We start from the raw sequence: 288,358 nt of genomic DNA, 5'->3' as shown, positions 1-288,358 counted from the left end.
CCCACCCTGATTTTAATCAAATCAGTACTTTCATATTTTCTGCTAAAAACATGTCTTATAACTCAAATTTACCATCCTTGTTAAATTTCAATTCCTCACCCTTCACTAACTACCTTTCTAAAGTTTCATTTCTCCTGCTATTATTATTATTATGTAGGCTTATAAGGATGAGGAGTTGCTAACTGTTTTATTATCAATCAATAACAATTTTAAGTCCCTTCTATGTGCCAGATAATGTGCTAAGAGCTGGGAATACAAAAAGAGGGGGAATAGGCAGTCCCTATTCTCAATCATCTGACAATGTAATGTCAGTCAAGGAATATTCATTAAGCTTCTACTACATGCCAGACTTGGTTCTAAACTAGAGGAGAAAGGCAAGATACAATCACTGTTCTCAAGAATGTTATAGTCTAATAGCCCTGGTGCTTAGTACAATATCGGGCACATGGTAGGTACTTGATGAATTTTTTCATTCTATTACTGATAATTCTTTTAAGTAAAAGCACCTTTTCTTTTACTTCTCCTTGGATAATGATTTCTCCTGTGTCCTAATCCCTCTGGACCTGTCTCTGCTATTTATTAATTTTTTAATCTGAAGTCCCTTAGGCAGTTGGATGTTGGACATCACATCCCTCTGGTAACTCCTGTGGCACTGGTGCCAAATTGTATTGGCTCTGCCTCTCCTTTGGATCCACCAATGTCACGGAGAGGGAAAAAACTGCTGCATGGGCAACAGCTTGTTTTCCATATTGATCTGCCCAGGCCAGCACCCTGGAGAGGACACTCCAGCTACTCCTCATGGGGTAGATACAATATGAGATGTGGCAGTTACTGGTTATAAGTCACTCAGGAGCTGCAGCTCCCTTATCAGACTGCACAGCCACACTGTGGCCTGTGGCTCTTCAAGGTATTGATCCATGGTTGTCCGTGTCTGGTGGAGGCCTACTATACTAATCTGGAAAATTAATTTAAATTTAGACAATATTTATTTTTAATGGCTTTCACATCTTCTTCTGAATAATATTTGTGGTTAAACAGCAACTCTCACTGCTTTGACTTAAAAGGACAATTAATATTAGGGTTGAAGGTTTATTTACAGTCCTCAGTTTAAGAAAGAGGTGCCTATTTTTAAGCAACAGGAATATTTGAGCATCCCAAAATCATACATGACAGTAACGACCATAACAATTCACGTTAAGGTTACAAAGTACAATGTGCTTGAATCCTTTCTAAGTTCCCTCATTCATTTAAATGGGTAATAATAATGTAATTATTATATAATAATAATACTATTAAAACCTTCCTCACAGGGTTGATGCAAGGAAGTACTTTGCAAACAAAGAACACTACATAAACACAATCTATTATTATTATTATACCTAAGAAGTAAAATGAATAAAATTAAGAAGATGCCATCTTAAAGATATTTTAGTAGTAGGTATTATTGCTATTATTATTTTTATTATTATTATCAAATATGAAATAAAGAACACAATTAAGTTACTATTTTGAAGACAGGAATGTTTCTTTTTTGTTTTTGTATCCTTAATAACTAGCATGGTACCTTGCACCTAGTAGGCACTTAATAAATGCTTTTTAAATTTTTTCCCTTAAACCTAATTTGTATGTATTTTTCCATTACTGCTTTTTTAATGCTTATAATCCCTATTTAGATATTTGAGTGGGTGTTCTCAGTCTGTGTGATGATGGGGGAGCCAGACATAATTCTGTCTTTATTAGGTCAGGATGTCCTGATAAGGTTTATTGAAATAGCTTATATGCCTAAAACTTTATTACAGAATATAAGAATGCCAATTAGTGTTAGATATTGGAATAACCTACTTTTGGAGAGATGATTTCTTTTTTCTTTCTTTCTTTCTTTTGCATTGACTTACTTCATTTCTTTCCTTGGCCAATCCTTAGGCAATCTGGTTGCTGCCTCTCTCCCAAGAGCTCAGTATATTGTCCCTGGACTAAAGAGTAGAGACTTGATCAGCTCTTAGCCCTATTGTAGACCAGGATTCCTGAACTCTAGGGATCTATCAGCTTCAGCCTCTCACAGCCATAACTACAGCTATGTGTTATCACAACTGGCTGTGAAGATGTTTTCTTAAATCATCTTTTCTTTATTCAATTCCTTTCTTTTTTTTCCCTTGTGGCTTAAAATCATGCTGAATAATCTTTGCCTCTGTTCAATGTGTACACCTTACAAATAATTGAAAATCATTCCCAAGTATCCTTTTGCATACATTGCCCAATCAGTAGATATGTTTACTTCATATTTAAAATAAAACAAAAGAAACAAAATTATAGCTCTACATGTTGATGATTTGTGAATCTTTCAGAACTCCCTTGAACTTATCTACTTCTTTAAAAGTTAACTATATGGGGCAGCTAGGTGGCGCAGTGGATAAAGCACCGGCCCTGGATTCAGGAGTTCCTGAGTTCAAATCTGGCCTCAGACACTTGACACTTACTGGCTGTGTGACCCTGGGCAAGTCACTTAACCCCATTGCCCCATAAAAAAAAAGGTAACTGTATGAAATATTCTTAAGGCAAAATGATATGAATAAGTAAAATGGAACCATCTTTCTGTTATTTGAAATACAGAATATCAGAATTAAAAGGGAGTTCAGATCTTAGCTAATCCAAACCCTACCTGAGCAAGAATTTCCTTGACAACAATCCAGGTGAGTATTTACCCAGTTTCTACTTGAAGCTCTTCAGTGATAGAGAATTCATTATATGCTAGGGCAGTTCTATTAGGATTGTTTTCTTCCATGCATCTAGTCTAAATCTGCATCCCTGAAAGCTCAGCTCATTGCCCCAATTTCTGCATCTGAGGTCAAGCAGAAAAAGTGTATTCCCTTGTCCATACGTGAGCCTATCAAATTAACACTTGAAAGTAGCTATTTCACTGCCTAACTCTTAGTTTCTCTAAGCTAAAGATCCTTGATTCCTTCAATAAATCCTTGCATGGCAGAGTTCCAGTTATCTCACTATCCTACCCAATAAATTATACTGGTTTAGTGGGTAAAATTTCAGACTTTGAATCAGAAAGACCTAAGTTTGAATCCTGCTTCAGATTCTAGTTATGTGACTATAGGATAATATCTCCAATTTTTAGTCTTACTTTCCTTGGTTATAAACTACAGATAATAACAACACCAATAGAATTTTGATGACCAAGTGAAATAACATATGAAAAATACTATAAATCTTACCATTCTATATACATATAATTACATTACATCAAAATCCTGGGCTAACTTTCTTCATATAGTGTCATAAATAATTAAAATGATGACAAATTATATATGTTTATATATATATATGTATATATATGCTAGATGGGTGTTATCTTTGTACTGTGAAATTTAAAATTGGATATTAGATCATAAATCTCCCCTACTTAACTTTTCCCTTAATTTATCTCCCAGACTAGTAAATGGAAGAAGCTTCTGGTTTTCTAGATAGAGCCTTTATTGTATATAAGGTGTTGTTGATTAGAAGGATAGGAAAGTAGAAATACAGTAGAAATCGTCTTAAATCTAGGCTTAGTCTATATTTCTTATAAAAACTCACCAAACCAAAAAAGGCCACCTTTGGAGTGAGGGAGACCATCTGTGCTGCGCCGCCAGGAGTCCCGCCAAGCAGGCAAAAAGGCCTACTCTGCTTCTCCCCACCCCGGAAGTCAAAAAACCCAGCAGGCAGTCTGACATGCGCAGCAGGCGGACTGTACCCGGCAGGCAGTCTGACATGCGCAGCAGGCGGACTGTACCCGGCAGGCAGTCTGACATGCGCAGCAGGCGGACTGTTCATCTCCTCCCCAAAAGGGTGGTCCTTGAAAAACTGGCGTCTTTCAGTTATCCTAACCGACTGTTAAAAACTTTCATATTTTACCACAGTACTTATGGTTGAAAAATGTATACGTCTAATAGTTTGGGAATTTATAAAATTTTAAGCAAATATTACATGCTATCAAACTCTAAATTTTTGAAAGTTGTCCTCCTTTTCCATTCTGTACCTCTGATCAACAGCTAGCCTGTTTCCACTCCATGCTGGCAGTAGAGCGAATCACATCTCAGACCATTGCTATGCATCAGCTAAAAGTAAAGCTTGTCTTCTGTCTCAAAACTTGCTGGTTTACACCTTTGCTTGGCTAGAAAGTGAACTGTTTTGCTTTAATTGGTGATCACTAGGCTAGAGCAAAGCAAGATCTTTGTTAATGTCAACAACACACTTAATTAGACCAAGTAAGTGACAACAGTTAATAAGAATTTCAAAGCAAGGTTCTGCCAGCTTGGGATAATTAACACTGGACTACTTATTTGCCTTTTTGGTTTCCACATTGCACCAAAGTTTATATGTTGTATGTCTGTCAGCATCCTACAGAGATTTCTTTTGGAATGAAATTTGTCCAAGTTTCTACCCTCCATTTCATGTCCATTTACAACTATGCTTCACCTGATGGATTAACTTGCACTTTTCCAATGTGAATTTCATTTTGTTTCTTTCTGCACATATTTCTTCACTCTTTAGATTTACTTAGATCATTTCCCTGTCCTTGTCAGTGTTCCCAATTCTTTTTAATTTAATATTCTCAGAAAGTTTCAGAGACAGCTTTTTATATTCATCTTTGAGTTCCTCCCTGAAGGTTGCAAGTAAGATGACATCTAACATTAACCCATGAGGCAAACTTAGTGAGTTTCCCCAAATTGACTTCATTATTGCTGATTATTATTTTCTGACTATGTTTAGAATTTGCTTTGGTTAAATATAGCTAGTAATATCTCCAAGGGTATGATACGTGAATTCAGTTATATTTTAAAAATAAACATATACATTTAATTTTCATTGTTTTATTAACAAAGAAAGAAAAAACATGTCTGCATGTTGTGTGTTTTCTTTAAATGTGTTTTGCTTTGTATTCAGTGATACCATTGTCCTTCACATCAAAATGATTTTCACTCTATATTTATTCTGTTATTTTGCTAAGTATTGATATCAACATTACAAGACACTGTTTTTATTCTCTCTGTTGAGAAATTGGTAGGAATTCTGCTTCTTCTTAGCCTTGCAATGATTTTTTAAAAATAGATTTAAGTGGTTTGGGGTATTTACCAATTCCCTTAATATCCTAGGATGTATGTCATCTGGACCTGCTGATTTGCATATGTTCAAATTTCCAAAGTATTCCCATACCTGCTTTTTGTCAATAGCTATTTTGCAAGGTCTTCATTACTGCCTAATTGCCCAAATTTATTTTATTTGTTTCCTTTGTTATAGACAGATTTAAAATAGAACTCAATGTTTCAACTCATTCAATGGCAATGTAACCCAATACTTATTAACCAAAAAATTCATAACAATATCTATACAAATGTCAAAGCAAAAGAATACAATAGAAACAATAAAAGAAAGAATGAAAAGAATAAAACTATCTCCAGAAATAGAAATTTATTTAGAAATAGATGAAGGTCACTTATCTTGTATATGTACGTGACTCAAGAATTCAGCACACACTAGGTGAGACCACAAGACCTCTTTGAAATTCACCTTATTACATGAGCACAAACAAATTCAGAAAGCAAATGCCATTCAATGTTAGGCTCTTTGGTATAGTCCCACTATCTAAAAGCTCTTACTAGGGTTGAATTCCTGCAATCATCTATGGAATTCATACACACAGTGATGAAGAATAATAAGGTTTTAGAGGAGGACAAGTCAAAGAATTCAGAGGAAAAGAATTAATAGAATTCCACAACTATATTGTACTTTAGGGAAATATGGCCAAAGAAGTATAGAAGGCTATAAAGAATACAATTCTGATATCACAGTAATTGTGATGGGTGGCAATGGAGCTTGTAGATTCATAGAATGTTGCTGCTAGAAAAAGCCTTATATAAAATCTTGTCAAACTATGCCATTTTATATATGAAATGATAGAAAATCTTGCAAGGTCAAATGACTTAAGTAAGGTGACATAACTAATAGGTGACAGAGCTGAGACTCAAACCCAAATGTCCTTATTCTAAATCTAGTAATCTCTTCATGAGAATAATGTGAGTAGTATGCAGCATGGTGGCACAGTGGATAAAGTGCCAAGTCTAGTCAGGAGGATTCATCTTCTTCAATTCAAATCTGGCCTTAGACACTTATTAGTTGTGTGATCCTGGGCAAGTCACTTAATCCTGTTTGCCCTGAGTTTCCTCATCTGTAAAATGAGCTAGACAAGGAAATGGGAAACTATTCCAGGATCTTTGCCATGAAAACCCCAAATGGTGTTATGAAGAGTCAGACACAACTGAATACAACTGAACAACAATGTAAGGATATTCATTGACCTCCTTAGAATTATCCCCCAAAATATTTTTAAGAAAATGGAAACAAAGACAATCTAGCTTCCCTGGGTAAATTTATTTTATCAATTAACACCGATACCAAGGAAAGCAAAATTGTTTGTTGTTTTTGCTGTTATTGTTGTTGCTGTTGTTTTATGTATGAAAATAGAAATAGAAATGCTATTTGGGGAAAATGGAACAATGAGAAAGGGTTAAAAGAGAAGATAAAAAGTCTTTACTCATGTTTTTTTGTTTACTGTTTCTTCAATAATTTTGATAATGGAAAGAACAGAAACCAATTAATAAATAAGGAATCAGAAAGTAAGCAACGAGATGAAATGGTGTGAACCTATAAAAGTAACTAGGCCCAGGTATTCCACATTCTAGGGTACTGTACGGGCCAAATTTTGTATGGGAAGAGTTAATTGGGTGGCTTTTCTTACTATTGGGGCAAGAAAAGAAATTAACAGCCTCTTTCAAAACACACAAAACAAGTTTATTAATGGGAACAAATTTAAAACACAAGTGAGGTTAATAGAGCTAGGAACAATGTATAAATCTCTGGTGTAAAAGGCCCCAGGCACCCTGAACCTGCCTCCAGCCCAGCCAGCTCCAAAGAGCTAGCTTTGCCTCAAAAAACACAAACTCACCACCTGAAATCTGTAATTCTAAGGATAATTAGCTTTCAGTCTCTTCTGTTTTGTCTGAAGGTCAAACACCAACAGATCCTCAGATCCTCTGTCTACCTTCCTTCCCTGTTTCTCTCAGAACACTCTCCTCTCCCTCTAACTGCCTCCAACTATCTCTCCCACAGTACTAAAAGATATGACAGATTATTGTTGAGTCTCCTTCAATGCTTGTGACACGTCATTTAGAATGGAAGAGATAGGTTGTTAGGTAGGCAAGTAGAAAGATACATAGGTAAATAGACAGATTCTTTTTTCTGGGATAGACACAAAAAAGGACAGATCAGGCCTAGTATCAATCAGGAAAAGAGTAGTGTACTGACCAATTTTTAATTGGGGAGTGTTAGCTAGGCGGCTCGCCACAATATTGAGGCAAGGAAGGAGACTGACAGCCTCCCTCGAAACAGAGCAGGATTTATTTAACAAGAATGAACTTAAAAAAAAAAACAAACACAAACAGGATCAGTAGGACCAAGGGAAAGGAAATAAAATGGGGAAAAGGGAAATTATACAACCTGAACAACACCACCACCCAGGAATCAGCTGAGAACACACAGCAGCATCCTGTCGCCTTCCAGCTTCAAGCTAGAATGGTGAAAAACCTCCCTTCTTCCCAGCAGACCTCAGGCTGACCACACACAGCCACCAGCCAATTAGCTGGCTGCTCTGAGTCACATGACTGCCCTGACTAGGCTTCCAATCATTATAATTTTGCCAGGCCCATGTAGGTGTCAGTGAGTGGTGATGACATGAGGTGCCAGCACCATGGCAACGGCTACAACCAGTGGGTGAAGCACCATGCACTTTGCAGAGCCCCAGGCCAGTGTGTGCAGAGGTTTTTTTTTTTTTTAAATTCTAGCCAAAGGATGGGGTCATAAAAACCTCAAATAACAATTAATTCTTTAGAGTAGGCTGGATTGTCTTGAAAAAATGCAAAGATCCTCTAATGGCCCCAACCTTCTCCCAGAAATAAGAACTCATTTTGAATACTAAAAGTCTATTAGTGTTATATAACTCAGAGATATGGAATGCAATGGTCTCTAAATAACTGAAAAATGTGCATCACAGAAAATAATGGAGAAATGGATGGTAGGTTTTAGCAGTCTTTAACAAACCAAAAAAATGAACAATTTGAAAGAACTTGAGTAAAAGATGTCATCAGAGAAATGAAATCTGAAAAAGATAAAAAAGGGTACCTGAGGAGAAAGTGAAGGATAACAGATATATACAGCTCAAGTGTTCCAGTGCAAAAACACAATGGATAGAGCACTGTGCCTGCAGTTAAGAAGACCTCAGCTCAAATTTAACCTCAGTCACTTTTTAACTATGTGACCCTGGACTAGTCACTTAACCTCTGTCTATTCTATCTCAGCTTCCTTAATGTTAAAATAAAGATCATAATGTTGTGTACTTCAAATAGTTGTGACAATCGAATGATTTGATATTTATAAAGCACTTAAAACAGTACCTGGCACATAGTAGGAATTTAATAAATGCTTATTATCATTTCTTCTTATTGCCTCAGTATGAAGAGCCCCTAGAGCAAATTTATGGACAAACACACAGGTGTCAACAGAAAATGCCCCAAAATAGCTGTATTGTAATCTTTAGCATTGGCAGTTAGGTGGTACAAGGAATAGTGTAGGTCTTAAATTCAGGAAGATTTGAATTCAAATCCAGCCTCAGACATTTAATAGCTATATGATCCTGAGCAGCTCACTGAAACTTCTTGCATGAGGCCAATAATAGCACCTAAATACCAAAGTTGTAAGAATAAAAATGATATTTGTTTTTTGGTGGGGCAATGAGGGTTAAGTGTCTTGCCTAGGGTCACACAGCTAGTTAGTATAAAGTTTCTGAGGTCAGATTTGAACTCAGTTCCTCCTGAATCCAAGGCCAGTGCTTTATTCAATGTGCCACCTAGCTGCCCTAAAAATTAGATCTTTATAAAGTGCTTTGGAAACCGTCAAAGACTTTATAAATGTGAGTTATTATTCCTGTTGCCATTACTACTACTACAACTACTACTATTACTACTTTGAGGTAGTTAGGTGGCAGAGTGGATAGAGCACTGGCCCTGGAGTCAAGAGGACCTGAGTTCACATCTCAACTCAGGCACTTACTTGATGTGTGATGTAGACAAGTCTCTTAACCCCAATTGCCGTAAACATCCAGGGGCCATCTCTAGTTTTCCTGATTTCTATCTTGCCACTGGACCCACATGGGTCTTGAGGAGAGAGTGAAGTTAGTGACTTTTCAAAGCCCTCTCTCAGTTAAATTGAATTCAATGCAAGTTGAAACATCACCCCAATGTCATAAGGTCTTTGAGAATGAAGGACAAACAACAACAACAACTACTACTACTATGTTGGAGGAAATATACAGATTGATGACATCCCACATTCACTTGGGAATTTGTGTATTTAAACAGGTGATCATATGGTCTTGTGGAGAAAGTAGAGAAATGTGTGTTCCATAATTATCCAATTAGGCAAATTCTGAAATTCTATTAGAATACAAATTCCTCCCTATAGTATTAGCATTTGCCATCTCAGCTTACTCCCTGTCTTCAGTCATTCAAATTCTTCAAGCATACTCTAAATGGTTTCTTTTAATCCCCACTCTTCCCTTGACCACAGTTAGGGCAATTATCATGTCTCAAATGTAACTTCTGTCCTGTTGATAAGTTCTGATGACCTTAAATTTACAGGACATTGAGCACACTTTAGTGATGCAATAGCTGTGCATGTGTATGTGTGTGTGTGTGTGTGTGTGTGTGTGTGTGTGTGTGTTTTATCATTGTTTTATTTTGTTTGGGGTAGGTCAGAAGTATATTTATAATCTAATGAAAATTTAATAGTTGGGTATTATTAAAATTTCCTCAACAGTAGAACTATTGAAAACAATATCACATGATTCTGGTTTCCCCAGCACACGTGGTCTTCTAGAAGAGGATATATGATCACTTGCTATAGGAAAGTATTTTAAAATTTCATGGTAGCTTAGGCAAATTACCTTCTGAAAGTCCTTCTGCTACTGGAATGTGATGCTATCATAATAAATGGAAAAATAATTAATATTCCATAATTCAATACAGTTTGCAGTATTTACATTCATAGTGTCACATTAGCATTATAATAACCATATGAGATGTTTTATAAGAATTATCCCTATTTTACAAAAAAAAACCAACAAAACAACAACCAACAAACAAAAAACAGATTCAGTGAAGCTAAGTAACTTACCAATGGTAAAACAGTTACAATATGGAGTGGCATGTAAACTCATCCCTTCTCAATACCAAGTTAATACTCTAGCCACAATTCCTCTATCTCTTGTGCTCATTGTATGTGTGTATGCACACATACATACATGTCTATACATATGCATATATATATATATATATATATATATATATATATATATATATGTACAGCAATGTATATAGCTTCAGGGAAAACATGCCATTAAGAAAAAATGATTTTCAACTAAAAAATTACTTGAAACAACAACTAAAGTGTGGTAAAGTGACATTTGAAGGACCACCCCTTTTGGGGAGGAGACCATGACAAACAGCCGTGCGCCTGGGAGAGCAAGGCCAAGCATGCAGTACTTCTGGGATACCAACCTTAAAACTGAGTAGTAGAACGGAAGTTCGCTCACTCTTGGTCTCGCACTCTCTGGCTTGATGGCATATTCTGGTGATCGGCTCTGGTTCTTGGTGGTGGCACCCATTTGACTCTGGTTCTCATCCTGAGAGGCAGTTTTGAGATTCGGTGAGTTTTATAAAAGAATATAGACTAAGCTTAGATCTAAGACTATTCATTTGTATTTCTACTTTCCTATTTCCCTAATCAGTATCACCTGTTTGTTGCCCAAACAATAAAAGCTAATCCCTCACTGATTAAAGCTCAGAGGCTTCTTTTCTTACTGGTCTGGGAGATATATAAGGGAAAAGTTAAAAGGGGAAGTTTAATGCTCTTATAGTCAATTTTAAATCTCACAATAGCATAGTTGCAGGATATAAAATAAACCCACATAAATCAACAGCATTTCTATATATGACCAAAAATGTACAGCAGTAAGAGATAGAAGGAGAAATTCCATTTAAAATAAAGGCAGACAATATAAAATACTTGAGAGTCTACCTGCCAAAGCAAAACCAGAAACTATATGCACACAATTACAAAACACTTTTCACACAAATAAAGTCACATCTAAACAAATAGAAAAATATAAATTGCTCTTTGGTAGGCCATGCTAATATAATAAAAATAACAATTATACCTAAATTAATTTATTTATTCAATATCATACCAACCAAACTATGAAAAAGTATTTCATAGAGCTGGAAAAAACCAAAATTCATCTGGAAGAACAAAAGTTCAAAGAAAAGAAGGGAATTGATGAAACAGCATGAAAAGGAAAGTGGCCTGGGTGTACCAGATCTAAAACTATATTACAAAGCAGGAATCATCAAAACTACTTGGTACTGGCAAAGAAATAGAATGGGTGGATCAGTGGAATACATTTAGCACACAAAACAGCAGTAAATGAATATAGAAATCTCCTGTTTGATAAATCTGAAGACTCCAGCTTCTGGGATAAGAACTCACTATTTGACAAAAGCTGTTGGGAAAACTGAAAAATAGTATGGCAGAAACTAGGTATAGACCAACATCTTACACCATACACCAAAGTAAAGTCAAAATGGGTATAAGATATAGATATAAAGGGTGATTCTGTAGGCAATTAGAAAAGGAAGGAATAATTTACTTGTCAGATCTATGGGGAGGGGAAGAATTTGTTATATTTTTTTTTATTTCTTTTTTTTTTTTTTTGGTGGGGCAATGAGGGTTAAGTGACTTGCCTAGCATTACATAGAAAGTGTCAAGTGTCTGAGGCAGGATTTGAACTCAGTTCCTCCTGAATCCAGGGAATGTGCTTTATCCAGTATGCCACCTAGCTGCCCCCAAGAAGAAGAATTTATGATGAAAGATGAGATAGAGAACATTACAAAATGCAGCATGGATCATTTTGACTACATTAAATTTAAGACGTTTCACACAAACAAAACCAATACAAACAAGAATGAAAGGAAAGCAGAAAGATGGGAAACAATTTTTATTGACAGTATTTCTGATAAAGGCCTTATATTGAAATATATATATATATATATATATATATATATATATATATATATATATATATATATAGAGAGAGAGAGAGAGAGAGAGAGAGAGAGAGAGAGAGAGAGAGAGAGAGAGAGAGAGAGAGAGAGAGAGAACTGAATCAAATATATAAGAATATATGTCATTCCCCAATTGAGACATAGTCAAAGGATATGAACAGGCAGTTGAATAAATTAAAGCTATCTACAGACACATAAAAAAAATGTTCTCAATCACTACTGATTAGAAAAATGCAATCAAAAATGACTCTGAGATAGCACCTCATACCTATCCAGTTGGCTAATATGACAAAAACGGAAAATGATAAATGTTGGAGAAGATGTGGGAAAACTGGAACACTAATGCATTATTGGTGGAACTGTGAATTGATCTAATCATTCTGGAAAGCAATTTGGAACCATGCCTAAAAGGCTATAAAACTATGCATACTCTTTGACCCAACAATACCACTACTAGGTCTATACCCCAAAGAGGATAAAAAAGGGAAAAAAGGACCCACATGCACAAAAATATTTATAGTTGCTCTTTCTGTGGGAGCAAAGAATTGGAAATTTAAGGGATGTCCATCAACTGGGGAATGTCTAAACAAGTTGTGGTATATGAATATAATGGAATAGTATTGTGCTGTATGAAATGATAAATAGTTGAATTTCAGAAAAATACCTGGAAAGACTTACATGAATTGATGCTGAGTGAAATGAGCAGAAGCAAGAGACCATTGTACACAGTATATCAACAACATTGTGTGATGATCAACTGTGACAGACTTACGTCTTCTCAGGAATGCAATGATCAAAGAAAATGCCAAAAGACTTATGGTGTAAAATGCTCTCTACATTCAGAAAAAGCATTATGTAGTCTGAATGCAGATTGAAGCATACTATTTTCACTTTTGCTGTTACTTTCTTGTTATTATTCTTGTTTATTATTTCTTGTTTATTATTTCCCTTTGGTCTGATTCTTCTCTTACAACATGGCAATGTGGAAATATGGTTAAGATGATTGTAATGTATAACCTATATCAAATTGCTTGCTGGCTTTGGGAGGGGGTAAGGAAGGAAGAATGGGAGAAAAATCTGGAACTCAAAAAATATCTTCACATGTAACTGGAAAAATAATTAAAATGAATAAATTTTAAATATAAAAGAATGATAATCCAAAAATAATTATTTAAAAGGAATCAAATATAGAAGAGAATATATATGGATATTTGTCAATCCTACAGTACATTCATTCTATAAGAATTTTGTGGTTTTGGGTCCTCCTCAACCTGGGTATAGCAAGGGTTTACTAAAGATATCAATGGGATGGGTATCTTCTCAGCATTATCCTGTATTTGTTCCCTCTTTTGCATTCTCACTATCCATTTCTTTAATTGATCTGAGTTTGCAAATTAAGACTCCCTTTACCTCTCATCAAGCACTACAATTGTACTCATTCCTCTTACACATTGATGCAAATCAGTCTCACTAATGTATAGCTCCATTTATATCTTTGTATTAGAAATATTTTTTTATTTCAGTTAAATGAAGTTCAAACTCTAATCTGTTATTCAAGACCATTCAAAATCTTCAGATAGCCTACTCTTCCTGTCCTATATCATTTTCCATGCCTGAATAATACTTTTCCCCAAACATGTACAATCTTTTCCTACGTTTGCTTTTGTATAATCAATTAATTCCATTAGGAGTGTCCTTTACTACTATTTCCCTAAATGTCTTTCATATAATTATTCCTATTACCTTTCCCGGACTTAATGTCTTTAACATCTTATTATTTCTTTGAATTAGACAAGTGTATAATTATTTTGGAAAGCAATTTGGAACTACATATGGAATGTTCTTAAACTCTGCATTTGATCCAGCTATACCATTACTTTCCTATATCTAAAAGAAATAAAAGAAAGAGAGAGGGAAAGATCTGTCTCTTTTTATGGGAGTCAAAAATTGGAAAATGATAAGGTATCTACTTATTGGGGAATAGTTAACAAATATGTTGTATATGGATGAAATGGAATAACATTGTGCCATAATAAATGAGGGAATGGACAATTTCAAAAAATTCTGTAAATAACTCTAAGAAGTGATGCACAATGAGGTGATCAGAAAAGCATGAATAATTTATACAATAATGTAACATTATAGAGAAAAAATTGAAAGGCTTTAGAATTTTGATCAACTCAAAATAAAAAAGAACTCTCTAAAATCCTGATGAAGAAGTAAAAACAAATAAATAAATAAATAAACAAATAAACAAATAAACAAATAAATAAATAAATGTTTTGCTGGACCATGCAGCTATGTATTGAAGCCTTTTTTAAGGATTTTTTTCCCCAGAATTTAATCATTTGGGGAAAATAATTAGGGGGTGTACATATTTTTTAAAAATAATGTTAATTAAATAAAATAATACACTAAAAATCATATATAGGTAATTGTAATAGTAGAAAAATCTACATGAGACTTCATTGGTGGAGAAAGTGATGACTGTGTGATAAAATAATGGGATTTAGCAGATACTCAAAGACCCACCTGGAGATTAATCTAAACTGATTGAATCAAGTGAAAACGAGTCTATTTCAAAGTTAACTAGATTGTAATCACACCTGGCTATCCCTTAATAAAGTTTCGTTCTCAGAAGCTAGACTTTGAACTTAACCTGAGAACACCTTCAAGTTCAGTGAACCAATGGATTTGGAGGATGCCAACCAATCAGCTTGAAGCAGTGTGTAAGGACTGCCTCTGTTCCAGACCTATAAAAAGCTTCCACAATCAGTTTGCCAGAGTGTTCGAGATTGAGGCAGGCTGGTGGTGGGGTACTTGAGGAGGAACCAGACCAGGCTGGAACTCTAGACTAGGTAGGCTTTCTTTTTCTTAACTTTCTGAACTCCATATAAACACCTGTGTGCTTTTAATAAATGTTTAATGCCCCCAAACTGGTACTGAAGCATTTTTTAATTTAAGGCAATCACACAATTTAAATTTTTAAACATCACAACTGCCATATATCTACATGAAGAGTGTTGTTCACCCTAGCAAGTATAGAAAGATAAGTTTCTTTTTCTTTGCTTTGGAAGAGAACATACTGCTCCAAGACCCTTTCAGGGAAAAACTATGAAAGACAGAAAGGACTTCTATTCTAAAGGAAATTCTATTCTTGTGGAAAGGGTTTTGTTCTTTTCCAGGGAAAAGCTGGAAATCAGGAATATACTAAGGTACTGCTCAAATACATGTCTGAGGAAGATAAACAAAGGGAAGTAGAATACATAGAGGCAAATTTCATCACATTTTTGCCAAAATATTACACTATTTTGGAGATTTCTTTATTTTTTCCTTCATTATTTCATGGAGTGTCTAAACTTAATGCAGTCAGAAAAAAAGGCAGAAAGAAAATTCACATTTTCTTCAAAACTGGAGTTTCTCTTTAAATGGTTAAATACCCTAGCTTCCTAATAATCTATCCCTCATTCTATTACATGTTTTTTTGTTTTTTGTTTTTTGTTTTTTTGTGGGGAAATGGGGGTTAAGTGACTTGCCCAGGGTCACACAGCTAGTAAGTGTCAAGTGTCTGAGGCCGGATTTGAACTCAGGTACTTCCGAATCCAGGGCTGGTGCTTTATCCACTGAGCCACCTACCTGCCCCCATTCTATTACATGTTACAGAGAGCAAGTAAGAATCACAAAAATGGTCACAGGGTCTGTAAATCCATCTTCTATCTTGGTAAATATAAGTACTCTCCTGTATTTATAGTAGATGGATGTTCTAAAAGGGAAGAGGTGTTAGCTTTTTATTTTCATATGACAAAGAACAATCAGGAACACCCTCTCGAAAGCTGTTTGTGGAAGCTTTTTTATACATCTGGAACAGAGGCGGTCCTTACACCCTGCTTCAAGGTGTTTGGTTGGTGTCATCCAAATCCATTGTCTTTGAAGGTGTTCTCAAGTTGAGTTCACAGTCTAGTTTCTGAGAACAATACCTTCTTAAGGGATAGCCAGGTGTGATTACAATCCAATTAACTTGATACAATCCAATTAACTTGAAGTAGGCTTAATCAGCAGTCAATCACTCTCACTTGATTCAATCAGTATAGATTAATCTACAGGTGGGTCTTTGAGTATCTGCTAAAATCCCATTATTTCATCACAATACTGATTATAAATGTGTAGTCAGTAAAACATTTCCATATTAGCCATGTTGAAAAAATAGACAAAAAAAGTTTTAAAATGTTTGTGAAAAAGATCATTATTAATAAGTTTCTTGGTGAGGGGTTGGGGGGGGGTACCCAGATAAGTCTCAGTCCCTCTCTGCCCTTCATCCCACAAAGCTCAATTCTTGAGGAAGTTCTGACCTTGTTTTGGGACTAGCCTAAGGGTACAATTGAGATGGAGATTGACTCTTTTGTATGGTTGAATTGAGTAGATGAGATGAAATCACACTAAACTGGACTTCACCCTTTGTTGGAGGGTCTTTCCCATTCTGTCATCATCTGGCAGAGCTCATTTTAATTTGTACCACTTTCAAGTCATGTCAACCAATGGAATTGAATGATGCTAACCAATTAGCTTTGATAATGTATAATGACCCACTTCTATCAAAAGAGGATAAAAAGTCTTGACCATGCCATGGTTTCCATCTTGGCTGCCTGGACCCACTCCCTTGACTCAGAATGTTGTCTCTTGGTGTGAGCTCATCTCTTAGGACAGAGTAGGTATTGTAGAGCTTCTGAACTCTCCTGGAAACCATGTGCTATCTTGCTGAGAGATAGCATGGGTGGTCAATTTTTACTGGTATATATGATATTAATTAATTCCTATTGCCAAAATGGGTGCAATAGGTATTTAAGTAGCAATAATTAGTTTAGAAAAGACACAGTCTCCTGGTAAACTATTTTGCTCATTACAACTTCATGAAAGTAGAAATTTGCTATTTAAGATAAAATATTTTGGGACTGTAATTGATAGTGTTTTGATTTTTGAATTCAGGGATAGTTGTATGATGGATCATTAAGTCAGTAATCTATCACTTGAGAGAATGCCACAACTTATTTAGAGGAAATAGGTGGAAATATCTGGGGAAAAGCTGTGAGGATGATCTTGGTCTTGCCTAAGGTAGGATCCTTCTGGCTCATTTTTCCCATTTTGTTCCTGCTGGACAAGAAATGTTTCCCACCTGACTATTCCTGAATCTATCTGGCTACTGGTTCTTTCTTGTGACTCTTACTGGAATCAAACAGAGATAAGGATGTTTTATCCTGGCTGTTATAATCATGACCCTGATTTTTCTTTTATAGCAGATTTCTATAATCAGAGCAACTAGTCATTAGAAAATGAGCACAATGCAACTATGTAACATCTTACTACTTTCAGTCTAAATGTGTGGTCGCTCAATATGCCAAACAACTCGGTACATTGATACTCAGGTTAGCCATCTGCCTGTTAATGGTTATGTGGTATTATGATAAGACTGAAATAACTGGGTATCTTTTTCTGATTTAGAAGAAACTGAAATTCCTCCCCATTGTAAACAAATTTTGATGAGAAGGGGCAGGGTAAGTAGGATGATTTATTTAGGTTAAAGATAGTTATGCATTTCATGTTTTTCATTTGGAAGGAAAGAGGACTACTGACCTCAAAGAATTCTCCTGCGAAGCAAGGAAAGGAGATTCTGTACCTACTTGAGACTTTAAACCTGCCCAGTCAGGTCTCTGTGATGCACTGCTGAAGGCACAAAGTTATCAACTCCATAGCACAAGGGAATCACAAGACATAACTTGCTGTTAAATTGGCTGCCATGTCCAGTCACCTGTCCCCCCTAGCCCTTGCCCCTTTGGATGCTACTGTGCCTATACCAAATGAGGAGACTAAACCAGCTAAAATTCAAGCTTTTGTTCTTGAGAATATAGGATGGTGGCACTCTCCTCTTTTGCTGCTTTGCCCCCCAAAATATAACATGGAACTTTGCAAGGGGCCTCCACAATTCCACTCACCTGGGCAGGGAAGCTTTAACCAGTTTATCAAAGTTTCTCTTTACAGGTCAGGACATCTCTAAGATGATCTGAAATGTCTGCAATTCCTGGGATCTCTGCAAAAACTAATACCATTGGACCCCTCAAATACTGTCCTTTCCTTAAGCCAATCCAAAGATGAGGGGAATTACCAGGGGAAGATTGGCAGGTAGATTTTACTAACCTACCACCTTGCAAAAGATATAGGGCCCTTTTAGTCTTTGTAGATACCTTAACTAGATGTGTAGAAGCCTTTCCCAGCAGAACGGAAAAAGGGCAGGATGAAACAAAAGCCCTTTTCAATGAAATAATTCCTAGGTTTGGCCTTCCCAAATCACTCCAGAGTTATAATGGTGCTGTGTTCATCTCACAAGATTACTAAAATGATTATGTCTTACCAAACTTCGTGAGGAAGAAAAGATTGGGTCCTTGCACTCCCCATTGCACTCACCGGAATTAAAATGGCTCTCTCAGAGAGTAAGCAAATCAAAACCTTTCTAAACCTCTATAGGAAGATTGGCAGGAACTTCAACACCCAGACCAATCAGATAACGTAGTGTTTCTGAAAACTTGGAAAACAGAGGAACAGAACTAACTAGTGCCTTGATGGGAGGGTCCCCATCAAGTCATCCTCTCAACACCCACAGCTATAAAGCTTAAGGGGCAGAATACATGGACATGGACTCATGTTTCTTGCATTAAACCCTTTGTCCCCTCAGAATCAAACAGTGAGGAAAAAGGACATATATTCCAATAAACTGGTGGAGGATTTCAAGATTTTCTTCTGGCAACAGACACCCTGAAAGGAGTATTTCTTCTCCTTTGTAATATTGGCAAAGGATCTCTTAAACTGTAAATTAAGCCTTCAAATCCTCCAAGGTTGAAGTGCAGGACCACAAGAAGGGTGAGATGATGGATTTTTTTAAATGTCCAAAATTCTTAGAGGGATCTAGAATGAAATGGAGGACACCATGTTCCTAAAGCCAGTCTCTTTCCAAGTGGAAATTTCTTCTATAGGGATGAACTATATATTCCTCATGGTGGGTTCTGCTCAGGTGGAAGGGAGCAATCTGATAGTAACTCATGCTTAAAGGATTCAGTATGGTTGAAATATGTTATATACTGCCACTTTTGGAATCTTTTGGAGTGGAATAGTTTAAAATTAGGAATTATTAGTTATGTATAAAAGTTGCAAAGAAAAAGTATTTTTTAAGTCTCTAACCATTGAACCATACTTTCCTAACACTAGCTTTTAGCTTTTATTCAATTATTTAACTTTTGTGGCACTTGCCATGTGTTGTCAGCATTGAGGGCTGCTGCAAAAGGGAAAAAGCCTACATATTTAAAACCTAACTTGTTCTGTGTAAAGTGTAGAGCAAAAGCACATACAGCTAAATGAAGAACAATTGATTGGTAAGTCCTTGGGAAATGTCTTGGATCATTTTATTGCTAAGAATAGCTAAGTCATTCACAGTTGATCATCATATAATAATGCTGTTAACTGTGTACAATTCTATCAACATTCTGTGTTAGTTTTCATCAGTTCATGAAAGTCTTCCCAGATTTTTGGAAAATATTCTGCTTATTATTTCATATAGCACAATAGTATTCTCTCACAATCATAGACCACAACTTGTTCAGCTAATCCCTGACAGAAAGGTATCCTCTTAATGGCCAATTCTTGCTTTCACAAAGGAGCTGCTATGAATATTATATATATATATATATATATATATATATAGCACCTCCCTCCTTTTTATTTCTTTAGTATTTAGTATTTGGTAGTGGTCTCATTGGGTAAAAGAATATGCACTGTGTTTTAGCTCTTTGGCCATAGTTCTAAATTGCATTCCAGAATTGTTGGATCATTTCTTTTTTTCTTTCTTTCTTTTTTTTCCATTACATGTAAAGATAGTTCCCAACTTTTCTTTATACAAGCTTTCCAATTTCAGATTTTTCTCCCTCCCTCCCCTCTCTCCCTGATCCCCTAGACAGCAGGTAATGTGATATAGGATATATATATATATATATATATATATATATATATATATATATATATATATATATATATATATATATACACACACACACACACATATATACATACATACATATTAACATTAATCCTATTTATGCATTAGTCATGTTATAAGAGAAAAATAAGAGCAATGATGAAAAACCTCAAAATAGAAAAAACAACAGCACCAAAACCAAAAGAAATAATATGGTTCATTCAGCATCTATACTCCACAGTTCTTTTTTCTTTTTTCGGATTTGGAGATCCTCTTCTATCATGAGTTCCCTGGAACTCTTCTGTACCATTGCATTGGTGAGAAGAATATAGTCCATCACAGTAGATCAACACTAAATGTTGATGATACTGTGTACATTGTTCTTCTGGTTCTGCTCATCTCACTCATCATCAGCCCACGCAAGACCCTCCAAGTTTCTCTGAACTCCTCCTGCTCATTGTTTCTTACAGCACAATAGTATTCCATTGTATTCATATACCACAACTTGTCCAGCCATTCCCCAATTGATGGGCATCCCCTCAACTTCCAATTCCTTGCCACCACATAAAAAGCAGCTATAAATATTTTTGTACATGTGGGTCCCTTTCCCCTTTCCATGATTTCTTTGGGAAAAAGACCCAAAAGTGTTATTGCTGGGTCAGAGGGTATGCACAGCTTTATTGCCCTTTGGGCATAATTCCAAATTGCTCTCCAGAATGGTTGGATCAGTTCACAGCTCCACCATTTTGTTGGATCATTTCACAACTCTACCAACAAAGCATCAGTATCCCAGTTTTTCAGTAACCTATCCAACATTATCATTTTTCTTTCATGTTAGCCTGTCTGGTAGGTGTGAGTTGGTTTCTCAGAATTGTTTTTTCATTTCTTTATTCTTTATTCATTTCTTTATTTTATAGCATTTTTCATATGAATATAGGTAGTTTTGATTTCTTCTTCTTAAAATTTCCTATTCATATCCTTAGGCCATTTATTAATTAAGGAATAATTTGTCTTTTTACAAATTTGATTCAGTTCTATACTTATTAGAGCAATGAGGCCTTTATCAGAGAAATCTGATATAAAATTTTCCCCAAGTTTTCTGATTTCTTTGTAATATTATTACATTAACTGTGTTTGTACCCAAACTTTTTAATTCAATGGAATCAAACTCATCCAGTTTACCTCTCATAATTCTTTCTACCTCTTATTTCATCACAAAATCTTCCTTTGCCTATAGTTCTTTTGTTTTTCAGTTTAATAAAGTATTTTATTATTTTCCAATTACATAAAAGGATAGTTTTCAACATTTGTTTTCATGGAATTTTAGTTTCCAATTTTTTCTCACCTTCCCTTCCTTCCCTCCTCCCCAAGACAGAAAGCAATTTAATATAGGTTATATATGTGCAATCACATTAAACATATTTCTGCATTAGTCATATTGTGAACAAGGGAAAAACTTCTAAAAAGAAGGAAAAAAACAGCCCCAAAGTAGAAACAGTATGGTTCAATCTGCATTCATAAACCACAGTTCTTTTTCTGGATGTTGAGAACATTTTCCATCATGAAATTCTTTGAAATTGTTTTGGACCATTGCATTGGTAAAAAAAGAGCCATGTCTATCACCAATGTTCATCACACAATGTTTCTGTTACTGTGTGCAATATTCTCCTGCTTCTACTCCTCTCAGTCAGCATCAGTTTATGCAAGTCCCTCTAGGTTTCTCTGAACTCCTTCTGTTCATTATTACTTTTCACATTGATTTTTTAAAATTTGTGATCTAAATTTTTGTCCTCCTTCCCTCCTCATCCCTCCCTATGAAATCCAGCAATTCAATATAAGTCATACCTGTGCAGCCATGTAAAATCTTCTCATCAGTCTGGTTGTGAAAGTAAATAGACAAAATACCTTTAGAAAGAGGAGCTAACAAATAAAATTATACTTTAGTCTGTATTCAGATACCATAAGTTCTTTCTCTGCTTATGGCTTGCATTTTTCATTTATCTTTCTGATATCATCCTGCTCATCATTTCTTTCATAGTTACTATTGCTAACTGTATTGCCCTCCATCTTACTCCCTCCCCTTGATATTTTCTACCTTCCTTCACCCTATCCCTCCTCAAAAGTGTTTTGATTTTACTGCCCCCTCCCCCAATCTGCCCTTCCTTCCTTTGCCTCTTCCCCCACCCATCTCCTTCCATTCCCATTTTCCCTCAAGGCACAATATATTACTATACTCACTTATATGTTATTCCCTCTTTAAGCCAAGTCTGATGAAAGTAAGATTCATTCACTTCCCTGCTCCTTCCCCATATTCCCCTCTACTACATAACCTTTTTCTTGTTACTTTTATATGAGCTACTTTTCCCCAGTGCACCTCTCCCTTTCCCTTTCTTCCAGCACATTCTCCTTACACCTTAACTTTATTTTGAAGATGTCATCATGGGTAAGTTAGGTGACACAATGGACAAAGCACCAGCCCTGGGCCCAGGAGGCCGTGAGCCCATATCTGGCCCCAGACATCAACCCCCTCCCACCCCACAAAAAACAAAGATAAACAAAAAATATATGCTTTACAGATATCATTCCTTCATATTCAAACCACATCTGTGCCCTCTAAGTATATTCCTTTCACCTGCCCTAATACTGAGAAAGATCTTATGAGTTAGAAGTATTATCTTCCCATGTGGGAATTTAACAGTTTAATTTTTTAATATCCCTCATGATTTCTTTTTCCTGTTTACCTTTTTATGCTTCTCTAGGATCTTGTATTTGAAAGTCAAATATTCTATTCAATTTAGGTCTTTTTCATTGAAGTCCCATTTATTTCCCTGAAAGATTATAATCAATTTTGTTGGGTAGGTGATTTTGGGTTGTAGTCCCAGTCCCTTTGCCCTCTGGAATATAACATTCCATGCCCCCCAGTCCTTTAATGTAGATGCTGATAGGTCTTGTGTTATCCTTACTGTAACTCCACAGTATTTGAATTCTTTTTTTCTAGCTGCTTGCAATATTTTCTCCTTGACCTGGGAGCTCTGGAATTTGGCTATAGTATTCCTGGAAGTTTTCCTTTTGGGATCTCTTTCAGGAGGTGATTGGTGGATTCTTTCAATTTCTATTTTACCTTCTGCTTCTAGAACATCAGGGCAAATTTCTCTGACAATTTCTTGGAAGATGATGTGTAGGCTCTTTTTTTGATCATGGCTTTCAGGTAGTCCAATGATTTTCATTGTATCTCTCTTGGATCTATTTTCCAGGTCAGCTGTTTTTCCAAGGAGATATTTCATATTGCCCTCTATTTTTTTATTCAATTGGATTTGCTTTACTGTGTCTTGGTTTCTCACAAAGTCACTAGCTTGCATTTGATCAATCCTAATTCTTAGGCCATTATTTTCTTCACAGAGCTTTTGTATCTCCTATCCCATTTGGCTTTTCAAGCTATTGACCTTTTTTTCTCATGACTCTCCTGCATTGTTCTCATTTGTCTTTCCACTCTTTCCTCCATCTCTCTAAATCTTCCTTCTATGTCTACTTCTTTATCTTCAAAGTCCCTTTTGAGCACTTCCATTGCTTGAGACCAAGTTATACTTTTCCTGGAAGCTTTGGATGTTGTAACTTTCACTTTGTTATTATCTTCTTCTGAGCATGTATCCTGGTCTACCCCTCCCCCAAAGAAGTTGTTTATTGTCCACTGTTTTTGTTTGTTTGTTTGTTTGTTTTTGCCTACTCATCTCAGCCTTGAAGCACATGTCTGATTGAAATCTGATTCCCTATGGTCAGAAGCTTGTCATGCCTGTGTCCCTCCCCTACTACGCCGCCACCATTTGATTTGGCCCACTGGTTCAGAACCAGGGTTCTTTGCCCCAACTCCATCAGAGATTGTAGCCACTTCCCTCCTGGCCAACTGCTGTACGCCCTCACATGTCCATGAGAGGATCTTCAGAAGAAGGCACTGGCACTGAAGACTTTGAGGTGCTGGAGGAGCCCTCTGCTCCTGACTGGGTCCAGACCACATGCTAAGTTCCTCTCTCAGCCAATCAGCAGGTGATCCAATCGCCATCTGTTGTTGTTATTGTTGGCATTATTTGGGAATGAGAGTATAGGTTTATTGGGAGCTTGAAGGAGTCACAGCCTCTCCTCTGCCATCTTTGCCTATAGTTCTAAGAAGTAAAATTTTCCATGCCTTCTTAATTTTCTCGTGATATTACCCTTTATAGCTAGAGTGTGTACCCATTTAGACCTTATCATGATATACTGTATGAGATGTTTTGCCACACCAAATTTAAGTTTTCCTAGAAATTTTTGTCAAACAATGAATTCTCAACCCAAGAGCTTGGATCTTTGGTTTATCAAACAATTTACTACTGTGTTGTATACTGCATCTATGCCACTGATCAACATTTATTCCTTTCTACCACATATTTTTGATGATTATCAATTTGTAATACATTTTGAGTTTTGATAGGGCTGGGCCACCTTCATTTAAAAAAAAAAAACATTGATTACCTTGATATTTTTGAACATATGTTCTTCCAGATGAATTTTTCTATGATTCTTCAAGCTCTATAAATATGTTTTTGGTAGTTTGACTGACACTGAATAAGTAAGCTAATGTAAGTAGAATTGTCATTTTTATTATATTGACTAATCTTATCCAAGAGAAATTAATATTTCTCCAGTTGCTCAGATCTGTCTTTATTTGTATGAAAATTATTTTGTATCTGTATTCATATCATTACTGGGTTTGTCTTGGCAGACAGACTCCCAAGAATTTTATGATATCTTCAGTACTTTCAAAAGGAATTTCCTTTCTCTCTATCTCATGCTGCAGGACATTTTTGGTAAAATAGAGAAATGCTGATATGGTAAATGTGGGTTTATTTTAAATCCTGGAAATTTGCTAAAGTTGTCATTGATTCCAACTAGTTTTCTATGCTGATTTTCTAAGATGTTCTAAATATGCAAAGAGCAATGGCTTTGTTTTTTCATTGCCTATTTTAATGTCTTCAGTTTCTCGTATTTTTCTTCTCTTATTGTTCAGGTAACATTTCTAGTATAATATTGAATAACAGTGCTTCACCTCTGATCTTATTGGGAAGGTGTCAAACATCCCAATTAGAGTTGATGCTTGGTACAGGTTTAGGTAGGTACTACACATCATTTTTAAAAAGCTCCATTTATGGGGGCAGCTAGTTGGCGCAGTGGATAGAGCACCGGCCTTGGAGTCAGGAGAACCTGAGTTCAAATCCAGCTTCAGACACTTAACACACTATCTGTGTGACCCTAGGCAAGTCACTTAACCCCAATTGCCTCACAAAAAAAGCTCCATTTATTCCTGTGCTTTCAAGTTGTTGTTGCTGTTTTTGTGCACATTATTTTTTTCCATTTACTTAGAATTTTCCCCTAATTACATATAAAAACCAATTTTAATGTCCATTAAAAAATTTGAGGGTAGTGGAAGAGAAAAAAAAATTGCCTTCCAAATTCTCTTCCTCCCTCCATCCCCATCACCCCCAAGAACACAAGTAATTCAATATAAATTATACATGTATGGTCATGAAAAACTTTTCCATATTATTCAGGTTGAAAAAGAAAACAGAAAAAAATTAGAAAAAAGAATTAACAAAAAATAATGCTTCAATCTTTATTCAGATACAATTAGTTCTTTCTCTGTAGATAGATTGCATTTTTCATAAGTAATTCAGAGTTGTCTTGGATAATTGTATTACTGAAAATAACTAAGTCATTCATAGCATATCTTCTTACAGTATTGCTGTTATTTTGTATATAGTACATTTCACTTTGCATTAGCTCATGTGAGTCCATTATTTTTTCTGATTGCATCCTGTTTATTTTTTTATAGCATACTACATTTATGTAGTACTTTAAAGAGAGATTTCCCTACAAGAAACCCATGATGTTGATTATTACAACAACAATAATAAATAACATTCATATCGTACCTTATACCTGACAAAGAATTTTCTTCACAATAGCCCAGCACAGTTACATTGTATTATCATCATCATGATCAAGATCATCACCACCATGACCTCCACCATCATCATTTTACATTGCTTTTGCCTCCGCTTCAATTTTTTCAGTTACTATTACTGTTTCCCTCCATCCTATTTCCTCCCCATGACATTTAGTCTATTTTCTATCTTCTTTCATCCTATCTCTCCTCAAAAGTGTTTTGCTTCTTAATGCTCCCTCCCCCAATCTTCCCTCCCTTCTTTTGCCCCTCCCTCATTATCCGCTTTCATTCCTACTTTCCTGCAATTACTATACTCAATTGAATGTGTATGTTATTCCCTATTTGAGCCAATTCTGATGAGAGTGAGGATCTCTCACTCCCCCACACCTCCCTCATCTTCCCCTACACTTCATAACATTTTTCTTGCTTCTTTTATGTGAGTCAGTTTACCCTATTCCACCTCTCCCTTTCCCTTTTGTCAGTACATTCCTCACACCACTTAATCTTATTTTTTAAAGATATCATCTCTTAATATTCAACTCACACCTGTGATCTCTGTCTAAATTTACTCCATTAAGTTGCCCTAATAATCACAAGGTTCTTGTCAGTTACAAGTATCATCTTCTAATGTAGGAATGTAAACAGTTTAACATTTTTTAAATATTCCTTATGTTTTCTTTTCCCTGTTTACCTTTTTATGCTTCTCTAGGGTCTTATATTTGAATATCGAATTTTCTATTCAGCTCGGTTCTTTTCATCACAAATGCCTGAAAGTCCTCTCTTTCATTGAATTCCCATTCTCCCCCCCCCCCAAATATTACATTCAATTTTCCTTGGTAGGTGATTCATGGGTGTGATCCCAGTTGCTTTGCCCTGTGCAATATCATATACCAAGCCCTCTGATCCTTTACTATAGAAGATGCTAAATGTTATATTATTCCACAACACTTGAACTATTTCTTTCAGTCAGCTTGCATTATTTTCCTCTTGAACTGGGAGCTCTTGAATTTAGCTCTAAAATTCCTGGGGGTTTTCATTTACGTGTCTCTTTAAGGATGTGGTCAGTGGATTCTTTCCATTTCTATTTTACCTTGTGGGTCTAGAATATCATGGCTATTTCCCCTGACAATTTCTTGGAAGATGATGTCTAGGCTCTTTTTCAGATCATGGCTCTCAGGTATTCCAGTAATTTTCAAATTCTCTCTCCTGGATCTATTTTCCAAGTCAATAAAATATTTCATATTGCCTTCTGTGTTTTTCATTCTTTTGGTTTTGTTTTGTTATTTCTTGATTTCTCATAAAGTCATTAGCTCCCATTTGCTCAATCCCAATTTTTAAGGAGTTATTCTTTTTAAATAGATTTTGGACCTCCTTTTTCTTTTGGCCAATTTGGTTTTTCAAGGCATTCTCTTCCTCATTGGCTTTTCGTACCTGTTTTACCATTTGATTTGTTTTGTTTTTTAAGGAGTTATTTTCTTCAGTATTTTTGTGTCTTTTTTACCATTGTGTTGATTTTTTTTATGATTTTATTGCATAACTCTCATTTCTTTTCCCATTTTTTTCCTCTTTCTCTCTTACTTTATGTTCAAAGTCCTTATTGAGCCTATGAGAAAAATGTCCCCACAATGATCCTCAAAACTATCAGCCAAAAGTCGTGAGCAAAACACGCTTTATTTAGCAGTCTGCAGAGTGGGTGGATAGCTCAGAAAAATGCCATGCCAATGCCTGTTGCAACAGGCTTTTAACCCATAGATCCTATCACAAGGTCCCTTCCCTCATTCCTCATTGGTGGAGTACTAGAGTGTTAACAATCTTCCCAACCACCCTACTTCATGAATACATCCTCCACATTCAATACTCCCACTTCATACATTGCATGTCTCATTATAATATAAAATCTCCTCCTAGGGGTGTGTTAGTCAATATTAATAAGTCTATTAAGCAAACACAGTTTAAGCTAGGTGTCTACTCTAGGTCAACTCTATGCCAGTTCTGACTGGTCTGGCTAACTTTATTTTGTGGTCTGTAACTCTGTCCCTACTCTGTTCTGATTGGCTGAAGACCAAGGGTCTTTCCTGAGACTTCCTGTTGCTATACTGTGGGAAGGTGATATTCAATGTTTTTGTGGACTGAGGAGACACTCTATAATTTTTTCTCTCAAGTCCTTTTATGGCCTTAGACCAATTTTAATTTTTTCTTGGAAGCTTTGGATGTAGGAGCTTTGACTTGTTCTCCTCTTCTGAGAGTGTTTTTTAATCTTCCTTGTCATCAAAGAAACTTTCTATGGTCCACATCATTTTCTACATCACAGAGTCAGTATAGGTTGTCTCTTTCTTATCATGAGACTTTGTGTCCAGAGGTCTGATATTTCACCTGTCCCCCATCTTCATGTAATTAGGTTCATCACAAAATGTGAACTTAAAGGTCCTTTCAGAGTGTTTGCCCTGAGAAGTTTCATGGTATTTTCTGTAAGTGAAATAATTGCAAATTTGAATTCTTTCCTTCCTTCCTTCCTTCTGTAACGATTGGAATAACGCCACCTGCTGGATACTAACTGTAGAAGAGTTCTGCCCATGAAGCGAAGGTCTTTGAGGGCAAGACCAGGAGTCTTTTCTTCAGGAGTCAGGAAGTGACGCGGACTAGTGGGAGGAGGAAGGAAGAGACTGGCGCTCAGTCTCGCGCTCTCTTTCCTTTGGACTCTGGTGGAGAGCGGAGCTAGAAATGTGCTCTCCCTTTAATAGCTAGGAATTTAGGCCTTTTTCTCTCTCTTTACCAAATTCTTATTCTCCTTAATAAATGCTTAAAAGTCTAACTCTTGCTAAAGCTTATAATTTATTGGCGACCACTCATTAGATATTTTAGACAGTTTAGCTAGAATTTTAGCCCTTAACACTTCCTTCCTTCCTTCCTTCCTTCCTTCCTTCCTTCCTTCCTTCCTTCCTTCCTTCCTTCCTTCCTTCCTTCCTTCATTCCTCTATCCCTCCCTATCCTGTCTTCCTCCTCTCCTGCCTTTTATCCTCCCTTGTTGTTTTTTTTTCCCTTTCTGACCTGCTTCCTTATCTTCCACTCTGGATTTGTTCTTTCTTCTTCCCCACTTTTCTGTCTTTTGTCTACTTCACAGCATCATGATATAGATACACAAAGTTTATAGCACCCATATGAAGGTTATAGGTAGACAGGTGAGTAACAATTGTTCATGAGGCAATTTCTATAAGCAAATCTCTTTAATAGGCTCTGTGAATACAAATACAAGAAAACAGAAACTCAATCTCTCCTCTGGGGAAGTTTATATTCTAATGGGTAAGACAACACAAAAAGTTCAACTTAAAGGTTTGTCAGGCAATGGAATAGAGTCCAGAAGATTAGGAGCTGATCAAGAAAGGGAATGAAATTTGGTTGCCTTAGGGTTTTACATAAAACAGAGATTCCAGGAAAATCTCACCAGTGGAAGAAAGGGGCTGGCCTGTCAGGATGATATTCCATTATGAGAAAGTCAGATGTCCTAAGCTTTATTACCATACTTCCAGGAGATAAAGCCATATTGAATATATCCCAAAAAGTCTGAGTGCTATCAAGTAACAGGTAGTAGAAGACCAGGTACCAAGCCTTCATTGAAATAAAATTACACATATCTATTTATTTTTTGGCTGTACTACCTTTTTCTGATTGAGCTAATAGAAGTTTAAGAATTGTTGCTTGTTGGGGAAGCTAGGTGGCACAGTAGATAAAGAACTGGCACTGGATTCAGGAGGATTTGAGTTCAAATCTGGCCTCAGACACTTGACACTTACTAGCTGTGTGACCCTGGGCAAGTCACTTAAACCTCATTGCCCCGGCCCCCCAAAAAATAAAAAAAAAGAATGATGGCTTGTCAAGTGAATATACCACTGATGTATATTACGTCATTTGTCTAGACTCTAACAATGCTATGGATTAGTCACATGTTCTCATTTTAACATTCTTTTAAAGGAGATATGGTGATGATTTTGAAACAGAATGAGTACAAAAGATATAAATATTTAACACATAGGACTGTGGAAATTGAGAACAAGACAAATATTGTGAAGATGAAGAAGTTGAAGTAATGTTAGAAATAAATTAAATTTCAGACTTATTAAATAAGAAAACTACATGTCTGTACCTATTATGAACACCATGAACGTGACTGGAAGAGACAAGTATTTTAAATAGCCCACACCATTTGACCCAAATATTTTGTCTTCTCTCTATTATTAGCCTAAATGTAGCATTAAAGTAAAAACATATGCCTATTACAGCTCCATATTTCATTATGTATACTGGACACAATGTTCTCCATAAGATGGAGATAGGGATGAGGTAAGGTTATGGAATGCCCCTGTTGATGTCATTTTGATAAGGAAATCCTGGGTGCATAAAGAGCCTGTGCCATTATAGGTTGTGTCCTTTTCTAAAATTTTTACTCTTTTTTTTCAGGTCAATGAGGGTTACGTGACTTGCCCAGGGTCACACAACTAGTAACTGTCAAGTGTCTGAGGCCAGATTTGAACTCAAGTCCTCCTTAATGCAGGACCAGTGCTTTATCTACTACTGCTCCACCTAGCTGCTCCTGAAATTTATACTCTTAAAGACTTTCTTAGAGATATGAGGTTAAATAGATTACCCTGACTCAAACCGTGAATATTTTTCATAGATAGAGCTTGAAACATGAAAATGTTTCAAAAATTTGAAAATTTCCTGACTTCAAGGCCAGCTCTATACACTATGCCATAGGGATACCAATTTGAAATAGATATTTTTCCAATGAGTTTGGTTCAGATACATAATGAATGATTTTCTATATTAAGTGGCTAAATTATATGATATTTTAAAGTTTTTATTCATATTGCTCATGAGCATACACACATGCATAGTAATGCAGTTTGCCTAATCCAATTGGCTAGGAGTACTGGCAAATTGACTTTATGATATCAAGAGTTTAACTGGCTTAATAAAACAATACTATCTCCTGCCCAGAAAAGAAATCAAGAGAAGTAAGAAGTAATATTTACTATAACCACTGCCAAAAGGTCTCTGTGCCTTATAGGTTAGAGAAGGTCATACCTACTTATTTACTCCTGTCCAGGGAAGGCTATTTCCCTGGTATCAAAGTTCTCTCATTTATTTATGAAGATGTTCCCTCATATCCATCCTTCTCTGGTAGGAACATCTTCTTCAGAGACATGAAAGATATGTAGGCTTACTGGAATTTATTTTTGTCATCCTGTTCCCTGTGTGGGACAGCTGTGGGACAGCTTGAAATCTCCAGGAAGCTGAGTCTGCATTCTCTTTTTGGCAGTGACTAATATCTAATTCTAAGAGAGGCAGCTTGGTGTGATTAAAAGAACAGGGGATTTGGAGAAAAACTGGGTTCAATTCAATTACACTTGTCTCACAGTGAATAGAGCTGACCTTGGTATTGGGAAGACCTGGGTTCAAGTCCCATTTCTACCACATTCTGAACACTGCCACAGGCATCTCTCTAAGATTATAAATTGCACACAAAATGCTTTTCTGTATCAATAGGGAAAGCTCTCCATAGGGAAACTCCTACATGATTGCAAATATAGATGCAGTCCAAAAATTATATATTTATTATGAAATCATTATTAAAGAGATAGTAAAGGGATATCTAGGAAAAGAAGTAGTCACAAAGAGCCAGTAGGGTTTCATCAATCATCGTTCATGACAGAATAACTATAATGTCCTTTGTTATTGTTGTTTTATAATAGGGATACTAAACTGATAGAGCAGAGGAATACTCTAGACAAAATTTTCCCAGATCTTACCAACCAACCCCAAGCTCTGGGGAAGCAACAACAATATAAAAAATAGTCGGGGAACTTGCATCTTACTAAGCTATCAATATGTTTAACTGAAAAGTAAATTGAAGTTGAAAAGAAAATGAATACTATCAACTTAAGGCATCAGGTTAAGGCTTCTAGTCATTGGTGGCCTGGTAAATTTTTAATAATCTTTGTGGATGGGGTGGGGATGTGTGGAGGAGATAGTTTTGCTTATTGCATTAGCTACATTTCAGTAATCAGTCAATCATTTTATTTAAATGATGTAGTTGCCAACTGTTTTTTGTGATGGGCAAATTATGTTTTCTAAATTATTGGGGGACTAACCTGGATTTTCTAAAATATTGCTATTTACATATTAATTGCTATTTATATAATAATTCCATTGCACCAGTTTAGGCAGTAAGTAGTTATTATTAAAGTATATTTAATATTAGAGGAGTATTGATTGTGTGGCAGTTAACACAAGCTGAAAAACACCCCAGTACCATTTTTCTAAGAGAGAGAGAGAGAGAGAGAGAGAGAGAGAGAGAGCACATGTCCTGACAGCCTACCTTGTCCTAAGAGGGGAGTGCTCACCAACTGACAGTGGGTCCAGATCAAGAATGTGTTACAAAATGGCTCCAGAGAGGAGTCTTGTGTGTTCTTTCCATTTATTCTCTTTTGATAGAGGTATGTCACTGTACACGGAATAAAGCTAATTGGCTAGTATCATTCAATTCCATTGGTTGGTATGACTTGAGGGTAGCTGTATGGTAGCTAATGGAGGAGACCCCTAAGGGGCAAAGATCTATACAGATAGGTGTGATATAATCCTGTGAGAAAATAGTGGGATTTGGCAGATACTCAAAGGCTCACCTGGAGATTAATCTAAACTGATTGAATTAAGTGAGAGTGATTGACTTTGCTGATTAGCCTACTTCAAGTTAATTAGATTGTAACCATACCTGGCTGGCCCTTAGAGAGGTATTGTTCTCAGAAGCTAAGTACTTTGAACTCAAATCCAGACTACCTTCAAGTTCAGTGAACCAATGGATTTGGATGACACCTGCCAATCAGCTTGAAGAAGTGTGTAAGGACCAGCTCTGCTCCAGACCTATATAAAGCTTCCACACACAGTTTGAGAGGGAGTTCATGATTGAAGCAGACTCGTGGTGGAGGACTTGAGAAAGGACAAGACCAGGATGGAACTCTAGGCTAGATAGGCCTTTTCTTAACTCCACTTGTTGTCCTTTTTTTTCTAATACTTAGTATGCTTTAATAAATGCTTAATGTCCAAAGACTGGTTTAAAGAGACCACAGAATCCCATCAGCTCTCCTTGAACAGAATTATACCCTAAAAGAGTTTAGCTAAAATCAACTGAACTGAACTTTCCAAATTGGGGTAGGGAAGGCTAAAACTGGGTCCCTGGGTCCCCCCTAAAATCCATTATTAATAATTATATTCTCACATAATCAATAAATTAATTGAATTGAACATTTTCTAGCAGCTCTGGTTTGAGGATTAGATGAGCCCTTTTCAAGGCTTCTCATCCACCTTGGTGTCCACCTTTCAAACAAATACCAGCTGTGGTCCCAAGAAGCTGTAGCATGTGCATTAACCACACCCCATTAAAGTGTTTTGGCAGAAAGGTTAAACCAGGTTAAGGGTAACTAATGGGCCTCAAACCAGTTGGTGAGTTAGGGGGTTGTCTATCCTAAGCATGTGACAACTTCCCTTGGCAGAATGGGCAGATGAAAACAATTTATTTTAATGGCCATGAAGGCAGCTGAAGCAGACCAAGTAGAGTGCTTAGAGCTTGGTAAGACATCAGTGATACCAAAGACATCCACTGCATCCCAGTTTATTACCAGTCATCCTGAATTTCATCTTGCCACTGGACATTGATGACTCTAGAAGAGAGAATGAGGCTGAGGACTTTATACAACTCTGCTTCACTCAAATCCATTTCATGTACAAGTCAAGACATCAACTCATAATGTAACTGATCTTCTAAAACAAAGGATGGACAAGTCCAGATCATCAATGAAACAATAAATCAAGCCCTGTTTAGCAGTATTTGTGGATTTTCATGGATTCAGTGTTACATAGTCATTTTAACAATCAGCCTCTCTTAAACTGGTGTGAGCTTAAGCACATTCCTGCTTTTAATAGGAGGTAAAAACAGAATGGACACACAAAGGAAGTAAGGGAGTCATATTCACTTTGAGGAATATTTCCAGGTAACCTATAAAAAGACATGGAGTCAGGAGATGGAATTCTGAATTTAGAGAAGGGTGTCTATGTCAATTTGGCTAGAATATAGTAAATAAAATGGAACAAAGTAAACTATATATGGAAGACAATTTAAAGTAATCTTGTAAAGGGTTTTAAATGCCAAGGTTAGTAGTTTTCATTTCATCCTGGAGAAAATAGGAAAACATAGAAGTTATTGAACACCTATGAAAAAATAAAATGGATAGAGATACCTAGATGCTACTGAGAATAGTTTGCTGAATTTGGAGTCAGGAAGACCTAAGTCCAAATTGGATCCCAGATACTTCCTAATTTTGTGACCCTGTGTTAAGGGCTAAAATTCTAGCTAGTCTGTCTAAAATATCTAATGAGTGGTCGCCAATAAATTATAAGCTTTAGCAAGAGTTAGGCTTTTAAGCATTTATGAAGGAAAACAAGAATTTGGTAAAGAGAGAGAGAAAGGCCTAGATTTCTATCTATTAAAGGGAGAGCACATTTTTAGTTCCCTTCTCTGCCAGCGTCCTCAGGAAAAAGCCCCAGAGTCAGCGCCAGTCTCTTCCTTCCTCCTCCCACTAGCCCGCGTCACTTCCTGATGCCAAAGAAAAGACTCCTGGTCTTGCCCTCAAAGACCTTCGCTTCATGGGCAGAACTCTTCTACAGTAAGTATCCAGCAGGTGGCGTCATTCCAATCGTTACAGTCCCCCCTGTTGTTCCTCAAGAAACAAAATGTTTCCTTGACGGAACAGTAAAAACAATATAATAACTATTGCTAACTAATAATATGCGAACAACAATATAGAAAAGGAAGAGAGGAAAGTTTTGTCCAGAGGGGCGATTTTTTTTTTTGTCCTCATGAACCGACGCTTTGACATTAGTCTTGCAAAGGGAGGGCCTCTGCAGAGAATACATGTTACAGATGGTGTATATTATAACAGAAAGAGAAAAAAAAAAACAACAAAAACAACAAATCAATACTGTTCATTTAAAGTCTCTGAAAGTCTTTTCTCAGATGTCCTCTAGGTGTAGTCATGGAATGGAAGTCTTTTCAGGGGTTGATGTGTGGATGCTGGTAATCAGCCAGGAAAATTTCCTACAAAATTGAGCTTAACACAACTTTAAAATAGCTTTGTCAATAATCAAATCAAACAATGAAAGTTCTCAAAAACATGTCTAAGGGAATTCAGAATCTTAGTTGTTACACATGAAACATATAATAAAACAAAAATTGAACCATTCTTTAAAATTATAATATTACTATAGTCCCCCCCTTATGGAGGGTAATTGAGAAGACAATTGCTATGATATTAATTATTAAAAATAATTTTTTATCTTTGTTTCATCACTTTTTGCATCATCTGCCTAATTATCCTCATGCCATTATGAGAAATTAAAAAATCTAATATAATTGGTAACAGGTGTCAAGGCCAAATTCATCACTGTATTTATCATGACACCTGAGATAATTATGGGGGTTACCATAAAAGAACAGAGAAATGATGGGATATGAGCATTCCCACGCTTGAGCAATATATACTGCCCATGCAGTATGCCAGGTTTAAAATAGGTGGATGGAATATATGTCCATGCCACCAAACATATTGGAGGAAACTGAGTCAGACTTAATCAGATGCATGGGATTGAGATGTCCATGGCATCAGGCATATAGGAGGGAGCATTGAAGCCAGGTGTAGGAGTGAGATGGGTGGGATGAATACTTCCAGCCATCTGTACAATATTGTGGGGAAAAATAAAATAAAATATCAAACCAAGAGCATCCAACCTCAACATTTGTCAAAAGCCGTTCCCTCGGCCATACCTTGACTTCATGCATGTCTCCCCTCATGTGACAGTTCAGTGTCTGCTCTTGCATGTATTCCTCTTGTGATTGGATGGCATCTTGGCCAACTGGCATCTGATAACTCAGAATAAAGGCAATTAATGTCTTAAATGATAAGTTCCCATAATCCAAGTCTCATATGGATTTAAAAATTGAGGATAATAAATGATTGCAAAAAATGTGAATACATCTCTACTCAGAACATAATATATAATTATGCAAAAATTTCAAATAATACCTTTTTAACTTAGTATACAATTACTTTTGTGAAAAATCAGAACATATTTAAATACAAGTTAAAGCACAACAGAATCTCAAAGAAAACTTTTACAAATGTTCCCCTCTCTTTTTTTTTTTTTTGGAATATGCTTATCAAAAATAATACTTCTAGAATCAATTTACACTTGCCATGGCAACCAATTTGCCAGGGAAATGCTTTAAAGAGTTTGATCAAATAATCAGTTGAGAAAAAATAACAAACAACTCAGAATATGGGAGGACAATACTCCTAGAATTAACATTGTATTATGAAATCAAAACCAATTTTTTTAAATTAGATAAATGAATAGAAGAAAATACACATGGAACAATAAAAGACAGTGAAATTCAAACTAAGGAAATCTAAATGAGCATGAACTTAATATTAATAAGAGTATTATAAAATATAAACTTGATTACATGACTAAAAAGCTTTTACAAATATTCTCCTTGTTTTAAAAACTAAGTATAAGACACAATCTCAAAAGCATGAAAATCTCTATGAAAATAAACCCATACCATTAATTTCAAAATGTATATGTAATAGCATAGAAATCCTATGTAACCTCTGAACTGATACTATTACTCTGAGTGAATTCAGAACATTTTTGATTCCGATATCTAAAATCCCCAATACTCATATCAATACCTTGCTGCTTACTTCTACATTTCTGTAAAATATATACCCTTCCATGGCAAAAGAAGCAGAGTCTTGAACTATGTTGATTGTCATTCTTATTCAGCTTAAGTTTTTCTTCTTTAACCCCTCTATATTGTCTGTCGGGCTTTTCACCATACAAATGCTTTATAAGATTACTAATTAAAGACAAAAGCAGGTTAGCAAAATTATGAACAAATCGAGCATATCTGGAATTTAAAGGGTTTTCTAAGGTTGTCTCAGAAGCACAGCCAGGCTGGGGAAGGGCTGAGCCTGAAGCTGCAAATGTAGTTAGAGAAAGTTGCGCATGAGCATTAGATCTCTGGACTTCCCAGGCAGGGGAAGCAATGGGCTTGGCCATGGGAGGAGTAGAGGGTGGGGTCTGGAGAGGAGGGGAGGGACCAGAGCAATTTGAATCAGACTTGATTTTGAACTCAGGCCAGGATTCCTCTTCCCCCACTTTGCCTCCAGGTGCTAGGGGATTAAAAGCTTCTAGAGGGTGGGTCATTGCCTCCAGGCATGCAAAATTAAAGCAACAATTAGTGTTAGAACTGGGAAAAGCTGCTGGAATCTCTTCAGGTTTCTCTGAAAAAGCATGGTTGGGAGAGGGAGAGATATTTCCTTGTGTGAGTAAGTTGCTGGCTCTTTTAACAAAAATAAAAAGAAAAATAGAAAATCCACAAAAACAAAGCATTAACATGATCTTATCTCCCATTTGTCTGGTTAAACAGACTAAAATCAAAAATAGGGTAATTAGGGAGTTTAAAAGGTCCATTCGAAAAAATCCAAAGGAAAACACAGCCAGTACGCCAGTACTTAGCAGTTAAAGGGAGAGGGTAGAGAAAATTTCTTACCCAACCGAATGATCAGAAGTGAGGTTCAGCTTTCCTCTTCGTGGTCAGCCATCTGTTAAGGGCTAAAATTCTAGCTAGTCTGTCTAAAATATCTAATGAGTGGTCGCCAATAAATTATAAGCTTTAGCAAGAGTTAGGCTTTTAAGCATTTATTAAGGAAAACAAGAATTTGGTAAAGAGAGAGAGAAAGGCCTAGATTTCTATCTATTAAAGGGAGAGCACATTTTTAGCTCCCTTCTCCGCCAGCGTCCTCAGGAAAAAGCCCCAGAGTCAGCGCCAGTCTCTTCCTTCCTCCTCCCACTAGCCCGCGTCACTTCCTGATGCCAAAGAAAAGACTCCTGGTCTTGCCCTCAAAGACCTTCGCTTCCTGGGCAGAACTCTTCTACAGTAAGTATCCAGCAGGTGGCGTCATTCCAATCGTAACACCTGGGAAAGTAATTTAAATTCTGCCTGGTAATAATAGCACCTTCCTCAAAGAGTTAATGTGCAGTGAAAATGAGATGTAAAGCACTATGTAAACTTTAATATACTACATAAATGCTCAATATTATTATGAGCTATTATTATGGATAAAAATTCATATTCCCTATATCATAAGCTATAGCTATATAAACAACTCATAAATTTACTACATCTCCTTAGTTATATGGATAGATGGATACAATTAAATGGTATCAGAACTTAAAAAAATAATAAAAGAAAAATGGGAGACCAGATGATATTTCTGAAAGAATGCTTACCTTCAGAAGTACCTTAGTTTGCTTCTCAAAAATTTCAATTTAGTCATCTATTAAATGTAGAAGTTAATGGTATATCCAAAATATGAATGAGATGAAGGCTAATAGAAAGATGTACAACTCATAATTGAAAGAGAACTTCTCTTACTTTTCTAGAATCACAAGGGTTTGCAACATTCTGGGGGATCCTGACCAATTTGAGAGGATGAGTCCTTTCTTCTCATACTCTCTGCATCATTATGCTCCTATGCCAGAATTTCAGAGAAATTTTTCTTATGTCATTTTCTTGTATGACTCATGGGTTCAGTAAAATTAATTAACAGTGTCCTTCAAATTAATTTTAGTGAACATGAAAAATAAACATACATATGTGTGATGATGTAATATACAAAGTAGATATTAAGTATGTCAACTATTTATTTCTTCTACCATAAATACAATGCTAAAAGACAAAAGATTATTGCATGTTCATTAAGAAATAAGTAAAGCAGAATGATAATCTATTACTCCTTTTATTGTATCCTCCAATAGTGTAAAGGCTATTTAAAGATTGTTGAACAGATATTTCACTTTTCGCATACATATATATGCATGTGAATAAACATACAGATATACATACGCACATATATGTGTGTATATATATACATACATATATATATATATATATATATATATATATATTCCTATTTATTATGTATTGTTGTTGCTGCTGTTGTTTGTCCTTCATTCTTGTAGAAGACCATGATATCAGGTGATATCATGTCTTGCACTGAATTGGATTTAAGTGAGAGAGGACTATGCAAGGTCACCAAACTTAATCTATCCTACTATGTGAAAATAATTATTAATGATGGACTTTCTGGGGACATGGGGACCTTGCCCCCAAAAGCTTAGCTCATAAACTTTAGCTAATCTCTTTGGGGACCAGCCTAGGAGCCTATGAGTGGATCAATAGAAATTGAGATTGACTAAATAAATAGAGGTTAAAACCACACCTTTTCAGGAGCTTCTTTCCCCTCAGAGGTTTTATCTTTGCACTAGGCCCTGACCTCACCACAGTATAGCTCATTTTAATATAGACCACCCTCAGGTCATGTCAAAAAATGGAAATGAATGATTCTGGCCAGTTACCTTTGATCAATGTGTAACAGACTCCTCTATTGGAAGAGGAAAAGACACTGAGAACATGAGGTGAACACCACTCTGGGGGACATGGCAGGTGAGGAAGGCTGTAGTAGCTAAGCTCTCCCTCTCTAGGTCATGTAGTACTTCTGAACTCTACTTGGAGCCATGTACTCTCTCTTTTTCTTTTAGATGATATTGTGCTGGGGGATTTTCTGCTTGTGTTAAATGTAGTTGATGCAATAGCCATTAATTTATAAGTAGTAATATCTTAGAAATGGCAGCCTAGTTCCCTAATAATTTAGAACAGAGACAGGCTGGCTCCCAATTTTTCAAACTACACACTACAAAGCCATCTGGGTCAAGTGGCAAGACATTTCAGGAGAACTAGAGATGGCCCTGGGTATTTAAGGCAATTGGGGTTAAGTGAACTTCCCAGAGTCATACAGCTAATAAGTGTCTGAGGTAAGATTTGAACTCGGGAACTTTTGACTACAGGGCCAGTGTTCTAGTCACTATGCCACCTAGTTACCCAGTTATAATGCATAACTAAAATGAGATTATTTGTCATATATATAATTGTATACACACATATGGTATTGTGCTCAAGATATATGCTTATGCATCTGTGCATTCCTAAAGACCTACTCTATGGCAAGTTGGCCTCAGGCCAAAGACCTGCTAGACACCCCTAGCTTCACTACAGAGATGTATGCAAGTGAGACTTGAGGGCTCTGGGAATAGACACCAGCAGCTGGGAGGAGGTGGCCAAGGACCGCGCCCAATGGAATTCAGTACTCAGGAGCAGCTTGCACACAGCTGAGATGGGCCTTCAAGCTACGAAGGAAGGAAAACGAATGAGAGGCAGTAACTGACAGGCAACAGAGAGCGTAGTTTTCCGATGTCCTCATTGCAGCAGGAGCTTTGGCTCCTGTATCTGACTGCACAGCCACACTGTGGCCTGTGGCTCTTTAAGGCACTGATCCATGGTAGTCCTCGACTGTTGGAAGCCTACTACTACTACTATTATGCATCTACAATGTATATATACACAGACATATATACACATGCACACACATACATGCATGTTTGCACCCATGTATAGTCACTGTTTAAATTTACATATGCTTATATGCACATGTATGTACGTACATATGCATGCCTGTACATGGAGTCTAAATTATAACTTCCTACCTTAAAGCCAACTGCAAGGTAATGGGGATTAAGTAAACAAACCCTCCATATTCAGATAGGAGGAATCCTATGCACTTGAGGACTAGGCAGATTTGTTTATTTCCAGATTGCATCTCCAATTTGAGTCAGGACAAACTGTTATTAATGTGCCCCCTTGTATTTCAATTCAAAGAGAGTCTTCTGAACAGTACCCCAAAGCACCATTTTGTGAAGTTTTATTTAGCAGTAATCTCTAACATCTGTAGGGTTCATTTGCATATGAATTTCTACTGGGCCTGATACTTTCTACCCCATAGGAATGTCTAGTACTTAAAGATTTTATTTGCCAGTTATTTTCCTACCATTTACTCTTCCATTTCTAAACTCTGAAAGTTGTGTGAAAAATACTTTTGTGACATTCAGCTATTTATTTTCTGCAGACCTGGATTTCAGTTTTATTTTTGCCCATCCATCATTTTCATATAATTTCCTGAACTGAGAAGGTAGATTCTCTACTTTCCTTCTGCAAAAGGAGGATATAGAATTCTACATATTTTCTAAATAGTTTCAGTAAATGGAAATATGCTCAATCCTAATGAGATTCTAATTTTTCTTTAATTTTATAATAATAGGAAATTAAGTAGTAAAATAATTAATTGGAACACAGACACAATGATAATTATTCTTGCTTATTGAAATACTTGTCCTTGTACCAAAATATCTTAATGCATTTCAATGTAATTAGCATTTATTAAGTGCTCACTATATGCCAAGCACTGGGCTAGATACTAGGGATAGAAATGAGAAAAAGAAAAAACGCATTTTTTGCCCTCAAGGAGCTTACAATCAAGTGGGACAAGACAAGCACATAAGAGGAAGGTGAAAGATGAAGGAGTTGAAACCAAGCAGAGCTGCAGATGGAAAGTAGAGTGAGCTGAATGGCCAAACACTAAGTTCTATAAAAGAAAGCATTGAGAAGTTTAGTGTTCCACTACCACCCCACCCAGAGAAGTGGGAAGATGATGTATATCTAATGTTATGGCAAATTATATCCCTTGTGGGGCTCTCAATAGTATGGGCCCCTAATTCAAATTTTTCAATTAGACCACTGGAGTAATTCATGGATGTGTACTTATTACAGGACAAAACAAAATTGCTCTTACATTTACATTTAATAATGTGTGGGCCATCTGCTTCCTATTCCTGTTTCAATGAGTCACTAGGATCTCCCTTGCTTTGTTTTAATGAATCACACCTCAATAAAATATTAAATATCCTATAATTGTGTAGATTTTGGAAGTTACTACATAGCGTTTATATACTGATTAATCATCCTAGCATCTTTCCCTATTCTTCCTTCCTCAGTTTTAAGTATCAAGGAACATAGAAATCTCAGTGTCCAATTATGAAAAATTAAATGACCTATTGATTAATATCTTCATCTATCCACATGATACATCTAGTGGGACTTAAATATGACTGTGGTGGAAGAATTTTGCATGGGAGATTGAGGAGGAAAAGGACTCAAGATAAGGAAGGAGCAGAAGAAATTCTTATTGTAAAGATCTATAAGACTAAATTTGAAGAAACATAAATTGAATCAAAGACTATAATTTGGGAATATTTGAGTAAAAAGGAGAAGTAAAGAAGGTTTTATTTCTATGTAACTTAAATGGCAAAGTAAGAGAAAGAATCAAACAGATGTATCTAAGAAAAGGGAGAAGAAACAAAAAGCTGGAAGGTGGTGGGGAGTCAATTAGAAATAGATGAAGAAAGAATGGAGAAGAAAGGCTATATTCCTTTCATAACACTTGATGTCCTTTTCTGGTTCTTTCACACTTATTATTTCTTCTCCACATTTGGAGAACTCTCATTCCTTCCTTACTAGTCTTCACATCCCTAGGCTTTTGGTTTTTTCAAGGCTTAGTTCAGAAATCATATTCTATAAGAGGCCTTCTCTTACACAGTTCCTTCTACTCTGAAAGTATAGTGTATATCTTCAGTTAACATGGGATCTTCTTGAGGACAAGGACTATTGAGGACAAGCATTTTTACCTTTCTTTGGATCCCCAGATCAATAAATGCTTAGTAAATGCTTGTTGAATCACTTATTAATTTATAGGGGAAAAAAAGTTAATGCAATCTTGATCTGCATTATGAAAGGCATAAATTCTAGGAATATGTAATATTTAGTCCCTTTCACTGTATTTCTAGTATCATATTCATTTCAGGTCCCAATAATTTAAAAGGTATGTTAAGCTGGAGAGTATATAGAGATGGATGTCAAGGATGTCAAGGGGAGTGAAGTGCCTTGAATCCATGTCATATAAGGCTCCTGTCATGTTTAGTCTGAAGAAGTGAAAGATCAGGTTTGACATGATATTCCCTTCAAGGATGTGAAAGTCGCACATAAACATATAAATGTAATAACATAACATAACAACACATTATGTCTATAAAATAATGCATTATTCATATGTGTGGACATGTGTAATATACAGGTGTGTCTATGTATATATATATATATATATATATATATATATATATATATATATATATATATATATATATATATATATATATATGTATGTATGGGTATGTGTGTATGTATATCCACATACATGCATATATATTTCACTTTGTGTCCAACTCTTTGCCACCCCATTTGAGGTTTTCTTGGCAAAGAGAGAGGAGTAGTTTGCCATTCCTTTCTCCTCTTTAGATGTCATTAATAGAGGTTTGAGGACCACTTACGCATATGCTAACAGGAACTTCTTTCCTGTATGGGTTGGACAACATTTTCTGAGTTTTCTCATAGCTCTCAACTCCAAATACTATCATTTCTGAATGGGAGAGTGAAAATAGTATTGTGCTAGATGTCAGGAAGAACTGGGTTCAAATCCTATCCCTAATTTATTACTTTTATCAGCCTACAGAAGTCATTCAACTGCTCTCTGCCTCAGATAGCTCCTTAACTTGTCTGACTCAAATAAGTTACAGTAACGTTGAGATCTGCAGTAGCTAAGGGAGTTCATAAACTAAACTATTTCTATAGAAAACCAAATAGAATCATTCAGCTGCCCAATTGTTCCTCCCTTTAAATAACAAAGTTCCACTTCCCTTTCTGACACATGGAATTAGTGTTGCAGTTATCTGTTGAAATGTTGTTTGTTTGTTGGTTTTAATGCCTTCTTCTATATCCCCCTATGAATTTATTTAATAATAAATGAAAATTATAATACTTATCTATTAGATGGCCTCATGCCACTCTTAGCACAGTATCTATGCAATATATATGGAAATACAAAACTGATGTACATATAGTAAAGTCATATAACTATTGTGAATAATTAACTAGATGCTCCCTGGGAATGTCTTTTTCGAAGGTACATTAGCTCTTTCATGAAATCAAAGTAACATTTTGTTCATATCCATAATAATTGAATAAATGACAACTTCCCATATAATTTCTATAATTCAATGAGTTATGAATTCCATGCATTTACAAATTGTAATTTAGGTCTTCAGAGACCCAGGTGAAAATCTTCTGCCTTATATATCTAAGTAATGTAGCTGGATTTGGAGTCAGGAAGATCTGAGTTCTAATCCTGTCTCAGACACATGGAAGCTGTGTGACTCATGGCAAATGAGTGAACCTCTCTAACCTCAGCTTCCTCATTATAAAATGTGAATAATAACAGGATCTAACTCCCAGGGTTGTTGTGAAAAATAAATGAGGTAATATTTGTAAAGCATTTTGCAAAATTAAAATACTTTAAAATTCTATCTATTATTTTTACTATTATTATACTATAGTTTCAAATTTCAAATGTAAATTTGATCAATATGAAAAATTTTAGTTATTTTTAATTTTTAGAATTTCCCCCCGGGCCTAAAATTAGATCCATTCCTAGAATGGAGTTTCAGACATGAAAAGAATCTAGCAGCTTGCCAGTTGTTTGCAGCTGGTCTTCATATATTCTCTAGTAGGACAAGGCAATAAAGTCATAAGTCTGAAGCTGAAGAGCACCTGGAAGAATATAAAATGTAGCTAAGCCCCCTCATTTTACCAATGAAGAAATAGAAAAACAGAGACGTGAAGCGAGTTCCCCAAGGTTAGAAATACAGTATCATAGGCAGAATGATTTGCAACCAGGACACCTGACTACAAAGTGATTACTCTTTCCAATGAATAAAAATACTTCCTTTTTATCAAATGGATGATTTAAAAAAATTTATTTTTGGCACATATTAGAAGAGAAAATTACCAGTGGGTTTTCTCTGATATAACTCCATCCATAAGACATAACCACATAATCTTTGGCGAAATGCCACAGTGCTATGGGATACTTTTCCCAGGCATTCAATTTAATTCTATTCAATTCAATTCAATTTGATAAGAATTTATTAAGTGCCTACTACATGCCAGGTACTGTGGGAAGTTCTAGATTGATTGTAAGACAATCCATTGGGCTGACTGGGAAAAATCCTAATTAGTCAAAAATAGTTGAAACTACAGTACCAATTTGGAAAGTATTTCCATTTTTCCCCTTTCCAGGAACCAAAAAATCTTCCTTAATGCTATATGTAAGAATACCAGAATTATTCATTTGAAAACAAATAATAGTATGTGTGTGGATGGACACCTATACACATATCATGTATGTTTGTGTGTGCACATGAATATATATGTTTAAGCAATGCACATATACATGCATCTTACATATATACATGCATATTTGACAACCTTTCTATTCTAGTAAATATGAGGTTGTCACAATTGGTCAATGTTATACTTTGATTTCAGATTTAAGAAAAGCAAATAGATAAAAAGAATCACGGCAACTCTGTGAGGAGGGTAGTAAAAATATTTTTATACTAATTTTGTGATGAGAATATCGAGGTTGGGAGAGGTTAAATGAATTATCTAAGGTCACATGACAAATAAAGTGAACAAATCAGCAACTTAGCCTAGGTGTTCCAGGTCTTTGTCCAATATTTTCCCCCTTTATTATAGTATTATTGATACATCTTAAACTCACCTTCTAATAATCTCTAAGTGTAAGGGCCAGCATATAGACAGATTGCCTGTCTGTTCATTTGTACAAGGTCTGCAATATGCTTCAATCATGGAATATTCATGAAGAAACATATATATATATATATGTGTGTGTGTGTGTGTGTGTGTGTGTGTGTGTGTGTATAGTATGGTTACAATAGATGTGTTCATAAATATGTACATATACAATGTATGTGTATATATTAATAATAATGTGTATTTACACATATGTGTAGATACGAACACATCATTATTAATATATAAAACATGCATTATATAGTACATATTTATGAACATATCTATTATAACCAGACTCTGTGTTTGCGTGTGTAGTTGCATATACTTGTATCTATCCATCTACCCAGGAGGCATCCTTACACAGTGGCAAGAATGCTTCTCTTAGAGCCAGAAGAACTACTTCAGTTCCCACAAATACTACTTACTACATATGTGACCATGAGCAAGCCAAAATATGTGTGTGTTTCAGATGAGGAAATAAAGAAGTAGGTTAAGTGACTTATTCAAAATCTCACAGACATTAAACAAGAGTTGAAATCAAACCAGGTCCTCAGACTTCAAAAGTAGCCATCACACATGCCCCATTGTGCCACACTGCTTCACACACACACACACACACACACACACACACAAACAAGGGAGAGATCTGGGATAGGTTTGTGTGTGTGTGTGTGTGTGTGTGTGAGAGAGAGAGAGAGAGAGAGAGAGAGAAAGAGAGAGAGAGAGAAAGAGAGAGAAAGAGTTGTGTGAATGTTATTTTTTAATTGATTGTCTTTATATAACCACCTGCCCCACCCCATCTGTACCTAGCACAGTGCCTAGCACATTGTAGGAGCTTAATGAATTTTTGATATATGCTGTAAGATTTATGAAATTAACATTGCCTTCAAATTGAGCTCACTTTATTTTTTTTTGTTGGTTTGTATTTTTGTTCCCCCCACCCCACCCCAGATAGATAGAAGAATGTATTTGTTGATGATTTTCTAAAAATAACACTGTGAGAGTGAAAATAATTATTATAATCAACATTCCTCACAGTTTTAAAGTAAAATACTGAAGAAGCTAGAGATTGCATGTAAGCCACCCTGTTTTAACAGGGACTAATGCAAGCAGCCTTACCAATTAGTAAGTTACCATACTCTTTTCATAGACAATAACAGGATTGGTTTAAAGTATTTTGATTTTCTTCCATCTTCACAACCAGACGGCTACTGCAGATAAATTTTCATGGAGGAAAGAACATCTATTCGGAGGGGGTAAAAAATGATTCTCAAAGGTTGTGCTTTCCCAATTGAATATAGTGAATCCTATATTACTTGAAGACATTTTCTGTTTTCTTTTCTTTTTTTTTCTGTTAAAAGAATGACTTCTCCCAGGGTTTGATTGTAATACATTTTATATTGTAATACATTTGATTGTGTACATAATTTGGAGATTTTAATTTTAGTTGGCTTTAATTGGATGGAGATAAAAGGTTTCAGAATAACATGTTCAAATGTTTTCTGGGAAAAAAGAAAAGATATACAGAGATACATTTCAAGTGCATTTAGTTTAAAAGACAAGATTTATATTTATATTGTTGTAGATACTATATTTACAAAATGCATAAGAGTAAAAAATATAATTTCCAATAACCCACAACAATAATGCAATTTACTAATCACATTAGAAATGGCTGAAAGAGGAAGACAAAAAGAGTTTTAACTTCTCTTAATTCCAATATCAGGATACCTGAGTTTGGACTAGAGTCTTCTATATTCACTGAATCAACATTGGCTTCCCCTCTCCCTTCTTAAAAACAAAAACAATAACCCCCAAAAAACCCAACTTGTAATTTTTTGAGCACAGATGTCAGTGGGAATATGTTGCACACATCTGAAGTTTGAGGGCCGTTCACACAACATAACTTTTTCTATTGCTTACATTGCTTCCCACGCAGATTTCTGCATTTCACTGTTTATGAGCAAATGATTTCCCTTTACTTCCATATACAGTCAAGTGTGTGGCAATAAAATGTAATGAGGGAAAAGCCTGGTACTTAAGAATGAGGAGGAAGCGTACATGCACCTACTAATGACATGCATATTAGCCTCGCTTATAACCAGGCACAAAGAGAAACTATTGTTGTTTCCTCCAGAAACTTGGTGTTGTTTTTTTAACTCTTCTTCTGTTTCTTCATAACAATTATATCTGTTACATTTATTACTCTTCTGCCTGAGATCAACATATGTCTTTATTTTTGCCACTCAAATGAATTTTCACTCAATTCCTTATGATCCACAACCTATGCTCAGAAAAATAAATTGTTAAATAGTTCTTTTTAACATATCCATGAAAAATACTTCAAAATCTGTTCGGGGTTATAAGGATTTTTTCAACTATATTTTAAAAGCCAAATTATTTCTACAGCATTGGCTGTATAATCATCCCTTGTACAAACATCCATAGGACCATGGCTGCTGGATTGGTCTCACAAGCCATACACAATGGTAATCCCCGCAATGTGATATTCAAATAAGGTCATCAAGGAGAATAAGAGTAATAAATAAGCCATGAAATGAAAGAGGTGTGGGGCAAGTAATTGATCTGGTAAATGAAATGATGTTTTGGGTCATCAATGTTCATCATTTATGTAACCTTGAAAAATATTCAGGAAATTTCCTAGTCCATAAAATATCTCTTCACTTCCTCATACATTTGCATTAATTTTGTACCTAAACAGAGAGCTATTAGATTGCAAGGATTTGGGAGTAGAGGAATTCCAATAATGGTTTAAACTACAACTTCTGATTATAAATCAACCAGAGCTATCTTTCTTATTGGTGTCATGACTCAGGGGAAGAATGAAGGTTATTCTCATTTGTTTACATTGCCATATATAAGGCCACTCACTTAATTGAATGTTAGAATAAAGAGAGTTAAAGTTCTTTTAACAATTGTATAAACATTGTTTTGTCCCACACTTCTCACTTGCAATTTTGTATTTAGCATCATAGAAGGGCAATATGATCATAGAATCAAAGATCAAGAGTTGGAAAGGATTAATTCACTTCCCCCCCTATTTTACAGAGAAGGGAACTGAATCACAGAGAAGTTAAGTGACTTGGTTGAGTTATGCAGATAGAAAGAGATAAAGTTACAATTTAAAGTCAAGTCCTGCATATTATTCCAAATTCATCAAGCTTCCCACTATATAACACAACTGCCATAAACACTTTAATGCCACACTGCATTGTAACACTTTTTCACATAAGGATCAGCAGATGTTTCAAATGTTTGACAGACTCGCCCTCCATAGCTGTTAGTAGAAGGAAAAGTTTCCATTGCCAGAGAAATAGAACCTTAAGATATTCCTGCATTTCTGTAGCCAGTACAACAACTTCAATATAAGCTTTGTAAAAATTAAGCAAAATATCTTATTCTCCTTAGTAGATGTTTCCTTCATTCTACACTGGTTAAATAGCCTAAAAGTTAAATTCCAATGCAAACTTTTCTTTTATTGGTAATCATTTCCAAAATGGAAACGTTTGCTTTTGTCATTGTGCAGGAACAAACATTTGTATTGCTGGGGCAGTAGGGATGGCCAAATATATTTCTGCCAAAACTTCAACAGACCAGCTGCCACTCACAGGTTGGAGGGTGGTAGCATTTAAAAAAAAAATGTGCAGATGGGACAAAACATTCTCAAAAAACTCTGTGGAAAATCCTAATGGCAGTTAGCTCAAGTCCAAGTAGAAGATTGGGGGAGAAATGATTTCTTGTTCGTATAAAATAACCAAGACATCCCTTTCACAAGATTTTATGTGTGTGCATGTATGTATGTAGATATATAAATTATAGGTAGATAGACAGACAGATAGATAGATAGATATAGAGATACATAGATAGATGATAGATAGGATATGTGTCTGGGGTAACTCTCCTTGAGAAGCTAAAGGACAGATACACCTAAGAAGTAAGGGAGCTAAGCCCATTAGGCATGGCTGCTGCCTGAGCAGAGCCAGAGGACAGAGATAACTGCAAAAGTCAGAACCACCATCTCTTATTCAAGTCTTTCCCCACCCCCAAAGTGAACTTCCACTGTCAGGTGGTGGTCACCCAATTTTGTCTATAAAAGCTTTTGCCTTTCTTCTGTTGGATGTGGAAGATGTCTCTAAGATATCTCTTCCCCTCGAGTTGTAGTCTTTTACTTTCCTCTTGGTCACATTCTATAAGTGCCCAAATAAAAGACTATTTTATTCTAATTGGATATTGTGTGAGTGTTAGAATTCTTTAAAGAGGAATACCTAAGGATACTCAACATCAATTTACCTCATGACAGGTAGATATGTGAGTATATAGATATATAGATATAAAATATATGTGTTTGTCTGTGTATGTATATGTATATTCATACATATATTCATATATATATATTCACATACATATTTTGCAGTTACTAAGTACTATGTAGAACAGAAACAAAGTCAGTGTTTAAGATATTAGCAGAATTAACATGGAAAGCCACCTTGATAGCATCTGACTTGATATTTGTTTTGTTTTATTTTGTTTTTTTTGCGGGGCAGTGGGGGCTAAGTGATTTCCCCAGGGTCACACAGCCAGTAAGTTTCAACTGTCCGAGGCCAGACCTGAACTCAGGTACTACTGAATCCAGGAATCCAGGGCCGGTGCTCCGTCCACTGTGTCACCTAGTCACCCCCTTGATATTTGTAAAAATAAAAGATCTATTTAAATGCTGCTTGAAGTTCAAAGGTAACTTCTACAAACCAGTATCTTTGGAAAATATTAATAATAGCTTCAGATTTGCTGGAACCTTTGCACTGGAAAATATCACATAGTAATTTTATATTTATATGACAACCTTATGAAATAATTTTCAGTAATTAATTATAAAAAAATCACAATTCATTACTATTCTTCATTAATATATGCAGGGGAAAAATAAAGGACAGATCCATTTAGTTTGAGGTACTCCATTCCACTCAGGTCTATATACATGAAAGCTACACAGCTTACTTCAGTATAATCTGAATTATGCCCTACTTTGTAGTTCATTTTCTCTTAAAATTTTGCTGACACTTCACCTGGTTCTTTATTCCCAGATACGAGTCAAACCAAAGATTATCCTCATTTTTGCCATGTATTTTTAAGGGTTTCCCAGAGCTTTGTGGTACTGTCATTCAATAACTAGAATTTCAATTTGACAAAGAATGTAGCAACACTTTTCATAATAGGTGACTTCTTCACAAAGCAAAATCTCTCTTTTGTTTTATTATGGCTTTTTGGGGGGGAGGGGTTATTTCTTTGTTTGTTTGTTTGTTTAATGTACAGGATTTTATAAAATTAGGCTGTCCTCCAAATTTGCTTCTCATAGAAGTCTATTGTTTTCCATCACATTGTACCTAGAGGATATTTGACAAAGTTGTGTATCTAGTTATTATATTCCAGCTATAAGCCCTTGAACTATGTTTTGACATAGTAGCTCTTAAAGTTATGATAATGGAATAGGGCAAGGGAAGAAGGAGGAGGAGTAACAGATACAGAGAATAGTGTTCTTAGAAATAAGAAAACTTAAATCCAGATTCTATCTTATCCTTTAATACATTCTCCCTCCCTCCCTTCCCTTCCCTTCCCTTCCCTTCCCTTCCCTTCCCCCATTCCCTGAAGAAATTTGGAAATCTCTCTTCTCTGACATTTTGTTCTCACAAATTGTCTTCCTTACTTTGAGGTGTCAATGACTAGCACTCCAATTTCATTTGACCATCTCAATATCATATTACCTCCGAGTGAATACACACCTAAACTACACATATAGAGAAGGACTATATGTAAGCTATATAGGTCATCCACAATCCTGCAAGGCCTTTATATCTTTTCTCATAGTATCCTCATACTGCAACCACTGAACAGATCATCATATGTTGGACACACAACTCTGCTGAACTCCTTGAACTTGTTCCTCTCCATAGTTCATTGAACTCAGCTAAGTGGCACATTGGATAAACACAGTGCCTCCAGTCACGAAGACATAAATTTCCAACTTCAAATACTTACTATCTTTTGACGCTGAACAAGTCACTCAACCCCTATCTGCCTTGATTTCCTCAATCGTAAAATAGGGATAATAATAGAATCTGACTTTGAAGATTGTTGTGAGGATTAAATCAGGTAATAATTATAGCATCCTCAGAATTGTGTCTGGCACAAAGTAAATATTTAATAGATACTTGTCTCCTCTCTTCTTTTGTCCCTTCAACTCAGTTCTGAAGCTGGGCTCTCTTCTGTATTATCAAAATTTTTCTTTCTACTGATTCCTTATTCTCTTAAGTGCAGAGCTAGAGAGCTAGATTTTTAAGGCCACCCAGGGATATGGATCATACTTCAACCACCCAATGGTAACAGGACTATGCTCCTATTAAATTGGTAGAGGAACTTCTTCACATTTCCTGAAGGTGACATAAACTAAAAACACTGCTTTGTGTTTTCTTTATAAGCTATGAATAGACTACTCCTAGTTTCACACTCTTTAATAAATAGTCATTGAAAGTGCTAGTCACTCTCTTTGCAACTTTCAGATTATGTGAGTGAGATTTTTCCCATTATTTATTTTTTCCTATTACTTCTCTACTTTATTTAAGTCATTCCTGATAGATGATAATGAATTAAGACAAGTTGTAAATGCTTGAATCAGTATGTCTTTCATACATTAAAGCATCCTCCTATACAAGTTTGTGGTTAGGAGGGACCAATCAGAATAAAGGTCAGATACCCAAAATAGGTACTCTGGAGTTACTACAGACCAATCAGAACTGGTAAAATAAGATATAAAGCAAAATCCTGATTAAGGCATCTAAAACCCATCAAAGGTCCTAAAAGTGGCACAAATGGGGGATATTTTTCCACAGATTTCCCCTTTTAAGTCCATAGATGGGTTTTCTACTTCCACAAAGTGAAATATGACATCACAGTTCTGTATGCTTTGAGTTATGTTACTTATCAATGATGACATTGAGTAACAGTAGAAGAGACAACATGGCTATATCTATATCTATATCTATATCTATATCTATATCTATATCTATATCTATATCTATATCTATATCTATATCTATATCTATATCTATATCTATATCTATATCTATATCTATATCTATATCTATATCTATATCTATATCTATATCTATATCTATATCTATATCTATTTATATAATACTAGTACTAGTAGGCTTCTACCAGTCATGGACAGCCATGGATCAGTGCCTTGAAGAGCCACAGGCCTCAGTATAGCTGTGCAGTCTGATAGGGAGCCATAGCTCCTGTCACAACGAGGACATCGGAAAGCTGTGCTCTCTGTTGCCCATTGGTTCCTGCGTCTCATTCATTTTTCTTCCTCCAAAGCTTGAAGGCCCATCTCAGCTGTGCACAAGCTGCTCCTGAGTACTGAACTCCATTGGGCCCGGTTCTTGGCCATTTCCTCCCAGCTGCTGGTGTCTATTCCCAGAGTCCTCAAGTCTCAATTGCATACATCTCTGTAGTGAAGCTGGGGGCATCTAGCAGGTCTTTGTCCTGAGGCCAATTTACCATAGAGTAGGTCTTTAGGAATATGCCCGTCTTGCATGCGTTGCACATGACCAAGCCAGCACAGCCGTCTTTGTTTCAGTAGTGTGTAGATGCTCAGAATTTGTGCACATTGGAACACTTCTGTGTTGGTGATCCTATCTGACCAAGATATGCCAAGGATGTGCTGAAGGCAGCGCATGTGGAAGCTGTTAAGCTTCTTCTCTTGTCTAGTATACATAGTCCATGTTTAGCTGCCATACAGTAAGCTACTCAGGATGCATGCTCTATAGACAGCAAATTTGGTTCGTCTTGTCAGTTTACTGTTTGCCCAGACACACTTGGCAAAGCTTAGCTATGGTTGAAGTAGCTTTCCCAATCCTCTGATTGATCTCAGAATCAAGTGACAAATTGTCACTGACAAGATACGACATCCAACTGGTAGCTACAGATATTTATCAATGGAGGAGGCCACATAGCACTCTGAAACATGACTTTCGTCTTTTTAAGATTAATGGTTACGCCAACATCCATGCAAACTTGGGAGAAGTGATCCATCAAGGTCTACATTATTATATATATTATATATTATATATATTATATATATATATACTTAATGTAGAAAATATTTAACGGCTTTAAACTTGTGGACTATATAAGTAAAAATACTATATAGGAATAAATATCCCTTCTTCCTGAAGTTTGAAGTCTTTGGGTCCTATACCTGAGGATGACTTTATTGTGAGACAGGATCCCTCTCTCAATAAACATTTTTTTCTTTGTCTAACATCTGGACTTAGAAATTTTCATGACAATTTGACTATTAAAAATCAGAGAATGGGGCAAAATCTTAAAACAGGGATTCTTAATTTGCTTTTCGGAAACTTGCGCATCTTTGGTAATTTAGTGAAGTTTATGCTACTCCTATAAACCTTTTCTGAGTAATCTATTAAAGTTTATAAGACAAAATGCATAGGAAAATAATTATAGTTAAGAACTACAAATTTACTGAGAACTGAGTGATCCCCTACCCAGGCAGGTGCATTGCCTGGGGCTAACCAATATTTGTCAATTGCAGACTCTTGATTGACTTATAAGCCTTCCCCCACCTTACTCCCTGGACTTTCTGTTATTATGTAAAAGGGTCTGCCTATATTAAGTAGTTTCTCTTTAGAGTTAAGTAGCATCTATACTTAAGCCTGGAGCAGTTCTATAGTTTCTTTTGTCAAAGGTTTATTTACATTAAGTAGTTAAGTAGTTTCTATATATGTGTATCTTTTCCTCATAGCATAATCCAGTATAAAGTTCCTGGGACTTTTGTTCATTGACAAAGTTGACAATGTCAAAGGCAGTGGATAAGAGGGAAAGGTTTTGAAAGGGGGAGATATAAAGAGAGATCTGTATTTCTTGTTGTTACTGGTTTGTTTCTGAGAGTATGGGAAGAACAACAACAATGTCTAGTTCTAGTCACCATCATATATAAGAAAAATTAACAACATGATTGAAGTTGAAAACATTGTAATACAAATCATTCAAGTCAAAAAAAATAACACTTTATTGAAAAAATGGTAAATGCATTCATCAGAGTGATGGATTGGAGGACATGGAAAGAGTGTGATGGGACTTTAAAACACATTTAATAAAGAACACTTCTGCTTGTAGTTCTATATAGTTGATATTTTTGTATCTCTTAGGTATTAGAACCAATAATGAATGGAGGTAATTGCATTTTGCTTTTTGAACAAAGTATGTTCCCCAATGTAAGTAAATTATTTGGAAGACATAGTCACAAAATTTTCTCACAACATGGAGCAGAGATGGGGCTGTGACTAAATGGGAAGAAATATTCATTTCATAGTCAGTGCCTCCTGTCCTATACCACATTTCCACAGGATTGATCTGATCTAATCTCAATACAGACTTTCCAGTCTATTTTCAGCTTCCACTTTCAGCTATAGTCATGAAGAATAGAAAGAAAGACAGATGATGGATTGGCTATAAGCCTAAAGTGGAAATCTCAGAAGAAAGTGAGTATAATCAGGAAAGGAGACCTTAAAAAAGGACATAAAAGAGAAGAGGATTATAAATGGTTGAATCAAAATTAGGAGGTTATTGTTAATGGATTCAAATGAATGAAACCTTGTTATGAATGAAAGCAGGTTCAGGCTTGAATTTGTATTCAAAACAACAATCAGAAGATGCAAATATGTTCTTCTGAGATATTTAGGGACTATTATAGTTCTGAAAGTTGTCAATTGAAGGGCAGTAGGTGGAAAACTTGTGCATTAAATTTGAAAGGATGTCAGTTATTTCACACATTTAGTATAAGTTTTTAAAGGATTCAAGCTATTTTTGTGATTCAAGTGCATATGTATATCACATATATATGTACATGTATACACAACATATATGTATATAGATATATACAGACATGTTCATAGATATACACATGTGTGTATACATGCATAGATAATAGATATACATATTATATCAGTTATCCCAATTTTTCATCTAGTTTATAAATATATGTGGGCAGCTAGATAGTGCAGTTGATAGAACACAGGCCCTGGAATCAGGAGTACCTGAGTTCAAATCTAGCCTCAGACACTCATGAGTTGTGTGACCCTGAGCAAGTCACTCAATACTGTTTGCCTTAATTCCTCATCTCTAAAATGAACTGGAGAAGAAAATGCCAAACTACTTCAGTGTCTTTGCCAAAAAAACCCAAGTGGGATGACAGAAAGTTGAACATGACTAAAACAACTGAACAACAAAAATATAAACATAGATATGCATACATACACACATACACACATATATACCTATATTGTATATTCACATATATGAGATATTTGAGATATTTAAATATATGTGGGATAAATTACAACCATAATAATTGAACTTGAATAACAATAATTTTGCATCATGGTGGGAGTGCGAAAGGAAGGGAAACTGATTACTTCCCCCTCCTTGGCTAAGTAGAATGGATTCAATAATTCTCTTCAACATTAAGGAATACATTCAGCTAAATTTTAGCAAAAGGTAGACTCAAAACCGACCATGACTTTGTCTTCCAGTATACAATTCATGTTTGAGTAATCTTGATGCAAATATGTCAGCTTTAGTAAGTAGCAATGCTATATCCTTCTATACATACAATCAGTATGGGATAGAAAAGAGCACAGAAATAGGAATCATGACTTGGGGCTAAGCTTGGCTTGACCACTTAGTACCTTGTGTGATTTCAGATAAGTCACTTAAATTCTCTACAAAAACTCTCTTCTAAACAATAAAAGTTTTGTACTGAGTGGTCTCTAGTTGCCTTTAGTTCTAAAGTCTATAATTAAAAATATTTGTGTACAGAGATAAGAGTACTGCTTCTGGAGTAAAAGGATATGGGTTCAAATCTCCCCTCTGACCTTCACTACCTATGTGAAATTGGTCAAGTTACTTAAACGCTGTGAACCTCAGTTTCTTTATACAAAAATCAGTGAGTTGGCATAGACTAACATTGCAGACACTTCTAGCTTCTAGGATTGCTATAAAGAAATCCAGAGGATCTGTAATTGTTTTCATTGTTAAAAAATGGGATAATGAATGCCATGGTATACTGCCATGAGTAAGTTAAAATGCAAAGTACTTTGGGATATTAAAGTCCTCAAGTTGCTAGTTGAGAATACAGAATAAAAAGTGATGTAAATAAAGGTATATATTCAATGTTCAATAAAGAAGCAGAAATTAAGTGTTGAGTTTGCAGGAGGAGTTATTCACTGAAGGCTGGGCTGATCATGGAAGGCCTCAGGCATTGAAGGAAAGATGGTGTCTAGACAAGTATAGTGTTGGGAAGAAGGAATTTCAGGTAAGAAGAATACATGAGCAAATTCAGTCAGAAATATACATTTGCATTCTGTGGAGGGGAGAAATGAAATAGTTGATGCCGAGACCAGACTAGTAGTGAATTATACATGAAAAGAGGTTCTTTGATCCCAAAATATATATATATATATATATATATATATATATATATATATATATATATATACAATTTCTTGACTGTAGTCTTTTTTTCTCCTCATTTTACAACTATCCCCACACACAGGCATACACACATGGGAGCACACTTTCATGCACAATTACAGACACTTATACACTTCTATGTTCATAAGAAAGAACATGCAGTGTTTGAAGAAGTTCAAAGGTAGATATTTCACCGAATGGTTTTGTTATGTCATGATGAGACAATGATGAAAGCAAAAGACAATGACTGTTTCTTGCTGCTGTTCAGTGGTGTCCAATTCTTTGTGACCCTATATGGGGTTTTCTTGTTGAAGATACTGGAGTGGTATCTCCAACTCATTTTATAGATGAGGATATTGAGGTAAACAGAGAGAGTTTAAGTGATTTGTGTAGGGTTCCACAGCTAGTAAGTGTAAGAGGTTGAATTTAAACTAAAGAAGATGAGTCTTCCTGATTCCAAGCCCAGGGTTCTATCTAGTAAATTACCTAGCTGCCACAATATTGAATTAATCATCATAGATCAATGCAGGAACTGATGATAGCATTATGTGAATATATAAATATTTCACTATATATTTAGAAGCCTTGCATCAGATTGTGAAGGCTTCTACTATACCAAGCAATATCTCAGTGATCTTGGTTTTGAAAAGAACTAGATTTGGGAAAAGATGTAATGGTATCGTCAGGATGCAGGACTACTTTTGTCATCATGCACCATTTTTGTTGACGGTTTGAACTGACTTCTAATTTAGGCCTAATTGTGAACAACTCTTAGAAGTTGCCTACTCAGTTTACAATTTGAAATCTCTGGATATGAATCAGAGTGAAATTTATTGACTCACATAGGCAGTTAACCATTATATTAGATCTTTTAATAGTCAATATTTATATAGTACTTTATGGTTTTGAAAGTGGTTTATATAGATTATCTCATTTGATCCTCTTAACTCTATGAGGTAGTTTTTATTTGTACCTTTTTTTTTACGGATGCAAAAACTGATACCTAAAGAAGATATATGACTTACCCAGAATCATAGTTAGTGTTTGAAATAGTATGCAAACACAGGTTTTTCTGACTCTTTTCTAGACTTATTCACTAAGCTATCAAGTTGCCTAGTTATCATTATTATAACACCCTAAGAAAAATGGATGATAAAGTTTATTTTTACCGAATTAAAGTTTCTTTTTATATAAAGTAGGAATGATAACAATGAATACTATATACTAAATAAACTGTCAATTAAATAGGCCTATTTTGAGAGGGAAATACTTTGTGACACTTAATAACTTTATTATCACTAATTTAAGTTATTATTTAAAATTAATTAAACAAAAAGATAACTTGATTACATTTTGAGTTGATTTGATTTTACAAGTCATGGAGGGAAGGAAACATCTCCTTAATACTGCTATTGTGTCATTATTTTGTATTATGATTTCTGTGTTATATCTTCCTACTAGGTTATATATTCCATGAGGGCATAGCCTTTTAACTAGTTAATCTCTCTACCTTTCCCTGGGCCTAATACAGTTTTCTATTTAAACCATGCACTTAAAAAACAACAACAAAAAACTGCTTTGGCAAGGGTGGAATAGTTAATGTCCTTCCCTGAATAAATTATAATTTTTTGAAGTTGGTTTTTTTCTCCTCCTTTTCCTTTATCATCCCTAAGTATCAACTGAGATTCCCTGAGTTTTCAGAATTAAGACTCAGAATGTATAATTGTTTATTAATATTGTTGTTGTTAGTTTTTAAAGTGTGTGTTATTTTTAATTTACAATACTTCATAAATTTACAAACAATGGTTTGGCCACCAATTTTCAGTAAGCTTTTGTGGGTAATAGTATGCTTTCTTGTTTCCATTTTAGGTGTAATTCTTCTGGTTGTGGGGCTACTACATGATTCAACTGATTTACCTTAGGTCCCTTAAAATAGTCTTATAAGGCTCATTTTTGGTCCTAGCTTGGGTCATCCATAGAAATAAAAGAATCTTGCTCATGCCCCACAGAATGTCTATTAGATTTAGTAATCCCATACCCTAGGTTTCCCATTAGCATTATAATCTGTTTTGTGTCTCAGGTCTATTGTAAACACTAAAGCTAAAAAAGGCATCAGGCATGGGGCATGTTTTATTTAACCTGACTATAAACAAGAAGAGACATGAAGTCTTTCAACACTCAGAGTTTTTGGAGAAGCCTTTCAGATCACCACCAAATAGGCCTACCCTCTGAGTCCCCGAATTTTATTGACAATGAACATGACTTATAGTGCCTTGGAAGAGACAAGCATGGTTTATTCTACAATATATGATTGTAAACTTCACTGTGAAAATGTTAATTAATTCCTTATAGTTCAGTTTGTGAGTCTTACCAGGTCCAAGTGACAAAATCCATCTCTGTCTACTCACTTCTCTTTTCCCCATAAGCCTGGAATTCCTTTCTCCTCTTCTGTTGTAATGGACGCTCTCTCTCTTTCCATATTTCTGTCAGGTGCCAATCCACAGTTGCTTTCTTAAAATCCACATGAAAGTATGGGTCTTTCTGCCCAGATCTCCAGAACTTTGTGTTTCTTGCCATCTATGAGTCATTTTGTGTATTTCTGCGTCTTTTCAGGTGATTTTCTTACACTAGATATTATGTCTCTCATCTTCATATCTTTACAATGATTTTTATCCATACCTGGTGTGCTCTCCCTCCTTATATTTACCTCTTGGAATTACTGTTTCCTTCAATAGTCAGTTCAAGGACCAGGTTCTACAGTAGCCCTTTTTTGTCTTCTAAATTATTGTCCTAATTCTGCTCCTCTCCCCACCATCATTTTATGTCTTTTTTTTTTAATGGAATATTCTCTCTCTCTGTCCCCCTCTCTCTCTCTCTGTCTCTCTCTCTTTCTCTCTCTCTCTCTCTCTCTCTCTCTCTCTCTCTCTCTCTCTCTCTCTCACACACACACACACACACACACACACACACACACACACACACATCCCTTTATGTGCTAATTTTATTTTCCTTCTTAGAATGTAAACTGTTGAAGATTGGAACTATTCCATTTTGTTTTGAATCTTCAGAACCTAGTAGTGTCTGGTACATGCTATGTATTGAATGAATGCTTACTAAGTAATTGATATGGTTTTCAAGTGAAGGTTATTTCTTTTCTAGTAGTTAGAAGTAGCCCAGTGATTTATTTGCAAAAATTATTTTTCAGAAAGAATAAGGTGTTTCTATTAGGAGTGGGAAGATAAGCCAAATAGAATAGCTGGAACATGGGAATCATAGGTAATTTATTCCCAATTTTTTTAAGGGGGGGGGGCAGAGCAGGCTGTTAACTTTTCCATGAATAAAGCAATTGTAAATCATTATGTTATTGCTTTTCACTTTGGAAATTTTGATTACCACCCATACACACAGTTGTGATTATATAATAAAATATTTCCAAATGTATATAATAAATCCGATTCTCCAAAGATGCACCTTATTCTTTTTTTTCAATGCAACAAACATTTATTTTATTTTTTCCAGTTACATGTAAGGGTAGTTTACAACATTCATTTTAATAAGATTTAGCATTCCAAATTTTTATGCCTCCCTCCCTTTCCTCCACCCTCCACAAGATAGCAACCAATCTGATATAGGTTATATATGTACAATTCACAAGTGTTCTTTTCATCAGTCCTATCCATGGGAGTGGATAGTATGCTTCATCATTTGTCCCTTGGGACAGTCTTGGATCATTGTATTGCTGAAGGTAGTTAAGTCATTCACAATTGCTCATCAAACAATACTGCTGTAACTATGCGCAATGTCTTCCCAGTTCTGCTCACTTCACTATATATTAGTTCATATGAATCTTTCCAGGTTTTTCTGGGATCATTCTATTTGTCATTTTCTATAGCACAATACCATTCCACTACCATTATATACCACAGCTTCTTCAGTCATTCTTCAATTTATGGACATTCCCTTGATTCTCAATTCTCAGCCACCACAAAGAATTGCTATAAATATTTTTGTACATTTTCCCCCTTTTCTCTTTTTCACAATTACTATTGTTAACTGTTTCCCTCCATCCTATTCCCTTCCCCATATTTACTCTATCATCTATCTTCCTTCACCCTATCCCTCTTCAAAAGGAATTTGCTTCTGTCTGTCCCCTCCCCCAATCTGTTCTTCCCTTCTTTTGCCCCTCTCTCTTTATCCCCTTCCTATCCTATTTTCCTGCAGGGTTAGATAGATTATTCCAACCAACTGAATGTGTATGTTATTCCCTCCTTGATCCAATTCTGATGAGATTAAGGTCTTTGAGCTTATTCTGATGAGTGTAAAGTTAATTTACTCTCCTGCTCCTACCCCATCTCTTCTCCCATTCCATAAAACCTTTCCTGTTTCTTTCATGTGGGATTTTACCCCATGCTACCTCTGCCCTTCCCCCCCCCACTCAGTGCATTCCTATCACCCCTCAATTTTACCCTAACAATGTCATCATGGGGCAGCTAGGTGACACAGTGGACAAAGCATCCACTCCAGACACAGGGGGACCCCGGTTGAAGCCCAGCCTCAGACACAAAACAGTCACACACTGCACAAACCCATGTATGTCTCCACCTTCAACTTTTTATGGTTTTCTAGGGTCTTATTTTTTAAAGTAAATATTTTCCATTCAGTCCAAATCTTTTCATCATGAATACCTGAAAGTCCTCTTTTTCATTGAAGTCCCACTTTTCCCCTTAAAGATTATACTGAGTTTTTCTGGGTAGGTGATTCTTGGTTTGAGGATGGAGGAAAGGAAATAATTTGGAACTGAGAAAAAATAATGGGATTTGGCAGATGCCCAGGGACCCACCTGAAGATTGATTTGGCATTAATTGAATTGTGTGAAACTGACTGAGAACCTACTTAAGACTGATAAAATTGAGACTACACCTGGCCAGCCCTGAGTGGGATGTTGTTCTCAGAGGCTATGGACTACAACATCAACACAAGACCACCCTCAACCAATCAGTTTGAAGGACCACCCCTTCTGGGGTGGGAGACAGGAAGTAGGAAGGGAGGCTGGCTCCCTAGCTCTGGCCTCTTTCATTCTGGAACCTCAGGTTGGTGGCCAAGGAAAGGAGAAGGAGTCCTTTCTGAACTGTAATGATTGGAATGATGCCACCTGCTGGAGACTTACTGTAGGAAAGTTCCACCATGAGGAGAAGGTCTCTGAGGGCAAGACCATGGGTCTTTTCTTTGGTGTCAGGAAGTGACGTTTGCTTGTGGGAGGAAGAAGGGGGTGGCTGGCACTTTAACTCTCTTTCCTGAGGACTCTGGTGGAGAAGGCAGCTAGAAATGTGCTCTCCCTTTAATAGATAGATGAATCTAGGCCTTTCTTTCTCTCTCTTTACCAAATTCTTATTCTCCTTAATAAATGCTTAAAAGTCTAACTCTTGCTAAAGCTCATAATTTATTGGCGACCACTCATTAGATATTTTAGACAGTATAGCTAGAATTTTAGCCCCTTACACAACCCTAGGGCAGATAGGCTTTAGCTATCTTTCTGAACTCCATGTGTTCTATCTTTACTAACCTATAATATATTTTAATAAATGCTTAATGCCAAAAACATGCTGATGTTTCTATTTTATAAGTAAACCTTAGCTAGTTCTCACCCCCACACTGGGGGTAGAAACAGAGTAGCCACACATTAGATTTTAAATGTCACAGAACTCAAAGTATTAGAAAAATATTGTTTTTACATGTAATTGGGGGGGGGATAAAATATGGACCCTCCAAAAATAAATAAAGACTAAAGGAATTAAGCAAGTAAAAAGAAAGAGGATTATTAGATAAGGAAACAAGAAAAGTCCAGTTTTGAAGGCTTTTAATCAGAGTCCCATATGGAGAGAGACCTCAAAATGAAATTCTCACATATGGAGAGAGACCTCAAAATGGCTGTTTCTACTAGAGATGATCCAAGTTTAGAATCAGATCAGCAGAAACTACTCCCTCTGCAGGAAGCTTTAGAACATAGTAAAAAGGGAGTGCCAATTCAAGTCAGAAAATATAGCCCCTTTAGACCAAGTGACTTGAGCGCATGGAAATCAATCATCCCTAGTTTTGAGAAAAATCCAAACACTGTAATTTTACAGTTAAGGACTATATTTAATGCATATCAACCCAGTTGGGCTGATGTTACTTGCCTTTTGGAAACTTTACTGTCCCCAACTGAGATTACAGATATTATCTCAGCAGGAAATGCCCTTGTTGCGAAAGGTAAGGCCGATGTGGAATGGCCTCTAAAGGATCCAGAGTGGAATTATAATGATGATAGGGATTTCCAAAGATTAAAAGATGCTAGAGAAACACTTCTGAAGGGAATGGAATCTTGCTCTAGAAAACCGGAAAACTGGCAGAAATTTTTAAGCCTACCTCAGGAGGCTAATTGTTAAGGGTTAAAATTCTAGCTAAACTGTCTAAAATATCTAATGAGTGGTCGCCAATAAATTATAAACTTTAGCAAGAGTTAGACTTTTAAGCATTTATTAAGGAGAATAAGAATTTGGTAAAGAGAGAGAGAAAAAGGCCTAGATTCCTATCTATTAAAGGGAGAGCACATTTCTAGCTCCGCTCTCCACCAGAGTCCAGAGGAAAGAGCCCCAGAGTCAGCGCCAGTCTCTTCCTTCCTCCTCCCACTAGTCCGCGTCACTTCCTGATACCAAAGACAAGACTCCTGGTCTTGCCCTCAAAGACCTTCGCTTCATGGGCAGAACTCTTCTACAGTTAGTATCCAGCAGGTGGCGTTATTCCAATCGTTACAGTCCCCCCTGTTGTTCCTCAAGAAACAAAATGTTTCCTTGACGGAACAGTAAAAACAATATAATAACTATTGATAACTAATAATATGTGAACAACAATATAGAAAAGGAAGAGAGGAAAGTTTTGTCCAGAGGGGTGATTTTTTTTTGTCCTCATGAACTGACGCTTTGACATTAGTCTTGCAAAGGGAGGGCCTCTGCAGAGAATACATATTACAGATGGTGTATATTATAACAGAAAGAGAAAAAAAACAACAAATCAAAACTGTTCATTTAAAGTCTCTGAAAGTCTTTTTTCAGATGTCCTCTAGGTGTAGTCGTGGAATGGAAGTCTTTACAGGGGTTGATGTGTGGATGCTGGTAATCAGCCAGGAAAATTTCCTACAAAATTGAGCTTAACACAACTTTAAAATAGCTTTGTCAATAATCAAATCAAACAATGAAAGTTCTCAAAAACATGTCTAAGGGAATTCAGAATCTTAGTTGTTACACATGAAACATATAATAAAACAAAAATTCTAACATTCTTTAAAATTATAATATTACTATAGTCCCCCCTTATGGAGGGTAATTGAGAAGACAATTGCTGCAATATTAATTAATAAAAATAATTTTTATCTTTGTTTTATCACTTTTTGCATCATCTGCCTAATTATCCTCATGCCATTATGAGAAATTTAAAATCTAATATAATTAGTAACAGATGTCAAGGCCAAATTCAACACTGTTATTTATCATGACACCTGAGATAATTATGGGGGTTACCATAAAAGAACAGAGAAATGATGGGATATGAGCATTCCCACACTTGAGCAATATATACTGCCCATGCAGTATGCCAGGTCTAAAATAGGTGGATGGAATATATGTCCATGCCACCGAACATATTGGAGGAAACTGAGTCAGACTTAATCAGATGCATGGGATTGAGATGTCCATTTCATCAGGCATATAGGAGGGAGCATAGAAGCCAGGTGTAGAAGTGAGATGGGTGGGATCAATACTTCCAGCCATCTGTACAATATTGTGGGGGAAAAGAGAATAAAATATTAAACCAAGAGAATCCAACCTCAACATTAGTCAAAAGCCGTTCCCTCGGCCATACCTTGACTTCATGCATGTCTCCCCTCATGTGACAGTTCAGTGTCTGCTCCTTGAGCAATATGTATTCCTCTTGTGATTGGATGGCACCTTGGCCAACTGGCATCTGATAACTCAGAATAAAGGCAATTAATGTCTTAAATGATAAGTTCCCATAATCCAAGTCTCATATGGATTTAAAATTGAGGATAATAAATGATTGCAAAAAATGTGAATACATCTTGACTCAAAATATAATATATAATTATGCAACAATTTCAAATAATACCCTTTTTTTTACTTAGTATACAATTACTTTTGTGAAAAATCAGAACATACTTAAATACAAGTTAAAGCACAACAGAATCTCAAAGAACTTTTTTTTTTTGAAAATAGAAAACTTTTACAAATGTTCCCCTCTTTTTTTTTTTTTGGGAATATGCTTATCAAAAATAATACTTCTAGAATCAATTTACACTTGCCATGGCAACCAATTTGCCACGGAAATGCTTTAAAGAGTTTGATCAAATAATCAGTTGAGAAAAAATAACAAAAACAAACAACTCAGAATATGGGAGCACAATACTCCTAGAATTAACATTGTATAATAAAAACAAAACCATCTTGCAATGTTTCAAAATTAGATAGATAAATGAATAGAAGAAAATACACATGGAACAATAAAAGACAATGAAATTCAAACTAAGGAAATATAAATGAATATGAACTTAATAAGAGTATTATAAAATATAAACTTGATCACATGACTATAAAAAACTTTTACAAATATTCTCCTTGTTTTAAAAACTAAGTATAAAACACAACCTCAAAAGCATGAAAATCTCTATGAAAATAAACCCATACCATTAATTTCAAAATGTAGATGTAATAGCATAGAAATCCTATGTAACCTCTGAACTGATACTGTTAATAATCTGAGTGAATTCAGAACACTCTTGATTCTGATATCTAAAATCCCCAATACTCATATCAATACCTTGCTGCTTACTTCTACATTTCTGTAAAATATATACCCTTCCATGGCAAAAGCAGAGTCTTGAACTATGTTGATGATTGTCATTCTTATTCAGCTTAAGTTTTTCTTCTTTAACCCCTCTATATTGTCTGTCAGTCTTTTCACCATACAAATGCTTTATAAGATTACTAATGAAAGACAAAAGCAGGTTAGCAAAATTATGAACAAAACGAGCATATCTGGAATTTAAAGAATTTTCTAAGATTGTCTCAAAAGCACAGCCAGGGCGGGGAAGGGCTGAGCCTGAAGCTGCAAATGTAGTTAGACAAAGTTGAGCATGCGCATCAGATCTCTGGACTTCCCAGGCAGGGGAAGCAATGGGCTTGGCCATAGGAGGAGTAGAGGGTGGGGTCTGGAGAGGAGGGGAGGGACCAGAGCAATTTGAATCAGACTTGATTTTGAACTCAGGCCTGGATTCCCCTTCCCCCACTTTGCCTCCAGGTGCTAGGGGATTAAAAGCTTCTAGAGGGTGGGTCATTGCCTCCAGGCATGCAAAATTAGAGCAACAATTAGTGTTAGAACTGGGAAAAGCTGCAGGAATCTCTTCCGGTTTCTCTGAACAAGCATGGTTGGGAGAGGGAGAGATATTTCCTTGTGTGAGTAAGTTGCTGGCTCTTTTAACAAAAATAAAAAGAAAAATAGAAAATCCACAAAAACAAAGCATTAACATGATCTTATCTCCCATTTGTCCGGTTAAACAGACTAAAATCAAAAATAGGGTAATTAGGGAGTTTAAAAGGTCCATTCGAAAAAATTTAAAGGGAAAACACAGCCAGTGCACCAGTACTTAGCAGTTTAAAGGGAGAGGGAGGGGAAATTTCTTACCCAACCAGAAGATCAGAAGACTGAGGTTTAGCTTTCCTCTTCGTGGTCAGCCATCTGTTAAGGGTTAAAATTCTAGCTAAACTGTCTAAAATATCTAATGAGTGGTCGCCAATAAATTATAAACTTTAGCAAGAGTTAGACTTTTAAGCATTTATTAAGGAGAATAAGAATTTGGTAAAGAGAGAGAGAAAAAGGCCTAGATTCCTATCTATTAAAGGGAGAGCACATTTCTAGCTCCGCTCTCCACCAGAGTCCAGAGGAAAGAGCCCCAGAGTCAGCGCCAGTCTCTTCCTTCCTCCTCCCACTAGTCCGCGTCACTTCCTGATACCAAAGACAAGACTCCTGGTCTTGCCCTCAAAGACCTTCGCTTCATGGGCAGAACTCTTCTACAGTTAGTATCCAGCAGGTGGCGTTATTCCAATCGTTACATAATGAAAGACCAAACAGATTTTATGATAGACTTTGTGAGGCCGCTAGACAGTACACCAGATTGGATCCAGTAGATTTAAGAGATTCCTATATCGTTCTCAACACATTTGTTTATAATTCACTGCCAGAAATACGCAGATACTTTCTGAAACAATGTCCAGACTGGAGAAATCTCACAGTAGATAGAATTAAGGAACTTGCAAATTATGTCTTTGACTCACGTGAGGAAGATCCAGATCACCCTAAACAGAGCATTCTGGCACCAGCGATTCCTAGTCAGCCATGTGAACACCGGAGCAAGGACACTAAGGTGTGTTGTTACTGTCGTAAGGAGGGGCATGAATTGAGAGAATGTAGGACTTGGAGAAGAAATTCTAATTCTAATTTATTTGCTTTTACCTGGAAAAATAGACAGTGGACCTGGACTAGACTCCCACAGGGATTTGTAGACAGTCCTACATTATTTTCCCAAATTTTACAGCAGGATCTGGCCTCTATTACCTTTAAAAGCTCCACACTAGTACAATATGTAGATGACTTACTTTTGGCCTCTCCTAATGCTGAAATTTGTCAGACAGATAGCCGTCACTTACTGCTGGAGCTGCACAAGAGAGGACACAAGGTTTCCAAGACAAAGGTACAATGGTGTTTGCCCCAGGTAGAATATTTAGGATTTATTTTGGCTGCTGGAACTCGCTCTGTCTCTTCTAAGCGAGTCCAGGCCATTCAACAACTCTCTGCCCCCACTACGAAGAAGCAGTTAAGAGCCATTCTGGGAGCAGCTGGGTACTGTAGACAATGGATACCCTCTTTTGGTGAAATTACTAAACCCCTCATAGCTCTTACAAAAAATTCAGTTCCAGACATTTTACAGTTGGATCCCCAGCATCTCTCAGCCATAAAAGTATTAAAACGGACCTTGTTATCAGCACCTGCCCTAGGACTGCCAGATTATAGTAAGCCTTTCACTCTCTTTGTGCATGAACAAAGGGGGGTGGCTTCTGGAGTCCTGACTCAGTCACTGGGGCCTAACCAACATCCTATAGCCTACTATTCAATTCAGCTGGACCCTGTAGCGGCTGGAGCGCCACCTTGCCTTAGAGCACTGGCGGCCACAGCGCTTTTGGTAGAAAAAGCCTCTGATTTGGTCCTAGGTAACCCTCTAACTGTGCAATGCCCTCACGAAGTGGAGGCTCTCTTACTATGTCACAGGACACAAGCCTTTTCAGATCAAAGGCTGGCTAAGTATGAAATAACCCTGTTAGGTAATGAGAATATCACTTTAAAACGCTGCACAGTTCTTAATCCAGCAACACTACTCCCTAACTTACCATTCTCGGGGGAACCATTGCATGACTGTGCTTCTTTAGTTGATATGGCTGAAAAACCCCGTGATGATCTTTTTGATACACCTTTAGAAAATCCTGATCTTGTCCTCTATACAGATGGTTCCTCATTTATGAGAGAGGGAACCCGTTTTACTGGAGCTGCTGTAGTTTCTGATTATGACACCCTCTGGGCAGCTTCTCTGCCTTCCCATTTTAGTGCACAGGCTGCTGAACTTGTGGCTCTTACACAGGCCTGTAATATAACTAAAGATAAGAGTGACACCATTTTTACTGACTCAAAATATGGCTTTGGCATATGCCACTTTATTGGTATGATTTGGCGTCAACGAGGCTTTCTAACATCCTCGGGCAAGGCTATTGCCAATGGGGACCTTATCAAGGACCTCTTAGATGCCCTAAAACTGCCTTCCTCCCTAGCCGTTGTACATTGCCCTGCCCACACAGGGAATAGTGATCCTGTTTCAAAGGGAAATGCACGAGCCGATTCTGCAGCCAAGCTTGCTGCATTAGAAGCTCCTGAACATGTATTTAACCTTTCACCTTCTGAGGATATTCCTTCCAACCTAACCTATGACGATTCTGAAGTAGAAAAGTGGAAAAAGAAATTTAAGGCGAAACAGATCAATGGCATCTGGGTGTCTCCGGAAGGTAAGCCATTTCTTCCCCGGAAATTCTACCACCAGGTATGCCTCTCTGTTCACAGAAAAGGCCATTTTGGTACACAAGGCATTGTAGACTCTATTAAGAGAACCTGGATAGCACCAGGTGTGACTAATACAGCATCTCGAATCTGCTCGGGCTGTTCCACAGATATAATAAGAAAAGAAGATAGAAAGTGTGAATAGGGATGATAGAATAATGGGTAAAGTTTTTAAAAAGGTGGGGTTTATTTGCAATGATGCACTGTGAATACAATGCTTGAAAGAACAAAAGTTTTGGGGTTTTGAAAAAGGAAAGTTGAGGAATGGTTTTGATCCTACCAAGATTAAAAACAAAAGATTTGGGATTTTTTTTTCCTTTTTGAGAAATGTCTCAGGTATACTGATAGGGTTAAGATATGAGAATAAAAAAATAGATTTAGTTCTTTGGGAGATGTAAAAGAAATAAAGGGAATGTTATGGGAAACCAGGAATGTCACTATTAAATTTTTGAAGATGAGCTAGCTAAAAACAATGGACTATTGTGAAAAATGAAGTTTAGTTATTGCCTTTTGTACTAATAAATTAAAAAAAATGATTGCATGGAAAAATTTCTCTTGAAGTTATTTTGTAATTGCAGTAAATTAGAGAATGTAACCAGTCTTTGCATGTATAATGGGATAATAAACATTTGTACCTACTTCCCAGCTTTGTTGAGAGGGTCACATAATTGTAAATTCCTTAACAGTGTGCCTATTTATCAATTGGGGAATGGTTTATATTTTTACAAGTCTTACACAGTTCTCTATATATTTGAGAAATGAGGTCTTTATCAGAGATATTTGTTTCAAAAATTCTTTCCCAGGGGCAGCTAGGTGGCCCAGTGGATAGAGCACTGGCCCTGGAGTCAGGAGTACCTGAGTTCAAATCCGGCCTCAGACACTTAACACTTACTAGCTGTGTGACCCTTGGCAAGTCACTTAACCCCAATTGCCTCACTAAAAAAAATAAAAATAAAAATTCTTTCCCAGTGTTCTGCTTACCTACTAATCTTGGTTACATTAGTTTTGTTTCTGCAAAAGCTATATAATATAATATAATATAATATAATATAATATAATATAATATAATATAATATAATATAATATAATATAATATAATATAATATAATATAATATAATATAATATAATATAATATAATACAATACAATACAATACAATACAATACAATACAATACAATACAATACAATACAATACAATACAATACAATACAATACAATACAATACAATACAATACAATACAATATAATATAATATAATATAATATAATATAATATAATATAATATAATATAATATAATATAATATAATATAATATAATATAATATAATATAATACAATACAATACAATACAATACAATACAATACAATACAATACAATACAATACAATACAATACAATACAATATAATATAATACAATACAATATAATATAATACAATATAATATAACATAATATAATATAATATGACATGACATGACATGACATGACATGATATGATAGATATGCTATGCTAGATATGCTATGATATAATATGACATAATGTGATGTAATATGATATAATATAATATTATATATATATATATGTATGTATGTGTGTATATATAACATAAAAACTTTTTTACATAATCAAAATGATCTATTTTATGTTTTGCTTCTCTCTATATCTGCTTTGGTCCTAAATTCTTCCTCTGCCTATAAATGTGACAGGGAAACAATTCCATAATTTCTTAATTGGCTTATAGTATCATCCTTTATGTGTAAATCATGTACCCCTTTTGACCTTATTTTAGTGTATGGTGTGAGATTTTGGTGAATACCTAGTTTCTGCCATATTATTTCCCACTTTTCCCAACAGTTTTGTCAAATAATGAGTTTTTGCTCCAAAATCTTGGATATTTCAGTTTATCATATACTAGATTAATATGATAATTTACTATAGTGTAATTTCTATTCTATTCTAATGATCTACCTCTTTATTTCTTAGTCAATACTAGATTGTTTTGTTAATTGCCACTTTATTTTTTATTTCATATATTTATGTATTTATCTTTTCATTTATTTATTAAGTCATACATTTATTTATTTACTCACCTACATATTTATTTGTTTGTTTATTTTTTGCAGGGCAATTAGGGTTAAGTGACTTGCTCAGGGTCACACAGCTAATAAGTGTCACATGTGTGAGGCCAGATTTGAACTCAGGTGCTCCTGAATCCAGGACCAGGGCTCTATCCACTGTGCCACCTAGCTGCCCCTAATTGCCACTTTGTAATACAGTTTGAGATCTGGTACTGCTAGATCACCTTCTTTCACATTTTTTTCATTGATTCCCATAATATCTTTGAAATTTTGTTTTTCCAGATTAATTTTATTATTATTTTTTTTATCTCTATAAAATATTTTGATTGGTTGATTAATATAGCACTAAATAAATTAATTAACTTAGGTAGGATTGTCATTTTTATTATATTGGTTCTGCCTACCCATTAGCAATTAATACTTTTTTCTAATTGATTAGATCTGACTTTAATTCAGTGAAAAGTGTTTTGTAGTTCTGACCATATAGTTTCTGTGCTTGTCTAGGCAGGTGGACTCCCAAGTATAAAGGATATGAACAGGCAGTTTTCAGATGAAGGAATCAAAGCTATCTATAATCATATTAAACAAATGCAATAGATCACTATTGATCTGAGAAATGCAAATTAAAGCAACTCTGAAGTATCACCTCATACTTATCAGAGTTGCAAATATAAGAAAAATGGAAAATATTGGATGTTGTTTAAGAGATGTGAGAATGTTGGGGTGCTAATCCACTGTTGGTGGAGTTGTGAAAAGATCCATTCATTCTGGAGAGCAATTTGGAATTATGCCCAAAGTGCTATAGAACTGTGCATACACATTGATTCACCAATACCACTGCTAAATTTATTTCGCAAAGACATCCCCAAAAAGAAAATAAAAATTATTTGTACAAAAATATTTATAGCAGCTCTTTTTGTGGTGGCTAAGAATTGGACATCAAAAGAATGCCCATCAATTAGGAAATGATTAAACAAAATGTGTTATAATATGGTGATGGAATATCATTGTGTTTATAAGAAATGACAAGCAGGTTGACCTCAGAAAGATCTGGAAAGATGTGTATGAACTGATCTATAGTGAAGTGAGCAGAACCAAGAGAACATTGTGAAGAGAGACGGCAATATTGTTAGATGAAGAGCTGTTAATGGCTTAACTATTCTCAACAATGCAATGATCCAAGACAATCCCAAAGGACTATTGAAGAAACATACTAACTACCTCCAAAAAAAGAACTGATATTGATAGAACAGACTGAAACATGCTATTTTACATTTTCTTTCTTTCTTTTTTCTTTTTTTTCGTGAGGCAATTGGGGTTAAGTGACTTGCCCAGGGTCACACAGCTAGTAAGTGTTAAGTGTCTGAGGCCGGATTTGAACTCAGGTACTTCTGACTCCAGGACTGGTGCTCTATCCACTGTGCCACCTAGCTGCCCTATTTTCTTTCCTTTTTAAAATTTTAATCAAGTTTTCTTATACAAAATGATAAATATGGAAATGTTTTACATAAACATATATGTATAATGCATATCTGATTGCTTAATACCTCTGGGAGAGGGAGGGAAGGAGGGAAAAAATTGGAAGCCCAAACTATAAATAAAATTGTTTATTACATTAACACAGTGCCTAGCTTATGCAAAAGATAAACACTGTAGTATTTATACCTTATGGCAACTTCGTTGGACAAAAAAGATCTTCCCACTCTAGTTTTCTTTTTCCTTACTTCTTATGGAATGTTAACAAATTTGATGATATATTTCAGAAATTCACATTATAATTTAAAAAATCATAGACTAAAAAAAATTAAGACATAGAAAAAGTCTGGTGTGTGGTAAGCAATATATAAACTACTAAGATATAACTAGTATGAAAATGTCAGGAGGAATATGATAAAAGAATTTGTGTGAATTGATAAACTTCAAATGCATTTGACTAAATATCACTTGATTGGCAACGTTTCGAATGCATGATACTCTATAAGGAAGATTATCATGTTATGTAGCCTGAGAAAAGCTGTTAAGGCAAGTTAATTCCTCTTTTGAAATTGGATACTGTTGGATCACAAATATATCTGTTATACAATATTACTATATGTTTGAAAACTACTACTCCTCTAACTGGGTATATTTTGTTTTAAAAATAAAAAAATAGTAAAAGTATCACATTATTGGGAAAAGAGAGTAGCAACATTCTTTTAGCAGATCCTTCTCTGTGAAGCCCCTTTGGGTTTTCTATTTGAGTCAGGTGGTAAGACCTTACCAGCCCTGCTGACAACATGTTGGAACTCTGAAGTGCTACAGTATAAGGAATTAAGATCTCTGCCAGTCAATGTGTAAAAATGTACAAGTTAATTTTCACATAATAATTAAGTTGTATAACATCATTTGGAAAACCAAGAAATTATATTTGGAACCCAACTATTCACTATGTGTGAACTTGTGTTAACTATGTATGGATATAACTCATTATACTTACAAAAACAATTACACCATGTTTCCTACAGTGATGCTAAGGTAAAACAAGTGGAAACAGAAATATAAGGCTAGACAGGTATCTTGGGTGTGGATGACTAAGGAAAGTAAACCACTTCATTTTTCCCCTTTATTGTTACAGGTTTTTGTGCCTCTTCATATGATATAATTAATGCCATTACCTCACCCTTTCCCTATCCTCCCTGTATTCTCCTTTTATCAAGCCCCTTAAGTTTCTTTATATCATCACATCAAAGTCAACTTAATAACAATATGCCAATAGAGATACAGATCTCAAGAGTTGAAAATATTATCTTCCCTCATAGGGATGTAAACAGTTTAACCTTATTGAATAACTCCCTCCCCCCATTTGCTTTTTAATACTTCTCTTGAGTTTTAGATTTGAAAATCAAATTTTCTGTTCCATTTTGGTCTTTTTTTTAGGAAACCTTGGAAGTCCACTATTTCATTAAATGCCCATCTTTTCCTTTGAAAGAGAATGCTCAGTTTTGTTGGATAGTTGATTCTTGGTTGTAATCCAAGTTCCTTTGCTTTCCAGAATATCATATTCCAAGCCTTATGATCCTTTAATGTTGAAAATACCAGGTCCTGGAAAATACTGAGTATGGCTCCATGATATTTAAATTGTTTTTTTCTGGCTGCTTGCAGTGTTTTCTCCTTCACTGCTATTTGGCTATTATATTCCTTGGAGTTTTCCTTTTGGGGGTCTCTTTCAGGAGATCTGTGAATCTTTATATGACTATTTTATCCTTTGATTCTATAAAATAAGGCCAGTTTGTTAATTTCTGGAATATGGTGTCTAGTCTCTTTTCTTGATCATGGCTTTCAGGTAATCTAATCATTCTTACGTTATTTCTCCTGGATCTATTTTCCAGGTCAGTTGTCTTTCTAATGAGCTATTTCACAATTTCTTCTATTTTTTCAGTCTTTTGATTCAGTTCGATTGATTCCTAGTTTCTCATGAAGTCATTAGCTTCCATCTGTCCAATTCTAGTTTTTAAGGCACTATTTTCTTCAGTAAGCTTTTGCACCTCCTTTTCCATTTGGCCAATTCCCCCCCTCCCCATTTTGGCCAATTGTATTTTTTTTAAGGAATTGTTTTCTTCAGTCAATTTTTCTGCTTCCTTTTCCAAGCTGATGATTTTTTTCCCATAATTTTCTTGTGTAACTTTCATTTCTCTCATTTCTTTTCCAATTTTTCTTCTACCTCTCTCATTTGATTTTGTTTGGGGTTTTTTTTTGTGAGGCAATTGGGGTTAAGTGACTTGCTTAGGGTCACACAGCTAGTAAGTGTTAAGTGTCTGAGGCTGGATTTGAACTCAGGTTCTCCTGACTCCAGGACTGGTGCTCTATCCACTGCACCACCTAGCTGCGCCCCCTCTCATTTGATTTTTAAAATCATCTTTGAGCTCTTCCAAGAAGGCTTTTTCATCTTGAGACCAAGTATCTTCTTCCTTGAGCCTTCACATGTAGGCATTTTGAGGGTATTTTACTCATCTGAATTTTTGTTTTTGTCTTCCCTGTCTACACAGAACTGTCAATGACAAAGGACCTTTTCTTTTTCTTATTCATATTGTGGCTAATTTTTTTTTTTTTTACTTTTAAAGTTGAGGTCTGCTTCTTGGACACAGAGGCCACTGTTGTAAGCTACTTTTGCTCGAGTCTTGCTCTGAGGCCTCTGTGGCTTGTGGATTCCTTCTAACCCCAGACCTGCTCCCTGTGCTGTGCTTGGCTAGGATGTGCCCATCCTGTGGGTACTTCTCTATTTGGCATTTTGCCCTCTTAGTCATGGCTGATGGGTCTCACAACTGGACTGCTGCACCACCAGCCTGCTAAGCCAGTACCAAGGGGCCTCAGTTGCTGTGCTGTGGCTAAAAGTCTCCTGCCGATTTGCCCAGACCCTCTCTGTGGTGCTACTGCACTCAGCTGAGCTGCACTCCCCTTTTTCCCAGGTGAGACTGACCTTTCCTGAAGTCTTCTAAATTATCTCATGTTGGAAGGTTGTGTCTTTATGTCTTTTTGTAGGTTCTGTTGTTTCAGAATCCATTCAGAGGCTTGATTTAATGTTGTTTTTGAGGAAAATTTGGGAGAGCTTGGGCAACTTCCTGCCTTCTCTCAGCCATCTTAGACTTTCAGGAAATATTTTAATGTCAGGAAAAAGAAACTTTTGATCCTTAATATATTTATTATACTTGTTTTCATGGCTATGGCATGATATAAATGCAAGTCATCCCTGTTTCTTCTTGTATCTTTTTTTTTTAGTCTGTCAATTCCCAACACAAACTATTCTTTCACAGATTTTACTATATCAATTCTTCTACTTTGCTTTATGAAAACTATATTTTGTTTGTTTGTTTGACTATACAGTAATGGAGATGAATGGTGAAACATTTGTCCAATGCTGATTTATGGTTAAATTTGTAAGGGGTATTACAAATCAAACTATGTTGAAAGAAAGCAGGCAGTAAAATCATGTGATGAGAATGGGGGGGGGGAATTATGTCCAGAATGCTCTACAGATAACCATGAAATGTCAGTAATCTTATATGAAGTTCCTCAACATTGAACATATTCTCTATGGAAGCTGTGTGGACATATCCTTTATGGAGGAAGAATAAGTTAATGAATCTGGAATTATGCCCAAAGAATTATTAAATTGGCTATTCACTTTGATCCAGTAATACCACTACTTGTTCTATTTAAGAAGATAATAAGGGGAAAAGGAATTTATTCTATACATTCTTAAATGTTTACAGCAACTCTCTTTGCGGTGGCAAAGAACTGGAAATTGCAGGGATACCCATTGATTGGGGAATGATGAACAATTTGTGGCACATAATTGTGACAGAATACTACTGTGCTGTAAGAAATGACAAACTCGATGATTTTAGGAAAACATGGAAAGACTTCCATGAAATAATGAAGAATGAAATTAACAGAACCAAGAGGATATTGTATATAGTAACAGCAACAAAATTTTAAGATTGTCTTTGAGGAAATCAGTTATTTTAACTATTATAAATACCCAAAGTAACTATTAAGGACATATACAGAAAAATCTTATCTGCATCCAGAGAAAGAACTGATAAATAGAAGTATGTTTAGAATAGTTTTACATATTTATACACACACACACCTCTATTTGTCTAATGGTGACCATGTAGAGTGGGGGGTGAGGGGAAGAAAAATAAAATTTACATGATAATCTTGTATATTTTAAAAGAATAGCAAGTTGTACATAGTAGATTCATATGCAATTATCCTTTTTAAAAATCATCCTATGTTATATAAGAACTTGTATCATTACACAAATTTTAAAAATTAAGAAAAAAATTAAAATTAATTAGGAAATGGTCATTTCCTTTATACTTGGAAAAAAAAGAAAAAAGTGCATGAATTGCAAACAATGGAAGGAGGAATCCAAATTAGTATGATCCTAGCCTTATAGAAGTATTGAAGCATTTTATTTCAATTTGCCTACCAAAATGGACTTTTCCCCTTGTTGTCTGGGCTTATTAAAATTCCAAGTGGCTCTAAAAATAAAACCCATTGACCACATGGCTTAAAAAAAACCTACAGTGTCAACCATTGCAAAAGAAGCTTATTTCACTTTCATAGACTTTATTCACAGCTCAGTTATGTGGATTTTTAAAAGCTTTCAGTGTGTGTTTAGAAGTACTGTCTTGAAAATTATATTGGCTTTCATGTGCTTAGAGTAGAAGAGAATAGAGAATCATTTAAAGACTTGGTGGTGGTGGTAACAGTGGTTTTTTGTTTGTTTTATTTTGGATGGGAAATGCTAGGATATTAAAGAAGGAGAGAAAAGTGGCAATGTGGCTTATAGAAAAGATCAGACATTCTGTCTTAGTCATATTGAATTGGATTCGATAGGGAGACATTTAAGAAGAGATGTCTGGGAGACAGATTGAGATAAGGGACTAGACAGAGGCAGAGGTCAGAAACAAGAGAGCTAAAGCTGGCAGTCATCTATGTAAAGATAAAATTCTGCAAGGAAATGAGAGCTCTCTCATTGAGAGTTAAAGGGAAGAAATCTGAGTGTGCAAAATAAAAATTGGCAGAGGAACCACCAAAAGAAACTTTGGGGGTAATCTTATTAAGACTAATAATTTAGTCAAAAAAATTATCATCTCATAACTTTGTGAGTTGATGGGAGCACTAAGCAGTCAGGCCACATTACATCGTCTCCCTCCTCCCCAGCACTGTACTTTAGCAAAAGTGGGAAGAAGGTAAGATTTGTTTTGAGTATATGCTATCTTTTCTTCTGAAAAAGTGCTCACTATTTTAGAATCACAGATTTTGAAGTGCAAGGATTTAGAGATCATCTAATTCAACACTGTCCTTTTACAAATGAGAAGACTGAGTCCAAGAAAGATTAGAGAGCTTGCAAAAGGTCAAATAAGTAGCAACAAGAGGAGTTAGAATATAGTTAAGGTTCCACCACTATATAATGCTTCTTTTCACCACTATATAATGCTTCTTACAGTGCCTCATTAGGTTGCATAATCCTACATGCGCCTAATCAACACTGGTTCCTATGCCAAGCTTTATAGAAATCCTCTTTTACTCTAATCAAATTTTAAGGATTAAGAAAATGATAAATCTCAAAAATATGGAGTTCATTGACCAGCTTCAAGCTTTCCCTTAGTATTAACAAGTTGGATCTTGAGAAAGTTCAAGTTAGCAACAGATGAACAACGATTTCTGAAACTTGGCTTTATTGGGTGGGATATATATTAAATTAATAATAGCTAAAGCAAGGACCAAGAGTTGTCCTTGAAGCCAGGAAATCTTGGATTCAAGTCACAAATCTGAGATAAACTTGCAATTTGACCTTGAATAAGATATTTACTATCTCTTTGCTCTAAGTAACTCTCTAAGACCATATATTTCAGGGGGAAAATGTAGGCATGCATTGGCAAAAGAAGTTTCTCCTAGGAAAGACAGTGTTCTCTAGTGGGTAGAACAATACAATTAAAGTCAGGAAGACCTGAGTTCATATATACCTATATTTACTAGTTTATCTTCTCTTCCCAATATCCAAATTCTACTTCTTCTTTGCTCCTCTTTAGTAGAAAATTTGGGTTTCTCTTTTGCTGAAAAGACTGAAGCTAACCAGGTGGGGTTTCTCTTCCCTTTTTCCAGTTAGCTTAACATCTCAGTGTTCCTACCCATTTTCTCCTTTTTCCCTTCACTAATAACAAATGAGCTGTCTTTCATGCAAATGTTAACCCCTTCATAATTATTCTTTTTATTTCCATAAAAGTATTTTATTATTTTCCAGTTACTTGTGGAGATACTTTGCAACATTTGTTTTTATAAGAATTCTGGTTTCAATTTTTTCTCCCTCCCTCCCCTATCTACCCCCTACCCAAGACAGCAAGCAATCTGATATAGGTTATATATGTACAATCACATTAAACATATTTCTGCATTATTCATGTTGTGCTAGAAGAATCAGAGCAAAAAGGAAAAACCCCAAAAATATAGATCGTATGGTTCAATCTGCATCCAGATTCCACAGTTCTCTCTCTCTCTCTCTCTCTCTCTCTCTCTCTCTCTCTCTCTCTCTCTCTCTCTCTCTCTCTTCTGGATTTGGAGAGCATTTTCTAGCATGAGCCCTTTGGAACCATCCTGGACCACTGCATTGCTGAGAAGAGTCAAGTATATCACATTTGATGAACACACAATGTTGTTGATACTATGTACAATGTTCTCCTGGTTCTGCTCATCTCACTCAGCATCAGTTCATGTAAGTCCCCCCAGGTTTCTCTGAAATCCACCTGCTCTTTGTTTCTTATGGTACAGTAGTATTCCATTATATTCATATACTACAACTTATTCAGCCATTCCCCAATTGATGGACATCCCATCAATTTCCAATACCTTGCCACCACAAAAAGAGTAGCTATAAATATTTTTGAACATGTGGGTCATTTTCCCCTTTTTACCTTCATGAGTATTTTGATCCTTCCAGTTACACTTCTGTTTCTGCCACCACCATCACACACAGATTCATAATTAATTTATATTTTTATATATGGTTGTATGACCTGACTGAATGTTTCTGGGGGAAGGATATAATTCAATTTTGTTAATTTCTCCTTTGATTTTCAGGATTTCTAATTTACTATTTAATTAGGGATTTTTACTTTGTTCTTTTTCTAGCTTTTTTAGTTGCATACCCAATTCACTGATCTCCTCATTCTCTATTTTATTCATGTAAGCATTTAAAGATATACAATTTCCACTAGAAATGCTTTGGCTGCATCCCATAGGTTTTGTTATGTTGTCTCATTATTGTCATTATCTTCGATGAAGTTGTTGATTGTTTCTATGATTTGTTGTTTGACACACTCATTCTTTAGAATTAAATTATTTAGTTTCCAATTGATTTTCAATCTACCTTTCCATGGCTCTTTCTTACATGTAATTTTTATTGCATCATGATCTGAGAAGGATGCATTTACTATTTCTGTGTTTCCACATTGACTATGATGTTTTTGTGCCCTAATACATGGTCAATTTTTGAATATGTTCCATGTACTGCTGAGAAAAATGTATATTCCTTTCTATCCCCATTCAATATTCTCCAGACATTTGTCATATCTAACTTTTCTAACATCCTATTCACCTCTTTAATTTTTTCTTCTTTAATTTGTGGTCATATTTATCTAATTCTGAGAGGGAAACTTTCAGATCCCACACTAGTATACTTTTACTATATATTTCCTCTTGTAACTCATTTAACATCTCTAAGAATTTGGATGCTCTACCATGTGCTGTATATATGTTTACTAATGATATTACTTCATTATCTATGATTGCTTTTATCAAGATGTAGTTTCCTACTTTATCTCTTTTAATTAGATGTATTTTTGCTTTTGCTTATTCTGAAAGGATTGCTACCCCTGCATTTTTTTTTACTTTAGCTGAAGCATAATATATTTTGCTCCAACCTTTTACCTTTATTTTGTGTGTATCTCTGTGATTCAAATGCATTTCTTGTAAACAGCATATTGTAGGGTTCTGATTTTTAATCCACTCTGCTATCTGCTTCCATTTTATGGGAGAGTTCATCCCATTCATATTCACAGTTAAGATTACTGTTTATTTCCCTCCATCTTCTTTTCTTCTTTGTTTTTCACCCTATTCCTTCCCACCAGTGTTTTGCATCTGACCATTGCCTCCCTCAAACTGCTCTCCCTTTTATGATGCACCCTTCCTTTTCTTTCCCTTTTCTTCCCCTGCTTCTTCCCTTCCTTCTATCAGTACCACCTTATTCCCCTTACCCTTTAACTTCCTTAAAGAGTAAGGTAAAAACCAGAATCCTACAATATGCTGTTTACAAGAAACACATTTGAAGAAAGAGATACACACAAGGTAAAGGTAAAAGGCTGGAGCAGAATATATTATGCTTCAGATAAAGTAAACAATAAAAGCAGGGGTAGCAATCCTTATCTCAGACAAAGCAAAGGCAAAAATAGATCTAATTAAAAGAGATAAGGAAGGAAACTACATCTTGCTAAAAGGTACTATAGATAAGTAATATCAATATTAAACGTGTATGCACCAAGTCATATAGCATCCAAATACTTAGAGGAGAAGTTAAATGAGTTACAAGAAGAAATAGACAGTAATACTATACTAGTGGGGTATCTGAATCTTCCCCTCTCAGAATTAGATAAATCTAGCCATAATATAAATAAGACAGTAGTGAAAGAGGTGAATAGAAAACGATAAAAGTCAGACATGATAGATGTCTGGAGAAAACTGAATGGGGATAGAAAGGAATATACCTTTTTCTCAGCAGTACATAGTACATTTTCAAAAACTGACTATGTATAAGGGCACAGAAACATCATAGTCAAGTGTAGAAAGGCAGAAATAGTAAATGAATCTTTCTCAGATGATGATACAATAAAAATTATATGTAATAGAGAGCCATGGAAAGGTAGACTGAAAATGAATTGCAATATGAATAATTTCATTCTAAAGAATGAGTGGGTCAAACAACAAATCATAGAAACAATCAATACCTTTATTCAAGAGAATGACAATAATGAGACAACATACCAAAATCTATGAGATACAGCCAAAGTGATGCTTAGGGGAAATTTTATAGCTCTAACTGCTTACATGAATAAAAAAGAGAAAGAGGAGGTCAATGAATTGGGCATGCAACTTAAAAAGCTAGAAAAAGAACAAATTAGAAATCCCTAATTAAATACTAAATTAGAAATCCTGAAAATGAAAGGAGAAATTAATAAAATTTAAAACAAGAAAACTGTAGAATTAATCAATAAAACTAAGAGATGGTTTTATGAAAAAATATATAAAATAGATAAACCACTGGTTAATTTTATTTAAAAAAAGAAAGAAGAAAACCAAATTACTAGGATCAAAAATGAAAGGGGTGATTTTACCACCAATTAAGTGGAAATTAAGAAAATAATTGGGAACTATTTTGCCCAACTGTATGCCAATAATTTTGACAATCTAACTTAAATGGATGAATATTTACAAAAATACAAACTGCCCAGGTTAACTGAAGAGGAAATAAAATCCTTAAATAAGCCCATATTAGAAAAAGAAATTGAACAAGCTATTAATGAACTCCCTAAGAAAAAATCCCCAGGGCCATGTGGTTTACAGGTGAATTCTACCAAACATTTAAAGGACATTAATTCCAATATTATACAAATTATTTGGGAAAATAGGAGAATTAGGAGTTCTACGAAATTCATTTTGTCACACAAATATGGCGGTGATACCAAAACTAGGCATAGCAAAAACAGAGAAAGAAAATTATAGACCAATTCCCCCAATGAATATTGATGCTAAAATCTTTTTCCTGATAAAAGTATTTTATTTTTTTCCAGTTACATGTAAAGATAGTTCTCAACATTTGTTTATACAAGCTTTCCAATTTCAGATTTTTCTCCTTCTCCTTGCTCCCCCCTCCCCTAGACAGCAGGTTATCTGATATAGGTTATATATATATATATATATATATAAAACATTAAACTTATTTCTGCATTAGTCATGTTATAACAGAAGAATCAGAGCAATGAGGAAAGGCCTCAAACTAGAAAAACAACAGCACTAAAAACAAAATAAATAGCATGGTTCCATCAGCATCTATACTCCACAGTTCTTTTTTTTTCTGGATTTTGTGATCCCCTTCCATTATGAGTCCCCTGGAATTCTCCTGTATCATTGCATTAGTGAGAAGAATCTAGTCCATCACAGTAGGTCAACACACAATGTTGATGATATTGTGTACAAAGTTCTTCCAGTTCTGCTTGTCTCACTCATCATCATTTCATGCAAGTCCTTCCAGGTTTCTCTGAACTCCTCCTGCTCATGGTTGCTTACAGCACAATAGAATTCCACTACATTCATATACCACAACTTGTTCAGCCATTCCCCAATTGATGGGAACCCCTCAATTTCCAATTCCTTGCCACCACAAAAAGAGCAGCTATAAATATTTTTGTACATGTGAGTTCTTTTCCCTTTTTTATGATCTCTTTGGGAAAAATACCCAAAAGTGATATTGCTGGGTTAAAGGGTATGCAAAGCTTTATAGCCCTTTGGGCATAATTCAAGATCACTCTCCAGAATGGTTGGATCAGTTCACAGCTCCACTAACAATGCATTAGTGTTCCACTTTTCACACAGCTTCTCCATTTATTATTTTCCTTTTTTTAAATTGTAACCAATCTGATAGGTTTCAGGTGGTACCTCAGAGTTGTTTTAATTTGCATCTCTCTACTCAATAGTTATTTAGGGGGGGAGGGGGGCGGAGCCAAGATGGCGGAAAGGAAGCAGGAAGCTGCCTGAGCTCTCATTCTGTTCCCTCAAAATGAACATTAAATCAAGCCTCTGGACGGATTCTGAAACGACAGAACCTGCAAAGAGACAGAGAGACACAGTCCTCCAACCAGAGATAATTTAGAAGACTTCAGGAAAAGGTCCGTCTGACTCTGGCAAAAGGGAGGCCCAGTGCAGGGCAGCAACCCAGCACTGAGGGTGTCGGGGCAAGTCAGCAGGAGCTGTGGGCCGCAGCCGAACAACTGAGGCCCCTGGAACCTGGTTCAAAAATATGGTGGCCAAGAAGGACAGTGGAAAAACCTACCTGCACCGGCTGAGAGGGCCACAAACGGGTCAGCTGGGATCAGACGTCGGGGTCTGGCACCTGGCTGGCCGAGCACAATCAGACAGGAAGTGCAGGGCAGGGGATCTCCACACACCATAAAGGCCTCAGAGTAAAAACCCAGTCACACAGCACCTATACCCCTGCACAAGAAGCCCAAAACAGGGACCCTGGTGCCCCCACAGCAGACCTCAACTTAAAAAATAAATAAATAAGCTGCAATAATGAGTAAGAAGCAAAAAAGAGCCCTCTCCATTGAGAGCTTCTGTATCAATAGGGAAGAAGCCAATACAAACTCAGATGAGGACAATAGCCTCAAATTGCCTACATCTGAAGCCTCACGAGGGAAGGTGAATTGGTCTCAAGAACAAAAAGCCTTCCGGGAAGAGCTCAAAAAGGATTTTAAAAATCAATTGAGAGAGGTAGAAGAAAAAATGGGGAGAGAAATGAAAGCAAAACAAGAAAACTATGAAAAAAGAATCAGCAGCTTGGAAAAGGAAGCACATAATTTTACTGAAGAAAACAAAGCCTTAAAAAATTCCTTTGGCCAAATGGAAAAAAAGGTGCATAATCTCACTGAAGAAAACAATGCCTTAAAAAATTCATTTGGCCAAATGAAAAAAAAGGTGCATAATCTCACTGAAGAAAACAATGCCTTAAAAATTAAAGTGGGACAGTTGGAAGATAAGGAATCCATGAGACACCAGGAATCAGTCAAGCAGAATAAAAAAAATGAAAAAATAGAAGAAAATGTGATATACCTCATTAGAAAGACAATTGATCTGGAAAACAGATCCAGGAGAGACAATTTGAGAATCATTGGACTGCCTGAAAGCCATGACCAGAAAAAGAATCTAGACACCATATTCCAGGAAATTATTAAGGAGAACTGCCCTGATATCATAGAATCAGAGGATAAAATCATCATTGAAAGAATCCACCGATCACCTCCTGAAAGAGACCCCAAAAGGAAAACTCCAAGGAATATTGTAGCCAAATTCCAGAATTATCAGGTGAAGGAGAAAATACTCCAAGCAGCCAGAAAGAAGCAATTTAAATATCATGGAGCCACAGTCAGGATTGCTCAGGACCTGGCAGCTTCAACATTAAAGGACCACAAGGCTTGGAATATGATATTCCGGAAGGCAAAGGAGCTTGGATTGCAGCCGAGAATCTATTACCCAGCAAAAATGTTCATTTTCTTTCAGGGGAAATGTTATTATGTGTGTGTGTATATATATATATATATATATATATATATATATATATATATATATATATATATATATATATATATGTGTGTGTGTGTGTGTGTATATATATATATGTGTGTGTATATATATGTATGTATGTATGTATGTATGTATGTATAGATATATATATGTATATGTATATGTGTATGTATATGTATAGAGATATATAGATATAACCTATATCAGATTACCTGCTGTCTAGGGGAGGGGGGAGGGAGGGAGAAAAATCTGAAATTGTAAAGCATATATAAACAAAAGTTGAGAACTATCTTTACATGTAACGGAAAAAATAAAATACCTCATACATTAAAAAAAAAGAAAGATGAGTAAGCTAAGTTTCTTTATGCAAAAGGGTGTAGATATTTTTCCCTCCCTGAACCAAATCTGTTGAGAGTAAGGTTGAAGCAATGCTCACTCCTCCCTTCTTTTTCTCTATTGTAATAGTTTTTTTGTCCTCTTCATATGGTGTAATTCATCCCATTCCACCTTCCCCTTCTTCTCCTCTCCCTATTTTCTTATTCTGCCCCTTAATTTTTTCTATAGGATCACGTTGAGGTCAATTTAATAACAATATCCCAATAGAGATACAGATCTCAAGAGTTAAAAGTGTTATCCTCCTTCATAGGGATGCAAACAGTTTAACCTTACTGAACAACCTTTTTTCCCTATTTATGGGGAGCAAATTTTTCAATTTTGTTTTTGTATTCCTAGAACCTAATCCAGTTTCTAGAATATGTTAAGTGTTTAATAAATTCTTGTTAATCAAATGATCCCTTTTCCCCCTGTGTCTTCCAAGACATGGCTTCTCAAGCTTTTCAAACCAGTGACCCCTTTTCACCTGAGAAATTTTTTTTATATAAACATTTCTGGATAGGTATATAAAATAGGTATACATACCTTTTATTCTGCCAATTTTTTTTTGCAACTCCTACATTCAGTTACATAACCCCATATGGGCTCACAACCCACAGTATAAGAGGTTTTGCTATAAGACATTGTTTAATCAACTGTTATATTTCACTCATGTAGCATCAGTCTCAAAAAACAAAAACAAAAACGAAACAAAACACCTTCTGTATAATTTTAAAACTAATATCCTTTATTTAACTTAACTTTTGTTGTTGTCATAGTTGTTGTCTTATTTCACTCATGTTCAACTCTCTGTGATCCCATTTGGGGTTTTCTTGGCAAAGATACTGAAATGGTTTGTCATTTCCTTCTCCACCTCATTTTTCAGACGAGTAAACTGAGACAATGATGGTTAAGTGACTTGATCAGTGTCACCTGGCTAATAAGTGTCTGAGGCTGGATTTGAACTCAGGTGTTTCTGAGTGCAGGCCCAGTGCTCTATCCACTACACCACCTAGTTCTTTTACCACCAGATTTTGGGAAAAGGATAGGCTGCACTTAAGGCTTCTAATTGTGCTATATTTCATATATAAACTTTTTAACCACTTGAAATTAGTCTTCTAAACTCTTTGTTCAAACAAAATAAATCTTGTCAAGGTCACCGATAATTATTTCTAATATGGTGAAGTATAGAGTACATTAGAACCATGTTATTTTCTTTAATTTTGTCTTTGCATTCAGCATACTAATCTTACCGTCTATTTCATAGTGGGCATTTAATAAATGTTTGTTGAATTAATAAAACAAATCAAGTCATATCAAGAAATATTTATTAAGTGGCTACTATGTTTCAGGCACTGTGATATGTGTTGACAAGAAAACAAAAGACAAAAAGTAGAATTCTCCAGGAGCTCACAGTTTAACAGGAAGACAGCCCTTAAACTACTCTGTGCAGACAAGATGTATCAGGATTAAATTGGAGATAAACTTGGGAGGTACTAGCATTAAAGGGGATCAGGAAATGTTTCTTTTAGAAAATAAGGTTTTGTATTGGACCCGAAGGAAGTCATGGAAGAATGTAACATAATGATAAATCAGAAAATGACCAAAGTCATAAAGCAGGCATCACAAACTTGTTATAGGTGCTTTTTGGAATTAATAAGATTGTAAAGTCCAATTGTCATATATTTTACAAAACCTTAAATGCAATGTTAAGGAGTTATAATATAAAACATTCATTAACAAAAGTCATAGAAATGGTTTTAACAGAGGCATGACCTGACCAGAAAGGGCACTCACTATGATGAAGAGTCCTGACAGAGTCAGAGAAGGTGGGTTCAAATGTTTCTCACATTTACAACCGTTGTCACATTTGGTAAGTTATTTAAATTCCCTGGGCCTCAGATTCTTCCTCTACAGAATTTGGCAGGAGCTAGAGTGTGGGAGGTGGAGGGGTGTTAGTCTAGATGGTTTATGAGGTCAATTCAAGCTCTAGATCTGTGCACAATAAAGGTATTCCTGAAATCATTGTTAATGTTTTGGAATGAAAGGAGAAAAAAAACAAATGTGAAAAAATTCATTAGGAAGTAAATCATATAGTTCAAAAAGTAATAGCAGGGTGGCAGCTAGGTGGCACAGTGGATAGAGCATCGGCCCTGGAGTCAGGAGGACCTGAGTTCAAATCTTGCCTCAGACACTTGAGTTATGTGACCCTAGGCAAGTCACTTAACCCTCACCACACTGGGAAAAAAAGTAATAGCAGTCTTTACTAGGATGGCTATAGTGAGTCTAGAAAAATTATTTTGTTATTAAATACTTTAAGTAACTTTCAGGAAAGCAGCTTCCATGAAATGATAAAGATAGACTGTTGCTTGCAAGGGATTGGGAAGAATGAAGTAGGAGATCAAGTTATTCTAATTTTTTTTTGCATGTGTTGAATTTTGAGGTATATAGCCTCAGGAATAATAAGAAATTTGAGGCAATTAGTGTGGGAAATGAGACAGGAAATCAACAGATGTAAGAGGAGAATGTCTGGGAGCCCTGAAGGATTCATTGAAGCTTGTATATTAACCACTAGACTTTCATTTTCTTTTGTATTCACAAAATCCCCTAGCCTAGTTCTAGCAACATCTTAGTTTCTTGATAAATCTTGATCAAATGTAAAGAAAAAAATCATAAGGAGATACTTATATAGCTTTAAATTTTATGAGGTTCTAGGAGATCATACCCATAGTTAAACAGATTAGAGAACCTCATTTGGAAGTTCTTGTATAGAAGAGAAAAAATACAATGTCAAATTATCACAGAAAAGAGCAGCCATAGTCTGAAATGGGGGGAGGGGTGTCTCTTTAAATATAAAAAAATGTGGATAAGACCACTAGTTCTTACACAGTAATTGTACATCCACCCCTTAATCCATTGATTACCACTAATCTATCTTTCATAAATGGAAGCATTTTCAATTATTATGTGAGGCATGAATCAGAAAAATCTGATTTTAAATCCTGTCTCATGTATTAGCTATGGGGACAAATTGCTCAAACAAAACAAAACAAAATCACCTTTCTTTGCCTCAGTTTTCTAAAATGTAAAAAAAAAATAGTTATTGGGCTCAAGAGCTGCTAAGGTCCCTTCCAACTCTAAATTTATAATGCTATTATTCTATAGGGCAGCTATAGGGTACAGTGGTTAGAACCCATGGTCAGGTTATATCTGAGTAGTGATATTACATTTACTAGCTGTGTGATTCTGAACGAGTTACATAACCCTGTTTGTCTTAGTTTCTTGATCTGTAAATTAAGCTTGAGAAGGAAATGACAATTCATTCCTGGATCTTTGCCAAGAAAACCCCATATGGGGTTATGAAGAGTTGGTTATGACTGAAGTGACTGAAAAACAATTAGTTTTTTTATTCTGGTGTCCATTACTCTTAGATACTTTTTTTAAATAAAGAAGGCTCCTAAGCAGAGGAATGACATATTTCTGGAACAATCCTAGCTTCTCATTCTATTACACTGTTTGAAAGTATGATTTAGTGTTAGTTTGGCTCACTGGTAAGACATGAACCATTCTTATATAACGACTATTGCTTAACAACATATGAGGTATCTGGAGATATTTAGAGTTATGAAAAATCAAACCACTTATGTAAATGTCTACAAGCTAGAGACTCAATTTAGATTACCTGTTAATGTCTGAATACATAGTTGTTTCTGTCAAATGCATGGGGTATTTGAGCCTTCCAAAGGTCAGCAGGACATTTTTCATCTGAATCTTCCACTAAACATTTAAGGAAGGATTTTTTATATTTACTTGACTTTTAGGAGAGACCTTTATGCCAATGACTTTTCTAGTGTAAATACAGCATAACATTATGCTTCCTTCTCTTATTTTATCCACACATGCATAATCAAATTGATGATATTTCCACATCTTCCTCACCCTCACTGTCCAGCTGGTTTTCTGTGATTTTCATTGAGGTAGAAACATAGGGCATAAGTGGATGAATGGGTGTCTCTGAATATGTTCCTCACTGGGTCTGCCTTAATATTATAAGACCAAATGCAAATACATTTTGATATTGCAGGTATATTTTGTGTTAGGAATGTACCATCCATCTTACAGAATAGTTGTGGAGTTTGCATGAAAAGTTGTAAACTTAGAGCTATATAAATCTGAACTATTTTTAAAAAAATCTTTTTCATATAACTTTAAGATATACAGTGGTGGCTCCCACCAAAACTTAGGTCTGATATTTCCTTGAACTTCCTGATTTGAATGACTATAATTACCATTTACTTCCATCCCATACTAGCTACTCACCAGTGTGATCATAACCTATACTTCATTGGAAAAAGAACTAATATTTTTCAAGATCTCAAACCCTATTATCCTTTATAATCACAACCTCTCTTCTTCTGACCCATCCCATTTTCTCACTCCAGCTTAACTTTATCTTCATTCTTTTCCCTGCATACAATTCATTACTAGATAATTTTCTTATCAATCAGTATTCCCAAAGACTCACTTGACTCCCAATCCTTCTCCAATGTATTGTGTATTTTATTGAGATACTCATTAGTAATCTTTGTTTCATGACCATTGCTATAATCCCTTTACAAACTCCTAGCCTTTGACAATCCTCAGAACTAAACTTGTCCACTCATTATTCTTATTTCTGGCAAAATTACAAACACGAGATGATTGTCTATATTTAAACTTTATTCTCAAAATCTTGGTTGGGTTATTACTGCTTCTCATTAATTATTTTGATTTCTAAATAATTCCTTATTCACAGCTTTTCAAGTACAACTTCAAATCTTTTTTTTTTTAAATTCCATTTCCCTAAATCCTCTAACTCTCACCCATAGTGGGAACACTCTTAATACTCATGCTCTCCCCCTCAACAGATGATTTATTTCTTAATACACTGAACAAAATGAGGATATTGATGAAATTCATTAACTGGCTTCAACAATTATTGAAGATGATTTCTTATCTTTACTCATTCTCTTCTCTTCTTCTTTAATAAGATATGGTTTTCTTACTTAATTAAACTAACCCAGACATGTAAATCCATGATCCAATCTCTATGCTCCTTATCCTTTTTTGCCCCCTTTCTCTTTTGTTTTATCTATCCCTCATCCCTAGATTGTACCTTCTTTCTAAAAATAAAAATATATTGACTTTTAATAGATACTGTTATCCTTATGAGCTACTATTCTATATTTCTTTCTTTGCCAAACTCTTTAAGTGAGTATTATATACTAATTTCTCCTACTTCTTAAATAACCTCAAACTCTTTATTTCTATATTTGTGATCTTCCTCTATAACTCTAGTAAAAAGAACAGATTGAAGATCACTAATTCTAATGAATGAATATAACATATTTATTTATACTTTTTATTGAAAATATATTCTTAACTTCAATACATCCTTTCCTGTGGGTGCTGTTGAACAGAGTTTAAATCTGTTGAATAATGAGGAAAAAACACTTCTAATTGATGGATTATTTGTTGCTGTTGTTGAATTGTGTCCAGCCCTTCATGATCCCATTTGGAGTTTTCTTGGGAAAGATCCTAGAGTAGTTTTCCATATCCTTCTATAGCTCATTTTATGGTGAGGAAACTGAGGTAAACAGGGTTTAGAGCCCAGAATCACACAGCTGATAAATGTGTAACGCTGGATTTGAACTTGGGTCTTTCTGATTCCAGAATCAGTGTTCTATCCACTGAACCATATGCCTGCCCCTAATGGTTTATGGTCATGAATTAGAAACCTCAAGAAACAGAGTTTCTAGGTAATTAGAAATCAATTTATTAATTAGGTTAATAATAAATTGATGATCAGTGTTTTTTCTCAATAACCAAAGACATCCACTGGAGATAGAGAATTCCTTAAATACTATTATAAAAGGAATGGTGCTGACTAGTGAACATAAGCCCTGATTGGTAGACATTAAATGAAGAGGTAGGCTAGAAGTCTTAATCTCTGCCTGCTGAAAACATGTCTTGATCATGGGACTCAGCCACCTCCAGCAATCTGGACAGGACAATCCATCTCCGTGCAAACCACTCTGTTTGATTTTATCCTTGAAGAGCTAGGTCACCCCAGACTCTAATCGAGGTCTGTAATGATGGGGGCCATTTTCCTCAGGGTAAGAAATAACCTAGACTGGAATATGTTTATGCTCTAAACAGAAGTAAAGTCTCCCAGTTGGGGTAGATTTGGCCCAAGATAGAAGAATAAGTTCCCCTCTAATTAGGGATACTTTCAATCAGCCATGTCCTTCAGATGTTGACCTTCCAATGGTAACTGGGCATCAATGAAAAAAAAAAGAGGAAAAAACCCTGGATCCTAATTTAATAATTTGTTATTAATATAATAGAAAAATAAATAGCTCTCTTCGTGACAAGATAGTAGAGCAAGGATGGAACCCTCCTAAATTCCTCCTCCCAAAATCTAGAAAACCACCTCAAAATTGTTCCAGGAACAGAGAAACAGCGTACCAGCCCAGAAGGAAAGGTCCGTCTTACCTGGGTAGGAGGGGAGTGAGGTCTGAGGGCAGTAGTAGCAGCAGCAACAACAACAACCAGACTCACAGCAGGGGATCAGAAGCAAGGCTGTAAGCTTGAGGTAAACCAACAGTGAGGCCCCACCATCGTACAAACCATCAGCCCCCTAGGCAAGTGAGCAGTCTGAGCTACACAGCAAGGCCTCACCCCAGATATCCCACCCCCAACACAAGGCACTAGGGAGGCCTAGACCCCATTGCTGACCAATAATGATGCCTTGCTCCACCTGGCCAAAATCACTATCAATATGGGGTCTACCAGCAGAGAGACTCTGTTTCCATAGTAAATCAGTAGCAGAGGGTCCCATAACCTCAGGCAGATCTGCAACAAAATAACTCCTCCAGTGTCTGCTAAAAGTCTCTGTTACCATAGCAACCCAGTATCAGGGTAATAGCCCTGGGACAGACCAGCAACAATATCCCTCCTCCAGGGCTATGGCCAGAAAGACTCTGTTACTATAGAATCTGAGCAGCAAGGTCTCATCCCTGGAGCAGGCCAGCAGCTAAATCCCACATCCAGGGGAGGCCAATAGGGAAGATCCAACCCCCACCAAAGGACAAGCCAGAAGGGAAGCTTATCCTACAGAATAAGCAAACAGCTAAGCCCTAAAGTCTACCAGTAAGAAACAGAACCTCAGCACAAAAACATGTGAGAGTGCAGAACTAGAGCTGTAACTCTCACATAAAAAACACCAAGTTACCCAAAAATGGCATAAAGCAAGCAAAAACAAACAAAAATCTTGATTATAGAAAGTTACTATGGTGATAGGAAAGATCAAGGCATAAAAACTTAGAGGTAGACAATAGTGCCAAAATGGCTACAGGCAAAGTTTCAAAGAAAAAAAAAAACATAATTTGGTCTCAGGCTCAAAAATAATTCCTCAAAGGGCTTAAAAAGAATTTAAAATACAAATTAGAGAAACAGGAAAAAATTGTGAAAAGAAATGAGAGTAAGGCAAAAAAAAATAATAAAAAACTGTAGCATGGAGAAAGAAAAAAATTTACTAAGGAAAATAACTAAAAAACAATATTAGACAAATGGAAAAGAAAGTACAAAAGGTCACTGAAGAAAAAGTTCCTTAGAAATTAGAAATGAATAAATAAAAACTAATGACTTTATGAAACATTAAGATATGCCAAACAAAATTAAAAATAGAATAAAAACGTTAAATTTCTCATTGGAAAAAACAAAAACAATTGACCTAGAAAATAGATGCAGGTGAGATAACTTAAAAATAATTGGACTACCTCAAAGCCATGATTGAAAAAAAGCCTAGAAAATATTTTTTATGTAAAACATTACCATATTAATCATTTTGTACAAGAAAACTTAAAGAAAAGAAAAAGTATGAAAGTGAAAAATATCATGCTTCATTCTGTGTTCAATTAATATCAGTTTTTTCTTTGGAGATGGAAAATATGTGTCATCAATAGTCCTTTGGGACTGCCTTGGATCACTGTATTATTGAGAATAGTTAAGTCATTCACAGTTCTTCAAACAATATTGCTGTCTCTGTGCACAATGTTCTCCTGGTTTTGCTCACTTCACTATACATGAATTCCTACAATTCTTTCCAGGCCTTTCTGAAATTATCCTGCTTGTCATTATAGCACAATAATATTCCATCACCATCATATACCACAGCTTGTTAAGCCATTACTCAATTGATGGGCATGCATTTGATTTCCACTTCTTATCCACCACAAAAAAGAGCTGCCATAAATAGTTTTGTACAAATAGATCTTTTTCTCATTTGGGGATGCCTTTGGGATATAAACCTAGCAGTGGTATTGCTGGATTAAAGGGTATGCAAGGTTGTATAGTCTTTGGGGCATAGTCTGGACAATATCTTTCAAGAAATTATCAAAGAAAACTGCCTTCATAAATTAGAGGGCAAAATGAAAATTGAAAGAATTCACCAATCACTTCCTAAAATAGATCCCAAAATAAAAACTCTCAGGAACATCATAGCCATATTCCAGAGATCACAGATAAAGGAGAAAGTATTTCAAGCATTGACAAAAAATTATTAAAATATTTTGAAACTATGGTCATGATTACACAGGATTTTACAGCCTCTACATTAAAGAACTGGAGGGCTTAGAATATGGTATACGAGAAGGAAAAGGAGTTAGGTTTCCAACCAAGAATGACCTACCCATCAAAATTGAATATAATATTTCAGGGGAAAAACAGACATTTATTGAAATAGAGGACTTTCAAGAATTTCTGATTAAAAGGCCAAAGCTGAATAAAAAATTTGACCTCTAAATGTAAGACAGATGGCCATCAGAAAAAGGTGACATGGATAGGATGATAACCCAAAAGTAAAGGGGTGAGAAAGAAATTGCACTGGAAGAAGCAGGAGGGTGGGAGATTGAATGGGGGTAATTTATCCCACATAAAAGAAGCCTGAAAAAACAATTATAATGGAGGGGAAAAACCTTAGTCTCCTCAAAATTGGCTCAAAGAGAATAACATACACAGTCGGTTGGATAGAGAAATATATCTCACCGTATAAGAAAGCAAAAAAGGGATAGGGCTAATAGGAGAAGGAGGAACTGATAAAATAAATAACAGTAAGGTTAAGAAATGCCATAACTTATCCTCTTAAAACTGAACCCTTAGTTATAAAATAAAAAAATGTTAAGTAAAAAGAATTCATAGAGTGACTTTGCCTGCTTTAGTCTCTATATATCCACTAAGAGGAGCCAGGCATATAGTTCAATATCTATTCTCTTAGACAATGATATATTTTGAGATTGCTAAAAAGTTGGCTTCTTTTAAGTGATCTCTTTATTTAAATTGTTGTAGTTGTTATGTATTATCCTCTTCTGCTTATTTTATTAGTCATTACTCCTCCTCCTCCTCCTCCTCCTCCTCCTCCTCCTCCTCCTCCTCCTCCTCCTCCTCCTCCTCCTCCTCCTCCTTCTTCTTCTTCTTCTTCTTCTTCTTCTTCTTCTTCTTCTTCTTCTTCTTCTTCTTCTTCTTCTTCTTCTTCTTCTTCTTCTTCTTCTTCTTCTTCTTTTTCTTTTTTGGTGAGGCAATTGGACTTAAGTGACTTGCCCATGGTCACACAGCTAGTAAGTATCAAGTGTCTGTGGGCGCATTTGAACTCAGGTCCTCCTTAATCCAGGGCTAGTGCTCTATCCACTGTGCCACCTAGATGCCCCTTACTCATTACTTCTTATTAATCTTCCCACATGCTGAATTTGTCAAATTAGTCATTCTACATTATTCCACAATAATATTGTATTCTATTAATATACAAGAGGAGTTTTTGGTTGTTGTTGATTTCATTGTGTTTGTTTTTTCATTTATTTTTTAACAACCCTCCATTCAGTGAGTACCATTTTTGTTTCCAGTTCTTTGTCATATTAGAGTGCCATAATTAGAATTTTGCATCTCTCTTCAATATAATTGGGGTTTGGGCAGCTGGGGGTGCAGTGGATACAGCACCGGCCCTGGATTCAGGAGGACCTGAGTTCAAATGCGTCCACAGACACTTATCAATTACTAGCTGTGTGACCCTAGGAAAGTTACAACCCCAATTGGATCACATATATATATATATATATATATATATATATATATATATATATATATATATATATATATTTCATTGGGGTCCAGCAATGGGTTAGAGGGTATAGACTGTTTAATTATTTTTTCTTGCATTATTCCAAAATGATATTCAGATCTTTTGAATCAATTTATAGTTTACCATGAATGTGTTAGTATTTGACCGATCTGATAGATTAACCTTTCCCTTTATTTTTAGTCTTTGCAATTTATGTAGTGTGAGATGAAAATCAAGTGATGTTATTTTGCATTTTTCTATTTGTGATCCAAAGTATGTTTTGCTATGATCTTTCATAGCTTGTAATTCTTTTGAAAAATTCCTCTTCATGTCATTTAATCAGTATCTACTTGGGGCAGAGCATTTAGATAGCAGATTTATCAGTGATATTTGATGTAAATATTTTCTCTATATCAGAACAGCTTTTCTTCTGAATCTTCATTAATCTTGTGTATGAAATATTATATATATATACATATATATAATTATATTGTATATCTTTTCTTTTATAATGTTCCTTCTTTGGTTAATAATTCTCCCTCCAACCACAGGTGTGAGAAGCATTTCCTTTTCATTCTTCTGTATTATTTCATGACAACAATTCAAATCCCATATTCATTTTGAGCTCAATGTTCAGAGGTCAGAAAATCATCTAAAATGAATTTCTACCAAAGTAGTTCCCAGTTTTCCTAAAAGTACTTGTCCAATAGGACAGGGCTTCCTCTAGTAAATCATAGCTTTAAGGTGTTAAAACACTGGCCTACTTGTGTTTTATGGCTTTGCTTTTGGTTCTATGTAGTCTGTTTTATTGATATTTTTTTTTACCTAATCATTGTTTTTCATTATAACTATACTGTTTCAAGGTTTCATTTATATCAATCCTGTTTATGTCCTCATACATTAATTATCACACAATTTATAAGTTTTGTGGTTACTTTGAATGGAATTTTTCTTATTATTAGTCATAGATTTGCTTAGGGACATGTAGAAGTTCTGATTATTTCTGCAGAATTGTTTTTATTCACCTGATTTACCAAAATTGTGAATTATTTTTTAATATCTTTGGGTTTTTTATACAGAACATTAAATTCATGGTATCTAATAGGCCATGGAAGACATCAGATTAGAATTCAACAGAAAGTTTTTTGTTCTTGTTGTTTTGTTTTTTTGCGGGGCAATTGGGGTTAAGTGACTTGCCCAGGGTCACACAGCTAGTAAGTGTTAAGTGTCTGAGGCCAGATTTGAACTCAGGTGCTCCTGAATCCAGGGCTGTTGCTCTATCCACTGTGCCACCTATCTGCCCCTTCAACATAAAGTTTAAGCTTGGATAAATAGATTTGAGAATCACCAGCATAGAGATAATTGAATCCATGGAAGATGATTGTGTATCAGCATGAAGTAGTAAAGGAGAAGAGCTCAAACATACATCTGGGAAATTGGTTATTAATGGGTATGGCTTTGATGAATATCCATAAAGACTGAGGAGTGTTCAGAGTGATAGGAAGAGAACTAAGAGAGACAAATGTCCTAAAGCCTAGACAGAAAATATTATAAAGGAAAAGGGGGTGATGATTGTGTCGGAGGGTGCAGAGAAGTCAAGAAGAAAGAGAATTGAGAAAATACCATTGGATCTGGCAACTAAAAGATAATTTGTAATTTTGGAGTCAATAGTTTGGATAGTACTCATTTCAAATCAATTCACTGAATATTTATTAAATTTCTACTATGTACTAGGTACTGAGTTAAGTAGAGCAAATATAAAGAGAAAAAAAAGACAATCTTTGTCCTTAAGAACCTTACAATCTAATGGAAGAGAAAAATTGCAAAAATATGCAAAGCAAACTAAATACATACTAGGAAATCACTAAAAGAGGGAAAGCACTGAAATTAAAAGGGGTGTTAGGGAAAACTTCCTATAGAAAGTGAGATTTTAATTGCCTGACTTCCATTACATCTTAACTAAAATTACACCTTCTACAGGAAGCCTTCTCTAACTCCTCTCAATTCTAAAGCTTTCCTTTAAATTGTGTCCTTTTCATCCTGTGCATCACTTTCATTGTGTATATTTGTTTCCATGTGGTCTTCCCCATTGTATTCTAAGATCCTTGAAGGCAGAGACTGTTTTTATGTCTCTAATTTGCAGCACAGTAGTAGTGTTGCCCTATAGTAGGTGCTGAATAAATGTTTGTTGAATGAATAATAAATGAATGATAAGATGAAAAGAAGCCAAGAAAGTCAGTAATTGGTGAGGAGGAGGGAGTCTATTAAGCATGGAGGATACCCAGAAAAACTGTCTGGAGATGAGAGATGGAGTTTTTTGTTAATAAAAGACCCAGGAGGTCAGCATCCCTGGATAACAGAGTACATATTGGCAAGTAAGACATTAAAAAATGGGGACATAACCAAAATGGTGGAAGAAAAGGCAGGACTCACTTGAACTCTTCCAAATTCCCCTAAAAACCTTTAAATCCTGCCTCAAAACAACTTCTGGAGTGGCAGAATCCATGAAAGTATGGGGTGAAATAATTTTGTAGTCCCACAAATGAAAAGTTTGGCAGGAAAGGTCTGTCATATAGGGAGAGAGCTGAGTACAGCCCAGTGGAGGCAAAATCCTTGTAAGACAGCAGCAGGTTTTGAAGAGGACAGAATCACAGCAGCAGATTTTTGAGTTCTCAACTCACAGATGGTAAGGGGGTCAGACATCTGGTCAGAAGGAAATTACAAAAGTCAATTTGATGACAATGGGTTTAAGACTCTGTTGTACTGTCCATATTTGAATCCAGTTCACAGTTTTGAGTTCCATGGTGAAGAGGAATACTAGAACACCAGAGCTTGTAGCTATAGGGAAGTGTGAATTCTGGTCATAGTTTCAGGCTGGAATAGAATGCTTATTGTTACTCAGAGATCAGATAACAGATCAGGAATGTAGTCATCATATTTCTCCTTACCACATTAAAAGGACTAAAATCTTATAGATCCCCCATAACCAACTCTGAAAACAGCACATGGAAAAATAACAATAACAACAAAAACCTCAAAACTAAAGTTTAGGACAGTGACCATTCCATGCTAGAAGCAAAGAACACTTTTTTTTTTTTTTTTGCAGGGCAATGGGGGTTAAGTGACTTGCCCGGGGTCACACAGCTAGTAAGTGTCAAGCGTCTAAGGCCGGATTTGAACTCAGGTACTCCTGAATCCAGGGCCAGTGCTTTATCCACTGTGCCACCTAGCTGCCCCCGGAGCACACTTTTAACATCAAGTTAAAAATCAAGAAAAAGGTTGGAGAATTGAGCAAACAATAACAACAATAAAAGAACTTGAGCATAGAAAGTCTTTATGGTGACAGAGAAGATCAAAGCCCAAATTGAGAAGACAACAGAGTCAAAACTGCTATATTCAAAGCCTCAAACAAAAATGTGAATTGATCTGAGGCACACAAAGAATTCCTAGAAGAGCTCATAAAGGGATTTTAGAGGCAGAGGAAAAATTGGGAAAAAAATTATGTCGGTGATATGAAAAAATCATGAAAAAATAGCATCACCTTGATAAAGAAGGAATAAAAATACTGAAAAGAATTCCTTAAAGAAAAGACTAAGCCAAATGATAAAAGAGGCTCAAAACCAAATGGAGAAAAGATTATCTTAAAAAAGGAGAATTAGACTAATTGAAAAAGATATATAAAAATTAACTGAATAAAATAATTTCTTAAAAAATAGAATTGGGCAAGCAGAAACAATGACTTCATGAGACATCAAGAGACTAAAACAAATTCACAAGAATGAAGAAAGTGGAAGAAAATGGAAAATGTGAATTATCTCATTGGAAAAACAAATGACCTAAAGAAAGGAAAGATACTTTTTTTTTTTTTTTTAGTGAGGCAATTGGGGTTAAGTGACTTGCCCAGGGTCACACAGCTAGTAAGTGTTAAGTGTCTGAGGCTGGATTTGAACTCAGGTACTCCTGACTCCAGGGCCAGTGCTCTATCCACTGTGCCATCTAGCTGCCCTGGAAATATACTTTAAGAATTATTTGAATATTTGATTGCCATAATAAAAAAAAAGAACTGATATCGTCTTTCAAAAAAATATCAAGGAAAACTTCCCTGATATTCTAGAATCAGAAGGTAAAATCAAAATTAAAAGAATCCACTGACCATTTCCTGAAAGAGATCCCCACATGAAAATTCCCAAGAATATTATAGCACATTCCAGAGCTCCCAGGTCAAGGATAAAATATGCCAAGCATCTCAAAAGAAACAATTGAAATATTGTGGAGCTACAGCTATAATAAACTATTATTTAGTACCTTCTCCATTAAGATTCAGAGGTCTTGGAATATTCAAGAGAGCATAAGAGCTAGAATTCCAACCAAGAATCACCTAAATAGCAAAACTAAGTTTAATCTTTCTGGAGGGAAAAATGGATACTCAATCAAATAGAGGACTTTCAAATATTCCTGGTGAAAAGACCATAGCACAATAGGAAATCTGTCCTTCAAATATAACTCAAATGAAGCATAACAAGGTAAAAAAGTAAATCCTAAGGGATTCAATAAAATTCAACTATTTACATTCCTACATGGGAAGATGATACTTGTAACTCCTATGAATACAATATATTCAATAATGTGTATATACATATGTATATATATGTATGTATGTATATATATATATATATGTATGCATATGTATATGTGCGTGTAGACAGAGGGCCTGGATTTGAATTGAATATAAAATTAATGTGTGAGAAAGAGAGTTGCACTGGGAGAAAGACAAAAGGAGAGGTAGAATGGAGTATATTATATTACATTAAAGAACTTTTATTGTGTAGTGCAAAATAAAAGAGGATGGGGGAAACACTTGAACCTTGCTCTTATTGGAAGTGAGTCAAAGAGGCAATAACAGACATATTTAGTTGGGTATAGAAATCTATTTTATTTTACTGGAAAGTAGGAAGAAAATGGGATAAAATACTGGGGGTGCTAAAAGAAGAGAGGGCAGATTGAAGGAGGCAGCAGGCAGAAGCAAAACACTTTAGGACGGGAATGGTAAAAGGAGAGAGAGTAGGATAAACAGAGGGAACATCGAATGGAGGAAAATACACAGTAATCAAGACTGAAAAAATTTACATTATTTTTTTAAACTTTCTCAAACATATAGAAAAAAGTCAAATTTATAAAAATAAGAGTCACTCCCTTTTGATAAATGGTCAAGTGATATGAACAGTTAGTTTTCAAATGAAAAATTCAAAGCTATAATCATACAGGAATAAAAGCATGCTCTGAATCACTATTGATTAGAGAAATGCAAATTAAAACAACTCTGAAGCACTATTCCTTATATATCAGTTTGGCTATGACAGAAAAGGAAAATTATAAAATTTGAAAGGGAAGTAGGAAAATTGGGAAACTAATGCAAGATTAGTGGAGTTCTGAAGTGATTCAGACATTCTGGAGAGTTCTTTTGGAGCTATGATCATAGGGTTATAAAACCATATAAAACCATAGGGTTATTGACTGAGCAATACCACTACTAGATCTATATCCCAAGGACAAAAAACAAGAGGAAAAGGACCTGTAGGTATAAAAATATTTATAGAAGCTCTTTTTGTGCTGGAAAAAAGTGGAAATTGAAGAGATATTCATCATCATTTGGGGAATGGTGGTGTAAATTATGGAATATGATTTTTTATTTTTTGCAGGGCAATGGGGGTTAAGTGACTCTACCAGGGTGACACAGCTCATGAGTATCAAGTTTCTGAGTCTGGATTTGAACTCAGGTCCTCCTGAATCCAGGGCCAGTGCTCTATCTACTGCACCACCTAGCTTCCCCCTGCATGCCATTTCTAGAAACACAATAATATTCCATCAGAATCATATTTCAGGGAGGCAGCTAGGTGGTGCAATCCACATGCCTCAATCTCCCTAGGTATATGTGGGTAAAAGTCTACCTGCTCCTCATTATTAAGTAAGTAGGGGGGCAGCTAGGTGGTGCAGTGGATAGAGCATTGACCCTGGATTCAGAAGGACCTGAGTTCAGATCCAGCCTCAGACACTTAACAATTGCTAGCTGTGTGACCCTGGGCAAGTCACTTAACCCTAATTGCCTCACCAAAAAAAAGAAAGGAAGGAAGGAAGAATGGAAGAAAGAAAGTTAGAAATAAAGAAAGAAAGAAAGTTAGAAAGAAAGAAAGAAAGAAAGAAAGAAAGAAAGAAAGAAAGAAAGAAAGAAAGAAAGAAAGAAGGAAAGAAAGTTATGGCATGCAGTATCCTCTGAGAAAAACTTGGAGAAACTTACATAAACTGATGAAAAGTGAAATGAGCAAAAACAGGAAAACATTGTACACAGTATCAGCAATATAGCATGATGATTAGTGGTGAATTGCTTAGCTATACTCAGCAGTAAAATGATCTAAGATAATTCCAAAGGATTATGGTGAAAAACACTATGAATCTCTAGAGAAAGAACTAATGGAATCTGAATTAAGGTCCTTTTTATTTATTTATTTTTAATTTCTTTATTTTTCTCATTTTTGGTCTGTTTTTCATAATTTGAACTAAGATGGAAATATGTTTCCTACAACTGCACATATTTAACCTATATCACATTGCAGGTCTTCTCAATGAATGGAAAGTCAGGGCAGGAAGAAAATAATTTTGAATTCAAAATTTACAAAACAACAACAAATGTTAAAATTATTTTCACATGTAATAGAGAAAATAAAATATTAAATAAATATAAAAAGAGGATAGAAAAAAGATGTTAGAATATTGGAAAGGTATTAAGTGACTCAAGTTATGAAGAGCAGTGAATTCCAAACAAAACATTTTGTATTTGCTCCTAGAGGCAATAAGAAGCTACTATAATTTATTGAACAGGGGCTGACATGATCAAAGCTGAGTTTTAGGAAAATCACATCAGTGGTTGAATGAAGAAAGAAGTACACTTGGAAGAGATGTGAGGAAGACCCACCAGTAGGCTAGTCCAGGCATGAGGTGATAAGGTCTTGCAAAAGGATAGTGCTACTGTCAGAGGAGAGAAGGGTGTGTATTCAAGAGATTTTTCAAAGGTGAAATTGAAAGGCTGTGGCAATAGGTTGGATGGGGAGTGAGAAATGGTGAGGAATCTAGGATGAGTCCTAAGTTATAAACCTGAGGGACTGGGAGGGTAGTATTATCCTCTACAGTAGTATGTAAGATAAAGGAAGAGGAGGATTTAGGGGAAAGATAATGATTTGTGTTATGGAAAATTAATTTAAGATATCCATAAGACATCCAGTTTGAGATGTCTGAAAGGCAGTTGGAGATGAAAGATTGGATTTCAGCACAAAGATTAGGACAATAAAGGTAAATTTGAAAAGCATCAGTGAAGACATGGGAATTAAATCTATGGGAACTGATGAGGTCACCAAGTGAAATAATATCAAACAAGAAATCCCAGAACAGACTCCTCAGGGAAACCTAACATTAGATAATGTGATCTGGAGAAGATCAGAGGAGACAGGGAAAAAAGTCAGATCAAGGGGAGGAAAACCAGGAGAAAGTGATGCCTCAAAACACTAGAAAGAGAGTAGCAAGGAGGAGAGATAAACAGTACCAGAGGCTTCAGAGAGGTCAAGTAGAATTAAGATTAAGTAAAAGCCATTGGATATGGAAGATAAGATGTCATTAGGAACTTTGGAATAAGCAATTTCTGTGAACTATAGAATGATAAATTCAGAAGCCACATAGTAGGTTAAGAAGAAAGTGAGAACAGAGAAAGTTGAGTCACCTCTTTTATTTATATGGCTTTTTCAAGTAGTTTAGATACAAAGAGCAGTAGAAAAAGAGGATGATAATTAGCAGGGATAGGAGAATCAAGTGAGGTGATAAGGGAGATATGGCAGGATTGCCTAGTAGCAGTTAAGGCTCAGTTGGGATTATAGGACAAAGTTGTAAGTTAGGGTATTCAAGGGAAAATCCATTATGCACATTGAAATAAGCTAGTATGAGGGCAGAATTTAGAGAGAAGAGAAAAATTGTAAGCCAAGTATAGGACTCATTGAAAAAAGAATGACAGTAGCTATTAGGATTTTTATTGTTTGGTAGATATAAATAGCATGAATCTCAAAGGGAGAGAGGTTACATAGTGATCCAGGAAGGGAGTGAACCTGGAAGTGGCAATGCAGAGTAAGGAATATTCCAACTCTCCCACCTCAACTAATGAGCTGAAAAAAATGAGTACAGCCAGTCTACAAAATGTGGCCAGAAATGCTGTTTCACAAGGGAAAACCAGGGTTCAGTAAGACCTTAGTAGAGAGAAGAGTGGAAGAGAAATAGATGAAAAATGAAGAGAAAATTGTTGCCTATTAAACAAACATTCCAGAAGGCACAATGGAAGGACTGAATGGAATTAAGAAGAAACTTTGAAGTTGGAGGGTAGGGGAAGATGGGAATGAGGAATCAGGTAGTAAGGGGTGGGGACTGGGTTTTGGAGGATGTTCTACAGGAGTTCAGAATCAGTGGGATTTGAAAGATATGAATGGTTTTAAGAATGTTCATCATTGAGTGGAGGTTGCCACTCTTCTACCCTCAAAGGACAGGTGTAGCAGGAGATGGGAGGCCCAAAGTCAAAGCATAGTTAGTATTCATAATAAAGGTTCTCTACATCCCAGTTGGGAGATTGGGCCAGCAGTAGGAGAAGCAAGATGCCTTGGCTGGTAAAGATGGAAGTAGTTTCTTTGGACCAGATGGAAGATGCATGACCTTTCCTTGGGAACATAATGTGTTGAGAAGATTAAAGGGTCAGGATGCTACTGCATGTACCCGAGATCTGAGAGCTTCTCACTTGAAAAGTCTGCCTATGAGACAACGGCAGGAAATGCTAGGCTTTGTGTACATATTTAAGATATCTAATTTGGACCTGGGGGCATTTCCTCAGGAGACACAATATTTCTCTTTCTCCTTTTACTGGTTGCCTTCGATGGCTGGTTCTTGGCTCAGTTCTCTATGACCTTGATCCTTTTTACAGATCCCTCAGAATAGTGGAGTGATGAGATTTGAAGTGAGATTGTAGATGGCTAAATAGTAGTCAGAGTAGAATAAGTGGAGGTAACTATTACAGATGAACACAAGAAATTTAGAATTATTTTGCCATGAAAACTTCAACTCTCAAGGAAGTACAGAATTCTTATGCAGACAGGATAGCAGAGTGAATGAAAATCTAGCTATGGAGTTAAGAAACTGTTGGTGTGATTCCCTCTTCAGAAATTTTTATTAGCTTGAGGTTCCTGGAAACCTCACTTAATTTCATTGAGCCTCAATTTTTTTAAATCTAAAAGATGGTTGCAATAAGAACAACTACTTCACAAAGCAGTTGTGAAACTCAAATGAGATAATGGATGCAAAGAACTGTATAAATATGAGTTGTTATCATCATCATTGTCATCATCAATTTACACCACATTCCCAGCATGACTAGAGGACAATCAAAGTCCAAATCTGCAGAGGTCTGACAGAATTTCTTAGCACTTGGTTGCAAGGCTGGGGCTTTTTCATTCTGTTCTCTTCTTTTCTGACAAGGCTGTGTAACTCAGAGGCACAGCCACTAACTAGAGCCTCAGGGGCTCTATATAGTCATGCTAGATATGTCCCTTACATGTTGTATTATATTATGCTTCAATTCCCTTAGCTATAAAATAAGCATCATTCAAACTTACAATTCTAAGTAATAGCTGGTTAAGAAATGCATGATTAGAAATCAGTAAAGAAATAAAGATCTACCACCTAACATATTTATTGCTGAGAAAGAAATAATGCTCACCTTTTGAAAGTAAAATATTCAACTGCTTAAGGGAATTTATCAATTCGATGTAGGGTGATTTGATTCTGCTAATACAAGGTAGCAATTATCTGCCCAATATGTGGTGCTTCTGAAGTGAATTGGAAACCAATATTTGGTATGATGAGCCCATGCTGGTACTCTCTTCCAAGGCAGAAGTAATCATGAGGGACTCCACAGAGATAACCAACCCGAATCTCCTCATATTCTCTGAGATTAGATAGAGAAGAAAGAATAAAAGAATTTGCTATTTGAAAGGGACCTGAGGCCATCTAGGGAGCACTCACTAGATGTCACATAGCTTATATTTAGTTTCGTTGTGTCACTGGGAACTCAGTTTACTGATACAAACCTTTTTGTTTTCATTGTTGAAAGGTTCTAAAGTTCAGGATATGTTCCCTTAAATATAAGCAAAATATGTCTCCTTATAAGTTCCACCTGTTGGTCCTACGATTGTACCTTCAAAGAAGTGAATGAGTCCTGTCCTTTTTACATATAACAGCCCTTCAAAAACTTGAAAATATCTCTCATGCTTCACATCCCACTTCCTTAGCCCCTATGTTGTTTTCTCTTCTTTGGTTTTGGCATACAAAATTCTTTCAACATTCTTTCATGGAATTGTCCCTAATTCTTTCACCATCATTGTCACCTACATAAGTTTGAAAAACCTACTTATCCTTTTTTCCCCTAAAATCTGTAGCCCAGAATTATATAGAATACTCCATATGGGGACTAATCAAAGAAAAGTAAAGTTGAATGATCTCCTCTGTTCCTCCTGACACTTTTCCTGCTGAAGTTATTGAAGTTTACATTCATATATTGTACAGTACTATTACACTCCTGATTGATTTTTTTCTGTGAACCATTTCTCAACCCTAACTCCTCAATTTTTATAGTTGTATGACTATCTTTTGGAACACTTGGGAAAATGTTAGTATTTTATACGGATGAATGTACTCTTATATTCAACCGACTATTACAACTATCTAGGTGTTTTAGTATATTAATTATGACATTCAAATCATTTCTCCAAAGATTTTATGTCACCCCCAAATTCTGACTTCCTTTCATATCATCCTTACAAAAGTTTAACAATACAGGATTGACAATGTGACACTATAATATTTCACTCCTGATTTTCCTCTAGGATGAAATTGATCATACTCTATGGGTCAGCTCAGTCAACTGCTTTCAAATCTACCTAATTATACTATCATCTAATTGAGATTGTCTACTTTTCTAACCATATACTGTGAGAAAATTTCTAATTGCCCTAGCAAAATTAAGAAATATCAAACCTGCAAGATGATGGAAGAAAGGCAGTGACTTGACTAAGCTGTCCCCAAGACCCCTCCAAATACATTCAGATAATGCTTTAAGATGATTCCTGCATCAGCAGAACCCACAAAAGGACAGGGTAAAATAATATTCCAGCCAAAAACAACTTAGAAGATTGGCAGAAAAATCAGTCACACCAGAGTGAGAGTGAAGCACAGTCTAATGCAGACCCAGCCCCAGCACAGGCCCAGCCACAGAAAACCAGGAGGAGCAGATCTTAAGAGCCACCGAATCAGCATCATCAGCCACTGCTTAATAGCCGACAGAGAGTAAAGGGATCAAAGAGTTGGCCAGAAAGAGATTACAGGGATCTCTTTGGCAGCACTGAAGCAGTACTCTATTGTTTTGCCCATACTTGAATCAGGGGAATGTCTTGGGTGGCAGTCCCAGGCCAGGGAGGAGCAGAGCACAGGCCAGGGGAGTAGTAAACATATATCTTCTTAAATCATGTCACCTTGGAAGAACTAAAAATTTACAAATTCCTAGAAGTATCCCTGAAAATAGGCTGGAAAAATGAGAAAAAAAATCTTATCATTGAAAGTTTCAATGGTGGAAAAGATCAAAATATACCCTCAAGAGAAAATAACAAAGTCAAAGTCCATATATCCAAGCTTCCAAGGAAAATGTGAATTGGTCTTAGGCCTTAGAAGAACTTAAAAAGGACTGTGAAAATAAAGTAATAGAGGTAGAGGAAAAAGTGGAAAGAGAAATGAAGTGAAGCAAGAAAATCATGAAAAAGAGTCAACAGCTTGGTAAGGGACACACACACACACACAACTGAAGAAAACAACACCTTAAAAAACAGACCAGGCCAAATGGTAAAAGAGGTACAAAAAGCCAAAGAGGAAAAGAATAACTTGAAAAGCTGAATTGACCAAATGTAAAAGGAAGCACAAGAGCTCTCTGAAGAAAATAACTCCTTAAAAATTAGGACTGAGCAAATGGAAGCTAAAGACTTTATGAGAAATCAAGAAATAATAAAACAAAGCCAAAAGAAAGGGAGAAAAAAGCAATGTGAAATATCTCATTGGAAAATCAACTGACCTGGAAAATATATGCAGGAAATATAATTTGAAAATTATTGGACTACCTGAAAGCATGATCAAAAAAAGAGTTTGGACATCATCTTCCAAGAAATTTTCAGAGAAAATTGCCCTGATATTCTAGAAGCAGAAGCTAAAATAGAAAGTGAAAGTATCCACTGATCACCTCCTTAAAGAGATTCCAAAAAGAAAACTCCAGGAATATCATAGCCCAATTCTAGAGCTCCCAGTTCTAGAAGAAAAATATTGTAAGCAGTCAGAAAGAAATAATTCAAGTATGGTGGAGACAAAGTTGGGATAACACAAGATTCAGCAGCTTTCATATTAAAGGATTGGAGGGCTTATAATATTCCAGAGGGCAAAATAATTGGGATTGTAACCAAGAACCACCTACCCAGCAAAACTTAGTTTAATCCTTTAGGGGGAAAAGGGACATTCAGTGAAAGAGAGAACTTTCAGGCATTCATGATGAAAAGACTTGAGCTGATTCAAAAATTTGACTTTCAAGTATAAGACTCAAGAGAAGCAAAAAAGGTAAACAAAAAAAGAAATCATAAAAAAGGTTAAACTGTTTATATTCCTACATGGGAAAATGATACTTTTAACTCATAAGAACGTTCTCATTATTAAAGCAGGTCGATATAGTATATTTAGACAGAGGTCACAGGGGTGAGATGACTATCAAGGGAAGATATCTTTAAAAAATAAAATTAATGGGTGAGAGAGGAATGCACTAGGAAAAAGGGAAAGGAAGAGGTGGAATGAGGTAAAGTATCTCACATAAAAAGTAATGAAAATCTTATACAGTGTAGAGGAGGATGGGGGAGATTCTGGGGAATGAGTGAACATTCATCATCAGAATTGACTCAAAGAGGGGATAACATAAACACTCAAATGAGTGTAATCTATCTTACCCTTCAGGAAAGTAGGAATGGACAGGTATAAGGGGGAGAGGTGATAGAAGGTAAGGAATATTTGGAGAGAGGGCAGTCAGAAGCAAAATTCTTTTGAGGAGGTATAGGGTGATAGGAGATAGAGAATAGAGTAAATGTCCTGAGGAAGGAATAGGAAGTGGGAAATACAGTTAGTAATAGTAATTGTGAAAACATTTGAAGCAAGTTTATGTGATAAAGGCCTCATTTCTCAAATATGTCAAGAACTTGGTCAAATATATTAAAATAGGAGCCATTCTCCAATTGATAAATGATCAAAAGGTATAAACAGTTTTCAGATGAAATAATCAAAGCTATCTATAACCATTTGAAAAAATGCTCTAATTCACTATTGGCTAGAAAGATGCAAGTCAAAGCAATTCTGGAGTACTACAATATACCTATTGGGTTGGATATTAGGACATCAGAGGAAAATGACAAATGTTGTAGGTAATATGCGGGAAATGAGACATTAATGCATTGTTGGAAGAGTTGTAAACTGATTCAAATATTCTGTAGAACAATGTAGAATTATGGCCAAAGGACTATAAAACCATGCATACTCATCCAAAAACAGATGAAAAACTACAATTAAAGGACCTATATGTACAATAATATTTATAACAACTCTTTTCTTGTGGTAAATACTTTTAAATTGAGATGTCCATCAAATGAGGAAGGGCTAGAGAAATTGTGGTTTGTGATTTTGATGGAATACTATTGTGCAATAAGAAATGATGATTTAAGGAGAGGCATGTTCTACACTCCCCTGACTTGTGCCCTAGTCTGTAAGTAATCACAGGCCTGCTTGGTCTTTAACCCTGTAACAAAATTAGATTGCAAGCTCTGCCATACCTATGCTCCTCCCCCACCTGGACTGCCACTCAAGACTGCTTCCTGGTTCTGAGCATGGGCAACACAACTGAGTTCTGCCTTAGCACCAGCAGAGACCCCTTCAATCACCCCCCTGGCCAACCTTTCAACCCCCTCACTGGTCTGTGATCTAAGTTCTAGAAGTAGCTGTTGCCTTAGCTAATTCCAAGGTTGTGGAGTCCTGATTCTCTGGGCTGGGGCTGGGGCTGTAGGGTGTGGCCCACATCAGCACTCCACTCTCACCCTGGTATAACAGGCCTTTCCTGCCAATGTTGTAAGTTGTCTTTGGCTGGAGAATGATCTCACCATGTCCTTTTGTCTTACGGCATTATTTTAAGGTATTTGTAGGGATTTGGGGCAGAGCTCCTAGGAATCAGTGCCTGTCCCCCACCATTTTGGCTCTGTCAAGAAAGTGTGGAATGTGCCTCTTCTTAAATCCTACCATCTGGGACCCCTGAAGCTTGAGACAGTATGACCCAGGAGAAGTGCCCCACTTTAAGAAGGAGTTAAAAATCAAGAAATAGGCTGGAAAAATGAGTAGACAAAAAAAAATGCAGACACTAGAAAGTTTCTTTGGTGACAAGGAAGGTCAAAATATACCCTTAGAAGAAGATTAAAAAGTCAAAGCTTCTACATTCAAGGCTTCCAAGAAAAAATATTAATTGATCTAAGGCCATAGAAGTGCTCTAAAATGACTTTGAAGATAAAGTAAGATTGGTAGGAAAAAATGGAAAAAGAAATGAGAGTGATGCAGGAAAGTCATGAAAAAAAGTCAACCACTTGAAAATACAAATAGAAAAGCTTTCTGAAGAAAATAATTGCTTAAGATTTAGTATTGAGCAAATGGATGCTAGTGACTTTATGAGAATTCAAGACAAATAAAAGCAAAACCAAAACAATAAAAAATAGAGGGTAATGTGAAATATCTCCTTAGAAAAATGGCTGACATGGATTATAGATCCAAGAGAGATAATTTGAAAATTATTAGACCGCTTGAAAGCTATGATTAAAAAAAAAAGCTTAGCTATCATCTTCCAAAAAACTGTCAGGAAAAATTTCCCTGATATTCTAGAATCAAAAGGTTGAATAGAAATCAAAGAATCCACCAAACACCTTCTGAAAGAGATACAAAAATGAAAACTCCCAGAACTATTATAGCCAAATTCCAGAGTTCTCATGTCAAGGAGAAAATATTGCAAGAAGCCAGAAAAAACAATTCAAGTATGGTAGAGTGACAGTCAGTATAACACAAGATCTAGTATCTTCTACCTTAAACAATAAAGGGGACTTGGAATATGATATTCCATAGGGAAAAAGAATTACAATCACAATCAAGAATTACCTACCCAGCAAAACTGAATATAAGAGGGAATAACATACACTCAATTGTTTAGGGTAACCTATCTAACCCTGAAGGAATGTAGGAAGGGAAGGGAAAAAGGGGGTAGGCGTGAAAGAAGAGAGGGCAGATTGGGAGAGTGGGCAGTCAGAAGCAAAACACTTTTGAGGAGATGAAAGAAATAGAAAATAGAGTAAATATCATGCAGAAAAATAGGATGAAGGGAAACACAGTTACCAATATTAACTGTGAAAAAAATTTTGAAGCAGAGGCAAGAGTAATATATGATTATGATTGATTGATTAAAAGATTGAATGATTGCTTGATGGATTGAAAATGATTGGATGAAGATAAGGATTAATTGATGGGGGTTGATTGATGATTATTGACTGATGATGATAATGATGATAAAACATATGGTAATTACTTTGCTGGGATATTGTGAAGAAAATTCTTTTGTCAAGTATAAGGCACTATATAAATGTTATATATTACTGTTGTTGCAACAATCAAAATCATTGGTTTATTTCAGTGAAATCTCACTTTAATGCACTATATAAATTTAGTTTACTATAAAAATGATGAGCAGGATGCACTCTGAAAAGCCTGGAAAGACCTACCTGAGCTGATGCAGAGTGAAATATACTGTATACAAAATAACAGCAATATTGTAAGATGATGTGCTTTGAATGACTTGGTAATTTTTCAGCAATGTGGTGATCTAAGACAACTCTGAAGCATTAATGAAAAATACAATCCATCTACAGAGAAAGAACTAATGGTATCTGAATACAGATTGAAGAATAATATATATTTTTTTAGTGAGGCAATTGGGGTTAAGTGACTTGCCCAGGGTCACACAGCTGGTAAGTGTTGTGTTTGAGGCCAGATTTGAACTCAGGTCCTCCCGACTCCAGGGCCGGTGCTCTATCCACTGCGCCACCGAGCTGCCCTGAAGAATAATATTTTTGTTAGTTCCTTTATCTGAAGTTTCGATTTTGTCTCTTTTCTTTCACAACCTGGCTAATGTGGAAATGTTTTGCATGACTATTCATGTATAACTTATAATGAATAGCTTGAGCTCTTGGTGGGGGAGGGATAAAAAGAATTTGGAACAGAAAGTTTAAAAAAATTATGTCAAAATTTGTTTTTACATGTAATTTGGGAAAATAAAATTCTAAATTAAAAAACAAAACAAAACCAACCATCAAACAAAAGAAATGATGAGCAGCATGCTCCCAGAAAAACGTGGAAAGACTTGCATAAGCTGATTCAAAGTGAAATGTACTTTGTGCAAAGTAACAACACTATTGTAAGATGTTCAGCTCTGAATGGTTTGGCTATTCTCAGCAATACATGATCCAAGACCAACTTTGAAGGTCTTACAATGAAAAATCTAATACATCTCCAGAGAAAGAAATGATTCTGTCTGAATACTGATTGAAACATACTTTTCAGTTCATTTTTCCTGAGTTTTTTTTCTATTTCCTTTTACAACCTAATATGAAATGTTTTGCATGACTATACATACATAAATTATATTCAATTTCTTGCCTTCTTTACAGGGGGTAGAGATAATTTAGAATACAAAGTTTTAAAAATTATGTTAAATTGTTTTTATATGTAATTTGGGGAAAATAAAATTCTAAATTAAAAAAATATATATACCAAACCCAATCCATTCTTTTGATCTATAAGCCCAGTACATTTGGGATAGGTACTAGACTTGCAATTAAAAAGTTGGTGGGAATTCTGGAATGAAGAAAATCTTTCTATCAATAAATGGTGGAACCATCCTTGAAAAGTATAATCTTTCATAGGATCATATAGTCATTAAATTCCAGATGTTGGACTTGAACCCAAATCTTCTTGGCTTTAAGACTATATCTCTATCCATTAGTGCATTGTTTCTCTAACAATTCTACTTTTAAAAGTAAAAAAGGAAAAGAGACTATCTTGACATAACTTGCAATAAAAATAATAACTAATAACAGTTATATTAATAATAAAAGCTAACAGGTATATAGTGCTTTACATTATACAAAGGAGTTTACACACGTATGTGTGTGCATGTATATTTATATATAATCTTAATTCAATGCTCACAAAAATTCTGTAAGAAGGGTGCTATTATTTTCTCCATTTTCTAGATGAGGAAATTTATAAAAGAGTTCAGTGATTGGTCAAGGTCACACTCCACATGAGTACATAAGGAAGCATTAACAGTCAATTCATCCTTATTCCAAACAACAGTCTCCACTACACTATTATGCCTAGTACATGTCTGTGTGTTGACACATAGTGGTAACTTTCTAGTTGCTTACACAAAATCCATCCTTATACTCCATCACAGAAATCTAAATAGGAATTTATCCCAAACTTATAGATTATGTGCTTTAACTATATATTTCCCTAACTCCCACCCCCATAAATAAGTATGTTCAACTACTTTTTGGTACTTCTATTTGATTCCTCAGGGATTACCAAAAGTGGTTTGACAATGGGATATAGGTTGTGGTTTACGCTGGTGATTTGTATTGATTAAAAATAGATAAATATTCTATTTAATATCCTCTAGATTTGGGTTTCTAAATCCTTCTTAAACATGTAAAAGCCACTCATATTTATGCAAATGTAAATAATTTTCCAGAGTACTAAGCCAGAGCATTATGTAGCATCACATTTCACATTCTCTCAGATTGTCAGGAGGCATGAGAATATTGCAATTTTCTTCAGTGTTTTTCAAGAAAATCAATCTCCTCAGTAAATCGCCCTTTTGCCCCAATACCTATTATCAAATTTTATTTCACTCCAAACCAGGGTCTTCAAACTTCATTTATCGTCCTCTTCCCTGAGGCTTAAGAATTCCTCTTTTTCTCTAGTATTTATTTTAAGGTTTACTTCTATGACTTAAATTCCTATCCCCATATATACACCATTATGGTACTTCTATCCTTTAAACACATTTGATCTTATTGATGAGTTCTCTTTGCATCCACAGTGGTCAATTTTCACAACTCCTCTTTTTCTTATCACAATCCAATACACATTGGCCACCAGAAATTCATTCTTCATTATCTCTCTTCCTTGAGTTTAGTTCTCTTTTGCATTCTCAGAGCATGAGATTCTACTTATCATTTTTCTTAACACTAAAACATCTTGTATAGGCTAGGGTACATGTCAAAATATGCCAAGTGTGATCCTTAACTATTAAAAAGTTGAGTCATGTCATGATAATTAGATTTTAGATTGAGCTTATTTAAGCCCCAGTTGGATGGTCTACATCAATACCCTGACCTGAATGAGTAAAAACCATTATTAGATGGATTATTATGTTAAATCCCATCTAGGTAGAAACATGATGCTAATGTGGCTTTTTAATTAGGGCAAAGAAACAGCATTGATTTCTATATCTATCCCATTTGCAATAATATAACATGACTTAACATGTTTATAAATAACTCTCAAATAGCCTCCCCAAAGTATAGATGAGGTTACTGACTTCAATTCCATTGTACCATTTAAGAAGGAGCACATTAAATTTGCCTCATTTCCCAATTGAAAGCAACACTTAAATGGCCTGGCCAAGCATATGACAGCTGAATTCCCAAGCAGCTGTTTTAAGGTATGCTAAAGCTGGAGACTTCAATCCAAAGAAATGATTTAAAGATATAATAAAATGTAACTGAACATGATTTGGAATAGCTATGTCCTGGCATCAGTGAGGGAACAGTTGCAAGTAGCCTCCAATAAATGAGCAAAGAAAAGGTGGAATGGCCTCTATACATTAAAGACATGGGCCATATTTTGGACTGAAATAGAAAAAAAGAGAAAAAAATGTGCTGGGTTTTATTTAATCTAGGCTACATTATCCACAGTTGGACATGCTCTTTTCACTTTCATTCAGTAGAATTATTTCATGTGAGAGAAAAAAAAATCTGAAGTTACCCACAGTAAAACAGAAATATGATATGCAAAGACATTTTAGGTCCTTGGTTACTCATCCTAAGACAGAGATAGGGACCAGAAGTAGGTTTGGTGGCAAAGATACCAGAAAGCCTTTTCAAGAATTGGTTAACACATAAGTCAGTATGATGCAGTGGAAAAGTCATGGATTTTGGTATCATCGGACTTCAGTTCAAATCTCAGCTCTTTGAGATATATGAACTTTGGAAAGTGATTTAACCTCTTTTGGCTCATAAAATAACGGACTTGAACTGGATGCCATCTAAGGTTTATTTCAGGTATACATCATTGATCCTATCATCACAATGTGAATTATCAATCGAATCAACAAATATTTATTAAGTGCCTACTCTATCTGCCAGACATTGTGCTAAGTGGTCATTATGATAAGACTGAAACCAAATAAAGATAATAATGTTTTAGAGTTGGCGGAAAGGCCGACTAATTTATAAATTATACCAAAGAATATAGTGGAATCAGCTATGTGGCACAATTAAAAGAGCAAAAATCATTAATTCAGAACTGAAAGAAACCAAAAATAAGTTAGAGCATAACAAGACCCTTAATGGCTCTGATATATTCGAACCACCATGCTTGTATGTTATGCATACCAGAAAACTGAAAGAAGCTGTTTTTCTGATTGTTGACACATTCTTGGAGATCTTAGAAAAATCACAGATAACAGGAAATTATTATAGGGCTAGAGATCAGAACATGTCTAAATTTTGAAAACAGAGAAGATAGTATATTCTTCAGACTACAGGCCAGTAAGCTTGACTTCATTTTCCTAGGAAAATTATATAATATATTGTTAACTGGACAGTTGGTAAGTCTTCAGAAAGGGAAGTAATCATCACTAAAGACAATATGATTATGCAGCACAGGTCATTGCAGTCTAAAGTTATTACATTTTCCACATGGTTTTAAAAATATGAAGGAGATGCCATCAGATAGCATTTATTGAGAACTAATAATATGTTAGGCACTGTGTTGGTCTCAGACTGGAAATGAAGGAGCACAGTCTATATAATTTACAGAAAATTACAATGCTCTTTTATTGACCCCAAGCTTTCCATGAAAAGATAGACCCATCTTTACAATACTAACAATTTACTGGTGCTGCTATATGGGAGTAAGATATAGAACACCAATGACTGAAATAGTAAACATAATGATCACATAGTGGGCAATATAGAGTTTCATGATAAGTGTTTTTAGGCTGTAGCCTCTAAAGAAATAGAAACTCCAAAGAAGAATAGATATAAAAGTTGTCAACAATGAAATGTATAATAAGAAAAGATGGACTGGTCATGTGTTAAAAGAATACATGGCAGGTGGTCAGTCAGAGTGTCACTAAAAGTTCTGGAAGGCCTTCAACACATAGGATTGTTTGCTGGAGCCAGCTCAAAGCATCTTGGGAGAGACAATTGTTCAATTTTCATTGTGGGCATCTATGCTTCTGAAATAAGAGATTACTAAAAATAAGAACTTGATTTACTGATTTTCTAATTATCTAAACTTAAGAAAATGGTGGAGAAAATATTAATAATTCAGATGACACAAAAGTGTCTACACGCATACAAATATGTAAATATACTCACAAATATGTGTGTGTGTATATATATATATATATATATTATATATTCTAAGAAAGCAGATTGTTATACTTTGTATGAGCTCACTATTGGCTTATAGAGAACTTTTTGGAAAATATGAACAAGGGTCCCTCAACGTTCTAGTTTGGGCACTCTCCGTTACTCTCTATAGTCTTCTTCACTTGATTATCACATCAGCTCCCTTGGATGTAATTACCAGCTCTATGCTGACAATCTCAAAATTTCCATTCTTGCCCTAACCAGTTTGCAGATCTTGGATACCCCAACTCTAGCTGCATATAAGATATTAAAAATAAAATGTCTAGTAGACATCTTATACTCAACATATCCATAAAAGAACTCATTATCTTTCCTCCTCAATCCACTCCCCTTACTACCTTCTGTATTATTGTAAAGGGCAAAATCCTCCTCCTAGTCCTTCAGATTCACAATCTAAAAACATGTTCATCTCCTTACTATCTCTCTAAACCCTCCCTGCTACTCATATCCAATCTGTTGCCTATCAATTTCACCTTTGTAGCACCTCTCCAATATAATCCCTTCTCTCATTTGACACTACCAACATTCTGGCTCAGGGTTTCATTACCTCATGGCCTGGACTATTACAAAAGCTTATTAGTGGATCTGCCTCCCCCACCTCTCTCTATTGAAATCCATACTCCATTCAGACAGCAAAATGATTTTCCTAAAGTCACCCCTGTTCCATAATACGCAATAAACTCCAGTGAATTTCTATGGCCCCCAGGATCAAATACAAAGTCCTTTGTCATGCAAAGTCCTTCCTTGCCTTGTTCCCTCCATCTTTAAGCTCTAGGCTATTTGTTTGTTTTTCTGCCTATCCAATTCTGGAATATTCTCCATACTCATCTCTACCTACTAACTTCCCTTACTCCCTTTTTGTCTTAATTAAAAGTTTATATATAGATGCTGATCGAACCATACTATTTCTTTTGTTTTTGGTGTTGCTGTTTTTATATTTTGAGGTTTTTCCTCATTGCTCTGATTTTTCTCTTATGATATGACTAATGCAGAAATATGTTTAATGTTAATATATATATATATATATATATATATATATATATATATATATATATATATATATATATATATATATAACCTATATCAGATTACCTGCTATCTACGGAAGGGGGGAGGGAGGGAGAAAAATCTGAAATCGGAAAGCTTGTATAAACAAAAGTTGAGAACTATCTTTACATGTAACTGGAAAAAATTTAAAAAAATACTTTATTAAAAAAAGTTTATCTTTTACAGGAAGGTTTTCCAAATCCACCTTTTTAGTGCCTTCACTCTCAGTTCATTCCTATTTATCTTGCATATAGCTTGTGTATACATATTTGTTTACTTCTTGTCTCCTGCTTTGTAAGCTACTTAAGGGCACTGATTGTCTTTTTTCATTTTTGTATTATAGCCCATTGCCTGGTATATAGTAGGTGTTTAATAAATACTTATGGACTAACCAACTTGCAAAAATCAGACCAAATTGGAAGCCATTTGTTATAATCTTTAATATTGGAGGTAATTCCTGAATTAATATTATCACTGATATGTTTTAGTATTTGCAACTTAAAAGTAAAAAAACCCAAAACATCAAATCTACTACTTTCAAGCTGTGATGAACCACATGCAAGTAACCAGCTAAAAAACTGAGGTCTTAATAGAAATAGAAATATGTTGTGTGTATTTGGGTGCACTAGAGAAGGAAGCACAAAGGCAAGTAACTGATTTCAAGGCTTTGAAGAATTTCATATAGAAGAGTTATTAGGCATGTTAGGCATTGTTGTCAGTGAATGCGAGAAAAAGAACAGGTGTCTTGTTTATCAAATTCCAGATAACAAAAAGGATGTATAGATGATATATTAGATGATGCTATATCCTTAGGATCCAGATAGATTAGATCATTGTGAAAACTCTTATAAGGAAAAAAAAAACTTTGATATGAACAAATATAAAATATTGTTTCTTAATTCTAAAGTTTGACTTTCACAATTACAAGTTAGCAGCAGTTTGTATAAAAATAAAATCTGTGGATTTTCATAAAAGACATGGTTTATATGAGTCACTATTACTGCATGGTGGCCAAATATCTTAGCCTATATTAATACATGTCTAGTGTCTTCTTTTTGTTGTTTGTTTGTTTGCAGGGCAATGAGGGTTAAGTGACGTGCCCAAGGTCACACAGTTAATAAGCATCAAGTGTCTGAGGCCTTATTTGAACTCAGGTCCTCTTGAATCCAGGGCTGGTGCTTCATCCACTGTGCCACCCAGCTGCCCCTAGTGGCAACAGACTCTGACCTGTTCAGATCAAATTTGGAGTATTTTGTTTAGTTCTGGGTATCACATTTTAAGGATATTGGTAATAAGAGGATTAACATATTGTTAAAATGCCTTTGCATAAAGTCACAGGTTGGTGATTAAAAGAATTTGGGGTATTTACATTGAACAATAAAAGACTTAATAGGGACAGGATAACTTTCTTCCTGTATTTGAAAGGCTAACATGGTAAAAAAGACATTAATCATCTTTATTTTGTTGACCCCAAAGGATAGAACAAGATTCCACTGACTAAAAGTAGTAGAGTGGGAGATTGAGTTTAAAGTGAGAATAATCTTCCTAATAATTATATCTAAAAATAAGATGGCTTTTGTAAGGAGTTCACCCCACTAGTGATTTATGCCAAGATTAGACAACTATTTGCCAATCATGTTGCAGAGGGAATTCATGTGTGGATTTCGAGTCAGCAATACTTGGGTTCAAATCCTATTGCTAACATTCTTAAGGTATGTGACACTGGACAAGTTTCATAATTTCTATTTGTAACTAGGTTGCAAAAGGGAGAGATTGTTGTGTGTCTAGAGTCAGAAAGAACTGAGTTCAAATCGAGCCTCAGACATTTACTAGTTCTCTTACCCTGGTCAAGTCACTTATCCTCTATTTGATTCAATTTCCTCAACTGTAAAATGGATATAATAATACCTACCTCAATGGTTGTTATGAGGATAAAATGAGATACTATTTGTAATGTGCTTACCATAGGGCTTGGCACATAGTAAACATTATACAAATATTAGATCTTATTATCATTAACCACTAGGGCTATTTACTCTTCCATAAAATGTTCAGTTATAGTACCTATCTTACCGAGTAGGTGTTAAAAATAAACCTTAAAATGCTAAATAAATGTGAGCAATGATTATTATAAAACATTATTTTCTCTCAATAACATAGGCTTTGATGGTAAAAGGGAACTTCACAACACACCAGTATGAATATATATTGGTATATTTTGAAGGTCTCCTCCAACTTTATATGCCATGATCCCGTGATTATTTATTTTAGTATATTACCAAAATCCATGGTAGCTCTAAATGCTATCATCCTATCATCATTTTGTCTTGCCCCTGAATTTTCACACAGTCTTTGAGGTTTGAAAATTAAGGTTATGTGACATCTGATCAGATCATGGTGAATTTCTACCTAAAGTGAGGTCAGTCTAATATTTTTCATGACACTTCATTCATTCCCTTAAAAAAGGTTTTACATCAGTAGTGGTCAGGTAATGAGACCTGAAATAAGAGGAAAGTTTTCTTATTGAATTGAAACTTAAATAAAAAGCAGCCGATTAGACTCAGTATAAATGAAACCCTACTAGAATTGCTAGAAAGTTACTAATGAGGTACATTTGGGATAAGTATTGAGTCTCTGACATTTTATTATGTATATTGATGGTGTGAATCATTGTATTGAAAGCAACGTTTTCACCTTTACAGATGATATTAAATTGTCAGGAATAGAAGATAATGAGTAAAAATGCAGTTAGATATAAAAGGCCTTTTATTATTTAAGTATCTACACTAATATAGTTGAAAGCAAATAAATGCAATTGGGGAGGATGGGGAAAGGGAAAAAAAATCTGTTCAAAATAAAACCGCAACATGCAAAATGGGGAGGAGGGGTGGGATGAGGAGTTCATTGTGGGAAAATCCTAAAGTCCTTAAATCATAAATATAAAGCCAGAACCTTGTAATATTAGTAATAGATTATGTCAATTGAGAATTGTGACAACCATTTCCTTAGACAATTTACATTTTTGTTCTTACCAGAATTGTTTCTATACATGAAACTCTTCCTTGAAATCTTCCAAACATCAAAAGCTGGCATGTTGCGCTACTTACGTTTTTTTTCTAAGAACCCCTTGAAATCTCTCCTCCATATATGTAATATTTATATCAGAATATACCTGGATTTCCTCTCTCAGAGGGAGTAATCACTTCCACATGAGATTCCTATCATCTTCACTCATGAAACCAGTTTCTTTTCTTGGTGAAAATTAGAGGTCTATAATGTATTTGTTCCACTACTTTGTTAAGGATTAAATTATCACTAAAGGAAGTTAAGGAATTATTTATTCCCTTTATTCAGAGGTTGAATGAGAACCAGGAACCAAGGATGATTGAGAACCAAAAGAGGAAAAGAGGGGATATAGACAGAGACAGACTATCAATGTCTGTCTCTACGACGCTTATATGAAAGGCTTGTGATCTGTTTCATGAACTCCTCATCTCTCCTCTCATTTTGACCAGATGGTCTGTAGTACATTTTAAATACTATATTAGTTTTGATTTTTCCCCAATGGGCTTTTACATAAATGTTCTCCATTATATTTTCTTAGAATTGTTCTTGAATTTCTTAATAAAATAGGAAAGTGGTCAGTAAGATAACAGCTTTTATGAACATACACAATATGGCTAGCTAAATTCAGTTCCTTATGTGGATTTTGAAACTCATGTGTGTGTTTTGTATAAATTATTTCCCTTTTGTGATGAGAAAAAAACAAACAAAATTTTCATTTGACTGCTAACATTAGCGTATGTACACATGACCTCAATGACTTGATCTTATTCTTTTTCCTTTCTGGTTGCATGTGAGTGTGGCAATAACTTTCTTAAGTCTCCAAATAGGTATACCCTCAAAGGCCTTCTCTCTCAAAACAAGTTAACATGAAAGTATGAATACATGGCTGCCTCTGCTCTCTCTTTCTCTCTCCTTCTCTCTCCCTCATCTATTCTTTCCAGTCTTAGCTGAAGAAGATTGGAGACAATATGAACCAGATCAAAACTTCTTAAACCATGTTTTGCCACCCCATGAAGTGTTTGTAGCTGAATGAGGAACTGTGAAAAATTTAGAAACAGTAAAAGGTTATGTATACCTATTTTATATACTGGGTGATATAATTTCTTAGTCAAAAAGGAGTCATGAATGGATAGGAGTTTAAGAAGCCCTGGAATAGACTATGATGATGATTTTTAAAAGGTCAGGAGGAAAAATGTCCAAAGTGACGTGCATGATTTGGCAAAGTATCTATGCCAAGATTCTGGATTTTGCAATCAAGGGAATGACTTCTTCCACCAGCAATACTACGTGTGGAAATAAACTTGGTTGGATAAATGTTTTATCTTATTCTACTTTAAGTTTAGGCCCCCTCTGCTAAAGGACTGAGGTGTTGTAGGGCAAAGGATGGCTGTGATTAGGAAGATTCAGGGATATAACAAACCTTGTTAAAACTAATTGATGTCCATTGGTTAAATCATATGTGTTACTAATCAAAGGTATATATGATCAAGGAAATAATAAGTAATATTAATTAGATAATATTAGAAAGATGAGTGTGTAGTTGATATTGCTAAGAAGACAACAAAATGAGCACTTGGGCTGAGGACATTAGAAAGAAACTTATAATCCATCAAGGGGAGATGTAACCTTGCTCTGGAAACTCAACTTTATAAAGAATAAACTAAAAAAGTATACATTTTCCTAATGTACATTATTTTGAAAAGTCATTAAATCATTTGACATTTTTAGCATATACTATCCCTTGTTCTCTACATGATTTGGCAAAAGGTATTAACAGTGGCTCAGGATTCACATCCCACATTCTGCAAATGCTGTAAAGAAATTTCTCTATATTTGTTCGTTAGAATTTGGTGAAGGCAGCAATGTGCTTCTTTTTCTTTTCTTTTTCTTTCTTTATTTTTTTTTGGTAGGGCAATGAGGGTTAAGTGACTTGCCCAGGGTCACACATCTAGTAAGTGTCAAGTGTCTGAGGCTGCATTTGAACTAAGGTCCTCTCGAATCCAGGGCCTGTGCTTTATTCACTCCACCATGTAGCTGCCTCCAGCAATGTGCTTCTTGAGGAAATACTCCTATGCCTAAGGCTCTAATTAATTCTTATATTGCTTTAAATGCCATGAAAATTTCTTTGTATTTTAGAAATTCTTAAAGCTTTAGTAAGTAGATGAACATGGCAAGAATTGTTCTTTACTTATATCAATGGGAGGAATGATTAGAAAGGGGAAAATCTAGATGGATGAAGACCTATTAGGAGGCTGCTGGTATATTATAGCTGATTAATAATGGTCTGAAATGAAATTCTTCCCACTGTATGAGTGGAGAAAAAGGGAGGAATGCAAGATATGTTGAGAACATAGCACTGACAGATTTTGAAATCTCATTTATTTTAAAGGGGGATGAAAAAGGAGGAAGACTAAGTTTTTGTGCCTGGGTGACTTGTAGGACTTGAAAACCCTTAACAAGAATATATTTTAGGAGAAAATGAAGGGGATTATATATATATATATATATATATATATATATATATATATATATATATATATATGTGTGTGTGTGTGTGTGTGTGTGTGTGTGTGTGTGCATATATATATATATATATATAAAGTTTGAGAATTTATGGAGTATCTTAATCTCACCTATGAGAGAATCTCTGTGACAATGGTCAAATCATGTAAACTCTCTTTGCCTCAGTTTCCTCTTCTATAAAAGAAAGGAAGACGGATGGACTAGATGGTCTCTCAGGTCCCTTTCAATTTTAAACCCACATTCCTATTGATAACAAACTGGCTGGGTTATGAGAAATTATTGAAGGAGAAGTTAGGTAAAAATCATCACCTTCATCTATACTTATTCTTTGGTGATGGAGAGTGGTTTGTCGAATTATTCTGGGGCTTATAGAGAAGGGAACTGGATGATCAAAGGTAAATTTTTAAAATTAAAGAATAATGTGCTTAACTCCTAGAAAATCTAGTGTCTTATTCAAGGTACATTTTGTGAGAATTTCTATAGTAAGTTTATGACATTTACTTGGTCAAAAATAATTTATGTCCTCCTCAACCTATATAACAACAAAACAATACACACATATTCTTTTTTGGTTTTGATGGGGGCAATGAGAGTTATGTGACTTGCCCAGGGTCACACAGCTAGTAAGTGTCATGTGTCTAAGGCCAGATTTGAACTCAGATCCTCCTGAATCCATGGCCGGTGCTTTATCCACTGTCTCACCTAGCTTCCCCCACATATTCTTATTTGATCCTCAAAAAACCCCTGAGAAATAAATGACATTATTATCATCCTTTTACAGATGAGAAAACTGAAACTAAGAATGTCTTAGCAAGCATTAATTGATATATAGTATGAAAAACTTAACAAAGGAGATAATAGATTGTAAACGTGTTTTTGTCTTTTCCAAATCAGTTGTTTGTGTACTGAGTTAGTTGATGCTTGAAGTAACTATTAGTGAGAAGAAGAGATAATATGAGAAGAAAATATTCCATTCTCCAGGTAGACTTGTTTAATCAGTTTACTGACACTAAGAAAGAAAATAAAAATGAAGAAAATTGACAAAACATTTTGTCACTGTCTATGTCACAATAGTTTAAAGAAGTAACCAATGCAAGCCAATTTCTACAGAAGATGAAAGAATCAAGCAAATATGAACAGGGAAAAAAAACTCTTTGCAAATGGGAATGACTGCTAAGTAAGAGATTTAGAGTACAAGTTAGAGTAATTTTATTTACAAAGCAAACTTATCTGCCAAATGTGAAAGAAGAGGGAGATGGAAGACACTTCTGTATTATAAAAAAAAATGAAAATAGTAGAGTAAGTTCTATTCAATACAAAAAAAAAGAAAATGGTTGAGAAAATGTGACAGAATTTACCATCAGGCACAATTAAACCATACAATGCTAAAAGAATGTTTACATAAAATTAGGGAAACAACAAATATGTGAAATGCATCCATAGCAACAACCAGTATTTTTGACCCAAAGATGACCTAAAGATATTATCAACTATTGACGTATTGAATTATGTTTCATTTCTGGAAATCATTACTTTTGGGGCAGCTAGGTTGCACAGTGGTTAGAGCACCAGCCCTGGAGTCAGAAGGAACTGAGTTCAAATCGGACCTCAGACACTTGACACTTACTAGCTGTGTGACCCTGGGCAAGTCACTTAACCCCAATTGCCTCACCAAAAATAAATAAATAAACAAACAAATAATAAAGAAACAAACAAACAAATAAATAAATAAAAATCATTACTTCTTGTTCAGTTGTGTCTAAATCTTTGTGAAGTGATTTGAGTTCTCTTAGCAAAGATACAGGTGTGGCTTGCCATTTCTTTCTCCAGGGGATTAAGGCAAACAGAGGTTAAATGACTTGCTCAGGATCAAGCAGGTAGTAAGTATCTGAGGTTAAATTTGAACTCAGGTCTTCCTAATCCTGGGACTAGCACTCTATCCACTGTGTCACCCATCGGTCTCCAAGGCAGAGGTTTAGTGAGTTGCCCAGGATACACACAACTATTAGATTCTGAGGCTGGATTTGAACTCAGGTCTTCCTTACTTTAGGTCCAGTGTGCTATAAACTGAGCCATCTAACAAACTCTAAATCATTACTACCATAGCTTATTCTCACATAAAGAATATTCACGTTGAAAATATGAAAATTGTTAGTTTTTCATACATAATTTTCTATAGTGTCATAGAAGGTTCCCTGTTCAGAGTCTAAGCAAAGGAAATGAAAGATATGACACTGTCAAGTTTTTCTCTAGAAAGATGGCAAGGTACAAATTAGATTCTTCCCCAGAAGACTATGTAATTTCATCAATGAAAGCCACATAAATTCAAATGATTTCAGTTTAACTACTCATATAGTAGAAAATAAAATAGATGATGAATGTATATTGCCTAGAATATGCTTATGTAACTAAATGAAGATGCTGTTTAAATGGTTCATAAGTTGATTCACAATGCAAGGCAATTCAAAAAATATTTATTAAGGATCTAATATGCACTCTGCAATGAAAATTTGGTATCTGTATCTACTTTCTTTAGATCCATACATGCATCCACCTACCTACCTATTTACCTAACTATATTTGGGCGTGTCCTGTAGATAGAATTATGTATGATTATGGATGGAACACATTTGGGAAACTGCAGTGTTTTCAATGGTCCTAAATTCATCACTACTTCAAAAATTTACCTCTTTGATACTAATATTCTCCCAGTGATGAAATATGACTATTAATCAAGGAACATTCTGTTTCCAGAAGAAAAGAAATTAAAAGTAACACAAAGTATTGTGGGATTTAGGAAGTATCATTATTCTAACAATTACAAGTTTGTAAAAAGTAAAATAAATCAGATTACTGAGGATATGTCTTATCAGAAAAAGAAAGACAAAGTATATATTGCTAATGAGAAACAACAGAACTCTAAATGTTTCAAAGGTTCACCTTAGATATTAATAGAACCAAAGGAAGTATCATTGAACAGATCATGTATGGGGGATTTATAGGGGAAAGGAGGAGAATGAAAGAGAAATACAGATACAAATTTAAAAGCATGACAAGGTATGGAAAAGTAGATTGTCACATAGATGGAGGGTATATGTATGTTTATTAAATAATATAATCCCACAAATTTTCCTTATCAGAAGAGGTTAGAGGCATTCTGTGCTCTTCCCTAATTTGGAAAGAGCTGGAATTGCTTAATTTTTGGTTCTGAATGTTATTCTTAATCAGAATGTTAACAAACTAGAGTATTATGATAAAGGATCTGAGAATAATCTTTTATGAGACATTTGAAACACCTGGCAATATTTAACCTAGAAGAAGGAAAACTCCAATTTATAAGGAATAGAATAAATATTTTATTTTTTAAAGAGATTATGAAGAAATGGTGACTTTTACCATTGTGATTGGTTTCAGGGCAAGTTTAGAAGCAATGGACAGAATCTACAGAAATAGATTGAAACGTGATATGAGTAAATTGTTTCTAAAAATAACAACTCCCAAAATGAATTATCACCTATATGTATTTTTATATAGAGGATTCTTCCTCAGGTATAGGATAGACTATATAATTTCTGATATCCCTTCTAAATTCTGTGATTTTTTTCTATCAATCTTCTCTCTTATGGAAGTAAAGGATTTGTTTCCATTTTGAATTAATAATAAAATGTGAAATTTCTAAAAAAGACCTGTATGTTGAATATTTGAGAGTAATGATTAACATCTTTTGTATTGTTTTTGTTTGTTTGTTTGTTTGTTTTGTTTTGTTTTTGGAGGGCAATGAGGGTTAAGTGACTTACCCAGGGTCACACAGTGAGTTATATGTCAAGTGTCTGAGGCTGTATTTGAACTCAGGTCCTCCTGAATCCAAGGCCAGTGCTTTATCCACTGTGCCACCTAGCTGCCCCCTTTTGTGTTCTTTTTAATGTACATTTTCAATTTTATTTTGTTTTTTGAGGCAGTTGGGGTTAAGTGACTTGCCCAGGGTCACACAGCTCGTAAGTGTCAAGTGTCTGAGGCTGTATTTGAATTCAGGTCTTCCTGACTCCAGAGCCCGTGCTTTATCCACTGTGCCACTTAGCTGCCCCCCAAATGTACATTTTATAAATATTTTATAGATAGTGATTTCTAATATGTATTTACATAGGAAAAGTATAACACAATTTTAAGTTGAAATAGATAAATATATGGGGAATATTGTGAGAGTCAAAGTTCCAAATCTCAGTGCCTAGATTTTTTTTTTGTTGTTTTGTTTTTAAGTGAGGCAATTGGGGTTAAGTGACTTACCCAGGGTCACACAGCTAGTAAGTGTTAAGTGTCTGAGGCCGGATTTGAACTCAGGTACTCCTGACTCCAGGGCCAGTGCTCTATCCACTGTGCCACCTAGCCGCCCCTCAGTGCCTCGATTTTTAAGGTAATTGGAGGTCAAGTCAATGTTTAGACAATTCAACAATGTAACTCAGTGTACAATTAATAATAGCAAGTCACAGTGCTGGGCACTGTGAAATAGGAAATAATCAACAGTTCCTGCCTTCAAAACCTTTTTATTCTACTTGGTATGCTTGAACACAATCCTTTTTAATTGTGTGTGTGTATATATATATATGAATATACACAAATGAATGTTTATATATAAATATACATGCATATGCACATATGCATATACATGTGTGTGTGCATTTTACATATTTTCTATCTGCTTTGTCAAGGTGATGAAAACTAAAGAGAAAGTATCAGCAAAACATCTGTTTTTTCCTCATAAACCAGATATAGTTCAGGATACACCTTTACCTTTAAAAGTGATCATATTCTGCTTCATATAAATATGTTTGGTTTGGAAGAATTGAGCTTTTTCTAATGACTTTTATTCGAAAGAGAATTTTGAGTCTCTGATTTGGTGGGGGAGGGGGAGATGGAGGAGGATGTACAGCATTGCATCTCTCACGATTAGCATTTCAGTCTTTCTATTCCCACTTTGATGTCATTTACCAGGGCTGCACTTTTCTGGAGCTGGAGCAGAGGAACTTGTGTCTTATCATTCTGAAATGTCTCCTGGAGCTGTAGACAAGATGTGCAGTGGTTTAATACTATCTTTAACATGTTTTTGATGTACTGACATGAGGAAATAATTTGAGTAAGTTCTTGGTTTCAAGTTATAAGAGCAAACCAGCAATTTCATCACTGATGCTTGGAACAAGGGAATTCTGAAGTTCTGGAGAGAGAGAGAAACAGAGAGAGACACAGAGAGAGAGAGAGAGAGACGGAGAGAGAGAGACAGAGAGACAGAGAGAGAGACAGAGACAGAGAGACAGAGACAGAGAGAGACAGAGAGACAGAGACAGAGAGTCAGAGACAGAGAGACAGAGACAGAGACAGACAGAGACAGACAGAGACAGAGAGACAGAGACAGACACAGACGGACAGACAGACAGAGACAGAGACAGAGACAGCAAGAGAAACAGAGAGACAGACATAGACAGACACAGACAGACAGAGACAGAGAAAACAAGAGAAACAGAGAGAGAGACAGAGACAGACAGATAGACAGATATAGCCAGAGCCAGAGCCAGATACAGCAAGAGAAACAGACAGACAGACACCTAGGGACACACAGAGACAGAAGCATACTGAGACAGAGAATGAGAGAAATAAAGGAAGAAATAGGCACAGGCAGACAAAGATAGGGAGAAACAGACAGAGAAACAGGCAGAAAATAGAGACACAGAACTGAATGATGTTCAAGGGATGTGCATAAGCAATACAAGAGAGTTTAGATTGTTCCAAGGAATGGAAGGGAGCCATGATATAATGAAAAGAGTGCAAGTGTTAGATGTAAAATACCTGGATTTGAACAATAGCTCTGCTATTTACTTTGAATAAGTTATTTCACTTATCTGAGTCTCAGTTCATTTATCTGTAAAGAGGACTGATGATATTTTTACTACATATCCTAGAGGATTACAATGGTTCTAAAGTAAGATAATTCCATAATATATACTGGCTTTTTTGGTCTGGCATTTCAAGAGAAAGGAAAAGCTTCAGGGCTGAATGATCTAGCTACAGATTTTATCTGAAGCATCCAAAGTGAACCCTAGTCTACAACACCAAACCTTCTTACTTGTACAGGAAGGGCATAAGAAGAGTGTGTTCCATCTGGTTGCCATGATCTGTAATCTTGCTTTTGTCTGGATCAGTAAGTGAAATGAAGTCATTTATGGAACTCGTTGTTTCTGGAAAGACATCTCTTTTCAGACTCAAACAAAACTGAGAATGGTCCAAAAGGATTAGACTGTTTTAAATTGATATATACAAATTTATCTGAAGCCTCTCAGCTAAGCAGTGATCTATAATAAATCTGTAATAAATCATCTGATACCATTGAATAGGTTAGACAAGTCTCAACATAGGGGTTGTTAGAATTCCTTTGAAGTCAGAGATTATATTTACCGATATTCATCAGTCATTCTCTATAAATTCCTATATAAATCCCTTGCCTATGTGTAGGGGACCATTCTTACCATATGCCGTCATAGGCCAATTCTGTAGAATTGTGTCTTCATTAAGTTTGATGAAAATCAAACACATTTATATTGATATAAAATTTATATTCTTATTGGCTTATTCTTTAAAGAATCATAATATTTGTTTCTGTCTTGTTGGTTTAAAATAGATTTTGTTTTGAAATATGCCACAGAAATGAAGTTAGACTAATTTCAAATTACAGGAGATTTGAGATCATTGTGTGTGAATTACATCACAGGATCATAGATTCTGAGCTGGATGGAGACTTAGAGGTGTTCTAGCCAATCCTTTCCCTTTATACTTGAGTAAACTAAGTCCCTCAGAGGTTAGATGACTTTGCCCAAGGTCACATATATAATAAATGATGGACTAGCGTTTCGATCTTAGAGGCCACATTGCTATTAATCAGAATATTTTCCTTTTATTAAAATTCTACTGATCAGGGAACTATTATAGATGTGGAAACATTAGTGGATCCTCAGTCAGAGTTTTAGGGCTAAAATCCCACCTCTTCTACAAACTGCCAATATGGAAGTGACTTCATCTCTCTAGGTCTGTTTTCTCATTTTCAAAATAAGGGAGTTGAAATATATGATTTCTAAAGTCCCTTCTAGTTCTAAACCTGGGATCCTATAATGACATAACAAAATACTGTTATGTATGTATGAATGAGAAAAAAGTAGTCTCTTGCATGCATCCCTTTTCCTGCCCCCCAAACTAAACCTGACATATCTTTAATGCAGAGAACTGATGGGGGTAGGATAGAGTACAGTCTAACATGCAGATGTTTTCTGAAATTTACTGTTATTGACACTTACATGGGCCACTTAGAGGTTATGTGAGTTGCCAAGGGACTAAGGATCACATATAATCAAAGTATGTCTGTAAGAATTTGAAACTAGGTATTCTGTACCTATTTACCATACATACTCCTTTGCAGATGGACCAAAGACTTAGAGCTGGAAAAGGCCTTAACAGCAATCAATCTAGGCCAACCTTCCCATTTTACAGTTGAGGAAACTGAGTCCCGGAGAAGTGAAATGATTTTCACAAGAATTCCTGAATTTGAATTCAGAGGACCTATAATGTCAAGTTCTCCAGAGCATTCCCTTATTTCATGGAGTAATTCTTTGAAAACCACAGATATATCCTCCTGCATTTCTGTGTTTTAAATACATTCCCTACTGCAAAGAAAAGTGATGGAACTGATAAAAAACTTATAACATTGCTATCACAAAGGCAAATTCATTTGGAATTAAAATGTGCAATTATTTAATACAAATCTCTATACAAAGATAAACCCAATGTGAGTTATAAGATGACTGGTGTCAAAGTCAGGAATAAAGTTAGCAGGTAGATGACTCAAGTTTTCCATCATTCCCAGAAGTATCACTTTATTCAAAACTTGACACTGAAATCCATTTTATTTCCAGAGTCTACAATGCCCCAATTATTGTAGAACTAAGACAAGACACCCAAACACCAGTTCCCTGCCAGCCATCAGCACAATACTGTAAATGACAATGATTTACAAACAATGGGCCTGTGAGAAAATAAAACAAAACTACAACACCAAAAACAGCTGCCTAACTTCTGAACAATGAACAGGTTTGAGCTGACAAATGGCAAATCTTAAGTAAGCTGTTTTACCCTTTGCAATAATTAAACTAGAAATTTGCTGGTTTTGGTCAAAAATCTGCTGCTAATGGGCTGCTGGAATGGGGCTTGGTCTGAGTGGTTGCTATGGTGGAGAAATGAAAGTTTGACTGGGCACCTGGATAGTGTGTATCTCCTGCTGGGAAGGAAATGTATTATTCTCTCCCATGGCTAGTCAAATACACAAGTAACAGTGCAGGAATCACACATGCACACACACACACACACACACACACACACACACACACAGACTAAATTTGGTGCTTCCTTTATTTAAAATTGACAACTGAATATAGAACTTGAAGCAGTTTATGTCAGTTATTCTCTCCTTTTGCTCTATTCTGTATTCTTCCTCCTTGACCCCAGTACTCAATCCATTTTGAGCATCTTATCCCACTATCTAAAAATACATTTCAGTTACACAAATTCTTAGAGCAGGAGTAAGATGGTAGAGGCCATGTGGACAAGCCATAGGATCACATAAGCATATGAATTAGTTAATATTTTTCTTAGGGTAATGTTATGGGGGGAAATGGGGTACAGGGTTTGGTTAGGGGTTGGAGTTCTTAGGAATTCCTCTTTAAAGAATTACACCCTCTTGCACACAAAAGTAGTTAGAATAAGATGGTAGTTTATTTAGGGGCAAGGAAAGGGAAGGGGGGGGTGGAAGGGAAACCATGAAAGAAATCCCTGGACTTCTCATGGGGAGATAGGTATGGAACAAAGCACGTGGCTCTGAGGTACCAATTTCCTTGAGTAGGAAACTGGCAGGTACTTTTATAGGGGGCTGATGGGGGTGTGACCATCTGCCTGTGGAAAATTCCTTTAGTGAGGGAGGACCATCCCTCACTGGTGGTGACTAGAGGAACTGGGTGAGGGGTGGCTATGGATCTCTCTTCAGGACACAGAAGCCACAGCCACACCCAAATTTATCTCCCCAGGGGTAAGGGAGATCAGAATGAAGGGTGGAGATTCAGAAGGTAGCTCTGTCAGATTTGGTTCCCCTTATCTCTCTAGGTGTATCTGTCCTCTGGTTTAGTTTCTCAAGGAGAAGATTCCTTAATGTGCCCCAGAGAACTTCTGGTGTGCTCTGCACCCCATGACAGTAAGAATAGAGGAGGCAAGTATAGAAGCATGAAGTAACATGGCAGGAGCTAGGGAAATACCTAGATAGGGTGACTAGCATTTCTCGCAAAAAAAAAAAAAAATAGACATTTGGTAGAACCAGCTCCAGAACCCTGACAAGAAAGAGTAGAATTAACTGTGGATTGGAATGAAATCTAGCCCTGGCAATGGGTATTTGAATTGCGGTGAGGCGATGGCCCAGGGAATCTAAGTAGAGATACTGTTTAAGGAAGGAGCAGCATAAAGATACCAAGAGGAAGACAATCAAGGATCAGCAGTAACAGAGGCCTCTGTCACATCACTTCCCCAAGCTTTGCAATCAGTGTACTCTATATAGATGCCAATTGTCCCCATGAGCCACTTCCTGTTGAAGAGACTTGTAGCCAATTACAAAATTGTGTTTGGTGGCTCCACTACAAATGTCTGTTAAAATATGTCTGCTGGGCCACTGGTGTGGCAAAATTATTATTTTATCCAGCTCTAATTTATTTACTATCCCATGAACCACAGAAACTCTTTATCTATCCTCAAGTGTTCTATGGCATTCCACATTCTCACTCTTTCTACTGTGGACTTGGTGTCAAATTTCAATGAAAAAAAAAGAGAGAGACTAATAAAATTTAATCACTATTGGCCTCATTCCTAATGCATATTAATCTTTTTTTAGCCTTTGTCATTAATTTTTGATCATTCTCTTTACCTGTATACTTTCTTCTTTCTGGATTTCATGACTTTGTTTCTCCTAGTTTTCCTACCTATCTACTTGTTCCTCCTCCTCAACCTCTTGGTAATTTTATTCCAGATGGTTCCCACTAATTGTGAAGTTTTACAAGGTTCTGTCCTTGGTTCTCTTCTTCTATGCTATCTCAGTTGTTTATCATATCAGCTCCAATATCACTATGAAAATCAGATTTAGTTATTTGTCCCTCAACTCCTGATGCTCCCTTCATCTCAATTGGATAATTTGAACTGAATTTTCCATAGATATTTTCAAGTCAATATGTTTAGAACTGAATTTATTACCTTCCCTAACTCCAACCAACAATGTTCTCCTCTTCATAACTTCTCTATTATCTTTGAGGGCACCACCTTCTACCATACAGACCGATAATAAATTTTGTGTATCTACTCTGTTTCCAAAACATGTTAATTCTACCTTAACAAACGTTTTTACAAGTCTTATTTTGTCCATTAATATATTCAAAACCACAATGAAAGCTCTTGTCACCTTATAACTCAAAGACTACTACTTGGTCTCCCTGTCTCAAAACTCTCTCCACTCCAGTACATCCTCCAATCAGGTACTAAAGTAATCTTTCTAAAGTCTAGCTCCAACCATGTCACCTTCATACTCAGTAAATTCTACTGGTCCCCAGTAAAAAAAATATAAAATCCTGTTTGGCTTTTAAAGCACTTTACCACCTGGGTTCTTGCTACCTTTTCAGTGTTTGTATACTATATTTATGGGACATCCAGTTAGCACAGTGGATAAAATTCCAGTCATGAAGTCAGGAAGACTCATCTTCCTGAATTCAAATCAGGCCTCAGATACTTACTAGCTGTGCAGCCTTTGAGCAAGTCATCAAACCCTGTGTGTCTCAGTTACCTCATCTGTAAGGAAGGAAATGGCAAATTTCTCCAATATCTTTGCCAAGAAAACCCCAAATGGGGTCACAAAGAGTTGGACAAGATTGAAATGATTTAGCAGCAACAATAAAAATGCTATATTTCACTTTGTGTTTTTTATGATCCAGTTGTACTGCCCTTCTTGCTGTTCCTTGCACATGACACTGTTTATTTGGAATCTCTTCTTTGCCACCTCAGAATGGATTTCCCCCCATGCCCAGAATGATTTCTTTCCTCACCTATGCCTCTGGATTCTCTGTATTCCTTTAAGGCTCAGCTTAAATTACACCTACAATAGGCCTTTCCTATTCTTGACCTCCTACACAGTTCTATTACCTTCAATGAAATCCAATAAATAATCATTATATATAGTGTGCCAGACCCTGTTCTAAATACTGTGGATAAAATGAATAAAGACAGGTTCTGCTCTTAATGAGCTTAGAATCTATAACAAGCAAAAGCTGAAAGGAAAACAAGAAGGAGAAGACCAGGACATTGGGAGACCTGCTTCAGGGGCATCTTGTTCTTTGGAGATAAAAACAGGTATTACAGCAGATGCAAAATGGAGTCATTTGATGACTCATTTCCTGCCCTCTATAAAGAACTGTGAAGGATTTTGTACTCTAACCTTCAGCCCTCCAAACTGGGAAAATGAGACTGGAAAAGATAGAGTTAATCAAACAATGAATAGCAGCCTGGTGATGAATTTTAAAGTAATGAGTTTATCCTGGGAGGGGATTCTTTGAAAGGAGTCAGGGAAGCATATTCAAAGTGGAACAATTGCTTTACTATTTCATTGTCCCACATTTATACTGTATATACCTTATATGAGTTATTTACATGTTTTATCTCACATTAAAATGTTTCTTGAAAACAGACACATTTTTATAAGCACAGCATTCAGAACATAGATTGAGAAATAGTATGTATTAAATGCTTCTAGACTTACTGTGATTATTTTAGAAAGTACATGTGGAGAAATTGTTTTGCACAGTAGTAATGGTCATAATAATTCATCTTTGTAATGCCTTTGTTTAATATTTTTTCCTAATGGCAAACTTCAAGGTGAGCATACCAGTGCAGATGAATGATGTACTTATTTTTGTTTTATTTTGCTTTGAGGGGCAATTAGGGTTAAGTGACTTGCCCAGGGTCACACAGCTAGTAAATGTCAAGTGTCTGAGGCTGGATTTGAACTCAGATCCTCCTGAATCCAGGGCTGATGCTTTATCCACCGTACCACCTAGCTGCCCTAAGACATACTTTTAAGAATATGAATCAATAGTGTACTCTGACCTTGAAATTTTAATAATGTGGCACAAAGCACTGACTACTAGATATCCCTCCCTATCTAATCCTTACCCTCAGTAAACTTAATGACTGGTGTAATTCAATTGGGGGAACATTTAACACCCCCTCTGTTAGAATGTCAGCCAGTCCACAAAGGGTCCTTTTCTGTAAGGTTGGAGGAAAATTAGCAATGAGTGTCTGTGCCTCACTGCCCCTGCAAAAAAAAAATAAAAGCCCCTCTAAGAACTTTTTGTTAGAATGATGGAGGGTTCCCATGCATTGCCTGAAGACTTTCTTTTGTACTACCCTGGCCAAAGTGGTAACTGGGTGGTAAGATTCCCATGGTCTTATCTGAAATCATTGGACCAGCTCCTAGAATACTTAAGGCACCACCAGCTAGCATGTTAGTACCTCCCATGAACCCTCATAATAATGCCTATAGTAATTCCTATCATTATATGTCCCATTTGAACCTTCTTATTTCTTTCATATGAAATATCCTTTTATCCTTTCCTTCAACCTTTTGCATCACTTCTTCCTGATGAAGTTCTTTCTCATGCCCAGTTGCAGTTCTTCTCCTATTAAAGTTCAATTTGTTTGGATTTTTCTACCTCCTAATTATCTGGCTTTTCTTTTCTTTGATTTTTGAAACTCTTTCTGATGTCTCATTAAATCTTTCCTCATTAACATGACCTGACCATATCTGTCACCAACTTCTCCATTGCTTCCTTGACTTTTCAGTGCATTTGGTCCCACTATTTTTTCTTGATCTCAATTCCTTCTAGCATGAGTTATGTACTATAGTCAAAGAAGAAAGGATCCACAGGTTGAAGTGATGGTTCTCAGTCTTGATGAAACTGTTGATGCTTGATGATCAGCTTCTCAAGGAGGCCCTATTTATTATCTAGCTGGCCTATGGTTCCATAGTCACAGGCCTAGTGAATGTGATTGGAAGGAAGGATTCTTTACTGCATCTATGCAAAGCTTTTGGAATAATTGGCTTCCCTGAGAATTCTGCAATCATTTATTTTCTTTTTTTATAGCCTCCCTACCTCACCCATATTCACAATGGCAGTTGGATAGAATACTAGATAGAGCACAAGACTTGAAGTCAGGAAAATCTGAGTCTGAAACTTGTTTCAAACATTTACTGGCTTTGAGACCCTTGGTGGGTTGTTTAACCCCTCTCAATCTTTTCCCTCATTTGTAAAATGGGGATAATGGTAGCCCTTCTCTCATAGGAATTTTGTGAGGATCAATAGAGTTGACATCTGTAAAGTGTTTTACTACACTTAAAACTAAGTAATTAAATTTAGCTGATACCATTATTACTATTTTTATTATTATTAGTACAGCCTTCTCCATCTGGCCATCTGGCTAAATGCAGAGAAAGATTATTCTAACAGTTCATAGGAGATTAGCATCTTTATTTTAGTAATCTCTGCTAGGCCCCACGTTTGTAGATGGGTGAAGTCAAAACCTTTGCCCTTTCATATGAAGACCTCTTGGGTTTTCCCATATTTCTCAAACATTCTTAAACAATGTTCTCATTTTCTCTTCAGTGATGTAAAGAGGAAAATGCCCCGTTCCCCCCCTCTCCCCAAAAAACCAGCTAAATGGTTGAATGTTCCTCCCTTGGTTTTCTCTAAAATTCTTCAGTTCAGTTGTCAGGCTCTCATTCTGGATGGTAGCCTGCTTCATATTTATAGATCTTAATGGTGGATGTTACTGCTGATTCTTTGGATTATAGTTTCATTTGTTAATGGTTAAGCCTTTGTTGTACTGCATTTTTGCCCCCAATGAAAAGCTTTCTTTTCCCAAGTTGAGACAGCATTTGTCTTCATTTTATTTTAACCAGAAGTTAAATATTAAAAAAAAATATCATTCCTCTTCATTAGATTTTTCCCTTATTCAATGACCACATTCTACTTTTGATATTTGGGTATTTAACAAACGCTCACTAATTTGTGAGCCACTTAAAGGGAGAAGCTATGGTGATTTAAAAAAAAAAAAACAACAAATTAATGTATTCCTACCTTAGCAGAGTGCCATGAATATTAATAAATGTTTATTAAATTGTCAGTTTTAGTTCTTTAAATTTAATGTTGTTGGTCTTAGATCTTTGTTCATATTTTTGAATCTTGATTCTGTTATCCAATATATTGGACAGGATCATTTAGCTCACTTCATTTACCTAGAAACTTTCTCATTTTCCATGATCCTTCAAAGATTTATTCTCATATGGGCAATACATTTTTATATAAGCTCCTCAGGGTTAAGAGATTGACAGCTGTTTAATATTGACAAAGAATGTTATAATATCTTATTTCAATGTATTTGAAATTATTTTTATATTGTCCTTCCTTTTTGTTTCTTTCCAGTTTGCTGATTATTCTCATTGCCAAATATGATATAACTAAACTTAGATTTGAATAATTCTTCTTTATATCTGCCTAAAACCAATAAACCCATGGGATCTTGGCTCTTCTTCATCGTCTCAATATACCTCAAATGTCTATTCCATTGTCAACACTTATTTCTCTAAAAAGCCTCAACTTTTTCTAGAAAATATCTTTTCTGTTAATATTTGCATAATTCTATACAACTCTTTTGTATTGTTCTATGAGATAGGCCCTGTTTCCATATGTATGTATGTATGTATGTATGTATATGCACATGTATAAATGTAAATATCTGTATATGTATGTGTATATACATATATGTATGTATGTGTGTGTATTTATATAATTTTCAGAGAGCTTCCTATATAGCCATATTTATTTCCTTTAGGGTAATTTGTAAGTATGTTGTCAGAATTTCATTCCTAATAGTCTCCCAACTGTCTTTTTTTTTCTTTTTTAAACAAGGAATATGACAAATTTCTTTCTGAAATTGCTTTTAATTTGCTCTATCATTTTGACACATACATACATAAACATACATATAAATATATTATACATATACACACACTGCAAAATAAATTGAAGGTAGAACAAATTTTGAAATAAAATACCATTGATATATTCCAGGTTATATGGAATAAACTAACCTTTTAATATAGAGAGTTAAAAGGCCGTGCTACATAAATAGATTCCATGCAGCTATATCATTTGTATTTTTATCTACACTAATGCCTATAATCCTTCCTGCTGTAATGTACTCATTTACATAATATGCTATTGGCACTAATGTATCATGATATCTTGGCTTCTTATATCTCAGCATTTCTTATACAGCAGCAGAAGGTGCATGAGGCCATTCAAGGGTGTAAATTATACCTCGGTATTACTCATTTCCCATTTGTGATGTTACCTCACTTTTAATAGTATTATTACAATTAGTTTCTATGATGACCCTTCAGACCTGATTTATTTTAGAAAGTGAAATATTTTTGAAGGATTATGAAATTTGAAAAAATTTCCCACATTAAATTATAAACCATTAGTGGAGTTTGATTGTCCCATATTTGCAGGAAAGTTGAAGAGGAAATTGTGTTGCCCAATGGATAGAGTACTTGGGTTACAATCAGGAGGGCCTAAGCTCAAAACCTGCTTTACAAGTCTTGTAGCTATGTGAGATTCTAAGTAAGATGATTTGTCTTTTTATTCCTCAGTTTTCTCACCTATAAATGAATATGTAGGACCCCACTTAATAATCTCTAAGATTCTGGCCACCTCTAGCTCAATTTTACTTAAAATTGAAGTAATAGAGAATTTGGGAGGACAAACATTAATTTTTATAATCTATTACTTCAAAATTTGATTTGTGATTTGATTAAATTTAAGGAATCCTAAGAAAAATCAATTAAGTCTCTTTTATACTCACTACTTTTCTAGGCACAATAGGAAAATAAACTTCTACTAGAACTACTACTACTACTTTTTGTTGATGTTAAAACATTTCAGATGTGTAATTTAAGATTCTAAATGTGGATTCTAATGTGTTCCCCCAGTTTGGGGGAAACTGACTAAAAATCACTGATAAAACGAGTTTAGGTTTTTAAGGGTTTATTGGAAAATAGAAAGAAAAAGATTGAGAACAGAATTCTAACAGCCTGGCATTCCTATCTTTCCTCAAATTTCCTGTGAAGTCCTCTGCCGCCACCACCATCAAGTCTGGAAGCCAAAAAGGCCCGCGCTCTCTGCGCAGACTCCCTTTCCTCCTTCCTGTCTCCTCCCAGACCATAGGAGGCTCCTCCAGTTGATTGGCTGGTAGACTTGATAGACAACACCCATGAGCAAACGTCATTTCCTGACACCAAGGAAAAGCCACAATGCCTCTGAGGCATTTTCCTCATGGTGGAGCTCTCCACAGCAAGTCTCCAGTAGGTGGCATCATTCCAATCATTACAGTCCCCCCTTTTGTTCCTCAAGAAACAAAATGTTTCCTTGACGGAACAGATCTGTTAAGGTGCTAGGATTCTAGCTAAACTGTCTAAAATATCTAATGAGTGGTTGCCAATAAATTATAAGCTTTAGCAAGAGTTAGACTTTTAAGCATTTATTAAGGAGAATAAGAATTTTGTTAAAGAGAGAGAAAGGCCTAGATTCCTATCTATTAAAGGGAGAGCACATTTCTAGCTCCGCTCTCCACCAGAGTCCCCAGGAAAGAGCGCGAGACTGAGCGCCAGTCTCTTCCTTCCTCCTCCCACTAGCCCGCGTCACTTCCTGACACCAAAGAAAAGACTCCTGGTCTTGCCCTCAAAGACCTTCACTTCATGGGTGGAACTCTTCTACAGTAAGTCTCCAGCAGGTGGCATCATTCCAATCGTTACACAGACATGCCCAACCCTCTGTGACCCCACTTAAGGTGTTCTTGGCAAAAATATTGGAGTGGTTTGCCATTTCCTCCTCCATCTTATTTACAGGTAAGAAATTTGTCCATGGGGCGGAGCCAAGATGGCAGAGAGAAGCCAGAAAATTGCCTGAACTCTCCTTCCATTCCCTCAAAAAGAACATTAAATTAAGCCTCTAAATGGATTCTCAAACTACAGAACCTACACAAAGACAGAGAGACAAAATCTTCCAACCTGAGATAATGTAGAAGACTTCAGGAAAGGTCAGTCTCACTCAGGCAAAAAGGGAGTACAGAACACCTCAGGGCAGCACAGTGTGGATAGGGTCAGGACAAGTCAGCAGGAAGCTCCAAGCCACAGCTTTCAACAAAATGCAGCACCCATTCCTAATAAAAACACTAGAGAGCTTAAGTATAGGTGGAGCTTTCCTTAAAATAATAAGTAGTATCTACCTAAAACCACCAGCTAGCAGTATATGTAATGGAGATAAGTTAGAGGCCTTCCCAGAAAGATTAGGGGTGAAACAGGGATGTCCATTATCACCTCTATTATTTAATATTGTACTAGAAATGTTAGCTTTAGCAATCAGAGAAGAAAAAGGAATTAAAGGAATTAGAATAGGCAAGGAAGAAACAAAACTATCACTCTTTGCAGATGATATGATGGTACACTTAAAGAATCCTAGAGAATCAACTCAAAAATTACTTGAAACAATAAACAACTTTAGCAAAGTTGCAGGATATAAAGTAAATCCACATCAATCATCAGCATTTCTATACATGACCAACAAAGTCAAGCAGCAAGAGATAGAAAGAAAAATTCCATTTAAAGTAACAGTAGATAATATAAAATACTTGGGAGTCTACTTGCCAAGACAAACCCAGGAGCTCTATGAACACAATTACCAAACACTTTTCATACAAATGAAATAAGATCTAAATAATTGGAAAGATATCAATTGCTCATGGATTGACAGAGCTAATATAATAAAAATGACAATTCTACCTAAATTAATTTACTTATTCAGTGCCATACCAATCAGACTACCTAAAAATTATTTTATAGAGCTAGAAAAAGCAATAACAAAATTCATCTGGAAAAAACAAAAGGTCAAGAATATTAAGGGAAAATTCACAGGAAGGTTGGCTACCAAATCTGAAGCTTTACTAAAATGTGGCAGTCATCATAACTATTTGGTACTGGCTAACAAATAGAATGGAGGATCAATGAAATAGGTTAGGCACAGGACACACAGTAGGAAATGCCATTAGTAATGTAGTAGTATTAGGACTCCACCAGTCATAGACAACTATGGATCAGTGCCTTGAAGAGCCATAGGCCACAATGTGGCTGGGCAGTCTGATAGGGCTGCTGCAGCTCCTGAGTGACTTATAACTGGTAACTGCCACATCCCGTGTTGTATCTACCTCAAGAGGAGTAGCTGGAGTGTCCTCTCCAGGGTGTTGGCCTGGGCAGATCAATATGGAAAACAAGCTGTTGCGCATGCAGCAGGGTTTCCCTCTCTTTGACATTGGTGGATCCAAAGGAGAGGCAGAGCCAATACAATTTGGCACCAGTGCCACCGCAGGAGTTGACAGAGGGATGTGATGTCCAATATCCAACTGCCTAAGGGACTCTGACTCCTGATTTTTCCTCAGGGTTAACTCCCAAAGCCTTTCCCATATATGGGTATAGCCGCAAGGCAGTGAAGGTTTAAAAGCAAGGTTTCTTTCCACTAGGTGGGTTGCCTGCCAAGGGTAACAAGCCCCACCTGCCTGAAGCCACTGGTTTTAAGGCACCAGTGACTTGCCTTCACCCCTTCTCCTGTTAGTGGAAACATTTCTGCCACTAGAAGTCCAGGAGTTGGACTTCAGTTGTCAGAGGCTATTTGAGACGCACACTATTGGAGCATTTTATAGAGAGTGGGAGCTTATCACCACTTCCATCCTGGCATGACAAACCTTTGGAACCATTAGTAATATACTGTTGGATAAACCCAAAGACTCCAGCTTCAGAGATAGGAATTCAGTATTTGACAAAAACTGCTGGGAAAACTGGAAGAGAATATGGCAGAAACTAGGCATGGACCAACATCTTACACCTTATACTAAAATAAGGTAAAAATGGGTACAATGATTTAGACATAAAAGTTGAAAACCATAGGTAAATTAGGAGATCTTTGGAAAGGAGTACAGTTTATGACCAAACAAGAAATAGAGAATATTATGAAATGCAAAATCGATGATTTTGTTTACATTAAATTAAAAAGGTTTTCTACAAACAGAAGCAATACATCCAAAATTAGAAGGGAGGCAGAAGGCTGGAAACAGTTTTTATAGCCAGTACTTTTGATAAAGGCCTAATTTCTAAAATATATTGGAAACTAAATCAAATTGATAAGAATCCTAAGTCATTCCCCAACTGAAAAATGGTCAAATGATATGAACAGTGGGCAGCTAAGTGGAACAATGGATAAATCACCAGCCCTGCATTCAGGAGGACCTGAGTTCAAATCTGGCCTCAGACACCTGACACTTGCTAGCTGTGTGACCTTGGGTAAGTCACTTAACCCTCAATGCCTCCCACACGCAAAAAAGATATGAACAGGCAATTTTCTGATGAACAAATCAAAGCTATCTATTGCCATATGAAAAAGTGCTCTAAATCACTATTGATTAGAGACCTGAAAATAAAACCATCTTTGAGGTGCCACCTGACACCTGTCAGATTGGATAATATGACAAAAAAGGAAAATAATAAATCTTGGAGAAGCTGTGGAAAAATTTGAACACAAATGCGTGATTGGTGGAACTGTGAACTGATCCACCTATTCTGGAAAGCAAATTGGAATTATGCCCCAAGGGCTATTAAGCTGTTCATACCCTTTGACCCAGCAATAGCACTATTAGGTCTTTTTCCCAAAGAGATATAAAAAAGGAAAAAGACCCACATATACAAAATTATTTACAGCGGCTCATTTTGTGGTGGCAAAGAATTGGAAATTGAGGGGCTGTCCATCAATGGGGGAATGGCTGAACAAGTTGTGGTATATGAATGTAATGGAATACTATTATGCTGTAAGAAACGATGAGTAGGCAGATTTTAGAGAAACCTGGAAGGAATTGCATGAAGTGATGATGAGTAGGATGAGCAGAACCAGGAGAACATTGTACACAGTATCATCAACATTATGTCTTGATCAACTGTGATAGACTTGTTCTTGTTCTCAGCAATTCAATGGTACAAGATAGTTCCAAAACACTCATCATGGAAATTGCTCTCCAAATCTAGAAAAAAAACAACAACTGTGGAATATGGATGCAGATTGAACCATACTATATATTTTGTTTATGGTGCTGCTGTTTTTCTTTTTTGTGTTTTTTTTCTTTTTGTTCTAATTCTTCTTTCACAGCAAGACTGATGCAGAAATTTGTTTAATGTGATTGTATATACATAACCTATATCAAATTACTTGCTCTCTTGGGGAGGGTGGAGGGTTGGGAAGGAGGGAGAAAAATGTGAAAGTAGAAATCATATAAAAACAATGTTGAAAACTGTCTCTACATATCACTGGAAAATAATAAAATACTTTTATAAATTAAAAAACAAAGAAAAGAAACTAAAGCCGACAGAGTTAAGTAACTTGGTTGGTATTACACAGCTAGTAAATATCTAAGTATCCTGACTCCTGGAGGCAGTGTTCTATCTACTATACCCTATAGCTATTTACTAGTACTACTACTACTACTACTACCATTACTACTTCTACTACTACTCTTACTACTACTGCTGCTGGTGGTGCTATTACTACTAGGAGCTGGAAGTTATCTAGTTGTCTTTTCAGGTTTTCAAACTGTTTTAAAATATCTTATTTGTACCTCAAAATAAGCCTGTGAAGTAGGTGCTAGCATTATTGCCACTTTATAGAAAAGGAAACTGAGGCAGGCAGAGATTAAGTCATTAGCTCATGGTCATACATCTATGTTTCTGGGATCAGTTTTAAACTCAGTTCTTTCTGACTCCCAGTGTATCACTGTATTTATTGTGACATCTAGCTGCCTCTTTGAAAACAAACTTTCTGTCCACAGGAGCTTATAATCTAGGTAGATTTTTGTGTAGAAAAGAATTCAGAGGTGCTTACATTATGCCACTTTTGTTCTCATTTACTTTTAGAGTGAATTCCTGTGTAAGTCTAAATATTCTAGGTGTGTATTCAAAACCTGCTCTTACCTGGTCTCACCTGATCCAGCCAATACTATCCCGAATCAAGCCATTTATTCCAGTTAGTTCAGTCTCTCACCATTTCATGACTGTACAGTGTTCATTCCTACCTTTGTGCTTTCTTTTTCACACTATTGCCATATATCTCTGATTATCCTCCTTTTTTATTTACCATGAAATCAACTTTTATTTATATGGTGCTTTAAATTGGTTTATGTGTATTATTCATTCCTTTCAGCAATACTTTGAGATAAATACTGAAAGTATTATTAGTTCCATTTTGTATATGAAGAAACTAAGACTAGGTTAAATGACTTACCCATGGTCACACAGCTTGTATGACAGAATTATCTGAAGTGAAATTCAGTACCAAGGCTTTTTGGCCCCCTCAGAGCGGCACTCTATCCATTTGGCCATTCTATCAACTTGGTGTATTACCTCTATGTACAAGATTTTAAAATTTGTCTATGTTATTCCAAAGTGTTTTTTCTGTTTCCTAAATTCTCTAATACCAGAGATTCTTGCAAATAATTTAACAGTTAGTTACTTCACTGTTTCACACTTATGCCCTTCCTCTCTAATTATTCTTAAGCATCTTGAGGACAGAAATGGTGTTATAGACTTCTGTATCCTTACTTCCCTGGTCTCATACTAATGAAATGAAACATAATTATAGCTATACCATTATTTGAAAGGTATACTTTATCTCTTTTTTATAAGCTAATATATAAAATTGTATGATTTACAAGTACACATTTCCTCTTGGTTATCGTAAGGACCAAATTGTTTTGACTTTTTTATTCCCTCTCTCCTCCCTCTCTCCTCCAACTTGCAAATATGTTGACTTCATTTTTTTAGAACTTTTATCCAAGTGGAAGTCCCTAAAGGCCTTGACTGAGTTAAGATTTGGATGAAAATAAAATCAGATATTTTATCCTCTAAGCCACCCACTGTGAGCCAGACCTCCATATGTTAATTATTTAGTCTATGGAAATAGCCAAAAAGATAAAGATTCCAAGTATGTTTTCTTTTCCCAAATGGAAATCTTTAGAAAAACTTCTGTATGATTATTTAAAAAAGAAAATGCATGCACATAGACAGCAATATTGTTTGATGAGGAACTGTGAAAGACTTAACTATTCTCCAAAATACAATAATCGGAGACAATCCCAAAGGACTATCAATGAAACACACTATCCACCTCCAAAGAAAAAACTGATATTGATGGAACACAGATTTGAGCATGCTTTTTTTTTCACTTTCATTTTTCACTTTCTTTCATTCAATTCTTCATATACAAATTGATTAATATTGTAATGTTTTACATAATTATACATGTATAACATATCTGATTGTTTACTGCCTCAGGGAGGGGGGAAGGAGGGAAGGAGAGATAAAAATTGGAATCCCAAGTTATAAATAAAAATGTTTATTACCTTAAAAAAAGTAGATGCAGCTGTCTTATTCTGCTATGGTGTTTGCCTAGACTTTTTTCCCCCAATTAACTTAGAAAAAATGTGGAAAACAAATAAATTTTAAGATATTCTAATTTATTTCATATTATGCTATTGAAAGGGATTATATTTAACATGAATAGGATTATTTTCTTGGTTCTGTTATTGAAGCATGTTTTCTTAATCTTTAAAATAAGGATAATTTATGACAATGGGGGTTCATAGAATAGTGAATAGAGCTAAAGTTCTGCTTTTGAAACAAACTACCACTGAGCATTGGAGGGAGATATTATATCTCTCAGTGACCTACACTATCTACATTCATATGCAAGTAGATCCCTTAGTGCTATATGCTCAAGGAAAACATGATTACATGTTTAAGAGACGTTACTTTTTTGTAACTTCTTGGAGTAAGAACTGGGAGTTCTTTACACTGATGCCCTTGCCAGTTCAGGAATATATTGTGTCTAAAAGTAGGAATTATGTGAATTCCTATTAGAGATATGATACCCTTTAGCAAACTAGGATGACTAAATCCATATTTGATAGTATTACAATCTGTTCAGGATGCCTAAAAGCTCAAGCAGTGACCAACATGTTTAGATTATCCTACTGAACCTTTGTCAAAAACATCTGGATGTATATTCTTTAGCAGTATGTAATTTCTAAAGGAGAGTTCAAGAATCACAGATCAGAAAGATTCCTGAAAGATAATTCAGCCTAATCCTGGACAATTGACTTTCAGATCTGCTGATGACAAATAACTATTTGTTCTGTTATATAATGACCAGGTTTCAGGTCATTTAAATTTAATTTAAAGATGGTAGAGAGAAGCCAGGAAATTGCCTGAGTTTTACTATGTTTCCCTCAAAACATCATTAAATCAAGCCTTTAAACAGATTCTGGAACTACAGAACCTTCCAAAAGACAGAGAGACACAATTCTCCTAATTGAGATAATTTAGAAGATGTCAGAAAATATCCTTCTCACCTGGGCAACAGGGCAAAAGGGGAGGGCAGTTCAGCACAGCTCAACACAGCAGAAACTCAACACAGCTGGGAGTGGGTCAGCTGAGAGCAGTAACAAGCTTGCAGAAGTGATGCCTGTGCTGCAGGAGCAGACTTCAACTTTATAAATTTAAAAATAGGCTAAAATATGAGTAAGAAACAAAAAGGACCCTCATCATTGACAGCTTCTGTGGTGAAAGGGAAGACCAAAACTCAAACTCAGATGAGTTTGTCAAAATGACTACAAGTGAAGCCTCAAGTGGGAAGATGATCTTGTCTCAAGACCAAAATGCCTTCTTTGAAGAGCTCAAAAAAGCTATTAAAAATTAAATTAGAGAAGTAGAAGAAAAATGGAAAAAGAAATGAGAGTTATGTTGGAAAAATGAAGCACAAAAACTGACTGAGGAAAACAATTCCTTAAAAAATACAATTGGCCAAATAGAAGAAAAAGTTGCCCAAATTGGATAAAAAATTTGAAAAAACAAAAAAGGAGGTACAAAATCTTACTGAGGAAAATAATGCCTTAAAAATTAAAATTAGAAAGATGGAAGCTAATGACTCCATGACATATCAAGAATCTGTCCAGCAGAATCAAAACACTGAAAAAAATAGAAGAAAATGGGAAATACCTCATTGGGAAAAAAAGAAAACTGACCTGGAAAATAGATCCAGGAGAGATAATCTAAGAATTATTGGACTATCTGAAAGCCATAATCAAGAAAAGAGTTTAGACACCAAATTCCAGGAAATTATCAAGGAGAACTGCCCTGAAATTGTAGAATCAGAAGATAAAATAATCACTGAAAAAATCAACAGATCACCTCAAAAAGGAAAACTTCATGAAATATTCTAGTGAAACTAGAGAATTATCAGGTGAAGCAGAAAATGATCCAAGCATCCAGAAAGAAACAATTTAAATGCCTTGGAGCCACAGTCAGGATTGCATAGGATCTGGCGGCTTCAGCATTGAAGGATCACAAGGCTTGGAATATGATATTCTGGAAGGCAAAGGAGCTTGGATGACAACCAATAATTCACAACTCTTCAATACTGATCATTCTCTTTTAGGTTAAAAATGGACATTCAATGAAATAGGGGACTTCCAAGGTTTCCTGAAAAATAAAACAGAACTGAACACAGAAAATTTGATCTCTAGATACAAGACTCAAGAAGTATAAAGAGGTAAACAAGTGGGCAGAACAGTTGTTCAATGAGGTAAAATTGTTTACATCCCTATGAGGGAGGATAATACTTTTAACTCTTTGGATCTGTATCTATATTAAGCTATTGTTATTAAACTGACTTTAGTGGGGCAGAGCCAAGATGGTGGAGAGTAGCCAGAAAATTGCTTGAGCTCTCGTTCTGTTCCCTCAAGAAGAACATTAAATCGCTGCTCTAGATGGATTCTGAAACTACAGAACCTGCAAAGTGACAGAGAGACACAGTCTTCTAACCAGTGATAATATAGAAGACTTCAGGAAAGGTTGGTGTCACTGGGGCAAAAGGGAAGTGCAACACACAGAGGCAGTGCAGCGCCGAGTGGGTTGGGGCATGTCAGCAGGAAGCTGTGGGCGACAGCTGAGCAACTGAGGCCCCTGGATCCTGGCTCAACAAGCTGGTGGCCCAGCAGGACAGTAGGGAAACCCGCCTTCACAAGCCAAGAGGGCAGGTTGCCAGCTTGATGGCCAACCATAGGACAGGCACAACCAGGCCTATTGATCTCAGTGTGCAGCCAGCATGGCCAGGATAGTGAGAAATCTACAAGCCATAGAGGCCTAAGTGTAGAAAGCCAGTGACACAGCCCCTATACCCCAGAACAAGAAACTTGAAACAGGGACCCTGGTGCCCCCAGAGCAGACTGCAACTTTAATTTTTTTTTTTTTTTTGGTGAGGCAATTGGGGTTAAGTGACTTTCCCAGGGTCACACAGCTAGTAAGTATTAAGTGTCTGAGGCCGGATTTGAACTCAGGTACTCCTAACTCCAGGGCCGGTGCTCTATCCACTGAGCCACCTAGCTGCCCCCTAGACCACAACTTTAAAAAATAAAAAAGCGACAGTATGAGTAAGAAACAAAAAAGAGCTCTCACCATTTAGAGCTTCTGTATCAACAGGGAAGAGGCAAACACAAACTCAGATGAGGACAATACTCCCAAATTGCCTACATGTGAAGCCCCAAGAGGGAAGATGAATTGATCTCAAGAACAAAAAGCCTTCTTGGAAGAGCTCAAATAGGCTTTTAAAAATCATTTGAGGGGCAGCTAGGTGGCACAGTGGATAGAGCACCGGCCCTGGAGTCAGGAGTACCTGAGTTCAAATCCGGCCTCAGACACTTAACACTTACTAGCTGTGTGACCCTGGGCAAGTCACTTAATCCCAATTGCCTCACTAAAAAAAAAAAATCAATTGAGAGAAATGGAGAGAGAAATGAAAACAACACGTAAAAATATGAAAAAAAAAATAAGCAGCTTAGAAAAGGAAGCACAAAGATTGACCAAAGAAAACAATGCCTTAAAAAATCAATTTGGTCAAATGGAAAAAAAGGTCCATAAACTCATTGAAGAAAGCAATGCCTTAAAAATTAAATTGGACAGTTGGAAGATATTGAATCCATGAGACACCAGAAATCAGTCAAGCAGAATCAAAAGAATGAAAAAATAGAAGAAAATGTGAAATACCTCATTGGAAAGCCAACTGACCTGGAAACAGATCCAGGAGAGACAATTTGAGAAACATTGGACTGCCTGAAAGCCATGACCAGAAAAAGAATCTAGACACCATATTCCAGGAAATTACTAAGGAGAACTGCCCTGATATCATAGAATCAGAGGATAAAATCATCATTGAAAGAATCCACCGATCACCTCCTGAAAGAGACCCCAAAAGGAAAACTCCAATGGATATTGTAGCCAAATTCCAGAATTATCAGGTGAAACAGAAAATACTCCAAGCAGCCAGAAAGAAACAATTTAAATGTCATAGACCCACAGTCAGGATTGCTTAGGATCTGGCAGCTTCAACATTAGAGAATTGCAAGGCTTGGAATATGATATTCCAGAAGACAAAGGAGCTTGGATTGCAGCCAAGAACCTATTACCCATCAAAACTGAGCAGTGCCTTTCAGGGGAAAAGATAGACATTGAATGACATTGGGAACGTTCATTATTTCCTGATGAAAAGACCAGAACTGAATAGAAAATTAAATCTTAACATGCAAGACTCAAGAGAAGTTTAAAAAGGTAAACAGGGGGAAAAAAGTTACTTAATAAGGTTAAACTGTTTATATCCCTATATGGGAAGATGATACTTATAACTCTTGAGAACTGTATATGTATTTGGGCATACAGAAGGATTATAGACAGAGGGTATAAATATAAACTGTCTTTGATGTGATGATATCAAGAAAATTAAGGGCTTCAAAAGTGAGTTTATGGGGAGAAGAGGAAAGGGGAGGAGGAATGGGGTGAATTACATTATATGAAGAGGTGAAAAGAAACTATTACAATAGAGGGAAAGAAGGGAGGGATGAAAATTGTTTCAAAACTACTCAAGCTAGATTTGATTCAAAGAGGGAATGAAATATATGTTTGTTTGGATAAAGAAACATCTTATTCTTCAGAGAAGTAAAAGGGTATGGGGAAAGGGGGGGTGACTGACAGAAAGGAGGGCAAAAGCAAGGGAAAAGGGTAAAGAAAAGGGAGGGGGTGATAAAAAGAGAGGGAAGATTGGGGGAGGCAGGAGTAAGAAGCAAAATGTTGGTTAGGAGGAATAGGGAGAAAGAAGGGGGGGAAAGTACAAAGAGGGTAAATAGAATGGAGTGGAATAGACAGCTAGTAATAATAACTGTGAATGTGATTGAGATGAACTGTGCCATAAAACAGAAGCAATTTGCAGAATGGAGTAAAAAACCCAGAATCCTACAATATGGTGTTTACAAGAAACACATTTGAAGCAGAGAGATACACACATGTTAAAGGTAAAAGGCTGTAGCAGAATATATTATGCTTCAGGTAAAGTAAAAAAAGCAGGGGTAGCAATCTTTGTCTCATACAAAGCAAAGACAAAAATAATTCTAATTAAAAGAGATAAGGAAACAATCTAAATCTTGCTAAAAAGGTACTATAGGTAATAAAGTAATATCAATATTAAACATATATGTGCCAAGAGGTATAGCATCCAGATTCTTAGAGGAGATGTTAAATGAGTTACAAGAGAAAATAGACAGTAATACTATACTAGAAAGGATCTGAATCTTCCCCTCTCAGAATATGATAAATCTAGCCACAATATAAATAAGAAAGAATGGAAAGAGGTGAATAGAATACTAATAAAGATACACATAATTGATGTATGGAGAAAATTGAATGGGAATACAAAGGAATTTACCTTTTTCTCAGCAGTACATGGCACATTTTCAAAAATTGGCCATGTATGAGGGCACAAAAACATCTTAGTCAAATGGAGAAAGGCAGAAATAGAACATGCATCATTCTCAGATTATGATGCAATAAAAATTACATGTAATCAAGAGCCATGGAAATGTAGACTGAAAATCAGTTGGAAGCTAAATAATTTCATTCTAAAGAATTAATGGGTCAAAAAACAAATCATAGAAACAATCAATAACTATATCCAAGAGAATGACAATAATGAGACAACATACCAAAATCTATGGGATGAAGCCAAAGCAGTGGTTAGATTAAATTTTATAGCTAAGCTTACATGAATAAAAAAGAGAAAAAGGACATCAATGAATTGGGCATGCAACTTAAAAAGCTAGAAAAAGAACAAATTAGAAATCCCCAATTAAATACTAAATTAGACATCCTGAAAATTAAAGGATAAATTAATATAATTGAAAGCAAGAAAACAATAGAATTAATCAATAAAACTAATACCTCATTTTATGAGAAAACCAATAAAATAGATAAACTACTGGTTAATTTGACTAACAAAAAGAAAGAATAAAACCAAATTACCAATATCAAAAATGAAAGGGGTTATTTTACCACCAATGAAGTGGTGGTAATTAGGAAGTATTTTACCCAACTCTATGCCAATAAATTTGACAATCTAAATGAAATGGATAAATGTTTACAAAAATACAAACTGCCCAGGTTAACTGAAGAGGAAATAAAATCCTTAAATAAGCCCATATGAGAAAAAGAAATTGAACAAGCCATTAATGAACTCCCTAAGAAAAAATCCCCAGATCCAAATGGATTTACAGGTGAATTCTTCCAAATATTTAAAGAACAATTAATTCCAATATTATACAAATCATTTGTAAAAATAGGTGAAGAAGGAGTTTTATCAAATTCGTTTTATGACACAAATATGGTGGTGATACCAAAACCAGGCAGAGCAAAAACAAAGAAAGAAAATTATAGACCAATTTCCCTGATAAATATTGATGCTAAAATCTTAAATAAGATACTACAGCAAGTGTTCACCAGGATAATACACTATGACCCGGTGGGATTTATACCAGCAATTCAGGGCTAGTTCAATATTAGGAAAACTATTAAGATAATCAACCACATCAATAGGAAAACTAACCAAAACCATATGATTATTTCAATAGATGCAGAGAAAGCTTTTGACAAAAAACAGCACGCATTCCTAATAAAAACACTAGAGAACTTAGGAATAGGAGGTGCTTTCCTTAAAATAATAAGCAGTATCTACCTAAAACCATCATCAAGCATTATATGTAATAGAGGCCTTCCCAATAAGAACAGGGGTGAAACAGGGATGTCCATTATCACCCCTATTATTTAATATTGTACTAGAAATGTTAGCATTAGCAATCAGAGAAGAAAAAGGAATTAAAGGAATTAGAATAGGCAAGGAAGAAACAAAACTATCACTCTTTGCAGATGATCGGATAGTATACTTAGAGAATCCTAGAGAATCAACTCAAAAATTACTTGAAATAATAAACAACTTTAGCAAAGTAGCTGTATATAAAATAAATCCACATAAATCATCAGCATTTCTATACATGACCAACAAAGTCAAGCAGCAAGTGGTAGAAAGAGAAATTCCATTTACAGTAATGGTAGATACTATAAAATACTTGGGAGTCTACTTGCCAAGACAAACCCAGGTGCTCTATGAAAACAATTACAAAACACTTTTCACACAAATCAAATCAGATCTAAATAATTGGAAAGTTATCCATTGCTCATGGATAGGCAGAACTAATATAGTAAAAATGACAATTCTACCTAAATTAATGTACTTATTCAGTGACATACCAAATAAGACTACCTAAAACTTATTTTATAGAACAAGAAAAAATAATAACAAAATTTATCTGAAAAAACAAAAATCCAAGAATATCAAGGGGAACGATGAAAAGAAAATGCACAGGAAGGTGTTAGTTGTACCAAATCGTAAGCTCTACTATAAAACGGGAGTCATCAAAATTGTCTGGTATTGGCTAAGAAATAGAGTGGAGGATCAATGGAATAGGCTAGACACAGGAGACACAGTAGTAAATGACATTAGTAATGTACTGTTTGATAAACTGAGAAGCAATGCACCCCAAATTAGGTGGAGCTTTCCTTAAAATAATAAGCAGTATCTACCTAAAACCATCAGCAAGCATTTTATTCAAGGGAGAGAAGTTAGAGCCCTTCCCAATAAGATCAGGGGTGAAACAGGGATGTCCATTATCACCTCTATTATTTAATATTGTACTAGAAATGTTAGTTTTAGCAATCAGAGTAGAAAAAGGAATTAAAGAAATTAGAATAGGCAAGGAGGAAACAAAACTATCACTCTTTGCAGATGATATGATGGTACACTTAAAGAATCCTAGAGAATCAACTCAAAAATGACTTGAAACAATTAACAACTTTAGCAAAGTAGCAGGATATAAAATAAATCCACAAAAATCATCAGCATTTCTATACATGACCAACAAAGTCCAGCAGCAAGAGATAGAAAGAAAAATTCCATTTAAAGTAACAGTAGATAATATAAAATACTTGGGAGTCTACTTGCCAAGACAAACCCAGGAACTCTATGAACACATTTACAAAACAATTTTCACACAAATGCAATCAGATTTAAATAATTGGAAAGATATCAATAGCTCATGGATAGGCAGAGCTAATATAGTAAAAATGACAATTCTACCTAAATTAATTTACTTATTCAGTGCCATACCAATCAAACTACCTAAAAATTATTTTGTAGAGCTAGAAAAAATAATAACAAAATCATCTGGAAAAACAAAAAGTCAAGAATATCAAGAGAAATAATGAAAAAATACACAGTACAGTGGGTTAACCGTACTAAATCTGGAGCTTTACTATAAAACGGCAGTTATCAAAACTATCTGGTACTGTTTAAGAAATAGAGTGGAGGATCAATGGAATAGGCTAGGCACAGGAGACACAGTAGTAAATGACACTAGTAATGTAGTGTTTGATAAACCCAAAGCCTCCAGCTTCTGGGATAGGAACTCAGTATTTGACAAAAACTGCTGGGAAAACTGGAAGATAGTATGGCAGACATTAGGCATAGTACAACATCTTACACCTTATAGTAAAATAAGGTCAAAATGGATACATGATTTAGACTTAAGAGGTGATACCATAGGTAAATTAGGAGAGGAAGGAATGGTCTACCTTTCAGATCTTTGGAAAAGAGAATAGTTTATGACCAAACAAGAGATAGAGAATATTATGAAATGCAAAATGGATGATTTTGATTACACTAAATTAAAAAGTTTCTGTACACACAGAAGCAATGCATCCAAAATTAGAAGGGAGGCAGAAAGCTCAGAAACAAATTTTGAGGCCAGTACTTCTGATAAATGTCTCATTTCTAAAATATATGGGAAAGTAAATCAAATTTATAAGAATCCAAGTCATTCCCCAATTGAGAAATGTTCAAAGGTTATGAACAGGCAGTTTTATGATGAAGAAATCAAAGTGATCTATTCCCATATGAAAAAAATGCTCTAAATCACTATTGATTAGAGGGATGCAAATCAAAACAACTCTGAGGTATCACCAGACACCTATCAGATAGGCTAAAATGACAAAAAGGAAAATAACATATGTTGGAGAAGCTGTACAAACATTTGAACACTAATGAATTGTTGGTGGAGCTGTGAACTAATCCAATCATTCTGGAGAGCAATCTGGAATTATGCCCAAAAGGCTATAAAGCTGGGCATACCCTTTGACTCAGCAATACCACTTTTGGGTCTTTTTCCTAAAGAGATCATGGAAAAGTGAAAAGGACCCACATGTACAAAAATATTCATAGCTGCTCTTTATGTGGTGGCAAGGAATTGGAAGTTGAGGGGATGCCCAACAATTGGGGAATGACTGGACAAGTTGTGGTATATGAATGTAATGGAATACTATTGTCCTGTAAGAAATGATGAGCAGGAGGAGTTCAAAGAAACCTGGAAGGTCTTGCCTTCGATGATGATGAGTGAGATGAGCAGAACCAGAAGAACATTGTACACAGTATCATCAACATTGTGTGTTGATCTACTGTGATGGATTAGATTCTTCTCACCAATGCAATGGTACAGAAGAGTTCCAGGGGAGTCATGATGGAAGAGGATCTCTAAATCCAGGAAGAAAATTTAAAAAACTGGGTAATATACTGATGATTGAAACATATTATTTCTTTTGTTTTTGTTGCTGTTATTTTTCGGTTTTTAGATTTTTCCTCATTGCTCTGATGCTTCTCTTATAGCATGACTGAGGCTATGTTTAATGTTATTATATATATATATATATATATGTCTAGGGGTGGGGGGAGGGAGAAAATCTGAAATTGGAAAGCTTGTATAAACAAATGTTGAGAAGTGTCTTTACACGTAACTGGAAAAAAATACTTTTATCAGAAAAAAAAAAGAAATCAAAGTTATCTATTGCCATATGAAAAAATGCTCTAAATCACTATTGAGTACAGAGATGCAAATTAAAACAACTCTGAGGTACTACATGACACCTATCAGTTTGGCTGATATGACAAAAAAGGAAAATAATAAATGTCGGAGAAGCTGTGGGAAAATTGGAACACTAATGAATTGTTGGTGGAGCTGTGAATTGATCCAATTATTCTGGAGAGCACTTTGGAATTATGCCCAAAGAGCTATAAAGCTGTGCATAAGCTTTGACCCAGAAATAACCTGTTGGGGTCTTTTTCCCAAAGAGATCATAAAAAAGAGAAAAGGACCCACACGTACAAAAATATTTAAATCTTCTCTCTTTTTGGTGGCAAGGAATTGGAAATTGAGGGGATGCCCATCAACTGGGGAATGGCTGAACAAATTGTGGTATATGAATGTAATGGAATTCTATTGTCCTGTAAGAAACAGTGAGCAGGAGGAGTTCAGAGAAACCTGGAAAGACTTGCATTAACTGATAATGAGTGAGATGAGCAGAACCAGGAGAACATTGTTCACAGTATCATCAACATTATCTGTTGATCAACTGTGATATACTATATCCTTCTCACCAATACAACAGTACAAGAAACTTCTTAAGGACACATGATGGAAAAAGCTCTCCAAATCCAGAAAAAAGGAACTGTGGAATATGGATGCTGATTGGATCATACTATTTCTTTTGTTTTTGGTGCTATTGTTTTTCTTTTTTGAGGTTTTTCCCTTTTACTCTGATTCTTCTCATAGAACATGACTAATGCAGAAATATGTTTGATGTTATTGTATATATATAACCTATATCAGATTATCTGCTGTCTAGGGGAGTGGAGGGAGGGAGGGAGAAAAATCTGAAATTGGAAATCTTATATAAATAATTGTTGAATACTGTCTCTACATGTAACTGGAAAATAATTAAATACTTTTATTTATTTATTTATTTATTTATTTATTTATTTATTCATTCATTCATTCATTCATTCATTCATTCATTTATTTATTTATTTATTTATTTATTTATTTATTTATTTATTTATTTATTTATTTATTTATTTATTTATTTATTTATTTATTTATTTATTTATTTATTTATTTATTTATTTTAGTGAGGCAATTGGGGTTAAGTGACTTGCCCAGGGTCACACGGCTAATAAGTGTTATGTGTCTGAGGCCGGATTTGAACTCAGGTATTCCTGACTCCAGAGCTGGTGCTCTATCCCCTGTGCCACCTAGCTGCCCCTAAATACTTTTATTAACAAAAAAAGAAGTGATTGGTAGATTCTTTCAATTTCTATATCAGTACAATTTTCCGTGACAAACTCTTGGAAGATGCTCTCGACACTCTTAGTTTAGTCATGGTTTTCAGGTAGTCCAATGAGTTTCAAATTATCTCTCTTGGATCTATTTTCCAGGCCAGTTGTTTTTCCAAGGAAATATTTCATATTGCCATCTATTTTTTTTAAATTGATTTGGATTTGCTTTACTCTGTCTTGATTTCTCCTAAAGTCACTAGCTTCCATTTGTACAATCCTAATTGTTTGGCAATAATTTTCATCAGACAGCTTTTTTTAATCTCCTTTTCTATTTTGTTTTTCAAGATGTTGAGTTTTTTCTTGTAGCTTTCCTGCATTGCTCTCATTTCTCTTTCCATTCTTTCCTCCACATCCCTAAATCTTGCTTCTATTTCTCCTACTTTTTCTTCAAAGTTCCTTTTGAACACATCCATGGCCTGAAACCAGTTCATATTCTTCTTGTAGGCTTTCTGTATAGTTGCCCTGTGTCCTCTTCTGGGTGTGTACCTCTATCTTCCTTGTCACTACACAAACTTTCTATTGATCTCAACTTTCTTTGTGGGCTCATGTTGCCATTTTTTTTACTTGACTTTTAGCTCCCTTTTTCAGTGGGGCCCTACTTTCAAGCTACACTGTCCCAAGGTTTGGAGGGTCCCAAGTGTTTCAGTTTGAGGGAGGGCAGGTTTTTTCGCTTCACTGGCCTGTTCTCTTGCCTGAAGGCAACCTTAAGCCAACTTGCTATTTAACCAATTAGCAGAGTGCTCTGGTGGTTTTTAGCTTGGATGAGTCTGCCTGCCTCCCCCACCTGGGCCTTCAGCCATTCAAGATTTCTTCCTGGTTCCCTGCTGGGGTGGGATATCTAAATTACTCAGGTTCTGAAGACAGTATTTTCCACCCCCCAGGACAGTTGGTCAGCCCTCTCACCCAACCTTAAGCTTAGTTCTAGAAGATACTTGTTTTGCACCTGATTAGGAAGCTGGGGGTAAATTTACCTTGTGCATGTTGTGAGGGGTCTGTGTTTGGTGCCATTCTGGGGTTGGATTCCTTTTGCAGCCTAGTACTGCCCCCTTTAATCTGGAAAATAATCTCAGGGTGGAGAAAAAGCAGTGAGTTCTTGAAGTCATGATATGATTGCTCCAAAAAACATCCAAATGATGATACAGGACAATTCCTGGAGTAGCAAAACCCACCAAAGAATGTGCTAAAATAATTTCCCAACCAAGAACAGCTTGAAAGGTCAGAAGGAGGGAGCTGCTGTGCTGAGACAGGAGTGAAGCTGAACCCAACAGTCACTCTGACACTGATCCAGTCCCAGGAAGGCCTGGCCAGATAAAGAGACCACCCCAGAATTTGAATCAGCTGCAGTGCCAGTGCCATCTGGATCTAAGCTCACAGTCTGATGAGAGGGCTGAGCCCTTGGCATAGGGGAGATTACAGGGGCCTATGTTACTGCTGAGGCAGAACTTGGGTTTTTCACCCCTGCTGGGATCCAGGATGTAGGCTTGATTAACAGTGGCCCAGGTTGGGGAGGGGCACAGGTTCATCAGAGCTGACAACTGCAACGCATAAAGCTGGTTGATTAGCAATTTGGTTTGGGGTCATCTATGGATAAGGGAACAGGCCAGGCTAGTGAATGCTCTGCTTCTCCTCAAATCATACCACCTGCAACCTTCTGAAGCTTGGGATAGTGCAGCCTGGAAACAGTGCTCCACTTTAAGGAGCTAAAAGTCAAGTAAAAGAAAGGCAAGATGAGCAGACAGAGAAAGGTAAGGAACATAGAAAGTTTTTTTTAGTGACAAGGAAGATTGAGGTGCACAGTCAGAGGAAGATCTCGATGTCAGAGCCCCTATATCTAAAGCTTCCAAGAAATATATGAATTGGTCTCAGGCCATAGAGGCACTCAAAAATTACTTTGAAGATAAAGTTAGAGAGGCAGGGGAAAAAATGGAAAGAAAAATGAGGGTGATGCAGGAAAGCCATGAGAAAAAAGTCAACAGCTTGAAAAGCCAAATTGGCCAAATAGAAAAGGAGATACAAAAGCTCTGTGATGAAAATAATTACCTAAGAATTAGAATTGAACAAATGAAAGCTAGTGACTTTATGAGAAACCAAGACACAATAAAACAAATCCAAATGAATAAAAAATGGCAGGTTTTTCTCTCACCTGACCTCTTCTCCAGTCTGAAGATAAACTCAGGCCAACTTGCTAATTAACCAGCTAGCAAACCTTTTTGTGCTGTGGTTCTTAGCTCCAAGAACCTGTACCCCTCCTCCACCTGGGTCTCCCACTGCTCAAAATTTCTTCCTGGTTCCCCTGCTGGGGTGGGATAGCCAAATTCCTCCTTATGTCCTGTAGACACCCCTCTATTTTCCATCCCCCAAACCTCCCTGTTCAGCACTATTACCAGACTACCAGATTAGTTCCAGAAGACACTGGTGCTGCAGCTGATTTGAAGGCTAGGTGGCAAGTTTCTCTGGCACAGCCTGCTTTAGGACTGAGTCTGCATGATCTCGGGGTTTGACTCTGTTCGCAGCCCTGCATGGTCCCCTCTAAGCTGTCTTTGGCTGAAAAATAATCTCAGCCTGTCTCTTTTGGGGTTTTGCTGCTCCAATGGTTGTTTTATGGGTGTTTTGGGGGTAATTGTGTCAGGAGCTCTGTGCATTTAATTTCTTTCCTCCACCATCTTCTGTTTCTACTTTTGGACTGTTTTTTTCCCCTTCCTTTTTGAGGTTTCTCACTTGTGTTTTCATTCTTCTTTCACAATATGACTAATGCAGAAATATGTTTAATATGATTGCAAATACATAACCTATATCAGATTGCAATATGATTGCAAATACATAACCTATATCAGATTGCTTTCCATCTTGGGGAGGAAGAAGGGAAAGGAGGGTGGTAGAAAAATTTGAAACTAAAAATCCTATGAAAACAAATTTTGAAAACTGTTGTTACATGTAACTGTAAAATAATAAAATACTTTATTAAAATGCATTTAAGGCAATGATTCATATATGATAAAAGATGGGTTCATAAAAAAGCTTAACTCAAATTTAGTTTTCTTGAATTCTCCTGATACATTATGAATTTGAATGGATTTTGCACATTGACATATTAAATTTTCAATCTCCTAGAAGACATTATTCAATATTAATCACTCTTCTTCTCTATATTTCCCCAAACTTGTCTGCTCACCTTTTTTGTTGTTCAGTTCTGTCTGACTTGTCATGTGCCCATTTTGGGTTTTATTGGCAAAGATAGTGGGGTGGTTCATCATTTCTTTCTCCAGCTAATTTTACAGGTGGAGAAACTGAGTCAAACAGGGTTAAATGACTTGTGCAGGGTCACAATGATAGTAAATGTCTGAGGCAAGATTTGAATTCTTGAAGGTGAGTCTTCCTGACTTTAGACACAGGGCTCTATCCATAGGGCCTTCTATCAACCTTGCCCCTTACTCGTGTAATTTATTTCTTCACAAATAAAATGTGATTTGTTTGAAGCTGACTATGTTGAATAAATGTCACTTTCTACATGATTCCTTTCCTTATTATCTGAGTTTAATGATATAATTTCCAAAACTACCCTTCATTCATTATTGATTTTGTGTGTGTGTGTGTGTGTGTGTGTGTGTGTGCGTGCATGTGTATGTTCATGCAGATGTTATAAAGTTTAGAACAAAAAAATTCATGTCAGGAAAAGCAAAATTTAAATGTAAATTTTCTTTAAGCACTTAGCCATGTCAACCTGAATTTGTCAGCTAACATTCTCTCAGTCTCTGTTTCCTTTGGGAACAATAATAGAATTTACCTCAAGCTTTTTGTGGGAAATCATATGAAAAATTATATGTATTTTTTTTGCAAACCTTGAGGTCATATGCAAGCTTTTGCACCTCATTTTTCTATTTGGCCAAATGTAATTTTTAAGGAATTGTTTTCTTGACTCAATTTTTGTGCTCCCTTTTCCAAGCTATTGATTCTTTTTTCTTTTTCTTTCTTTTTTTTTTTTTTTTTGGTGAGGCAATTGGGGTTAAGTGACTTGCCCAGGGTTACACGGCTAGTAAGTGTCAAGGAACCGAGGCTGGATTTGAACTCAGGTCCTCCTGAATCCAGGGCCGATTCACTGTGCCACCTAGCTTCCCTCTCATTTGATTTTTAAAATCATTTTTGAGGTCTTCCAAGAAGACTTTTTGTTTTTGAGACCAATTCATCTTCCCTCTTCAGTCTTCTTCATACGTAGATATTTTGAGAGTATTGTCTTCATCCGATTTTGTGTTTTGCTCTTCCCTGTCAAGACAGAAGCTGTAAGGGCCCTTTTCTGTTTCTTACTCATATTGTGGCTTATTTTATTATTATTATTTTTGAATTAAGCCCTGTTCCTGTGTCACAGGGGCCAGTATTTCAAGCTTCTTGTGTTGGGGGATAGGGGCCATGTCATTGGCTTTCTGCTCAGAGGCTTCTGTGGCTTGTGGGTTCCTCAGTTCCTTGGGCTGGCTCCCTGAGCCTGCTCCCTATGCTGCAATGGCTTGGTCTGGCTGTGCCTGTCCTGTGGATGGCTCTCCAGATGGAAGCCTACCCTCTTAGCTGGTGCTGGTATATCTCACAACTGGCCCACTGCATCATCAGCCTGCTGAGTCAGCATCAAGTGGCCTCATTTGCTGTGCTGTGGCTAAAAGCCTCCCACTGACCTCCCCAGACCTGTTGCACTGAGCTGAACCTCTCTCCCCTTCTGCCCAAGTGAGGCAGACCTTTCCTGACACCTTCTAAATTATCTCAGGTTGGAAAATCATGTATCTCTATCTTTTTGTAGGTTTTGTAGTTTCAGAATCTGTTTAGAGGTTTGATTTAATGTTGTGTTTGAGGGACACTCAGGAGAACTCAAACCACTTTCTGGCTTCTCTCCACCATCTTGGCTCTTCCTTCAATTCTAATATTTTTCTTTTTCTTTCTTTTCTTTCTTTTTCTTTTCTCTCTCTCTGTCTCTCTCTGTCTCTGTCTCTCTGTCTTTCTCTCTGTCTTTCTCTCTCTCTCTCTGTCTCTCTCTGTCTCTCTGTCTCTCTGTCTCTCTGTCTCAATGTCTTTCTCTCTGTCTCTGTCTCTCTCTCTCTCTGTCTCTCTTTTTTGCAGGGCAATGAGGGTTAAATGACTTACCAGGAGTCACAAAGCTAGTAAGCATCAAGTGTCTGAGGCCAGATTTGAACTCAGGTCCTCCTGAATTCCAATTTTTAAGGATTATTTTTCTTCAGTGAACTTTTGTACCTTTTTTTTCCATTTGGCCATTTGGCCAATTCTACTTTTTAGGTTTGGATTTTTTTTTTTCCTTCAGTGAATTTTATGCCTCTTTTTCTGTTTGTCCAATCTTGCTTTTTTAAAACATTCTTCCCCCATTATCTTTTTGTACTACTTTTACCATTTTGCCTAATCTGTTTTTAAGGTGTTATTTCCTTCAGTAGTCTGTGTGTGTGTACACGTGTGTGTGTGTATGTGTCCCCTTTACCAAGCTGTTAACTCTTTTTCAGGAATTTCTTGCATCACTCTCATTTGTTTTCCAAATTTTTCTTTTCCCTCTCTTACTTTATTATCAAAGTCATTTTGAGCCATTCCATGGCTTGAGACAAATTGATATTTAGTCTGGAGGCTTTGTATGTAGGAGCTTTGACTTTGCTATGTATCTTCTGAGTGTGTGTTTTGATCTTCTTTTATGTAGTAACTTTGTTCATATCTTTTTTGTTTCTTAATTTTTCCAGTCTACTTCTTAATTTTAACTCTCTGTTAAAGTAAGTCTCTGCTTCCAAGGTGGATGGTACATTTTCCTAGGCTTCAAGGATTTTATGCAGATCGTTTCAGAGATACTTCTAGGGGTGTGTAAGCTTTTAGTTCCTCCAAGGTGATATGATTTAAGCAAAGGTGTCTTTACTTTCCTGGCCTATGCTCTCCACTGTGAGCAACCATAAGTCCTCTTTTCTGCCCTGGAATGTTGAGGAGGTTCCCTACTCCACAGTGGTCTCAAGATCTGGTATGCTACTGCTTCTCCCCAAATTGAGACTGCCTCCCAGGACTTTGACCTGGATCTTAGTATTGGCAATCAATACAGTCCTGCCTCAGTGACAGCCAAGACCCTTATTATCTTCCTCTGATCAGTTGACAGACCCTTTACTGTTTATATACTGTGAGTTCCAGAAACAGTTACTTCTGATGATGAATCAGTGGTTCTCAAGGATAACTCCCGGTTTGCTGGGTCCCAGACTGCACTGGTACAGCTTGAGCTGGACTATGATTGACTCTCCCCCTGTTATGAAAGAACTTTCCTACTAACCTTCTAAATTGTTTTTGGCTGGAAAATTATTTCACTTTGTCCTTTTGTGGGTTCTGCTGCCCCAGGAATTGCCTTATGGACTATTTAAAGGTATTTGCAGAGATTTTAGGAAAGCACAGGTGTCACTGCCTTTCTTCTGCCATATTAGTTCTGCCTCAGTTGAATCAATTTTAATATGAATGGTAAGAATATGTATTAATCATGAAGTACTTTGGGGATTCTTGATTTTTTTTCAATTTTAAGGAGTTGAATATGGGCAGAAGATCCAGGTCTCACAAAAAAGATACAGAAAAATAATCTATATGGGTGCATAGTAAGCTTCCTCATTAGTTCCTTGGAATTGTCTTGGATCATTGTATTGCTGAGAGTAGTTAAGTCATTCACAATTGCTTATTGAACAATACTGCTGTCACTATGCACAATGTCCTCCCAGCTCTGCTCACTTCACCACACATTGATGTTCATTAGTCTTTCCAGGTTTATCGGGGATCATTCTGTTTGTCATTTCCTGTAGCACAAGACCATTCCACTGCAATCATATAGCACAGCTTTTTCCATCATTCCTCAATTGATGGACATTCCCTTTTTTCTCAATTCTAAGCCTCCACCAAGAGTTGCTATAAATATTTTTTTTTGTACAATTTCCCCCTTTTCTCTTTTTCATGATTACTATTGCATACTGTTTCCCTTCCATTCTATTCTCTTCCCCATGATATTTATTCTATTATCAATCTTCTTTCATCCTATCACTCTTCAAAAGGGATTTTCTTCTGTCTTTCCCCTTCCTCACTCTGCCCTTCCTTCTTTTGCCCCACTCTCTTTATCCCCTTCCCCTCCTATTTTCCTGCAGGGTTAGAGAGATTACTCCACCCAATTGAGTGTGTACATTATTCCCTCCTTGAGCCAATTCTAATGAAATTGAGGTCTTTGAGCCAATTCTGATGAGTGTTAGGCTCATTTACTGCCCAGATTAAATAAATTACTCCACCTAGTTGGGTGTGTCTGGTAGTCCCTCATAGAGGCAGCTCTGATGAGTTTAAGGTCTTTGAGCCTTTTCCGATGAGTATAAAATTCATTTACTGCCCTGTTCCTCTCCCATCTCTTCCCCCACTCCATAAGCCTTTTCCTGTTTCTTTCATGGATGATTTCACCTCTGCCCTTCCCCCTCCCCCAGTGAATTCTCTTCACCGCTCAATTTAACCCTAAAGAAGTCATTACCTAACTAAGTGACACAGTGATCAAAGCATCATTCCTGGACCCAGGGGTATCCCAGCCAAAACCTGGCCTCAGACATAAGATAATCACCTGTTGTATGACCCCAGGTATGTCTCCCAGCTCCAATTTTTTTACAGTTCTCTAGGGTCTTGTATTTGAAAGTCAAATTTGCCATTCAGTTCAGGTCTTTTCATCACAAATATCTGAAAGTCTTCTTTTTTCATTAAAGTCCCATTTTTTTCTGCTGAAAGATTATGATGAGTTTTGCTTGGTAGGTGATTCTTGGTTGTAATCCCATTTCCTTTGCTCTTTGGAATATCATATCCCATGCCCTCCGGTCCTTTAATGTAGAAGCTGCTAGATCTTGTGCTATCCTGACTGGGGCTCCACAGTACTTGAATTCTTTCTTTTTAGCAGCTTGCAATATTTTCTCCTTGACCTGAGAACTCTGGAATTTGGCTATAATATTCCTAGGAGTTTTCCTTTTGAGATCTCTTTTTGGAGGTGATTGGTGGATTCTTTCAATTTCTATTTTAGCTTCTTCTTCTAGAATTTCAGGGCAATTTTCCCTGAGAAAACCTTGGAAGATGTTGTCTAAGCTCCTTCCTTGATCACGGTTTTCAGGTAGACCAATAATTTTCAAATTATCTCTCCTGGATCTATTTTCCAGGTCAGCAGTTTTTCCCAGAAGATATTTCACATTGCCCTCTATTTTTTATTCATTTGGATTTGCTTTACTGTGTCTTGGTTTCTCATAAAGTCACTGGCTTCCATTTGTTCAATCCTAATTCTTAGGCAATTATTTTCATCAGAGAGCTTTTGTACCTCTTTTTCCATTTGACCAATTTGACTTTTCAAGCTGTTGACGTTTTTTCTCATGTCTTTCCTGCATGATCCTCATTTCTCTTTCCATTTTTTCTTCTATCTCTCTAACTTTATCTTCAAAGCCCTTTTTGAGCACCTCTATGGCCTGAGACCAATTCATATTTTTCTTGGAAGCTTTAGATATAGGTGCCCTGATGTTGACATCTTCCTCTGAGGGTTCCCCTTGGCCTTCCTTGTTACTGAAGAAACTTTCTATTGTCCTAACCTTTCTCTGTAGGCTCATCTTGCCTTTCTTTTACTAGACTTTTAGCTCCTTAAAGTGGGGCACTGTTTCCAGGCTGCAGTATCCCAAGCTTCAGAAGTCCCAGGTGGTATGATTTAAGGAGGATCAGGTTCTTCACTCATTTGGCCTGTTTTCTGGTCCTAGATGACCTCAGACCAACTTGCTAATCAACCAGCTTTGTGTGTTGTGGTTGTTAGCTCTGATGAGCCTGTGCCCCTCACCCACCTGGGCCACTGCTACTCAAGCCTACCTCCTGGTTCTCAGCAGGGGTGTAAAATCCAAGTTCTGCCTTAGCACTCGAGTAAACTCCTGTAGTCTTCCCCCTGCCCAGGGCTCAGCCCACTCACCAGACTGTGAGCTTAGTTCCAGACAACACTGGCTCTTCAGCTGATTCAGAGGCTCTGGGGGTCTGCTTCTCTGGTGAGGCCTTTCTGGGACTGGATCTTTGTCAGGGTGAATGTTTGGTTGGGCTCAACTCCTGTATCAGCACAGCAACTCCCTCCTTCTAACCTTCCAAGCTGTTCTTGGTTAGAAGATGATTTTAGCACATTCTTCTATGAGTTTTGCTGCTCTGGGCATTTTCCTATGGCATTATTTGAATGTTTTTTGGAGCAATCATGTCATGAGTTTGGGAGCCTTTCCTCCTCCATCTTGGTTCCGCCCTAGCTAACTCCAGGCCTTCATGATTTCAAAGAACCTAATAGATATTTAATAATCATCTACTCTGGCTGCTAGGTAGAACAGTTGATAGACTGCTAGACTGGGAATCAGCAAGAGCCAGGCTCAAATCTAATCTCAGACACTAGATATGTCATTTAACTTCTGTCTGCCTCAGTTTCATCATCTAGAAAGTTGAGATGATAGTATTTACCTACCAAAATTATTGTGCAGATTAAATAAGACAATATTTGTAAAGCTTTTAGCAAACCTTAAAGTATTGCATAAATGATAGTTATTATCATTTTAATTAATTTAATTGAAAAGTTGAACAAAAGACTGCTTTATAATAGTGAAGTGAAATAGAGGAAAAAATAAAAGGAGAAATGAAATTAGTGGGTTTTTTTGTTTTTGTTTTTGAATGTAGGATAATATGTATTTAAAATATATTTTGTGACCTTATCTTGAGGGCCACAGGAAATCCAGTGAAGAGATGTTGAAAGGGAAGTACAGTTGTCATAATGATCAAAGAAAATTATTTCTTTTACACTCCATTTTCTCTGTCCTGCTTTCTTAACCCCCTGACATATAGCCCAGTAAATTGAGAGAGGGTGCATTGTTAGTGACATCACATTTAACTTCCATGGTGATCAATTTGAATTCTATAATTAACCCACTGCTACTATGTGACATAAATGATGGCTTTAGCCAGAAGATTCAGGCTAATTATTAGGTAATAATGGGATAACAGGCAGTATGTTTTGGACTGATTATCATCATGCCTTAGGTAGTATAATGAAGCGTTAAGGCTCAAAAGCCTTTTACCACCCAAGAACTGCATCACATCTAGATCAAATGAATTAAGATGGTACCTAATAGGTATTATGAAATTAAATTTGTAAATAAACATATGGAAAGAAGTCAGTTGCATGCTATTCATAATTGATATAGGCAGAATATTATTCACAGTCAGTTTAAAAAATATCAATATTCCAATTTGGATTTCTGAGCCAATTTTATTCTACAAGAGAGACAGGCTCTGTCCAAAATAATCGTTTATTATTCATGCTGGGAAGATAAATGTTAAAAACCTCATGATTATTAAATGGGAACTTGGTAAAATACCTTTTTCTCCCTACACTTGTGCTGTATTTGGTAAGTTTAGAATTTATCTTTTATACAAATTGCTGATCTCTAACATTCCATCGATAGAGCTGATTCTGAAAATTTGCCAACTTAATTTGAATTCCATGTATTTCAAAATGTCTGCTGGTGCAGTAGTATCCAATTAAGGAAATATATTGAATTGTGAGCATTAGGGTAGTGCTATCTGTTACTAATTCAACTTTTATGGTAGCTATCAGAAAGTTTTATCTCTAACAGGTTGCATGTATAAATTACTGATAAATGAAAATTAACTTAAGTACTCCTTTTTATCACCCTTTTAGCAAGTATAAAATATAGAGTTATATTACAAGAAAGAAGCTTTTTAGCCACAGTCTTTTAGAGATCATTCAGCTTTTAGGTGAAGGTAGCCATGAACTAATTATACAATTAAATTGAGATTTGTATTAAAAAGTGAATTAGAGCATTAACATGTTTCAAATATTATTTTTAATTCACACTTAAATTTTGAATTCTGTCTTACTTGGATGGAATGACTTAATCAAATGCATAATGACATCAGTTTTTCTATTTTTCAGAAGGTGAATAAGATTAGGTGAATGATGTTGGGTAGAAAAAGGTCTTCTCAATTAGGAAATTGTGACAGTGTGTGCCCATCACCAAAACCTTGCCTCATTTCATTTCATTTCATACAACTGAATATTTATAGTCAAGCCAATGAATGGGGCAGGAAGACTAATTGACTCTTTGACCCTGAAAGTTTTGAAAAATGCAGAGTATTTTAGATTTCCTTTTCCCATGTATATCCTAGTCATGTTCCCAATCAGTGGATTGCAGGGCAGATGGTTTCATCATACTTAAGGGGAAATTCTTGAGTAAGATAGAAATGAGAGGGGGAAAAACTTTCTGAAACCAGGAACCAGGAAACCAGGTTATCATTTTGTCACATTTGTTATCTAAGCTTGAGAACACTTCCCCCATGACACAATTGTGAGAAAGTGTATCACAGAATTTTGGAGGTATATCTTGTAACAACATTTTCTGCTATTTCATCTTAGTAATTATCCCTTTATAAAAGCTAATTAAGTTTGGCTGACAAAATTATTCTTATATGAAAATACTGGTGGAATTATGCTGGCAGAGGCTTTAGCCAATGATGGAATTAGAGAATCATTTGCATTATCTCTGGGTTATGCCTAGAGTCCTGATGGGCAAATGTAGCTAAGTTCTGGTGCTCTAATTCACCATTATGAGGGCTGAGGTATAGATCTTTAAAGCTCACATGGGTCAGTCAGTCAATAAGCATTTATTGAACATCTATATATTCCAGGCATTGTGTCAAGTTCTGGAGAAGATACAAAAGACTATTCTTCCTATCAAGACTTTCACAACTTAATGGAGAAGACAACATGGATACAATTATGTACAAAAAGCTATGTATAGGCTAAGTACGAAATTATAAATATAGATATAGATATAGATATAGATATAGATATAGATATAGATATAGATATAGATATAGATATAGATATAGATATAGATATAGATATAGATATAGATATAGATATAGATATAGATATAGATATAGATATAGATATAGATACAGAGTCATTCCAAGATAGAAAGAGTGTTAATAAGTCATTGTACCTGGAAATGCCTATGTGTAAGGTGCTACCTTATGTGCTTTGAATAAAGCTAAGGATTCTACAGGAAAGAGCTAAGAAGTTAATATATTTCAGATATTATGAATAACTTGCACATATTAGGAGATGGAACTTTATGTACGGAAAACAACTAATAGGCATGTTTAACATGGAGAGTATATGGAAAAACATAATCTGAAATAAGATTGGAAAGGTAAGAGGGACCCAGATGGCAGACACATTTAAATACTGGACTAAGGAGTTTATATTTTATCCTAGAGTCAATAGGAAGGAATTAAATATTGTCTAGCAAAGGAGTGGCATGGCAATATCTAAATTGAAGGAATATGAGCTGTATGGAGACTGAATTAGAGTGAGAAGACACTGGATCTTGAAAAACAAATTAAAAGGTTATTGTAATAATCCATATAAGAAATTATGATTTCCTGAATTGGTGTAGAGATGTTCTAAGACAAAAAATTATTAGGATAAAAATTAATTATAGATGATGTGTAAAGGAAAGAGGAGTCAAGGATGCTTTATGTGGTTTAAGGAAGCCAGGTAATGCAGTAGATAGAATGCTATGCCTGGAGTCAGGAAGGCTCATCTTTCTGAGTTAAAATACAGTCTCAGAGGGGCAACTACGTGGTGCAGTGGATAGAGCACCAGCCCTGGAGTCAGGAGGACCTGAGTTCAAATTCACCATCAAACACTTAACATTTACAAGCTCTGTGACCTTGGGCAAGTCACTTAACCCCAATTGCCTCACCGAAAAACAAAAACAAAAAACAAATATATAGTCTCAGAGATGTAGATATGTGACCCTGGAAAAGGCACATAACACTGTTTGCCTCAGTTTCCCCATCTGTAAAATGAATTGGAGAAGAAAATGGTAAACCTCTCCGGTATCTTTACCAAGAAAATCTCAACTGTTATCACAAAGGGTCAGGCAAAGCTGAAAGTGATATAAAAATATCAGTGAATATATTCTAAATTAGTGGTACTGTTGGCAATTATATTTATCTACTTGGCAAAGCTATCTAGTGATTGCTGGGTTAAAGTTGTTTCTAGTTTCTTTTGGCCTCCTTGCTATGATGATGGTTTGTCACCAATTAAGCAAGAATACTGAATGGTTGCAAAAAAAATCACAAACCATTGTACTATATATACTTCCTAATTTTTTTTTCTACAAAAGGTTTATTAGAAAGGTATGTACAACTATTGACATATGTGATAATTATCTATGATAAAATATAATGATGAGACTAGAAAGCTTAAGTAAATGATATTTTGTTGCAGATAATATTTATACCCATAAATGGATATGTACACATACATATAAGTAAATGTACATATATGTATGTATTTATTTATGTGTGTATATCCATATATGCATATTATAGATGTATAGCCAAAGGTATAAACACACACATACATATATATGATGTTTTACATTATACATAATTGATGTATGCTTATAAATATTATCTATACTGTGTGATATATATGCCATATTAATATATACTATGTAGTTTTATTCACATGACACAACCAATTTCTAGTGCCATGTCAGATAGCAAAAGAGTGAAAATTAGGTCAAATTTGATTTTATATTTCTTTCATTTGTATAGTAGGCATATAATATATATTGCATATACTATAGAGTATATATGCATATACCAGGTAGTAACTGTGAAAATACATGTGACATATATGCACAATTATATGTATTCGTGTGTATATTATACACTTATATAAACAGTTGTAGGTGTGTATGTTTACATTACATTTCAATATATGCATACTGTATAGTACACACAATATATCACTTATACATACATATCTACATATCTATTTAACACATTAAGCAAATAGCAAGTTTATCTTCACCTTACTTTCACTTTTTTCTACTATATATGTACATATGTATTTGTAATACATATGTGTGTATTCTTACGTCTGTATACCAAATTAAGGAAATAAAAAATACATTTTTTTACCGCATTTGCACCGTGTTTTGTCACCTGATATTTGACCCAAGGCATCATTTGAAATATACAAAGAAAAAAATTATTCAAATATATTCAAAGAGAAAGCAAACTCTTAAAAATATATAATTCCTAAATATTAAATTGTATATAGTGACAGTTAGTAGCATAGTGGATTAAACACTGTCAGAAAAACCCAAGTTCAAATTTGGCCTCAGACACAAGCTGTTTGACCCTAGGCAAGTCAATTAATCTCTTTTTACTTCAGTTTCCTTAATTATAATTTAGGGACAGTGACAACACCTACCTTTCAGGGATGTTGTGAGAATCAGATGAGTTAATATTTGTAAAAAAACCCCACTTCACATAGTGCCTGGCACATAGAATGTGGTATATTAAAGCTTATTCCTTTCCCACCCACCCCTTCTCAATTGATGTACTACATACACAACCCCCCCCCCCATATTCTTACCTTAGAACTTGCCTCTGATAAGCATTATTTGCCACTTTCTAGGAAAATAATAATTTGGAAATTCTGGGGCAGTCAGAGCTTCAAAAATATTTAAAGAGTTAACAAGGTTAGTCCATTTTTAATATTTTGAAGCAGGAAACACTAGCTTCATTCAAATCATGGCTTTCCAAATATTTCCCAAGTTGAGTACTTAAAATACTTGCCAAGACTTTGACCATAACATAATGTTAAACTAATTGGTATCTTGCTTCCCAGAACATGCCCCCGGTGTTTTTGAAATGGTATCATTATAATAGCTTTTCAACTCTGAACCAAGTGAGATCATACAAAAATCTCTAAGTTGCTCCCTTTTTAATTCAATTTACTTTGAGATTCAGCAATGTATGTTTTCTACTGTTGGAACATGACAGGTTTTATAAAAATCTTGATTTTTTTTCAAGAGCTTCTAGGAGAATTGGGGGGAAACTGAATATAATAATCCATTTTATAAGTCCCCACTATTTCTGAATTCAAGCACCATTCTCAAATAGAAATATCATTTTATTCTTTCAATGAATCAGTTGTCAGTCATCTATTCTATATGAAGCACCATGCTATATGCTAAGCAGGTCTGTAAGGATCTGTACAGCATAGGTTCTAACATTGTGAAAATTGATATATAAATTGATAATAGGATACATGCACAGACGTAGTAGTATCATAGAATCAAAGGGTCAAAAGATTATAAAAAGATGTAATAATTATAGATTATTTATTATAACACCCTCAGTTTATTACACATGAGGGAATGAAGTCCCACAGAAGTTAGAAGACTTACATAAATACATAGGAGGAATGCATATTCTTAAAAGATCTATGATTTGTTCAATATGGGAAATCCCTATGTGTAAACTCTTTCTACTAATGCACATCATATCCCCACAATGATGAATTGAATGGATGAATCAATCATCTAGTAAGCATTTAGAATTGTTACTATGTGAAAAGCAGGGAAGCTGGGTGGCACAGTGGATAAAGGATAGAGTGCAATGCCTGGAGTCAGGTAGACCTGAGTTCAAATATGACTATAGATGCTTACTAGCTGTGTGACTCTGTGCAAATCACTTAATCTTGTTTGCCTTAGTTTTCTCATTTATAAAATGAGCAAGAGATGAAAATGGCAAGTGACCGTAGTATCTTACAAGAAAATATCAAATGTGGTCATGAAGAGTTGGGTAGGACTGAAAGTCCTAAACAACAATTTTAAAGGAATTATAGTAATACCTGAGGATACAAAGAAAAACATGATATGGTTCCTGTACTCAAGGATCTTATATTCTAATGGGAAAGACCAGTCCTGGAGAACTGTCAAAAGCACATAGGTATTAAAGTACTTACCCCAGATTTTATATGTATATATGTACACACACACACATACATATGTAAACATACACACACATATACATGTGTGTGTGTATAAAGTGCCAGAATCAGGATTTAAAACCAGGTTTTACTAAACTCTAGTGTGGCACTCTATCCCATGCTGCCTTTACATACAAGTAGTGTGTAGCAGAGCTATGATTCAAACATGCACAACAATCAATTGACAAGCATTTATTAAATGCTTAGTATTTTAAATCCTTGGCACTGTATGAAGGGGTAGAGCTAAAAGAAAGAAAAAGAAATAAATAAAACCAGAAAACAACCTATCCCTGAGGAGTGGGTATATAATATTCCCTGAATCTGAATATTCTGTTTATTTCATCATATAAGTTCCATCATTCTAGTCAATAAATGGAACCAGAATACAAGTTAAACACAAAATGCCAAATTAAGTTACAGATAATTCCTAATGTGGGAAATGAAAGTGAGGACTTTCTGGAGGAGATAGGTTTTGCATTTTGCCTTTCTGAAGATAAAGATGGGAGAGAACATTCCAAACCTAAGTAATGGTGTTCGGTTAATTAATAAAGTGAATGAACTCCAGACTTGTCAAAGAGATTATAGACTCTGTAATTGGTAATGCCCTACAATAGAGGGATTATTGAGAGGAAAGTTAATAAAACTGGAAATATAGTGAGTTGTTATGCTGTGTGTCTTCCTTGTATATTGTAAATAGATAATTGATGTTGGTTAATTTCATAATAAAGAAAATAATTAAATGGGGGTATAAGGCTGAATTTGTTACCTAGTAATTCCTTTTTTCAGGTTTTGATATGCAAAGACTCACAGAATTTTAGAAATGGATATGACCACTCCAACTCTTTTTGATTTTACACAAGAGGACCCAGAAGGTGAAGTGATTTGTATAAAACTAAGGACCTGATTATTGGCCAATATAAAACTCAAATCCAGAGCTTTATGCTTGCAAAATTCATAAACAAAGCTGGCTTAGCAGGTTTCAGGACTGAGAAAGGGTATAACTAGAACTAAATACTCAATATCTATGAAGAGAGGATATGTTCCAGTGAGAGATTCTAATGGGCTACTGAGCATAAATAATGAAGGCTAAGATTAGTGTAGAAACAAATGAAAAAAAAAAAAGCCTTGTGACCATAGGTTTGAAATTCAACTGAGTAGGTGTTATTATTAAGAGATTTCCAGTGCTGTGGCCAGTCTTGAGGTATGGTAAATGTATTAATGAGAGAAAATGTACTCCATATCACATACTTGTACTGAATATGATTCCATATTCCCAAGAAAGAATAGTAGAATAAAGGTAAATCTATTCATTGGCAAAGTCTTTGTTAGATTCCTGAGATATGCTGTAACTTCAATTTAGTTATAATAATTAATTAGATAGAAAACCTTACAAGTAGGAGCTGTATCATTTTTTCAGTTATACATATACATGGGTGTAACTATATAATCTACATATCCATTTGTCACCATCTATTTATCTACTAATTTACCATCTCTCTATCTATTTGTCTGTCTGTCTATTTCCAGTTTCACTGAATGTCAAAATGGTAAGCTCCTTTCTGGGCAGGCACAGTTTTATTTGTGTATTTATATGCATCAGTGTCAAAAATTGGACCAGATAATCATTCAGTAAATATTTATTAAGCACCCACTACCTACTACATGCCTAGCATTATACCAAGTGGGAGGAAACAAAGAAAGTCAAAAGACAGTCCCTGATCTTAAGGAGCTCACAGTCTAACAGAGAAGGCAACAAGAAAAGGACTATGTACAGGCAAGATTTGAGAGAGAGAGAGAGTAGATATAGATGGGTGTATGTGAATAATTGGAGATAATTAATAGAGAGTTTTTGTGGAAGGCAGGAATTAGTAAATAAAAAAGATATAAAGTAAGAGGGGTAGGTCATGATAAGCATTACTTAACACATAATAGGTATTTAATAAATGCATATTGTTTACAGAATCAGTATTTCTTGTATTTGTGGCTATATACTATAGTTGTGGGATTAAATACTTCATTCTTTAGCTACTATTCTAACTAATTTCAACTACACAGAACAAGATAAGCTCAGCAATTATAAACTCACAAACATGTTACTTGACAGGATACTTGAGTTTCACAATGTCCCTTAACCTCCTCTCTACTCTGATTGGAAGGATGGGGTATGGTTTACCAAACTTCTCCCAATATCTTCCTTCACAGAGGGCAGAAAATGGATTCTCAGCTAACTATACTTTGCATGAGCTGATCTACCTGATTTTAGATCCATAGAACAAGATGCCCCTGTCAGCTTGCCCTACTCTGTTTTTCTGAGGTTTTCTGTGTGTCTCCCTCTTTAAATTATAAATCAATTCAGGGCAGGGATTGTCTTTCTTTTTATTAATTATATCCCCAGAACTTAGCACAGTGCCTGGCATGAAGTAGGACCTTAATAAAAGTTTATTGTGTTGAAAATAGCTAGATAAATCTCCCTGGTTTTGCTATCATATTAATTACCTTAAGAAGAAAAAAAAGTTAGAATTAGGGTTTGTTCATCCTTCTTGGACTCTCTTCAGCCTTTGACACTCTTGATTACCTTCTTCTCCTTGATACTCACTTATCTCTAGATTATCATTGCATTGTTCTTTGCTGGTTATCATCCTTCTCCTATGCTTCTTTGCAGAATTACTACTACTACAACTACTACTACCACTACCACCACCATCACCAAAATCATCAATAATAATAGCAGAATTAATGCAAGTGAATGATAATAATGACCCATAGCATTTATATGTCACATTAAGTTTGACAAAGAACAGATATCTTATTTTATCCTCACAATAATCCTAAACAAGTGATAATATTATAAATTTTTTTCAGATGTGGAAACTGTGGCAGAGAGAGATGAAGTTGCCTTGCCCAAAGTCACACAACTAAATGTCTGAGACCAGCTTTGAACTCGGATATTCTATACTCCAAATTCCAGAAATATATCTACTATATGCTGAGTTTCAGTTAAAGTTCAATCTTCTGAAAGATGCCGTAAATTTTCCGCATCAATCTTGGTGAATTTCCTCTGATATTATCTCTATTTTGTCTCATATAGTTCAGCTGTTCTCAAACTTTTTTTTTATTTCCTTCCTCAGGATTCTTTTACCTTCTTAAAAATGAGAATTTCCCCCAATGAGCATTTTGTTAATACGGTGTATACCTATCAAGATGTATATTATTAAAAATCAAAATTCCCTAATGTAAGTTTTTTTTTGCTGGGCAATGAGAGTTAAGTGACTTGCCCAGTGTCATATAGCTAGTGAGTGTTAAGTGTCTGAGGTAGGATTTGAACTCAGGTCCTCCTGAATCCATGGCCAGGGCTTTATCCACTGTGCCACCTAGCTGGCCCCTGCCCTAATGTTATGAAAATAATAGTGACCATGTGAATGTCCTGAAAGGGCATCCAGAACCACCAAGGGTACCCAGATCAAACTTTGAAATCCTCTGTTCTTTATATCTTGTTTTACATTTTTGTTTTAGTGTGCTCTTTCCTACTGAACTATGAGATCTTTAAATACCACACATTTCAGTTTAAACCATTATAAAACTGGAATAAATGGAGTTTTCCTTAAAATAAAAAGTAGTTGCTCTCTTAAACCAATACAATAATCTGTCCATGATCTATAAGGGAAATAAGCTAGAAGCTATTCTGACATAATCAGAGGTAAAGCAAAGAAGTCCATTATCACTATTGCTATTCAATTAAATAATTTCAATTATAGCTATTATAACAAGACAATAAAAAAGAAAAGGGTAGGATAAAAAGGGACAAAGAAGAAAGAAAACAATCATTTTTGCAGATGATATGATGGTTTGCTTAGAGTATGTTTTACAGTAAAAAAATACTAATCTAAATAATTAACAAACTCAGCAAAAATCCAGGATATAAAATAAACATACAAAATTATCAGTATTTCTGTATTTTACCCAAAAAAATCCAAAAGGAAGACTTAAAAAGAGAAAGTGAATTCAAAATAATTATGGATGGTATAAAATAATTGGAATCTACCTACCAAGGTACACAGGCCTATTTTTACACAATTACAAAAACCATAACAAAACCTTCACATGCAAATAAAGACAAGTATAAATAACTAGAGAAATATTAATTGTTCATGTGCAGGTTGAGGCAATATAATAAAATAATACTTAAATTAATTTACTTGTTCAATTTTATATGAAACTAGAGGAGAACTATTGTATAGGTCCATAAAAGGACTAGGAAAAATTAACTATATTCATCTGGAAGAAGAAAAGTTCAATGATATAGAGGGAATAATGGAAAAATGCAAAGAACTTGAGACTACCAGTGGAATCTCAAAATATATTACATAGTTGTAATCATCAAAATAATTTGGTACTGGGTAAGAAATACAGCAAGTGATTAGAGGAACAGAATAGGAACTCAAAATACAGAAGAAAGGAACTTAGCTATTGGGCAAGAACACTGTTAAAAATGCTGTCGGGAAAACTGGAAAGTAATCAGGCAGAAACTGAATATACAAAAATATTTCATGCTTTATAGCAAAATGTCCACAAAATCTAGAAATAATTACATTGTAAGCAAATTCTTGGAACACAAAAGATGTTACTTGCCAGATAGGGAAAGTGTTCATGATGAACTAAGAAATAGAGAGATTCCTAGGAATTCAAAATGGATAATTTTTATTACATAGCATTAAAAAAGTTAATTGTTGCAAATAAAAGCTATGTAGTAAAATTAGAAAAAAAGAGATATTTTAGGGGTAATCTTTGCAGGAAGTTTTCCTGGCAAAGATGCCATTGTGTACATGTATATTAATTAATGTATGCATATGTATATGTGTGTGTATAACACAATAAAATTCACAAACTATAGAAACATTTTTTCAGTTGATAAATGGTCAACATATAAAAATAGGCAGTTTGAAGAAATAGAAATTTGGGCATCGCTAGCCATATAAAAATCCTCTAAATTGAAATTCATTAGAGAAATACAAATTAAAACAACTCTAAGATACCACCTCATAGTATCTGACTGACTAAAATGATCAAAAAAAGAAAAGAAAAGAACAAATGCTGGATGTACTATGGAAAAACAGGAACACTAACACATTGTTAGCACAGCTATAAGCTACAATTCAGAAAAAGCAAATTAGAACTGTCTGAAATACTATAAAACTCTTAATACCCATTAATTCAGGAATACCATCAATAGGTCTGACCAGAAATAGAATCAATAAAAATTTAAAATAACTGATATATTAAAAATAATTAAAAAAACATTTATAGTTACTCTTTTTGTGGTTTCAAAGAAATGGAAGCTGAAGGTATTCACAACAGCTGGAGAATAACTGAAAAAGTTTCAGCATACGAATGAATTAATACTATTTCACTATAAGAAATAATGAATACTAGGGTTTCAGAAAAGACTTGTATGAAGTGACAAAAAGTGAAATGAACACAACCAGGAAAATAATTTAAACAGTAAAACCACTATTGCAATGATAATCAAATTAGTCTGACAATAATTCTAATCAACACAATGACCCACCACAATTTGATGAAACATGTTATCCACCTCCAGATAGAGAGGCAATGAACTAAGTGTGGACATTAAAACAGATTTTCCTCTTTCTTTTTTTTTAGTTTTCTCATAGTTAATGCAGGAATTTGTTTTGTATAACTATATATATTCACAAAATTAAAAAAATTTAAACTCAATAATGCTTTTAAGAATTTTGAGATCATAAATAATATGAAGGCTCTTCTCCTTAAGGCTACCTTAATGATGCTCTGACATTTAATAATAGAAAATCATATCTTGAAAGATTTGTAACCAAAAATACAATGAAATAATTATTAGAGAACACTTATTACCATTATAGAAAATAAGTGGTATAGGAGACTTCATCAAGAACTTGTTCAACAAGAGGAGATAGACTGCTAATAGAACTGGTATGAGAGGTTAAGGTTTAACCATTTTATTACTACTTCAAGATGTAAAATAAGCAGTGGGAGCTCTCCACTGCATTGGATAGCATTTATTGGGAGACATAAACAAGCAAAAGTTTGTGCTATACGTTCATGGAAGAAGTTTACATGTCTTCCTCTCTAAGGTTAACTTCCATCTACTCTGAATGATCTTATATATAACAATTTATGTGTATGCCATGTCCCCAAATTAAATGCAATGAAGACAATAATTCTTGAAGGCATGGGCTGTGATTACTCTTTCTTTGTAATCCTAGTGCTTAGACCAGTTACTATCATAAAGTACAAATTTAATAAATGCTTGTTGGATAATAGATGTTTTTATTAAAACTCCAGAGTATATAATCAATGCAGTTACATGTTTTTTTATGAATTAATTTAAAAATCTGGAATTATGCCAATTCTAGGCTTATGCTACCCAATACATTTTAAATGGTGGAAAACATCTGATTCATATAAAATTTTTATCTTTATTAATAATAGCTTCAAGTTATAAACTAAGAGATATAAGAATAAACTTACAAAGAGGGGCTAAACAAATCATGTCATATGAATTTAATTGAATATAGTTGGTTATAAAAATAATGGAATGTTTAGTTTCAGAGGAACTTGAAAGATCTCTGGTTCAATGTAACATGAAATAAAAAGAACTAGGAAAAAGATACTATGATCAAATTATAGAAAAAAGTAACTCTTATCAGTCAGGGGCGGCTAAGTGGCGCAGTAGATAGAGCACCGGCCCTGGAGTCAGGAGTACCTGAGTTCAAATCCAGCCTCAGACACTTAACACTTTACTAGCTGTGTGACCCTGGGCAAGTCACTTAACCCCAATTGCCTCACTAAAAACAAAAAAACAAAACAAAACAAAACAAAAAACCCTCTTATCAGTGAAATGGCATACTAGAAATGGAGAGGACTCAAAAAGAGAAATTTTATCCACCTCCCAGAGAGACGATTAACTTAGAATATAGAATGAGACATACATTTTTGTCAATGGCCTATGTGACAATTTGTTTTGTTAATGTATGTATATGTTTAGTGACCATTTTCTTTTTTGCCCCTATTCTTTTCTTTTTTTCTAATTGGGAAAGGAAGTGTGAGAGATAGATAATAAATGATTATAAAATTAATAAATATTTTAAATTGGCTCCAAAGTTCTAATTCTCTTGACTAAATATACTCTAAAACATTTAATTTAAAATACTTAGGGTCTAGGGAAATGGCATGTCTTTCTCAATTGCTCTAAGCAAAATTAATATATCATGGATACATTGAACATACATTAGCCATTCCTTTCAGAAATATCTCAGGTTCAATTGCACAAAATTCTCCTTCATTTATCCTAAATAATCTAATAATATCATGTAGAGCCATAAATATGGGCTGTGGAGTTGATTTTGCTCCAGAGCAGAGAAAACTAGAGTTTGATGGAAGCATCTGCAAACCACTTGGGTTTAGCACATATAGTTAGCAAGAATGATTAGTTTAAGTAGGAAGCTATTGAATTAATTCTTTCCACAGGCACTTTCCAGGTGATCTCCTGCCCTTATAGGGACAGCTGTGGTACAATGGATAGAGTGTTGGGCCTGGAATGATAACAGTTCAAATATAGACTTAGACACTTAATAGCCGTCTGACCTTGGGGAAGTCACTTACCCTCTTGGCTCTGTCTTTCTCATTTATAAAATGAAGGTAATGATAACACCTGCAGCCAATATTTTGTTTGGAGCATCAAAGGAGATATTATTGTTATAGTTTAAAAGTAAAAAATAAATAGTTTAAAATAAGAATAGTTTGAAAGTAAAAGCCTTTAGCACTGTGACTGACACTATGTAAGTTCATACTCCCTTCTTTCTCTTCCTCCAAATGATACCTTTATCAAGGCCCTCAAAGTGTACTGTTGTTTCCACAATATCCCTCCTGTCCATGTTTTCCCTTCTCTACTATACACAAAATTCCAATTGATTCATATTTTATGCCACTCATTTTGGGAGTAACTGGTACCACTTGCTTGGAATAAAAAATTGCTAGTTTCAAATCAGATGATATTTTATATTTATATGGTGTTTTATTGTTTAACATGATTTATATTACCATAGTTGACCCATAAAACCACTGTGTAAAGAAGTTAAGACAAATATTTTAATCCAATTTTATATATAAGAAAAAAAGCTTATAAATATTAAATGATTTACACAATGTCACATGGCTAAACCATGGTAAAGCTGGGGTATAACCCATATAATGACAAAATGTCATGAAAATTGAGCTGGTAAGAACCTCATAAGCTGTCTAGTAAAACACCTTAGTTATATATATATATATATATATATATATATATATATATATATATATATATATATATATATATATATATATATAAAGGAATTTGAGTTCTAGTAAGCATAAATTATTACTCAAGATCACAGAGTGTCAAAAATGACAGGATTTGAATGTAGGTGCAGGGTGTGTGTCTAAAATCATGGTTGATAAAAAGAAGCCAGGTTATGAATATTGAATTTAAATGAATAAGACATTGTATAACCTTGGTTTATTCATAAAAAGGAACACTAAGATTTAGGAGTTAAGGTTTTCTGGAGTGAGGGAGAAAGGATAAATGAAGAAGCATCTACTTCTACAATATTTTATATGTAATAAAAGTATGTTGGAAAAAATCAGGGCAGAGCCAAGATGGCAGAGAGAAGACATTAAATGCACAGAGCTCCTGACACAATTACCCCACTGTGAGATTCAAAATTGGATATACGGAGCATAAATCTCCCCCTTTAACCTTTCCCTTTTATATATAACTCCCAGACCAATAAGAAAAAGGAGCCTCTGAGCTTTAATCTGTGAGGGATTAGTTATTATTGCTTGGGAATTAATTAGACAACAAAAGGTAAAAACACTTAGGGAAATAAGGAAGTATAATTACAGATGAATGGTTTTAGATCTAAGCTTAGTCCATTCGATCCCAGAGATTAAACTGGTTTAAAGGATTTAGGATTTTCCTTTATAAAACTCACCAAATCCTAAACTGCCCAACAGGCCGTGAATCAGCACAGCCAAGCTCAAACACCAACCACATGTTTCTGAACTCCTCTCACCAGAGTGCCACCGTGGCTAAATTTAACAGCCAGAGAGCGAACTTCCATTCCCACCCTCACTTTTAAGTTGGTGTCCCAGAAGTTCCTCGAATTCTCTTGTTCCTCCCCATAAAGGGGAGGTCTTTCAAAAGTCACACCTCAAATGGCAATAAACCAAGCCCTGAAGCTGTAAAACCCACAAAAAGACAGGCTGAGATTATTTTCCAGATTAAAGGGGGCCTTAATAGGCTGCAAACAGAGTACATTCTTGGTTGTTATCCCAGTTCCTTTGCTCTCCAGAATGTTATATTCCAAGCTCCCCAATCCTTTAAATTTGAAGTTGCCAGGTCCTGTGTAATTCTGATTTTTGTTCCTTGATATTTAAATTGGTTTTTTTTTTTGACTGCTTGCAATATTTTCTACTTTACTTGATAGTTCTGAAACTTAGCTACAATATTCCTTGGAGTTTTCCTTTCATGGTCTCCTTTAGGAGGTGATTGGTGGATTCTTTCAGTGACTAACTTTTCCTCTAAATGTAAGGGCAGTTCTTCTTAATAATGTCCTGAAATATGCTGTCTAAGCTTTTTGACTGTGGTCCTCAGGTGGTCCAATTTTTCTTATATTGTCCCTCCTGTATCTATGTTCCAGTTCTTTTGTTTTTCTGCAGAGGTATTTTACATTTTCTTCTACTTTTATGTTCTTTTGATTCTGATTTCCTTCTTCCTGTTGTCTCATTGAGTCATTAACTTTCATCTGCCCAATTCAGATTCTTAAGAAATGATTTTCCACAGTCAGCTTTTCCAACTCCTTTTCCAATTTTCCAGTTGCATTTTTTAAGGTATTATTTTCTTTTTTGAAGCTCTTGCCTTTCTCTTGCATAACTCCCATTTATTTTCCCATTTTTTTCTTCTACCTTGTTTATTTGGTTTATAAAATCTTTTTTGAGTTCTTCCATGAAGACTTTTTGATCTTGAGAACAATTCTTCTTCCCCTTTAAGGCTTCATATGTAGGCATTTTATCATTCTTGTTTTTATTTATTTTTAATTTTTTTGCAGGGCAATGAGGGTCAAGTGACTTGCCCGGGAAAACACAGCTAGTAAGTGTCAAGTGTCTGAGACCGGATTTGAACTCAGGTCTGCTTGAATCCAGGGCCAGTGCCTTATCCATTGTGCCACCTAGCTGCCCCTTGCATTTTATCATTCTTGTCTTCCTTTGAGTTTGTATTTTGATCCTCCCTGTCATCATAATAATTGTCAATGGTGAAGATTCCTTTTTTGTTTCTTATTCTTATTTTTATTTTTATTTTAGCCTCTTTGTGCTTTTAAGGTTGAATTCTGCTCCTGAGGTACAGCATGCAATGTCCCAACCTTCTTTTACTGGAGGCTGGGGGCCAAGTCACCAGCTTTCTGTTCTGAGGCATCAGTAGCTTGCAACTTCTCACTGTACTGGAGTGTTCTAACTTAGTTGGTCCTGTTTGGTAACTGATACCCCAGGTTACAGATTGCCTTCTGTATTGGGGCTGGGGATCTCACAACAGGCCTGTTGTGTCATTATTTTGCTGAGCTAGGGATATGAGTTCTCTGCTGCTGATTTGTGCTGTGACTAACAGGCTTTTGCTGGCTTATCCATATACCCTCTCTGTTGAGCTATGTTCCCATTTTACCCAGATGAAAAATGCCTTTCCTGAAGATGTTCTAGGTTATTGTAAATCAGAATATTTGTTTCACTTCATTTTTTTTTCAGTTCCAGAGCCTGTTAAGAGGCTTAACTTACCATCATTTCTGAGGGAAATTTGGGAGAGCACAGACAACTTTCTGATTTATCTCTGTTATCTTGGCACTACATCTGGAATTCAATATGATCTTTAAGGTGTTTTTCAACTGTGAATTTGAAATCCTTGGGATGTCATCAGTCTGATATGCATGGAATTGAGGTGATTTTAATGTAGTTTCTATTTATATGTTCTCTAATAGCATGTATAAATAATTAGCTTATTATCAATGCTGATTTCTTGATTTCATGATCAAAACCCCCGAATATTAACAGTCTCTAGAGACAATTTTCTGCTAATTTAATTACATTTTCATATCAGTAAAAAAAATATACAATTGCTGGGGCAGCTAGGTGGCAAAGTGGGTAGAGCACAAGCCCTGGATTCAGGAGAACCTGAGTTCAAATCTGGCCTCAGACACTTAATACTTACTAGCTATGTGACCCTAGGCAAGTTACTTAACCCCAATTGCCTCATCCCTAAAAAAATACATCTGCTTTAATTCATTTCTTGGGACTGTAGTATATTTCTTTGCTCCAGATTTCAAATTTGTCTTTGCATCTGAGGTTTGATCATGCTTACCAAGACATTATTCTTGCCCTTTGACTTAGTTTAACAACTTTACTCTCACAATCAAAACCTTTACCAGCTTAGAGTCCTTTATTTCTCTCTTCTTTTTGTTTTTTTTTTTGCTTCCTAGTATGCTCCTTTAGCCTCACAACTCTCTGATTAATCTGCTCAATTTCCCCATCACTTGATGATCCCAATTATTTACCAAATCACTTTCCAAATGGTACCATTTTATTAGAATGTGTTGCTCAATTAAGCTAAAACATTTTTCTTTATCTTGAAAGCTGATATAGCAAAACAAAAATAATTATTATAGAAAAAATAACCTAAATAATCAAAGAAATGGGGTAACATTCCCCAGTCCTAGTCAGTATAAAAATGGAATGCCCATGATTCTCCAATATTTATTGCCCCAATAATGCTTTTTTTCCTTTGGTCACATATTAGATCAATATTTAATTTTCTTGGTTTTATTTTGTTTGTTTTTATATTTATTTACTCTCTATACATTATACATTTTACTGCATTAGTATTTTCTGTCTTGCTTTGTAAACCAGTGAAAGGGCAAGAACTCTATTTGACTTGTTCTGATAGACTTAATTCACATAATGCTATGCCCTTAATTTGTTTACTTTATATATGTTTTTAGAAGTATCTTAAAATAAGAGAAGGAAGGTTCCATCACATATTCTGTTTAGAATTAACAACCAATGCCCAGTTAGCTTCTCCTAGATCATTATATCTTTCAATAGTAATTACTACATTTGCTTCCAAAACCAACCTGCAGCTGACTTTTTGGCATTCCTAATATTTCTCTTAGCCTGAATGGTCATTCATAACTCATCCTGGCTCGACTTGCAACCCTTAAGGGTTGTTATGAATAGAAACAACTTAGTCTCACTTCGAACATTGAATTAGTAGCCATGGATCTAATTTTAAATGAGACATGAAGAGAAGTGAGTCAGAATCACAGGTTCATCAATTAGTACCAGCCCACAGGGTTAGACTAAGTGACTTCTAATATATGTTCCAACTCTGAGCCTATTGTTCTCTAACTCTAAAGAATTTTCCATATCACCAATTTTATTTCAAATTCCAATGAAGAGTTGAAATAGATGAACACCATGTTTAAAGACATCTTCATTCATATATTTTGGTTGCTGTTTATTTTATACATACATACTTGCATACATACATACATACAGACATACAAAAACAATCACTTTTATATTTTTATGGTTATTTATTCTGAATGCTTTTTCCCCATTGACATTACAATAATAACTCTCAAGGGAATTATCTTTGATCATGGCTTATAATTATTTAAGAATAGAATTATGCTAATTTCATAATCGATATGCAAAAAAAAATACTTTAGACTCATCCAGCATATACATATTATTCTCTAGAGACCTGTTGAGTACCAACTATGTATAAGATTCTTTTCTTGGCACTTTAAAGGGATACAAAAATCATGGTCCCATTGTTCAACCATTTTTCAGTTATGTCTAACTCTATGTGACCCCATTGTTTTATGTTTGGTTTGTTTTGCTTTGTTTTATAAAGATACTGGACTAATCTGCCATTTCCTCCTCGAGAAATTTTATAGATAAAGAACTGAGGTAAAGAAGGCCAAGTAACTTGCCTAAGATCACACAACTAGGAATTGTTTGAGGCTATATTTATATTTGAACTCAAGTATACAAGTCTTCTTGACTTCAAGCCCACCACTCTACCCAGTATGCCACAGTGATGCCTGATCCCAGTCCCTACAAGAGATTATATTAAGTTTAAATATTGGGCACTTTCCCCATTGCCATCTGCTAGCTGAAATTAAACATAAAACTGATTATGTAAATCTATTATTGATTTAGTTTTGAACACTCAATACAAATAGATTAATTATCTACTCAATTGATATGATTTCCAAGATTCTTCTAACTGTGAGAATCAGGGTGCTACCCCCTGCTGAGAAAGACATTGTGAGAACTAGGGTGACAACCCCCTGACAAGAAAGCATGTGAGTAGCCTCCAGAAGCTTCCTGGCATCCGGAAATTAGCTCTATTCATAGACTACCTGTAAGTCATGGCAATTAATGGGCCAGTCAATTAGCTTGAAGCTGTGTGTGGGGACTGCTTGGCTTCCTGTTTGACAGGGGGCTTCTGGGAGAAGCAAATAGGACTTGCTGTTTTTGGAAGTGTGGGGAGCTAGGTAAAGGTGGCTTTCTCTCTCTCTCTTTGCAAACCCCTAACACACTTTAATAAATACTTAAAAGCCTAAACTGTTGCTGAATTTATCATTAAACTTAGCCAGTTCTCCCTCCCACACACACAGTGGGGGCAGGTAAGGCGATCACATATTAGATTCAAAACATCACATAACATAATATTGGCCATACACATAAAGTGACTAAAAGTTTCAAACTTTTGGACCTTTTATACTTCTAAAATAATTTTCAAGTTGGAAACAAATTTAGAAATCATCTAGCCCAGAAATGGAAAGCATGTACCAGAGAATTTAAAACCTGAATTCTTTTGATATGTTGTGAAAAGCACAGGAAATGGTATCATAAGAATAAGGGTAGGGCAGCTAGGTGGTGCAGTGGATAGAGCACCGGCCCTGGAGTCAGGAGTACCTGAGTTCAAATCCAGACTCAGACACTTAACACTCACTAGCTGTGTGACCTTGGGCAAGTCATTTAACCCCAATTGCCTAAAAAACAAAACAAAACAAAAGACTAAGGGACACCTAGGTGGTGCAGTGGATAAAGCACCAGCCCTGGATTCAGGAGGATCTGAGTTCAAATCTGGCCTCAGACATTTGATACTTACTAGCTGTGTGACCTTGGGCAAATCACTTAATCCCAACTGCCTCACCAAAAAAAAAAAAGAAAGGAAAAAGAAAGAAATGGTATCATTAGAATAAAAATAAAGATGTCAGCTTGAATGCCATTTATTAACTCTGACCTTGGAGAAATCAAAATCTATCTGCCCCTCAGTTTATTAATTTGTGTAATTAAAACAATATACTTGTATTAATGATTCCAAGGTATTGTTGGTGAGGAAAGTGTTTTATAAAATCTTGAATTTCTTCAGAAATATGTTTTTCCCATAGGTCATCTTGACACAGATCCTGAATTTTGGGTCCATTTTTCATCTTTGTTTCATACCTTAAGATTTGTGAGTTTTAGTTTTGTAAGTGAAGAGATTCAGAACCTATTTAAATACCAGACTGATATTCAGGAAATGAAGGGTTTTTTTTTTTTTTGGTTTGTTTTTAAATTGGTTGTCTTTCAGGTTGTTGAAAATATATGCTAAAAATAATAATACATTGAGGGAAAATGAGTGACCCAATATTTTTTCTTTTAACTTTAAATTTTTATTGTGTGACACAGAATCAAAGTTTTGGTTTTTTTAGTTTTTTTTGTTTGGTTTTCTTTTTTTTGATATAGGTAAATAGCTTTTATAAATAACATATATATGTATATATATATGTGTATATATGAATTTATATAAATAATATATGACAAATTTGTTTAAATATAATTACTTTAAAAATATGACCTAAATAATTCATATATGTACTATATATATGCATATATATATTTATGTGTTTATAAATACATATATATATCCTGTACCCTTCCCAGCACACCCCTCCCCCACCTTTTTTATTTCAGGTTAAACATTTTTATTTATATTTTTCTGTTCCAATCTCTATACCTCCTTCTCTCCATACTTCCCCCCTTCCAGAGGTGCCAAACAATATGTTATGGGTTATACATATATGATCATGCAAACAATCACCATATTTGTCACTTAATGAAAGAATGTGAAAAACCGCATGCTTCAGTCTGTTCAATCAATATAAGTTCTTTCATTGGAGGTGGATAGTATGTTTCATCAATATTCTTTTGTTATTTTCTTGGATTATTTTATTATTGAGAATAGTCAAGTCATTCACAGTTCTTCATTGAACAATATTGTCGTCTCTGTATACAGTGTTCTCTTGCTTCTGCTCACTTCCCAATACATCTTTATATACATGTCTTTCCAAGTTTTTTTGAAGGCCCCCTGTTTGTCATTCCTTACTGCACAGTGATATTCCATTACCATCATATACCACAGTTTGTTTAGTCATTCCCCAATGGATGGGCATTCCTTTAATTTACAATTTTTAGCCACCATAAAAAAAATGGTGCTATAAATATTTTTGTACAAATAGGTCTGAGATGTTGGTCTACATCTAATTTCTGCCATATTGTTTTCAATTTTTCCCAAAAGTCTTTGTTAAATAATGAGTTTTTGTTCCAAAACCTTAAATCTTTGAGTTTATTATATACTAGATTACTATAGTCATTTACTATAGTATTATTTCTATCTATTCTATTCCACTGATCTACCTCTCTATTTCTTAACCAGTACCAGATGGTTTTGATAATTACCACTTTATAGTACATTTTGAGATCTGGTCCTGCTAGACCACCTTCTTTTGTATTTTTTTTTTATTGATTCCCATGATATCCTTGAACTTTTGTTTTTCCAAATGAATTTTGTTATTATTTTTTCTAGTTCTATAAAATACTTTTTGATAGTTTGATTGTTATAATACTAAATAAATAAATTAACTTAGGTAGGACTGTCATTTTTATTATATTGATTCTGCCTACTCATGAGCAATTAATATTTTTCCAATTACTTAGATATGAATTTATTTTTGTGAAAAATGTTTTGTAGTTCTGATCATATAGTTGCTGTGTTTGTCTAGGAAGGTAGACTTTCAAGTATTTTATATTGGAATTTCTCTTTCTATCTGTTGTTGTTGGATTTTATTGGTAAAGTATAGACATGTTGATGATTTATGTGGATTTATTTTTTATTCTGCAACTCTGTTAAAGTTGTTAATAATTTCACATAGCTTCTTAATTGATTTCCTTCCTTCCTTCCTTCCTTCCTTCCTTCCTTCCTTCCTTCCTTCCTTCCTTCCTTCCTTCCTTCCTTCCTTCCTTCCTTCCTTCCTTCCTTCCTTCCTTCCTTCCTTTCTTTCTTTCTTTCTTTCTTTCTTTCTTTCTTTCTTTCTTTCTTTCTTCCTTCCTTCCTTCCTTCCTTCCTTCCTTCCTTCTTTTCTTTCTTTCTTTCTTTTTTCTTTTTTTTTGCAAGGCCATGGGGGTTAAGTGATGTTGCCCCGGGTCACACAGCTAGTAATTGTCAAGTGTCTGAGGCCAGATATGAACTCAAGTCCTCCTGAATCCAGGGCCAGTGATTTATCCACTGAGCCATTTAGTTGCCACCACCCCCCTTTTTGTGGGGCAATGGGGGTTAAGTGACTTGCCCAGGGTCACACAGCTAGTAAGTGTCAAGTATCTGATTCTGGATTTTAACTCAAGTAATCCTGAATCCAGAGCTGGTGCTTTACCCACTGTGCCACCTAGATGCCTGTGTTGCCCCCTGTAGAATTGATTTTCTAGGATTTCCTAAGTATAACATCATATCATCTGAAAAGAGTGATAGTTTTGTTTCCTTATTACCTATTCTAACTCCTTTAATTCCTTTTTCTTCTCTTATTGCTATAGCAAACATTCCTAATAAAATATTAAATGATAGAGGTGATAGTGTGCTTCCTTGCTTCACCCCTTATTGTACTGTAAAGGCTTTTAGGTTATCCCCATTCCAGATAATGCTTGCTTATGATCTTAGATGAATAGTAATTATCATTTTAAGGTAAGCTCCTTCTATTCCTATGTTCTCTAGTGATTTTTTTTTAAATTAAAATTTGTAACAAATATTTATTTTATTTTTTCCAGTTACATGTAAGGGAAGTTTTCATCATTCATTTTCATAAGATTTAGAGATCCAAATTTTTCTCCCTCCCTCCCTTTCCTCCCCCCTCCACGAAACATCAACCAATCTTATGTAGGTTATATATGTACAATCCACAAGTGCCCTTTTTATAAGTTCTTTCTATGGGGGTGAACAGTATGCTTGGTAATTAGTGCCTTGGGATTTTCTTGGATCATTGTATTGCTGAGAATAGTTAAATCATTCACAATTTCTCATAGAGTTATAATGCTGTCACTGTACACAATGTTCTCCTGGTTCTGCTCACTCCAATATACACCACTTCATATGAGTCTGTCCAGTTTTTTCTGGTATGATCCTGTTTGTCATTTCCTATAGCACATTACCATTCCACTACACTCATATACCACAGCTTCTTCAGTCATTCATCAATTGATGGACATTACATTGATTTCTAATTCTTAGCCACCACAAAGAGTTGCTATAAATATTTTTGTACAATTTTCCCCCTTTTCTCTTTTTCACAATTACTATTGTTAACTGTTTCCCTCCATCCTTTTCCCTTCGCCATGATATTTACTCTATTATCTCTCTTCTTTTACCCTATCCCTCTTCAAAACAGATTTGCTTCTGTCAGTCCCCTCCCTGACTCTGCCCTTCCTTCTTTTGCCCCTCTCTCTTTATCCCCTTCTCCTCCTATTTTCCTTCAGAGTTAGATAGATAACTCCACCCAACTGAGTATTTATGTTGTTCACTCCTTGAGCCAATTCTGATTACATTAAGGTCTTTGAGTCTATTCTGATGAGTATTAGGATTATTTACTACCCAGATTATATAGATTACTCCACCCAATTGGGTATATGTGTGTTAATCCCTCCTTGAGACACCTCTGATGAGATAAAGGTCTTTGAGTCTATTCTGATGAATGTAAAATTTATTTACTGCTCCCATCCTCTCCTATCTCTTACCACACTTCATAAGACCTTTCCTGTTTCTTTCATGTGGGATTTTACCCCATTCTACCTCTGCCCTTCCCCCTCTCCCAGTGAATTACCTTCACCCCTCAATTTTATGTTAAAGATCTCATTATGGGGCAGCTAGGTGACACAGGGGACAAAGCATCCACCCTGTACCCAGTGGGATGCCAGCCAAAACCCGGCCTCTGACACAAGATAGTCACCCACAGCACAACCCTAGGTATGTCCCCCAACTCCAATTTTTTTATGGTTCTCTAGGGTCTTGTATTTGAAAGTCAAAGTTTCCATTCAGTTCAGGTCTTTTCATCATGAATACCTGAAAGTCCTCTTTTTCATTGAAGTCCCATTTTTCCCTTGAAAGATTATACATTTTTTCTGAATAGGTGATTCTTCATTGTAATCCCAATTCCTTTGTGCTCTGGAATATCATATTTCATGTCCTCCAGTCCTTTAATGTAGAACCTGCTAGATCTTCTGCTGTTCTGACTGGAGCTCCACAGTACTTGAATTCTTTCTTTTTGGTAGCTTGTGATATTTTCTCCTTGAACTCAGAGCTCTGGAATTTGGCTATAATATTCCTAGGAGTTTTCCTTTTGGGATCTATTTCATGAGGTGATTGGTGGATTCTTTCAATTTCTATTTTACCTTCTGCTTCTAGAATATCAGAACAATTTTCTCTGACAATTTCTTGAAAGATGATGTCTAAGCTCTTTCCTTGATCATGGTTTTCAGGTAGACCAATAATTTTCAAATTATCTCTCTGGGACCTATTTTCCAGGACAGCAGTTTTTCCCAGAAGATATTTCACATTGACCTCTATTTTTTATTCATTTGGATTTGCTTTATTGTGTCTTGGTTTCTCTTAAAGTCACTAGCTTCTATTTGTTTAATCCTAATTCTTAGGCAATTATTTTCATCAGAGAGCTTTTGTGCCTTCTTTTCCTTTTGGACAATTTGACTTTTCATGCTGTTGACTTTTTTCTCATGTCTTTCCTGAATCACCCTCATTTCTCTTTCCATTTTTTCCTCTACCTCTCTAACTTCATCTTTGTCTTTCACTCTTTCTACAGGGTCAAAATAAAGAGGAGGAGCAGATGGTGTACTGACTACAGGATAGAGTGCAGTGTGCTCACTCTCTCGTTGCTTGCTCTCCTCAGATATCATAATGGAAAACAATTTCCAATAACCTAGGTATTTTATCTGATCCTACTTTTTCTGTTTTTCTAAGACTTTCTCTATCTTATCTAAAATATAGAGACTGAAAGTCCCATGTTTTGGCCAAAAATTCTTAAAATGTTTGCTCCAATCAAAACAATATTTAATAGCAGTTTCCCTATTAATTTATTTGGCTGTAATCATTTCTCTGTCCCACTTTTCCAAAAATTTATCTAATGGAGAATCTTTAGGAATTGATGTTCTACACAACCTAGTTCCCATGGTATATACACAGAGGCTAGAAGACTGATCTGGCTTGAACTAGGCAAACAGAAACAGATTCTAGTTCTCCTACACTCTGGTGGATGGGCTTGATCTCAGTTATGTGATTCACAATGGTTAGCCTTGGCCAACCCAGATCTAAAACCCTTGTAGACACCATTTTCTAAGAGACATGATCTCAGTTATGTGATTCACGATGGTTAGCCTGGGCTAACCCAGATCTAAGATCCCCTGAACACCCTTTTTCTATTCTCCTAGACCTAATTTTATAATTTTAGCCCCAAACACACACACAAGGGCAGGGAAGACAGACAGATATATACAGACAAACGCCAATCCACTCATGTGCCCAGAGGGAACCTTGCCGATCCTGCTGGGCCTTAGGACCCCTGAGTAATCATTCAGGAACAAACTAGTCCACTTGGCCTTATGCAGCAATCACGAGGTAGACTATTGGCTCAGGTATACCACCTTTCTCTTTGTCTGTTTTACGGCCAAGTCCCTCATGGGAGATTGGGAAGCTCGTACTCAGGACTCTGCACTTGCTTTGTGCCTAGGGCACGTCTCACACACACCTCTCAAACACAGTCTTTCAAAACATATTCACAAGATTTATTACCTCCCCCCCCAAACCTACCTTAAGAGGTAATCAATCCTCTCAGGCATTAACTTCCTCCTAACTCAGAGTTAAGTGCTGTGCAGTTTCATAGAGAACTTCCTCTTTTCTACTGTGAAGTGTAAAAAGCAGTTCTCTTATAAATGAAATTGTGAGGACTCAGAGAATAAATTATAGGCTTTTAAAATTTTTTTCTTTAAATCCAATTAAAATTAATGTAGTATCAGAAGGCATTAACTAATAATAATAATAATAAAAATTAATATCACAATTTGCAGCTTGTGGATACTCACCAGTCTGGAAGTTTGAACCTGCGAGAATCTATACTCAGATTTCTCTCCCTCAAGAAGGGACTTAGGGTAAAAGGCTCTTTGCTCTAGCTTAAAGTAAAGTCCCCAGTTGGGGAAGAGGAACCCAAATAACAGAGTTACTGCAGGATCATGTTGGGGTCACAAAAATTGTCGGGAAAATTTCTAAGTCTGACGGAAGAACAGAAACCACAGTTTCCAGGCTGAAGCAAATAGGTTTATCGAGAGAGATTTAGTCCCCCAACAAAGCTGGTCATCCAGGGGTTGGACCTGAAAGATCCAGAGTTACAAAATCAATGTGTTTATATACCATTCCAAAAGTTACACTTATATAACATAGTATTAATCTTACTTAGTTACACTTCTAAAATTAAAACATATTCTTAGGAAATATGGAAAACTGCATACCTGTCCATAATGTCAGCATTTTCCAATATTCTTATCAAAGTCTTATGATGACAACAGGGTGTGTCATAGCCATGCTGTATGACCCCTCCTATTATTCAAACATGCCACTGGTGAGTTGCATGAAGTCCTTGAGTCAAGCATGTCACTCATGATTTCTAAAATATAGTATTGCTAACTACTATTTCTTGTGATATTACTTAACACTTGACATTGGAAAGTTAGTCAAAAGAGAGACTTAACCTATTTACATAATTGTAATAAAATAATTTCTAAATATAATAAATAACAATCTGTAGTTAATATATTGATTATTATCTTAATTAAATCACTTATAACTATGGTAAATCTCTTATAACTAAAGGATGGGGAAAATCTCACTCACATTTTCAAAGTCCTTTTTGAGCACCTCTATGACCTGAGACCAATTCATATTTTTCTTGGAAGCTTTAGATATAGGGGCCCTGATATTGACATCTTCCTCTGAGGGTGCACCTTGATCTTTCTTTTCACTAAAGAAACATTCTATGGTTCTCACCTTTCTCTGTCTGCTCATCTTGCCTTTCTTTTAGCTCCTTAAAGTGGGGCACTGTTTCCAGACTGCACTATCCCAAGATTCAGAAAGTCCCAGGTGGTATGATTTAAGGAGGAGCAAGTACTTCACTCAACTGTGAGAACCAGGGTGCCACCCCATCCTGAGAAAGACATTGTGAGGACCAGGGTGACACCCCTCTGAAAAGAAAACATGTGACTAAGCATCTGGAAGCTACTTGGAGTCCGGAAGTTACATCTACTCATAGACTGCCTGTAAGTCATGTCAATCAATTCTACTAGCCAATTAGCTTGGAGCTGTGTGTGGGAACTGCACTGCTTCCTGTTTCATAGGGGCTCTTGGGAGAATCCTCTGAGGATCACTCTTACATTCTGGGACTTTGGGTTGGTGGCAGAGAGAGAAGAAAGGAGATAGGCTTTTCTGGCTTTACTGTACTCCATGTGTTATTTTTACTCTTTAATAAATGCTTAAAAGCCCAACCTCTTGCTGAATTTTAGGGGAGGGGCAGGTAAGGACACACATTAGATTTTAAACATCACATGTCTGGCTTGTTCCCTGATCTGTAGGTGACCCCAGACCAACGTGCTAATCAAGCAGATTTGTGTGTTGTGATTTTCAGCTACAGTGAGTCTGTGCCCCTACCCCACCTGGGGCAATGCTACTCAAGGCTACATTCTGGTTCCCAGCAGGGGTGAAAAACCCATGTTCTGACTCAGCACTAGCAGAGAGCCCTGTAATCTCCCCCCTGCAAAGGGCTCAGCCCTCTCACCAGACTGTGAGCTTAGTTCCAGACAACACTAGTGCTTCAGCTAATGCAGAGGCTCTGGGGGTCTCTTTATCTGGTGAGCCCTTCCTGGGACTGGATCTGTGTCAGGGTGACTGTGGGGTTGGGTTCTACTCCTGTCTCAGCAAAGCAGCTCTCTCCTTCTGAACTTCCAAGTTGTCCTTGGTTGGAAGATGATTTCAGCACACTCTTCTGTGGATTTTGATACTCCTGGAATTGTCCTAAGGCATCATTTGGATGTTTTTTGGAGTGATCATGTCATGAGTTTGAGGGCTCAGTGCCTTTCCTCTGCCATCTTGGCTCTGCCCTGGAAATCCCCTCTAGTGTTTTTAATAGGAATGGGTGCTATATTTTGTCAAAACCCTTTTCTGCATCTACTGACATAATCATATGATTTCTGTTGCTTTTGTTGTTGATATGGTCAGTTATGCTGATGGTTTTTCTAATATTGAACCATCCCTACATTCCTGGTCTAAATTCTACCTGGTCATGGTCTCTGATCTTTGTGATATATTTCTGTAATCTATTTGCTAGTATTCTGTTTAAAATTTTTGAATCGATATTCATTAGCATAATTGGACTGTAATTTTCTTTCTTTGTTTTGGCTTTTCTGGTTTGAGTATCAGCACCATATTTGTCTCATAAAAGGAATTTGGTAGTAATCCATTTATTTTATTAAATAATTGATATAGTTTTGGGATTATTTTTTCTTTAAATATTTGGTAGAATTCCTTTGTGAATCCATCTGGTCATGGAGATTTTTTCTTGGAATGTTAATTAATAACTTGATCAATTTTTTTTTCTAAAATTGGGTTATTTAAATATTTTGTTTCTTCTGCTAGTCTGGGTAATTTATAGTTTTGTAAATATTAATCTATTTCACTTAGATTGTCAAATGTATTGGCCTATAATTGGGCAAAATAATTCCTAATAATTGTCTTAATTTGCTCTTCATTGGTGATTTCACCCCATTTCATTTTTGATACTTTTAATTTGGTTTTCTTCCTGTCTTTTTTTGATCAAATTAATCAATGATTTATCTATTTTCTTATTTTTCCTAAAACCAGCTTCTAATTTTATTTATTAATTCAATGATTTTCATACTTCCAATTTTATTAATCTCTCTTTTGATTTTAGGATTTCTAATTTGGTGTTTAGTGAGGATTTTTAATTTGTTCATTTTCTTTTGTTATTTAGTTGTATGTCCAGATCACTGATCTGCTTTTTCTCTATTTTATTGAGTTAAGTGGTTAGGGATGTAAATTTTCCCCTAATAACTGATTTGCTTCCTCCCATAAATTTTGATATGCTGTCTCATCATTTTCATTTTCTTTAATCAAATCATCAATTATTTCTATGATTTGTTCTTTGACCCACTTGTTTGTTAGGATCAGATTATTAAATTCCAATGGGTTTTTAATCTCACATTCAATTGTCCATTATTGAATGTAATTTTTGTTGCATTATGATCAGAAAAGGATGTCTTTATTGTTTCTGTTTTTCTACATCTAATTGTTAGATTTTTATACCTTAATACATGGTCAATTTTGTGTAAGTCCCATGTACTACCAAGAAGAAGGTATATTCCTTTCTAGTAACATTCAGTTTTCTCCAGGGATCTATCATATCTAATTTTTCAAGAATTTTATTCATTTCCTTAAATTCTTTCTAATTTATTTTTTGGTTACATTTATTCAGTTCTGAGAGCAGAATGTTAAGGTTCATCACTAGGATAGTTTTAATATCTATTTCCTCCTATAACTCATTCAACTTCTTAAAAATTTAGATACTAAACCTTTTGGTTATGTAATGATTGGAGTGATGCCACCTGCTGGAAGGTTACTGTAGGAATGCACCACCATGAGGAGAAGGTGTCTCAGGGCAAGTCATGTGGCTTTCCTTGGCATCAAGGCTACCAGCCAATTAGCTTGGAGATGTGTGTGCGAGTGGATGGGTTGTTCCTAGTTTCACAGGAAACTTGTGGGATGAAGGAGGCGTGGCTCATGCTCTTTTGTGAGGACTCTTATGAAGAGTGGAGCTAAAATGCATACTCCCTTTGATAGATAGATGAATCTAGGCCTCTTTCTCTCTCCACCAAATTCTTATTCTCCTTAACAAATGCCTAAAAGTCTAAACTCTTGGTGAATTTATCATTGATTTTAGCCAGTTTCCCCCCAAAACTGGGGCATAAATTTGAACCCACATTTAGATTTTTTAAACAACACAGTTGCCATCTGTAAGGGGCTAAAATTCCAGCTATACTGTCTAAAATATCTAATGAGGGGTTGCCAATAAATTATAAGCTTTACTAAGAGTTTAGACTTTTAAACATTTATTAAGGAGAATGTGAAACTGAAACTGGGAACATCCCATCCACTCACACACACATCTCCAAACTTAGTGGCTGGTAGCCTTGATTGACAGAATCTACAAGCAAATGTCACTTCCTGATGCCAAGGAAAGCTGCATGACTTACCCTCAGATGCCTTCTCCTCATGGCAGAACTTTCCTACAGTAACTCTCCAGCAGGTGGCATCACTCCAATCGTTATAGTTAAGAATTGATTTAACTTCATTGTCTATGGTATCTTTCAGCAAGATATAGTTTTATTCTTTATCTCTTTTAATTAGATCTATTTTTACTTTTGCTTTGTCTGAAATCATTATTGCTATCCCTGCTTTCTTTGCTTCATCTGAAGCATAATAGATTTTTTCTCCAGCCCTTTACATTTATCCTGTGTGTTTAACTCTGCTTTAAATGTGTTTCTTGTGAAAAACATATTGTAGGATTTTGGTTTTTAATCCATTCTGCTATTTGCTTCTGTTTAATGGGTGAATTCATCCCTTTCACATTTTTAGTTATGTGACTGTTTATTTCTCTCCATGCTGTTTTTCACCCACTTATCCTTCCCACTCTGACCCCTCACTCAATCCCTTCCCACAATTGTTTTACTTATGATCACTTCCTTCTCCAATATCTCCTCCCTTGTATCTGTTCGCCTTACTCCTTCTTTTATCACTGTTCCTTTTTGAACTTCCTTATAGGGTACGATAGTTTTGTATATCAAACTGAGTGTGTTCGTTATTCTCTCTTTGAGGCAATTTTGATGAGAGTAAGGCTGAATCTTTGCCTATGTCCCCCATTTTCCCTCCATTATTATAGTTTTTTTCCTCTTTGTGTACGTGTATGTTCACCCTATTCAGTTTCTCCCCTCCTACTTCTTCCATGTAATTTCTTTTTTAGCCCTTTATTTTGTTTTCTGTGGTGTCCTATCATCAGTGTCACCTTATAATCACATCTTCTATCTACATATATTCTTTTAATCATTCTCCTATTACAGTTTTTGACTTATAAATACTATCATAGCTTTAATATTACCTTGTGAGCACAATCTCTTTACATATACTCCTAATTGCCCTAATTAGGGCTTTTAAAATAAAGTTATTGAGACTTACAAATATTATTGTATCATACAGAACTAGTACCAGTGTAACTTTATTAATTTTTTACAGTTTTTCTTTCCTGTTTCTTTTTTACCTTTTTATGTTTCACTTGAACCTTGTATTTAGAAGTCCAATTTTCCATTCAACTCTGGCCTTTTAATAAAAAAAATGTTTGAAATTCCTTTATTTTGTTAAATGTCCATTTTCCCCCTGAAAGAGTATATTCAATTTTGCTAGGTATGTAATTCTTGGTTGTAAACCTAACTCTTTTGCCTTCTGCTATATTATATTCCAAGCCTTGTGATTCTTTAATTTGGAAGCTGCCAAATCTGGTGTAATTCTGACTGTAATTCCATGGTATTTGAATTGTTTCTTTTTGGCTGGTTGTAATACTTTTTGTTTTATCTTTGAGTTTTGAAATTTGTCTATGATGTTCCAGGGAGTTTTCATTTTGTGATCTCTTTTGGGAAGTGATTGGTGGATTCTTTCAATTTCTATTTTGCCTTCTAGTTCTAATATTTCAGGGCAATTGTCCTTGATAATTTCTTGAAATATATTGTCCAGGCTTTTTTGTTGTTGTTGTTGTTCATGGATTTCAGGTAGTCCAATAATTCTTATATTATCTCTATTCTGTAGGTCAGTTGTTTGTTTATTTTTCTTTCTTTTTTCTTTCTTTCTTTCTTTTCTTTTTCTTTTTTTTTCAGGGCAATGAGGGTTAAGTGACATGCTCAGGGTCACACAGCTAGTAAGTATCATGGATCTGAGGCTGGATTTGAACTCAAGTCCTCCCAGGGCCACTGCTTTATCCACTGTACCACCTAGCTGCCTCAGTTGTTATTTCAATGAAGAATTTTATATTATTTTCTATTTTTTTGCTTTTCTAATTTTGTTTTACTGCATCTTGATGTCTTATAGAGTCACTACTTTCCATTTGTTCACTTTTAATTTTTAAAGAATTATTTCCTTCATTGACCTTTTAAAATTCCTTTTCCATTTGGCTCATTTCCATTTCCATTTGGCTAAATCTATTTTTTAGGGATTTATTTTCCTCTGTAATTTTTTTGTATTTTTATATTGTTATTTTGTGTTTCTTTTTCATGGTTCTCCTGTATCACTTCCACTCTTTCCTCAACTTCTCTAATTCGATTTTCAAAGTTCATTTTAAGATCTTCCAGGAATTTATTTTGGGGTGAGACCAATTTATACTTCCCTTCAAAGGGTCACCTGTAGACATTTTGTTATTGTCCTCTTCTATGTTTTTGCCTTGATATTTCCTATCATTTAAATAGCTGTCAATGGTCAAACGTTGTGACAAAAGCCTTAGGGTAAATGTAGGCCAAACATTAGTTAGACATGACTCTCCATTGTATCATATCAATGACATGACTGTGTGGTCTAAACTCAAAGATGATGTGACATTACCATATTGACAGGATACTCACTACCTGAATCAACTTTAAATCTAAAGTAGCTGGTAAAAATGGAATCTTGTCATTGAAAATGAAGGTAAATTGAAGGCAAAAATAGTGTAATTCTGGAAAGGGAAGATTTATATTGATATCCTACTTCTGACACTTTCTAGGGAGTAATGGAGAAATTCAATGTTGAATAAGAGGATTGTTGTCTATCATTGGGGGTACTGTTGAGATTGAGAAGATAGAAGAAAAAGCAATCTCTGAGGTTACTACCAACTCTAGATCCAATGATGTTATTTAATAAAAGTGAAACTATTCATGAATTCTACCAGGAATAGGAGTGAATAAAGGAGATGGAAATAACAGTAAGTTAGTGATACTAGGGATACAAAGAATGTGTATGTTGTAGTCAGGACAGGAATCCTTGCTGTGAAACTATACAATTCAGAATTTCTCTGTAGTTCACTTTACTCAACTGTGAAATGAAAAGACAAAACAAGATGACCTCTAAAGTTTTTTCTACTTCTAAATATACAATCCAATGATCTCAAGTCCTTTTGACCCCAGAGTCAGTGCATTATCCACTGAACCATCTAGCTATCCTTAATATCTGTGTGACCCTGGGCAAGTCACTTAAAGCCAATTACCTTAAACATCTAGGACTATCTCCAATCATGTTGATATATTTTGCCACTGGACTCAGATGGTTCTGCAGAAAGTGAAGCTGGTGACTTTGCACAACCCTCCCTCACTTAAGTCCATTTCACTGCAAGTTATTACATCACCCCAATGTCATGGTCCTCTTGGAGAATGAAGGACAAACATCAACAATAACAAGATACAATTCTATTACCCAAAGATCTCATATCCAATGCATTCCAATGAATATATAATACATGCAAAGATGGTATCTATCTATCTATATCTATATCTATTTATCTATCTATCTATCTATCTATCTATCTATCTATCTATCTATGGTAATTTGGTGAAAGAAAGAACATTGACAAGTGGCACTTCTATCATATCATCAGTATTCCACCTACCAACATGACCTGGGGTTTCTCAGCTCTGGATTCTGAAAGCTAAAGAGAGCAGGAGTCTGGGGAATTATGCCTTTACTCTCAAACAAAGCAAAGCACAACAAAATAAAAAAAAGTTTTTTTAATGTGACCTGAAAAAGAAATGGGCTTAACAACTTGCCTATAAGCATTTTGTATCTATATGTCCTTATTCTCGTATGATAGAAGATGATAAAAGTGGTATATGCAGAAGAATTTCCCAACCGTCTCCCTCAAGGAAAAAATAAATGTTTACTATGAAGAATCCTGGAAACCAAAGTTTGGCTGGAAACTAGACATAAAAGAATTGAATACTCCTGAGCACCTGATTCCCTCTACAATTCTTCCTATTTATTTTGTTAAGTTCAAAAAATAGTCTAAACAGATCTTTATCCTAGACTCTAATACCATGCAAGATAAATGTAAATATGATACCAGAGCAAAATTTTCCTTACCTCATTTTCTCATTTCATCTCTTAAGCATTCTATACATAATAGCTGTCAGACCATCATACAGTCTTTTTGTTACTGCCTTGCTGACTCCAATATCTTTTGTTTATAGTCTAATTTACAGACCTCAGGAGATAGAGGAACATTTGCGCCAAGAATGCCTTTAATGGCTGTTGTAAATTTTTCCCCCCTCAAACACATTTATATGTAGGGAGTTCACATGATTTACTAAATCTTGCCTGTAAGCACAAAAAATTATTTTTTATAATCAGAGATGATAGCATATGTATATATATATATATATATTAGATCTTGCTCCATTTTATTATAATTTAATATTTAATTGTTTCAGTAATTATTTTGGGGAAAATTAATATTTTATAATTTTTAAACTATTCTAACACATTTAGTTGATGAGAATTAATAGAGAAGAAAAGGATTAGAAGAGAACATCAAAGAAAATTTCTACTTGATATTTGCTAAAGAAGAAGAAGAAAGAAAGAGAAAAAGAAAGAAAGAAAGAAAGAAAGAAAGAAAGAAAGAAAGAAAGAAAGAAAGAAAGAAAGAAAGAAAACCCAACACACTTGAAAAACTGTTCTGATTGAATATCTCTAAGTACCTTTACCATCATGGTTTTTGCACAGACTACAGTGGTCCAGAGCAAAAACTTCCCTTTTCAGAAAATTATCAGAAGAATCATGGAGCCAGTTAAGATAAAGTCAAAGCTAAAAGAGCTCTCAATCACATTATTAGGCAAACCACTTTTGATTTTTAACAGTGATTTTTGAAATCTTATTTTTCTTAATTCTTTCATTTTCTAAATTTCAATAAATCATAATTTGAGTATGGATGGATAAAAGCTGGAATTTTAAATAAGTCATTAGCAAGTCAGTATCCTAGGGTTCTCTTGACAATGAGGTATACAAAATGGCATTTAACCAAGATTTCAGACCACTTTGCTTCCTGGCTGTCTGTTTAGGTATGGAGATACAGTCTATTTTTTAAAGAGGAAATGTAAATTTCTACATTTTACTAATGAGATCATGTCACAAATCAATCTGAACCATCATAACCTATGAAGTAAGCACTTTCACTTTTGATGACAGCCTCTATATGCCAGGATATCAAACAACTAGGCAGAGGAAGCTTCTGGAGTCATGAAAGGCAGAAAAGGTGCCTTGCAATCATCTTATGGCCATGCACTTGTAGCAGATATAATAAAGTTGCAAGTAAGATCCTTCACAAGAAAATGTAAAATTATTATGGAGTGGAATATAATCTTATAACTATTGTACCTTCCCCCCCAAACAACATCAAGAAGCAAGATTTCTAGGTTTAGATGGTAAGGACATCAGGCATAAAAGCTAAAATGAAATAAATAGAAATTTCCTTATAAAATAAATAGAAGCATTAGAGTAAAATTGTTGTTTTTTCTACAGACATAGAACTCAGAGACAGAAAATAAGATTCCATGTATACAAAAGTTTAAACTGCACCTTTCATAGACTTCTTAATCAGTGCAGGGGCCAGTTTTATTTAATAAAGTTATAAATGATCTTGAAGAGCACAAATAGTCAAACCTACATTTTTATATGACACTAAATCCTTCCAGGTAATGAGATGCCAAAGTAAGACTCAAAACAAAGGTCATTTTGAAAATTGAGGAATTTGGTAGAAAATTATCAGAATTTCGATGATGTAAAAAGGAAAGGGGATTCAATGAGAGGAAAATATTACTATGTAGACTGTATGGCTTACAATTGGAATCCTAGAAATAAATACTGGAATTATGACAGATTATTTTTTAAAAGTATCACTTAATGAGCTTTTGCATCCAAATGTCCAACAATGTTTTGGGCATCCATGATCAAGGATATTGGAAAAAAAGACAGAAAACATGATCCTATCCATGTGTAAGTGACAGAAATACCAGGCGCTCTTCTGATTGCCACATTTCAAGAACAATATATAAGTGACTTAATCACTAAGCATGATAAATGAAATGGAGGAACAGTCTAAATAAGAATGATGTTCATCTGGAAAAGAAGTCTGACAATTGGAATTGTATAAAACTATTCAAACATAAAGGTTTTAGAAGTAATAACTATCCATATCCCATAGTAGAATAAGAGGTACCTTCTGGATGCTTAAAGGACAAATTGGACAATGGGTTCACAAAGAGACTGGATAAATCAATGTCTCACAGGTGACAAAACAAAATAAGGATGCTACAGTGTCTCACATTTGGCCTTTTGAGATGACATATTGGACTAAAACAATGCATTTTTATAAAACTAAAAGTGGTTTCTAATTTCCTTGGTGACACCAAACCATTACAGAGTATACCTTTGTATCCGATATATAAATTTGTATATTTCTACACTGCAAAGCCTCACATTTAATAGAAAGTATAGCTTCAATTAAGATCTATAAAGTATGGCTACATTTAGGATGTTATTATATACCCTTTTATTTGAATAATTTATGAATGTGAATAATAATACTAGAGACTCACAAATATTTTAAGCTGACAAAACCCCAGAAGTCATCCAAAAAATGGTTTCAAGAATATAGACTCTATTAATCCAGGGTTATAAATGCGTCAACCAGAAGACTCAAAGACAAGAAACATGTATTAAACTTCAACAATAAGGGTCATTCAATTACCTTGAATAATAAATGGATAAAAAGACATCTCAAAATATATTTTCCTGGACGCATATATATTGTAGGAGGAAGTAGATATCATGCCATGTTAACAAATTAAAATTCAGATGAAAGTAAAAATCAGACAGACTGTTGGACTTATAGTCACTAATTTCTGAATTAAAATCTTGTCTCAAACACTTACTAGCTCTGTGTCCACGGCCAACTCACTTTACCTCTCTAACCCTGTGTACTCATCTGCAAAACAGTGATAATGATAATACCTACCTTCTTGAGTTGTTGAATGGATGAAATAGGATAATGTTTTTAAAGTTTTGCAAACATTAAAGAACAACATAAATAGTTATTTTTGTTGTTGTGATGCATGATGATGACAATGATAATGATGATGATATAAGATCTATGGTCAAGAAAGTTGGATATCCTTCAAATTGTTCAGGTATTTTTTGATATTAACACTCATGGTCTTCTTGAGTTATGCCGAAGTGCAAAAAAACACAATAGGGAAATTGACAATGGGATGCTAACTCTAAAGTAAAAGTAATATCTTTAACAACAATCACCATACTTTACAAATTCATGTTCACCAAAAAACGTTCAAAACTATTTTCTTTTTCAGTTCATATTCCTTGAAACTCACATATATCATTTTGCTTTCAAAATAATTGTAGCAATGACAAGAAAATGGTAACAATTCTCAATAGTGGCATGGTTCTGAGCAGCAAAATGAGTCAAATTGGGAGTTGTTTAATTCAATTTTACAAGTTGTTGATGCATTTAATTCTACCCATTTCTCTATGTTTTAAGTAGAGTGGATTTACCATTATAACGTAATCCAAGTGTATCTTCCTGGGAAGGGTGTTGATTAGAATTTAACCAGCAAAAAAAAAAAAAAAAAAAAAAAAAGAAAGAAAAAAAAAGAAAAGAAAAAGAAGATAAAAAAAGAAAAAAAAAAACAAACCCCAAACTTTGATGTTCAAATTTTGATGAACAATTACTCATTATTTATCATTGATAAGTAGCAGCTCAAAAGCCTATGGGGTTTTGTAATCATTATCATTAGCCTTTTAGAAATGTTATTTTATCCATAATGTCTACAAAGTAGACAATTTAGTTTAATATTTTATATGAAGGGTGGATTATCAAGTAGCATTATGTCCTTTAATGTTTCTCCCATCAAGTACTTAAATTTATGATAACTCTTTGGGCCTGCAGGTTAGAGATATTCCTATAAGCATGTTAATACTTATTATAATATGTTCAGCCTTACCAGCAGTCTTCCTGCCATCCTATTATTAAGAATATATAGGATACATTTATACTTGATTTGTTTCATAAAGTGATAGAGATTTATTACATTTTGTAATTATTTTAACATATTGATTCAGTTACAGAGAGTTCCTCTAATTCCTGTAGATTTTGCACAAGGCTTTTAAAGTTATGTGTGTCAGTGTAAGGGTTAGAAAATGATTATTTAGTAAACTATATATCACATGGAGAATCACTAGCTGGACAACTAAGTTCCTTACTTTAGAAGGCAGAAAAAATGACTTTCTTAGTTAAAATTCATATTGATCCACCACCATAAATTCATGTGCTTTTGAACTGCTAATTTACCTTCTATGAGCATTTTCTAATAATGAACAATGTGTTCATTATCATTCAACCATCTTAGAAATTGATGACCTATCTGAGAAGACAGCCATTACTGGTAGTACAATCTAAAGCTAAGGATCACATGGAAACTCATCAAACTCATGACTTTTTCCCATATAGCTCTAGGTGGCACAATGCATAAAGCAGTGGAACTGAAGTTGGGTGGATGTGAGTTCAAATCTTACCTCAGATACTTACTAGTTGTGTGACCCTGGACAAGTCACTTAACCCTAATTTCCTTAAACACCCATGGCCATTTCTAGTCATCCTGATATAGATATTGACACGGGATCCAGATGACTCTGAAGAAGAGAGTGAGGTTGCTAACTTTACACAGTTCTTCCTCTGTTAAATCCAATTCACTACAAGTCATGACATCATCCTGATGTCATGGTCCTTTTCTAGAATGAAGGACAAACAACAAAAACAGTAATATATTCCTAGAAAATGCCAACTATACCCATTGCCTCCACTTTATCATATCCCACTTGCTTCAAACTCATATGTAGTCATGTAGGTGACATCAATACTTGTCTGATAATCACCTTTTCAAGGTTAAACATGCTACATTAAGAGATACATGGTGGGGGCAGAGCCAAGGTGGTAGAGGAAAGGCAGTAACTTGCCTGAACTCTCCCCAAGACACCCCAAATACCTTCAAATAATACCACATGACAATTCATGGAGCATCAGAAGCCACAAAAAGACAGGTTGAAATATTTTTTGAGAGAAAGACAACTTAGAAAATTTGCAGGAAAGGTGTGTTGTATGGTGGTGAGAGTAGAGCACAACCCAGCACAGGACATGCCAGCACAGACGCAGCCGCAGTTCAGACCCAGCCACGACCACATCAAACCAGGAGTGGAAGCAACTGCTTCTGGAATTCAACCCATAGTTGAAAATGGGCCAAACAATTGGTCAGAATGAGATTAAAGGAATATCTTTGCTAGCACTCTGCCAGGGCTCTGTTTTTTTTTTCCCCATACTCAGATCCAGGTCACAGACTTGGGTGCCAGTCCCACATGCGGGAGGAACAAAAGCACTCAAGATCTTGCAGCCACAGTGGAGCAGGATTTTGTTCATAGTTCCATGGCAGAAAAGCAGACCTGTGGTTGCTTTCAGACCAGAGCACAGGCCAGGAGAGTAGTAAGCATACATCCCCTTAAATCACACCATTTTGGAAGAACTAAAATTTTACAAATCCCTAGAAATATATCTGAAAACAGATGAAGAAAACCCCTGAAGCTTAGCACAGTCTACTTTTCACCCTAGAATCCTACTTTAACAAAGAGTTAAAAGTCAAGAAATAGGCTGGGAAAATGAGAAAACAGAAAAAAATGCTGAACACAGAAATTTTCTATGGTGACAAGGGATTTCAAAATACACAATCAGAAGTAGATAACAAAGTCAAATTCCTACATCTAAAGCTTCCAAGAAAAGTATGGATTGGTCTCAGGCCATAAAAATGCTTAAAAAGGACTTTGAAAATAAAGTAAGAGAGGTAGAGGAGGGGGCAGCTAGGTGGTGCAGTGGATAAGGCACCGGTCCTGGAGTCAGGAGGACTTGAATTCAAATCCGGCCTCAGACACTTGACACTTACTATCTGTGTGACCCTGGGCATGTCACTTAACCCTCATTTCATCACAAAAAAAAAGGAGAGAGAGAGAGAGAGAGAGAGAGAGAGAGAGAGAGAGAGAGAGAGAGAGAGAGAGAGAGAGAAGGAAAGGAAAAAATGGAATGAGAAATGAGGGTGATGTAATAAAATCATAAAAAAAAAATCCACAGCATGGTAAAGGAGACACAAAATAATACTGAAGAAAATAACACATTTAAAAACAGACTAGGGGGCAGCTGGGTGGCAGAGGGGATAAAGCACTGGCCCTATATTCAGGAGGACCTGAGTTCAAGTGTGACTTCAAACACTTGGCACTTACCAGCTGTGTAACCCTGGGTAAATCACTTAACCCTCATTGTGTGACCAAACAAAACAAACAAACAAAATAAAAAAACAACAACAACAAAAAACAAACAAAAAACCCAGACTAGGTCAAATGGTAAAAGACATTTTTAAAAAGCCAATAAGGAAAAGAATGCCTTGAATAGCTGAATTTGCCAAATGAAAAAGGAGGTACAAAAGATGTCTAAAAAAAGTACCTCGTTAAAAATTAGGATGGAGCAAATTGAAGCTAATGGCTTTATGAGAAACAAAGAAACAAGAAAGCAAAAGGGAGAGAATCAAAAATAGAAGGCAATTTGAAATATCTCATTGGATAAACAACTGACCTGGAAAATGGATCCAGGACAGATAATTTAAAATTATTGCACTACCTTTAAGCCATGATCAAAAAAAGAACATTAGGTGCAGCTAGGTGGAACAGTGAATAAAGCACTTGCCCTGGATTCAGAAGGACCTGATTTCAAATCTGTCTTAAGTCACTTGACACTAACTAGTTGTATGACCCTGGAAAACTCACTTAACCCTCGTTGTCCTCCTCCCCCCCAAAAGATCCTAGATATTGTATTCCAAGAAATTATCAGGGAAAATTGCCCTAATATTCTAGAACTAGAAGGTAAAATAGAAATTGAAAAAAATCCACCTATCACCTCCTGAAAGAGATCCCTAAAGGAAAACACCCAGAAATATTATAGCCAAATTCCAGAGGACTCATTTCAAGGAGAAAATTTTGCAAGCAATCAGACAGAAACAGTTTAAGTATTATGTAGACACAGTCAGGATAACACAAGATTTAGCAGTTTCTACATTAAAGGATCGGAGGGCTTGGAAGATGATATTACATAGGGCAAAGGAACGAGGTTTATAAGCAAGGATCACCTACCCAGCAAAACTGAATATAATCCTTCAGGGGGAAAATGGGACTTCAATGAAAGAGAGGACTTTCAGGCTTTTGTGATGAAAAGTCCTGAGCTGAATAGAAAATTTAACTTTCAAATACAAGACTCTAGCAAAGCATGAAAAGGTAAACAGAAAAAAGAAATCATAAGGGATATTAAAAGGTTAAACTATTTTATTCCTACATGAGCAAATTGTACTTGTAAATCATAAGAACTTTCTCATTATTAATGCAGCTAGATAGAGTATATCTAGACAGAGGGCATAGGTGTGAGTTGAATATGAAGGAATGATATCTTTTAAAAAATTAAGAGGTATGACAGGAATGCACTGGGAGAAAGGGAAAGGGAGAAAGTTCCTCCCATAAAAGAAACAAGAAAAAGCTTATGCTTTGGAGAGGAAGATGGGAAAGGTGCTGGGGAGTGAAGCTTACTTTTATCAGAATTGGTTAAAAGATAGAATAACATACATCCTCAATTGTTTATAGTAATCCATCTTACCGCGCAGAAAAGTAGGAGGAGAAGAGTATGGGGGCAGTGATTGAAGGGAGGGCATATTGGGGTAAGGGGGAGTCAGAAACAAAATACTTTTGTGGAGATAGAGAATAAAGGAGATAGAGAATAAAGTAAATGTCATGGGAATGGATTAGAATGAAGGGGGTGGTAGTTCCTCAGTCTCTTCTCTTCCTTGGTGGCTCTGAGGTCAAAATGAAGTTCAATCCCTTTGTAACATCTGACCAGAGCAAGAACCACAAAAGGCATTTCAATGCCCCTTCCCACATACGGAGGAAGATTATGTCTTCTCCTCTTTTGAAGGAGCAGAAGCAGAAGTACAATATATGCTCCATGCCCATTCAAAAAGATGATGAAGTCCAGGTAGTTTGAGGATGCTCCAAAGGACAGCAGATTGGCAAGGTAATCCAGGTTTACAGAAAGAAGTATGTGATCTACATTGAGTGTGTGCAGCAGGAGAAGCATAATGGCGCAACTGTTCATGTGTGCATTCATCCCAGCAAGATGATTATCACAAGGCTAAAACTGGACAAAGACCACAAAAAGATCCTTGAACAGAAAGCCAAATCTAGCCAAGTAGGAAAGGAAAAGAGCAAATATAAGGAAGAAACAATTGAGAAAATGCAAGCGTAAAAATTACATGACTGTAATTAAATTGCTAGAATGGACAAATCTTTAAAAAAAGAATGAAGGGGGATACATTTACCAATAGTAACTGTGAAAAAATTTTGAAGCATGTTTGTCTGACAAAGGCCTCATTTCTCAAGCATATAGAAAACTGAATGAAAGGTATTAGGATGAGAGAAATTCCCAAATTGATAACTGATGAAGTGATATGAAGAGTTTTCAGATGAAATAATAAAAGCCATATAAAAATTGCTCTGACTCACTATTGATTAGAAAGATGCAAGTCAGGGCAATTCTGAGGTGTTACCTTATACCTATTGGATTGGATAATAGGACAGTAGAGGAAAATGATAAATGTCATAGGGGATATGGAGAAAATGAGGCATTAATGCACTGTTGGTGGAGTCATAAACTGATTCAAACATTCTGTAAAGCAATATGGAACTATGGCCAAAGGGCTATAAAACCAGGCATACTCTTTGACCTAGTAAACAACCAGAGAGAAAAAAAAAAACAAAATTTAAAGGACTTATATGTACAAAATATTAATGCAGCCCTTTTCTCGTGCAAAGAATTCAAAATTGAGATGTCTATCATTAGGTGAATGGATTAATAAATTGTGGGATGTGATTATGATGGAACACTAATGTGATATAAGAAATGATGAGCAGTATGCTCTCAGAAAAAAGCTGGAGGGGCAGCTAGGTGGAGCAGTGGATAAAGCACTGGCCCTGGATTCAGGAGTACCTGAGTTCAAATCTGGCCTCAGACACTGGACACTTACTAGCTGTGTGACCCTGGGCAAGTCATTTAACCCCCATTGCCCCACAAAAAAAAAAAGCTGGAAAGACTAACTTCAACTGATGCAAAGTGAAATGTACTGTATAAAACATAATAGCAATATTTTAAGATGATCAGCTATGAATGACTTAGTTATTATCAGCAATACAATGATCCAAGAAAACACTGAAGGACTTATGAAAAATGTGATCCATCTCCAGAAAAAGAACTACTGATGTCTGAATACAGATTGAAGCATAACGTTTTTACTTAATTTTTCTTATGTTTCTTTGCCTGTTTTCTTTCACAACCTGACTAATATGGAAATGTCTTGCATGACTAAACATGTATAACTTATATTGAATTGCTTGTGGTCATGGAGAGGGGTGGGGAGGGAGGGAGAAAGAGAATTTGGAACATAAAGTGTTTTTTAAATTTTTAATTTATTTTTATCATAATAGTATTTTATTATTTTCTAGTTACATGTAGAGATAGTTTTCAACATTTGTTTTTATAAGATTTCTAATTTTAATTTTTCTCCCACCCTCCCCAAAACAGCAAGCAATCTGATATAGGTTATATATGTACAATCACATTAAACATATTTCTACATTAGTCATGCTGTGAAAGAAAAATTAGAGCAAAAGGGAAAAACAAAATAAAAATAGAAATAGTATGGTTCAATCTGAATCTAGATGCCATAGTTCTTTTTTTCTGGATTTGGAGAGTATTTCCCATCATGAGTCTTTTGGAACTATCTTGGACCATTGTATTGCTGAGAAGAATCAAGTCTATCATAGTTGATCAATGTTGCTTATACTGTGTACAATATTCTCCTGGTTCTGCTCATCTCAGCATCATGGAACATAAAGTCTTTTGGGTGTTTTGGGTTTTTTTTGGCATGGGACAATGGGGGTTAAGTGACTTGCCCAGGGTCACACAGTTAGTAAGTGTTAAATGTCTGAGGCCAGATTTGAACTCAGGTACTCCTGAATCCAGGGCCGGTGCTTTATCCACTGCACCACCTAGCGACCCCGAATAAAAAGTTTTAAAAATGGATGTTGAAAATTGTTTTTTACTTGTAATTGGGGAAAAATAAAATAAAAGTCTAAGTTAAAAAACAGATACATTGAATAGTCTTTCTTCTTTGTATATGTGTCTATATTTATACATATATACATATATATATATATATATATATATATATATATATATATATATATCTTTATGAGAGACAGACAGACAGACACACACACACACACAGAGTTAGAGAGGTATTTTTTTCAACTGAATTTTATCTTGCTCCTTGACATTTGTGTCAATATTCATTCTTGGTTCTCCTGCTACATATCTGATCCTCTGTTTCACCAACCCTTCTGTGATCATCATGTATCTTTCATTCTCTAAGCATGGGCATATTCAATGATTCTCTCCTGGTTTCCTGGATACTATTCTCTATACTTTCTCTTTTCATCTTTCATTTGTCTAATTAACATCTCTTTGAACATAATTCCCAGAATTTTATATCCACTTTTCATATCTCTCCTAGACTCCATTTTCTTTTCATAAGCTGTTCACTGAAAATGTCTATTGAAATGTTCAAGTTATACTATAAATTAAATTGTTCCAGCATAGAACTCATTATCTCTACCTCTAAACCTAAATTCTGAGCAAATTCAGAGAAATTTTAGAAAAGGGGAAAAAATGGATCTAACAGCTAATGCTTCCCCAAAACACATAAGTATCTGACACAATAAAGATGATGAACTTAAGTCTGAGTTACATACCTAGCTTTGCCACAAATTATTGTTTGACCTTGATCCAGTGCCTTATAGTCTTTCACTTTTTAAATATGTATATGTCTAGAGAATATAGAGAAATATTATGAGAAGGCACAAATTGGGGACACAGAATTTGATGAGCTGAATATTACCTTGTTAATAAAATGGGGATGATGAAGTAAAGATAATATATCTAAGTTCCTTTCTAACACCAAACTTTTATGTCTTAAATCATATCAACATTTTAAATGAATATAGAAATTAAATCATTAGATACAATGCAAGTCATGTCATTTTACCATTTAAATATATTATTTTATTCCAACTTCTTGGTTAGGTACAATAGTACTAAAACATATTGGAAAATATAATCCATTTTTAAAATAATCCAAATTCCAATGGCATTTCCTTGACTATAGTATGAGGGAACAATGGGTACTGCCCATGTTAGCACAGCAGGAAAGACATTGCAGCTGGGCTATGATATCTGTAAGGAACCAGTCACATCCATTAGCTCCAGGGATTGCACCTGCCTCCAACCCATGCTGGAACTGTGATTAGTCTACATATTTAAGCACAGAGGGATGCTTTTACAGTTAACACTTAGAAAATAAACTTTCTGAAAACTACTTTCTTATATATCTGTGGTATTTTGAGAGTGAAGGAGAGATGGAAAAATATGGATAAAAGGACTTTTCCCCAGGATGCTGATATCCCAGTGACTATAGATCCTCTTCAGGGCACCTAATCTCTCTTTATATCTAATTACATTCATCTGGTATTTTTTTTTCTGGGGCATGGGCCACCCTCACTCTCAGTATGTTTTCATCCTTTGTCAGATTGTCTTCTGTGATGCTACCACTCCCCGAACTCCCTAATTTAGACTATTCTCTAAGCTATTTCCTCTCTTCCCATCCTCACTCAAATGTCTTTGTCCTATAGTGAAAACACAATTCTAGTTATTACTTTAGGAAAAAGCAGACTCATCTCATAGCAAAACATTCACTGCAGAGTTTAAGTAACTCTGGGTGTCTCTCCATGTGTGTTTCTATGTCCTATGAATGTTCCCCTGGGGACTTCATTTTTGCTTTGTCATACACACCGGATGCCTAAGGGAAGACCAGGTTGGATATCTATGTATCTGTCATCTATCTATACAGGAAAAAAATAAAACCTTGAAAAACTTGATTACATATATCAAGATCAGGGTCCTAAAATCCCTATTTGAAATTTGCACTTTAAGTGGAATTTAGAATATATGCAGGGGGGTAGCAAGAGATATTCAAAAGGTAGACAGATCATAGAAAATTTCGGATGTCTAATTTATGAGTTTTGAATTTATTCTATGTCTAATAAAGAATAATTTTAGTTTTGAAAAGGAGAATTACAAACAGAAGCAATATCAAAAGAAACAAAATCGTGCTTAAGTGTTTAGACTTGACTGAAAAGTAAAGAGAGATTGAAAACAATGAAATAATATCCCAAGTGTGATAATATGATGGCTTGAACTAGACTGGTTCCATGGTAACAACAAAAAAAGGAACAAATATAACAGGAATTGTGAGACAACTGTTAAAGGCTAAAATTCTAGCTAAACTGTCTAAAATATATAATGAGTGATCGCCAATAAATTATAAGCTTTAGCAAGAGTTAGGCTTTTAAGCATTTATTAAGGAGAATAAGAATTTGGTAAAGAGAAAGAGAAAGGCCTACATTCATCTATCTATTAAAGGGAGAGCACATTTCTAGCTCCGCTCTCCATGAGAGTTCCCAGGAAAGAGCCCCAGTCAGAGCACCAGGCTCCCCCTTCTTCCTCCCACAAGCAAACTTCGCTTCCTGATGCCAAAGAAAAGACACATGGTCTTGCCCTCAAAGACCTTCACTTCATGGTGGAGCTTTTCTACAGTAATTCTCCAGCAGGTGGCGTCATTCCAATCGTTACACAACTGACAGGAAATGGTGACATGGATATGAAGGCTAAGGAAAAGGGAAAGCCAATTACAACTTTAACGTTTTACGTCAAGTTGATGGGAGAATTAGGGAAATTCCATAGAAATAAAGAATTGAGGAGAAGAAATTATATTTGATAAAATGTGAGACTAGCATTGCAGTACACATAGGAGTACATAAAATTATACACCTAAACACAGATCTGAGAGGTTATCAATTACAACTTCTCACCCCCCCCCCAAAATAAAGAAATTAAGGAAGTTAAATGACTTGTCCAAGGTTGTACAGGCAATGAGTCAATTTAATGCCTGAATTTTAATTCCAGATTTTACATATTTAATAAGCAATTAAAACTGAATGACTGAAAATTGAGAGAGGGTTTGGGCTTGGAAATATCGTTGGGAGCTACCTATATAGCTGTGAAAAGTACAGATTGCATACATATGGTCCCTGAGTGAATGGAAAGATAAATATTAGAACATTAAGAAATGCTTATTTTAAGGAATATAAAGAGAAAATGTTTTGTAAAAAGCAGTGAGTGGGAAAGAGTGGTAAAAGAAGCTACTCAGATTCAATTGCTATACACAGTAAAAAACAGCTTTAAGAAGATATACACTGGGGCAACTAGGTGGCACAGTGGATAAAGCACCGACCCTGGATTCAGGAGTACCTGAGTTCAAATCCGGCCTCAGACACTTGACACTTACTAGCTGTGTGACTCTAGGCAAGTCACTTAACCCCAATTGCCCTGCAAAAAAAAAAAAAAAGAAGAAGAAGATATACACAGCTAGGTGGCACAGTGGATGGAACACCAACTCTGGGGTCAGATGGATCCAAGCTCAAATCTAGCTTCAGACACATAATAGCTGTGTGAGCTTGGGCAAACCATTTAACCCTGATTTCCTCAAAAAGAAAGTTGTATTGTTCCACAGGTATGGAGAAACTATTCATATATTCCCCTTTCTTAACATAATCTTATGACCTTCTACTTCTCTGAACTTCCACTTCTTCCTTAGGAATTTGTTTTTGCTTTAAGCATGCCCTCTGATGCCTCAACACAAAATTCTTGTGTATCCTTCCTTTTTAATTATTACCTGCTAAGCTTCAGCCTTCTATTAGTCTCATCATCCTCTGCTTTCACTTCTACACACATGCTGCTGAATGAAGGTGGAGAAAATCATTTAACCTGTCTGACTGGATCTACTACAAATTTATTTTATATAGCCTCAATTGGGCCTTCTTTTGGTGCTAGACAATTTTTTCTACACCTCCCTTATCAACTCCCTATACTTTTCTTTCTTTTTTTTTTTTTTGGTGAGGCAATTGGGTTAAGTGACTTGCCCAGGGTCACACAGCTAGTAAGTGTTAAATGTCTAAGGCCAGATTTGAACTCTGGTCCTCCTGACTCTAAGACCGGTGCTTTATTCACTGCACCACCTAGCTGCCCCCTCCCTATCCTTTTCTACACAGTGATCCTTCCACATTTTTTATCCTCCTTCGAACATCTCCTGGCTTTCCCTATTCCCACCTGCTTAATAAAGAACCTTGGCTCATATTTTTATATAAGAATAATTAAGGTCATTTGCCATGGACACATTCTTCAACCCTCTTCCTCATATCCTGGCAATCAGATTCTGTATCTCCTTCTTCATCTCAATCTTGTACAAAGAAGCCTTACTTTTTACTGAATTAAATCCTTCTACCTTCACAGATAATTCATTCCATATCTTCTCCAACAGATTGCCACTTACATCATCTCTACTCTATGACTTATCTTCATTATTTCCCTGTCTACTTGCTAACTCCTTCCTGCTTATAAACATGGCCATACCTTCCAAATCCTCAAAAAGGTCTCAATTTATCCTTCCATCCCTGCTAAGTAGCATCTTATATACCCTTTTGCTGTTTATGCTCAGCTCCTCCAGAAAAGCTACCTACACTTGATTCCTTTACTTTCCTCTCACTCTCTTCTTAACCTCTTACAATCCAATTTCTGTTCTCATCCTTCAACCACACTCTCTCCAAAGTTACCAATAATTTTTTCTTTTCAAAAACACTTTTTAGTTTTGCATTCCAATTTTTATCCCTCCTTCCTTTTCTTCTCTTACCCCATCCCTGAGGCAGTAAGCAATCAGATATTGGTTATACATGTATGATTGTGTAAAACATTACATTAGTCATTTTGGACGAGGAAACGAATAAAAAAATTAAAGAAAGTGAAAAATTGCATGATTCAGTCTGTGTTCAATCAATATCAGTTCTTTCTTTGGATGTGTATAGCATACTTCATAAATAGTTTTTGTGATTTTCTTGGATTATTGTATTATTGAGAATAGTTCCATCATTCACAGTTCCTCATCAAACAATATTGCTGTCTCTGTGTACAACGTTCTTGTGGATCTGCTCACTTCACTATACATCAGTTCATACAAGTCTTTACAGGACTTTCTGAAATCATCATGCCTTTCATTTCTTATACCACAATAATATCCCATTGCCATTGTATACCACAGCTTGTTTAGCCATTCCCCATTATTGGGCATTTCTGCGAATTCCAATTCTTAGCCACCACAAAAAGAGCTGCTATAAATATTATTGTACAAATAGGTCATTTTCTCTTTTTGGTGATGTCTTTGGGATATGAATCTAGTATTAATATTGCTAGATCAAAGGTTATACACAGTTCTATAACCCTTTAGGCATAGTTCCAAATTGCTCTCCAGAATGATTTGATCTTTTCACAACTCCACCAACAATGTTAATATCCCAGCATTCTCATATCCCCTCCACCATCCAATGTTTTCTGTTTTTGTTATATTTGCCCCTATGATACATGTGAAGTAATACCTCAGAATTATTTTAATTTGCGTTTCTCTCATCAATAGTGTTCTTGAACATTTTTTATATGATTATAGAAAGCTTTGATTTCTTTGTCTGAAAACTGCCTGTTCATATACTTTGATCATTTATCAATTGAGAAGTGACTTGCATTTTTATCAATTTGACTCAGTTCTGTATATAACTGAGAAATGGGGCCTTCCAAATAAATATTTGTTTCAAAAATTCTTTCCCAGTTTTCTGCTTCCCTTGTAATCTTAGTTACATTAGTTTTGTTTGTGCAAAAATCTCTTTAATTTTATGGGCAGAGGAAAATTTGGGACAAAAGCAGGTATACAGAGCAAAACAAAACATAAAATGATTTTGATTATGTAATGTTAGAGAGTTTTTGAAAAATGATTTTTAATTACAAAAGCCAATGGACCTTTCTCTCTCTTCATTCATCTTGACCTCTCTGTAGCCTTTGATACAGTTGATTACATTCTTCCTTTGGATACTCTTTTCTCTTTAGGTTTTTGGGACACTAATTTCTCCTCTTTTTCCTCCTACCTACATAACTGCTCCTTTTAAGACTCCTTTTCTGGATTCTCATCCAAATCAGACCCTCTAAACATATGTGTCTCTCAGGAATCTACCTGGGCTCTTTTCTTCCTTTCTCTGTAGTGCTTCATTTTGTGTTTTTATCAAATCTCATGTATTTAACTATCAATTTATTTTATATTCTCATTATTTTCAAAAGTTCTTCTTCTGCCATAACCACTATCCTAACTTTCAGTATCACATATATAGTTACCTTTCAGACAACTCAGCTGTATGTACAATATATATCTTAAACTAAACATGTCCAAAAGTGAGCTCATATTTCCCTTAATTCCTCCTCCTTCCTAACTTTCCTATTAATAAGTCTTCATGATACTTCTAGTCTCTTATACAACATAGGTATGAGTCTCTCATTCCACATATCCATTATTTTTCCAAAATGTGTTGATTTCATCTTTGTTCTATTTCTCTAATATCATCTTTCCTCTTTTCAGATACCACCATGAACTTGGTGTAACACCTCATCACCTCACACTTAAATTATCAAAAGACTTTGATGGGGGATTGGCCTACCTCAAGTCTCTCCCCATTCTAATCCATCTACACTTAAGTCACCAAAGTGATTTTCCTAAAGCACAGCTCTGACAATGTGGTACCTGCTGAAAATTGATTCCTGCTGTTATCTTCTGGGCCTCCTCTCTCTAAGACCACATGCTAATCAGTTTAGCTAAAGTTTCAAGACTAGGAATTCTCATCCTGATAAGGACAGAGAAATAGATCTTAGGGCATAACCAGAGTCACATCCAGAACATACACAGGGAACATGATGCAGGATGAGAGAGACAGATCTAGAGATCGTGGCATATGAAGGTCAGTTAAAGGAATTAGAGGTGTTTATCATGTTAAAAGGAAGATAAGGGACACCTAGGTGGTACAGTGGATAAAGAACCAGCCCTAGATTCTGGAGGACCTGATTTGAAATCTGGCCTGAGGCACTTGACACTTACTAGCTGTGTGACCCTGGGCAAGTCACTTAACCCTCATTGCACACCCCAATAAAAAGGAAGATAAATTAATAAATAAAAGAAGGATTGAACTTGTCCTCCTTGGTCCCCCAGAGTTCAAAATTAGGAAATATAGAACATACAAAAAGGCAAATATCTTTGGCTTTATGCAAAGTAAAAAAAAAAATTACTAACATAGCTATACTATTATTGAAAAGAATAGGCTAGGGGCAGCTAGGTGGCACAGTGGATAGAGCACTGGCCCTGGAGTCAGGAGTACCTGAATTCAAATCTGGCCTCAGACACTTAACACTTACTAGCTGTGTGACCTTGGGCAAGTCACTTAACCCCAATTGCCTCACTTAAAAAAAAAAAAAGAAAAGAAAAAATAGGCTACAAAAGAAAAAAATAGGCTACATAAGAACTTAATGCATTTAAAAAAAAATTAGTGAAGCAATTGGGGTTAAGTGACTTGCACAGGGTCACACAGCTAGTAAGTTTTAAGTGTCTGAGGCCGGATTTGAACTCAGGTACTCCTGACTCCAGGGCCGGTGCTCTATCCACTGCACCACCTCACTACTCCAGAACTTAATGCATTTTTTAAAATATCTTAACAGAAAATTCAAATCCCTGTTTATGGGATAAGATCTACATTTAATTAGCATTTGAAAACTTCAAAATATTTTAAATATATGATCTTACTTGATCCTCACAATAATTCTACAAGACATAATACTCCTATACTGATTTTACAAATGTAGAATTAATTTTAATTATGAATTAAACTAAGTAGCCCCTAAAGTCCTTTACAACTCTAAGATGTTATACTTCTGTGACCTCCTGTGCTTAGTATTTTCCTAAGTACTATAAAGAATAAAAAGATGGACCTTTTCTTTAGGGAGTTAGCATTAGCATATATGAAAAATAAAACTTATAGATAACTCTCATTTGTCTGCTTTTGATATGTTGATTATAAAGTGTGTGACTTTATGAAGTCAAAAGAAAGAAGAAATAAAATGAAAATTATTTTTAGTCTAACATTTTTTTCATTTTACTAGAATCCAAATTCTTTTTTCAATATTAATAGTATTTTCCAATTAAATGTAAAGATAGTTTTAAAAATGCATTTTTATTTATAATTTTATTGTTCCCAAATTATAACTAAAAAACCAAATTTCAACATTGATTTATAAAACTTTGTGTTCCAAATTCTCTTCCTCCCTCCCTCTACATACCACCCTTAAGAACTCAAGCAATGCAATATGTTATACATGTATAGTCATAAAAAAAATTCCACATTATTCAGGTTGTGAAAGAAAACAGACAAAAAAACTTTAGAAAAAGGAATTAACAAAAAAAATTTTGCTTCAATCTGTATTCAGAACCATCAGTTCTTTCTTTGTAGATTGATTGCCCAAAATTCATTTCTATGAGATCTTGAGTTCCAAATTTTTTTCCTTCTCTCCTTTCTCTATCCCCTCCACAAGACAACAACCAATCCAATATAGGATATATATGTACAGTCATGTTAGACATATTTCCACATTAGTCATTTTGTGAAAGAAGACTCAGAATAAAATGTGAAAACCTCAAGAAAGGAAAAAAAATGTGAAAATAGTATGGTTCAATCTTCATGCATATCCCATAGTTATTTTTGTTTGTATTTTTTTCTTCTTTCACTCTTTTCATCTACACCAGCATTTTGCTTCTGACCACAGCCTATCTCAATCTGCCTTCCCTTTTATCATTCCCCTCCCATTTCTTTCCCCTTTCATCCCCTACTTCTATAATCCATTCCATCAGTGCCCATCCTTTTCCCTTTACTCTTTTATTTCCTTAAAGGGTAAGCTAAATTTCTTTATCCAAATGAGTATATATATTATTCCCTCTTTGAACCAAATCTGATGATAGTAAGGTTGAAATCATTCTCCACCCTTCCTTTTTCCCTCAATTGTAATAGGTATTTTTACACCTCTTCATATGATTTAATTAACCCCATTCCACCTCCTCTTTCCTCTTCTCCCTATATACTCATTTTTTCACCCCTTAATTTTCTTTATATCATCATATCAAAGTCAGTTTATACCTATGCCTGCTATGTATACTCCTTCTCTACAATAATGATTGGAATGATGCCACCTGCTGGAGACTTACTATAGAAAAGCTCTGCTATGAGGTGAAGGTCTTTGAGGGTAAGACCATGCATCTTTCCTTTGGTGTCACGAAGTGATGTTTCCTTGTGGGAGGAAGAAGGAGGGAGCCAGGCACTCTGACTTGGACTCTCTTTCCTGTGGACTCTGGTGGAGAGCGGAGCTAGAAATGCAATCTCCCTTTAATAGGTAGTTGAATATAGGCCTTTTCCTCTCTCTTTACCAAATTCTTATTCTCCTTAATAAATGATTTAAAGTCTAACTCTTGCTAAAGCTTATAATTTATTGGCGACCACTCATTAGATATTTTAGACAGACTAGCTAGAATTTTAGCCTTAAACACTACCCAAATGGAGATACAATTCACAAGAGTTATAAGTATTATATTCCACTGTAGGGATATAAACAGTTTAACTTTATTAAATATTTTTTTCTGTTTACCTTTTAAAATTTACTTTTCATATTTATTTTATTTATTTATTTATTTTGCAGGTCAATGAGGGTTAAGTGACTCTCCCAGGATTACAGAGATATTAAGTGTCAACTGTCTTTAGCCAGACTTGAACTCAGGTCCTCCTGAATCCATTTCAATTATTTTTATCTGTTTACCTTTTTATACTTCTCTTGCGTCTTGTATTTCAAGATGAAATTTTCTGGTCAGTTCTGGTCTTTTCATCAGGAAAACTTGAAAGCTCCTTATTTAATTGTTTGTCCATCTTTTCCACTAAAAGATAATGTTCAAATTTGTTGGGTAGGTGATTCTTTTTGTTGTTGTTGTTGTTGTATGTTTGTTTGTTTAAGTTATACATGTGTAGTAATGCAAAATATTTCTACATTAGCCAGGTTATGAAGGAAAACATAGAAAAACAAAATTTCTAATAAAGGAACTAACAAAAAAATTATGCTTCAATCTATATTCAGATACTTTCAGTTCTTTCTCTGTAGATGGATTGTATTTTTCATAAGTCTTTCAGAGTTGTCTTGGATCAATTTATTCCTGAAAATAACAAAGTTACTCACAGCAGATCATCTTACAATATTGTTGTTATTTTGTATACAGTACATTTCACTCTGCATCAGCTCATGTAGGTCTTTCCAGGTTTTTCTGATAGCATCCTGCTCATCATTTTGTTTTATAGTAAACTGCATTGATATAGTACTTTAAAGAGATATTTCCTTACAATAAACCCATGTGGTTGGAAATTGCAATACCAGTAATATGTAACATTTTACATAGTACCTTATACCTGACAAAGAATTTTCTTCACAATAGCCCACCAAAGTAAGTATCATACCTTTCATCATCATCATTATCAATCAACATTCATCAATCCTTATCTTCATCCAATCATCATCAATCAACCAATTGACAATTTGATCAATCATTCAATTATCATTACATTCAATTTACTTTGCTCTTGCCTCTACTTAAAATTTTTTTCACAGTTACTATTGATGTTTCCCTCCATCCTATTCCCACACAATATTTGTTCTTTTTTCTATCTTCTTTCATCCTATCCCTCCTCAACAATGTTTTGCTTCTGACTGCCCCTCCCCCAATCTGCCATCCCTTCTTTCACTACTCCCCACTTATTCCCTTCCCCTCCTACATTACTCTACACAATTGAGTGTATGTTATTTCTCTTTGAGACAATTTTCATGAGAGTAAGCCTCACTCACTACCCAGCAACTCCCCTATCTTCCCCTCCACTCCATAAGCTTTTTTCATGCTTCATTTATGTAAGATACTTTATGCCATTCCAATACACCCTTTCCCCTTCTACCAATGCATTCCTCTATCACCCATTAATTTTTTTAAAGATATCATTACTTGATATTCAATTCACACCTGTGCCTTCTGTTTAAATATACTCCATCCACCTGCCCTAATAATGCAAAAGTTCTTATGAATTACAAGTATCTTTTCATGTGAAAATGTAAACAGTTTAACTTTTTAATATCCCTTATGATTTCTTTTTCCTGTTTGCCTTTTTATGCTTCTCTACGGTCTCACATATGAAAGTCAAATTTTTTATTCACCTCACGTCTTTTCATTAGGAATGCCTGAAAGTCCTCTCTTTCATTAAATTCCCCTTTTTTACCTAAAAGATTATATGCACTTTTGCTTCCTAGGTGATTCTTAGTTGTAATCCCAATTCTTTTGCCCTCTGGAATATCATATTCCAAGCCTGCCAATTATTTAAAGTAGAGGGTACTAAATCTTGTGTTATACTGACTGTGGCTCCATCATACTTGAATTGTTTTGTTTTGGCTGCTTGCAATATTTTCTCCTTGAATTGGGAGCTGTGGAATTTGGCTATAATATTCCTGGAGGTTTTCATTTTGGGATCTCTTTCAGGAGGTAATAAGTGGATTCTTTCAATTTCTATTTTACCTTCTGCTTCTAGGATATCACGGCAATTTTCCCTGATTATTTCTTGGAAGATGATGTCTAAGCTCTTGTTTTTTTTTTTTTTTATCATGGCTTTCAGGTAGTCCAATAATTTTCAAATTATCTCTCATGGATCTATTTTCTAGGTCAGCTGTTTTTTAAAAGAGATATTTCACATTGTCCTCTATATTTTCCTTGTTTTTGTTTTGATTTCTCATAAAATCATTAGCTTCCATTTTCTCCATTTAATTCTTAAGTAAATATTTTCTTCAGGGATTTGTTATTTCCTTTTCTATTTGGCTTTTCAAACTGTTGACTTTTTTCATGACCCTCCTACATCACTCTCATTTCTCTTTCCATTTTTTTCTCTACCTCTCTTACCTTATCTTCAAAGATCTTTTTGAGCACTTTAATGGCCTGAGACCAATTGATATTTTACTTGGAAATTTTGCATGTAGCAGCTTTGACTTTTTTATCTTCTTTTGAGGGTGTATTTTGATCTGACTTGTCAGCAAAGAAACTTTCTCATGTCTGCATTTTTTTCTGTCTGTTCATTTTGCCAGCCTATCCCTTGATATTTAACTCCTTCTTAAAGTGAGGTACTGCTTCCAAGGCACACTGCCCCAAGCTTCAGGGGGCCCAAGTAGTAAGATTTAAGGAACAGCACATTCTACACTCCTCTGGCCTGTGTTGGGTCTGTAAGTAACCACATGCCTGCTTGATCTTTTACCCAGGAAGAGAATTATGTTTTACTGTGGTTGCATACTCAGGGCATTCCTGTACCCCTCCCCCACCTGGGCCACCACTCAAGACTTCTTGGTTTTGAGCACAGGCAGCACAATATATTTCTACCTCAGTGCCAGCAGAGACCCCTGAAATCTCCCCCTGGCCAACCACTTGGCCCCTCACTAGTCTGTGAGCTGAATTCCAGAAGTATCCACTGCCTCAGCTAATTCAAAGACTCTGGAGGCCTTATTAAATGGGGATGGGGCTGAATTTGTGCAGTATGGCCCGGATCAGTCTTGCTCTGGTGAGGCCTTTTATGCTCACCTTCTAAGCTACTTTTGGCTGGAAAATGATCTCACCCCATCCTTTTGTGAGTTCATTTCTTTAGGAAATGTCCTGTGGCATCATCTGAAGGGATTTGGAGGGATTTGGGGAAGAGCTCCAAGGAGTCACTGCCTGTCCTCCACCATCTAGGGTAGTTGACTCTTGGTTGCAATACAAGCTCCTTTGCCTTCCTAAATATCATATTCTAAGCCTTGCAATCTTTTTAATGTTGAAGTTTCCAAGTCCTGTGCAATCCTGACTGTGGCAACAGGATATTTAAATTGTTTCTCTCTGGCAGCTGGGATTATTTTCTGCTTCACCTGATAATTCTGGAATTTGACTACAATATTTCTTGGAGATTTCCTTTTGAGATCACTTTCAGGATGTGATCTGTGAATTCTTTCTTTCTTTCTTTTTTCTCCAATATCCGCATATAAAAGTATTTTATTTTATTATTTTTCAGTTACATATTACATATAAGGATAGTTTTCAAAATCTGTCCTCACTGGACTTTTAGTTACAATATATTTTCTCCCTCCCTCCCCTACCACCCTCCTCCCAAGACAGAAAACAGTCTGAAAAAGGTTGTATATGTACAATCACATTAAAGAAACCTCTACATTAGCCATGTTATGAGAGAAGAATCAGAGCACAAAGGAAAAACCTTAAACAAGAAGAAAAAAAACAGTCCAAAAATAGAAACACTACAGTACAATCTTCATTCATAATTCACAGTTCTTTTTTCTGGATGTTGAGAACATTTTCTATAATGAGTTCTTTGAAACTGTTTTGGATCATTGCACTGCTGAGAAGAGCCAAGTCCATCCCCATTGTTTGTCACAAAATGTTGCTGTTACAGTGTACAATGTTCTCCTGGTTCTGCTCCTCTCAGTGACTATTAGGTCATGTAAGCCCTTCCAGGTTTCTCTGAACTCCTCCTGCTCATTGTTTCTTATAGTACAATAGTATTCCATTACATTCACATACCACAAATTGTTTAGCCATTCTCCTATTGATGGGTATTCCCTCAATTTCCAATTCTTTGCCACCACAAAAAGAGCTGCTATAAATATTTTTTACATGTGAGTCCTTTTTCCTTTTCTGTGGTTTGTTTGGGATACAGACCGAGCAGTGGTAGCTCTGTGTCAAAGGGTATGAACAGTCACATTGTCATTTGGGCATAGTTCCAAATTGCTCTCCAGAATGGATGGATCATTTCACAAATCCAACAATAATATATTAGTGTTCCAATTTTTCCACAGTTTCTCCAACATTTATTATTTTCCTTTATTTGTCATAATAGCCAATCTGATAGATGTGAGGTGGTACCTCAAAGTAGTTTTAATTTGCATTTCTCTGATCAATAGTGATTTAGAGCATTTTTTTCATATGGCATTAGATAGCTTTGACTTCTTGATATGAAAACTACCTCTTCATATCCTTTGACCATTTCTCAATTCAGGAATGACTTGAATTCTTATAAATTTGATTTAGTTACTTATATATTTTTGTGTGGGGCAATGAAGGTTAAGTAACTTGCCCATGGTCACACAGCTAGTACGTGTCAAGCATCTGAGGACGGATTTGAACTCAGGTCCTCCTGACTCCAGGAATGGTGCTCTATCCACTTAGCCACCTAGCTCCTCCACCCCCCCCCAAATATATTTTAGAAATGAAGCCTTTATCAGAAATTCTGGCTCTAAAAATTGTTTCCCAGTTTTCTGCCTCCTTTCTAATTTTGGCTGCATTGCTTCTGTTTGTACAAAAGCTTTTGAATTTAATGTAATGAAAGTCTTCCATCTTGTGTTTCATAAAGTTCTCTATTTCTTGTTTGGACATGAATTGTTTTTTGAGTCTCCATAGATCTGAGAGGTAAATTATTCCTTACTCTCCTAATTTATCTATGATATCACATTTATGTCTAAATATTGAACCCATTTTGACCTTATTTTTTATGAGGTGTAAGATGCTGGTCTATTCCTAGTTTCTGATATATTATCTTCCAAATTTCCCAGCAATTTTTTGTCAAAAACTGAGTTCCTATCCCAGAAGCTGGAGTCTTTGGGTTTACCAAACTGTAGATCACTATAATGATTTACAACTGTGTCTCCTATGACTAACTTGGTCCATTGATCCACCACTCTTTTTCTTAGCCAGTACCACATAGTTGTTTTTGTTTTGGTTTGTTTTGGTTTTGGTGAGGCAAGTGGGGTTAAGTGACTTGCCTGGGGTCACACAAGATAGTAAGTATCAAGTGCCTGAGGCTGGATTTGAACTCAGGTCCTCCTGACTCCAAGGCCAGTGCTCTGTCCACTGCACCACCTAGCTGCCCCAGTACCACATAGTTTTGATGACTGCCACTTTTATAGTATAGCTTCAAATTTGGTAAAGCTAGCCACCTTCCTGTGCATTTTTCCCCTTAATTACCTTGATATTTTTGACTTTTTGTTTTTCCAGATGAATTTTATGATTATTTTTTCTAGCTCTACAAAATAATTTTTAGGTAGTTTGATTGGTATTGCATTGAATAAGTAAAATAATATAGGTAGAATTGTCATTTTTTATTATATTGCTCAGCCTATCCATGAACAATTAATATTTTTCCAATTACATAGATATAATTTGATTTGTGTGAAAAGTGTTTGGTAATTGTGTTCATAGAGTTCCTGAGTTTGTCTTGGCAAGTAGACTCCCAAGTATTTTACATTATCTACAATTACTTTAAATGGAATTTCTCTTTCTATCTCTTGCTGCTGGACTTTATTGGTCTTGTATAAAAATGCTCATGATTTATGGGGGTTTATTTTATATCCTGCAACTTTGCTAAAGTGGTTAATTGCTTGAAGCAGTTTTTTAGTTGATTCTTTAGGATTCTCTAAGTATACCATCATATTATCTGCAAAAAGTGAAAGTTTTGGTTCCTCCTTGCCTATTCTAATTCCTTTAACTCCTTTTCTTTCTCTTATTGTTATAGCTAAAATTTCTTTTTTAAAAAAATTTTTGTGAGGCAATTGGGGTTAAGGGACTTGCCCAGGGTCACATAGCTAGTAAGTGTTAAGTGTCTGAGGCCCACTTTGAACACAGGTACTCCTGAACCCAGGGCTGGTGCTCTATCCACTGCGCCACTTAGCTGTCCCTATAGCTAAAATTTCTAATACAGTATTAGATAATAGAGTTCAGAATGGACAATCCTGTTTCACCACTGATCTTATTGGGAATGCCTCGAACTTATCCCTGTCACATATAATGTTCACTGATGGTTTTGGGTAAATACTACTTATTATTTTAAGGAAAGCTCCACCTATTCCTATGCTCTCTAGTGTTTTTAATAGGAATGAGTGTTGTATTTTGTCAAACACTTTCTCTGCATCTATTGAGATAATCATATGATTTTGGTTAGTTTTGTTATTGATGTATACTTAGAGAATCCTAGAGAATCAACTCAAAAATTACTTGAACAATTAACAACTTTAGGAAACTAGCAAGATATAAAATAAATCCACAAAAATCATCAGCATTTCTATACATGACCAACAAAGTCCAGCAGCAAGAGATAGAAAGAAAAATTCCATTTAAAGTAACAGTAGATAATATAAAATACTTGGGAGTCTACTTGCCAAGACAAACCCAGTAACTCTATGAACACAATTACAAAACACTTTTCACACAAATCAAATCAGATCTAAATAATTGTAAAGATATCCATTGCTCATGGATAGGCCAAGCTAATATAATAAAAATGACATAGCAGGGAGAACAATAAGCTATTTCAATAATACAGGCATGAAATGATAAGGGTCTGAACCAAGAAGGAGACATTGTCAGAGGAGCAAAGTGATATCATGAAGGTTAAATTACTATGTTTTGGCAAAAATTTAATATGGGGTTGAAAGAGAATGGAGAGTCAAGGATGCCAACTATACTCTGAATCTTGAGGGGCTGGGAGAATGGTGTTAGTTTCCAAGGGGAATTTGGTGGGAGGAGTTATATTTAGTTTTAAATATTTTGAATTTACTATATTGATACCACTTTTAGTTTGTGATATATAACAGCCAGTGGGAAATGTAAGACTGGACATCAGTAGAAAAACTAAGGCTCAATAAGAAGATCATTTGAGAATCATCAGCATAGAAATAATAATTGAATTCATGAGAACTGAAGAAATTACCAAATGAAATGGCACAGAGAGAAAAGGGGGCCCAAGAGCCTTGTGCAATGTCTATGGTTAACAAGACATATGTGGATGGAGATTCAGGAAAAGAATTTGTATGGTCAAATAGATAGGAGATTCAGGAGAGAATAATGTACCAAAACCATACAGAGAAGAGAATAACAAGGAGAGGAGTGTGATCAACAATATCAAATGTATTAAAGAAGTCAAGGAGGAGGATGATCAAGAAAAGGACATTATTTCTGTACATAAAAAGTATCAGTAACTTTAGAGAGTTTCTTTCTCTCTTTTTTCTTTCTTTTATCTTCTTCTTTCCTTCCTTTCTCTCTCCTTTTTCTTTCTTTCTTTCTTCCTTCCTTCCTTTCTTCCTTCCTTCCTTCCTTTCTTTCTTTCTTTCTTTCTTTCTTTCTTTCTTTCTTTCTTTCTTTCTTTCTTTCTTTCTTTCTTTCTTTCTTTCTTTCTTTCCTTCTTTCTTTCCTTCCTTCCTTCTTTTGTTCTTCCTTCCTCTCTTTTTCTTCTTTTCTTTTTTGAGATATTGATATGTTTGTAGGCAATATGGAAGCAGCTATTAATTAGGGAGAGATTGAAGATAAATGAGTGAAAGGAAATAATAGAGGAGATAATTTCCTGGAGAAAAGTGAATGAAATGGAATCACTTCAATATGTATTAAGGTTTCTCTTTTAAACAGTTAACTCTTCATGTTTGACAGTGATAAGAAAGAGTTAGTGGCAGAAGGTATCTGGACAAAGTTATATGAAGTGAAGGATACAAGAGGGAGCTCTTAGTAAATGGCCTCAACTTTTTCAACAAAATATGAAGGAAGGTTTTTATGTGAGAAGTTTGAGGGAAGGAAAGTTTGAAGATGAAGAAAAAGTTTGGAAGACAAGTAGGATACTGAGTTAATTACAGAGGTGTAAAAGAATTGTTTTATCACAGTGAAGATCAAGTTAAATTTATGTAAGAAAGAAATTTGTAGTGGATCCAGTCAGAATGGTTTCATGATGACCTCCAGATTCACTTAGCTGCTTATGGGTAGATTGAAAAGCAGTAGATGGCAGGAGTAATCCAATGATACTGATGCTTGCCAGGGCAAAATTTGTGATGATATGTATATGGTATTATGACATGTAAAAGGGCAGTATTTGCTATATGAGGAGTAAAGGAATCAGAGAAAAGGACAGTATAGAATTGAAAATGTTCACCAAAGAATCAAGATGACAGAAGGACAAGAATGTAGCTAGTGAAAAAATGATATTCTTCAAAGGAGGGGAGGTTACTTAGTCATGGTAGTAAAGGGACAACCAGGAAGGGACAATGGGAAGTGAGACATTTTCTAATTCCTTTATCTTGACCAGTGAGTTGAGGTGAATGAATGAAAATGTAGCCAGTACTGGAAAGGGAGGCCATGCTCCAAGAAGGAGACAGTGAGAACCAGGAGATGGATGGAGTATTAAAAGAAACAATTTATAAGAGAAACATTTTGCCTAGGGGAAGGGAAGAGGGGGATTCAAGGTAATGGGAATAAAATATTCTGAAGTCGGAGATAGGGAGTAGGATTTAGAAGAAGACAAGCAGGGGTTTCAGAATCAATGATATTGGGAAAGTATGACAGGGCCCAGTTTGTCAATCATTATGGAAAGATTAAAAAATATGTATTTTTCATAGGGTTTTGGTCTCAAGGTAGAATTGTTTCAAGGCATTACACAGGTAAGTTGAAAAGACAAGGACTAAAAAAACATAATTTTACCACCCTTGTAACAAGATAGAACATCAGGCTGGAGACTTCATGGAATGGCTTTCTCCATTTTTTTTTTGCTTCTGAACACAGCCTCCCCCAATCTGTCCTGCCTTCTATCAATTGCTCCCTTTTTCCTATCCCCTTTTCTTCTTATTTCCTTGTTTGGTAAGATAAATTTCTATACCTAACTGAGTATTTATGTTATTCCCTCTATAAGCCAATTTCTTTTTTTTTTGTTTTGTTTTGTTTTTTTGCAGGGCAATGGGGGTTAAGTGACTTGCACAGGGTCACAAAGCTAGTAAGTGTCAAATGTCTGAGGCTGGATTTGAACTCAGGTACTCCTGAAGCCAGGGCCGGTGCTTTATCCACTGCACCATCTAGCCGCCCCCTTCTAAGCCAATTGCAATGAAGTAATGTTCAAGCATTGCCTGTCAACCTCACCCCCCATTTTCCCCTCCACTTTAAAAGATCTTTTGTCCCACTTTTATGTGAGATAATTTACCCCATTCTATATCTCCCTTTTCCTTTCTTCCCATATGTTTCTGTTTTGCCCAGCTTTCTCACCCCCTAATTTTATTTTTTTTTAATATCATCCCATCATAGTCAAGTCAGACCTATGTATACTCCTTCTAAGCACCCTAATAATAATAAAATTCTTAGGACTTAGAAGCATTGTCTTCCCACATAGGAATGCAAACTATTTAACCTTTTGAATCCTTTATGATTTTTCTTTCCTGTTTACATTTTATGTTTATTTATTAAATCTTGTATTTAAAAGACAGATTTTCTATTCAGCTTAGGAATGCTTAAAATTCCTCAATTACATTAAATATCCATTTTACCCCTGAAGAATTAAATTAAATTTTCCAAGGTAGGTGATTCTTTGTATTAATCCTGGCTTCTTTGAACTCCAGAATATCATATCCAAGCCCTCTGTTGTTTGTTGTTGTTGTTGTTGTTGTTTGTTTGTTGTTGTTGTTGTTGTTGTTTGTTTGTTGTTTTGTTTTGTTGTTTTTTTAGAAGCTGCTAAGTCTTGTGTTATTCTGACTTTTGCTACATCATACTTGAATTGTTTCTTTCTGGGTACTTGAAATATTTTCTCCTTAAATTGTGAATTCTGGAATTTGGCTATGATATTGCAGGGAGTTTTCATTTTGAAATCTCCTTCAGGGCGTGATCAGTGGATTCAATCAGTTTCTATTTCATCTTCTAACCATGTCTTTCAGGGATTCATATATTATCATTCAATCAATTTCCTAGGTCAGTTGTTTTTCCACTGAGACATTGCACATTTTGTTCTATATTTTTCAATCTTTTGATTTTGATTTTGTTTCATTGTTTCTTTTGTTTCATTGTCACTAACTTCCACTTGCCTAATTCCAGTTTTTTAAGGAATCATTTCCTTCAGTGACCTTTTGTACCTCCTTTTGCTTATATATATTTTTCCTCTTGGCCACTTCTAATTGGTAAGGAATTCTTTTCTTAAATGAATGTACATTCTACTTAGCCCATTTTGATTTTTATAGAATTGTTCTACTCAGTGGATTTTTGCCTCTTTTACCATTTGGCTTATTCTTTTTTTCAGAAAGATGTTATTTCCTTCAATATGTTATGTGGTTCCTTTACCAAGATTTTGACTTTTCCATGACTCTACTTCCCTTTCCAATTTTTAAATATCCCTTTTAAAAAAATTAAATTATTTTTATTATTTTATTTTTTGCAGGGAAATGAGAATTTAATGACTTGCCCCGGGTCACATAGGTAGTAAGTGTTAAGTGTCTGAGGCCATATTTGAACTCAGGTCCTCCTGAATCCAGGGCCAGTGCTTTATCCACTGTACCACCTAGCTGCTCCCCTTTTTTTGGCTTTTAAAATTCTTTCTGACCTCTTTCAGGAATTCCTTTTGTGCCTAATATAGATTCACATATTTCCTTGAGCCCTTTTGATGTAATTGTTCTGAATTTCTTGTCTTCTTCTTATTTTGTGTTTTCATCTTCCCTGTCACCATAGTATCTTCTATGGTCAGATTATTTGTTGTTACTCTTGTTGTTTACTCATTTCCTCAGTCTATTTCTTGACTTGCATCTTTGCCTTTAAAGTATTCCTGGAGTAGAGGAGGCACTGTTGAAAGCTACAGGTTTTCCATGCTACTATTTTCATAATTAGTTCTGGGGGCCTATAAGTTTTTAGTTTTTTCAAGGTACTATTATCTAAAGACAGGTGTCACCACCATTTTCCTGGCTTGTGCTCAGGTCTGTGAATGATCATTCATACTCTTTTTTGCCAGGATAATGCAACAGAATTCTTCATTCAATGCCAGAAAAATATCCCCTGTAATATTCTTCTGACTAGTTGTTTAACCCCCTTGCCATTTAGGGGCTGAGAGCTTTAGAAATCACTGCTGCACCTAAGACCTGCTGCTGTCTTTCTAGGACACAGCCTGCACTGGACAATATTCTCCTCTCACCCCAGTGATGAAGAAGAGATCACTGCAGAATACCAACTTAATAAGATACTCCCAAACTAGAATGACTTTAAGTTTAGTGCCATTGAGAGTTTGAATCTAAGTAGCCAATTTAAATATAGAGGGGCTCATTAACATTATGTTGACCATGGGGTAATGAACACATTAGCTATCACAATAATTAATGCACTTACATTAAATGAATATTAACAAGTAGAATATAGCAATGTGTACAAAATTATTCATTAGTTTAAGACAGATTATACCAGAAATGTAAGGATGGTTTCATTTTAGAAAAATGGCACAATTAATCATATCAATAAAAATAAAATAGTTTCTTCATCTGTATATTGCGGAATTAGATTTAAAAATTTCAAAGATCCCTTACATCTTTAAATCTATGAACTTAAATTCCTATGAGACTAAAGAATATAAATTGTAATGGCAAAAAAGGACCTTTAGCCATCAGTAGTGATATGATATACCTTTGGAAAACAGATGTTTTTAAGTTTGGAGAAAATGTTTATTTTCTTAATACCAGATTCTCTCTTTTTTTTTTTAAGTGAGGCAATTGGGGTTAAGTGACTTGCCCAGGGTCACACAGCTAGTAAGTGTTAAGTGTCTGAGGCCGGATTTGAACTCAGGTACTCCTGACTCCAGGGCCAGTGCTCTATCCACTGTGCCACCTAGCTGCCCCTAAAACAAGGACTATCTTTTTTTTTTTTTTTTGAGGGGCAGTGAGGGTTAAGTGTCTTGCCCAGGATCACACAGCTAGTAAGTGTCAAGTGTCTGAGGCCAAATTTGAACTCAGGTCCTCCTGACTCCAGGTTGGGTGCTCTATCCACTGCACCACCTAGCTGCCCCTAATACCAGATTTTCAAAATGCAATTATGGCTTCAGAGGGATACCAGTATCTAAAACATAAAATTGCAATTTTACAACCATATTTAATTCCTATGAAGATAAAATAGACACTTTTCTAGACAATTAAATGTGACTATCCAGTAATATTTATAATAATCCCAGCATTCAAAAATTACAGAGAATCAATACAGCATAGGGAAGATCTTACAGGATTTAGCATCCTGATTATATGGGTTCAAATGCTGACTCTCACCTGCACTTCTTTTGTTTTCCCCCCAGAAAATCACCTGATCTCTAATTTTATTCAGGTAACTATTTAGAATTCATCTATTAATTTATAGACAGATAATAATGTGTATTGAAGGCAGATGCTCTTACACTAGAAGTTCTCAGGGAAGTTCAAGCATTCACTTAAAAAGTATGAAGCAAAACCAGGGGTATATTATTATGTGTGAATACAAATAATTATGAAAATCTATACAAATAATAGCAGGAAGACTACAGTCCAGAATTATCTGAGTTTCATGAAAATCCTAGTCTACCTTATGGAGATTTATAGTTATTTCTGGAAAAAATAAGTCCAGTATTAAGAGTATTTGGTGTGATTTTTAACATATGAAATATAAAACTGCTCAACTCTTTTTTTTTTTTTTTTAGTGAGGCAATTGGGGTTAAGTGACTTGCCCAGGGTCACACAGCTAGTAAGTGTTAAGTGTCAGAGGCCGGATTTGAACTCAGGCATTCCTGACTCCAGGACCAGTGCTTTATCCACTGCGCCACCTAGCTGCCCCTCTTTTTTTTTAATTCATATTGCCTATGACAGATAAATGATTATAAAACCTATTTAAGAGGAAGAATGGATGAGGAAATAGTAAAACAAAATCACAAATCCATCCTTATTTTAAATGAGTTAAGTATATTTAATTCAGGGGAATTATATAAAAGGGTACTCAGAGAATGTGTTTTTGTGAATTCTAAATTGTTATTTGTAATCTTTCAAGATAGGAAGTAAATAGGAAAGGTGGAGACAAGCAAAGTAAGAAAATGTGAACAAATTCCAGAAATTTTACCATGTTGAAATGAGAATTTTTTTTCTTGACATAATGCAAGAAAAATTAAAATATATTAATTGATTGAAGAGCACTTCAGAAAAAAAAAGGTCATTACCACCACTAGTAATGATGGCTTCATTAGGAAAAAGTCATGACAACTTAAGCTTCATTAGTATTACACTGAATAGTGTTGAATAGAAATGGATCATAGAATTCCCATACACACACAAATATGTATGTATTTATATGTATATTTTGTATGTATCTATGTATATTGGTACTTGTGCATATATGTATATGTATACATATATGTATATAGACATATACATATATGTATACACACATATGTATGTATGTATGTATGTATGTATGTATGTATGTATGTATGTATGTATGTATGTATGTATGTATGTATGTATGTATGTATGTATGTATGTATAAACACATATATATTCCTCCCCCAGCAAGAAATTTTGCAAAGTCCCTAATAAATCATTGTGGATAAGTTAGAAAATATGAGCTGCAGAATAGCCTTTGGTAATGGCTACATAGATGATGACCCCAAATGTCCTGATTAATGAATCAATGTCAACTTGGAGGAGGAATGTTCAGTGGCGTCTCATAGACCTTTGTGTTTAATATAATTTTGTTCAAATCATTTATGTATGACATGAATTAATACATATCAGATATTATTATTAAATATGTCTGACATGGAAGTGAAAAATTTAGCTATTTCAAAGAAGTACAGAATAAGAATTTCAAAGACCTTGACAAGATATTATAGGGGGACATCCCTAAGAGAAAAACAAACAAAACCCTGACAGATAATAAAAATCTGTCAGAAATGAATATAAAGTGTGGTCCTTCTACTCAAACATTAACAGAAGTGTAGAATGAAAGATACATAAGTAACAAAAAAAAGGTGGTGTGAAAAAGACTTGAGGTTTTAGCAAATTCTATACTCAACATGAGTTATCAATAACAAGTGTCTACCAAATAATTGAAAAGAGAATTGAATATCTCAGCTTCATTGATAGATATATAGTATGTAGAATGAGTATATATCTATATAGAGATATAGATATATAGATATTTTTACATTATATAGATATAGATAGACACAAACTATATTCACACAGATATTGCTGTCTGTCTCTATGTCTCTCTTTGTGTGTCTCTGTCACCGCACACACACAAACACATACATCTTGTTATCATCAGTATTGCTATCCTTTTTTTTTTTTTTTTTTTTTGCGGGGCAATGGGGGTTAAGTGACTTGTCCAGGGTCACACAGCTAGTAAGTGTCTGAGGCTGGATTTGAACTCAGGTACTCCTGAATCCAGGGCTGGTGCTTTATCCACTGCACCACCTAGCCACCCCCTAGTATTGCTATACTTTAAAAATCTTGTGTTATTTTCTTGGTGTCACACACTGAAAGAGATACTGATTAATTGAAGTATGTTGAGATTAAGCAAATTGGCATGTGGAGGGGAATAAAAAAGTAGCTTAAAGAATATAGTCTCATTTTATTGAAATATAGACTGATATGGAAGAGTGATTGGACTTAGTCTTTGAGAATCCAGAGTTTAGAAGCAGGGAGCATATTATTAAAAAGAAAAATACATTAAATTTCAAACTGCATAAATATGGAATGGAGTGATATAAAATAATGAATACCTTACCATTAGGAATTTTAAAACAGAGGCTGGGAGCAGCTAGGTGGCAGAGTGGATAGAGTACTGGCCCTGGAGTCAGGAGGATCTGAGTTCAAATCCAGCCTCAGACACTTGACAGTTATTGGCTGTGTGACGCTGGGCAAGTCACTTAACCCCAATTGCCTCACCAAAGCCCATGCCCCCCCCAAAACAAACAAACAAACAAACAAACCAAAAAACAGAGGCTGTATAACCAAGATATACTGTAGAGTGAATTCTACCTAATTAAAACTAGAAATATTACTCTGATTATATAATCACATAATACTGAAATACTGTAAGGAATTTGTTGTGATGTGTTGTGATTTGGGGTTTCTGTGACCCCATCTTTGGCTGGGATTAGAAACCCTGGGCATGCACCCATGTGAGCTGGCCTTGTGCTTAATACCCACATGCCTGCATAGGCCTGGCCAAATTATAATAAGGGAAATCCTGCCATTAAGGGAAGCCCATGAGAACAGGTCCGCTGGTCTGTGGCATCCAGAACTCTTCTCTGTAGAGATCCTTGTTAGTTCTGTCAGTCAGGGCTGACAGCCAGTTAGCTTGGGGCTATGTGTGTGGTTGGCCCTGTTTCCTGCAGGAGAGGGGTTTTCTGGGAAAGAGAAGGTATGAGAGTGCACTTTGGTGTGAACGAGAGAGGGAGAGGGACACTGTGTATCTCATTCTCTTCAAAACTGTTGTTTCTGGGTAGTGGTGAGTTTGTGTGTTGTATTCTTTCCTTCCCCTATTCCCTTTGCATTATCCCTAGCTTTATTAACATCATTTGTGTTTTCAATTTGTTCCCATTAATTAAGCCTGTTTTGTTTATTGAAAAGAGTCTGTTAATCTCCTTTCTTAAACCAATATTATGGCGAGCCGCCCAATTAACTCTCCCCATATTAAATTTTGGCCCTTACAATACTTTGATAGATCTGAAATCTCATTGGTGAGGAATTTCCCTATAAGTTGACTGCTGAGAAATATTCCCCCACCTTTTCTTATACTTGTCCTACTATAACTACAAAATAAGTTATTCACCTGATACATGCTCTAAACTTTTTTTTGTTTTTTATTATAAAAGTATTTTATTTGTTTCTAGTTATAATGAAAGATTTCAACATTTGTTTTAATAGTATTTTCAGTTTCAAATTTTTCTCCCACCCTCCCTCCCCTTTCCCCTCCCTAAGATGGAAAGCAATGTGATATAGGTTATATATGTGCAATCACATTAAATAAATATTTGCATTGGTCATCTTGTGAAAGAAGAATAAGAGCAAAAAGGAAAAAAAAAAACCTCCAAAAAAAAAACAACAGCATGAAAAACAAAAGAAATCTGCCTGCTCATAGTTTCTTACAGCACTATAGTATTTCATTATGTTCATATAACACAACTAGTTCTGTCATTCACCAATTGATGGTGTGTAATCTAAGATTCTAAATGTGGATTCTAATGTGTTTCCCCAGTTTGGGGGAAACTGACTAAAAATCACTGATAAAACGAATTTAGGTTTTAAGGGTTTATTGGAAAATAGAAAGAAAAAGATTGAGAACAGAATTCTAACAGCCTGGCATTCCTATCTCTCCTCAAATTTCCTGTGAAGTCCTCTGCCGCCACCACCATCAAGTCCGGAAGCCAAAAAAGGCCAGCGCTCTCTGCGCAGGCTCCCTTTCCTCCTTCCTGTCTCCTACCAGACCATAGGAGGCTCCTCCAGTTGATTGGCTGGTAGACTTGATAGACAGCACCCATGAGCAGACATCATTTCCTGACGCCAAGGAAAAGCCACAATGCCTCTGAGGCATTTTCCTCATGGTGGAGCTCTCCACAGCAAGTCTCCAGTAGGTGGCGTCATTCCAATCATTACAATGGGCAACCACCCAATTGCCAATTCCTTGACACCACAAAAAGAGCAGCTATAAATATTTTTGTACATGTGGGTCCTTTTTCCTTTTTTATGAACTCTTTGGGTGAAAGACCTAATAGTGGTATTGCTGGGTCAAAGAGTATGCACAGTTTTATAGCCCTTTGGGCATAATTCCAAACTGCTCTCCAGAATGGCTGGATCAGTTCATAGCTCCACCAAAAATGTTTTCCAAATTTCCACAGCTTCTTCAACATTTATTATTTTACTTTTTGTCATATTAGCCAATCTGACAGGTGTCAGGTGGTACCTTAGAGTTGTTTTAATTTGTATTTATCTAATCACTAATGATTTAGAGCATTTTTTCACATGGCAATACATAGCATTGATTTCTTCATCAGTAAAGTACCTGTTCATATCCTTTGACCATTTCTCAATTGGGGAATGACTTGGATTCTTATAAATTTGGTTAAATTCCTGATATATTTTAGAAATGAGGTCTTTATGAGAAGTACTGCATATAAAAATTACTTCCCAGCTGTCTGCCTCCCTTTTCATTTTGGTTGCATTGCTTTGGTTTGTACAAAAACTTTTTAATTTAATGTAATCAAAATATCCAAATAGCATTTCATAATATTCTCTATCTCTTGTTTGGTCATAAACTGTTCTCCTTTCTAAAGATCTGAGAAATAAACTATTCCTTCCTCTCCTAATTTATCTATGGTATCACCTTTTATGTCTAAATCATGTACCCATTTTGACCTTATTTTAGTATAAGGTATAAGATGTTGGTCTATGTCTAGTTTCTGCTATACTAACTAACAACCCTGTTTTACCCCTGATCTGATTGGGAAGGCCTGTAACTTATCTCCTTTATATATAATGCTTGCTAATTGTTTGAGGTAGATACTGCTTATTATTTTAAAGAAAGCACCACCTATTCCTAAGCTTACTAGTGTTTTGATTAGGAATGAGTGCTGGGTTTTGTCAAAACTTTCTCTGTCAGGGGTGAAACAGGAATGTCCATTATCACTTCTATTATTTAATAATGTACTAGACATGATAGCTTTAGCAATCAGAGAAGAAAAAAGAATTAAAGGAATTAGAACAGGCAAGGAGGAAACAAAACTATCACTCTTTGCAGATGATATGGTGGTATACGTAGAGAATCCTAGAGAATCAACTCAAAAATTACTTGAAACAATTAACATCTTTAGCAAAGTAGCAGGATATAAAATAAATCCACATAAATCATCAGGTTTTCTATACATGACCAACAAATTTCAGCAGCAAGAGATAGAAAGATAAATTTCATTTAAATTAACAGTAGATAATATAAAATACTTGGGAGTCTACTTGCCAAGACAAGCCCAGGAACTCTATGAACACAATTACAAACACTTTTCACACAAATCAAATCATATCTAAATAATTGTAAAGATATCCATTGCTCATGGATAGCCCAAGCTAATATAATAAAAATGACAATTCTAATTAAATTACTTTACTTATTCAGTGCCATACCAATCAGACTACCTAAAATTATTTTTTAGAACTGGAAACAATAACAAAATTCATCTGGAAAAACAAAAAGTCAAGAATGCCAAGGGAACTAATAAAAAAATACACAGGAAGTTGTGCTAGTTGTAACCATTTTGGAGCTTTACTATAAAGTGGCAGTCATCAAAATTCTCTGGTACTGGCTAAGAAATAGAGTGGAGGATCTATGGAATAGGCTAGGCACAGGAGAAACAGTAGTAAATGGCATTAGTGATGTACTGTTTGATAAACCCAAAGACTCCAGCTTCTGGGAAAGGAATTCAGGATTTGACAAAAACTGCTGGGAAAGCTGGAGGATAATAATGCAGAAATTAGGCATAGACCAGCAGCTTACACCTTATACTAAAATAAGGTCAAAATGGGTACAGGATTTAGACATAAAAGGTGATACCATAGGTAAATTAGGAGAGAAAGGAATAGTCTACCTTTCAGATCTATGTTAAGGAGCACAGTTTATGACCAAACAAGAGATAGTGAGTATTATGAAATGCAAAAAGGATGATTTAGATTACATTAAATTAAAAAGTTATTGCACAAACAAAAGCAATGCAACCAAAATTAGAATGGAGGCAGAAACTTGGGAAACAATTTTTATAGCCAACACTTCTGATAAAGGCCTCATTTCTAAAATATATAGGGAACTAAATCAAGTTTATAAGAATTCAAGTCATTGCCCAATTGAGAAATGTTCAATGGATATAAACAGGCATTTTTCTGATGAAGAAATCAAAGCTATCTATTGACATATAAAAATGCTCTAAATCACTATTGATTATAGTGATACAAATTAAAACAACTCTGAAGTACCACCTAATATGTATCACATTGGCTAGTATGACAAAAAAGTAAAATAATAAATGTTGGAGAAGCTGTGGAAAAATTGGAACACTAATGTTTTGTTGGTGGAGCTGTGAACTGATCCAACCATTCTGGAGGACAATTTGGAATTATTCCCATTGGGTTATAAAGCTGTGCATATGCTTTGACCCAACAATACCACTTTGGGTTCTTTTTCCCAAAGAGATCATAAAAAAGGGAAAAGGACCCATGTGTACAAAAATATTTATACCTGCTCATTTTATGGTGGCAAAGAATTGAAAATTGAGGGGCTGTCCACCAATGGGGGAATGGCTGAACAAGTTGTGGTATATGAATGTAATGGAATTCTATTGTGCTATAAGACATGATGAGGAGGAGGTGTTCAGAGAAACCTGGAAGGATTTACATGAACTGATGATGAATGAGATGAGCAGAACCAGGAGAACATTATACTCAATATCATCAACATTATGTGTTGATCAACTGTGATGGACTAGATTCTTCTCACCAATACAATGGTACAAGAAAATTCTGAAGGACTCATGATGGAAAAGTCTCTCCAATCCAGAAAAAAAAAAGAACTGTGTAATATGGTGCTGTTGTTATTCTTTTTTGAGGTTTTTCCTTATTTATTCATCTATGTATTCTTTCATTCATTCATTTATCTATTTAATAATTCATTCATTCATTTATCTATTCATTTACTCATTTATTCATTCATTATTTGTTTATTTATTCATTCACTCATTTATTTATCTATCTGCATATTTAATTATTTATTTATAGATCAAAGATTTCAGGTAGTCCAAAAAATCTCATATCATCTGTCCTGGATCTATTTTGTAGGACATTTGTTTTCCAATAAGAAACTTCTCATTTTCTTCTTCTTCTTCTTCTTCTTCTTCTTCTTCTTCTTCTTCTTCTTCTTCTTCCTCTTCTTCTTTTTGATCTTCTTCTTTTTGATCTTCTTCTTTTTCATCATCTTCTACTTTTTTCTTTACTTTTCTAGGTTTCTTATATTGCATCTTGATATCTCTTAGAGTTGTTATTTTCCATTTTCTTAATTCTAATTTTTAAAGAATTATTATCTTAAGTGGCTTTTTGTACTTCTTTTTCCATTTGGCTAATTCTGTTTTTAGGGAGTTTTTTCCTCAGCAAAAAGCTGTATATGATTTCCCATGCTATTGACTCTTTTTTCCCATGTCATTATCATCATCAATCATCATCCATCAACCCTCATCATCCTCCTCAAGCAATCCTAATCATCCTCAATCAAATCCTCATCTTCCTCGATCAGATCTCATCATCATCAATCTGTCCTCATCATCAATCAATCCTCATCTTCAACCAATCATCATCAACCCATTAATTAATCAATCATCATCTTACATTACCCTTGCCACTGCTTCAAATTTGTAGCAGTTATTATTGTTAATTGTTTCCCTCCATCTTATTTCCTACTCATGATATTTACTCTATTTTCTATCTTCTTTCACCCTATCCCTCCTCAAATGTATTTGGCTTCTGACTATCCCCTCCCCCAATCTGCCCTCCCTTCTTTCACCCCTCCCTCCCTATTCCCTTACTTTGCTGGGCTATTGTGAAGACAATTCTTTGTCAGGTATAAGGTATTATATAAATGTTATATATTACTGTTGCAATAATGAACCCCACAGGTTATTGTAAGGTAATCTCTTTTTAAAGTACTAAATAAATGTAGTTTACTACAAAAAATATGATGACCAAGACTCAGTTGAATGTGTATGTTATTCCCTCCTTCAGCCAACTCTGATATAAGTTTTTGAGACAATTCTGATGAGTGTACAGCACATTCACTGCCCCACTGCTCTCACATCTCCCCCCCAACCACTCCATAAGCCCTTTCCTGCTTCTTTCATGTGTGATTTCACCTCATTCTACATGTCCTCTTCCCCTTCCCCAGTGAAATCCTCTCCCCCTCAATTTTATCATAAATTTGTCATCATGACCAGTTAGGTAGCACAGTGGATAAAGTACCTGCCCTGGACCCAGGAGGACCCAAGCCCAAATCTGGCCATACTCACTATCTCTGTGACCCCAGGAATGCTACCCAACTATGATGACCCCACAAAAAAAAAACAGAAAAAAACAAAAGAAACAAAAAAAACCCAAAACTAAATGCTTTACAAATATCATCTCTTTATAATCAATTCTCACCTTTGCCTTCTGTCTAAATATATTCCTATCATCTTCTGTAATACTGAGAAGTTATTATAATTTAGACATATCATATTCCCATGTATGAATGTAAACAGTTTAACATTTTAACATCCCTCATTATTTCTTTTTAATGTTTACCTTTTTTTCTTCTTTAGGGTCTTGAATTTGAAAGTCAAATTTTCTATTTAATACAGATCTTTTCATCATAAATAGTTAAAAGTCCTCTTTTTCACTGAAGTCCTATTTTTACCCTGAAAGATTACACTCAGTGTTGCTGGGTAGGTGATTCTTGATTGTTATCCTAATTCTTTTCCCCTCCAGAACATCATACTCCTTGTCCTCCAGTCCTCTAATGTAGAAGCTGCTAGATCTTGTGCTATCCTGAATGGGACAACCTAGTACTTGAATTATTTCTTTTCAGCTGTTTGCAAACTTTTCTCCTTCACCTGAGAGCTCTGGAATTTGGCTATAATATTACTGCAAGTTTTCCTTTTGGTATCTCTTTCAGGAGGTGATTGGTGGATTCTTTCAATTTCTAGTTTACCTTCTGCTTATAGAATATCAGAATTATTTTCCCTGACAATTACCTGGAAGATGATATCTAAGCTTTTTCTTTGATCATGGTTTTCAGGTATTGCAATTATTTTCAAATTATATCTCCTAGATCTATTTTCCAGGTCAGCTGCTTTTCTAAGAAGATGTTTTACAGTGCCATCTTTTTTATTTATTTGGATTTGCTTTATTGTGTTTTGGTTTCTCATAAGGTCACTAGCTTCCATTTGTTCAATACTAATTTTTAGGCTATTATTTTCTTCGAAGAGATTTTCTAATTTGGCTTGTCAAGCTGTTGACTTTTTTTTCATGACTTTCCTTCATCACTCTCATTTTTTCCTCTACCTCTTTTACTTTATCGTCAAAGAGATTTTTGAGCATTTCTATGGTCTGAGACAAATTCATATTTTTCTTGGAAACTTAGGATGTAGGAGCTTTCACTTTGTTATTTTCTTCTGGGGGTATATTTTGATCTTTCTTATCACCATAAAAAAGTTTCTATGGTCAGCATCTTTATCTGTATGATCATTTTGACCACCTATTTCTTGATTTTTAACCCCTTCTTAAAGTGGGGCACTGCTTCCGGGATGCACTGTAATATTGGCTTCTATTATTTTTTTCATTCTTTTGATTCTGTTTGACTCATTCTTGTTGTCTCACAGAGTAATTAGCTTCTATTTGACCAATTCTAATTTTTAAGGCATTATTTTATTCAGTAAGTTTTTGTACCTTCTTTTCCATTTGGCCAATTGAATTTTTAGGAATTTTCTGCAGTGAACTTTGTGCTTCCTTTTCCAAGCTGTTGAAACTTTTTTTTTCATAATGTTCTTGTATAACTCTCATTCTTCTCATTTCTTTTTGCTTTTTTTCTTCTACCTGTCTCTTTGTTTTTTGAAAACCTTGTTAAGCTCTTCCAGGAATGTTTTTTGATCTTGAGATCAATTCATCTTTCCCCTTGAAGCTTCACATGTAGCCATTTTCACACTACAATCTTCATCTGAGTTTGTGTTTTGGTCTTCCCTTTTGCCATAGAAGATGTCAATGGTGTCACAAAAATTTCTATGTCTGGTGAAGGAAAGAAACACCAAAGTCTCCAGACCATAGAAAATTCATTTATAGAGAGAGGGCCTATCTCACAATAAAGCTAGTTTTAGGTCTGGGACCCAAAGACCCCAAGCAGTACCGAGATATGGTATTTATATCAAGGTAATAATGCTTGAAAGGAATATACTCTAAACCTTTAGGACCAACCCTTTTAGAGCATATTGCAGATGGTATAGAAAAGGAATACATTGAAACATAAACATGAGCTTTAGGGGTGTATCATCTGGCTAGCGTCTTGCTAGCTCCTCATAAATGGGGCATAATCTAATTATTTTACAAACATTATCTTTCTAAAGTAACATTGTCATGAATCTCAATGCTGATTGGTTCCTTCAGCATAGAAGATACTGTTTCTATTATTGTGTTTAACCACAATGCACCTTTTTTAAAAAGGTGTTTAGGGGGCGGCTAGGTGACACAGTGGATAAAGCACTGGCCCTGGATTCAGGAGTACCTGAGTTCAAATCTAGCCTCAGACACTTGACACTTACCAGCTGTGTGACCCTGGGCAAGTCACTTAACCCCCATTGCCCTGCCAAAAAAAAAAAAGGTGTTTAAGCTTTATTCATGAACTTTTAACTAGTAGTGGTGGAGCCAAGATGGCAGAGGAAAGGCAATGACTTTCCTGGCCTTTCCTGCAAGCCCCTCCAAGTACCTTCAAATAATGCCATAGGACAATTGTTGGAGTAGCAGAATGCCCCCCCCCAAAAAAAAGGATAGGGAGAAACAATTTTCCAGACAAAGACAGTTAGAGGGTTGGCAGGAAAGGTCTGTTTCACTGGGTTGAAAATGGAGCATGCTGAGCAGACCCAACCCCAGCCCCAGAGAACCAGGCCTTGGGAGCCTCAGACTCAATTGTGGAAGCAGCTGCTTCTGAAACTCAGCCCACAGATGGAGAGAGGAGCTTGGTGCACAGTGTAGACCCAGACTGTGTCAGATAGTGCTTCCAGGGCCTCAGAGTCTTCAGCACCAGTGACTTCTTCTGAGGCTTGGCTAGCTAACCCATGAGGGGGTTTGGCAGTTGGAAAAAATATTGCAAACAGCTAGAAAAACGAATTAAAATACTGTGGAGCTACACTAAGGATCAAGATCTAGCAGCATCTACATTAAACGACTAGGGGCCATGGAATTATATTCCAGAGGGCAAAGGGACTAGGACTACAGCCCCAAATTACATACCCAGCAAAACTGATTATAATCTTTAGGGGAAAAATGGGACTTCAATGAAAAAGAGGACTTTCAGGCATTTGTGATGAAAAGATCTGAACTGAATAGAAAATTTGACTTTCAAATACAAGACCCTAGAGAAGTATAAAAAGGTAAACAGGAAAAATAAATCATGAGGGATATTAAAAGATTAAACTGTTTACATTCCTACATGGGAAGATAATACTTCTGTCTAGTAAGACCTTTCTCAGTATTAGGGCAGCTGAAAGGAATATAGTTAGACAGAGAGCACAGTTGTGAATCGAATATAAAGGGATGATATCTGTAAAGCATTTTATTTGTTTTGTTTATCCTTGTTTTTTGTAGGGTAGCCATGGTGGGGTGGATTACATCTGGGGCTGGATTTGGGGTCGGGGCCTCCTGGGTCCAGAGCTGGTGCTTTGTCCACTGTGTCACCTAGCTAACCCATGATGACATATTTAAAATAAACTTAAGGAGTAAGAGGGATACACTGTAAGAAAGGGAAAGGGAGAGGTGGACTGAGGAGAAGAAGCTCACGTAAAAGAAACAAAAAAAATCTTATGGAGTGGAGGGCAAGATGGGGAATGAGTGGGGGATTGAGTAAACCTTGCTCTTTTCAGAATTGGCTCAAAGAGGGAATAACATATACACTCAAGGGGGCAGCTAGATGGCATAGTAGATGAAGCACTGGCCCTGGATTCAGGAGAACCTGAGTTCAAATCCAGCCTCAAACACTTGACACTTATTAGCTGTGTGACCCTGGGCAAGTCACTTAACCTCCATTGCCCTGCAAAAAAAGAAAAAAGACAAAGAATACGAATAACATATACACTCAATTGGGTATAGTAATATATTTTGCCCTGAGGGAAAGTGGGAGGGGAAGGAGATAATGGGTGCCATAGGGGGAGATGCAAAGAAAGGAAGGGCAGAGTGGGGGAGGGGGCAGTAAAAAGCAAAACACTTTTGAGGAAGGATAGGGTGTAGGAAGATAGAAAATAGAGTAAATATCAAGGTGAGGGAATAAGATGAACAGTAATAGAATTAGCAATAGTAACTGCAAAAATGATGAGCAGGATGATATCATAAGGGTGTATAAAAAATGCAAACCATAAACAGAGGAAAAACTGATGTTATCTGAATATAGATTAAAGTTTAGTTTTATTTGTTAGCTCATCTTTCTAAAGTTATTTTGTCTATTTTTTCACAACCTGACTAATGTGATGATCTTTTGCATAACTGCAGATGTATGACTTATATTGAATTGCTTTATTTCCTAGGGTGGGTTTGAGGAGAGGGAGGAAGAAAATTTTGAACACAAAGTTTTAAAACCAATGTGAAAAGATTTAAAAAAAATTTTTTTACATGTAACTTGGGGAAAATTACAAATAAAATGAAAAGACAAAAGAAAACTTTTTAACTAGTAGCAATCACAATGCAGCTTTTAAAAGGGCACATCACAACTAATCTGATACTCCACACATATTAAGAATAGGTTGAAATATAGCATGCATAAAGAAAAACAGGTTACATGACTTAAGAAACTAGAGTATATTTAAATATATTGAATCACCATTTGTTTCACATTATACTGATTATTACCATAGCTAAATCACTTATATTTAAATGGTTGAGGAAAATCCCACTCACAATGGTAAGGGACCTTTTCTGTTTCTTATTCATGTTGTACCCTATTTTTTTTGTGTGTGTGTGTGTGTGTGTGTGTGTGTGTGTGTGTGTGTGATGCAATTGAGTTTAAATGACTTGCCCAGGGCCACACAGCTAGTAAGTGTTAAGTGTCTGAGGCCGGGTTTGAACTCAGTTCCTCCTGACACCAGGGCCGATGCTCTATCCACTGCACCACCTAGCTGCCCCCCTATTTTTTGACTTATAAAGTTGAGGTCTGCTCCTGTAGTACAGGGACTACTACCGCAAACTTCTTGTGCTGGGGGATAGGGGCCTGGTGCCTGACTTTCTGCTCTGAGGCTTCAGTGGCTTTTGGATTTTACACTGCATTGGGCTTCCTCCCTGTGCTGGGATGGTTTGGCCTAAATGCTCCTGTTCTTTTTTTGGTACTTTAGCTGGCAGTTTGCCCTCTCACCCAGGGATGGCAGGTCTTAAAACTGGCCTGCTGCATCAACCACCTTCTGAGTCAGGATCAGGAGGTCTTAGTTTCTGAACTTTGATGTGGCCAAGAGCCTACTGCTGACTTGCCCAGACCCCTTCCAAGCTGAGCTGAGCTGGGCTGCACTCCCCTTTCATCCAAGTGATACTGACATTTCCTGAAGTCTTCAAAATTATTTCAAGTTGGAACTTTGTGTCTGTTGTTTTGTAGCTTCTGCAGCTCCAGAATCCATTTGATTTAATGCTGTTTTTGAGGGAAACTTAAGAGAGCTCAGACAACTTCCTGGCTTCTCTCCACCATCTTGGTTCTGCCTCCTTTATGGTCAGAATTTTTTCTTTTTTCTTCCTTTTTTTTTTCTTATTTTTTCCAGCCTAATCCTTGACTTTAAACTCTTTGCTAAAGTGGGCCTAAGGTACAAAGTGTACTGTCCCAAGCTTCATGGGTTCAGTGGACTTGTTTTCAGAGATAATCCTAGCTACCTGTAAGTTTTCAATTCTTAGAAGGTTGTATGATCTAAGTACAGGTTTACTTACTGTGCTCTTGGCCTATATTCTGGTTTGTGAGGGACCCCAAGCACTCTTTTTTGCCCTGTGATAAGAATCCCTGCTCCACTGTGGCCTCAACTCTGGTGTGCTAATGCTACTACTCTCCCTGAGACTGCCACCCCTAACTGGGACCCATATCTGATTATGGGCAAAGCAACAGAATCCTACCCCCAATGCCAGCAGAGAGACTTCTTTAATCTTCTTCTGATCAGTTTTTTTTTTGCCTTATATTTTATGGTTTATTGAATAGAATTTTATTTTCCAAAATATATGCAAAAACAAATTTTAACATCAATTTTTTAAAAAATTGTGTTCCAACTTCTCTTCCTCCTCCATTCCCACCCCCCACCCACTAGAACTCAAGCATTTCAAAATAAATTATACATGAGTAGTCATGGAAAACATTCCCACAATAGCTACTAGGTTGTGAGAGAAAACAGTCAAAAAACTTCCAAAACTTCAGACTGAGGAATTGTCAAAGAGAAAAAAATTTTTTTTTAAAATGTGTTTCCAGGGGCAGCTAGGTGCCACAGTGGACAGAGCACTGGCTCTGGAACCAGGAGCACCTGAGCCCAAATCCGGCCTCAGAAACCCAACACCCACCAGCCACATGACCCCGAGCAAGCCATCCAACCCCAATTGCCTCACCAAAAAAAAAAATGTGTTTCCATTTATTTTCAGATACTATCACTTCTTTCTCTGTAGATGGGTTGCCATTTTCATAAGTCCTTCAGGGTTATATTGGATCATTGCCTTGCTGAAAATAAGCACATGCTTCCCAGCAGATCATCTTACACTATTGCTGTTATTTTGTATACAATACATTTCACTCTTCTTCAGTTCATGTAGGTCTTTCCTGGTTTTTCTGATAGTATCCTGTTCATCATAACCTAAATAAAGTACCTTAAACTTGACAAAGAATTTTCTTCATATTAGCCCAGCAAAGTAGGTACCATATGTTTTGCCATTATATTCAATCATCATAATTATTTCCCTCCATCTTATTCCCTTCCCATGATATTTACTCTATTTTCTATCTTCTTTTAAACTATTCCTCCTCAAAAGTGTTTTACTTCTGACTGTCCCCTCCCCTACTCTGCACTCCCCTTTTTTTTTTCACCCTTCCTTCCTTATCCTCTTCCCCTCATACTTTCCTGTAAGGTTAAATACATTACTCCTCCCAACTGGGTGTGAATGTTATTCCCTCCATGAGCCAACTCTGATGAGTTTAAGGTCTTTGAGCTAATTCTATGTTCCAAATTTTCTTCCTCCCTCTCTCCTAAACCCTCCGTATGAAATTAAGCAATTCAATATGTCATACTTGTGCCATTATGCAGAACATCTTTACCTTCCTCGAAGGTATTTTGCTTTTTAATGCTCTGTCCCCCAATCTGCCCTTCCCTCCTTCCCCTCTCCCCCTCCTTATCTCACTCCCCTCCCTCAGGGCAAAAATATATTACCATACCCACTTGATTATGTATGTTAGTCCTTCTTTGAGTCAATTCTGATGATATTAAGGTTCACTCACTCCCCAATTCCTTCCCCCTCTTCCCCTCCCCTCCATAAGCATTTTTCTTGTTTCCTTCATGTGAACAACCTCTCCCCAGACTATCTCTCCCCTTCCCCCTCCCCCAGTCTATTTCTCCTACACCTCAACCCTATTTTAAGGATGTCATTATGGTTTAGTTAGGTGGCACAGTGGACAATGCACCAGCTCTTGACCCAGGAGACCCCAAGCCCAAATCCAGCCCCAGACATAAGATATTCCACAAAGAACAAAACATAACATCCCTTCATGTTCAGTTCAGACCTGTGTCCTCTGTTAAATCCTTACTGAGATATTTCTTATGAGTTTGAAGTATTATCTTCCCATGTAGGAATATAAATAGTTTGATCATTTAATATCCCTCATGAAGTCTTTTTCCTGTTTATCTTTTTATGGTTCTCCAGGGTCTTGTATTTGAAAGTCAAATCTTCTATTCAGTTCAGGTCTTTTCATAACAAATGCTTGAAAGTCTTCTTTCTCCTTGAAATTCCATGTTTGCCTCCGAAAGATGATGCTTAGTTTTGCTGGGTATGTGATTTTTGGCTGTAGTCCCAGTTCTTTTGCCCTCTGGAATATCATATCCCATGCCCTCTGGTCCTTTAATGTAGAAGCTGCTAGATCTTGCTTTATCCTTATTGGAGCTCCACAGTATTCAAATTCCTTTTTTTCTAGCTGCTTGCAATATTTTCTCCTTGACCTGAGAGTTCTGGAATTTGAATATAATATTCCTGGAGGTTTTCCTTTTGGGATCTCTTTCAGGAGGTGATCCATGGATTCTTTCAATTTCTATTTTAGCTTCTACTTCTTGAATATCCGGGCAATTTTCCCTCACAATCTCTTGGAGGATGATGTCTAAGATCTTGTTTTGGTCATGGTTTTCAGGTAGTCCAATGATTTTCAAATTATCTCTCCTAGATTTACTTTCTTGGTCAGCTGTTTTTCCAAGGAGATATTTCACATTGCCCTCTATTTTTTCATTCAATAGGGTTTGCTTTACTGTGTCTTGGTTTCTCATAAGGTCACTAGCTTCTATTTGTTCATTCCTAATTCTTAGGCAATTATTTTCAGCAGACAGTTTTTTAATCTCCTTTTCCATTTGGCTTTTCAAACTGTTGACTTTTTTCTCATGACTCTCCTGCATTGCTCTCATTCCTATTTCCATTCCTTTCTCTCTTTCTCTACATCTTTGTTCTATCTCTCCTACTTTCTCTTCAAAGTCCCTTTTGAGAGCTTCCATGGCCTGAGACCATTTCATATTTTTCTTGGAATCTTTGGATGTTGGAGCTTTGACTCTATTATTATCTTCTTCTCCTGAGGATGTATTGTGGTCTACCTTTCCCTCAAAGAAGTTTTTGATGGTCTTCTGCTTTCTCTGCCTACTCATCCTGGCTTACTATTTCTTGGCTTTTTACTCCTTAAAGTGTAGCACTGCTTCCAGGACACACTGTTCATGCTACAGCATGGCCCAGGGGGTGATTGGGCTTCTACTCAACCTGCCTGGCTTGTGAGTAATCACAGCCACTTTCTCTTTGACCTGGAAACAGAAGTCTGATTGAACTCTGATTCCCTATGGTCGGAAACTTGGTGTGCTTTTACCCCTCCCCCACTGGGCCACCACCACTTGATTCAGCCCACTGGTTCAGACCCAGGGCGCTTTGCCCCAACTCCAGTAGATATTGCCTCCACTTCACCCCAGCCTACCGCTGAACCCCCTCACCAGTCCGTGATCAGAGCCTCAGAAGATGCTGGTGCTGAAGACTCTGACATGTGCTGGAAGCAGTGTCCCTGGCTGGGTCCGGACTGCATGCTGAGCTGTTTAGCCTGATCAGTAGGTGATTAGAATTGCCCTCTTTTGCGGCGAAATAGTCTCACTCTGTTCTTATGTGCATTAGGCTGTTCTGGGTTTTGATTTTCACCACATTATTTGGGCATGAATGGACGGGTTTATCTGGAGTTTGTGGGAGTCACAGTCCTCTGCCATCTTGGCTCTGACCCCTTCTGATCAGTTTTAAGACTCTTACCTTCTATGGGTTGAGAGCTGCAGAAGCAGTCACTGCCTCTGTGGATTTGGTACTTCCCATGGCCTGCTTGTGGTTTGCTAGGGCCTGGTCTTCACTGGACCAGCTTGTTCTGGACTGTGCTCCACTCTCAACCAGGTCCAAGAGACATTTCCTGCTATGCTTCTAAGTTGTTTTTGACTGGAAAATTATTTCACCCCTTTTAGTGGGTTCTTTAACTCTAGGAATTATTTTATGTAATTATTTAAATATTTTCAGAAGGATTTGGGGGAGAACTCAGGTGAGTTAATTCCTTTTATCTGCCATTTTGGCTTCACTGGATTCTAATTTTGTTTTTCACATCATTCTACACCATGATTTTTAACTTATTACATTGTTTTGTTTTATTTTGTGTGTGTGTGGGGAGATATGGGTGGGAGGTCAGGGATCCACAAAAGTTGTTTTGTTTCTTTGTTGTTGTTGTTGTTTTGTTAAATGTACATTATCTCATAGATTACATTAAATTTAGAAATCTAAATAAATACATTTATCATAAATATCAGATTTTCTAAATTTATTTTCTTACTCATGTCCTCTGGTAAGTACAGATAGATTTGTATTAGTACTTATAATGAATGCCAGGCAGTGAAGATGTTATTTGAATTTACACTGCATATTTCTTTTGAACTGGAACCAATGATCACATTTTAGATAACTATGTCTTCAATAATGTGAATTCAAATATACAGAGACACTTCAAGAGTGTCATTATTCCTAATATTTGGGACCATGTTGTATTGTCTCTGCATGCTATAGTTATTCTTTTATTATTCTGAAAACTCATCTTAAGCTACAACTTGTTTTCTTACTCTATGAAATTTAGCATTTTGGGGGATACAATAAAGAATTGTTACTCCTAGACCTGGTTCATCCTCTTATCCTTTGTCATTTCCCCTGGAATTGGGTTTTTGCCTTGCTAGCATAAGTATAGATTGAGGCTTTTGATATAACAGTAACCATAATATTACTTATGGCTGAATATACAATTCTTACTGTCCAAAATGCATTCAGTGACACATTTATGTGAATGGTGTCATCTAAAAATCATATGCTATTGCTTTTCTGTCCTATTCTCCACCCCCTGGATTTTCTTAATCTTTTCAATGTCTTTTCATATAAAAATGAACTTCCCTGTACTTTATGGTGATTTTTAAGTCTAAGAATGCTTTAAAAATATTTGTCCTGAGAATGCCTAGGCTCTCTATTGTGAGATGCTGTTTTGCTATTTCCTTTCCACACAAGTACATACATTTCAGCCTTTCCCCCAAGACTTGCAGTATTCTTCTTCACTACATAGAGATTATGCTTATCCTGTGATAATTGGCAAAAAGAATCATCCTACAAAGATTAATTTGTTGGAAAATTTTTCAATTTGTGGCAATTGATAGTAGAGCTGTAGATATTGCCTGACCATAGATTTTAGGGGGTCTCATGCCAGCAATTCACTTTAGGGTGGGTGCACTAAATATTCAGCTGCCATTTTGAACTAACCTGATCAGGATATAAGGCAAGTAAAAAGTTAGATGAATGTCAACTTAGGAACAGTAATGATAGTTTGTAACAGTCTCTTCCAAATCAAAAGTCTAAGCTTAGGGAATATTAAAATATAAAATAAGGGACTAGAGGGGAAGGAAAGAAACATAAACTATGATGCTAATCATTTGCATAGTCTTTAATAGTTAATTCTTTCACAGGTATTTTCCAAATTTATCTTCATAACAATCCTGAGGTAGTTCATAACAGTATTGGTATTCTATTTTGCTGAATAAGAAACTGAGGCTCAGATAACTTTAATGACTTTTCCACTATCATATATTCATCACAGTCATAATGTTGACTTAACCCTTAATCTTCTAACTACAAATTCAATATTCTTTCTATTATACTATACTCTTTCTAAAGTAAGCTTTTTCACTGAATCAAAAAAACATATTATCAAAGAATGGTTAGATATGATTTTTTTAACTTGGTTTAGGACTTGCATGAAAACATCTTATGACAAGGTGAAATGATAGGTTCACTTATCTTTTAATATTTGTTGGTTGGATAATATGAGCTGGTAAGTGTGATCTTATACATGCTGACAATGTATTAATGTCCTGACAGAAGTTTAACTGGAGAGGCATAAGGCCCTAGACTTCTTCACAAAATAGTAGATATAGAAATTGATAAATGTTTCAGTGACCTGAATAATACATATTATGTTTGTCTCCATGCCTGCACCACTCACAGATTCAACTTGTTATAATTGCAAATTGTTCTTGCCCCTTGAGAAGAAGGTGAAATATTTGAGAAAAGTTACTCTGTGCTACAGCTTATTCTAAAGGATGAAAAAACTATTAGGATATAAGAAAGAAGTGATGAAGGAAGTCATAAAAAGAAAGTGTTTGAAGAGATAAAAAGGAATAAATCTCTAATTTCTTTAAGAATACATTTCTTATTAGGTGAAAAGCTGTGATGAAAGCGTAAACCTTGTGTCAAGGCAAAAACCAAATGAAAAACGCAGGCTTCTACTGGAGTTTTCTATAGTTTAAACATTAAAATTTCTCTTTATATAAACAGAATGGGACTTTTCAATATGTGTTAACATTATTATTTTTTTTCAATATTAATAGCATTTTCTTTTTTCCAGTTTCATATAAAGATAGTTTTCAACATTTGCTTTATAAGATTGAGTTCCAAATTTTTCTCCCTCCCCAAGACAGAAAGTAATCTGATATAGGTTATGTATGTACAATCACATTAAACATATTTCTTCATTAGTCATGTTATGAATAAAAAAATCATAACAAAAGAGAAAAACCTCAAAAAAGGAAAAAAATACAAATAGTATGAATACAAATACAAAAAATACAAATAGTATGAATCTTCATTCACATACCACAGTTCCTTTTTCTGCATATGGAGATAATTTTCCAAAATGAGTCCTTGTATCATAATATTGCTGAGAAAAGCTATGACTATCAGAGTTGATCATCATATAATGTTGCTGTTACCATGCACAATGCTATTCTGGTTCACTCAGCATCAGTCTATTTAAGTCTTTCCAGGTTATTTTGAAAACTGTCTGCTCAGCATTTCTTATAGCAAAATAGTATTCCATTCCATTACATACCACAACTTGTTCAATCATTCCACAAATGGTGGGCATCCCCATGATTTCCAATTCTTTGCCAACATAAAGAGAGCTAGTATAAATATTTTTGTACGTGTGGGTTGTTTCTCCTTTTTTTAATGATCTCTTTGGATACACACCTATTTGTGGGTCAAAGGGTATGCACAGCCCCATAGCCCTTTGGGCATAATTCCAAATTGCTCTCCAGAAAGGCTGGATTATACCAGAATTCCACCAACAATTCATTAGTGTTCCAATTTTCCACAGCTTCTCCAACATTTATTATTTTCTTTTTTGTCATAAAGTCAATCTGATAGGAGTGAGGTAGTTCCTCAAAATGGTTTTAATTTGCATTTCTTTAATCAATAGTTATTTATAACATTTTTTTCATATGGCAATAAATACTTTAAATTTCTTCCTCTGAATACTGCCTGTTCATAGTTTTTGACCATTTCTCAATTGGGGAGTGCCATGCATTCTAATAAATTTGATTCCATTCCCTATATATTTTAGAAATGAAGCCTTTATTGGAAACATTGGCTGTAAAAATTGTTTCCCAGCTTTCTTCTTTCCTTCTAATATTGGATACATTGTTTTTATTTGCGCAAAAAAATGTTTAATTTAATGTGGTCAAAATAATCCATTTTCCATTTTATAATATTATTTATCTGTTGCTTAGTCATAAACTCTTCTTTTCTCCATAGATCTGACATGCAAACTATTACTTCCTCTCCTTATGTCTAAATCATGTAAATAAATTTACCTTATTTTGGTATACCAAGTAATATATTGGTCTATGCCTTGTTTCTGCCACATTATTTTCCAGTTTTTCCATCAGTTGTTTTGTCAAACAGAGAGTTCTTATCCCAGAAGCTGCAGTCTTCTGCTTTACCAATTGGTAGATTACTATAGTCATTTACAATTGTGTCTCCTGTGTTTAAACAATTCCACTGATCCAGCAATCTCTTTCTTGACCAGTACCAAATAGTGTTCATGACTACTGCTTTATAGTATAGTCTTATATTTGGTACAGCTATTCCAACTTGCTATGCATTTCTTTTCATTAGTTCCCTATATATTCTTGACCTGTTGTTCTTCCAGATGAATTTTGTTATTATTTTTTTCTAGCTCAATAAAATAATTTTTAGCTATTCTGATTGGTATGGCACTGGATAAGTAAATTAATTTAGGTATAATTGTCATTTTTATTATATTAGCTTGGCCTATCCATGAGCCATTGGTATTTTTTCAATTGTTTAGATCTGATTTTATTTGTGCAAAAAGTGTTTGGTAATTGTGTTCATTGAGTTCCTAGGTTTTTCTTGGCAGGTAGACTCCTAGGTATTTTATATTGACTATAGTCACTTTAAATGGAATTTCTCTTTCTATCTCCTGCTGCTGAGCTTTGTTTGTAATGCATAGAAATGCCAATGAAGTTATTTTATATCCTGCAACTTTTCTAAAGTTGTTAATTGTTTCAAGCAGTTTTTTTTTAGTTTAATTTCTAGGATTCTCTTTGTATACAATCATATCATTTGCAAAGAGTGATAATTTTGTCTTCCTTTTCCTGTTCTAATTCCTTATTTTCCCCTTTCTTCTCTTATGGCTTAGGCTAATATTTCTAGTATAATATTAAATAATAGAGGTGATAATGGGCATTCCAGTTTCAGCCCTGATTTTATTAGGAAAGCCTCTAACATCCCCATTACATATAATTTTGCTGGTGGTTTTAGATAGATACTGTTTATCGTTTTAAGGAAAGCCCCATTTATTCCAATGCTCTCTAGTGTTTTTATTTATGTATTTATTTGTTTGTTTGTTTATTTGTTTGTTTGTTTGTTTATTTGTTTGTTTGTTTATTTATTTTTTGGTGAGGCAATTGCAGTTAAGTGACTTGCCCATGGTCACACAGCTAGTAAGTGACAAGTGGCTGAGTCTGGATTTGAACTCAGGTCCTCCTGAATCCATTGCACCACCCAGCTGCCTCGCTCTCTGGTATTTTTTTGTTTTTTTGTTTGTTTTTTTGTTTTTGTTTTTTTTTAGTGAGGCAATTGGGGTTAAGTGACTTATGCAGGGTCACACAGCTAGTAACTCTCTGAGGCTGGATTTGAACTCAGGTACTCCTGACTCCAGGGCCGGTGCTCTATCCACTGTGCCATCTAGCCACCCCTCTAGTGTTTTTAGTACAAATGAGTGGCGTATTTTGTCAAATAGGTTTATATGGTAATAATGATTAATGAGGATAGTTTCTCCACAATTTCACTCTTGAGAGTGTCTCATTCTTCTTAAACAGACTTCCCTTTCAGAGTTTCAGGGCAAAGAATATTAAATCTTTAGATAAATTTGTTGACCTTTTTCAAATTTGTTTGTTTGAAATTTAGTATACTTTTCAGATTCATATCAGCATTTTCCTTAACTATCAGAGTATTTAAGGATGTTTCCTTTTTCTTTCTTTCTTTTTTTTTAAACTTTACCATGTTCTTTTGTCAAGAAAAGTCAGAATGAAACAGATTTAGAATTTGGTTTTTTTGGTTGCAGAGCAATGAGGGTTAAGTGACTTGCCCAGGGTCACACAGCTTGTAAGTGTCAAGTGTCTGAGGCTGGATTTGAACTCAGGTCCTCCTGAATCAAGGGCCAGTGCTTTATCCACTGCACCACCTAGCTGCCCATGAAACAGATTTAGAAGAGTTATTCACTTCATTCCTCCTTTAGAGAGATAAAAAAGTTATCTATGATATTTCCTTTGTTAATACCATAATATTAGAGTTGAAAAGGAGCACAGTTACCATCTAATTTAGACTGTACCTGAAAAAGTATTCTCAACAATACATTAGATAAGTTACCATCCATACTTTGCTAGAAGATGTTCAAAGTATGAGGAGCTCCTGCTTCCCAAGGTAGCCCTTTCCACCTTGCAACAGCACTAACTGTTTGGTGAGGTTTTCCTACATCAAACACAAATTAAACCCTGTTAGACTTCCATTCACTGCTTCTGTGTCTACCCTCACTGGAAACTGTGAATAGTTGAGAGTAGAAAAATTATAAAATACAAAGTATGCTTTAGGAATATTAATCTATTTGATTAAATTGAAAGGGAAGAGAATCCAGATATAGAAATTCTGACCTTATCAAAGAAAAGGAATAGTGTACTGTGACTTGGTGGGGGTCTAAGAAGGAGAATGGTAATGAACTGGTCAGAAGAGAAGGAGCCTCTAAGTACAAAGAAGACTATTTGGAAATTTTCAGATATCTTATTTGATCTTAAGAAATCCTGAGAACAGTCAAAAGGAAAAAAAGTTTTAAATACAAAAAATGCTGGCTAATTGTGAATTGCTATTTAGAATTTCTGTCTATTGGAAGAGCTATGAAATGTTTCTTTGGTCTTTCCAGGCCAGTCTACTAAGTGTGATATGAAGAATTGTCAGCTTTGATGGGCTGAAATAATTTGTCCTCATTCTCTGAATTTCTCATCTTGAAAGCTCTATTAGAAATGTTAACTGCAGCTCTCTTTACTCCACTCTACCATTGTGGATACTTTGGTCTGAGAATTCACACACAGTCCTTTGAAATATCTCAGACAGTATAAATGTTCCAAATTTATACTGATCCTCTACTTTAAGAATGCAAATTATATCAGTCATTAATATATCTTTATTATTAATTCTCAAATGTCACAATTTCCAATAAGTCCATCCTGTAAATCTCATATAGGCATTTAAGGTAATTTGTAAAGCTTTTCCCTGACTGGGTTATTTTACTTTTCAAAAACTTAATTTTTAAAAATTCTACTAAGCATAATATATTTTTTTGTTTTCTTAGAATCAAAGTCTGCTGCAACCTGGCTCTAAGCAATCTGTCCAGTCTTACCTAATATTAATCTATTTCATATAGCCCAGTTTTAGCCGAAGAAATTTGGTAAGCCTTTTATGGTTAAACCAAATGAAAAAAAAAAAAAGGAGAGTGACATGTAAAATATGTACACTGACTATGACCAGAGGAACCAAAATAAATTTAAATAGCATCAAACTTTTGGTTAAACTCAATGGAATGGGAAAGGAAAAGCATTTCTATATTATCTATTGTGTATCAAGCACAGTGCTAAGTACTTTACAAATATTTCAGTTGATCCTCATAGCCCTATGAGGTAGGGGCTATTATTATCTCTATTTTATTGTTGATAAAAGTGAGGCAAAGGTTTAGTGACTTGTCCAGGGTCATGTAAGTAGCATGTATTTGAAGCCAGATTTTAACTCAGGTCTTTCTGACTTCATGCCAAGATCTCCATTAACTGTACCCAATACCTAGTTACCTCTGGATGGAAAGGAAAGCAAAAATATTTGTAAAATATTTATTAAGCACTTCCTATCTGAATATATTCCAAAAGAGATGGTTTTGACTTGATATAAATTTATGTAAGTAAACTGTACTGCTACTTATTCTTCATATATATATGTAACGATTGGAATAACGCCACCTGCTGGATACGTACTGTAGAAGAGTTCTGCCCATGAAGGGAAGGTCTTTGAGGGCAAGACCAGGAGTCAGGAAGTGACGCGGACTAGTGGGAGGAGGAAGGAAGAGACTGGCGCTCAGTCTCGGGCTCTCTTTTCCTCTGGACTCTGGTGGAGAAGGGAGCTAGAAATGTGCTCTCCCTTTAATAGATAGAAATCTAGGCCTTTTTCTCTCTCTTTACCAAATTCTTATTCTCCTTAATAAATGCTTAAAAGTCTAACTCTTGCTAAAGCTTATAATTTATTGGCGACCACTCATTAGATATTTTAGACAGTTTAGCTAGAATTTTAGCCCTTAACATATATATATATATATATATATACATATACATATACACACACAAACACACACACGCATAGACACATGCGTAGCTTTAAACACTAGTTTTTCTTTTGCACAATGAAATGGAGGAAATAGAATTTATGGCCTATTCATATATTAATGCTTATGTGTTATGATACATACAAACATGTATATAGATGTATATACAAGTATAGCTAGATGACAAAGTGAATGGATTACTGGGCTTGGAGACAGGGAGAGTCATGTTACTGAATTCAAATCTGGCCTCAAACACTTACCAGCTCTGTGATCCTGGGAAAGTCACTTTAGTCTATTTGCCTTCATTTTCTCATCTGTAAAATGAGCTGGAAAAGGAAATGAAAAACCACCTCAGTACCTTTGCCAAGAAAACCCCAAATTGGTTTATGAGGAGTTAGAAATGACTGAAAAGGACTGAACAGCCATAAAGTGTATAAATAAATTATTTTAACACTCCACTGTGGTCATAATCACATTTTGCTGTACACATCAAGGAAAAATGAGTCTCTTGACCAGTTTGTCGTTCTCTATATACCATAGATTCAAGTCGTCCTGTAGAACAGAACCCTACCATGAATCCAATTGCTCAGCATGGTCCAGAGTTACACAGGCACTATATGTAAGAAGTAATGTTGAACTTGGTGTTCCTGATTTTGAGATCAACTCTCTCCACCATATCCTGTTGCCCCTTATAGGGCAAGTTGTTTTGCTGATTATCTAGATTCATGTTTCTACAATCAAAACTCCCATGTTGGAAGTCCCTTTTTCCTGTAGGTGACAAACTGTCTCTCTATATAACATGTCTGGGCTTTCTCCTGGATACAGTAGTTCCCATTGGTTGAGTAGTTCCTCTTTCAAGGGCAGGTAGGTAGCAGAGTGGGTAGAGCACTGATCCTGAAGTCAGTAAAACCTGAGTTCAAATCTCACTTCAGACACTTACTAGCTGTGTGACCCTGGACAAGCCACTTAATCCTGTTTGCCTCAATTCTTCATTTGTAAAATGAGCTGGAGAAGGAAATGGCAAACCACTTCAGTATCTTTGCCAAGAAAACCCAAATGGGGTCATAGAGACTCAGGGAAGATTGAAAAATGACATCAGCAGCAGTTGTAGCATGGAGGGGAAAAAAGAGAAATCCCATTGCTTCCCCCTTCTAGTTTACAACTTCCTCTGGGTAGCTCCTTAGGTTGCAACTCTCTTAGTTTCAGCTCCTCAGGAGCAACCACCTCCTTTATCCTAAGGAAGGATGTATAGATAGTGTTAGTTATATAAATTCCCATTCTACAAGACTAATTAGATTTCTTTTTAAATTTTTTAAAATTTAAATTAATTAATTAATTAATTTATTTATTTATTTTTTATTTTTTTTTTTTTTGGTGAGGCAATTGGGGTTAAGTGACTTGCCCAAGGTCACACAGCTAGTAAGTGTTAAGTGTCTGAGGCCGGATTTGAACTCAGGTACTCCTGACTCCAGGGCCGGTGCTCTATCCACTGCGCCATCTAGCTGCCCCCAATTAATTTATTTTTTTAAGTAAAACATTATTATTTATAGTTGTGGATTCCAATTTTTATTCCTCCTTAACTCCCTTAGTTCCTCCCTCCCTGAAGTGGTGAGAAATCAGATAGGGGTTATACATGTATGATTATATAAGTCATTATAATATATTTATATATAAGTCATTTTGTTGTAGCGAGTAAAACTATATGTGGTGGTTGCCTCATTTCTCTCCCAAGTTTGGGGAGAATTAGCCTGGGTTCATAATATAGTTATTACTTATAAATTAGAAGCTTTATCACTAGTTTTGGGGCATTAAGTATTTATTAAAGTATATTGAATATTAGTAAAGAGAGTACACATGTCTCTGAAAGTTAAGAAAAGGCCTATCTAGCCTAGAGGAGAGAACAGTGCTCAGCCTGACCTTGTAGCCTAGAGGAAAAATAGAGTTCAGCCTTGTCTGCTTCTTCCTCCAAGTCCTCTGCTACCAAAAGAGCCTCCAAGAGAGTCTAACAGAGGGAACTGTGTGTAGAAGATTTTTATGGGTCTGGTGGAGAGGAGGTCTTTAGGCACTGCTTCAAGGTAATTGGCTAGCAACACCCAAATCCATTGTTTCACTGGACTTGAGGGTGGTCCCCTGTTGAGGTGAAAGTTCACATCCTCTGAGAACACACCTTCTTCTTTTTCCTTTTTTTCTTTTTTTTTCTTTTTTTTCGTGAGGCAATTGGGGTTAAGTGACTTGCCCAGGGTCACACAGCTAGTAAGTGTTAAGTGTCTGAGGCCGGATTTGAACTCAGGTACTCCTGACTCCAGGGTCAGAGCTCTATCCACTGTGCCACCTAGCTGCCCCTACCACCTACCTGCCCCGAGCACACACCTTCTTGAAGGCCAGGCAGGTGTGGTTTTAATTGAATTAACTTTAATTGAATTAAGTGAGTTAATCAGTGATGTCAGTCAATCCAATCAATCTTAATCCAATCAATCACAGAGCAGGGGCCTTTGGGTGTTCCTAAAAGCCTATTATTTTCTCACATTGTACAAGAAAACTTGAATAAAAGAAAAAAAGAAATTGAAAAATAGCATGTTTCAGTCTGTGTTCTATCAATATCAATTCTTTCTCTGGAAGTGGATAATATGTTTCATCTATAGTCTGTTGGGATTGTCTTGGATCCTTGTACTATTGAGAATAGTTTTATAATTCACAGTTTTTTATCAAACAGTATTGCTGTCTCTGCACAATGTTTTCTTGGTTCTGGTCACTTCAATATACATCAGTTCATAAAAGTCTTTCCAGGACTTTCTGAAATCACTCTTGTCATTTCTTTTACCACAATAAAATTCCATAACCATCATACACCACATCTTGCTTAGTATTTCCCCAATTGATGAGCATTCCCTTGATTTCCAATTTTGACCCACCACAAAAAGAGCTGCTACAAATATTTTCATACCAATAGCTCTTTTTCCATTTTTTCTATTTCTTTGTGATATAAACCTAGCAGTGATATTGTTCTATAGCCCTTTGGGCATAATTCCAAATTGCTCTCCAGAATGGTTGGATCTTTTCAGAACTCCATCAACAGCGGATCAGCATCCTAGCTTTCCAACATCTCCTCCAACATGCAATATATTTAAAAAAAATTTGTTATATTTTCCACTCTCATAGGTGTGAGGTGATACCTATTTCTTGATGAGTTGGGGTTTTTTTGCCTCAGTCAGATAGTTATATATCATAAAGTTCTCTTTACCATTTTGTTTATGTCTCATTGTCTCACTATGACTAAATCAAGTGTGTGTATGTGTATATGGGTGGGGCATATTGAAATCATATCCTACCTCCTTTATGCTTGGTCTTTTTCCATGTAATTTGCCTAATGTCTAGAAGAACATTGTACTACAACACTTTCAATAGTCTTGGATTTCTTATGCCGTGTAGAACATCAAGATCTAACTTCAAGAATGAAACAGAAAAAAACTGCACTTAGTTGTATCTGCCCCAGAGTGACCTTGCTCATATCTAGTCTTGAAATATACATACAGAAATCTTCTAGAAATGGAGAAAAATGTTGATTACTAAAATTAATTTGAGTTAATTATTAATTAATTAATAATAGTTAATTATTTTCGAGGTATGATTAAATGTGATGATTTCATATTTGTTCTCCCCTGAAAAGATTATTTTATAGAAGGTGGAGCTTCTAGGTAACAAAGACCATTACTAAGAAAAGTATTGGTTTAAGGGCTGAGCTCACATAGAAGAGGTGAAACCTAGGGATGTGAATTGCACAGTCTTACCTCAGTCAAATTCTTGACTTCATATGTGGAAGAAATTGAATATCCTAATGACCAGGTTCTAGCTGTATGAAATGGAGAAGAGAATAAGAACAGAAATCTTAGAATCTTCCCTTCACTCCTGTTTCCTTAACCTCATCTACACAACCAATTACTAAATTTTGTCAATTGTATCAGCACAGCATTTCTTGTATCTCTTTCCTTTTTCTACTCAAATGGTTACTGCCTTAATTCCCGACCTCATATCACTTACATAGCCTACTATAGTCTTTTAATTGGTTCTCCTTCTTCAAGTTCATACTCAATTCAATTCACTGACCTTTCATTTGCCAAGGAGATTTTCCTGAAGAATAGATACAACTACATTAGTCATTGTCTCTATAAACCCCAGTGTCTCCCAATTTCATTTAGAATATAAATTCTTCTATTTGACATTTATATGAGGAGTTATTTGTTTCCAGGTAGGCAGACTCTGTTTTTAAAAGAAATGTCGTTCATCAACATCAAAGAACTATTGAAAGAAGTTTAAAACATCCTGGCAAAGTTTGTGACTATAATTATCTTCTTGAACCCCACTCTGAATCTGTTGTTTTCACCAATTCCTACTTTTAGGAGCAAGATGCTACTTTCAACTTGAGTTCATCACCTCTAATCTCTCACCTTGTTGCTAACTCAAGCCTAGATTGACACCACTTCCCTCAGCCTCCTTTTCCCTCAGGTGCCAAACTAATTCCAATGCCTTTCTTTTGGACTTTTTGGCTTACACCATTCTGTATTTTGTGTCAGTGTCATGGAGCAAAATGGCATGTTCTTATGCTCAATACCATTTGGTCTCACTCACTTTTGCTACATTTTACCTTATTTTAAAAACAGATTTTGCCTACCTTGAAATAAAACCAAAACAACCAAACAAAAGCCAACCAACAATACAAAGTCTTTCAAAGTCTAATTTCACAGGCATTTAATCACCAACATAAGTAATCTAATTGCAGTCCTTTACAAATTGCAATGATATCACAATTGAATATTTAGAAGGGTAAAGTTAATGCAAGTTCAGCTATGTAGTACAGTGGATAGAGCCTGGAATCAGGAGGACTTTTCTTCTTAAATTCACATCTGGGTTCAGACCCTTAGTTAGCTGTGTGATCCTAGGCAAGTCACTTAGTCCTTTTTGTCTCATTTTCCTAAGCTATAAGATGGGCTGAATAAGGAAATGTCAAATTACTCCAGTATCTTTGCCAAGAAAACCCCAAATGTTGTTACAAAGAATCAGACATGACTGAAATGACTGAACAACAACAGCAGTAATCCAATCACCACTGAACTAGTTAATATTCATTTGTAGTATTAAATTTATTTTTCTTTATTTTATATTTAGTATTGCTGATTAAATGATAGTCCACCAAAGCCATCAAAACATGTAACTATAAAATTTCCAAAAGGCAAAAACTAAGTTCAAGAAAAAATGTGTCAAGGAAATATAAGGAGCTGGATTGTTGGTTTTAATTTACTGTAATATGAATTTACTTGGCTCAGATTCATTAAAGCTTTTTTTAATTCATGATAAGTCATCATATTTTAAATACTAATAGAAGCAATCACAATGCAAAAGTAATATAAAAAAAAAGAAAGAAATTTTGGAAAGTAAGCCTCAGATCTCAATGCCAGCAACCAAATCATTTGACAATAGTATTTATTTTTATTTTTAAAATTTATTTATTTATTTTTTGGTGAGGTATTTTATTTTTAATGTGAGTAAAGTGACTTGCCCAGGGTCACATAGCTAATAAGTGTCAAGTGTCTGAGGCCAGATTTGAACTCAGGTTCCCCTGAATCCAGGGCTGGTGCTCTATCCCCTGCACCACCTAGCTGTCCCAATAGATTTTATTTTTTAAATATTTTTGCCCAATATTTGATATATCATCAATGGGGAAGCTCTAATGTTAGTGATCAGGCAGGCAGAAAAGGGAAAATGTTCAATGCTTCCTACCAGCCTGCCTGACTGTAGTGAGATAACTGAACAGTTAGGATTACATAAAACTGAAGAGAAGAAGTTCAACTTCAAGTCAATAAAGAGTCTGCCTAATTCAATAGAATTGTGACACTCAGAGATATGTCGAATATGTTGATATAGTCAGTTATTTCCTTAGTAAAGCTTAGCTCAGGAGCTGGAATCTACTCTATGTAATGTGATGTGTCTGTCCACTCCTCCAACTTGATGAGATATCCAGCCCAACTGTTAGACAGGTAGAGCCTTCCATCTCCAAAATAATGGGATATGTAGGAATAAGGCTATCTCAGATTTCCAGGCTCTATGTAATAGGAGAGTTTGAAATAAACTTCTACTGTACAGGAAAGTATTATATGGTTTTAAAAAGAGGAAGGAAAAGAAAGGGGAAGAAAAGAGCATAAATGCCTTCAAATACTGGAACATGACAAAATGTGAAAATTCACAAAATATAAATACTCATAAATCTTGACTACCAAAAAATGTGCTACCTTTTTCATTATAAGACTTCATAAAAAGTCAATTACACCAGTGTGCCAGAGAATTAGAGTCTTAGATGCCCTGTCAACTGGAAATATGATGTCCAGAAAAGGGGATGTATGTACTATGGTGTGAGATCTAGCAGTTTCAACTCATAGGGGATTGGCAGAAAACTGTTTGCTTCCCTTGTGTAGACTTATATTCTTTGAGTGATTAAAATAATTCAAGATCTTGCCCACCATGGCGACTGGTATAGTCTACTTTAAAAAAAAATAGTTATATTGGAAAACTGACCTGAGATAAAATTTTCTCTTGTGCAGTTTGAGAACGTTTAAAAATTCTGATGTTGGCTTGTTATTTCAGCAAAATGACTAACCAAATGCCTTCATTCTTGAGCAATATGTGATCAATTGTTCCTTAATAAATAGTTGATTGTGTTAACTGTTGGGAAAAAGATTGAATGAAATATCTTTTGGGGTTTCTTTTGTTTCTTTTTGTCTGAGAATTTCTGCTTCCCAATAATATTTATTTATTTATTTATTTTGGTGAGGCAATTGAGGTTAAGTGATTTGCCCAGGGTCACACAGCTAGTAAGTGTCAAGTGTCTGAGGCTGAATTTGAACTCAGGTTCTCTTGAATCCAGGGCTGGTGTTTTATCCACTATGCCACCTAGATGCCCCTTCCCAATAATTTTTAAAGCTCTTTTTAAAATCATTCTTGTTTCTTTATAAACTTTGTTTAACATTTTGATAGAGTATTTTTAGGCAAAGTAAAGCAATTTATAGTAGTTGTTTTGGTTCCATTTTAGTCCAATTATTCGGATTCAGATTTTACGTCATGGAACTTTAAAACAGATCTCAGTGTTCAGAGGGTTTTATGAAAAGAATAGATAACCACTTGTCAGATTTGTTGCAGGAGATGACTTTTTTATTTAGAATTTTATTTTTCCCAAAATTACATGTAAAAACAAATTTTAATTTTGATTTGTAAAACTTTGTGTTCCAAATTCTCTTCCCCACTCCCCTCCCATTAATAACTCAAGCAGCATTTCAATATAAATTATACATGTGTAGTCACGCAAAACATTTTCACATGAGTCAGGTTATGAAAGAAAATAGACCCCCCAAAAAAAAACTGAAAAAAAAGGAACTAACAAAAAAATTATGCTTCAATCTGTATTTAGACACCATTAGTTCTTTCTCTGTGGATGGATTGCATTTTTAATAAGTCCTTCAGAGTTGTCTTGGACTATTGTATTGCTGAAAATATCTAATCATTCACAGCTGATCATCTTACAGTGTTGATGTATTTTGTATACAGTACATTTCATTTTGCATCAGTTCATGTAAGTCCAGGTTTTTTTCTGAAACCATCCTGCTTGTCATTTCTTATAGCACAATAATATTCCATTATAATCATATACCACAGCTTGTTTAGTCATTACCCATTTGATGGGCATTCCTTGAATTTTCATTTCTTAGCCACCACAAAGAGTTGCTATGAACATTTTTTATACAATGTTTTTTTTCTCTTTCCTTTTTTTCAGTTACTATTGCTGTTTTCCCTTCCCCTCCTACATTCCCACAGGGAAAGATATATTACTATACCCAATTGAGTATGTATGTTAATCTCTTTTTAAGACTATTCTGATGAGAGTAATGTTCACTTACTCCCCAGAACCTCTCCCATCTTCCCTTCCACTCCATAAGCTTTTTTTCACTCCACAAACTTTTTCATGCCTCTTTTATGTGAGATACTTTGAACAATTCCACCTCCTCTTCCCCTTTCTCCCAGTGCATTCTTCTTACTCCTTAATTATTTTCTTAAAACTATAATCTCTTCTTATTCAATTCACACCTGTGCCCACTGTCTAAATATATTCTATTCAGCTCCCCTAATAATGAGAAAGGTCTAATGAGTTAAAAATATCATCTTATGTAGGAATGCAAACAGTTTAAGCTTTTAATGTCCCTTATGATTTCTTTTTCCTATTTACGACTTTATGTTTCTCTAGGTTCTTGTATTTGCAAGTCAAATTTTTTATTCGGTTTAGGTGTTTTCATCACAAATGTCTGAATGTCCTCTCTTTCATTGAATTCCCATTTTTTTCTCTGAAAGATTATACAAATTTTTGCTGGGTAAGTGATTCTTGGTTTTAATCTCTGTTCCCTTGTCCTCCAGAATATCATATGCCAAGCTCTCCAATCCTTTATGTAGAAGCTACTACATCTTGTGTTATCTTGACTGTGGCTCCACTGTATTTGAATTGTTTATTTCTGGTTGCTTGCAATATTTTCTCCTTGAAGTGGGAGTTATGAAATTTGGTTATAATATTTCTGGAGGTTTTCATTTTGGCATCTCTTTCAGGATATGATTGGTGGATTCTTCCAATTTCTATTTTCCCTTCTGTTTCTAGAATATAAGGACAATTTTCCCTGAAAATGACTTGGAACATGATGGATAAGCTATTTTTTATAATGGTTTTCAGGTAGTATAATAATTTTCAAATTATCTCTCCTGGATCTATTTTCCAAGTCATTTGTTCTTCCAAATAGATTTTTCATATTGCCTTTTATTTTTAAAATTCTATTGGTTTTCCTTAATTGTCTCTTGTATTCCTTTAAAGTCATATGCTTCCATTTTCTCAATCCTAATTTTTAAAGGAGTTTTTTTTACTTTAGAGTCCTTTTGGACCTCCTTTTTCATTTGGACAGTTCATGTTTTCAAAGCATTCTTTTCCTCATTGACTTTTGTATCTCTTTTACCATTCAGCCTAGCCTGCTTTTAAGGTCTTATTTTCTTTAGTATTGTGTGTGTGTGTCTCCTTTACAAAGCTATTTATTTTTTTCCATGATTTTTTTGCATCACTGTAATTTCTCTTTCCATTTCCTCCACCTCTATTACTTTGTTTTCCAAATGCTATTTGAGCCCTTCTATGGCTCAAAATTAATATCTTTCTTGGAAGCTTTGGATGTAGGAGCTTTTACTTTGTTTTCTTCTCTTGAAGTGTATTTTGACCTTCCTTGTCACAACAAAAACTTTCTATGGTGAGCATTTTTTGTTTGCTCATTTTCCCAGCCTATTTCTTGACTTTTAACTCATTAAATTTGGGTACTGCATCCAGGGTGGAGGGTACACTGACCCCAGCTTCAGGGAATTTGTGCAGCTGTTTTCAGAGATACTTCTAAGAATTTGTAAGTTTTTAGTTTTTCCAAGGTGGTATGACTTAAGGAGAATTATGTTTACTACTCTCCTGGCCTGTACTCTGGTCTGTAAGCAATGGCAGGCCTGCTTTTCTGACCTGGAACTAAGAACAGTGCTTGTGATCCCTGCCTGTGACTGCTGCCCAGGACTGTGACCTTTATCCCTGTATGGGCAAATCAAAGGAATCCTGTCTCAGTGCTATCAAAGAGATCCCTTTAATCTCCTTCTTGCCAATTGTTCAACCTGCTTAATGTCTGTGGGCTGAGTTCCAGAAGCATTTGCTCCAGCTAATTATTTAGATGCTCCCAAGGCCTGCTCTTGGTTTGTTGTGGTTGGGACTGGATCTGTGCTTGCATGACCTGTGCTGCACTGTGCTCCACTCTTACCAAGGTAAAACAGACTTTACTTGCTGACCTTCTAAGTTGTCTTTGGCTGGAAAATGGTTTCCTCCTATCTTTTTGTGGGTTCTGCTCCCCCAGGAATTACCTTATAGCATTATTTGGAGAGGTCTTGGGGAAAGCTCAGGCAACTCACTGTGTTTCCTCTATCATCTTGGCTGATTTTAATACATTTAAGGAGAGAAATGAGAAAAAGTGGAAATTAATGAGAGAAAAAAGTAATTGGTAAGAAAATAAGACATATATACTTGGACTCAAAGTAGTTATCAAGAAAACAGAAAAGAAACTGGTTTTCAATGTGAAGAGACTCTAAATGAGAATGAAAAAGAACTAAAGATCTATTAACATTGAATAAGTATGATAAGCAGTGTAAAATTTAAAATTATGCACATAATAGTGAAATGTATGGTTTTGTTGATTGATTTTTCCTCTGTTAGTTTTTCAGGAATTATCAAATAAGTAGTCTCCATGCTCAAAGTGAAGGTGAGAGAAGAGAAGATAAAGCAGAAAAGAAGAGAAATGAAAGAATTAAAAGAGTTATGGAGAGGGGGACAGCTAGATGGTGCAGTAGATAGAGCACAGGCCCTGGATTCAGGAGGACCTGAGTTCACATCTGGCCTCAGACACTTGACACTTACTATCTGTGTGATCCTGGGCAAGTCACTTTACCTTCATTACCCTGAAAGCAAAAGAGAGAGAGAGAGAGAGAGAGAGAGAGAGAGAGAGAGAGAGAGAGAAAGAAGGAAGGAGAGAAGGGAGGGAAATGGAATGAAGGAAGGAAAGAAGGAAGGAAGGAAGAAAGGAGAAAGGGGAAGAAGACTATAAAAAGAAGAAGTAGATAAAGGATATAATGAGGTTGCAAAAACCTTCACCTTTGTCAGGAGGTTGATTTTGTTTTTTCACGACAATGAGGATTAAGTGACTTGCCCAGAGTCACACACCTAGTAAGTGTCAAGGGTCTGAGGCCGGATATGAACTCAAGTCCTCCTGAATTCAGGGCTGCCCCCAGGAGGTTGAATTTTCAAAGAAAATACCACTGAGAAAACAAAGAAGATGTACTTGGAAGGAAGTGAAGCTTTTCCAAAAGGAAAGGAAGTTGGCCTCCAAGTTTCTGCTCATCCCCAAAGGAATGATTTTCATATACAGATGCTATCATGTAGACGGATTATATAATATAAAGAGTGAGATGAATTAGAGACAGATAATAGCAATTGGTATCTCCCTGTTGAATGTTGCTATAGCTGTACTTTCACTTGATAACCATAAAAGAGTAATCTTCCTTCTTTTTGAGGGAAATGTTTTAAAGAAATGAAAGAGAATTTCCCAAAACTCATTAAAATGAATCATGACTTCCTACTTTTAATGTTTTACATAGGTACAAATACTGTAGGAAAGAATCTAGAATGCATTCCTAAAGATTAACAAGTATTAGGCAAATAATGAAAGACTGTAGAGGCACAGGTGGTGTTTCTGTCACTACTGCCAATTGAAAGGAAGGGTTTCAGAAAAAAAAAATACGCAGATTTGGGAAGCAAAAATCTGGTTAACAAAATGGTTTTGGAGAAAAGTATTTGGGTTTCTTTAAACCAATCCAAGATTAGAAGGAGAGCAGGAAACTGTAGTGGGTGGTGCAGGGGGTAATTTATACTAAGTTTCTCTAATAAAGGCTTCATTTCTCAAATATGTATAGAACTGAGTCAAATTTATGAGTTCAAGCCATTCCCCATTTGATCAATGGTGAAAGGCTATGAAAAGAAATTTTCCCAAAGAATTCAGTACTATCTACATTCATGAAAAATGTTCTAAATCATTATTGATTAGATTAATTTAAATTAAAATAACTCTGGGATTGTTTTACACCTTAAACCATTTACTCCTTGCACCTGTTAGATTGGTTAATACTATAGAAAAAGAACATGATAAATTTTGGAGGAGGTGCAGAAAAATAGGGACAGCAATGTTATTAAAGTGTTACACTCAATATGACAACACTTGGAAAATCCAACAGTGACCACTGGATTAGGAAAAAAATATATCAGTTTACATTTCAGTCCTAAAGAAAGGTAATGCCAAGAAATGTTCAAATTGCCAAACAATTGCATTCATTTCTCATGCTATCAAGGTTATGTTTAAGACTCTGAAACCTAGGCTCAGCAATATGTGAACTGGCAATTTCCAGAAGAGCTGGCTGGTTTTCTAGTAGGAATTCATAATTGTAAGAGTTGGACTACAAGGAAAACAGAGTTCTAAAAATGTGATGCTTTCAAAATATGGTGCTTGAGAAGACTTTTGAGAGTCCCTTGGAGAACAAGGAGATCAAATCAGTGAATACTGAAAGAAAGCAATTTAGGCTATTCAATATAAGGTGAAATACTGAAGCTGTAGCTTAAATACATTGTCCACTTAAAGAGAAGATGGGACTCTTTGGAAAAGACCTTGATATAGAAAAAAGATTGAAGACAAGAGGAAAGGGGGATGAGAATAATAGATAGTAACAACTAACATGGATTTGGACAGAATTCCAGAGTTATAGTGGAGGATTGAAGGGTCTGGTGTGTCATTGTCCATGGGGTCTCAAAGAGTAAATAATGAATGATTGCACAACAACTACTTGAAAAAATTGCTTTGGAAACAGGAAAGCAGTTTGGAAAATAGGAATAGAACCAATATCTCACACCATTTACCAAGATAGGACAAAATTAATGAATAGTTTTCACATAGGGACAAAGTATGCACATCGAAAAATCTATGTGTCAAGGAAAGAGTTTACTTCAAACAAGAGATAGAGAAGACGGCAGGAAGTAAAATAGATAATTTTGATTACATAATATTATAAAGGGTTTTTTTTTGCACAAACAAAATGAATGTAGCAAAAATTGGAAGGAAAACAGAAAATGGAGAAAAAATCCTTACAGTCAGTTTCTCTGAGCCAAATTTATAAAAATAAAAGTCTTTCTCAAGTTGTTAAGTTGTCAAAATATTTTTCAGAAGAAGAAATCAAAGCTATTAATAGTCAAATGAAAAAATACTCTGAAACACTACTGATTAGAGAAATGCAAATTAAAACAACATTGAGATACCACCTCTCACCTCTGAGATTGCCTAAAATGATAGAAGAGGAAATTACAAATATTTGAGGGGATATGAAAAAATTGGGACATTAATAAAGGAGACTAGTCCAACTAGTCCAACATTTCTGTAAAACAATTTGTATATCTGTCCAAAGTGCTACAAACTTTATATACCCTTTGAACAAGCAATACCACTACTAGATCTGTATTCCAAAGAAATAAAATAAAAGGGAAAATGACCTATTTGAACAAAAACATTTCTAGAAGCTCTTTTTTTCTGGAAAAGAATTGAAATTGACAGGATGTCCATTAATTAGGGAATGACTGAACAACTTGTGGTTTATGATTGTAATGGAATATTATTGTGCTATAAGGAAAGATGAGCAGGAGGGTTTCAGGAAAAACAAGAACAACAATAACTTGGAAATACTTACATGAACTCCTGCAAAGTAAAGTGAAGAGGACCAGGAGAACATGGTATATGGCAACAACACTATTGTAAAAATAATCATCTATGAAAGACTAAGGTCCTTGGATCAAGACAGAACCCATGATGAAAAATGCCAACAATATCCAGAAAGAGAACTGAGGAACTCTGAATGCAGATTGAAGGCAATTATTTTCTATTTTTCTTACCTTTCTTGTTTTTGTTTCTTGTTTTGTTGTTGGTTTTTTCTTTGTTTTACTTTGTGACATGGCTATCATGGAAATATGTTTTGCATGACTGCACATTTATAATGAATACTAAATCACCAAATTTCATGTCTTCTCATTGAGTAGGAACAGGAGGGATGGAGAGAATTTGAAATTCAACATTTTAAAAAGTAATGTTAGTTTTACATGTAATTGGGAAATGTTTAATGAAACAAAAATAGTTTATCAATAGTAAATAAATTAAATAAAAAGAATTGTATCTTAAACACTTTTGTTTCTACCTTCCACCCCTACATACACCCCCCGCCTCACACACACAACCAAATACTTCACCTCGTAACACTAAGTAAATATTTAAATTGAATTTGCAACTGCAAAATCATGAGGCTGATTTTGGGTATAACCTATGGAAATTAAATTCTTTAGTTTACAAATTCAATATTTGAATTAGAGCAAAATATTAATAGAAAGAGATATATGGCTCCTTTATTTTTGTTTGTTTGTTTGTTTGTTTTTTTGTTTTGTTTTAGTGAGGCAATTGGGGTTAAGTGACTTGCCCAGGGTCACACAGCTAGTAAGTGTTAAGTGTCTGAGGCCGGATTTGAACTCAGGTACTCCTAACTCCAGGGTCGGTGCTCTATCCACTGCGCCATCTAGTTGCCCCACTGCTTTATTTTTAATAAAGAAAAAGACATACCATAAAATGTTAAAATATTAGGACTGGTGAGAAAAAAGGCCTATTCAATACTCTTAAAAAGTATGTTCTATGAAGAAAATGTGAATATGTTTAGACCATGTCTTTCTTATAGAATAGAGATTCATTAAAGATCAATATAATTTCTATATTTCCATTTTAATTCTCTAAGGGAAACATTTATTGGAAAAAGAAGGAAAAGTCAAAGAGTGAAAACTGGGAGGCCAAGAACCTTAGTCAAGACCTGTAAGGGTAAGCTGAAGGTAGTTTCAGGTATCATTTTAGTTTCACATTAGAGTAAGATGACAATTAAGGTAGGATCCTAAGGTGCTGTCTGAGATAATGATTGTTATTTAGGCAGTAGGCATATAATTAGTTGCTGAGATAGAGCAGGATGAAATATAAGTAGGCACAGAGTAGGACACTGATTCAGCTGATTGCCCCAATGTGAAGTTGATCAAGAAGAAATACTTGAATATGAGAGAAAAAAATTATTTTAAAAATTTATTTGCTAAAAGTTGTTAAAAAAAGACAAGCATTCCTGGATTTTGCTAAATATTTTCCCACTCTCAGTGGTAATGGATCTAATAATACAATTAGAGGAGGTATAATTCAAAAATGCAAATAAAAGAGAAGAAAAATCATTCTATATTTTACGGGAAAATCCATACAATTAGGTAGTAAATAACAAGGGAATAGCTACCACCTCTCCCCTCCTTTGATATTAAGATATTTTTTCAAAGAAAGAAACAATGTGAAAGAGACCACAAAATAGTGAAGTAATCTCCTATATGCACAACAGCAAGCAAATCTCTTACACCTCAGTTTTTTTTTCCTTTTTTTTCAAAGTTCATTTTACATTAAACAAACAGAAAAACAAAAACAAAAACAAAATAATGGTAGTATAGTGCAATGGAAACATTGTTGGATTTGGAATCAGTGTCAAAGGTTTGAGCCTAGCCTCTGGCAACAGTGTCTATTGGATTCTGGGCAAAACAGTTTTACTCATGGAGTCTCAGGTTCCACAATAGTATGTAACATTGCCTCCTGAGTATCCAGTAGATATATAAAATAAGGTCTTAATTATAGTAACTGCATTTAAAATGGTAGCTATGAGATTGTTTGTGCTTATGATCTCAGTTGTAGAACATAACTCCATTAATGGGATAGGGTTTGAACTCCCACCCTTACAGGATGAAAAATCTTTCACTCATCTCTGGCTCAAATTGTGGCCCTGTGCCACAAAAAAGAGGACATCCAGAAACATGAGTACTGAACACTATTAAATTCAACAAATGGCTCCTTTATTAGAATACATTAAGAAAAGGGGAGGAGCCAAGATGTTGGAGGAAAGGCAGTGACTTGCCTGAGGTCTCCCCAAAACCCCTCCAAATACCTCCAAACAATACCATAAAACAATTACTGGAGCAGCAGAACCCACAAAAAGACAAGGTAAAATAATTTCACAGCGAAAGACAAATTAGAAGGTCAGCAGGAAAGGTCTGTTGTACCAGGGTAAGAATGGAGTGCAGCCCAGCACAGGTTCTGGAAGCACAGACCCAGACTAAAGACAGACTCAGACCCAACACAGACCCAGACCCATCAAAGACACAGACAGACACAGCAAACCAGAAGCATGGAACCTCTGAATCAACAACAGCAACTACTTCTGGAAGTCAGTCCTCTTTGCTGTCACTGAAGCAGGATACTGTTTTTTTTTTGCTCATACTCAGACCCAGTTCACCATCTTGGGTGGTAGGCCCAGGCAGGTGTAGAGCAAAAGCATACCAAGGCTTGCAGCCACAGTGTAGTGGGATTGTGTTCATACATCCAGGAAAGAAAAGTAGGCCCTTCATTGCTTACAGAACAGAACACACCTTGGAAGAACTAAAAGCTTACAAATTCCTAGAACTATCTCTGAAAACAACTGCACACACTATCTAAAGCTTTGGACAGTGTACCCTCCACCCTGGAAAGAGTGCCCTACTTTAATAAAGACTGAAAAGTCAAGTAATAGGCTGGCAAAATGAGCAAACAGAAAAACAATACTGACCCTAGAAAGTTTCTATGGTGACATGGAAGATAAAAATACCGTCTCAGAAGAAGATAACAAAGCTCCTACATGCAAAGCTTCCAAGAAAAATATGAATTGGTCTCAGGCCAAAGAAGGGTTGAAAAAGGACTTTGAAAATAAAGTAAGAGAGATAGAGGAATGAGAATGATGCAAGAAAATCATGAAAATAATTCAACTGCTTGATAAAAGAGACAAAAAAAAAAATACTGAAGAAAATAACACCTTAAAAAACAGACTAGGCCAAATGGTAAAAGAGGTCCAAAAATCTAATGAGAAAAAGAATGCCTTGAAAAGCTGAATTAGTCAAATGAAAACAAAGATATAAAAGTTCTCTGAAGAAAATAACTCATTAAAAATTAAGATTGAACTAATGGAAGCTAATGACTTTATGAGAAACCAAGGAAAAATAAAGCAAAACCAAAAGCATGAAAAAATAGGAGACAATATGAAATATCTCATTGGAAAAACAACTAACTTGGAAAATAGATGCAGGAAAAATAAATTGAAAATTACTGGACTACTAGACAGCCATGATCAAAAAAAGACCTTAGACATCATCTTCCAAAAAATTGTCAGTGAAAATTTCCCTTATATTTTAGAATGAGAATGTAAAATAGAAATTGAAAGAATCAAACAATCACCTCCGGAAAGAGATCCTCAAAATGAAAACTCCCAGTAATATTAGAGGAAAATTACAGAACACTAAGATCAAGGAGAAAATATTGCAAGCAGCCAGAAAGAACAATTCAAGTGTTGTGGAGCTACAGTCAGGACAACCCAAGATTTAGCAGCTTCTACATTAAAGGACTGGACGGCATGGAGTATGATATTCCAGAGGCAAAGAACCTGTGATTACAGCCAAGAATCCTTTATCCAGCAAAATGAGTATAATCCTTTAGGGGAAAAATAGGAATTCAACAAAAGAGAGAACTTTCAGGCATTCTTGATGAAAAGACCTAAGCTGAATGGAAAATTTAATGTTCAGACACAAGAATCAAGAGAAGCATAAAAAGGTAAACAGGAAAAATAAAACATAAGGGATATTAAAATGTAAAACTGTTTACATTCCTACATGGCAAAATGATAACTTGTAACTCATAAGAATGTTCTCATTTTTAGGGTAGGTAGATGGTATATTTAGATAGAGGGCACAGATATGAATTGAATATTAAGGGATGACAACGTGAGAAAATTATTACCAGAGGACCGCCTGCTGAAAGTGCATGGCTGACCTTTTATTTAAGGTCAACCTGGTGTCAGGAAGTTACCTCACAAAGCCTTGTTCCTGCCAGAGGATCTGAACTCTGACCTCAGTACATTCTATTCATGGACTGCCTTCAAGTCATGTCAATCAATGGACTTGAATGCTACTAGCCAATTAGAGCTCTGTGTAGAGACTGCCTGTCTTCCTGACCCACAGGGAGCTTCTGCTCAAACAGGCACAGGAAATTCCTCATTGTGGCCTGGGACTTGTAGGTGAAGGCAGCTTTTTTCTTCTCTCTCTCCCATAGATCCTAGCTAGGTTTCCCTACCTTTCTGGACTACACATGTTCTCTCTTTATGCTTTAATACATGGTTAATGCCCCAAAACACAGTGCTAATACTTCTAATTTATAAGTAAACCCTACCTAGCTTTCCCTACACTTGGGACAGAGATAGTCATTACACATTTAGTTTTGCTCATCACAACATCTTTTTTTTTTTTTTTTAGTTTAGAATTTTTTTTCCAAATTATATGTAAAAACAAATTTCGAGGGGGTGGCTAGGTGGCACAGTGGATAAAGCACCGGCCCTGGATTCAGGAGTTCCTGAGTTCAAATCCGGCCTCAGACACTTGACACTTACTAGCTGTGTGACCTTGGGCAAGTCACTTAACCCCTACTTCCCTGAAAAACAAAAACAAAACAAAACAAAAAACAAATTTTGACGTCAATTTTTTAAAACTTTGTGTTCCAGGGGTGTGGAGGCAAGATGGTGGAGGAAAGACATTAAATACACAGAGCTCCTGATACAATTAACCTGTGTAATTTAAGATTCTAAATGTGGATTCTAATGTGTTCCCCCAGTTTGGGGGAAACTGACTAAAAATCACTGATAAAACGAGTTTAGGGTTTTAAGGGTTTATTGGAAAATAGAAAGAAAAAGATTGAGAACAGAATTCTAACAGTCTGGCATTCCTATCTTTCCTCAAATCTCCTGTGAAGTCCTCTGCCGCCACCACCATCAAGTCCGGAAGCCAAAAGGGCCTGCGCTCCCTGCGCAGGCTCCCTTTCCTCCTTCCTGTCTCCTCCCAGACCATAGGAGGCTCCTCCAGTTGATTGGCTGGTAGACTTGATAGACAGCACCCATGAGCAAGTGTCATTTCCTGACGCCAAGGAAAAGCCACAATGCCTCTGAGGCATTTTCCTCATGGTGGAGCTCTCCACAGCAAGTCTCCAGTAGGTGGCGTCATTCCAATCATTACAGTCCCCCCTGTTGTTCCTCAAGAAACAAAATGTTTCCTTGACGGAACACTGAAAAGCTGGATTCTCTTCTTTAACTGTTTGAATTGCTGTATTTTTACTAAACCTTAGCATAGCATTGTCAATGATCAAATTAATAAATTCCATTACATTCCTTCCTTTATATGGTTAGACTTGTAATAGAGGGTTGAGGTAGTTATGCAATGTGTAACACTTTTTACCACCATGTGTCTGGATCAAAGCCAAATTTAGTATGTGTTCATGACACCTGAAAATGTTATGGAAAGGTTATCATACCATATCTCATGGTTCTGAGACAGCCAGTGATTGTGCTAGGCCACAGGTGAGTTCAACTGAGTGAGATAAAAAGATAATTAAGTTCAGTTAAATTAGGTTAAATTAGGAGGGAGAGAGGATGAATACTGGACTGTGCCTAGTAATTGTGCTCTACATAGTCACCATCATAAGCAAACCATGGACTTACATATACCTGTCTCTCCTTTTGTTGCACATATATTCTCTACAGGGCCTGCATCAGAGTTCACAGCAAATTAGTCTCTGAAATGATAAGTTTCCATACTTCCAAAATCTCATTAATTTCACCAAAGACAGTATGATGGTAAAAATGCGTGCTATGCTGCATAACTGAGAATATATTAGTGATATATACAATAATTCCAAACCATACCCAGAGTATGATGACATATAAATAATAAACGAATGTAAATAGCTGATTACATTAGACATTATCACATAATCTTCTTTTAGTTAGTAAACCACATCATCTTATACATGAATTCTCTAGTATAACAGTAGCAGATACTTAAAGTGGTGATTAATTTTTCAAAAAGAAATAAGATTTCAATATTCAATGTTTTCAGTGAGGTATCAAGCAATAGGGTTCAATAACCCTTTCTGGTCTTTTTTAGTTAAACAGAACAACATAAAAGAGAAAGGAGAAAAAATAAATAAATAAAACAAAACTCATTAGAACTCATGGTTCTCTCAAAAAGAAAGAGTAAAAAAAAAGAATTCTGGTAGCTTCTGAGGCCCGATAGCCTCACCCACAGCATATACTTAAAATGTCTTTGAATAATCACTTAGTTTATAAAATTTAGTTTTAAAGAAAAGCAAAAGAAACAAAAGTCAAGAAACAAAGCAAAACCAAAAATAAAAATAAAAAACAAAAGATTCGCTAAGCACCCTTTTGTGCTTTTAAAGAACTTAAAGGTGTGGTGAATTCCAGGTTTTTTTAGTGCCTTTCAAAAGTCAAAACAAAAGAATTTTTTAAAAAATAGTTGAGGTGGGCCAGAAAACTAGGCCATGTGCTTCAGTGCTTTTGCCTGTAGAAGGAAATGCTTGTTAAATTATAAGGTATTTAAGCTGCTAGAGTTTGGGGTATGCCACATTGTTTTAACTGGTTCCCCAATTCTCTGCAAGCCAAAGTGGCAGGGGTTTCTGAATTGTCATTGATCTTTCTAATGCTGTCATAATGTTCTTTATGGTAGAAAATGTGGAGTTCTCTAGCATCAGGTTTGTCTGTGCCACTGATTTTCAATAAAGGCTGATTTAATTGATGAACCACAACATTCAGCTGATGCTGCTTAGCAAATGCTACAATTGTATCATTTCCTCCCCACTTTCCAAATTTCTTTAATTCATCAACATATTCTTCAAAAGGGGAGTCATTTACTATAAAAGACTCAAACTCTTGTCTATGGTTAATCATATAAGAAGCAGCTTCTTGTCTGTGTCTGAGATGATTTCTACAGTGACCTTCTAGCTGGTCTGCTAAAGCCCTAAAAAGGCAATTTCCGTCTCCTGATACTTTACGAAGACTGAGTCCCAAAGCATTTAACTGATCAGTGGGATTATCAAATGGGAACTGCCTATTTCCTCTGAACTCTCTTTGCTCTTTAACAGTTGCTATCGTTAGGGTTTTTAGCTTTTTAGCATCTACCTCAGGTCTATCTGAAATCTCTTCACCTATGAATGGTGCAGGCTTTATATGAGAGCAATGAATCCATGAGTCTTTTTCACCAATTTTAATGGCAGTAGGAGTTGTCAATAATACCTGAAAAGGTCCTTCCCAGGCAGGTTGGGTTCCACTGGTTCTCTGAAAATTCTTTACATATATTTTATCTCCTGGGTTGAAGTTATGCAATGAAAAGTCTAATGGGCCTGCCTGGACCACAGCTCCTGCCTCATGGAGTTCACGTAGCCTGGTCTGTAATTCCTGTATATAGGAGGCAACAGAAGTATCACCTCCCACCAGTGATGTATAAACTGGGGAAAAAGTTTTAGCTTGGATAGGAGGGTGACCAAAAAGCATTTCATAAGGAGATATATGAAGTTCTCCCCTTGGTCTACTTCGTAGATAGAATAATGCCAATGGTAGAACATCAGGCCATTTCAAATGGGTTTCAGTACATAATTTGCCAATCATGCTCTTAAGCTCTTTATTCATACGTTCAACTTGGCCTGAACTTTGTGGATGGTAGGGCGTGTGGAATTTTGGAGTCACTCCCAAGAAAGAGTAGATTTGGGATAAAATCGAATCAGTGAAATGTGTGCCTTTGTCAGAATCGATGCGGGCTGGTGGGCCAAAACGAGGTACTATCTCTTTAAGAAGAATTTTGGCAACAAAGGCAGCTGTGGCTCGGGGGCTGGGAAAGGCCTCCACCCACCGAGTGAGCTGATCAACTATAACAAGGCAAAATTTATAATGTCCTGCTTTTGGCATAGTAATATAATCAATTTGTAAGTGCTCAAAAGGTGTATATGCTAGAGGACGCCCTCCATAAGCTTTGGCCTTAAAAGCATACTGATTATAAGACTGACATGTGGAACAGCCCGAGCAGATTCGAGATGCTGTATTAGTTACACCTGGTGCTATCCAGGTTCTCTTAATAGAGTCTACAATGCCTTGTGTACCAAAATGGCCTTTTCTGTGAACAGAGAGGCATACCTGGTGGTAGAATTTCCGGGGAAGAAATGGCTTACCTTCCGGAGACACCCAGATGCCATTGATCTGTTTCGCCTTAAATTTCTTTTTCCACTTTTCTACTTCAGAATCGTCATAGGTTAGGTTGGAAGGAATATCCTCAGAAGGTGAAAGGTTAAATACATGTTCAGGAGCTTCTAATGCAGCAAGCTTGGCTGCAGAATCGGCTCGTGCATTTCCCTTTGAAACAGGATCACTATTCCCTGTGTGGGCAGGGCAATGTACAACAGCTAGGGAAGAAGGCAGTTTCAGGGCATCTAAGAGGTCCTTGATAAGGTCCCCATTGGCAATAGCCTTGCCCGAGGATGTTAGAAAGCCTCGTTGACGCCAAATCATACCAATAAAGTGGCATATGCCAAAGCCATATTTCGAGTCAGTAAAAATAGTGGCACTCTTACCTTTGGCTATATTACAGGCCTGTGTAAGAGCCACAAGTTCAGCAGCCTGTGCACTAAAATGGCAAGGCAGAGAAGCTGCCCAGAGGGTGTCATAATCAGAAACTACAGCAGCTCCAGTAAAACGGGTTCCCTCTCTCATAAATGAGGAACCATCTGTATAGAGGACAAGATCAGGATTTTCTAAAGGTGTATCAAAAAGATCATCACGGGGTTTTTCAGCCATATCAACTAAAGAAGCACAGTCATGCAACGGTTCCCCCGAGAATGGTAAATTAGGGAGTAGTGTTGCTGGATTAAGAACTGTGCAGCGTTTTAAAGTGATATTCTCATTACCTAACAGGGTTATTTCATACTTAGCCAGCCTTTGATCTGAAAAGGCTTGTGTCCTGTGACGTAGTAAGAGAGCCTCCACTTCATGAGGGCATTGCACAGTTAGAGGGTTACCTAGGACCAAATCAGAGGCTTTTTCTACCAAAAGGGCTGTGGCCGCCACTGCTCTAAGGCAAGGTGGCACTCCAGCCGCTACAGGGTCCAGCTGAATTGAATAGTAGGCTATAGGGCGTTGGTTAGGCCCCAGTGACTGAGTCAGGACTCCAGAAGCCACCCCCCTTTGTTCATGCACAAAGAGAGTGAAAGGCTTACTATAATCTGGTAGTCCCAGGGCAGGTGCTGATAACAAGGCCCGTTTTAATTCTTTTATGGCTGAGAGATGCTGGGGATCCAACTGTAAAATGTCTGGAACAGAACTTTTTGTAAGAGCTATGAGAGGTTTAGTAATTTCACCAAAAGAGGGTATCCATTGTCTACAGTACCCAGCTGCTCCCAGAATGGCTCTTAATTGCTTCTTAGTAGAGGGGGCAGAAAGGTGTTGAATGGCCTGGACTCTCTTAGAAGAGACAGAGCGAGTTCCAGCAGCCAAAATAAATCCTAAATATTCTACCTGGGGCAAACACCATTGTACCTTTGTCTTGGAAACCTTGTGTCCTCTCTTGTGCAGCTCCAGCAGTAAGTGACGGCTATCTGTCTGACAAATTTCAGCATTAGGAGAGGCCAAAAGTAAGTCATCTACATATTGTACTAGTGTGGAGCTTTTAAAGGTAATAGAGGCCAGATCCTGCTGTAAAATTTGGGAAAATAATGTAGGACTGTCTACAAATCCCTGTGGGAGTCTAGTCCAGGTCCACTGTCTATTTTTCCAGGTAAAAGCAAATAAATATTGGAAGTCCTCATGTACTGGTATGGAGAAAAAGGCAGAGCAGAGGTCTACCACTGTGAAACATGTAGATTCATAGGGAATGGAAGAAAGTATGGTAGAAGGGGAAGCCAATATAGCATGTCTAGGGATAACATAATTATTAATTGCTCTAAGATCTTGCACAAAACGATAAACAGGTTTACCATCTGGCCCAGGCTTGGGTTTTTTAACTGGCAAAATGGGAGTATTGCATGGAGAGTGATGACATGGAATAATAATACCCTGGCTTTTCAAAGCCTCAATTATAGGTGTGATCCCTTCTATTGCTTCCCTAGACAATGGATACTGTGGAATGGAGGGGGGTGGTCCCCCCTTAACTTTAAAGGTAACAGGTATGGCAGACTTAAGGAGCCCCACCTCATTAGGGGATGAGGCCCATAAAGACTCAGGAATGTCAGAGGGGATTTTGGATACCTCCCCTGCTGTTCCTTGAGCTTCTGTAAGTAAAATTGGTAATAAATGAACAGTATCCTCTGGCAATTGTAGGGAGACAGCCCCATCTGGAGCACAAGATATGGTTGCTCTAAGCTTACAAAGGAGATCACGACCTAATAAATTTACAGGGGCATCAGGCATGAGTAAAAATGAATGTTCTACTGTTAAGGGCCCCATAGATACCATGCGAGGATTCAATTTTGCCACTCTCTGGCTCTTTCCTGAGACTCCTACTACATTTAAAAATCCTACAGGTCTACACCCAGCATCTGGTTTGCTTATTAATACTGATTTAGAAGCTCCTGTGTCTAGTAAACAGTCATAATACGTGTCCCCTACTTTGAGGGTCACATGAGGTTCATTACTCTGGGGAGGTGAATGAACTGGCACAAGCGCATTCAAAAAATCCAGATCTGGGAATATGTTGCTTTCATTATCTTTGTTCCATTCCTCCCCTTCCTCTTGTCAATCCTGTGCCCCCCTTTGAGGGAGTCCATGGTTACCCTGATTCTGGTTCTGTCCTTCTGTTCCTCCCTGATAGGGTGTACGGTTATCCTGATACTGTCTCTTTGTATCCCCCTGAAAAGATTTATATCCATTTTGATTCTGCCTGTAATAAGGGTTATAATTACTCCGGTTGTTTCCTTTCTGATAGAAGTTTCCAAAATTATTTCGATTTCCCCCAAAGAATTCCTCAAGGCTCTCGGTCATTGTCCTCTTAAGGTCTTGTTTTCTAGTTCTACATTCCCTCAAGAAGTGTCCTTGTTTTTTGCAGTACTCACAAAATTTAGGGGGTTGATAACGATTTTCAATTTTCCAGTTTCTCTGCCCTGTTGTTTCCTGTACTGGAGCTAAAATGTCCTGTCTGTTCCTTTCTTCTCTCTCATTTCCTTCGTAAATATATGTTGCTATTTCTTTAAGTCTGTCAGGACTCAAACTATTCCACCCAGGACATTGCTTTTTAAAATATTTCCGAATTTCTGGTAATGACTGGTTTACAAAATGAGAGCAGATAATATGGGTGTCTCTACTGTCTAATGGGTCTAGTCTAGCATATTGCCTGGCATACTTACACAGCCTGTCATAAAATCTATTAGGTCTCTCATCAGGTCCCTGAACTATATCTATAAATTTTTGCCAGTTATCAGTCTTTCTAATACAGGATTCCATTGCCTTCAGCAATGTTTCCCTTGCATCTTTCAACATATCAAAATGCTCAGGGTTATTGGGGTCCCAGTCAGGGTCTTGAATAGGCCACCCAATATCAACCTTTCCCGTGGCTTCCAGGCTGTTTGCTGCAGCTACTATATCTGCTCTTTCTCCTGGGGACAATATTATTTCCATAAGGTCAGTAACATCATTCCAAGTGGGCTGATATGCTCTAAAAATTGCTCTAAACTGCCTGATAACTGCTGTGGGATCTTCATCAAATTTAGGAGTGCTTTGTCCCCATAAAGCCAAATCCTTGGGTGTAAAAGGTGTGTATTGTCTGAGCTTACGTATAGTACCTTTTTGACCATGGGTGAGGATCTCTTGAAGGGGAAAAATTTTTACTTTCTCTGTCTCCTCTACAGGGAAATCATTTCTTTCTTTCTTTATTTGTTTGTTTGGCATGGAGGAAGTAGAGGGTGAGGGAATAAGAGTTGGGTCATTTGGAATTTCAGTCTGAATGGCCTTGGATTTAGTTGTTCTGTTGGGCATTTCGGTTAGGCAGGCCATGTCTGTCTGCCAGTCTATCGTTTCAGTTTGGGTGGCAGACTCAGATGTAAACTGGGGCCTGGATTTTCCTCGTTTTATATTTTTAGTATGATAATTTTCACTTGCTCTGGCCCAGATTTTCCAATAACGTAAATGTTCAGGTGGACATCTACTTAGGGTTCTTTGCAAATGCCTCAATGTTTGGGGATCAAATGACCCATATTTGGGCCATTCTTCCTGTAATTCCTCATGCCACATAAAACGCAGTCTGATAAGCTCTCCTCTGGTCATGGTTGTATTTAGTCTAAGTTTTCCCTCATTCCAATCCATAAGTAGCTTTCCTAATGGGGAATCCCAGGGAATCATCTTTATTCTAACATTATCTAGGACATGCCAAATTCTCCATACCACACCAAAAAGCCCCACAAAACCACAAAGAGTAATAAAAATATATTCAAGTTCAAGCTGGCCAACATCTTTGATTAGTGAAGGTAAAGCTAGAAAAGGGGTACTTAGGGTGTTTAAAAGATCCATTTGAAATTTAAAATAGCCTATACTTGGTAGTTCTTTCCAATTTAAGGGGACAAGGGAGGGGAAATCTTACCCAATCAGAAGATCAGAAGATGAACGTTCGGTTTTCCTCTTCGTGGTCAGCCAAACTGTGTAATTTAAGATTCTAAATGTGGATTCTAATGTGTTCCCCCAGTTTGGGGGAAACTGACTAAAAATCACTGATAAAACGAGTTTAGGGTTTTAAGGGTTTATTGGAAAATAGAAAGAAAAAGATTGAGAACAGAATTCTAACAGTCTGGCATTCCTATCTTTCCTCAAATCTCCTGTGAAGTCCTCTGCCGCCACCACCATCAAGTCCGGAAGCCAAAAGGGCCTGCGCTCCCTGCGCAGGCTCCCTTTCCTCCTTCCTATCTCCTCCCAGACCATAGGAGGCTCCTCCAGTTGATTGGCTGGTAGACTTGATAGACAGCACCCATGAGCAAGCGTCATTTCCTGACGCCAAGGAAAAGCCACAATGCCTCTGAGGCATTTTCCTCATGGTGGAGCTCTCCACAGCAAGTCTCCAGTAGGTGGCGTCATTCCAATCATTACAAACCCAAAAACATCAATAAAAGAACCCCTGGAGCAGAAAAACCCACAAAAATATGGGCTGAGATTTTTTTCCAGCCATAGACAGATTAAAGGGGACTGTGCTACACATAAAGTCCCGCCATACCAGAGGAACTTAACCCCCAAGCCACTGAATCTGCTATAGCACCACCATCTTCTGGAACTAAGTTTGCTGTTGGGTGAAAGGGTTGAACAACTGGCTGGGGGAGAAAGTGCAGGGGTGTCAGTGGGACCTAGGGAGGAATTCAGCTGTCCCACCCCAGCTGGGAACCAGGAAGAAATCCAGAGAGGTGGGAAGCCCAGACTGGGGAGGGGCATAGGCTAGTCAAAGCTAAGAACAACCACAGCACTTTGCTGACTGGTTAACTAGCAACTTGGCTTGAGGTTATCTTTGGACCAGAGAACAGGCCAGGCAAGAGAAAAACCTGCCCTTCCTCAAACTGAAACACCTAGGACCCTCTTCTGGGACAGTAGTGTAGCCTAGAAGCAGGGCTCCTCATTGGGGAGTGAAAAGTCAAATAAAAGAAGGCAAGATTAGCAAGAAAAGAAAGTTAAGAATTATAGAAAGTTTCTTTAGCAACAAGGAAGATCAAGGTGCATCCTCAGAAGAGGATAACAACCTCAGGGCCTCTACATCTAAAGCTTCCAAGAAAAATATGAACTAGCCTCAGGCCATGGAAGCTATCAAAAGGGACTTTGAAGAGAAAGTAGAAGAGATAGAAGGAAGATTTAGATAGAGGGAGGAAAGAATGGAAAGAGAAATGAGAGTGATGCAGGAAAGTCATGAGAAAAAGTCAGCAGTTTGAAAAGTCAAATGGAAAAGGAGATTAAAAAAAGCTATCTGATGAAAATTATTGCCTAAGAATTAGGATTGAGCAAATGGAAGCTAGTGACTTTATGAGAAACCAAGACACAGTAAAGCAAATCCAATTGAATGAAAAAAATAGAGGGG

At 35.7% G+C, this 288,358-nt stretch overlaps 1 pseudogene; it reads left to right on the top strand.

Moving 5' to 3' along the window:
- Window positions 1-210,227: 210,227 nt before the first annotated feature.
- LOC122747878 lies at window positions 210,228-210,698 on the top strand (annotated as a pseudogene).
- Window positions 210,699-288,358: the final 77,660 nt, after the last annotated feature.

This window comes from Dromiciops gliroides, chromosome 3, assembly GCF_019393635.1.
Source record: "Dromiciops gliroides isolate mDroGli1 chromosome 3, mDroGli1.pri, whole genome shotgun sequence".
Classification (NCBI taxonomy): Eukaryota; Metazoa; Chordata; class Mammalia; order Microbiotheria; family Microbiotheriidae; genus Dromiciops; species Dromiciops gliroides.
This window is presented reverse-complemented; position numbering and strand designations above follow the sequence as displayed.